Source organism: Mustelus asterias, chromosome 13, assembly GCF_964213995.1.
Source record: "Mustelus asterias chromosome 13, sMusAst1.hap1.1, whole genome shotgun sequence".
Lineage (NCBI taxonomy): Eukaryota > Metazoa > Chordata > Chondrichthyes > Carcharhiniformes > Triakidae > Mustelus > Mustelus asterias.
This window is the reverse complement of record NC_135813.1, coordinates 83027403-83315760: the sequence shown is the minus strand read 5'-3', so window position 1 is coordinate 83315760 and position 288358 is coordinate 83027403. Positions and strand designations below refer to the sequence as shown.

General features: G+C 44.5%; 1 protein-coding gene across 10 annotated transcripts; it reads right to left on the bottom strand.

Moving 5' to 3' along the window:
* Positions 1–50319: 50319 nt before the first annotated feature.
* On the bottom strand, positions 50320–181228 carry sfswap (splicing factor SWAP). 10 transcript variants are annotated; one of them, XM_078227147.1, is made up of 21 exons: positions 180988–181212; positions 180831–180866; positions 175102–175280; positions 174492–174658; positions 173901–174032; positions 161736–161818; positions 156720–156945; positions 152235–152344; positions 149658–149799; positions 140163–140397; positions 138475–138606; positions 131655–131748; positions 117031–117202; positions 115749–115961; positions 101781–101977; positions 97275–97472; positions 93620–93885; positions 90589–90720; positions 82601–82789; positions 55433–55505; positions 50320–54425 (listed from the first exon to the last, which is right to left on the bottom strand). In XM_078227147.1, the coding sequence occupies exons 7-21, from the start codon at positions 156928–156930 to the stop codon at positions 54360–54362; spliced, it is 2430 nt and encodes an 809-aa protein (XP_078083273.1). In that variant the 5' UTR covers positions 156931–156945; positions 161736–161818; positions 173901–174032; positions 174492–174658; positions 175102–175280; positions 180831–180866; positions 180988–181212; the 3' UTR covers positions 50320–54359. The 10 variants fall into 10 exon arrangements, with proteins under 10 accessions (XP_078083273.1, XP_078083271.1, XP_078083269.1 ...); XM_078227145.1 differs by lacking the exon at positions 175102–175280 and having other exon boundaries at positions 180988–181228; XM_078227143.1 differs by lacking the exon at positions 175102–175280 and having other exon boundaries at positions 174539–174658; positions 180988–181223.
* Positions 181229–288358: the final 107130 nt, after the last annotated feature.

The window sequence follows — 288358 nt, the reverse complement described above, 5'->3', positions numbered from 1 at the left end:
AATCCCTACAATGCAGAAGGAGGCCAATCAGCCCATTGAGTCTGTACTGACTCTCCAACGGAGTATATTACCCAGGCCCTATCCCTGTAACCACACATATTTACCCCCTTAATCCCCCTAACCTTCACATCTTGGGACACTAAGAGGCAACTTACCATGGCCAATCCATCTAACCCGCACATCTTTAGACTGTGAGAGGAAACCGGAGCACCCGGAAGAAACCCACACAGACACGGGGAGAATGCGCAAGTTCCACACAGACAGTGACCCAAGGTCAGAATCGAACCCGGGTCCCTGGTGCTGTGAGGCAGCAGCGCTAACCACTGTGCTACCTCAGTAAACATGAAGCGCGCGGTAACAGAGCTCAGGATATCCATAGTCTGATGCAATGGGAAGATACATGGCAGATGGAATTTTAGTGCAGAAAAGTGTGAAGTGATTTATTTTAGTATGGATAACAAGGAAAGATAATGTGAACTAAATGGCCCTGTTTTAAAATAGATGGAGGAACACTGACCTGGGTGTTTACGCACACAGATCAGTTAAAGTCAAATACAAAGTTGTGAAATGTGTTAGAAAAAAGCAGAAAGGATCCTTGGGTTTATAAATAGAGATCTGGGGGGAATTTTCCCCTGCCACCCGCCACGGGAATCATAGCAGGCAGGGGGGGGGCAGGCAGGGGCAGATCATGCAAAGGTTCGTTGACCTCGGGCGGGATTCTGCAGTTTCAGGGCGAGCGTCGCCGGAAAATCCAAACCATAGAATTTTTTAAAAACCAAGGGTGTTGTGCTAAACTGTTGTAAAATTGCTGATTAGGCCTCAGTTGGAGAATGGGGCGAACTCTGGCTACCACACGTTCGGAAGGATGTCAAGGCAGGAGTGATGGTGTGGAGATTTACTAGACTGGGTCCAGGGATGGGGGACGTTAGTCAATGTGGAGTGTCTGGAGTAGCTTGGCCTGTCCTCCTTAGAACAGAGAGGGTTAGGATGAAGTTTAATAAGAGTGTTGGTGCAGAAGGTGAAGTCGCATGGGGTCAGAGGTGAGTTGGCAAGGTGGATACAAAACTGGCTCGGTCAAAGAAGACAGGGGGGTAGCAGTGGAAGAATGTGTTTCTGAATGGAGGGCTGTGACAAGTGGTGTTCCTCAGGGATCAGTGCTGGGATCTTTGCTGTTTGTAATATATATAAATGATTTGGAGAAAAATGTAACTGGATTGATTAGTAAGTTTGCGGACGACACAAAGGTTGATGGATTTGCGGATAGTGATGAGGACCGTAAGAGGATAGAGCAGGATATAGATCAGTTGGAGACTTGGGTGGAGAGATGGCAGATGGAGTTTAATCCAGACAAATGTGAGGTAATGCATTTTGGAAGGTCTAATACAGATCGGAAATATACAGTAAATGGCAGAACCCTTAGGAGTATTGATAGGCAAAGGGATCTGGGTGTACAGGTACACAGGTCACTGAAAGTGGCAATACAGGTGGAGAAGGTAGTCAAGAAGGCATACGGCATGCTTGCCTTCATCGGCTGGGGTATTGAGTTAAAAAATTGGCAAGTCATGTTGACACTTTATAGAACCTTAGTTAGGCCGCACTTGGAATATAGTGTTCAATTGTGGTCGCCACACTACCAGAAGGATGTGGAGGCTTTGGAGAGGGTACAGAAAAGATTTACCAGGGTGTTACCTGATATGGAGGGCATCAGCTATAAGGAGAGGTTGGAGAAACTTGGTTTGTTCTCACTGGAGCGACAGAGGTTGAGGGGAGACCTGATAGAAGTCTACAAGATTATGAGAGGCATGGACAGAGTGGATAGTCAGAAGCTTTTTCCCAGGGTGGAAGAGTCAATTAGGGGGCATAGGTTTAAAAGAGATGTACGAGGCAGATTTTTTACACAGAGAGTGGTGGGTGCCTGGTACACATTGCCGGGGGAGCTAGTGGAAACGGATACAGTAGTGACTTTTTTAAGGGGCGTCTTGACAAGTACATGAATGAGATGGGAATAGAGGGATATGGTCCCCGGAAGGGTAGGGAGTTTTAGTTAAGTCGGGCAGCATAGTCGGTGCAGGCTTGGAGGGCCGAAGGGCCTGTTTCCGTGCTGTAATTTTCTTTGTTCTTTTTGTTCTTTGTTCTTTGTTCAAAACATGAGTTGTTTTGATAGAACAAATAAGGAGAAACTGTTTCCAACGACAGGAGGGTCAGTAATGCGACACTGGCAACTAATCTAGTTATGATGCTGGCAATAAAGGTCTGTGAGGTTATGGAGAAACGACTGAGTTACGGTATCATTTGTGTCTGCAGAATATAGTGTAGCAGATAAATAAGGAGTATTTGTTTGCATTCAGAGTGATAGAGTGCTGTTTGCTTTTTCCAGGCAAATGATAAAGAACTAGAGGCAAAAACAAAAGAACACATGAAATAGGAGCAGAGCCAGACTCTAGACCGGGTGGTCATGCGTACATCAGGATGAGATGGACACGGGGAGGGAGGTGTCAGTAGCGTGGGGGTTCTCCCCCAGCATGGGCAGAAGCACAGCACGTAAGAGCTGCTAAGATTGTTGAATAAATCCTTTTGCTTGTTAGTTCCTTGTTGTCAGTCTCTGCATCCCAGCAATTTCCCCGTGGCCACACAGACTTGGTGATCCGCTTTGCAGAGCACATTCGGCCCATCCGCAAGCAGTACTCAGCCCTTCCTGTCGCTGCCATTTTAACTCAGCATCTTGCTCTCCTGTCCATATGTCTGTCTTGGCCTGTTGCAACATTCCAATGAACCCCAGTGCAAACTGGACGAACGATTAGGCACTTAACAGCCTTCCGGACTCAACATTGAATTCAACAACTTCAGAGCATGAACTCTCTCCTCCACCTTCACCCCATTTCCATTTATTTTATTTCATTTTATCATTTTTTAAACTTTAATTTCTTCCATTGTTTCATTTATCAACTTTTTAAAATCTCACTTTTCATCTTTTTTCCCTCCTGCCACCCCACTAGGGCCAGTTGTTAACAGTTTCTGGTTGTCCTTTGACACTCTGCTTATTGTTCTGCCATTTACACATTCTGATAAATGCGGCACGGTGGCACAGTGGTTAGCACTGCTGCTTCACAGCGCCAGGGACCCAGGTTCAATTCCTAGCTTGGGTCACTGTCTGTGTGGCGTTTTCACATTCTCCCCGTGTCTGAGTGGGTTTCCTCCGGGTGCTCTGGAAGATGTGCTGGTTAGGTGCATTGACCCGAACAGGTGCTGGAGTGTGGCGACTTGGGGAATTTCAGAGTAACTAGCCTTATTTGTGATTAATAAATAAAATAAATCTTGTAATGGTTACTATCAGCACCTTTATCACTTCCATTTCCTTTGTCTTTTTGTCTATGACATCTTTGTCAATCTCTCCCGTCTCCACCAACGACTAGCTCTCTATCCAGCTCCCACATCTTCCCCCACCTCCTCACTACAACAGAATAAATCTCATCCTATTTTCCATTGTCCTCAGCTCTGATGAAGGATCATCCAGACTCAAAACATTGGCTCCGTTCTCTCTCCACAGACACTGTCAGACCTGCTGAGATTTTCCCGCATTTTCTGTTTTTGTTTCGGATTCCAGCTTCCACAGTAATTTGTTCTTAACTTCCACGTGGTGTCAGGAGCTGCTCGAGATGGCACATCAACTTTGCTGCATCGACCAGTTCATCTGCAATGAAAACATCGCGGGATAACTGGACCAAGTTTGAAGAAGAATGGCGCACCGACTGTGGTGCCAGCCTCTGCAATAAATCAATAAAAGATACAAGCATACGCACTGTTAAATTTAGCGGATCCCGAGGCAACTGAAGAATTTGAATCCTTTGTGTTCTATGGGGAGGAACTGAAAGAGGCCCCAGAGATATTGTTAAAGAAATTCAAACAGATACGCATGCCAGTGGGAAATATCATAGTGAACAGACGTGTTTAACATTACTAACCAAAAACATGATCAATCCATCCAGTCTTAGACTGTAAAATCCTTGCCAAAACATGCATATTCCTGACATGCCTCACTGACAAACTTGAGAGATTTCATTGTGGAATCGCCCTGGGGACCCGGGTTCGAATCCCGTCACGGCAGGCGGTGGAATTTGAATTCAATAAAAAAATCTGGAATTAAGAATCTACTGATGACCCATGAAACCATTGTCGGAAAAACCCATCTGGTTCTCTAATATCCTTTAGGGAAGGAAATCTGCCGTCCTTACCTGGTCTGGCCTACATGTGACTCCAGAGCCACAGCAATGTGGTTGACTCTCGACTGCCTTCCAAGGGTAACGAAGGATGGGCAATAAATGCTGGCCCAGCCAGCAAGGCCCATGTCCCACGAATGAATTTTAAAAAATGAAGTGTGTTAATAGTTGCTTCGAATGAAAAATCTAATGCTAGAATTTGCCGTCAGCATCTTGCATGTTAAATGAGCTGCTGGAAAGAAGCACAAAAGGGTCCACTGCTATTTGTCATTTATATTAATGATTTGGATGTGAATATAGGAGACATGGTTCTGTAAGTTTGCAGATAACACCAAGATTGGTGGTATAGTGGACAGTGAAGAAGGATATCTCAGATTGCAACAGGATCTTGATCAATTGGGCCAGTGGGCTGACGAATGGCAGATGGAGTTTAATGTGGATAAATGCGAGGTGATACATTTTGGTAGATCGAACCAGGGTAGGACTTACTCAGTTAATGGTAGAGCGTTGGGGAGAGTTACAGAACAAAGAGATCTAGAGGTTCATATCTCCTTGAATGTGGAGTCACAGGGGGACAGAGTGGTGAAGAAGGCATTCAGCATGTTTGGTTTCATTGGTCAGAACATTGAATACAGGAGTTGGGACGTCTTGTTGAAGTTGTACAAGACATTGGTAAGGCCACACATGGAATACTGTGTACAGTTTTGGTCACCCTATTATAAAAAGGATATTATTAAACTGGAAAGAGTGCAGAAAAGATTTACTAGGATGCTACCGGGACTTGATGGTTTGAGTTATAAGGAAAGGCTGGATAGACTGGGACTTATTTACGCTGGAGCATAGGAGGCTTAGGGGTGATCTTATAGAGGTCTATAAAATAATGAGGGGCATAGATAAGGTAGATAGTCAACATCTTTTCCCAAAGGTAAGGGAGTCTAAAACTAGAGGGCATAGTTTTAAGGTGAGAGGGGAGAGATACAAAAGAGTTCAAAGGGGCAATTTTTTGATACAGAGGGTGGTGAGTGTCTGAAATGAGCTGCCAGAGGTAAGTAGTGGAGGTGGGTGTAATTTTATCTTTTAAAAAGCATTTAGACACTTACATGGGTACGATTAGTATTGAGGGATACGGGCCAAATGCAGGCAATTGGGACTAGCTTAATGGTAAACACTGGGCGGCATGGACAAGTTGGGCCAAAGGGCCTGTTTCCATGATGTAAAGCTCTATGACAACAGTGCCTACACTTCAAAGATAATACATTGGTTGTGAAGCAATTTAGAATGCTGAGTTGTGGAAAAGATGTTATGTAAATGCAAGTGTTTTCTTTTAATGTTCCAGTCAATGGAGTCAAACTAATTCAGCAAACACAGAGCTAGAAATTCCTGGTCAGCAATACAACAAACCTATCCAACACCAGCTCAAATCTGTACAGCAAGGCTTAATTCAGATTCTAATAGCTAGTGCAAAAAGAAATCAATGAAGAATTCAAGAATAGTCCTCTGGAGTGGATTTTTAGCTTTGCACGCTAGTTTCCCAAATCAGTGGCATTTGTGCCAGGCACGGCAAAGTAGAACTCCACCCAGCAGTTGAATCTGACATTTGGTGAGTGGAGAGTGCTGGGGAATTTGGACCTACGCTTCCCAAAGCTTTCCCCCACAGGGAGTTTTCCTCTCTCCATATCTGGCTCTGTTGTAGATCGATTGGTCTCTCTGGTGATCTGAACGGTAGAAGGTGGTGCACTTTGACCTTTCCCTTCTAGGATTTCTTTCGTCCAGCATCAGAATTTTCTCCCATCAGCAAACTCAGAAAGACAGATTTGGATTTATATAGCGCCTTTCACCACTTCAGAACATCTCAAAGCCTCTCAGAATCATAGAATCCCTACATTACAGAAGGAGGCCATTTGGCCCATCGAGTCTGTACCGACCACAATCCCACCCTGGCCCTATTTCCGTAAGCCCACACAGCCATCCCCTCTTATAGCCAATGCGGTTGCAGTGAAGTTATGGTCCCTGTTGTAATGCAGATGAACACAAAAGCCAATACAAGCACAGTAAGTTTCTACAAAGAGCAACGTGATATGGCCAATGTATGTCTTTTTTCAATGATGTTGGTTGAGAGATAAGTATTGGCCAGAAGACTGGGAAGAACCTCACTGGCTTGTTCATAACAGCATCTTTTCCCCAGCTGAAAGATCAAAGAAAAGCTGAGATTAACCTATCTGAAAAATGACACCACTGGTGGGTCTGGAACTGATCCTCACAGAACCCAAACCGAGCATTCAGTGAGCAGGTTATTGCTGAGTGAATATTGCTTGTAGCACCATTTGCAATTCCTTCCGCCACTTTGCGAATGATTGGGTGTTGGCCAATCTCATGGCAATTGGCTGTGTTTAATTTGTCTGATATTCCTAAGCAATGCTCCACGCTGTCGTGTGAGTTAACATGTTATGCCTGTGCATAAACAGGCTAGCTTGAGGCTCACAACAAAATCTTGCTGCCATTCATGCCAGCGGGATCTTATGGTCCCACTGGCAGTGCACCCCCACAGTGGGTTTCCCGGCGGTGAGGGGCATTCACAGGAAACCCCATTGACTGTAAAATCCTGTTGCCAGTGAGTGGCATACTCCCTCCACCAAACACACCGCAGAGAGAGAGAAAAATCCCACCTACCCTCTTCAGCACTACAGCCAGTATGTTGTTGGCATCTATAACCTTTGCTACATCAAATACATGCAGCTATGTGTTAATATCATACGGATTGAATGATACTGGTTGAAGACTGGAATTGTAATGGTGGTGTCCTCAGAGGGGGACTGAGAATGAAAGTCTGTCTTGATATCTTTGGCTGAATCATAGAATCCCTACATTGCAGAAGGAGGTCATTTGGCCCATCGAGCCTGCACCGACAACAATCCCCCAGGCCATATCCTCATATTCCCATGTATTTACCCTGCTAGTCCCCCTGACACTGAGGGGCAATTTAGCATGGCCAATCAACCTAACCTGCGCACCTTTGTTCTGTGGGAGGAAATCGGAGTACCCAGAGGAAACCCTCACAGATACGGGGAGAACGTGCAGATTCCACACAGATACTCACCCGAGGCCAGAATTGAACCTGGGTCTCTGGCACCGTGAGGCAGCATGCTAACAACTGTGCCACCGTGCCGCCCGGAAGAGGGTTGTGTGATGGTGTAACTCTGTCTATATGTGGCATGTAATACTCGCTTCACCAGATTGGCACCTCATTTTCAGATATGCTTGATGCTGTTCCTGACTCTTTTAAATTCCTACCTGGACCAGGGTTAGTCCCGTGACAATGAGAGGTGTATGGGATAGACTCTGATAGAATACAATTCTGCCGAAGATTGGACTTGCAAGCTTCATTTTTGGAGAAGCAATGATTGTATCGGTAAAGATGCAACAAGATGCAATGTAAATAGATTTCTGGAAGGTATTTGAAAAGGTGCCTCACAAAAGTAGTGTTAGAAAAACTCAGGCACATACTCCATGAAGAAATGGCCAGAGAGCGGATGTTTCCTCTTGTTGGACATTCTAGAACGAGGGGCCATAGTTTTAGGCTAGGGTGTTGCAGATTTAAAACAGAAATGAGGAGGAATCACTTCATTCAAAGGGTCGTGAAGCTGTGGAATTCTCTACTGCAGAGTGCAGTGGATGCTGGAATACTAAACAAATTTAAGGAGGTGATAGGTTTTTAATTATGAGATGAGATTAGCCATAAAAATTGTACGGAAGGTGGTGCAGGCTCAAGGGACTGAATTGCATGCTGCTGCTCATTGTTCTGATGTTATGTTCTTATGTAAGCAGCATGTATAGCACATTTTTGATGGGCAGGAACTAGAGTTTGAATAAATGTGTTCTGCTTGGATTGGAGGACAATTTGATCTGATATACACAACAGATGTTCCCAGTGTACATGGATAATTGGACTGAGGTGTAGATAAACGGTCTTGAAATGTACCCACAACACAAATGAAAGGGCTTTGGCAGGACGGGGAAAAAAAAACATTCTGGAAGGCACATAGGTTAGAAGAATGGACAAATATGTGAAATTAAATTTGATGTAAAGAAGTGTGAATACTAAGGACAAGGGAGAACACACTGTAAATGGAGAGGTGCTGAAGGGTGTGGAGGACATACAAGCGACCAAGAGCATTGAACAATATAATTGTCTGAATGTGAGTACAGATGGATAAAGCCATGAAAAATCATTGGTCTTCTATCCTGCCCCATCTCCTCTGTCCCCTTTCCAACTAAATGACTGCGTACATTTCTAAAAAATGCTGGAAAAACTCAGCAGGTCTGACAGCATCTATGGAGAGAGAATAGAACCAACCCTTCTTTTTTTTTTCAGATTCTAGCATCCGCAGTATTTTGCCTTTATCTGAACATTTCTATCTTGCTTCAGTTCTGTACAAGGGGTCATTTAGACCAAAAACGTTAACTGCTTCTCTCTCCACAGAAGCTCCCAAATCCGCTGAGTTTAGACAGCATTTCCTATTCCAATTTAAGATTTCCAGCATCCACAGTATTTTGCTTTTATGCGATAAAGACCAACAGAAATTGGGGATTTATAAATTGGGGTACAGAGTAAAGCTGTAACAATAAATTTATACAAAATGTTGATGAAGCCACTGTTGTATTGCTGGTTAGAAAGGGCATACATGTGGGGGGGTCTCCACTACCATTCTTGGACGTGTGTGTCTCTCCTGCAGATGGAGGAAACGGTGGAAGTGTCACACTGGGACGACTTCGCAGGAGAGAGAGAGAAAGTGAGCCACTGTTTATGCCCGACCAGTGAACTCACTTGAGTGAGCGTTTTCGAGGCGCCTGAACCCCTACGGTTCTAGACTTCGGAATGATGTTCTAGCACTGTGATCCACCAGAATGAAAAGAGAGACAAGTGGGTGACACAAAAGGCCAAATTTTATTCAGGAAGGAATGAAATTAACCAGACCTGTCAACATGCACACATAACCAGTTACTATGCTAAGGAAGGAAGAGACTATAATGACACAATGGATATTTTTAGGTTTACACAATTTTACATAAATTCCCAACCATCCTTCCTCAACACTTGACTAATTGAGGATTTCTGGGGACTGTAGATTATACTCACCACTGCTGGGGTCAAAGGGACAGTACTGCCTCTAAGAAAAGATCAGAGCCATCTTGCCTTCAAGAGACACACACCTTGGTCGCATGGTCAAATAGGCGTTACTGCAACCCAGACCTTCATTCTAGGGTTCTGACCGCAAATGGAGTTCCTTTATCCTGGATCTTTGCTGGTGAATAATTGTTGAATTTCTTTCTTTGGAAGTTGAGGAGTAATTTTTATATACTATTTACATATATTGGACATTCTAGAACGAGAGGCCATAGTTTTAGGCTAGGGTGTTGCAGATTTAAAACAGAAATGAGGAGGAATCACTTCATTCAAAGGGTCGTGAAGCTGTGGAAATGTATAAATGTATAAATGTATAAATGCTTATGCTCCACAGGAGTCTTCCCATATATTTTATATACTATATACTATTTACAACTATTTACCATTTATATAGATGATCTGGAGGAGGGGACGGAGTGTAGGGTAACGAAGTTTGCAGACGACACAAAGATAAGTGGAAAAGTGAATCGTGTGGAGGACGGAGAAGATCTGCAGAGAGATTTGGACAGGCTGAGTGAGTGGGCGAGGATATGGCAAATGGAGTATAACGTTGAGAAATGCGAGGTTATACACTTTGGAGGAAATAATAACAAATGGGATTACTATCTCAATGGAAACAAATTAAAACATGCTACCGTGCAAAGGGACCTGGGGGTCCTTGTGCATGAGACGCAAAAGCCCAGTCTGCAGGTACAACAGGTGATCAAGAAGGCAAATGGGATGTTGGCCTATATTGCGAAGGGGATAGAATATAAAAGCAGGGATGTCTTGATGCACCTGTACAGGGCATTGGTGAGGCCGCAGCTGGAATACTGTGTGCAGTATTGGTCCCCTTATATGAGGAAGGATATATTGGCATTGGAGGGAGTGCAGAGAAGGTTCACCAGGTTGATACCGGAGATGAGGGGTTTGGATTATGAGGAGAGGCTGAGGAGATTGGGTTTGTACTCGTTGGAGTTTAGAAGGATGAGGGGGGATCTTATGGAGACTTATAAGATAATGCGGGGGCTGGATAGGGTGGAGGCGGAGAGATTCTTTCCACTTAGTAAGGAAGTTAAAACTAGAGGACACAGCCTCAAAATAAAGGGGGGTCGGTTTAAGACAGAGTTGAGGAGGAACTTCTTCTCCCAGAGGGTGGTGAATCTCTGGAATTCTCTGCCCACTGAGGTGGTGGAGGCTACCTCGCTGAATATGTTTAAAGCGCGGATGGATGGATTCCTGATCGGTAAGGGAATTAAGGGTTATGGGGATCAGGCGGGTAAGTGGTACTGATCCACGTCAGATCAGCCATGATCTTATTGAATGGCGGGGCAGGCTCGAGGGGCTAGATGGCCTACTCCTGCTCCTATTTCTTATGTTCTTATGTTCTTAATTTTAGAGTCCGTTCAGTTGTTGGAGCCAGTAAGGAACAAGGTTGCAGCTCAGTCAAAGTTGGTTGGTTCTGCTTGGAGAAGAGTCCCTAGCTGTAGTTGTGAAGAACTGAACAACCCATGTGCTCTGGCTAAAAGAGTCTCCTGTCCTTTGACTTAATCCAATTTTAAAAGATTCAGCCTTTGAAATTCTGGCCGGCTTCTCCTAACAGTCGGTCAAATTTGACAAGAGTGCTTGGAGCTGATGGAAATGGTTTTTGCGAAATGATTTTTGATGGTGCTCAGGTGTTGATCGCTTTCCCATCGAGATGGTTTTGCAAGACACAGACTGGGCCCAATCCTGTTGGATTTTGCAGACAACTTGAAGTCTATAATGTGTACTGTCCATAGATGTTGCAATGGGTGGCATTGGTAGCCAGGTCTAGCAGGGCCCGTTTTTGCATAAATAGCAAACTAGTTTTGCCCATGACTCATTGTCCTTTGTCTGCTCAAGCAACTCCCAGATGGATTTGATAAGGCTGTGTGTCTCTTTGTCTGTCCATGTCTTGTTTGCAGTCATTTAAAATCCATGTGTTTTGAAACACAGAATTTTAAGTTTGTTCGTATTCCACATATTGGATTAATGTCCATAAAAAGATGGATTTACCTCATCTTACATACAGAGATTACAACATAGAATGGTACTGAGGATTGGGCACTATATTTCGAAAGAGAAACTTTAATGCTGGGATTATTTTCACAGTGACATTTAGTATTTAAAATGATGATGCTTTTAGAATGAATAAGAGAAGGCAATTTCCATCAGCAGGTGAAGGCAGTGACTAGTGGCATCAATTTGAAATTGACATCAAGAGTGCAGGGAGAAATAAGGAGATAAGCACAGGATGCTTTGCTGAAGGGAATAGATGTAAGGAAACATTGCATGTTTTAAATGTAGGAAAGTACAGAGCTATAGGGAAACTACAGAGTACTGAGATTAATAGAATTTACTGCAGAGAAATTGGCCAACAACGGATTTTCACACTGATGCTTATGCTCCACAGGAGTCTTCCCACCACATCCCCATCGGGAAATTTATCAATTCCTTTCTCCCTTATACACCTATTTATCTTTCCCTTAAGTGCATCTGGTTTCCTCAAACACTCCACGCAGCAGCAAGTTCTGAATTCTAACAGCAGCTCCCTGGATAACGAGTGTTCTCCTTAATTCCTTGTTGGATTTATTTAAAAGTTTATTTATTAGTGTCACCAGTAGGCTTATATTAACACCGCAATGAAGTTACTGTGAAAATCCCCTAGTCGCCATACTCCGGCGCTTGTTCGCGTTCTGAGGGAGAATTTAGCATGGACAATGTACCTAACCAGCATGTCTTTCGGACTGTAGGAGGAAACCAGAGCACCTGGAGGAAACCCAGGCAGACACGGGGAGAACGAGCAGACTTTGCACAGACAGTGACCCGAGCCAGGAATCGAACCCGGGTCCCTGGCGCTGTGAGGCAGCAGTGCTAACCACTGTGCCACCCTTCATTAATGACAAAGAATTTTGTTCAGCAGGAAGTGCAAATCCCTTCTCCTCCAACTAATCAAGGCATCTGGATGCTGGTTTAATACATTGGTGGACAAAAATACAGTCAGAAATGGGAGAATTCATAACGGGGAATCAAGAAATGACTGTGGAATTAAATTTGTACTTTGCTTCAGTTTTCACAAAGGGAACCATGAATAATGTGCCAGAAGTGCTGAGGAAAACATGTTTTAGTGAGGAGCTGAAGGAAATCAGCATTAGTAGAGAAATGGTTTTGGGGAAATTGATGGGATTGAAGGTGGATAAATCTCCAGCTCCTGATAATCTTCATCCCAGAGTACTGAAGGAAGTGGACCTGGAAATAGAAGATACGTTGGTAGTTATTTTCCAAAATTCGTTGGACTCTGGACTGGTTCCTACAGATTGGAGGGTAGCTAATGTAAGCCTGCTATTCAAAAAGGGAGGTAGAGAGAAAACAGGGAACTATAGACCAGTAACGTCAGTACGGGGGAAGTTGCTAGAATCCATTATCAAGGATTTCATAACTTGGCATTTGGAAGGCAGTGGTATAATCAGACAAAGTCAGCATGGATTTACAAAAGGGAAATCATGCTTGACGAATCTATTGGAATTTTCTGAGGATATAACTAGTAGAGTTGACTGAAGAGAAGCAGTAGGTATGGTTTATTTAGACTTTCAGAAGACTTTTGACAAGGTCTCACATAACAGACTACTATGTAAAGTTAAAGCACATGGGATTGCAGGCAATGTCTTGAGATGGATAGAAAGCTGGTTAGCAGATAGGAAGCAAAGAGTTGGTATAAATGGGTCTTTTTCTGATTGGCAGTTAGTGACTAGTGGGGTTCTGCAGGGATCTGTGCTGGGACCCCAACTGTTCACGTTATATGTTAATGATTTAGAAGAGGGAACTGAATGTATTATCTCCAAATTTGCAGATGATACAAAGTTGGGTGGGAGGGTGAGCTGTGAGGAGGATGCAGAGATGCTTCAGCATGATTTAGACAGGCTGAGTGTGTGAGCATCTGCATGGCAGATGCAGTATAATGTGGATAAATGTGAGGTTATCCACTTTGGGAGCAATAATAGGAAGACAAATTATTACTTGAATGGGTGTAAATTGAGAGAGGTGGATAGTCAATGAGGCCTTGGTGTCCTCGTGCATCAGTCGCTGAAAATAAGCACGCAGGTACAGCAGGCAGTAAAGAAGGCAAATGGTATGTTGGCCTTCATAGCGAGAGGATTTGAGTATAGGGATAGGGGTGTTTTGCTGCAAATGTATAAGGTGTTGCCACACCTGGAGTATTGTGTGCAGTTTTTGGTGTCCTTATCTGAGGGATCAAGGGATTTGGGGGAGAAGGGGGGAATCAGGATATTGCATTTGATGATCAGCCATGATCAAAATGAATGGCGGAGCAGGCTTGAAGGGCCGAATAGCCTCCTCCTGCCTCTAGTTTCTCCGCAAGTTGACAGATCGCGTCTGAGAAAGGTAGCACACAGACACAGTGGGCTAAGTGGTCATCTTTGGCACCGTAAACCTCTCTGGATGTGCGTCACTGTCGCTGATGTACTGCCTCAAATTATTCAACCATTATCAAACCTGAATGAAATCCTGGTCTGACCCACCGCCCACATGTTCTCTGCCACTGAACGTTAAATAATGATCAAAAGCACAAAAAGCAGCCGCTGATTATATAGGAAGGAGTGAGGGTGGAACAGAAAATAAATTTAGCTTTCCTACCAACCAGGCATTTAGATTGGGTGAAAATAGAGGATGGACTTCACCCCCCGAAACCTGTCTGTTTGGGTAGCTTACACTACCTTCTGCATTGGATTCGGTGACGAGGTCACCAGGGAGCCCGGTAGCTCTGTGGGTTATAGAAATTTCCACTTGTGGCTCAGTGCAAAGTCCTCTAGTTACCCTTGTAGATTTTAGAAGCTGAGTGAGTCAATATTCAGAAGTCATCGCATTTGCCCAAGCAAAACATTTATAAAAGTAAGGTCAGCCCACAGTTCAGCTCAGCAGCACGTAAGCTGAATTCTTAAATGTGCCACTTCAGTTATGGAATACGTGCACCGCTATCCCCACCTGTATTAGCAGTTGGAAGAATTATTTTAAAGGTTGCTACGTATATTTCAATTGTTAAATGAGCTGTTCTAAAATTCCATTTATCTGTCACTTCTTCCTTCCCTCAGCATCTTTTCTGTCTGGTGTATTTGTGCTCATTACAATTCTCCAGCATTTATCTGAAATGTATAGTGTGTCAGAAACTCCAGCCACACTGCCTCTACATTGTTCCAACGTGTTGCCTTTGACTTGGGTCCCTCCCACTCTGACAGCAATGTGACATTATCCATTTCTCACATCAGCCGCTGATGCAGTTTAGCCAGACAGATTGAGAATTTAGGCTGCTTTGTCGTGTGAATACTTACTGAGTGAGTTGAGTAATTACAGGGCAGGCCCCGAGAGAGGCTGGGTTCTATTTTAGTCCAACGTGGGGAGCTGGTAACCTACTCCACCACCATGAGTTATCATAACGATGCAGTGAATGAATCGAGCCCACAGACACTGTTCGTGGCATCACTGACAATAGGGTTCCATAAAATATCGCCCCACTGGCTGCCCATCATCAACTCTTTCAAGCCATAAAGCGTGACAGAGGAGTGATGAGCACTTACATTAATGACAAACTACTTTCCCTTGCGCTAAGCAGAATAATACATTATCCATGTATTGAGACAGTGCATTGACTTTAGAATGTTGGTACACAGAATGCAAAATACATGTCATTAACTTAATCTCTTTTTTTCAGTGCAGTAAGCTAAGATCTGGAACGTGTTGCCTGAAAGGATGGTGGAAGCAGATTCAATAGTTATTTTCTAAAGGGAATTAGATAAATACTTGAATAACTATATGGACAAGGGCATGGAAATGGAATTAATCAGATAGTTCTTTCAAAGCGCTAACGTAGAAGCGATGGGCCATGTGCCTCCTTCTGTGCAATAAGAATCTACATTGTGACTAAGCAGAAGAGAACTGAAATCTGCTCTATCTGACATTAATTGGGATTCATGCTGCTATTTAGTATTCTGGACAATGCAAGCAATCACCTCAACTGTTTCAATTATTCATGCAATCACCCCTGGTAGGATATTTTAGACGCATATTGACAATTCTAATGGTTAAGCTTTCAGGACTGGTTTTATACTACAAGAAAGTCAGCCAGACGGTAATGTATTTTATATTTGATGAGTGACAATCACATGCTGCTGTAAAACTTGAATGCAAGTAACTCAAGGCAAGGGGCAACGGATGCATGAACTTTGGAATCACTCGAGAGACAGATGGCTGTGATTGCCGGATGTGATCCTAGATGGGCTGAATGGCCTATTTTGTCCATCCTGATCCTCACAGCAGGGAAACAGAGCATTTTGGCCCAACACATCTATCAGTGTTTCTGCTCCACATAAATCTCCCCCCACCCCTTCTTCATCTCATCCTATCGACATATCCTGTTATTCCTTTCCTCCCCACATTTATCCAGCATCTTTTTAAAAGCTATTCCGTGAGCCTCAACCACTATATATGGTAGCAAGATCCACACTGTAACCACCCTGAATAAAGATGTTTTTCTCCTGAATTCCCAATACAGGGGTGACACGGTGGCACAGTGGTTAGCACTGCTGCTTCACAGTGTCAGGGACCTGGGTTCAGGTCCCTGACACTGTGTGGAGTCTGCACATTCTCCCCGTGCCTTCGTGGGTTTCCTCCCACGTTCCAAAAGATGTGCTGGTTAGGTGCATTGGCCACATTAAATTCTCCCTCAGTGTACCCGAACAGGCACCAGGGTGTGGCGACTAGGGGATTTTCACAATAACTTCATTTGTAAGCCTACTCGTGACACTAATAAATAAACTTCAAAACCAATTTGTGTTATTGGTAACTGGATTCTATTTACGGCCCTTAATTTTGGACTTCTCACAAATAAAAGCGTTTTCTCTCCATCTATCCGTTTGAACCTCTACATAATGTTCAAGTCCTCTAACAGATGACCTCACAGGCTTCTCTTTTCTTGCAAACAGAGCCTCTATATTACTGCAGCAATGACCGGCCGATGACCTTTCCGTAGTTAGGGGATTGAGACTCTTTATGGTCAAACTGACACACCAAACACTGGGAACTGAGACAATCCTTTGTGGTAGATTTCGAAACTAATCTTTTTTGTAATTATTTGATGGGATGAGAATGTCACTTGCAGGCTTTGGTGCCCATCTGTAATGGTCCTGCGTGGAATAGTTTACTCGGCCATTAACAAAGTTTCCAATTACCTTGGGCAATTGAAATTCGAATCCTGGCCTTACCGTGTCTGAAGCCAATAACCCAGAATGATAGCTTTACCACAAGTGGCAGCAGTCATTGTCCAGAGTCACCGTAGAGTTGGTGTTTTGAAGATCCAGTTTTTTTGGCGCTTGCAGGGTACTGGTGATTGAAATGACACCCTGATGTGTCCAGCTAGCAATCTTTCTGGGAGTCCAAATCACCCCCGGGATGTGTGAACTTCATGATCAATGTAGAATATCAGTTAAGAGTCAACCACATTGCTGTGGATCTGGGGTCAGATGTAGGGCAGGACGGGGAAAGACAGCAGGTTTTCTCCCCCAAAGGACATTAGTGAACCAGCTGGAGTTTTTAAAGACAATTGATGATAGTTACATGGTCAGCAATACTGAAACTAGCTTTCTGGGATCTGAAGCCATGTCTCCAGAGTAACAGCCTGAGGTCTCTGGATTACTAGTCCAGCGACATAATCACCAAGATACCAACTCCCTCCAATGAGCCAGACATCCATTAATCTACAGGATTGATGGATGTTGCTGATGAAAGGCCAGTCAGCCTTGCCCCTTTGTAAAACTTGGAAAGGTATACCTGTCATCAGACTGGTGTTCTTGATATTGATTAACCCTGCTCGCTAATGCCCTAACTGGAAGGGACAATCTTCACTTGACAAGAAACAGAAGGCTTATTAGTGCCACATGCTGCTTCCAGGTAGACTCCAGAGGTACACCTATGCACAGCTATGATGTACGGGTCTCCTGCCCCTCACTACTTGGTGTCATCAGCTGCCCTCGCACAGAAAGCTACAGCTCAGTGATCTCATCACCCACAATTCCACACTCATGGGTCACACACAAAAAACAGAAAATGCTGGAAAATCTCAGCAGGTCTGACAGGGTGGCACAATGGTTAGCACTGCTGCCTCACAGCTCCAGGGACCTGGGTTCGATTCTCGGCCTTGGGTGGCTGTCTATGTGGAGTTTGTACGTTCTCCCCGTGTTCAGCGTGGGTTTCCTCCGGTTTCCTCCCACAGTTCAAAAATGTGCGGGTTAGGTGCATGGGCTATGCTAAATTGCCCCTTAGTGTCCCGGGATGTGCAGATTAGAGGGATTAGCGGGGTAAATATGTGGGGTTATAGGGCCTAGGTGGGATTGTTGTCAGTGCAGATTCAATGGGCTGAATGGCCTCTGTAGAGATTCTATGACAGCATCTGTGGAGAGAGATTAGAGCCAATGCTTCGAATCTAGATGAATGACCCTTAGGTGACTGGAATCAAGACCAGTTGGTGGGGACACACCGAAGGAGAGATAGACAGTCAAGGGTGAGTAGGGAGCAATGGACAGGGGAAAGAATCAGGGAATTTAGAGGATTGTGGCCTGGAAGAGCCCAAGCGGTCTACGGATTGCCAGCTAGATTGCTTAAGCAGCAATGAACTAAATGGCCAGAAGATCTGTTTTAATTATGTTGGCTGACCATGGTATTAATGCACTTTCCTTGGCCATCAAGTCCTGAGGTGAGACTCAAACCCAGAGCTTCTGGCTCAGAGGTGGACACTGTGCCACAAGACCGCCATAGCACTCCATCAGAACTGCATTATCAAAGGTGCTCTCTGTAACCAGAGGAGATTATGTGCTCAATATCTGGAGTGGCATTTGAAATCAGGAGTGCTTCTCACTAAGCTGCAGCCGACAACAGCATACAGTTTACAACAAATGAAATTAATGACCAAATACACAATGAAGGTTATTGAACCCATAACATTCTGGCTTCAGTGGCAAGAATGATTTCACCAAGCCACATGCAATGCAGTCATTTATGAATAGAAGCAGCAAGTCCTTTTTAATATGTATTCCCAATTAGATTGTAACTGAATGATGCTGTGACTAGGAGGGAAGTAAATGGCATCTATTGATCCAGACTGGCATCTAGTCAGTGGCTCTGCTTCTAATGACAGCAATAAATATTCTGCAACGACTGAAGGAGTACAGTGAAGTAACAAGGAAAATGATCATAAAAAGAGATTAGGATTCAGGGAAGCAATATGGAAGAGAATTATGGTAAAAGCTTTGCCAAAGATAATTTATCATAGTTTCATCCTCCAGAACTTTAAAATCAAATGTTTTTGTTTGACCAGTTCCCCCAGGATTCAGTTCTGATTCAATGAAAACAGATTTGCTTATAGCCATTTACTACACCCAATTGCATGAACTGAGCTTGTGTGCTCAGGTTGGCTGTCACTTTCACTGAGAGCTCTAAAATGTGATTAGCTTAAGCGATTTCCCACTGCGGGTTTCACTCGCTGTTAACAATATGTCAACACACAAAGGGTCAGAGCTCCTTTTCTCGGGTTTCAGTGGCCAGGAGAAGCAGGGGGTGGTAAAACACACTGCAGGAAACCCTGACCCACATAGCGAAAACAAACACAGAACTCATCAATGTCAAAAGGCTACGATTCACACGGACTTGAAAAGGAAAATTGAGGAGTATCGTAATTGCCTGGAAAGATTCCGTTTCGCCTTGTGAATTATATATTCTGCTTTAGAGATCCACGTTATATATAGGGCGGCACGGTAGCGCAGTGGTTAGCACTGCTGCTTCACAGCTCCAGGGTCCCGGGTTCGATTCCCGGCTCGGGTCACTGTCTGTGTGGAGTTTGCACATTCTCCTCGTGTCTGCGTGGGTTTCCTCCGGGTGCTCCGGTTTCCTCCCACAGTCCAAAGATGTGCGGGTTAGGTTGATTGGCCATGCTAAAATTGCCCCTTAGTGTCCTGAGATGTGTAGGTTAGAGGGGTTAGTGGGTAAAATATGTAGGGATATGGCCTGGGTGGGATTGTGGTCGGTGCAGACTCGATGGGCCGAATGGCCTCCTTCTGCACTGTAGGGTTTCTATGATTTCTATGATATATTTCAATTGCTTCATCCGTATTGTTGCTTCAATTATGCTTTTCCATTCTGCAGCAGGAATTTTAGTGTGAAGGACTTCAGTCGAGGATTAGAAAACAGTTCTATATTTTTACTTTTGAACCTGTTTGTATTTGTCTTGCTGATTATTCTGTTGCCATCCTTTTGCTGTTTATATCTCGATTTCTAGATTTAATAGCAGCTTTTTAAAAATTCATTAGTGGTTCACGGGTGTCACTGGCTGGCCAGCATTTATTTTTAATTATTTCTTTATTAGTCACAAGTAGGCTTACATTAACACTGCAATGAAGTTACTGTGATAATCCCCTCGTCGCCACACTCCGGTGCCTGTTCGGGTACACGGAGGGAGAATTTAGTATGGCCAACGCACCCTAACCAGCATGTCTTTCGGACTGAGACATGAAACCGGAGCACCCGGAGGAAACCCACGCAGACACGCGGAGAATGTGCAGACTAAACCCTGGCACTGTGAGGCAGCAATGCTAACCACTGTGCCACCGTGCTGCCCCTTCCATCCCATTTATTGCCCATCCCTAGTTGCCCTTGAACTGAGCGGCTTGCTAAGCCATTTCAAAGAGCAATTGAGAGTCAACCACATTGCTGTGGCTCTCGAGTCACACGTAGGCCAGACCGGGTAAGGATGACAGATTTCCTTCCCTAAAGGACATTAGTGAACCAGATGGTTTTTTCCGACAATCGACAATTGTTTCATGGTCAGCAGTAGATTCTTAATTCCAGACATTTTTTATTCAATTCAAACTCCACCATCTGCCATGACGGGATTCGAAACCGGCTCCCCAAAACATTAGCTGAGTTTCTGGATTAATAGTCTAGCGATAATACCACTAGGCCATCATCCCTCCCTATTGTTCCTTATGCTTGAGCATTGGTACTTTTGCTTGTTCCACTGACTTAACCATGCCCTCCCAATCGTTCCAACCCAGTAGTCACACTGGGACACAGCAATCGTTTGCCTTGTCAATATAAAGGTGGCTGATAGGGGATGAAAAAAAGACCCTAGGGAAACAGGCAAAGGTAGAAACATAGGCACACCCACTTTTTCATTATTTGTTTCTTTAATGTTCAGAAGATTACAAAGCTGATTGGGGGAGGCAGTGGCATACCGGCATCGGACCCAGGGCAATGTTCTGGGGACCCGGGTTTGAATCCCACCACGGCAGATGGTGAAGTTTGAATTCAACAAAAATCTGGAATTAAAAAGTCTAATGATGACTATGAAACCATTGTCGATTGTCGTAAAAACCCATCTGGTTTACTAATGTCCTTCAGGGAAGGAAATCTGCCGTCCTTACCCTGTCTGGCCTACATGTGACTCAGGCTCACAGCAAAGTGGTTGACTCTGAACTACCCTCGGGGATGGGCAATAAATGCTGGCCCAACCAGGAAGGCCCACATCCCATGAGCAAATTTTTAAAGAAATCTCCCCAAGTCACAATAAATTGCACTTTCAAATTCCCCACTACTTAGACTGTTCATTCGTCACCACACTTGAATAGCTTTTCCCCCAATCACCATCACTCCCTCACTTTGCTTTTGGTGCCTGTGTCATAGAATGTACATGTTCATTGTCAGTCATAGCTCAGTGGGTAGCACGTTCACCTCCAAGTCAGAAGGTTGTGGGTTCAAGACTGACCCCAGACACTTATGCCGAAACGTTGAGGCTAACACTCCATTGCAGTCCTAAGGAGCTACTGCACAGTCAGAGGTGCTATCTTCAGAATTGGATGTTAAACTGAAGGCCGGACTGCTCTCTCATATGGAAACAAAAGATCTCATGATGCTATTTAAAAAAAAATGAGCAAGGGGATTTTCCTTTATGTCCCAGCCAATATTTATCCCCCATTCAACATCACAAAATCAGATTACCTGGTCAGTACTCTGCTGCTTGTGGGAGCTTGTCACTGCATTTTCTACATTGTAGAAAGTTGGTTGTACAGCACATTGTGACAGCTTGAGGTTGTGAAACATGCTATGTACATATTGTGTACAAGTTATTTTTTCCTTTCAAGCAGCTGCCCAATTATTCCCACTCCCCTGCTCTTTCCCCATGGCCTTTAAATTATTCTCCTTCATTTATCCAATTGCCTTTTGAAAGTTACTACTGGGTCTATTTCCAGTACATTGTTCAGACAGTCATGGATTCTCCCATCGCTTCTACAAAGCGACTGCTCACCATCTAAATTGGTGTCCTCTCCTGCGTGGTATTAAACCAAATCTTGAAGATCTGATTGCGAATGTTATAAATGAAGTTATTGTTGGGTGGAGATATTGGTTTTGCAATGTGCTCGCTTGTCCTGAAAGGTCCTGACATTGTTCTCAAATACTGATACCAGAGGCATCTCCATCTTGATCAGTCCAGCGTTTTTTATTCTCCTCATGTATTGGGGTCCAACATGCAGGCTGAAATGTATTTTCAGTATGTCTTTGCACATGAGTTTGGAATGTCCTACTGTGTTGGTTCCTGGGGTGGCACAGTGGTTAGCACTGCTGCCTCACAGCGCCAGGGACCCGGGTTTAATTCCAGCCTCCGGTCACTGTCTGGGCGGAGTTTACACATTCTCCCCGTGTCTGTGTGGGTTTCCTTCGGGTGCTCCGGTTTCCTTCCAAAGTCTAAAGATGTGCTGGTTAGGTTGATTGGTTATGCTAAATTGCCCCTTAGTGTCAGGGGGTTCAGGACTGTAAATATGTGGGGATACAGAGATGGAAGCTGGGTGAGATTGTTGTCGGTGCAAGCTTGATGGGCCAAATTGCCTCCTTCTGCACTGTAGATTCTATGCTCAGCTGGCTGCAGAATACCACCTTTGGCATGGGGGAGCCCGCCACACAAACCACATGACCACCGCAGCAAAGCTGAGCTTGGATAAGCGTGCTCCCGCTACGATGTTACGCAGCATAACGTATTTGGAGTTATGTCCTCCCACTTGATGATGTTGCAGAAGGATCTTAAGCAGCAAAGGTGGAATCCATCAAGTTGTTTTATGACACCAGCAGGTTGTCCATCCCTCACAGCCCTTGAGAAGATGTGAGAACCACAGCCTGGCAGACTTTGTTCTGAGACAAACTCCTTGAAGTCTCTGAAGCCCATGGGTGATCCTGTCAAATGCTGAGCTTGCTTCTGCCAGGTGATGCCGATTTCACCACCCGATATGATGACGTTGGGGAGGATATTCCCGGGATCGCAATTGAATGGTGTATTTTGGATTGTGAACATAGGGCCTTGGGGTTTTTTTGGTTAGTGGCAGGTTGGTAAAATCTCAAACTTTATCATACTTATTGCAAGGCCAAAACATCGAGGCTTGGGCAACAAGCAGCTGGATGTCCACAAGTGTGTACTAAGCGAGCATAGCCACTGGCAAACACAAGTTCATTTAGACGTTGCTTTGGGATATTTGAGAGTCTTGAGCTTTTGTAGATTGAAGAGGTTACTGTCTGTCGTCAACTGAATGTTCACTCCCATGTTGACAGCTTTAGTTTCGTACAAGAACATGGCTGAAAATTTCATGGCAAACAGAACTGGAGCCATTGCGCAACTTTGCTTAATGCCATTGGTGACTGGAAAGGCATCTTTTGAGGTACTGTTCTGCATCACATTGACCCAATGCCATCAGTACATTTTGGATGATTGCAGCACACTGTAAAAACATTTCTCAACTCACCTCACCTTTCAAACATTTTGCTACATTAAAAGGTGCTATATAAATACAGAGTTGTCCCCAGTAAAACCTATTTTCAGCCCACCTGGCCAGAATGAATAATCTCTGGTATGACCCCATCGTTGACCCCTCAAGTTCAAGGCGCAAGCCTATGCATGTGCCTGACCTACAGTTGCTTGGGCCGTGTATTACAAAATCTGTTTTTTGTTACCTATCCAATTGTAGCCAGACTAATCTGCAGTAACGGCTTCTCTTTTGCCCTCACACTGTCATCACTGGAGATCCCTTGGGTCCATCCAGAGCGTAAATTCTCAAAAAGAATGTACAAGCGAGTAGAAAGATGAACCAAGTCCCCATTTTATATCATTGCAAATCTTTAATGTTCAGAGATGTCAGTTCCAGCTGTGAAGAATTTCTCTGCCGTTTCCAGAAAGCAGCAAATTCACAATTTTTTTCCCCATTTGTGACAAAATGAAGAGATGGATTGCAGGCAGGCAGAGTATTTTGTACAACATACATAAGATTAAATATAGCTAAATGTATTTGTGCATAGGCCAATTGCTGATGCACACAAAAAATACCTGGCAACCAAGGCTGAAACCCACACTGTTTCAACAACTGCAGCTCAGACACTATGGACATTTTTTTAAATGTGGATATTTCCCTCTGGCTTCTGCTTCTGAACTTCAGTTGCTGGAACTTAATTACCCTTACAATAAGTGATTCTTCGAAGCAACTTGACTTCAAGGGACAAGGAATTGATATTAGCTTTATCATTAAGCTCAACCCAACAGAATTAGGCCATATAAAAGCAATTCTTTTCAATTCCATGGCACAATACAATTCACAACTCACCACTATTTCAGAATTCTCCCACTTTTGATGTTAAATCAATGGTAGCTTATACATCAGCTAAATACACAAATCCAACAGCAGCCAATAGGCCCTTTGCCGATCGTCACTTTGCCATATCAGGAAGACAATTTGACCCATCTTGATTCATTCAACCGTGAAATTAGCCCCTATAAGTAACTGAACATACAATGGATAGGTTAGTCCAAGGTTTTTGCCTCCAGTACACTATCCATAACTTCATTCCACATGAAGGTGGAATGCAATGCAGGTGGAGAAGGTAGTCAAGAAGGCATACGGCTTGCTTGCCTTCATCGGCCGGGGTGTTGAGTTTAAAAATTGACAGGTCATGTTGCAGCTTTACAGAACCTTAGTTAGGTCGCACTTGGAATATAGTGTTCAATTCTAGTCGCCACACTACCAGAAGGATGTGGAGGCTTTGGAGAGGGTACAGAAAAAGATTTACAGGATGTTGCCTGGTATGGAGGGTATTAGCTATGAGGAGAGGTTGGAGGAACTTGGTTTGTTCTCACTGGAACGACAGAGGTTGAGGGGCGACCTGATAGAAGTCCACAAGATTACGAGAGACATGGACAGAGTGGATAGTAGGAAGCTTTTTCCCCAGGGTGGAAGAGTCAATTACTAGGGGGCACAGGTTTAAGGTGCAAGGGGCAAAGTTTAAAGGAGATGTACGAGGCAGAAGTTTTAGACAGAGAGTAGTGGGGGAGGTAGTGGAAGCGGATATGGTAGTGACTTTTAAGTGGCATCTTGACAAATACTTGAATAGGATGGGAATAGAGGGATATGGTCCTCAGAAGGGTAGGGGGTTTTAGTTAAGTCGGGCAGCATGGTTGGTGCAGGCTTGGAGGGCCGAAGGGCCTGTTCCTGTGCTGTAATTTTCTTTGTTCTTTGAAGAACTCCCTGACCATCAGTCCGAAATTTTCTTTCCCTTAGAATACCCATGTTCTTGTCATAAACTCACAACGGACAGTAATATTGTGATTTCTATCTTTCACACTTCTATAAAAATCCCAATTGCAGGTGGTTTATCAGGGAGGGCGGAGGGGAGGGGGAGGGGGTGCGGGTGGTGGAGAAAGGGGTTGGAAGGATGCACCAAACTTCAAACCAACCATCTGTAAGTTCCTCTCCAAGTCACATACCAGGCTGACTTCGAAATTTATCACCGTTCCTTCACTGTTACTGATCCTGGAACTCCCTTCCCAACAACACTATGGGTGTATCGACACCAGACTGACTGCAGCAGTTCAATAAGGCAGCTCATCCTTTCTTTTGGGCGGCTTGGGATGGATAACAAATGATGGCCTGGAATTAAATGTAGTTCTCGGGATAAAAATTGGAAGCAAGAACGTAACAAACTTGCAGTATGTTGACAACGCAGCTGTACTTGCAGAATCGGAAGGGATCCTACAAAATATCTTGAATCAAGTAAAAAACAGAAGTTTAGAAGGGGCAGCACGATGGCACAGTGGTTAGGGTCCCTGCCGAGTTCCTGCCTCACAGCACCAGGGACCCAGGTTCAATCCCCGGCTGCGGGTCACTGTTTGTGTGGAGTTTGCACGTTCTTCCCGTGTCTGCGTGGGTTTCCGCCGGGTGCTCCGGTTTCATCCCACAGTCCAAAAGATATGCTGGTTAGGTGCATTGGCCATGCTAAATTCTCCCTCAGTGTACCTGAACAGGTGCCAGAGTGTGACGGCTAGGGGATTTCCAGAGTAACTTCATTGCAGTGTTAATGTAAACCTACGTGTGACTAGTAAATAAACTTTAACTTATTTTAGACAGAACTGAAAAGCTGGAGATGTCTCCAAGAGGACAAAGTGAAAGGCAGTAGAAAGAAGAGCTGACCTAGGTGTAGTTGGATGATGGATGTCACAGAGCTGTTGTAGATGACCCACTGTGGATGTGTGAGGAAGGTGGCATACCATAACAGCAGATCTCCTAACAGGGATGGCCACAATTAGCAGCAGTAGCCAGCAATTCCTACACCATGTGAAAGAATAAAACAAACGCCCCAATTTTATCAGTTTGAGACATTTCATTGAAATTCCAGGGCACCATTTCCATGCTTACCAACTGGCCTTGGGTAGGGCAAAATCATGAAGCCCAGAGGTTGCCTGCTGGCTCCTTGGTCAGGTGGGGTTAGGGGAGAATGGTGATGATGATGTTAGGAAAGCATGAGGTAGCAGTGGTCCAGAGATTCATTCTAGGGTACGGAGAAGCATTGCTGTAACTACTGATTCCGTTCAGGCAAGTTTCTGAATTAGTATAGTGGGTCTTCCTACTTTCTCTACTTTCTCGCCCGCTTAACTATGTTAAAAGACATTCTACTGTTAGGATCCTGGACCTGAACCTCAGGGTATACTATGAAGTCAGACCCAATATTTTTTTTAAAAATTGGGTATAAATGTGAGGAGAGGATGTTTCAGGAGTGATTCCAATGACAAATTAGGAACCTTTTATCAAAACAAGCTTTGTTCAAAACATAGTTTAACTATAGCTCAAACAAAATTACACAGAGTAACCCTTAACAGTTGAATAATCGTTAAATATGAAGAGAAACAACTCTAATTTCTAACATCACTATTTCAGTTCCAAATAAGCAACAGTAGCGGCACGGTAGCACAGTGGTTAGCACTGCTGCTTCACAGCTCCAGGGTCCTGGGTTCGATTCCCGGCTTGGGTCACTGTCTGTGTGGAGTTTGCACATTCTCCTCGTGTCTGCGTGGGTTTCCTCCGGGTGCTCCGGTTTCCTCCCAAAGATGTGCGGGTTAGGTTGATTGGCCATGCTAAAAATTGCCCTTAGTGTCCTGGGATGTGTAGGTTAGAGGGATTAGTGGGTAAAATATGTAGGGATATGGGGGTAGGGCCTGGGTGGGATTTGTGGTCGGTGCAGACTCGATGGGCCGAATGGCCTCTTTCTGTACTGTAGGGTTTCTATGATTTCTATGAGTCTTCCATTGACTTAAAACCACTTTAAATATGGTTAGCAAATCCAGATATGATTGATGATTTGGGTTAACAGCCTTGGGGCTCTTCGAGAGATTTTGATTTTCAGAGCAGCTTCCAGACTTCTTTCTTTAAACAGCTCCAGTCAGCTACTGAACTACAAGCTGTATTTCTCTCTACTCCATTCCTAACTCCTCCCATTAACCATTACAACCGCATGACCCTGTATACATAAAATCTCTCCGGTTATAAACAAAATCAATTAGCTCTATGTAAGTAAACAAGTGCATAGCTAAAATGAGTAATTATCTTGTTTTCTCAGCATCTGCTGCATTCCTTCCAGAAATACTAACTCCCTGTAAGAAAACACCAAATCTTAAAACAGTCCCCTTCAACAGAAAACATATATTAATAGCCCAGTATCATCACACTATAAACACAATTTGCTAAAATTCCATGCGAATTTCATGGGACCTTGATTTACATGTTTTAATGAGGTCCATGCCATAGGTGCAAAATTAGGCCATTCGGCCCATTGAGTCTGCTCCGCCATTCAATAATGGCTGATATGATTCTCATCCCCATTCTCTTGCCTTCTCCCCGTAACCTTTGATCTCCTTATTGATCAAGAATCTATCTATCTCTGTCTTAAAGACACTCAATGACCTGGCCTCCACAGCCTTCTGTGGCAGAGTTCCACAGATTCACCACCCTCTGGCTGCAGAAATTCCTCCTCATCCCAGTCCCTTCGCTCTGAGGTTGTGCTCTCGAGTTCTAGTCTCTCCCACCAGTGAAAACATCCTCTCCACATCCACTCTATCTAGGCCTCTCAGTATTTTGTAAGTTTCAATGAGATCCCCCTTTGGACGAATATACACGGCTTGCTAAAGTCTAACAGAAAATGAAGGACATTGGTCACGTGACAGTGATCTCCGAGAACACATCTTAAAAGATCCTGATGTCAGGGAGAAAATCCTAGATTTATTTTCATTGAATTGGCTTCTTTAAAGAAAAAAGTCTTCTCCCATCTCGAATGCGATTGTAAAATGGAGGTTACACTGCAAGTCAGAGGGCCATGCTCGATGGATCAAGCTGGTCCTTTGTCTATTCATCTTTCCCTATTGTCCCATGTATTCAAAATATCTTATGTTATTTAAAGCAAAACAATCAGTTCATCAGGGTAGATGCACCAACCCATGCTACTGAGAAGCCCGAGTAAGCACAGAGTAATAGTAATCAATTGTCGGGGATAAAAGTGCTGTGTAAGACACATTGATCATTCTATTTTCTGGCTCCATGCTGAACTAAGCTCAATTACTCACCATGAAGAAGGCAAAGAAATTTATCTCCATTGTGAAGTAAGAAAGCTGCAAAAAAAGTCAAACCTGTGCGAGGAGTGCAGCCATTTGCACTTTTTTTAGATGATAAAAAACAATGAAAACATTTGGAAGAATGGGAGCAAGTTCAGAACCAGATATTTAAAAAGGCAAAGACAGCAGGATTAACTCTATTGAGCAAGACAAAAGTGTGACGTATATCCTCCCATCAGTGCATTGACCATACAAATGTACACAGTAGGAGCAGTAAGCCATTCGGTCCCTTGAGTCTGCTCCACCACTCAATAAAATCATGGCTAATCTGACAAGGGTGATGGTCGAGTGGTATTGTCGCTAGACTGTTAATCCAGAAACTCAGCTAGTGTTCTGGGGACCCAGACCATAAGACATAGGAGCAGAATTAGGCCATTCGGCCCATCGAGTCTGCTCCGCCATTCAATCATGGCCGATATTTTTCTCATCCCCATTCTCCTGCCTTTTCCCCATAACCCCTGATCCCCTTATTAATCAAGAACCTATCTATCTCTGTCTTAAAGACACTCAATGACCTGACCTCCACAGCCTTCAGCGGCAAAGAGTTCCACAGATTCACCACTCTCTGGCTGAAGAAATTCCTCATCTCTGTTCTAAAATATCATCCCTTTAGCCTGAGGTTGTGCACTCTGGTTCTAGTTTTTCCTACTAGTGGAAACATCCTCTTCACATCCACTCTATCCAGGCCTCGCAGTATCCTGTAAGTTTCAATAAGATCCCCTCTCAACCTTTCTAAACTCCAACAGGTACACATCCAGAGTCCTCAACCGTTCCTCATACGACAAGCTCTTCATTCCAGGGATCATTCTTGTGAACCTCCTCTGGACCCTTTCAGAGGCCAGCACATCCTTCCTTAGATATGGGGCCCAAAACTGCTCACAATAGTCCAAATGGGTCTGAACAAAGCCTTATACAGCCTCAGAAGTATATTCCTGCTCTTGTATTCTAGTCCTCTCAACATGAATGCTCGGTTCGAATCTTGAATTCAATAAAATCTGGAATTCAGAATCTATTGATGACCCTAAAACCATTGTCAATTGTCAGAAAAGCCAATCTGGTTCATTAATGTCCTTTAAGGAAGGAAATCTGCTGTCCTTACCTGGTCTAGTCTACATGTGACTCCAGAGCCACAGCAATGTTGTTGACTCTCAACTGCCCTCCAAGGGCTACTAGAAATGGGCAATAAATGCTGGCCAGCCAGCCGGCAACGCCCATGTCCAATGAATAAAAAAATGATTGTGGCCTGAACTGCACTTTCCACCGACCGTTGATTGTCAAGAATCCATCTACCTCTGCCTTCAAAATATTCAATCATCTCCACTGCTGTCTGAGGAACAGAATGCCAAGGATTCACAAAAAAAACTTTCTCATCTCCATCTTAAATGGGAGACACCCTATTTTTAAACTGTGGCCACACTCCATAAAGGGAAACATCTTTTCAGCATCATCCTGTTAAGTCCCCTCAGGAACTTGTATGTTTCAATAAGGTCGCCTCTCAATCTTCGAAACTCCAATGGAGAGAGGTCCACCATGCCCAACAATTCATCACCTACCCCCCCATCCCAGGTATCAATCGTGTGAAAATTCTCTGAAGTGCTTCTAATGCATTTTATAGCCTTTCTTTAATATGGAGACAAAAATTGTACACAATATTCCAGGTGCGGTTTCACCAACGCCCTGTACAATTGCAGCAAACTGTCACTTGTATATTCCACTCAGCTTGCAATAAGCAACAATATTCCATCTGCTTTCTTAATCCCATGCGGCACCAGCAAAGTAATTTTTTGTGATTCATATACCAGTATACCTTTGTACTCTAGTTCTCAAATCTCTCTCCGTTTGAATAAGGTGCTGTTTTTCTATTCTTCTTGCCAATGTGGACAAGTTTCTATTTTCCCACACTATACTCCATCTGCCAATTTCTTTTGATTTATTGTCACATGTATTGGTGCACAGTGAAAAGTGCTATACAAAGCATACCGTTCATAGAGAAGGAAAGGGTGCAGAATGTAGTGTTGCAGTCATAGCTAGGGTGTAGGGAAAGATCAACTTAGTGCAAAGTAGGTCCATTCAAAAGTCTGATGGCAGCAGGGAAGAAGCTGTTCTCAAGTCAGTTGAGACGTGTCCTCAGACTTTTGTATCTTTTTCCCGACAGTTACCCGCAGATCCGACCAAAGAACACACCCATCAACTCAACAGACTGATCAAGACCTTTGATCCGGACCTTCAGAGCACCGCCTCCCAAAGATACACAAGCCAACACACCCGGCCGTCCCATCGTATCAGGCAATGGGACCCTGTGTGAGAACCTCTCTGGCTACGTCGAGGGTATCCTGAAACCCATCATACAAAGAACCCCCAGCTTCTGTCGCGACACTTCGGACTTCTTACAGAAACTCAGCACCCATGGAGCAGTTGAACCAGGAACACTCCTCGTCACAATGGATGTCTCGGCACTCTACACCAGCATCCCCCACGACGACGGCATTGCTGCAACTGCCTCAGTACTCAACGCCGACAACTGCCAATCTCCAGATGCAATTCTACAACTCATTCGCTTCATCCTGGACCACAATGTCTTCACCTTCAACAACCAGTTGTTGTAGGGAAATATCCCTTACCAGTGCAGAATAGAAGTTGAGTCGCAAATCAAGGTTCAAAGCGTGTCTTTATTGTACAATTGCTGGGATCCCAGGGAGACCCCCGTAGCCAGCTCAGAAACAGTGGCTTGGCCACGTTGATCTCAATTAAATCACATCAGCTCTGGATCTTTATAGGGATCCAAAATTCGCGCGGGAACATTTGATTATGCCTTTTTTTACACAATGTATAAAGTGGTCTGTCAGTTTCAAAAGTCCCTAGGAAGTTTCATGGATTAGCATTTGTATGGTGTGTGTTCGTGTTAATGGGATTACTTGGTCCTGCCCCGGTGTCTAAATGCGTTTCCCATTACCATCTCTATGTGTCCTCTTATTTAAATTGATCCTATTGTTCCGTGTCTGTGTTTCCTGCTTGTGAGATTGAGTGTTAATGTCATCCTGTCCTGTTGGGTGTCTGGGGTATTTCATTCTTAACCTTTTATCCTTATCTCTTAGTTTATCAGATTTTTATGTCTGCCTTGGCCAGTTTAAAATGCAGCTACGCGCTGTTGCTAGGCAGATTAGGGATCTTCCGTAGTTTCTGAAATTCGTGAGTCTCTCAGCTGTGCAGGGGGGGACCCGATCGAATATCCATCCGGGGGTGCCCCTCTGCATTGTTGGCCCGTTATGAGTGGTGCCAATTAGTCCAATATGTAAATATGTTTGATGATGCAAATATGGTTTTCTGGAAAATTTCCTCCTTCAGTCCCTCCTCTCGTCCAGGGGGTGCCATTCATGGCTGACCCCCCATGGACGACCTTCAGAGGAACAGTGATTTGTACAGCTGTTGTCCTTGCCGTTGTTCCTCTTCTTCTGTGTCGTTGTTAAGTTCTTGCATCTGGATACTGGCAGTGGGTAGCATTCTTGATGTAATATTTGCACATAACACTTTAATACAGGTTAGGCCAAGGCAGAGTGTGAACAGGATGGCTACTACTAGGATTAATCCCTTCATAATATATGCTCCCCAAACTGTGTTAAACAGCCATCCTAACCACCCATCAGTCCCTGTTAACCCCTGTTTAAAGTTATCCAATTGCTTTTGTATCCCGGACATGGCTGCTGTTATGTTTAGTGTCTCGTCGTGTACGTATGTGATGCATTTTTCCTTGATGATGGTGCATACCCCCCCTTGTCTGGCTAGCTGATAGTCCACCGCATATCTCGTTTGTTGTGTGTATAGTCTGAGTTCTGCGAGTTCTTGGTCAATTGCGCCTAATGCTTGTAGGGTGTTGTTTCCTAAAATGGTCAGTCCACATATGAAGAAGTTCCTATTACTGGCACTGATCACCCCTGCGGCGCCTCCCAGGGATAGTGTCCCCAGAAATCCATATCCTAAAGAAGACCCTAGTGTGACAGGGGCCTGCCAGTCGGAGCAAAATTCTGCGCTGATGGCCCTGGTCACTATGCGTTTCTGGACATGCCCTTCACTTGGGCATGGAACCGTGAGAGGTCTGATTGTCCCTACGGAAAAGAACCTTGGAGGCCTGTCTGTGGCCGTCATATATACATTTTTAAATAAAACACGTACCCGTCTTTAACCCGATAACATGCATTACCCCGGTGTCGTTTGACCGCATGGCCCCATCTTGTGGAACCTTCCCTCCCCCTGGACTGTCCACTTGATTGTACCTCTTGGTGAGAATCAAATGGATATGTCCCTGAGGCTGAGCTTACGTGGGTGCTGTTGCACTTGCCACACATAAGCTGCCTACCCGCGGTGACTGCAATGCATTTTTGTTGCTTGCAGTCACAAGTGAAGTGTCCTTCCCGGACCCGGCACTCCTGGAGAGCACAATGTGCCTCAGCGCACGAATCATTTTTAGGGACAAAGGCATGCACGCACCCCCATCCCTCTCCCTTAAAACATTGTGGGTAGTTCCCAAGTGTCTCCTCCGGTTGGGGTCCCGTCCCCCTTAGAATTCCCGGCTCAGTGAGCTCTACACACCTTCCTTGTATCCCTTGCTTAAAGTACCCAATATGTTCTTTGCAGGGTGCCCCCGATGTGTCAATAGTGAATAACTCTTGTGGGAGCCACCCTGGTGTTGCGATGAATAGGGAGTTTACTGATCGCGCTGAGGGGTAACAAGCGGTCCTATTCCCATAGATCTGGATGTGTGTTTTCAGGAATAGGTTTCCTTCCATGATTGGTGGTTCTGCTCCCCTAACCCCCATATGTTGGAGTGTATTTACAATGGTCAGGGTTATTATCAGATATGTCCCTGTTCCCATATCGCTCTTTTTTTTTTCAACAGTATTTTACAATTACAGTATATACAGAAAATAAACAGGCAATTAAATTAAAAGTAGTTGGTTCCGACGTCTTGATAGTAGATCTGGTCCTGGTTCCTGTGGAAGTTGAATGAGCAAAACGGTATTTTTTTAGTTCATTTGTCCTCATATAGTTTTAATTGGGTCCAGTGTTTCCAGACCCCCTGTCCCCTTATATCTATACAGGCACAGGTATCTCCGCTAATAATGACCTCGTAAGGTCCGTGCCATCTTGGGGCAAATCCTGGTTTTGCAGGAAGCACTTTTGTTAATACCCGGCTCCCGGCTTTTGGGACTTCTGGTAATATTTCTGAGTCCCCCTCTGCGTCGACCTGTGCCTGATTAGAAATTACGGACCGGCGCATCCCCTTCAATTGGGTGCTAAGGTCTCGGATGTATTGTCGGATACATCCATTCATTTGTATGTAGTCTTATCAAAAGACATCGCTTTCCCCATTAAAATCACATGCCATACAGTTCCGATCTTTATATGAGTACTCTTACACTGTCTCTAATTTGATCATTTGTTTGCGTGCAAGCGCTACACCACAGTACTTCACAAAATAATTATGTCTTTATCAATGCCCAATATAGTATATGAATATATCATACAAAGTTGGTTAAGGCTTTTCAGGATTTGATGTTATTCTTGTGTCTATATGGCAGTGCTATACTGTATAATAAAAATAATCAAGCGGCAGTTGTATCATACCACTTTACACATCGTACCCGTGATATCCAAACCCTTTTAATTCAAGCCGTTTCTATTTTTAAACTGAGCTCCAGATCGAAACCCCCGCACTCTAGGAAAAGTAACAGGCGCCGAATCAAAATCAAAGCAGGTACAATACATACCAGTTATTTGATTAGGAACATTTTGGTTTCTTAACTGGCTAGGTTTTAAGCTTTGCAGTGCTTTTATATTTGGCAAACCTTGAACCTTGATGGCTCATGAAATTCTGACGGCAGTACATAATTTTAACTAGTTCAGAATACTAAACTATCTGACGTTCGCAAATCGCGATATTCTGCGATTAATACTGTATTTCACTGACTTGATACACTTTAAACTAATTCATAGACCTCAGTCTTTTGTTCCTGCTTTTCTACCTTTCCACAAAATAACTTATTTTCTTCTCTTAACTCCTCAACTAACTCTTATAATTTCTACTTCAAGACAAAGGAAAGAGCACATGCTTCCTTCCAAGGTTTAAATCCTTTCTTAACATTAAAACAAACAACAACAAAGCATCCACGCAACCACTTTGTTTAAACACACACACACACACATGGAAGCTTCCAAAAGTCATTCCACAGTACATCCTTTTTCATTCAAACTTATCATTTCAGACTGGGATGAGTGTAAAACATTCAAAGAGAATACAGAACATTGATTAAGACAATCGCTTTTATTCTTCTTTCTTCCAAACTGTAATTAACTCAAAGCAGAAGTAAATTCAAGAAATCCTATCACTTTAATCTTTAACAGTTTTAACACTCTCCCAGCCCCCTGAGGCTAAACCAAGGTGCAATACACTGCACCCACTGCCTGTAGCAAACATTCCACAGGAACAAAGAGCTCCCTGCTCTCAATCTAATTACAACAACAACCACCTACATTCGACAAGCTACCAGATCTCACAAACACACTGAAATACAAAAACTAAGATCTCTCCTATCCATCTGCTGCCTTTCCCCTGGCGTAAAAGGCTTATAGGTTGCCTTTGGTTGTGCTAACGTCCCTCCTCTCGTGACTGGCGCTAGATTATAATTGTCTATGTTTTCTTTTGATGCTGGAGTGGTTGTATGTTTCTGCACTGACTCGTATGGGCGCCGAGGGTCCGTTTCCTCTGATCTCTGCGTTATCTCCGCAGTGTGGTTTCTGTATTCTAATTCCCTCACTCTCTCCTGTAATACTTTAATTTGTTCTGTCTCTTTGTGTCTCTCCTCCATTGAGGCATTTACTTCCTCAATTAGTCCAGCTAACTGGGTCACTAATATTACTCCCATTACTTTTGTTTTGTCCCGTTTAACTCCGTCTACCCACTTTCTTTGATCTTCTAAAGTTTGTGATGCGTTCCACCCGTTCCGTTTCATCTTTGCAACAATCGCTTCTCTGGCTAACAGATACTTCAAAATGAGAGCTACTGCAGTTTCTCCCTTAACAACGTGGTCTGCCATTTTTCTGTCTAGCAGTCCTGCAACCCCCGTATGCTGGCTGCTACAGTAAAAGTGCCTCAACTCTCTCCCTTATCTCCTGTCACTGATACTGCCCCAGCACCGTCTGTATTGCTGTAGGGCCTCGTAGTGAGGTTCCAGTGGGTCTCTTTCCCCTGGGCTCCCCCAACTATTCCTGACACCTCACGCTTGGACTATTTTGTGTTGTCTTATTGGGATGTGTGCTGGTTGTTTAGTGGGTTTGTCCGCCCCTGTTCCCAGCCCCTCTAAGTACAACGCCTCCCGCTCGGCCACCACCCCCACTAGCAGGGTTGATCCGTTACCCCAAAACCGGGTATCCTGCTATGGGCTGTGGTGTTCCCTACAGACGAACAAGGTTATCAAACTCCGCCCGGGTCCCTAATGGATCCTCCGTCGTCGTGTCTCTTGGTCAGGATGGATCGGGTCCCCTTTTCCTCAACACTTACACACATGTATTCTGTTATCAAAGCCCCTGTTATAGTTAGTAACTGTATCGACTCTGAGGTTGTTCGTCCCTTCAGAGTCAGTGTTGTTACCCGATTTACACTGTCCGTGCCTTGCACCCTGAGTGCCTGTGCCTCTTAGCGCCCGCTTCAAAACCCAACCTTAGCGTGGGAGATTTCTCCTCTTAACGTCCAGTTTAGGGTAGGGCACCTTGAGTCAAGCACTCCCTTGTCCTATTGCCTTGGCACAGACAGCGGTTTCATTTACAATCCTGGGTTAGTTACACCAATTAGTTCTGCATGCGGTACTTATCTTTATATTAGTCTTAATTCCTGTTATCAAATAGCCCAAAACCTGTTATCTTTACCTCTGGTCCTTTACTCCTATTAAAGTTAAAAGTTACTTACCTTCTTCCACGCGGTCGTTCTGACCTGTACCTCTTTAGTGCGGACTTCTGTTTCAATTTAAAAACTTAGGCAAGATTATACAGTTCTACAAGACAACAATACTTAAAACAGACAAACCCTAACCCTTAAAGGTACCTCACTTTGAACGGAGACCTGCACTCGCCTTTGACTGCTCTGGATTTGTATCAGATTCGTTTAAATTTGATCCCGACTTTCAAACTGTGGCCATCAGTCAGAAGTCAGATATCAAATCCTGCTGACTACGCCATTTTGTTGTAGGGAAATATCCCTTACCAGTGCAGAATAGAAGTTGAGTCGCAAATCAAGGTTCAAAGCGTGTCTTTATTGTACAATTGCTGGGATCCCAGGGAGACCCCCGTAGCCAGCTCAGAAACAGTGGCTTGGCCACGTTGATCTCAATTAAATCACATCAGCTCTGGGTCTTTATAGGGATCCAAAATTCGCGCGGGAACATTTGATTATGCCTTTTTTTACACAATGTATAAAGTGGTCTGTCAGTTTCAAAAGTCCCTAGGAAGTTTCATGGATTAGCATTTGTATGGTGTGTGTTCGTGTTAATGGGATTACTTGGTCCTGCCCCGGTGTCTAAATGCGTTTCCCATTACCATCTCTATGTGTCCTCTTATTTAAATTGATCCTATTGTTCCGTGTCTGTGTTTCCTGCTTGTGAGATTGAGTGTTAATGTCATCCTGTCCTGTTGGGTGTCTGGGGTATTTCATTCTTAACCTTTTATCCTTATCTCTTAGTTTATCAGATTTTTATGTCTGCCTTGGCCAGTTTAAAATGCAGCTACGCGCTGTTGCTAGGCAGATTAGGGATCTTCCGTAGTTTCTGAAATTCGTGAGTCTCTCAGCTGTGCAGGGGGGGACCCGATCGAATATCCATCCGGGGGTGCCCCTCTGCATTGTTGGCCCGTTATGAGTGGTGCCAATTAGTCCAATATGTAAATATGTTTGATGATGCAAATATGGTTTTCTGGAAAATTTCCTCCTTCACAGTCCTTCAGCCAGACACATGGAACAGCCATGGGGACCAAATTCGCACCCCAATATGCCAACATCTTCATGCCCAGGTTCGAACAAGACTTCTTCACCGCACAGGACCTTCAACCGATGCTATACACTAGATACATTGATGACATTTTCTTCCTTTGGACTCATGGCGAACAATCACTGAAACAACTATATGATGACATCAACAAGTTCCATCCCACCATCAGACACACCATGGACTACTCTCCAGAATTGGTTGCATTCTTGGACTCATGCATCTCCATCAAGGACGGTCACCTCAGCACTTCACTGCACTGCAAGCCCACGGATAACCTCACAATGCTCCACTTCTCCAGCTTCCCCCTAAACACGTTAAAGAAGCCAACCCCTATGGACAAGCCCTCCGTATACACAGGATCTGCTCAGATGAGGAGGATCACAACAGACACCTACAGACGCTAAAAGACACCCTCGTAAGAACAGGATATGGCGCTCAACTCATCGATCGACAGTTCTGACGTGCCACAGTGAAAAACTGCAGAGACTCCTCGGAAGACAAACACGGGACACAGCGGACAGAGTACCCTTCATCGTCCAGTATTTCCCCAGAGCGGAGAAGCTACGACATCTTCTCTGGAGCCTTCAACATGTCATCAATGAAAACGAACATCTCGCCAAGGCCATCCCCACACCTCCACTACCGCGCAACCTCAAGCAGACCATTGTACGCAGCAAACCTCCCAGCCTTCAGAACAGTGACCACGACACCACACAACCCTGCCACAGCAACCTCTGCAAGACGGGCCGGATCATCGACACGGATGCCATCATCTCATGCGAGAACACCATCCACCAGGTACACGCTACATACTCTTGTGACTCGACCAACATTGTCTACCTGATACGCTGCAGGAAAGGATGTCCCGAGGCATGGTACATCAGCGAGACCATGCAGACACTACAACAACGGATGAATGGACACCGCTCAACAATCACCAGGCAGAAGTGTTCCTTTCCTGTTGGGGAATACTTCAGCAGTCAAGGGCATTCAGTCTCTGATCTTCGGGTAAATGTTCTCCAAGGCGGCCTTTACGACTCACAATGCAGAATCACTGAGCAGAAACTGATAGCCAAGTTCCACACACGAGGACGGCCTCAACCGGGATCTTGGGTTCATGTCATACTATCTGTAACCCCCATGATTTGCCTGGGCTTGCAAAATCTAACTGTCCTGACAATTCACACCTCTTTAACTTCTGGTTAACCCTCTCTCCTCACATTGTCTGCACCTGTAAAGACTTGATTACCTGTTAAGACTCGCATTCCAACCATCATCTTATAATTGAGTTTGTGTCTATATATGCCCTGTTTGTGAACCGAACTCTTCACTCACCTGATGAAGGGGCAGTGCTCCGAAAGCTCGTGCTATCAAATAAACCTGTTGGACTTTAACCTGGTGTTGTGAGACTACTTACTGTGCATACTCTGTCTTGTCATTGTGTGAGATCCGACCCACTATGGTGGTGTCATCAGTAAACTTGAAAATAGAGTTGGGGGGGCGGGGGGGGGGGGGGGGGGGGGTCTGGAATTAGGCCACAGGCATAGTTGTAAAAGGAGCTGAGTAAGGGGCTGAGGATACATGTTATGGGGCACCGGTATTGAGAATGATCGTGGAAGTATTGTTGCTTATCCTTACTGACTGCGGTCTGTGGGATAGGAAATCTAGGATCCAGTCACAGAGGGAGGAGCCCAGCTCCAGGCCATGGAGTTTGGAGATGAGTTTCGTAGGGATAATGGTGTTGAAGGCCGAGCTGTAGTCAATAAACAGGAGTCTGACATAAGTGCCTTTGTTATCTAAGTTCCACGGTTGAGTGCAAGGCCAGGGAGATGGCGTCTGCTGTGGTCCTGTTGCGGAGGTAGGCGAATTGTACTGGATCCAGGCAATCTGGGAGGCCGGAATTGATTTGTTCTATGACTAACCTTTCAAAGCACTTCATAATGATGGATATCAGAACCACCGGATGATAGTCATTAAGTTACGCTGTCTGGCTTATCTTTGGTACCGGGATGATGGTCGTCCTCTTGAAGCAGATAGGGACCTCAAATGGGTGTAAAGAGATACTGCCCACTCACTTGACCTATATCCCTTTGCAGTCTCTTTATACCCTCTTCACAACTTACTTTCCTACCTACCTTTGTGGCATCATCAAGTTTAACAACCAGACATTCAGTCCTTTCACCCAAGTCATTGTAAATAGTTGAGGTCCCAGCACTCATCCCTGTATCATTTCACTCATCACATCTTGCCAACCTGAAAATGGCCCATTTATGCATATTCTTTGTTCCTGGTTAGATAGCCAATTCTCTGTCCATGTTAATGCTATCCCCTACACCATGAGCTCTTTTTATTTTGTCTGGTAATCTTTGAGGTAGCATCTTTATCAAATTCCTTCTGAAATCTAAATACACCACATCCACAGGTTCCCCGATATCCACATTGCTTTAACTTCAATAAGTCAGTCAAACATCATTTCCCTTTCACAAAACCATGTTGACTCTGCCTGACTGCAGTCAGATTTTCTAAATGTCCTTGCATCACTTCACAAAATTTTGCGGATGCTGGAAATTGGAAATGAAAATGGAAAAAGTGGTTAATATTGGGCAGATTTGGCAGTGTCTGTGGAGGGAGAAACAGCGGTAACATTTCTGATCAAAGATATTTCATCAGAACTGCAAAGTGTACAGACATTTGAAACCCTGCTACATTTCCACTGTTCAGTTCTAATGAAAGGTCAATCAGAAACATTAACACTGTTTCTCTCTCCAATGATGTTGCCAGAGATAAGAACATAAGAACTAGGAGCAGGAATAGGCCATCTGGCCCCTCGAGCCTGCTCCGCCATTCAATAAGATCATGACTGATCTTTTTGTGGACTCAGCTCCACTCACCCGCCCGCTCACCATAACCCTTAATTCCTTTACTGTTCAAAAATGTATCTATCCTTGCGTTAAAAACATTCAATGAGGTAGCCTCAACTGCTTCACTGGGCAGAGGGTTCCACAGATTCACCCTTTGTGTGAAGAGGTTCCTCCTCAACTCAGTCCTAAATCTGCTTCCCCATATTTTGAGGCCATGCCCCCTACTTTTAGTTTCACCTCCCAGCGGAAACAACTTCCCTGCTTCTATCTTATCTATTCCCTTCATAATCTTATATGTTTCTATAAGATCTACCCTCATTCTTCTGAATTCCAATGAGTATAGCCCCAGTCTACTCAGTCTCTCCTCATAAGCCAACCCTCTCAACTCTGAAATCAACCCAGTGAATCTCCCCTGCACCCCCTCCAGTGCCAGTATATCCTTTCTCAAGTAAGGAGACCAAAACTGTACACAGTACTCCAGGTGTGGCCTCACCAGCACCTAATACAGCTGCAACATAACCTCGCTGTTTTTAAACTCCATCCCTCTAGCAATGAAGGACAAAATTCCATTTGCCTTCTTAATTACCTTCAAAACAACTTTTTGTGATTCATGCACAAGGACACTCAGATCCCTCTGCACAGCAGCATGCTGCAATTTTTTTACCATTTAAATAGTCCATTTTGCTGTTATTCCTACCAAAATGGATGATGTCACATTTACCAACATTGTACTCCATCTGCCAGACCCTCACCCACTCACTTAGACTATCTATATCCCTTTGCAGACCTTCAGCGTCCTTTGCACTTTGCTCTGCCACTCATCTTAGTGTCATCTGCGAATTTTGACATACTACACTTGATCCTCAACTCCAAATCATCTATGTAAATCGTAAACAATTGCAGTCCCAACACTGATCCCTGAGGCACACCACTAGTCACTGATCACCAACCAGAAAAACACCCATTTACCCCCACTCTTTGCTTTGTCAGTTAATCAATCCTCTATCCATGCTAATACATTACTCATGACACCGTGCACATTTATCTTATGCAGCAGCCTTTGGTATGGCACTTTGTCAAATGCCTTCTGGAAATCCAGATACACCACACCCACGGGTTCCCCATTGTCCACTGCACATGTAATGTTCTCAAAGAATTCCACCAAATTAGTCAAACATGACCTTCCCTTATGAACCCATGCTGTGTCTTACCAATGGGACAATTTATATCCAGATGTCTCGCTATTTCTTCCTTGATGATAGATTCAAGCATTTTCCCTACTACAGAAGTTAAGTTAGCCAGCCTACAGTTAACCACCTTTTGTCTCCCTCCTTTTTTAAACAGTGGCATTACATTTGCTGTTTTCCAATCTGTGGGAACCACCCCAGAGTCCAGCGAATTTTGGTAAATTACCACTGGTGCATGTTATTTCCCCTGCCATCTCTTTTAGTACCCTGGGATGCATTCCATCAGGGCCATGAGACTTGTCTAGCTTTAGCCCCATTAACTTGCCCAACACTACCTCTTTCGTGATAATGATAGTTTCCAGGTCCTCACCTGCCATAGCCTTCCTGTCATCAATTTTTGGTGTGGAGATGCTGGCGTTGGACTGGGGTAAACACAGTAAGAAGTTTAACAACACCAGGTTAAAGTCCAACAGGTTTATTTGGTAGCAAAAGCCACACATGCTTTCGAGGCTCTGAGCCCCTTCTTCAGGTGAGTGGGAATTCTGTTCACAAACAGAACTTATAAAGACACAGACTCAATTTACATGAATAATGGTTGGAATGCGAATACTTACAACTAATCCAGTCTTTAAGAAACAAAACAATGGGAGTGGAGAGAGCATCAAGACAGGCTAAAAAGATGTGTATTGTCTCCAGACAAGACAGCCAGTGAAACTCTGCAGGTCCACGCAACTGTGGGAGTTACAAATAGTGTGACATAAACCCAATATCCCGGTTGAGGCCGTCCTTGTGTGTGCGGAACTGATAGCCAAGTTCCGCACACACAAGGACGGCCTCAACCGGGATATTGGGTTTATGTCACACTATTTGTAACTCCCACAGTTGCGTGGACCTGCGGAGTTTCACTGGCTGTCTTGTCTGGAGACAATACACATCTTTTTAGCCTGTCTTGATGCTCTCTCCACTCCCATTGTTTTGTTTCTTAAAGACTGGATTAGTTGTAAGTATTCGCATTCCAACCATTATTCATGTAAATTGAGTCTGTGTCTTTATAAGTTCTGTTTGTGAACAGAATTCCCACTCACCTGAAGAAGGGGCTCAGAGCCTCGAAAGCTTGTGTGGCTTTTGCTACCAAATAAACCTGTTGGACTTTAACCTGGTGTTGTTAAACTTCTTACTGTAATCAATTTTTGGCACATTATTTGTGTCTTTCAGTTTTAAGACAAACACAAAATACCTGTTCAATGCATCAGTCATTTCCTCATTTCCAGGTATTACATCCCCCTCCTCATCCACTAAGTGACTGTTTACTTTAGCCCCCTTTTTGTTTTATATACTTGTAGAAACTTTTGCTATCTGTTTTTATATTCTGAACTAGTTTACTCTCATAATCCATCTTACTTTTCTTTATAGCTTTTTTCGTGGCTTTCTGTTGACCTTTAAAGATTTCCCACTAATCTTTGCCACTTTGTATGCATTTTCCTTCAATTTGATATCCTCCTTTATTTCCTTAGCTATCCATGGCTGATTATCTTTTTCTACCATCCTTCCTTATCACTGGTATGTACAGTGGAACCCCGATTTAACGTGCCCCGATTTAGCGCGAATTCAGATATAGCGCGATGGTGTAATTGGACCCTTTTTTCCCCACTAATAATTGGCAAATTTAGCGTGACCCCGCTTTTATGGACCCCAACCATCGCGTTATAACGAGGCCGCACTGTACTTTTGCTGAGCACTGTGAAAAATTGCTTTGAAAGTCCTTCATTATTCAATTATCCCACCATAAAGTTTTTGCTCCCAGTCTACCTTAGCCAACTCCTCCCTCATCCCTTTATAGTCTTTAAGCACAAGACACTGGTATTGGATTTTACCTTCTCACGTTCCATCTGTATTTTAAATTCAACCATACTGTGATCGCTTCTTCCGAGAGGATCCCTAACTGTAAGATCATTAATTATTCCTGTCTCATTACACAGGACCAGATCTAGGATAGTTTGCTCCCTCGTAGGTTCCATTACATACTGTTCAAGGAAGCTATCGCGGATACATTCTATGAACTCCTCAAGGCTGCCTTGACCGCCCTGGATTGACCAATTGATATGTAGATTAAAATCCCCCATAATTGCTGTACCAGTTTTACATGCATCAATTATTTCTTTATTTCTCGCCCCACCATGATGTCATTATTTGGTGGCCTATAGACTACGCCAATCAGTGACTTTTTCTCCTTACTATTTCTAATTTCCACCCAAATGGATTCAACCTTTTTTTCCACAGAACCTATATCATCTCTTAATACCGCCCTGATGTCATCCTTAAATATCAGAGCTGCATCATCTCCCTTACCTCCCCGTCTGTCCCTCCGAACAGTCAGATACCCCTGGATATTTAACTCCTAGTCATGACCATCTAACAGCCATGTCTCTGTAATGGCCACCAAATCATACTCATTCGCAATGATTTGTGCCACCAACTCATTTACCTTGTTTCAAATGTTATGAGCATTCAGATGAAGTGCTCTTATGCTAGTTTGTATGCTTTCTTTTTGAATTCTAACACTTCCATTAATAACATCTCCTGAGTTCTCCTTCCTTTTAACTTTTTACCTGATTTTTGATGTAGTTGGAACCTTCTCCCCACATTTTGTCCTTGCTCCCTCCTTCTCTGACTCCTTTCATAGGTTCCCATCCCCCGGCATATTAGTTTAAACCCTCCCCAACCGCTCTAGCAAACATTCCCCCTAGGACCTCAGTCCCAGTCCTGCCCAGGTGTAACCCGTCCAATCTGTACAGGTCCCACCTCCCCCAGAATCGGTCCCAATGCCCCAGGAATCTGAAACCCTCCTCCTGACACCATCTCTTCAGCCACATATTTATCCGATATATCCTGTCATTTCTACTCTGACCAGCACGTGGCACCAGACATGCTAAATATTCCCAGCATTATCTGTTCTAATTAACACTCTGTCGTTATTAGGAAGGGATCCAGTTCATCTAGGGCGGTACAGTAGCACAGTGGTGAGCAGTGTTGCCTCACAGCGCCAGGCAGTGAACCGGAGTTCAATTCTGGCCTTGGGGACTCTGTGGAGTCTGCATGTTCGCCCCGTGTCTGCGTGGGTTTCCTCCGGATGCTCCGGTTTCCTCCCACAGTCCAAAGATGTGCGGTTTAGCTGGATTGGCCATGCTAAATTGCCCCTTAGTGTCAGGGAGATTAGCAGTGTAAATACGTGGGGTTACGGGGATAGGGCCTGGGTGGGATTGTTGCCGGTGCAGGCTCGATGGGCCGAACGGCCTCCTTCTGCACCGTAAAGATTCTATGATTTTTGACAAACAGCAATCTGCTCAGCTGTAAAGCAGGACACTGCTTACAAGCAACAACGGGAGCAAAGGACTACAAAATCAGGAAGTCACTCAAATCTGTTACCCATAACAAGATGGAGGATGGATGTATTTGTCCCCTGACAGCTAATGAACTTTTAGATCTTAAGAGACTGACCCAATTTTTGTGGTCACACTAAATTTAAACATATGAATGTGTCTTGGGTCAAAGGGCGGAGACGGGGAAGGGGAGGGGGTGGTATGGGGTGGGAGAGCAATGGCCCAAGTGCTGGCAAAAAAAGTGCAGCACAAGAACAGGCTCTTCAAGCCCGTGCCAATCATGATGCCCTAATTAAACTAAAAAGAACCTTGTGCCCTTACTCAGTCCGTATCCGTCTATTCCCTCCCTATTCATGTACCCATTCAGATGCTGCTTAAATGTTGTTAATGTGCCTGCTTCCACCACTTCCTCTGGCAGTGCATTCCAGACTCTCTGCGTGAAAAACTTCCCCAGCACACCTCCCTTAAACTTTCTCCTTCTCACTATGAACCTGCGCCCCCTTGCAATTGACGCTTCCACCCTGGGAAAAAGTCTCTGAGTATCCAACCTAATTTTGTAGACCTCTACCAGGTCTCCCTTCAGCCTCCGTTTTTCCAGTGAAAACAATCCTAGTTTATTCAACCTCTCCTCATAGCCAACACCCTTGAGACCAGGCGACATCCTGGTGAACGTTCTTTGCACTCTCTCCAAAGCTATCATGTCCTTCTGGTATAGTGGTGACTAGAACTACACGCAATACTCCAAATGTGGTCTAACCAAGGTTAGCTGCAGCATGATTTCCCAACTCTTCTACTCAATGCCCTGGCTGATGAAGGTAAGCATGCCCTATGCTTTCTTAATCACCTTGGCCACCTGTGTTGCCACTTTTAGGGAGCTGTGGACCTGCACGCCCAGATCCCTCTGTATGTTAATGTTCTAAAGGATTCTGCCATTTAGAGTATAATTCGCACCTAAATTTGATCCTCCAAAATGCATCACCTCGCATTTGTCTTGATTAAACTCCATCTGCCATTTCTGTGTCCAAGTCTCCAATCTATTCATATCCTGTTGCATCCTCTTACAATCCCCGGCACTATCAGCAACTCCACCAATCTTTGTGTCATCTGCAAACTTTTATTCAGACCCTCTCACATTTTCCTCCAGATCATTTACTACAAACAACACAGGTCCCAGCACTGATCCCTGCAGAACACCACTAGCTACAAATCTCCATTCTGAAAAACATTCTTCCACCATTACTGTCTGTCTTCTATAACCAATTCAGTTCTGTATCCATCCAGCCAGCCCACCCTGAATCCATGTGATTTTAGTTTTTCTACCAGTTTGCCATGTGAGACCTTGTCAAACACTCCACTAAAGTCCATATTAACCAAATCCACAGCTCATCAATTTTATTTGTCACCTCTTCAAAAAACTCAATCAAGTTGGTGAGACATGACCTTCCCCATACAAACCATGCTGTCTGTCACTAACTATCTGTTTTCTTATAAATGTGCATATATCCTGTCCCTCAGTATCTTCTCCAAAAGCTCCCCACCACTGACATCAGGCTCACTGGCCTATAAATTCCTGGATTATCCCTGCTTCCTTTCTTAAACAAGGGAACAACATTGGCTATTCTCCAGTCCTCTGGCTCCTCACCTGTGGTCAAAGAGGTTGTGAAGATATCTGTTAAGGCCCCAGCTATTTCTTCTCTTGCCCCCTGCAGTAACCTGGGATAGATCCCATCCGGCCCCGGGGACTTGTCTACCTTAGTGCAATTTAGAATACCCAACACTTCCTCCTTCGATATACTGACATTCTCTAGAGCATTTACACACCTATCCCTGACCTGGGATTAGGTGGGAATTCAGGTGTTTCTAATGTGTCGGAACGGACTCGATGGGCCAAAGGGCCTCTTCTGCGCTGCATGATTCTCTGATTCTAAGAACAAAGAACAATACAGCACAGGAACAGGCCATTCGGCCCTCCAAGCCCACGCCGCTCCCTGGTCCAAACTAGACCATTCTTTTGTATCCCTCCATTCCCACTCCGTTCATGTGGCTATCTAGGTAAGTCTTAAACGTTCCCAGTGTGTCCGCCTCCACCACCTTGCCCGGCAGCGCATTCCAGGCCCCCACCACCCTCTGTGTAAAATACGTCCTTCTGATATCCGTGTTAAACCTCCCCCCCCCCTTGAACCTAAAACCCCTTGTGAACGTCACCACCGACCTGGGAAAAAGCTTCCCACCGTTCACCCTATCTATGCCTTTCATAATTTTATACACCTCTATTAGGTTACCCCTCATCCTCCGTCTTTCCAGTGAGAACAACCCCAGTTTACCCAATCTCTCCTCATAACTAAGCCCTTCCATACCAGGCAACATCCTGGTAAACCTCCTCTGCACTCTCTCTAAAGCCTCCACGTCCTTCTGGTAGTGTGGCGACCAGAACTGGGTGCAGTATTCCAAATGCGTCCGAACCAACGTTCTATACAACTGCAACATCAGACCCCAACTTTTATACTCTACGCCCCGTCCTATAAAGGCAAGCATGCCATATGCCTTATTCACCACCTTCTCCACCTGTGACATCACCTTCAAGGATCTGTGGACTTGCACACCCAGGTCCCTCTGCGTATCTACACCCTTTATGGTTCTGCCATTTATCGTATAGCTCCCCCCTACGTTAGTTCTACCAAAATGCATCACTTCGCATTTATCTGGATTGAACTCCACCTGCCATTTCTTTGCCCAAATTTCCAGCCTATCTATATCCTTCTGTAGCCTCTGACAATGTTCCTCACTATCTGCAAGTCCAGCCATTTTCGTGTCGTCCGCAAACTTACTGATCACCCCAGTTACACCTTCTTCCAGATCGTTTATATAAATCACAAACAGCAGAGGTCCCAATACAGAGCCCTGCGGAACACCACTAGTCACACTCATCCAGGCAGAAAAAGACTCTTCCACTACCACCCTCTGTCTTCTGTGACCAAGCCAGTTCTCCACCCATCTAGCCACCTCCCCCGTTATCCCATGAGATCCAACCTTTTGCACCAACCTACCATGAGGGACTTTGTCAAACGCTTTACTAAAGTCCATATAGACGACATCCATGGCTCTTCCCTCATCAGCCATTCTAGTCACTTCTTCAAAAAACTCCACCAGGTTAGTGAGGCATGACCTCCCTCTCACAAAACCATGCTGACTATCGTTAATGAGTTTATTCCTTTCTAAATGCGCATACATCCTATCTCTAAGAATCCTCTCCAACAACCTCCCTACCACGGACGTCAAGCTCACCGGCCTATAATTTCCCGGGTTATCCTTCCTACTCTTCTTAAATAACGGGACCACATTGGCTATCCTCCAATCCTCTGGGACTTCACCTATGTCCAGTGACGAAACAAAGATTTGCGTCAGAGGCCCAGCGATTTAATCTCTCGTCTCCCTGAGCAGCCTGGGATAGCTTCCATCAGGCCCTGGGGATTTGTCAGTCTTTATATTCCCTAAAACACCTAACACTTCCTCCCTTGTAATGGAGATTTTCTCTAACGGGTCAACACTCCCCTCCGAGACACTCCCAGTCAACACATCCCTCTCCTTTGTGAATACCGACGCAAAGTATTCATTTAGGATCTCCCCAACTTCTTTGGGCTCTAAGCATAATTCCCCACTTTTGTCCCTGAGAGGTCCGATTTTTTCCCTGACAACCCTTTTGTTCCTAACGTATGAATAAAATGCCTTGGGATTCTCCTTAATCCTGTCTGCCAAGGATATTTCGTGACCCCTTTTTGCCCTTCTAATTCCTCGTTTGAGTTCTTTCCTACTTTCTTTGTATTCCTCCAGAGCTCCCTCCGTTTTTAGCTGCCTGGATCTAACGTATGCCACTCTTTTCTTTTTGACCAATCCCTCAATTTCCCTGGTTATCCACGGTTCTCGAATCCTACCCTTCCTTCCTATCCTTCCTTTTTACAGGCACATGCCTATCCTGCAGCCCTAACAACTGTTCCTTAAAAGACTCCCACATGCCAGATGTGGATTTACCCTCAAACAGCCTCTCCCAATCAACAGCTTCCAATTTCTGCCTAATCCCACTAAAGTTAGCCTTCCCCCAATCCAACACCTTACCCTTGGGACACCACTCATCCTTTTCCATCACTATCCTAAAGCTAACAGAATTGTGGTCACTATTTGCCACATATTCCCCTACCAAAACTTTCAAGACCTGACCGGGCTCATTCCCCAGTACTAGGCCCAGTATCGCCCCCTCTCTAGTCGGGCTATCTACATATTGTTCCAAAGAACCTTCCTGTACGCATTTTACAAATGCCTCCCCATTCAGACTCCCAGCCCTATGTGATTTCCAGTCTATACCAGGGAAATTGAAGTCTCCCACTACAACAACCCTATTTTTCCTGCACCTATCCATTATCTCCTGACATATCCGTTCTTCCACTTCTAGAGGGAGACTAGAGTGTTTCTTTATGAAATCTTTAAGAACCAACTTACGCTCAAGAATCACATAGCAGATTAAGGCTTCTCCACTATGAAAGAATAGTCAATTCAAAAACCGATAACTGAATAGTATTCACGGTCAGCATCAACTACAAACCTGAACAAGATTAAATTAACCTTATATGACTCAGTTTTGTGTTTAAATTTACAGCTTTTTGTTTTGTATCACCAATGGTTCTGAACATCGACTCAATAAAACAGTCTCCCGCAACTGCAATAACAAATTGATTATACAGGTTTAAGTGCACATTTTTAGTTGGCAAATAACATTTTGCGCAGCTACACTGAGCTTGATTAAGGGGAATGAAATACCTAACTGAGTATCGATTTAAGTAGATGCTCCTCAATGAATCAAGATATTTAAGTCTTTGAACATATGCTATTACTATGATTGCTTTCACCATGAAAACTGCAGTCATGCAAGGAGAACAAAGACTTACTGCCTACTAGGCCACAGATGCAAGTGGTAGATATCTGATCTCAACTGAGGACAGAGGCTGAGGCACTGCACTGGACTTCAACAGACTCAGCTAAGGTAAAGCTATTGGCAGATAGCTGCTCCTGATGGCTGTCCAATGAGCGGTGTTGGACAGGTGGATGTCCGGATTAGGCTTGGTTGCATTGCCCTTGCTTAGGCTGGCCGCCCAAACTCTCACAGTAAGGGCAACCAGCTATAGGAAGATGATACTGAAGGGTGGATGGCATCCGTGGACCCTGGATTCCAGAAACACAGTCAGCAACTTTGGGGGGAGGGGGTGAAGAGAAATCAGAAGCCACAAAACATCTGAGGTAGACATACCCATGCCAAACTTAATCGTTCAGACAGGTCAGACCAAGTTTAGGAAAAGAAACCAGATAAAAACATTGAAGTTTGCTTGAATATATTGTGCGTGGGTTTTAAAATTGAATTGACAAATTGCACTGCTGGAAAGTTAATAAAAGTCATTTATTTACAATTTTTAAGCACACCCGTCTTTTATAGGGCTCCAAACCTCATATTGCATTATGCAACCACAAATGGGGGAAGGGATGGGGGAAGGAAGGTGAAAGAAAGAGAAGCAGATCTATAGGAAATGTAACTCGGTAACAGATGGCATAGAACATTACATATGTAATGATTAAGGATTGAACACATTTTTCAAATTGCAAGCCATTTAAACAAATTAACTGAGTACTCGTCTTATTGCTGCATGGAGCTGGCTGCTGCATTTGCATATACAACGACCCCACTTCATTGCATGAGATGTTTTGGGCATTCAAGATGTGATAAGGTGCTATCAAATGCAGACTCTCTTCTCCCTTTGATACGGATATATTTTACTGCCATGTACACCACATGTGGAACTGCCCACAATCGTTTCCCTTCTCCTTGAAAAGGCTGGTGCTTGCTTTGGTGTTCACAGCTATCACAATGCTTGGGAACACTGGTGCCACAGCAGTTTGTAGCTCATTGAAAGTGCAAGAAGTTATGTACATTATAAATTTGAAATTATACTTGTATGAATCCTACAGGCCCCTCATTTTGAGGGATTCCATCTTCAGTGGCTGCTTCTGGACAGTTCACAATGAAAAGGTTAAATGATTTTGCAACTTCCCTGCAGATTCATCCAAGAGATTAACAGCAAAAAAAATCAAAACAGAAGTAGTTCAAGTTTGTTAAAGCATCTAAAAATTTAACAATGAAACCATAAAACACATGTTGTTAGAATGAAATTGGTCACTTTCAATGTGATCCTGGGTTTAGTTCTGTTCATCAAGTGTATGAGAACAGAATATTTTACCCTAATGAGACTAAGGTACAAAAGCACACTCTGCCATGAAACTTACTCCTGATAGAACAAACCTTCCTGCTAATGTGCTTCAAGCTCATCAGAAAATCCCACTGGAATTTTCTCCATACAGTATATAAATGAAGAAACTCAAAAGAAACTTAAAAAGCTGAGATATGAAGGAGTAAGTGGGTTGAAAGTGTGTCTTTGAGAATTGCTTTAAAATGTCCCATGAGTCTATTAACCAAGTACAACTGCTTTGAGAATCCTTGGTATGCCTGAATAAGCAGAGCTGATAACACTGCTGGGGGCTTGAACAGAGCAACAAGTAAAAGTATTAATCCAAGTCTGCTAATTCAAAAATTAATCACTTATAAAATATTAAATAATTCAATTTGAATCTTTTAATCAAACCAAGTCTTTCAGTGGTCTGACTTACCAAACATGACGAGGGTTATGGCAAGGGATTAGTTACAAATTTTAAGATGACTGTGTATGCTGTACTGCCATCACTATACAATTTGAGTGGACTCTTTAGTTCCTTCCAAATGTTATACAAAGACTAAGGGCTGGTAACTCACCTCTAACGTATTATTCTTCATCCTTTAATAATCTTCGTAAGCCAGAGGACAAGGTATGCCCTCCTGTCTTTTGAATTTCCTTTCAAACTAGAAATTTTACTATCTGCCTTCCATTCTCTTCCTTTCTATCGGAGCAGTGATGCAGTGGAACCTTCTTCAGTGAGAAAATATTTCTTTGGATATGTTCAGGTTCTTGTTCTTTCTCACCTTTGTCTCAGGTGACTGAAGAACTACCTTGAGAATTATAGGCAATTCTAGATAGGCTATTTTCTCTTGACTGGAATTGTGCTGTCAGGCCCTACTCAGGCCCTGAAGCCACTGTGTGTTTCACTAACTCACTAATACATCACCCTTTTTATTCAGGGAGCTGAAACACAGGAATGATAAAATTCCAGGAGCCAACCATGCTAATAACAATTCAACAAAGCATCAAATACACTATGTCGTGTACCCAACTTTAGAAAGCTGGCGCAGAAAATTTTGTGTATATGGTTTTAAACACCATGAGGCTAGTATCAGGGTGATCCAATTATAGCGTGGTTATTAGGTTTGAACAGGGTTAAAAGAAATTATACTAATGAATTGATAAAATTTACTACAATAGTACCAAGAGTATTGGGGCTGTGCCAACTCCACTGCCCACTTTGACAGTGCCACAAAGAACCATGTGTAGAAATACCCTCAGTACGTGACTCCGAGACATTTACTCAGTGAGGACTGAATATATTTCATAGTGCAAGGAGTAATATATGTAGGTTCTTTAGTTCTTCCACTTTCTTGCAAGCATAAAAATGTGATATAATTTTAGTTGCTCTTACCTGTGGGTCTCAACTTTCCCTGATTACCTCTTGCAAATGAAATGGGAGCTTGTTCTTTAACCTTCCTCAGAAGGGTTGTCAAAAACATCATATAATCAACAGTGCAATCACCTAGGCAGCCAAGCATAGACATTAATGACAGCAAAGGCACTTCTGAAACCTGGAAAGATTTTAAACAAAGGGAATGGGTATGATAAGAAACCAATTAAAAGAAAACTGAACCAGATTGGAAAGTAGCCTTGAAAATTTATATGGAAGGTTACTCCCAGATTTTGACAGCACCAGGAAACTGGTACCGAGGTGAAAGATATCTTCAGGTCGCTACAAAGGATGCTCCATATATTACCAGCTTAATATTCTCAAGAGAGGCTTTGCAGTATCTTCTCAGCTAAATGATGTGGCATATAATAAATCAAACAAAAATAAATCAAGCACTTTAAAAAATAAATAAATACAATGTTGTGTTGCTATTGTGGTTTATGCAGTTAACAGATCCACTAAAAAGGTGAGTGGCACGGATGTAACACTGATCATACATATTTCCAGTCACTCAGATCCAGCCCTATACAACATCGAGCTTCCATGAGCTGAAAAATGCAGTCCAAATAAACGGAGGGTCATATCAGTGTCTTAAAGATAAAGTAGCCATAGTCCCAGATGACCATAGGCTGTGACTGGCGGTGATTTAACCTGAAGATCATCACACCTCAGGCGAGGGGCAAGATTGAGAAGGTGAGCCTTCGTGAATAAACCTCAGCCGGTATCAGTATTGTATAAGAGTGAACAAAACATTAATTGATGTTTTAGTTTGACCAAATATGCAATCGGTTAGATCATGTTTACCCTGTCAGATAACACCCTCTCTTCCAAACTTGGAACATCACTGCAACTGCTCATAGTGGAAAAGAACTGCAACAGCATCAAAATGGCAGGACTGTGAGTTAATAAGAGGCCACTATGCCAAAATAGGCAACTTTTAAACACAAAAGTACCAACTGAACCCTAACTTGAAATAACCTTTTCAAGTAGGCAAAATATTTGAACACTTTTTACAAATAAATCTTTAACCATTATTCTAAACAAATAAATTACCTTTAATATTTCAATAGATTTGCATCACTGTGGTTGAAAACTTTACTGGAGCCCTCTCACACTGTCTTTAGGGTGTGAATTTAAAGTAAATTTATATGTAGCGGTTTAAATAAATGCAACGTTTTCAGACAATGGTTGATACACATTGTATCATAAGTAATGCTGATGTTATGTTCTACCATGTTTCTCCTGGTCTTCAAGACTAGTCTGTGCAACCTGTTCCAAGGCTGAAACCGCAAATAGTTGCCATCAAAGACTTGCATCAAGAGAACTCTTCAAATTTACAAAATGAGATGTTACCTCACCTTTGTAGATATTAAGTAGTAAAACTCCTTCACAGAAGGATAAGCGAAGCTCCTGTCTGGTAATCACAAATGATTGTAGGCAGCTACTTTCTGGTGCTCAAGACAAAGGGCACCACCAAACTTTTCAGAGTTCCTGTTTGAAATTCTGACGCCCCAGAGCATGTGGAGTTTGTGGTGTTCAAGAACAGGAGGGGGGGAAATTGCAAAACAGTAACAATGGAATAAGATCTCGGTTCAAACTGTACTATCAAAATGGGCTATACAAAAAAAAACAGTTTTTGCCAAAGTGGAATTCTGCCCAAATTGTCTAAATAAATTAGTCCTTGCGACAAGACAGTTCAAGCTTCTTGTGAAGCCACTTCAGATCCTCATCTTCTTGCAGGGCCTGCGTGTGTTTTTTGTTCAGGACACATTGGTTTGTACATCTTTTGAAGAAGCCAGCATTTCTCTCACTTTGGCCATTAGATCCTACACAAAAGGAAAAGATAGAATGAAGTATCTGCTCAAACACGTATACTAAAATCCCTAAAAGGCCATTCAGCCCATCCAATCTGCACCGACTCTCTGACAGAGTATCTTACCCAGACCCTCACCCCTGCCCTATCCCCATAACTCCACACATTTCCCATGGCTAATCCATCTAACCCACACATCTCACATCGATATAGCGCTGCACACAACTTCAGACCATTCCAATGCCCTTTATAACCAATTAACTACTTCTGAAATGTAGTTATTGTTGAACCGTTGGAAATGTGACCCAGCCTTAGTGATCACATCATCACTATGAACAAAGAACAAACAAAATTACAGTGCAGGAACAGACCCTTCGGCCCTCCAAGCCTGTATCGATCATGCTGCCCGTCTGAACTAAAACACCCTACCCTTCTAGGGACCATATCCCTCTATTCCCATCCGATTCATGTATTTGTCAAGACGCCCCTTAAAAGTCACTATCGTATCTGCTTTCACTACCTCCCCCGGCAACAAGTTCCAGGCACCCATCACCCTCTGTGTAAAAAACATGCCTTGTGCATCTCCTTTAAATCTTGCTCCTCGCACCTTAAACCTATGCCCCCTAGTAATTGACTGTTCCACCCTGGGGAAAAAGCTTCTGTCTATTCAAAAAAGCTTCAAACTATCCAGAAAAAAAGCTTCTGACTACCCAATTATCAACAGATACAATGCTTGAAAGAATATCAATCATCCACTTACACAGTTCCTTTAATTCTAGTGTAATCAAACCCACCATAGTAAAGGAGCCTAAGAGACTATTGCACTCTTTGTATAAACTACTCACTCACCTTCAACTTTTAAAGTTTGATACTCAGGTGGAAGGACCCCATTACTGCAGCATGGGGAGACCCACCAAACCTTCTCAACAATAATTAAAAATGGGCAATAAATGGGAGCCGTGCTGGCAACACCTGTATTCCAAGAATAATAATTTAAAAACTAGTGTTATGAATTCATACCCGAGTTATTTTACTCTGCATCGTAGATATCAGTTCTGGAGATGCTGTTTCATCCTTTTCCTGAGAGCCGCCCCTAGAAATGGAGGGAAAAATTATATTTTGATATTTTTGCATGGGAAGTGAGGTCATTTGTGTGCAATGTTTTGTTTGCATTTTGCAACAGGAACCCAATTATACTGTATCAGGAAATATTTACCACTGCTTCATCATTCACACAATGCATAGTATCTCTGGAGCCCACCTCATTATTTTCTGTTACAAACCTTCTGCCTATAATGTGCAATTTCTATCATGCTTGCCAAGTAATGGTAGGGAAACCAAAAAATGCAAGATTTACAAGAATGGAGAACTGCGTTGCATGGTGGAAACTTATCCAGTATTATATTTAAGGGCATGGTTCAATCTATGTTCTATTGACAATTTGAGCTTTGTTCTCAGTTTACGACAACGGGGTCTTTTTGCCCGCTATTTGATGTTCGTATTTACATAATACAAAGCTGGAATAATGTCAGCCGAACACTTTTAGAACAGGAAAGTGAACCGTCAGTCAATTTTAACATGCTAGCCAAGTAGCCTGTTCATGTGACTTTATATCAGTCGAAACTCCATAGCTTGGCATATAAATGAACACTTCAAAAATATAATTAGTTTGGGTAAAGTTGTTAGCAAGTGAAAAAACATTTAACAAAGAACATTTATCTGCACCAATAAATGCTAAAATAAACAGAGTGGCTAAAATTAAATTATTAATGGGAACTAAATACCGAAATTGAATTTCTCTATTTTATTTAAACATTGAATGACAAAGAAAATACTGGGGTGAGTGGGTGAGTAGGAAGAGAACCGGCAGGTCCTAGAAAATGTGGTTAACGTGAAAAAAAAACAGAACCATATTGTAACATAAAGATGGCAAAATCAGAATTGATACAAAATAAGATTTGCCCTAATATTTAATCAGGTTGGTGAAAATATTTTAACACTGATTAATCTAAAGAGAGGCATAGTAATCATAAAATCAATTGCTTTTGCTGTAATTCGAGTATAATGCCAAATTAACTGTTTATGCTTGTGCAACTTAACACAAATATTTCAATTCATTTTAACTTGTTACATAACTTGCAAACAGGCTGTTAGGGGGTAAATTTTTTTTCAAAGTATATTTTTGCTATCTCTCCACACCCCATCCATTAATAATCGCGTCTGTTATCAGCAAAGTTAGGTGACCTACCTCTAGTAAGGTCTTCTCCAATCTTCAAATGAAATTATCCTTCACATACCAATGAACAAGCCCAGTTGAATGGAGGGGAAAATAAAGCACAGGGGCAGTGCCCCTTCACAATTTGATTTCATGGTCAAATGACCTTCCCATTCTTTATAGTATATAAATTTTGCCCTGGAACATTCCTTTAGTTGTTTTCAAACCAAAGGAAGTGGTGCCAGTACAGCTAAGGCAGCTAATTATTTTTTTATATTAACAAAAAGCACAACAAGCCCATACTCCCAGATCAGGGGGACAAAGGAGGAAGAGGGCAAAACATTGGTCTCTGGAGGATAAGTCAATCAAACAAATAAAAGACCCAACCAGAGGTAGGTCATCTTATTTTCTTCTTCATTCATTATCCTCCATAAACCAATTAATTCTGATCTACTGACACTGCTGCTCACTGTCAGACTTAAATCTGCATTCTGGACTAATTTCCCAAGTTCATGTCGCCTTTGCTGAGTGAAACTAATCAGCACTGGTCCAAATACTAATAGTTTTACAGATGCTAAATTGGAGCACCTGGTTTCAGCTCTCGCCATGTGTTTTTTGACTCTCAAAAACTGGTTCTCAATGCGGGGCAATAATTGGGCAGCACGGTGGCACAGTGGTTAGCACTGCTGCCTCACAGTGCCAGGGACCTGAGTTCGATACCTGACTTGGGTCACTGTCTGTGTAGAGTCTGCATGTTCTCCCCGTGTCTGCGTGGGTTTCCTCCGGATACTCCGTTTCCTCCCACAGTCCGAAAGACGTGCTGGTGAGGTGCATTAGCCTTCTAAATTCTCCCTGTGTACCAGAACAGGCGCTGGAGTGTGGCAACAAGGAGATTTTCAAAGTAGCTTCATTGCAGTGTTAATGTGACCCTACTCGTGAAACTAATTTTAAAAATGCTTTTTTCAGAAAATATTTAACCATTTTAAAAAATTTAGCTTATTCTCTTAATATTCAATGCCCACTAACTTGGAGGGGTGAAGAAAAAGTGAAATCCTGAAGGAGAATAAATTTTGGAAAGTAACTTTGGAATTATTTGGGGTCAGATCAGATGATGGAAATCTCTACTTCATCAGAGCTATAAATAGCCATTCCACGAGCCTACAGAATGCTGCAATCTTTGCAACAAACAAAGATCTGAACCACAAACATGGTTTGTGGGATAGCCTAGATTCTGATGTTCCTTTCATAAAAGGTGACTTCACTGAACAGTCTGAATGAATGGTCAAAAGATGAATAGAAACTTCCATAGCAGCTGTATAAGCTGGTATAGAACCAGCTTTAATTCAGCAAAGTTAACTATTCCCTAATAAAAGGTTTATTGTAACTGGAGTGAATCTTTTCAGCTGGCATCACATGCTTCTGGAGGCTATTATCATTTCCATTACATCTAGAGCAATGGGCTTTGTGTTGGTTCTTTTTAATAAGTAAGCTATCAAAAGAGGATGGCCGAGAAGGGTTGCAAAGTCCATCTCTGCACTTCCAATTTGGAAAACTGACTGTTGCAACTGAAAAAGCAAAATGGAAAGGATGCCCTTTGCTTGAAGTGACGCGAGAATCACATCTTAAGTGACCGGTAGGAAATCTTCACATGGGAAGATGGGTACAGGATGAACCAAAAAGAATCTTAAAAAAAAGCCCTCTTTGCCTAAGAGAAGTGAAGCTTGTTGAAAAGTTGCTGCTTTTAAGTTGAACCCATGCAACCGGCCATCACTGTTTATTACCAGCAGATCCACTTTTGAATAATTCTACTTGAGAAGCAGCTGCTTCATCATAAATGTACACATTCTTACATAACATATATATATATATTTATATATATATATATATATATCCATCCGACTTTGGCTAATAGACTCTAATCTCGGAGATCTAATTCCATCGATGTAGTGAAATGTTGCCCAATAGGAGGCTCTGAAACTACAAACACCAGTCACCCAGCTGGCACTACCTTATGTCTATACGCCACCTGTACTGGGGAACAGTCCAAAGGCCACACTTATCTAGCAAATCACATTGCATCGTTCTATGGAACAGCAAGATGGTGATGTGGAAGTTGCATCTGTATCTCGAGAAAGTTTAGTTTCAGGAATGCACCTCAAACAGTCCTATCATAAACTCTTGAGTCTACTACAGTGGATCAATGTTATAAAAACCATTCTGTGCCGCCATCAAGCTGAGACCTGCACATCTTGGTTCAAGTATCCCAAGTAATGCCTGACAGTACACAGTTCTATACATCAAATGCTCCAACAGTCTCTCTCTGAACAAGTACTGATGGCACTTAAACAGAATTAGCAGATGATATATGGCACGCTACCATTCTCATGTAAAGGATCCCCTGGAGGGACACTTTATTCTTCCATGCACCCAAACCTAAAGATCCTCCATCTGATTAGTATGACTCTTACTGTCCATAACTTTAGCGGTAACTGGAAATCTGTCACAATTTCACTATAGGCATAGTTTGAAAAGTGACATGTCAACTGACGGCCAATAATTTGTCAGCTCAGATTTACAACTCAGAGCAGGAGAGCTCTGATTTGGCATTGTGGATCATTATGAGTACCACAATATCCAAGAACATGAGGTTTGAACCTACACTCCCAATTTAATTACAAATATCTCAAATTGCTGAAAGTAAACAGAACTCTTAATGTACCAATGAAGTAACAGTGCTACAACTGACTCTTTTCAAACCTTCAGACTCACTAACATTAGAGAATTCAACAAATTCAAGCAGAAACACAACCAGCTTTCATGTGCTGGATTGTAGATAACCCTTCTGAAGCATCAAGAAATGGAATTCCTGGGAAATTAACAAGACAGATTTCATTATGAGACTTAAGAACCCATATCCTGAGCTGGGTTCTTTAACAGTCGGACATTCAAGGCGAATGTGACTTCAGCACTTATCACTTCCCAATCCCTGATTCTTAAAGGGTCTGGATTGCGTGGAAATTTATTTTACTCATTCTACCACCCAATCAGACTCTACTTAGGCTATGGCCACTTGTGAGCAGTACATGTCTTCAACCAATTTAGTTATGCCTACTGAATCACAATTTCCCACATCAAGTCAAATGATACTGAAAGCACTTTAGAAATTATGCAAAATTATTCACTGATCCAAAACCACTGGGGACCACTTTTATCTTGACAACCAAAGGTTTATGTTGAGGTTGTTTCACTTGACCCTAGTTACTTTACTTGACTCTAATCAAGAAATTGGTCTTAGCACAAATTAACAAAAGAAACAGATGTGAGAGTATGTGCCGAGAATGCACTGATACAGCCAATGCAGAGATGAAACCTAATTGCTGAGGTAGGACCAGAGGGTTAAGAATCTCCTCGGAAGTCCACTGTACCAGTGTTAGTTGACTGAAATGGCACAGAGGACTTCTCGGGTAAAGCCCTAGACCTGCTTTGTTCCCTAGACCTATCATGGTCAACCCTCTGGGAGTGCTTCTTGAGCTTTTATTTTTTCCCCATAATGAACAGGACTCCCTGGGCTCACTCATGGCATGTCTGGTGTTGTATAGGCTGACACTCCTGTATTGCTCTGCGTCGCGGCCTGCCATCCAATCTTCTAAAATTTGTTTCCATGTTTTCAGTCTTTCTTTCTAGGTTCTCCCTGAAAAGTTGGTAGTGGGTACAGGATAATAAATTGAGTCCCATGAGAAGGCAGAGGCGGCAGCGGTCATAAGTGGTCAGAAATCAGGAAGGTCCAGTGACACTAGCAGCACATTTTACACCTTAAAAGGCTCATTCGAATCTCTTAAAGTAGTTCAAGGTGCAGAGCACACACCCCAATACTGGTGAACTCCATTGATACAGCATTTGTAGGGAATAAGAAACACAAAGTCAACTAAACAATGGCACTCTCATGCAAAGAAAATAAAGGGCAGCTGTGTCACCGGAACATCACAGAAGTCTTCTGCCCTCTGCCGCATGTAGCCCCCACATATATACAATTGCCATCTTCAGATCATTACATTAGAAATAAAAATACACAATAAAGCTGACTCAGCCATTAACCTGATTAAAACATGGTACAATTGAATACAATATTTACCCAAAAACTGGACAGTATGACACAAAGTTAATGAGAATTGTTTGCTGACTGAATTGAAACTATAACCAGTGTATCCTGAGCATGCATCCCAAAGTGAGATTGGCAATATTTGATTTGCACAGGCTTTGTATATATGTTTCAGTGGGGTTAAATGATACTGACCCTGTATCCTGTTGCTTAACTTCATGACACATTCAAAAATTGCTAACAGATGTCATAATGAAGTCCAATATTTGAATTTATTATATGTTTATGCTATTGCTAAAATATGGCTGTCTAATGCTCCAATTATACTCTGGAATGGGGTATAATCAGTACCTGCAGAAAGCACATCTCCAGACAGCAAAAGAGGAAATAACCTGAGCCATTCACACATCCAAGTGTTATAAGTACTTAGGGAACAGCCAGCCCCAAGCTGTCACATTGGAGCTGGTAGGTGAGGTTTTATTAAGGGTTCATGCACCTTGTAATGCATTGAGGCAGTGGCGTGCAGCCCTCATTACCATGTTGGAAATGTGAGAGAGTCAAGGGGAGGACTGCAAAAGATGCAATCATAGCAATGCAAGTTCATAAGGACTGACAAGAAAACAGTACTACAAAAGCAATACTGTACTTAAGTGGCAGGCTTCCTAAGATTTCCTAACCAAATGCCTGCTTATTAAATTTTTCTATTATTCTACTGTAACAATATGATGTGCAAATACGATTTCAAAAAATTGCCTGCATTACTATGTAGCTTCATTTATTTTCTAGTCTTAAAAGAGTGTGAAAAAATATTAACAATAAGGGGCAACTGTTAATGTTCACATTTCCATTTGACACAACTGTCTTATTAACAATAAAGCAATCCAATCATCCTCCAGCCACTTTACAAAATTCACCTAAAAGCTATCTATTCTCAAGGGATAGTATTTGGTTGTGTGAAAAGTTGAGATTCTGATGGACAGTAATAGTGGCTAAGGCAAGATGTGTGTTGCAAAATCCAATTACTGTTAACATTAACTTCAACCAGGGCAATGTTAGACTACCTCCTGCAGATTTCAGTTTTCCTCAACCAATGAAGCAGTGCAACTTCAGTAAAACAAGGAACAGGCAGTAATTTAGAACTTGGGGGCTGCAGTAAGGGAAGAGGAAGACACCTTTAAAGATTCACCATACAGGAGCCTTACTGGTCATATGATCATCTCACACGCTCAACAAATCAACGGCAACCATGCCAAAGTAATACAAAACACAGAAAGGCATAATCAAATTTTGAGACCAGACAAGATTTTAAAGCAAGACCAGAGTATTCGCTGGTTTGAGTCAGGCTTAAACTGCGGCACGACAACAAAAGCAGCTTTGTCACCAAATGTAAAGCAAGGTTGCTAAGAATGTTTGATTGGCCACTGATTAAGGTTTTACAGTCAAACAAATTGATACTTCCACTCCAACAAGGAATTATGTGTTTGGTGAAAATTACATCATTTCCTGAGATGGGCAAAGCACAAGGAGAAATTTCAGGTATAAACTGATGTGGCTTGAAACCTGCCTGATCTGAATGCCAAGCACAAGATGCATCTACTGCAAGGCTAAGTATCTCACTGAGGTCAAATAAGAATGGAAAATGCAACAACATTAAAAACAATGCAATCTTCGCAGGTTATCATCAATAGCAAATTACCCAGCGCTGGACTATTTAAAATAATGGTTTCAGTTCACTAAGTGGTGAAGCTGAAGAATCACCAATTAACAAGATTCTGATGCTGCAGACTACAGTTCAAATAAGAGACAACACATGTTGACTTTTTTTTCCATTTGTTCCTGAAATGTGCACTTCACTGGCAAATGTCCATCGATTGTCCTTGAGGGGGTGCTGGTGAACCATTTTCTTGAACCTCTGCAGTCCATGTCATGTAGGTGTACCCACAGTGCTGTTAGGGAGGGATTTCCATGATTTTGAGTCAGTAAAGGACCAATGATATAGCTCCAAGTCAGGATGGTGGGTGAATCTTGGGAGGAGAATCTGTGGGTGATCCATTTGTTGCCCTTGTTCTTCTAGGTGATAGAGGTCGTGTGTTTGGAAGATGCTGTGGAAAGGATTTTGGTGAGTTGCTACAGTGCATCTTGTAGATACTGCACACTCCTGCCATTGTGCATCGGTGGTGAAGGAAGTGAATGTAAAGGCACTGGATGGGGTGCCAATCAAGCTGGCTTCTTCTACCTGGATGAGTTCCAACAAAACACAACCATCCAGGACAGTGAAGGGTATTCTATCACATCACTCACTTGTGCTTTGTAGATGGTAGAAAGGCTCCTGGGAGTTAGGTGGTGACTTACTCACCTCAGAATACCCAGTCTCCAATTTGTTTTTGTAGCCACACTATTTATATGGGTTGGTCCAGTTAAGTTTCTGATCAATGGTAACCTCGCAAATGTTGATGATGGAGGATTCAGCTATGGCAATGCTGTTCAATGTCATAGGGAGATCGTTAGACACTCTTGCTGAACAGTCCTCTGGCACTTGTGTGGTGCAAATGTTACCGCACACTTTGTCGTCCAAGTAATGCTGTATGTTGGCAAGGACTACTCAGTATCCGAGTTGCGAATGGTCTTGTGCACTGTGCAATTCAATGAACATTCCTCAAGATGGGCAGCATGGTGGCACAGTGGTTAGCACTGCTGCCTCAGCGCCAGAGACCCAGGTTCAATTCCCGGCTTGGGTCAGTGTGTGTGGAGTCTGCTCGTGCCTGCGTGGGTTTCTCCCAGGTGCTCCAGTTTCCTCCCACAGTCTGAAAGATGTGCTGGTTAGATGCACTGGCCATGCTAAATTCTTCCTCAGTGTATCCGAGACAGGCGCCGGAGTGTGGCGACTAGGGAATTTTCATAGTAATTTCATTGCAGTGTCAATGCAAGCCTACTTGTGACTAATAAATAAATAAAAGATGGAGGAATGTTGAAGTAGCTGCAGATGTTTCGAGCAAGGGCACCACCCCGAGAATTCCTGCAGCAACGTCCTGGGGATGAGATGATATGCCTCCAACAAACACAAGCATCTTCCTTTATCACAAGTGAACAGTGGGGAGGTCTCTCTCCACCCTCCCCCCCTCTCAATTCCCACTGAGCACAAGGTTAAATGTTGCTTTGATGTAAAGAGCAGCCATGTTTACCTCTGGAATTCAACTCTTTAGTCCATATTTGGACTGAGGATGTAATAAGCTTCAGAGCTGAATGGTTCTGAAGGAATACAAATTGAGAATCAGTGAGCAGATTATTGGTTAAGTGCTGCTAAATAGCACTGTCAACAAAACCTCCTTCACATTACCGATGATTGGCCAGATTAGAATTGTTCTGCTTATTGGGGACAGGACATATCCAGGTAATTTTCCATCTTTTTAGGTGGATATCATTGTTGCAGCTCTACTAGAACAGCGTGGTTAAAAACACAGCTCATTCTAGAGCACAAATCTTCAGTGCATCTGCCAGGATGTTGTTAGGGTCTATGCTGCATTCAGTGGATTATGCTGTTTCTTGATACCTCCTGGAGTGAATCGAATTCACTGGTTATCTGTGATGCTGGATCTCAGGCGGAGGCCAAGACAGATCATCCACTTGTCACTGCTGGCTGAAGATGGTTGCAAATGCTTCAGCCTTGTTATATGCTCCACCATCATGGAAACTGGGGTTCTTCATGAAGCCTTCTCCTAATAGTTTTAACTGTCCACCACCATTCATGATTGGATGTGGCAGAGCTTTAATCAGACCCACTAATTGTGAGATCACTTAGCTTTGTTTATCATACTGTTTAGGATGCATGCAGTGTTGTGTTGTCGCTTCACCAGTTCAGCACCTCATTTTAGGTATGTTCAGCACTGCTCCTGGCATGCTCACATATCTTCCCCATTGAACCAGAGTCAAGTCACTAGCTTGATGGGAATAGCAGAGTGAGGGATTTGCTGGGCCATGGGTTACAGATTATGGTTGAGTACATATCGCCAATGAATGGCCCACAGTGCCTCCTGGATGCCCAGTTCTGAACTGCTAGAGTTGTTCCAAATCGATTCAACATGGCATGAAAGTAGTGCCTCACAACACAGGTGTCCTCCCTATGATGTTGGGACCATGTCTGTAAGGATTGCACAATAATCATACCTATCAACACTATCATGGATAACACATCTGACATGTAGGTAAGTATGGATGAGGTTAAGCAGGTTTTTCCTTCACATTGGTTTTCTCACTACCTGCCTCACATTCAGTTTGTCAGATATACTCTACAAGACCTGAACACCTCAGTCAGTAGTGGTGATACTCAGTCACTCTTGATGATGGGTATTGAAGTCCTCCATCCAGAATACATTCTTCATCCTTGCTAACATCAGTGCATCCAAGTGATGCTTAACATGGAGGACTACTGATTTAATCACCTCAGGAAGGGTCGTAGGTTTCAGCAGGACGTTTCCTTGCCCATGTCTTACCAAATGCCATGAGACTGAAGACATTGGCTTTGAGGTATGAGTTGCTGAATATGACGATGTCAAATTGTTGCCTAACTAGTCTGTGGAATAGCTCTCTCAGTTTTGGCACAAGCTCCCGATGTTAGTGAGGGTATGGCAATGTTGACTGGGCAGGGTGCGCCTTTGTTGTTTCCAGTGTCTTAACTTTATTTTTAGCCTTTTTCAATGTGGTTCGATACAACTTAGCAGCTTGCAGGCCATTTCAGAGAGTCTTTAAGACTCCACCGCACTACTGTGACGACAAGGACAGCAGATTTCCTTACCTGAAGGGCATCAGTGAAGCAGATTGATTTTCATGACATTCAGGTCACTATTACTAGTACTGCAGAGTCCAGATTTATTTAATTAACCAAATTTAAATTCCCCTAGCTGCTATGGCAGGACTGAACTTGGGTCCCTGTAATATTATCTAGGCCTCTGGAATTGTAGTCCAGCAACAAAACCCAGTATGCTATCGTACCTGTGGTATTTGGGAATAGCTTATGGACCAGATAGTAGAACGTAGGGAATGGAAACAGGGGCACATGTCACGACATGATGAAATTTCAATTAATCTAGATTTAACTGGCACTTAAATAATCAATACCCAGACTAAACAAATGGGACATTAAATGGGTTTTTAAAAAAAGCTACTGGAAAAATAGAAGAAAATGGAAGTATTCACGCGGGCAAGGAGGGAACTAAAAATGAACGTGCTGTGAAAGCCAACTGTTACAGCAAGAACGTCCATTAGTATCAAAGCATCACAATGATGATTATCAAAGGAGAATTGAGGACCCTTAAGGATTTAAACAGAATTGAAATTGAAGTAAAAATAAACACAATAAATTATCCATTCCTGGAAATATCTTCAAGAGACAACAGTAACACGTCACCATTAAATGATGCTCTACAATTAACCTCAATTGACTTTGACAAAGCTTGCATGGAAGGTATACTCAAGAGCACTGGGTAAGATCAAGGATCAAAGCTACTTACTGCTGGCTGTTACCATGAGGGAGTGAATAATTAAGGGGAGGTCTCACTGGATTAGAAACAAGAGAATGCATCATTGATTTTCAGAAAAAAGGCAATAAAACAAACTTGGAGAACTACAGCTCGATTGGTTTAGCAACAATAATTGGAGAAATAATATAACAAGGAGCAAAACAAGGATCAACTATCTGAAAGCAATCAAGTAAATGATAGCTAACAGCTTTAGAAGGAGATCCTGTCTGACTAATTGCATTGATTTTTTTTTTGGAGGTGGTTACGTTTCAGTTGAACATCTGATAGCGTACATTTTTTTTCTCAATTCTGTCACTTTAAATGGTATATGGTGGTGATACGCACCCCATAACCCCTCACTCAATTGCCTCACAGATACACCACGGTCACGTTTCTGCAATAAATCTACTTTCTTAACAATTGAAAATGAAATTATGCTTGTGTTTCCTTTCCCCTTTGACAAGGTACCGCATGGTAGGTTGTTGCATAAGGTTAGATCTCATGGGATCCAGGGTGAGGTAGCCAAATGAATACAAAATTGGCTTGATGACAGAACAGAGGGTGGTTGTAGAGTGTTGTTTTTCAAACTGGAGGCCTGTGACCAGCGGTGTGCCTCAGGGATCAATGCTGGGTCCACTGTTATTTGTCATTTATAATAATGATTTGGATGAGAATTTAGTAAGCATGGTTAATAAGTTTGCAGATGACACCAAGATTGGTGGCATTGTGGACAGTGAAGAAGGTTATCTAGGATTGCAAAGAGATCATGATCAATTGGGCCAGTGGGCTGATAAATGGCAGATGGAATTTAATTTAGATAAATGCGAGGTGATGCATTTGGGTAGATTGAACCAAGGCAAGACTTACTCAGTTAATGGTAGGGTGTTGGGGAGAGTTACAGAACAAAGAGATCTGGGGTACAGGTTCATAGCTCCTTGAAAGTGGAATCACAGATGCTCAGGGTGGTGAAGAAGGCATTCGGCATGCTTGGTTTCATTGGTCAGAACATTGAATACAGGAGTTGGGACGTCTTGTTGAAGTTGTACAAGACATTGGTAAAGCAACACTTGGAATATTGTGTACAGTTCTGGTTACCCTATTATAGAAAGGATATTATTAAACTAGAAAGAGTGTAGAAAAGATTTACTAAGATGCTACTGGGACTTGATGGTTTGAGTTATAAGGAGAGGCTGGATAGACTGGGACCTTTTTTCCTGGAGCGTAGGAGGCTTAAGGGTGACCTTATAGAGGTCGATAAAATAATGAGGGGCATAGATAAGATAGATAGTCAACATCTTTTCCCAAAGATAGGGGAGTCTAAAACTAGAGGGCATAGGTTTAAGGTGTGAGTGGAGAGATATAAAAGGGGCCAGAGAGACAATTTTTTCACACAGAGGGTGGCGAGTCTCTGGAATGAGCTGTCAGAGGTAGTAATAGAGGTGGGTACAATTTTGTCTTTTAAAAAGCATTTAGACAGTTACATGGGTAAGATGGGTACAGAGGGATATGGGCCAAATGCAGGCAATTGGGACTAGCTTAGTGGTAAAAACTGGGCGGCACAGACAAGTTGGGCCGAAGGGCCTGTTTCTATGCTGTAAACCTCTATGATTCTGTGACTCTATGATTCTATGAAAGCCTTCAAGTCAAAAGCTCTTAGACAAGGTAATGACAGTTGATAATAAAAGGTAAATGCTGCTGGTGTATAAGAATTGATTGAGAAAGGAAGCAACAGGTAATAGATACAGAGTGCGCTTCAGAATGAGATATCCAGTCAACAGAAGATCCTAATGATCAGAATCGTATTGATTCTAATCTACATAAACAACTTGAATTCTGATATGAACTGCCACTTGGTCAAATTTACAAATGGCACGACTAAACACTACTGTACAAACAGCCAAGGAACCACATTAACGACTGCTGGCAAGCAGAATGAGGAGAGCCAAAATTCAATTATAATTTGGAAGGAACATGAGGAAGGTACTTAATGAAATAGTACTGAACTAGATGGGAAACGGCAGAGAGAGCGAGAGAGAGGTGGGGAAATAATTCTCAAGAATGGCCATGTTCATTGTACAGCTGCAATGAAGTAAGTGGAATGCTGAGCAATACTGCCTCATTAGTAGTTTATTACGCAAACATACTGAAGCTACATACTCCTCAGGTAACTGAGGTGTACAAGGGAAAAACACTCACATTCTGAAAGTAGTTCAGGAGGGCCATGAGACCCTTCTATAAGAGTTAGAAAAACTTGGCTTTCCCAAGCTTTGAAGGCAGCAAAACGAGAGGGCACTGCGATTGAAGAATGTAGGTGAAATAAAAAAGATTAATCTGGCAGCACCACTGCAATTTTGATCACAACTGAAGAACAAGGCAAAGTCTTTACTGATATTAGAAAGTATCTTTAGTAACTGGAATAATTCTCCTTCTGGAGGAGGACTTTGCAGGGTTTGCCATTGTCGCTTCCGGTGCCTTGGTCGATGCCGGGCACTTCATCTGATTTAATTCCTTTTTATTGACTTTGTAGCAGTCGGACAAATGAGATGGCACTTAAGATTCAATCTCATTGCTATGGGTCCACAGTCAAATGTAGGCCAGACCAGTTAAGGATGGCAGATTTGCTTCAACCAGATGGGTTTCTAAGACAAATCGACAATGCTTTCATAGTCATTGGAGTTTTCATTGGATTCAAATTCCACCATCTGCAATGGTGGGATTCAAACCCGGGTCTCAGGGCATTACCCTGGGTCTCTGGATTACTAGTGACAATACCACTACTCCATTGCCATCACAAAAAGTTGGTATGCAGGGACAGCAAGTGATCAAGAAGGCAAATGAAAGGTTGCCATTTATTGTAAGGGGAATAGAATATAAAAAAGGATGTTTTGTACAATTGTATAGGCTATTGGGAAGACCAAATCTCGAGTACTATGTACAGTTTTAGTCTCTTTATTGAACAAAGGGCATAACTGCATTAGAAGCAGTTCAGAGAAGGTACACTTGACTGATTCCTGGAATGGGGGGAATTACCCGACCCTGGACATGTTTGACCTATATCCATTGAAGTTTGAAAGGATAAGGAGTGATCTTATTGAAACATACAAGTTTCTGATGGGACTTAGTTGGTGGATACTGAAATTATGTTTCTTTTTGTGGGGGAGACTAGAACTTTAGGACGTCGTTTAAAAATAAAGGGGTCTCCCATTTAAGACGGAGTCGAGGGTAAACCTTTTCTCACGGAGTGTTGTGAGTCTGTGACATTTTCTTTCCCAATGTGTGGAGGAGGCTGGGTCATTGAATATTTTTAAGGCTGAATTAGATTTTTCATTGACAAGAGAGTCAAAGGGTATTAGGGGATAAAAATGTGGGGTTGAGGCCACATTCAGATCAGCCATGATCACATTGAATGGAGAAGCAGGTCCAAAGGGCTGAATGGCCTACTCCTGCTTTTAATTCGTATGTTCCTATGTTCCATAACTCTTGGCCTCTATATCCATTGATATCCTTACCTAACAAAAATCCAGCAATCACAGTTGTGAAAACTCAAACTGTCTCAGCATCCAAATGTTTTGGGAAGAAGGTGGGGCGAAATAGTGGGGCATTTCAAGTTTCTACCTCATGTGCAAAGAAGTGCTTCCTGATTTCTCCAAGTGATCTGGCTCTAATTTTAAGATCATGTCCCATGGTTCTAGATTATCCTCCCAGAGTTAAGAGTTTTTCCGCATCTACCTTATTGAATCCTTTTAATACCTCAATTAGATCACCCCAGTCTTCTGCACTCAAATGATGCCTTACCAACATTTGCTCCTTTTCTAGTCTTTTGTGATATATTTTGTGAGTTTACTCATTTTTTAAAATCCATTTTGTTGAATAGTAAACTTACCAGTTTTCTTGTGCCTCCATCAGTTAACCTGTTGGAACTGGGATCCATATCGTTGAAGATTGAGCCAAAAACCACTTTTCCAGCAAACTCGAGATAGATGTCAGCACAAAGCATACATTTACAAACCATTTACCAGATCACTTGGAGAAATCAGGAAGCACTTCTTTTCTTCCCCAGGAGAAAAATGGCACTTAAATATTGCAGCAAACAAGTATCTAATATGTTTTTCAGTATGACGCTGGTCAACAAGTAAAAATTCCACAAATTTAGTATCATCATAAACAAATTATATCGCTGTTTCTTCATTATAACTGGATCAAAATCCTGGAATTCCTCCCCAACAGCACTGTGGGTGTACCTTCACCTCATTTTCTGCAGTAGTTCAAGGTCACCACCACCTTCTCGAGGGCAATTTGGGGTGGGCAATAAATGCTGATCTAGTCAGTCAATGATGCCCACATCCCGAGAACAAATTTTAAAAGAACTTAAAAGGTGAGGTTGAAAGAATTCCAAAAATGGAAGTTACAATGTGGAATTCTCTTCCACAAATATCTGCTGAAGCAGAAATTATTTTACATGAAATGCAATAGTTTCTTGAAGAAGAAGATACTAAAATGTACGGGGAAAGAGCTGGAATGTGGGATTAGACTTGCTAGGTCACATGGAGAAAAACAAAGGCCTAATGGGCTAAATGGCTGATTTTTTGCTGCAACAATCTATGAATTACATGAATCAAAGCAGTTATGTATCTCCGAAAACACTGCAATATCAGAAGACAATACAATTTAGCGCCACGTTTTAGACATTAGATAGGACCCATTAACTAAGCATTTTGATTTCAAAACCAGTTCTAGACATTGCCAACCAAAGCCAAACCAACCCAGCATGAGACAGAATTCAAACAATAAACTTAAACACAAAAATAAGTGGGTTCCGAAACCTAAAGTCAAAGTCCTAGAAACTTTATGATGACCTTGTCAACAACGTTAAAAAATTGTGCAGAGTTATCTCAATAAAGTTGACCCAGATGAACCTGAAAAGACCAAGTGTATGACCAACTATTTTTCTGTTCTGTTAACAGAAGTGATTTTGTAAGGGAAATTGTATTAGATATTGTATGAGCTAGGTATGAAATTCAGATTCACAGGTTTTAGTAAAATGATATAGCAGATTTAGGTGAGTAGTGAGATGGGTATATAACCTAAAATAACTTCGTGTGACCTAATATAATCAAGTGTAGTCGATATGATCAAAGTGGAGAAACTAGAGAAGTAATATAGCAATCACTAATTAAGGAAAGCAGACAATAGTCGCTTAAGAAAACAAGGAAGACTGCTCGGTGGTTCAACTTAATAGTGGACCATAAATCAGCAGAGAGAATGTCTTTTTCTTCTAAACACATTCGGCCTTAGTCTACAAAACCACGATTATTGTACAAACAGAAAAATTCAGATAAGAGCAAGAGTTATAACCACCATGGTTTAAGAGACAAAGAGATATAACAGGGAGCGACCAATTGCAAAGAAAACAGATAAAGGGTCAACTAAAACTAATGGTGGCCAAAGAAAGGTCGGGCTGTAGGGTAAGATAACAACCAAGGACAGGCTGTAAAAGGGAGAGGAGGATCTTGAGATATGAGGCTGAAATGTACATAAAAGAGTGTAAGCCCAAGGGCTCTTTGGAGTGTTCCGGACGTTCCCGACTTTATCTCTTGTGCTGAGAAATAAAGTCTATTGCTTGGAAGATCGCTGCTCAGACTCTCTGTTTTAATTGATGTGAATAAATTGTCGTCCTGGGGAACCACGACAAAATTGGCGCTGCTTAGCAGGGTTGGTGAGAGATCGCCCAGAAAAGCATCTGGAAGGAGTAGCGGAGACGGTGGTCCGACCGGAACCGAGAAGTCCCCAGCCGGCCTTCTGTCAACAAGGTAAGCAGACTTGCATGCATGTAAATCCTTGTTGTCAGAAAGGGGTTTTCTCGAGGCCCGGTGCGCCCGGCTCTCTGCTGGTCCTGGATCTCCCCAACCCAAAAAGATATCCTGCACAGGTAAAACCAAATTGTGTAAAAATTTTTGAGAGACTGAGTCTGATCTGAAGAGCAGAATTTTTGCATGCAAAAGCGCGCTGCGAATGCTGTATTGTCTGTGAATGGGTAAAAAGTGAGACGGGAAAAAGGCCGAAAGCTAAAGTAATGCAATTAGGTTAAGTCAAGCGGTTTGGAGCGGGTTTTTCAGGTCACGACTTGCCCAGAAGAGAGTAAGTGTGGGAAAACCTGCCAGTCCAAACCTACCCAGGACCTCGGGTAAGGGACGTCAACCGAGAGGGAGAGAGATCAGTGAGAGATCGCTCTCTGACCTAGTACAGTAGTCAAAAGCACAGGAGTGGATTTTAACCACAGGAAAGGGGAGTAGCAGCTAGAATAGAGGAAGTAAAAGACCAATTTGAACAAACTGGTCTGAGAAAACAGCGTGAAGGACAGAAATAAGAGAGAGAGTCGGAATATAGGTAGGGTAATAACTAACAACTTGAAAAATTACCCTGACAAAACTGCCTGGTGACAAGATTGAAAATAACTAATCTTTGAATAATAACAAAAACGGAAGCAACACTGGATTGGAAAAAGATTACACACATAATTAACTTAGAGGAGATAAAGAATGAGTGGCCGTATGTAAAATGGGAAAGAGTAGTCGATAGGAATTGGATAGACGAAATAAAATTGGAAACCCTAGAGAAATTAATAAAGGGATCTGACCGATACAGGATTCTTATACACATAGACGAGCAAGTGAAAACCTACTACCCTCTGGCCCGGGAGAGGAAGATAGTGCCGGGACAGGGGACTACGGGGAAGTGGATATCAGGACCCCGGTTAGAATTACAGATAGTGGCAAAAGAAATCCAAAGGAAAGGTAAACAGGGGACTGAGCACGGAAAAACAATACAGCAAGTAATAATCACTGTGATACCTAACTCTGACAGATTAAGTGACAAAAATTGCGACAGTGATCCAAAAAGACGAGTAATGGCGCACCAAGTTAAGACACCAGTGGAGATATTAGGGGATAAGTTCCCAGCCCTTAGGGGAGATATAGAACACGTCTCTAAAAAATGGGCCAAAAGAACAAATAAGACCAATACACAGTGGCCGGAGGAAGGCACATGGTCCATAGAGAGGTGTGAGGACCAGAAGGGAATGATAAAGAACTATAAGATTAAGGATAAAACGAGCAAAAGAAGGGAAAAGCGAGAAAAGGAGTTAGAGATATTAGCCCTATTCCAACAAGGAGGGAAAGAGAGAAGAGGGGTATGGAGGGGAGGTAGAATGCAGATGCCAGTACAACTTGAGGAAAAAGCAAAATTGGAAGATCCAAACGTAGCCCCACCCCCATACTTAGAGAAACAGAGCTCCACGGGACTGTACCCAGTTATATCAGGCACAATGAATTTTGAGGGAGAATATGACATAGAACAGATGACGAAGGAGGGAAGGGCACAAAGGGAGAGAGAAAAGAGACAAGATATAGAGAGATGGAAGGAGAAACAGAAGAGAGTAGTGAAGACGAAGGGAGGCAATCAGTGTTAGGGGTGCAAAGAAAATCAAGGCGGGAAAGGCACCCACCTGTAAAGTTTCCAGATGTGGATAGGAGAGGGAAAAGGGTATTCCCGGTGATTCTGAAGGGTGGCAGACCGCAGTATATCCCTTGGTCAGGTCAGGATTTGCCTAATTTAATTAATGAATTACCCAATATTTTGGATGGGGCTGGAAGGTGGATTGGACAGTTGGAGGCGGGAATGGTGGGAAAAAGGATGGCACTGGGCGACATCAAAGCTCTCCTGACAAAGGTGCTAGGAATGGACCAAATGGCGGAAGTAATGAGACGTGCTGGCATCCCAACCGCAGCTTATGACCCAGCGGTGGATGGGATACTAATGGACCAGTACCGCCAAGTCATCTGGCAGGCACTGCGGGATATGTACCCCAATCGAATGGATGTAAAAACCCTAAAGGGAGAGCCACTGGGTGAGGAGGAGAATGCAGCTGTGTATGTGGAGAATCAATTAAAAAGGTGGAGAAGGGACACGGAGAGGGACATTCTAATAGACCCACTGACCAACTCCATGTTCCGGGCTGCAATCCTAGAGGGCTTGCCAGCCCCAGCTAAGACAAGGCTGGAGGAAGTGGTGGGCTTGGACTCAAAAAATTACCGAGAGTTTGTGGATTATGTTGCCCATGCAGTAGAGAGACATCGCAAAGATGAAAAGAATGCAGACAAACAGCTGAAGGAGGTACAACGTAAACTCCTTCAGGCACAGTTGGAGGAGATCAAAAGCAAGGATAAACTGAAGGCAAAAGAGGATCTCGCACCCAGAAAAATAGCACCAATGATGGTGGAGCAAAAGCCAGAGGAAATACCTGCACTAATCAAAGGGGGGAGCGGAGATGGAGGCCAGCCCGTCATAACCTATAACATTTCTGCCTTCCCACTGTCCATGAACCCAGGAGCCTATGGCCTAAATTATCAAAACCCATACGCCCTGCAAAGTCAGACTGACTGGAATAGAAAAGGACAGGGAGGTGGTAGGCCACCCTATCAGAATCAGAGAGGACAGGGACAGGTTAATCATCAGACTCCGAGACAGGGACCACTGCCTGGCCCTTCAGGTGTGTGTTGGGGGTGCGGGGAGGCAGGGCACATAAAAAGGAATTGCCCGCGGAATTTCCCCAGACAGGGAGAAAACCAGCAGCAGACAGGCCAACAACTGATCCAAGGATCGCCAAACAGCATCCCGATGTCTCAAGGGCCGGTAAACCATCAGAATTCCCCATAGGGAGGCCCAGAGAACCCCGAAATGGTAGGACAGTACGTACAGATAACAGAAACTGCAGAGCAGGAACCTATAGTTAACGTTAGAGTAGGAGGGATCGAGGTCCCCATGATGATAGACACCGGCGCCACATGTACGTGCATGCAAACGAAGTATGCGGATCACTTACCATTGTCAAACCAGTTTGTAAAAACTGTGGGGTTCTCGGGGAAAGTAACATTAGCTCGAATGACGACGCCGGTGCCTGTTACCATTGGAAATAAGACAACCCATGTACCTATTTTAGTATGTGATAAAACTCCTTTAAATCTATTGGGAAGGGATGCAATCCTAGGTTTAGGACTGAAATTAGAATGCACTGAACAAGGAATTGATTTGATGGGAATGTATCCACTTGAAATACCAGGAAAGGAAGGGGTTAATGTATATTGGTTGGGAGATATAGAGGAACAAGTTAAAAAACAGATATGGGAAGTTTGGGGAAAGCTTATAAACACTTGGGTTCCACAAGCCAAATGGCCAAGAACAGAATTACACAGTACAATGATATTTGATGAAGGGCAGGAACCTGAGATACAGGAGAAATGGGAAAGGGAGGCAGGACGAGAACAGGAAATAAAGTCAGGAAGTATTTTAATCGGACTAGAGGGAGTAGCCCTCACCATTGTTAGGAATGAATGGGTTAACAAATGGTTCTCTGTATCTGGGGCGGAGCCACATGTCACATTGAAAGTGAATCCGGGATACAGATCAAAAGACCTAGGACCAATGGTGTTGAGAGCACAAGATTTAGAATTTGTCCAGACAGACAATGTAGATATTTGGACGTCCAGCAATGGACAAATGACGAAAATAATTTTGGATGTTAAAATGCTTGGGAAACCGAAGCAGATAACAATAGGAGTGCAAATCGAGAAACAGGAACTGGAGTGGAGAGAGAGGTTAGAGCAGGATTTGAACTCCCTCCCGCAGGAGTTGTGGTCCAGACAGGACACGGATGTAGGGAGGGTCAAAAACGCTAATCCAGTTGAAGTCAGATTAAAGATAGGACGTCAGGGGCCGTATAGGCCGCAATACCCAATCAAGACAGAAGCAATTGAAGGAATTAGAGGGACAATTAAGGGATTGATAGAAGCAGGGGTATTAAAAGAAACCCGGAGCAGGTGTAATACACCGCTACTACCAGTGAAAAAGGCGGACGGAGAAAAATGGAGATTGGTGCATGATCTAAGGGCAATTAATGAGGTAGTGGAAGATATGCCAGCAGAGGTTCCAAACCCTTATACCTTGATGACAAATATACCACCTGAATGTAGATGGTTTACTGTAATAGACCTATGTTCGGCATTTTTTAGTGTGCCACTAGCTCAAGAAAGTCAGTATCTCTTTGCATTTACGTACGAGGGGAAACAATACACATACAATAGGATGCCCCAAGGATTTAAACATTCCCCACATGTATTCAATCAGGTGTTGAGAGCAGATTTAGAAGGAATACAGTTGGAAGGAACACTAATACAATATGTGGATGATTTATTATTATGCACAGGAACACAAGAACAATGCAGGAAGGATAGTTTAAAACTATTGAAAAGACTAGCAGAAGGGGGCCATAAAGTTTCCAGGAAAAAGCTGCAGCTGTGCCAGAAAAAGGTAGAATACTTGGGAAGAGAAATATCAGCAGGACAGAAGGAGATAGCTTCACAGCAAATAGAAGCAGTACTAAAAGTTCCGAAACCACAGACGGTGGGACAAATGATGACATTTTTGGGAATGACAGGATTCAGTTCAGAATGGGTGGAAAGCTATGCCGAAAAAACGCAGGCACTACGAAAGATAATGAAGGAGGCAGGGTGTGACGAATTAAAAGCCAAACTAAAATGGGATAAAGATGCTTCAGACGCATTTGAAAACGTGAAAAGAGAAATGGCACAGGCACCAGCCTTGGCTTTACCGACCTATGACAAGCCCTTTGACTTATTTGTGAGTAACAGAGAAGCCGGATTTGCTACAGCAATGTTAACGCAGGAAAATTGCAAGGGTAGACGAAGGCAGGCTGTAGCATATTACAGTACCAAGCTAGACGACGTAGCGATGGGATACCCTCCGTGCTATCAAGGCCTGGCAGCAGCTTGGTGGGCGTACGAAAAGGCAGTCACGGTCACAATGGGATATCCGATAAACATACATGTATACCATAAGGTCGCTGAATTGATTGAGCAAGGAAAATTTGTGCTGACACCTGCTAGGATCCATTATTATCGAATGCTAACCACATTTCCAGATATCACGATAATAAAGTGCAACAGAGTAAATCCAGCTGATTACATGCCATTACCTCATGAGGGAGAAGAACATGAATGCTTAAGAGAAGCAAAAACATTTATGAAACTGAGAAAAGATTTAAGAGCAGAGGGACTAGTGACAGAAGGGAAAAGGATACTGTATGTAGATGGCTCATGTTACAGGGATCACTTAGGAAACCACGCAGGCTATGCCATAGTTGAACAGAAAGGGGAAACACTTGAAGTCATAGAAGCAGAGAAATGTGAACAGCCCTGTTCAGCCCAACTGGCAGAACTTAAAGCATTGACCAGAGCATGTGAGCTAGCAAACGGGGAAGCATTGGAAATTTATACTGATTCGGCCTATGCCCACGGGGTCTGCCATCTGTTCGGGGCAATATGGAAGCAAAGGGAATTTATGAAAAGCGGAGGAGGACCAATACAACACGAAGGTCAAATCAGGGCTTTAATAAGGGCCATGATGGGTCCAAGGGAATTAGCCATAATTAAGTGTCAGGCGCATAAAAGGGGAGCAGACAGCATCACACAGGGAAACACCAAAGCCGACAAGGCAGCTAAAGAAGCGTCAGGATGCATTGAGGCTACGATAGCCCCAGTAGAAATAGCAAGGCCGCACCCAGGGCCAGGTACGGGGGATATCGAACCTCATATCACATTAGAGGATGTAGCACAGTTACAGGAGGAAACCTCTGTAGCTGAAAAGGCAATGTGGAAAGATAGAGGAGCACTACAGGGACAACAGGACAGGATATGGAGAAATGGGGAGGGATTAGTCATAGCACCCACATCATTACTAACCGTACTAATTAGCGAAGCGCATGGAGTAGACCACTGTGCAAGAGGAGAAGTGGCTAGAAAGATCAAGAAGGAAGGATTCTGGTCACCATACCTGCAAAACTCAATTGACTACATACTAAGTCAGTGTGAGGTGTGTGCTCAGAATAATATCAGGAAGGGCATTACTGCCCCAATAGGGCATATACCCATTCCTGAAGGACCATTTAAACATCTATGCATGGACTATGTGGATATGGGAAAGGTGGTAAGAGGGAAAAGATACATGCTAGTGATTATTGATAGATTCAGCAGATGGATAGAAGCAACGCCATCCAAAGATCAAGGATCTGGAACGGTGATTAACTTCCTGTCAAAAGAAATTATCCCAAGATTTGGTATACCCACGCAATTAAGTTCAGACAATGGATCTGCTTTTATAGGAAGGGCACTGAGAGAGACACTCTCGGCACTCCGAATAAAGCAGAAGTTTGGATGTGTATATCATCCTCAATCCCAAGGAATGGTGGAGAGAGCAAACGGGACCCTTAAGGCTAAAATAAGCAAAATTTGCAATGAAACAGGGAAAAACTGGATAGATGCTCTGCCATTGGCTCTAATGCAATACAGGAGTCAGGAAAACAGAATCACACATTTGAGCCCTCATGAAATGATGACAGGAAGAGTAATGCCGGTACCTAAGATCAGGGGATCAGGAGGTCCTACGCTAGAATGTTTAGATCAAAGCACAAAAGAATATATACAACAATTAACTGTTATACATAGAACTATATTTGAACAGGAAAAAGCCAAGGAGGAGGAGAATCCGGTAACAGAAAATCAGATCAAGCCTGGAGATCGAGTATACATCAGAAAGTTCCGGAGACGTTGGAACGAACCGAGACGAGAAGGACCGTTTGAAGTCACCAAAGTGTCTCCCACGGCGTTGCAAGTAGAAGGCAGTACACTGTGGTATCACTTGAACCATTGTACCAGAACAGTACCAGGGGTAGGGGAGAGAAGGGAAATTGAAGAAGTACACAGAGTGGATAGAAGTTATAGTGAGGAAGAGATAGAAATACACGGGGAGAATCGTGGGGAGGAGGAACAGGGCCAAGGAAGAACAAAAAGAATAGAGGATGATGAAAGTAGTTCTGTACATGAGCTGGCTGATGATACAAATGCCCAGCCTGAGCCTATTAGTCAAGGTGCCGAGGGAGGTGAGGACAGGGAAGGGGCCCCATTCCCCACCTGGGACTTGGAAACTATTTCCCTTAGGGACTTCCGTGACCCATAGAAAAGGAGAATGGGATACAGAAGACATAAGGGTGCAGAATCAGGAAGATAGAGTATTAAGACGAACAAAACGTGAACGATTAGTGAGCACAAATACTATTTGGGAAAAAGCGCAGAAAAACAAATGGTGGAAATGGGCTGAGTATACAGGTCAGAAAAACAGTGATGGGAAAGAGTGTGTAGTATGTGCATCAGAGAAACCTAACACCCAAGTAACTGATATACCATGGGGATCAGGAGACTGTAGAACCAGGAAACAAAGCTGGAGAAAGGAAAATTGCCGTCCATATACCACACATATACGGTATCATATGATAGGGAATCGGAACTACTCGTATGAGAAGATAAACTGTTCCGGATCCGCATGTGATAACCTTTGTAAAGGTGAGCCGCCGTTGTGTCAATACCACTGCATCCTGTTTGCTGGGGTAAAAAAGGGCATCTACAGCTTGACCCACAGATGTCCAAAGTGGCCAAAAACGGCAGTGGACGCGGTCCCAAAGGAATGGAGTGTAGAGCCCAACTTACAAATCCAAGATTGCTATTGGAGGGAAAGTAGCACAGGAAGTAGTGTGGGAAATTACACAGGAGAGTGTGAAAGGATTTGGAATATAACCGATGTTCTTAGTCTTATCATCTCAGAAGGGGGATGGACACCCCCTCCTTATGTGGTAGACTATCAAGAAAATCAACTGGCCGATCTCTGGTGGCTTTGTGGCCCGGAGAAAGGGCTATTGGCAAAACTACCACAGAATTGGAAGGGACTATGTGCCCGAGTTATGCTTGCCCAGAGCACTGTGATACTACCGGTGGAAAGAAAAATTAAATCACAAAGAATTAAGAGGGCATATACCCCTGACCCTACGATAAAATTGGACGCAATCGGACAGCCTCGCGGCATCCCGAATGAGTTCAAAGCTAGGAACGAAATAGCTGCAGGGTTTGAATCCCTCTTTGTTTGGATCACACCCAGCAAGAATACTGAGTGGATCAATTACATCTATTATAATCAGCAGAGGTTTATTAATTATACGAATGATGCCCTGGAGGCCTTAGGAGAGCAGTTGGATGCGACCAGCAAAATGGCGTGGCAAAATCGACAGGCGTTAGATTGGCTCCTGGCAGAGAAAGGAGGGGTGTGTGTTATGTTTGGGGATCAGTGCTGCACATTTATCCCTAATAACACTAATCCAGAGGGGTCATTTACACAAGCCATGAATAAGTTAAGAAATCTTAAGAAAGAAGTGAAAGAAAATGCTGGGTTTGGGCATGAGGTATGGAGTTGGCTGGACAGAATATTAGGAAGATGGGGGGCGTGGTTTGCCAAAGCTGGAGCTGTAGCAATCGCAACAATAATCATTCTGGGATTGATATTTTGTTGTTTTTTACCCGCCCTGAGATCCTTCCTTACCAGAGTGGCAGCGCGGCAGATGGTGACGCGGGTGCTAAGCAGCTCACGCTCAAGAGAAAAAACAGAGGAATGGGAAAATCTTGAGCCGCCCCTGCTGAGTGGATTCACAATGACCTTGGTCGAAGTTGAAACTCGTCACTCTGTAAAATAACTACAATAGTGGAAGATCACCTTGTGACAACAATAGCACCTTGCTGAAGTCCGCACGAAACCAGGAGAACTTAGTCTGTACACAGGAATCAGTCTTTTTCCCTTCCCTAGACAAGAGTGGGAAGGTTTTTGGCTGATGACTGTCAGGGGCAGGCAATCTGGAGGAGCAACCCAAAAATCAGAACCGGGATAGACAAATTATGATAAAGTTAGAATAGGGACACTGATCCCTGACCAAAATAGTCGGCTCCTCCACATCGCCTGGGAAAAGTGATTAAAATAAAATACAAATGGGATTGAGCAAGGGGATTATTTGAACTTGATAATTGGGATGAGGCTAGGGAAGCCTCAAAGGGGGGATTGTAAGGGAAATTGTATTAGATATTGTATGAGCTAGGTATGAAATTCAGATTCACAGGTTTTAGTAAAATGATATAGCAGATTTAGGTGAGTAGTGAGATGGGTATATAACCTAAAATAACTTCGTGTGACCTAATATAATCAAGTGTAGTCGATATGATCAAAGTGGAGAAACTAGAGAAGTAATATAGCAATCACTAATTAAGGAAAGCAGACAATAGTCGCTTAAGAAAACAAGGAAGACTGCTCGGTGGTTCAACTTAATAGTGGACCATAAATCAGCAGAGAGAATGTCTTTTTCTTCTAAACACATTCGGCCTTAGTCTACAAAACCACGATTATTGTACAAACAGAAAAATTCAGATAAGAGCAAGAGTTATAACCACCATGGTTTAAGAGACAAAGAGATATAACAGGGAGCGACCAATTGCAAAGAAAACAGATAAAGGGTCAACTAAAACTAATGGTGGCCAAAGAAAGGTCGGGCTGTAGGGTAAGATAACAACCAAGGACAGGCTGTAAAAGGGAGAGGAGGATCTTGAGATATGAGGCTGAAATGTACATAAAAGAGTGTAAGCCCAAGGGCTCTTTGGAGTGTTCCGGACGTTCCCGACTTTATCTCTTGTGCTGAGAAATAAAGTCTATTGCTTGGAAGATCGCTGCTCAGACTCTCTGTTTTAATTGATGTGAATAAATTGTCGTCCTGGGGAACCACGACAATTTCTGGTCTGAGAAACTTTTACAGTAAGGCTCCAAATATAATGTGTATAAGCAAAGACCACATCACCAACAGGACTCCTGTATGGTACCAAACTCCTAAATGACTAATATCCCAGTGTTTTTCTCTCTTATTTCAGATGATAATCTATTTTAACTCTGATCAAGTACATAAATTGAATTAAAAACAAACAATTTCTCGATGGACAAAATGCACATTTAGCTAATTGGGGGATTAATCAGTTGGAAGAATAGTTAAGTGAATTAAAAAAGAATTCTCATAGCAGTGATGAAAAAAGTGCACATTTAGCGAATTAGGGAATTAATCAGTTGGAAGAATAGTTAAGTGAGTCTCTACTGTAGCCCACGTAGCCTGGAATGAGCAGAGAGATGAGGCTGTACATATTTCATTGCCTATAACTACAGCAGGCTTGGCCAGCTCATCTGCATGTTACTGGTTGCAATGCTGCTCGACTGGAGTCGTTTTAAAAAGTTGTGAAAAAACATGGGTAAACTAATCATGTAAATTGCTGGTGACTCATCAGCCACTACAGATCCAAAGTCTAACCTAAATAATACGGCTCACTTCAAAGTTTAGTTTATATGTTATAAGGATGTGAAGAACATTATACCTTGAATGATCTTGACTGGAACCTCTGCTCTCCGCTGGAGACAAACTAGTTGAATGTGCTGAACTTCTTGCTGAAGACTTCATGCTTGACTTCTTCGGTGATAAAGATCGTGAGCGTGAACGGACACCTTTTCCTTTCAACTTGGGATGAGATTTTGAACTCTTTTTCTTCTTCTTTTCATATGGAGACCTGAAAGAGTCACATTGTCGCAAAGCAATATTTCAGTATAGGACCTTTTGAAGGAACATCGCTATCAAAGGCAACAAATCTGATGTCTAATATCATGCTCACTAAAATCCCATACTTTTTAATGGGGTACAGGATCATCAGTTAGGTAAAGAAAGACAGCACAAGATTATTCTCAATGCTTACTAACCAAAGAAACTATAATTTAGGTCATGACCTACTAGTAGCAGTTACATCTCTTGAATTTCAAGGTTGTAGGTTCAAGCCCCTTTGCAGAGACTTGAATACAAAATTTACTTCAGTGCAGTACTGAGGGAGTGCTTCACTAGAAGTTCCATATCTTATATAAAAGGCAGCACCTGAAGTTCCAGCTTCCCTCCCAGGGGGATGTGGTCAAACGGGCTATCTAAAATGGCGATTTGTAAAGCACTCTGGGACAATTGGGCAAGAACTAAAACGACAGGCTGCAGCCTAAAAGACAGAGATAAACAGGCTGCAACCCAGACGAGTGAATACAAAGGATATGGGTCATCTCCAGGACAAAAGGGACTTTCTGGTCAAACTGAGTTGTTTACCAGACATAGGGGTGCCGTAACCCCTTATTTGGGAGGGAGGTGTGTACTCTATGTGCCCCCAGCACCTACAGACATGGCCGTTGGGGACACACCCGGAGGTTGGTGTGGCAGCACCCAATTGGACTTTATCGGTCAGGGTGATCAAGTCCTGATCGATTGATTGGCAATGGCCAAAAGGAGCGCGAAACCCAACGGGGTATAAATGGTGCTGCACAACCAAGAATCTCTCTCTCTCTCTGTGACCCCACGAACGAGCTACAACACCGGTGACCATCGCCAGCGACGACCAGCACGAGGAGAGTCACCACACCTGAGAAGGAAGGAAGACCAGAGCCAGAGTGCCAGACCAGACCAAAGGGCCAGACTACACAGAGGACGACCGAGACCAACACACAGATAAAGGCCAATATCTGCTTGGGTATTTGCCAGTCACGCAAAGTTAAGTCAAGGTCTTGTATTGGACTTGAACTCTAGTATTTTCTGTGAAGATAACTTATTGTTGGTTGGGTGGGTGATTATTGATTGTGTGTCTTAAATAAATATTGGTTGTACTAACAAGATGTCTACTCGCAGTTATTTGTCCACCGTATAAGGATTAAAACAGACTGTGCGGCAGGCACAACAGGGATATAAAGTATCCTGTTTACAGAGGGAGAGTTCAGGACCTTGTGGCTTTGTGGGCAATTAAAAATTGGAGATGTGCAAAGCGGTTTCTCGCTCCCTGCCCTGCCACATAACAGTGGTTAGAGGGATGATAGTAACTTGGGTAATATGATCATAGGTAGCAAAGTGTAATGGTGAATTAACAGTTTTGACTGGAGGAAGCATGCAATAGGGTCCCTCGGGGTCAGTAATCGGGCCATTGCTTTCTCACTTAGACTGAGATATTAAGAGTATAATTTCAATCTGTGGATGATGCAAAAAATGGCAATATAGTGCTCCCCCTGTAGCCAATACTTATTCATCAACAAACATCACTAAACCAGATTTACAAGTCACTTAAAATGTTTTTTCTGGAAACCTGCTGTGTACAAACTGGATGCCACATTTGTCTACATTACACTCGAGAGGGTTTAAACTAGTTTGGCAGGGGGGTGGGGCCCAAAGCAGTAGGGAGACAGAAGAGAAGGTTGAGGACAGCATGGAAGTTAAAGAGAACACGTTAAATACTAAAGCAGTGTCAGTAATCCTAATACTAGACAGGTCAGGCAAGAGCAAGGCAGAGAACAAGGGAAGACCAGATTGCATTTATTTCAATGCAAGAGGCCTGACGGGCAAGGCAGATGAACTCAGGGCATGGATGAGTACATGGGACTGGGATATTATAGCAATTACCGAAACATGGCTAAAGGAGGGACAGGACTGGCAGCTCAGTGTTCTAGGGTACAGATGCTATCGGAAAGATAGAACAGGAGGCAAGAGAGGAGGGGGAGTTGTGTTTTTGATTAAGGAAAACATCCCAGCAGTACTGAGATGGGATATTTCTGAGGGTTCGCCCACCGAGTCTACATGGGTAGAACTGAGAAATGGGGTGGGGGGGGGGGGGGCACAGAGAGAGAGAGAGAGAGATCACTTCGATAGGACTACAGGGTCCCAAATAGTCAGTGGGAAATTGAGGAACAAATATGTAAGAGATTACAGACAGCTCCAAGAAAAAATAGTGTGGTAATAGTAGGGGATTTTAACTTTCCCAACATTGACTGGGACCACCATAGTATTAGGGGCTTGGATGGAGAGAAATTTGTTGCTTGTATTCAGGAGAAATTCCTCATTCTATATGTGGAAGGGCCAACTAGAGAGGGAGCAAAACTTGACCTCCTCTTGAGAAATAAGGAAGGGGAGGTGACAGAAGTGTTAGTGAGGGATCACTTTGGGATCAGTAACCATAATTCTATTAGTTTTAAGATAGCTATGGAGAATGATAGGTCTGGCCCAAAAGTTAAAATTCTAAATTGGGGAGGCGATGGCATAATGGTATTATCACTGGACTAGTAATCCAGAGACCCAGGGTAATGCTCTGGGGACCCAGGTTCAAATCCCACCATAGCAGATGGTGAAATTTGAATTCAATAAAAAATATCTGGAATTAAGAATCTACTGATGACCATGAAACCATTGTCGATTGTCGTAAAAATCCCATCTGGTTCACTAATGTCCTTTAGGGAAGGAAATCTGTCATCCTTACCTGGTCTGGCCTACATGTGACTCCAGAGCCACAGCAATGTGGTTGACTCTCAAATGCCCTCTGAAATGGAGGGCAGTTAGGGATGGGCAATAAATGCTGGCCCAGCCAGCGACACCCACATCCCGTATATAAATTTTAAAAAGTTACATGGGCAAGATTGGTATTGAGGGATATGGGCCAAACTCAGGCAATTGGGACTAGTTTAATGGTAAACACTGGGCGGCATGGACAAGTTGGGCCAAAGGGCCTGTTTCCATGATGTAAAGCTCTATGACAACAGTGCCTACACTTCAAAGATAATACATTGGCTGTGAAGCAATTTAGAATGCCGAGTTGTGGAAAAGATGTTATGTAAATACAAGTGTTTTCTTTTAATGTTCCAGTCAATGGAGTCAAACTAATTCAGCAAACACAGAGCTAGAAATTCCTGGTCAGTCTCATTCAGCAATACAACAAACCTATCCAACACCAGCTCAAATCTGTACAGCAAGGCTCAATTCAGATTCTAATAGCTAGTGCAAAAAGAGATCAATGAAGAATTCAAGAAGAATCCTCTAGAAGAAAACCAGGTCCTGGTACCATCACCATTGTTCTATTAACTTAATCACACCTGCCTTCCATCCAAACACATATGTTCCCTGGTGTTCTTCCATCCTCTGACACCCTTTTTCCCTGGTTCTGTACTAGCTTATAAACTGGTAAATCTTCAGCTTCTTCTAATTCTGCTGAAAAGATGTCAATTATGAAATCTTAACTCTTGTTTCAGATCCTGGATAATCTTTTTAAAAATTTGTTCCTGGGATGCGAGCATTGCTGGCGTTTATAGCCCATCCCTAAACGAACCTGGTACCCAATGAAGGAACTGTCCAGGACTTTAAATTGCCTGGAAGTTCAGAACAACTATTTACAAGAGTTTCCTAGCAATAATCCTTGTGAGATAAGCAAACATTCTCAGTGGATAAAGAACAAATTAGAAGATAAAATGATCACAACAGCTAAAGGCATCAAGATCATTTCAGTCATAATGATGCGAAATATTAACTGTTAAATGTTTTTCAGCAGGTAATTTAAAAACTTAAATAGTGCTCATTGTGAGCATTTATATTTCCCAAATAACTGTGCTTGAGCAACTTTTCATTTAATGCATTAGAAATATTTGTGCTCACGACTTCTCTGACGAAGCCAATTGCAAATGTGAATCCCATTATATGATATCTAAAATTTAAATCTTGAAGCACTCGTATAAGCAGTTCAAGTACTTTATTTTCCTCTACTGGGTACAAGGCAAAAACCCCAAACAATTTACAGACCTTTAGATACAGCATCTTTTCAAAATAAATCTGTGGCCAAATGGCAAGACTGTGATGAAAGAATAAATGCGAATTTAAAATGATAACCAGGTAAACAGTGGTAGAGATATCTATCAGTTGTCTTGATTTTTTTCTCATGAGAAAAAGCTGATTAAATGAAACTGCAGAGTTAGTATTTAGGCCTATATTTTAACATTTTTGACGGCTTAATAGAACAGGTGAAAATGTTATTCTTTCTTCTTTCACAAGTGTGATGAATGAAATAGCTTCTCACATATAAAACGGTTATAAGGAATGGGAGAAGCATATTAAATTCCAATAGGTCTGGCATATCTAATAATATTTCGAAACCACCTACCAATTGCCTCTGATTCCCTCATTTATAACCGTTTCCCCATTCAATCTTAATCAGTTCAGACATTCAGGTTTGTAAAAAGATTACTAAAGTCCTGAAGGAAATGCCTTACAAAGTGTGTTAACAACATAAAATTCATTGATAAAGTTAAACTTATCCCCTGTGTTCACCCCTTTGTGAACACAGGGGATAAGTTTAACTTTATCAATGAATTTTATGTTGTTAACACACTTTGTTGAAATCAGAACTGATCACACAATTGCATGGCCGTGAAGGAGCCAGGTAAAATTGTTGTGTAGTCTCAATTCATGTCACTTCAATTATGTCGACTTCATTTAAACAAATTCTTCAGAGGAAGATTCAACATTCAAGCAGCTCCAGTAAAGTGTACAAGATGGAGAGGAGGAATGCCATTCTGCCCATTGTAACTCACACAACCCAACCATCTCCTAAATGCTTCCATTTGTCACCCTGACCCTCATGAGTTCCATCCCACTGACACGACAATAAGGCATGCAAGGAATCAAAATCCACGTGCATAAAAAACTTCATCCTTTTTTGCTCATTTCAAAATGGATTTTTGCTGAACTAAAAACATGGCTGCTTCAGGTCACATGACTTACTAGATTGGCCATGCGATCTGGAAATCTCCAACAGCAGTTACAAGGCCAAGAGTTCCACTCTCATCCTTGTGGAATCTCACAACCTATTGTAGGAACACATCATAATTATGAAACCAAGGGGATTCACAGGCATCGAAACTCATTATTTCTAGAGGTGCTAACAGCCCCATCTTACAACTGGGACTGTCAAGGTCCATTTCAGAAAGGAACCATTGAAGTAAAATGGATGCCATTTGCACCTTTATAAGCTCACTCGTCTAGTGGCGTCATCGGGTGAATCAAGACAATGGCTACATGAAACAGAGTCATCAACAAAGGTGGTGACTCTTTCAGAGGTTAATGACTGGGACATTATAAGCCATAAAACAAAAGCCAGACTCAGATACCAGACTAATAAGGGATTTTCACAGTAACTTCATTGCAGTGTGAATGCAAGCCTACTTACACTAATAAATAAACTTTAAAACTTAAAACCTTCAAAATATCCCTTTTGAACACTCTGGAGAAAGGAAATCACACATTTCGAGTGACCATTTTGACATTTCTAATCAGTCGGGAACTGAGAAACAGGCAGTCTGCTGATTTACTTCCCATCTGAAAAGAACACCACCAGAGTTCCCAGCTGACCCAAGCAGCCATTAACAAAACTCTCTCCCTGAAGCCACCAGCCACTGCCTGCCAAGCAGAACAAGTTCCTGAATATCAACCCTGACTTGCTGCACCACCCTCTACTTGAAAGAAGTTTTGTGCTGCCATCCTCAGCCAGAAAACCACCAGAATTGGAACATCTCCATGAAGGAATCCAGTGCGTGTGAGGCTCCGAACATTTCATCCCCACCCTGTGTTGGAACTATAAAGCCCTACAATCCAGAAAGAGGCCAAATAGCCCATTGAGTCGGCACAATTCTCTGAAAGAGCATCCCATCCAAGTCCTCCTCCCCCCACCCTATCCCTGTAATCCCATGCATTACCATGGCTAATCCACCTAACCTGCACATCTTTGGAGTGTGGGAGGAAACCACACAGACATGGGAAAAATGTGCAAACTCCACACAGTCACCCAAGGCCAGAATCAAATCTTGTTCCCTGGCGCTGTGAGGCAGCAGTGCTAACCACTGTGCCACCGTGCTGTTTGAACATGTGAATAAACTAACCTTCTGAGTTAATCATAAAGAGAGTTTGCTGCAAATTACTTATAAAGTTGGATGATATAAACATGCCAGCCACAGCCTAGTCTTAAAACAATTAAAAACACCCTTGCTTGCAGAGAGGTGAGAGGATAAAGAGGCTCAGTTTGCCTCTCCCTCCTGTCAGCAACACCATTAAAAAGTTCCTAGCATCAGTCCTAAACATGTTTTTTATTTCCATGCAGTGTTCAGACTTACTTTTCCTGTTCAATATACATCTTTCACAGTAACAAAGTTTCTCCACTCTTTCCCCAAATCTTAGTCCTCTGATGCTGGAGATCAGTCTCAGGACTTAGTATTAAAGGTATCATGGGACCAGATCACTGTATAATTTGAACATAGTTACCCCCCTGTCTTTAATTACATAGTTCAATAAGTAATTATGGACTTAGTGTCATTATAGCAACTGAAGAGGGCCATTCACCCCACTTGAGTCCATTCTCATTCAACTCATTTAGATATTTAAACATCAATAATGGATGAATGATTGAATCTGTGCTTGAGCAGAAACATCCATTACGTATAATTGGGACATAGGGAACTCTGGAAAAAAAAAATCACTTACTGATCATTCTTATTTGGCCTTGGGAATCAATTGTGGAAATGAGTCACATTGCAGGGAGGGGTGTAGCTTCCCTTCCCTGAAGGGCATTAATTAACCTGTTGGGCTTTAATGTGAATTCAGCAGATTTTGCGGTGGTTTATTTCCTACTGTCAGCCCATATATCTCATCTATTAAATTTAATTACACAAGTTGCCATGGGGGTGGGGGGGTTTGAACTGAACCTCAGGAATTGCTAACACAGTATCATAACCAATAGGGTACCATACCTACCTGACATTTTTGCAACATGTATTATAGTTCCCAAATTGCCAGCTCAGATTTATCTTCCCTCTCTAGCTAGACATCATTCATTGACATGACAGGTTGTATTCAGCATCTGATTCCAAACTGTCAATGTAAATAGCAGTAATTTCAACAGCACCCAGCCTAATATATCACGCGCACACCTGTCCTCGCCTTCAGCCAATTTCCTACTGATTTCCAAGTTTTACCCTCAGTTCCTCAAGCTAATAGCAGCCTTTTATGCAAAACTTTATATGTTACAAGCTAAATGTTAAAACTTTCAGACATATTGCAAGCTAAATATGAAAATTTCAAATCGTTAATAGATAAGGTTAAGGAAAATAGCACCAACTTGTCTTCATCTCCACCAGACAAGTTAAACACACCCTGAAAAGGACGGGGAGTGGCTCTCCCATTCCGATAAGTAACGTGATTTAAAGTACTCACAAATACTGCTTTAATGAATTGCATTGCAACAACTATTACAACGGAACTAACGTCCATAACAGCATATGTTTCTATTAAATTATGAAACATAAATTAAATGCTCACAATTTGAAAGGGTGAAGGGATTATGGTTTAGCAAACAAGAACTTTAAATATAAACATGCACAGCTTTCCAATGATCCCTCTGAACAATAAAAGCTCTCAACACCACAGGATCCACACTAGTTAAGAATCGAATATTATCCAAGAGGTTTTACTATGTGGTGAACATACCTTGATCTCTTTCTGCTACTTATGCCTGAGCTGTTACCGACACGATAGGCACTGGGAACATTTCTGTCTCTCTCTCTGTCATCCCGCCTTCTTTCTGAAGACGGAACTCTTCTTCCATGAGGCGATCTTGATCTAAAGCAAGGAAAAAAGTGGTTTACTTTGACCACAAAGGTGTCTGGTTAGTTGAATCCTTCACTATCTCTTCTTTGACTTAGCATTTCCTTCCCTTTGTGTGCAGTGAAACTCTTTATGATGGTTTTTCACATTGAAGGCGCTGTATAAATGCAAGTTGTTGTTACATTATAAATTTCTGAAAGTTTATTAATTCAAACAAGCCATATTACTGGACTGCAAAATAATGACCACCAGATCCAATAAACATCCTAAATAGAGAGGGCCGTACTGTAGTGTAAGCTGCTACTTCTTTAAGGTATAACAGGAATGGATAATACTCAATTATCTGCTACAGGTCACCACTTAACCAACAGTTTTAAAATATGCAAAGGGAAAGGCAAAGTAAGTCAGCAAAGGAATTTTGTTAACTAATACTAATTTTTCATGCCCAGTGTCACACAGAAAATCCTATGGTGCCTAGTCTAAACACTGGAAACTATAGCTGCAAGGGGTGAGAAGTGAGAGTGGGCAGTTCAGGGGTGATGTCACCCAGAGAGTGGCGAATCTGTGGAATTCACGACCACAGAATGTAGTTGAGGTCAAAACACTGTCTGATTTCAAGACGAAATTAGATATAGCTCTTGGGACTGTATTGAATTTGATGATCATCCATGATCAAAATGAATGGCAGAGCAGGCTTGAAGGGCCGAATGGCCTACTCCTGCTTTTAGTTTCTATGTTAAGAGAACTTTTTAATCATTTCCAGGTTATTCTTAAAGTGAGAACTCCCCCCAGGTTTTAACGTTAAGGGGTCATGGGAGGGTGGCTTGGCCAGGGGTTAATGTGAGGGGGCCATGTAGCTGCTGAATATATTTGTGACTGTGTGCTCTTCCTAGTTCCTAAAATATGCGGACCAGAGGTATAGCTGGTAAAGATTTGTTTGCATTTGATTTCCGCATTCCCATCTATTTTGTGACAAGGTAAGACATTGACATGCCACGGAATTTTCCTGTTTCACCCGCCCGCCACAGAAATCATTGGGAGGAGGGTTGGGGGGAGGGGGTCTTGGGGCAAGCGCGGCTGGAAAATCCCACCGATGGAGTGTGTTTGGGATTCCTGATGCTCTTGGGAGTCACTAGGGGTTCCAAGGCTTGAAAGTTTGGGAAACCCTGATCTATATTCACTGAATGTCACAACAACATCAGGGGGGTGAATGAATACCAAATGTTCCTTTGTTTCTACATCGTGGCATACTGTAGATGCAGCACAAATAAAACACGTTTAAAATCTATACAGCTCATCCTTGCTTATTCATATTTGTTCAGTGGCTGAGATTTTGGGATAGTGTGGCGCAATTTTCTTTCTGTAGGCATCAAAAAAGATTTTTAGAAAAATAATTATATTTATTCATTTCTGTCACAAGTAGGCTGACATTAACATTGCAATGAAGTTAATGTAAAAATCCCCCAGTCGCCACACTCCGGCGTCTGTTCGGGAACACTGAGGGAGAATTTAGCATGGTCAATGCACCTAACTAGCACACCTTTTGGACTGTGGGAGGAAACCGCAACACCCGGAAGAAATCCACGCAGACACGGGGAGAATGTGCAGACTCTGCACAGACAGTGAATCGAGCCGAACCCAGGTCCCTGGCGCTGTGAGGCAGCAGTGCTAACCACTGTGCCACCGCTGGAGAGTTAAGTAACATAAAGACAAAAAAAGAGACAACAGACAGAAATAGTTGTAATGTTGACTGAACATTCGTGCATCATCCATGGTATTGCCCAGAGGAAGCCAGGACAATGCAAATTTCATAGAATCCTTACTGTACAAGAGGAGGCCATTGGCCCATTGAGTCTGCACCAACTCTGGTGGGTCCTGGAACGCGCTGCCAGTGGAGATGGTGGAAGTAGGCACCTTAACAACATTTAAGAGGCATCTGGAAAGGTACATTAATAGGGAGGGAATAGAGGGATATGGTCCGAGTAAGGGCAGAAGGTTTTTTTTTCTAGTTCAGTTAGGGTATCATAATTGGCATGGGCTTGAAGTGGCAATGGACCTGTTCCTGTGCTGCACTTTTGTTTGGTCTTCTTTGACTCTCTGACAGAGTATCTTACCCAGGCTCTCTCCCCGTAACCCCACCTAGTTACTATGGCTAACCCATACATAACTTATACATCTTGGGATACCAAGGGACAATTTACCATGGCCAATCAACCTAACCTGCACATCTTTGGACTGTTGGAGGAAACCAGAGCACTTGGAGGAAACCCACGTAGACACGGGGAGAAATTTCCTTCAGTGTGCATTGGTGATACTGTAGGTATGGGAATCTACAGCTTCTGGAATCTATGAAGTTCCATCTGGTGGTAGATGCATGAAGCTGTAGAAATGGCTTTGTGATGTGCACTTCCATACCTTTTATACTCAGATTTCCGGAGATGGCGTGTATCCCCAGGGAATAATGAACAGGCTCACGATGAACACTGATTTGCTGAATTCCTTCAAACAAGAGCTGGACCTATTTCTGCCTGGGACAAACATCACCTTTTACAAGGGGGTCAGTCCTATATAGAATTATCCAGGGTTGAGTGATTTCCTGGACAAGGTTCAATAACGTGGTCGCATCAGGGAGGAATTTCACGGATCTTTCAGCCTAATTTGGTTTGGATTTTGCCTCTGGCAAAATGGCAGACGGACTTGGATGTGGTGGATGTGTAGGTATTATGAAGCACAAGGCTTCACAATTGTGTGGGACAGGCTGGATGGACCAGAGGATCTTTACCTGCCTATCACTATTCAGAATCACTAACAGAATGGCAATCCCCACATAAGGAGCATTTCTGATAAAGATTGCTGTACCACAAATGTAATCATTTGAGCCTTTAGGGTAGAATATTCAATCACATTAACACACCTTGAATGTCTGACACTTCTATAGGCACTAGGCAGAGAGTGTTTTGCTTTTGACCGTGATCTTGACCTCGATCTTGATTTTGATCTCGACCTTGATCTCAGTCGGTATCTGGGACGTGACCGGGATCTAGAACGAGACTTCTTCCTGTGCTTCTTCTCTTTCTTCTTATCTTTATCTTTTGAGGGCCTTGCACTTTTTGTCGAAATCTGTTGAGATGTGTTGGCTTCTGTCATAGCAGCAATTTTCTGAGAAATTTCACTAGCAACCTACAGATGAGAAAGAGTTGTATTTTAGAACACCTTCTAAAACTGTCATTTTTTTTTTGTTTTTCCTTTGTGCCTAAACTGTCGTTGTCAAATGCATGGCTTATCAAAACTTTCACAGCTGCCCAATAAAATGATACTTAATCAACCAACTCCAGCATTCAGATAAAGCCTGTATTTAAGAGACTTTGTTGGTATTGTTAACTAGCTGTTGACTAATGCTTAATGCCTTATTCCTGTCAAAAGCTAGTTAGAAGCAGTCTTGAAACCTTTTTAACTGTGCTGGCATTTGTTTAAAAATGTTAAGTTCTCTGTAAGTGGTTAACAAACACTGAAGTTATCAATTATAAATATGTAAAACTGACTATAATTCAATATTACAAAGTTACCATCACAACCTGATACCTCAAAGAAAAGCAAAATACTGCGGGTGTTGGAAATCTGAAATACAAACAGAAAATGCTGATTAAACTGGCAGCATTTGTGGAGAGAAACAAAGTTAATGTTTTGGATCTAAATGAGTTCTTAGAAGGATCATTTGGATTCGAAACATTAACTGTGCTTCTCTCCACAGATGTTACTCGATCTGAGTTTATCCAGCATTTTCTGTTTTTATTACAACCCCGATACCTGTTGCATGGACAACTTTATCGGTGCGATTGAACGACTTTTTAAATAAAGGTTACCTCCATGGGATAAGAGTGGAAAAAAGGCAAAGGCAATAATCTGGAAAACATGCTCTGAATACTAAACCTCGTTAAATAGAAGCATCTATTTAGCCAAGCCCTGACCAGCATTTCTGCCCAGTGAGGCACAGTGCTCAGAATGCAGGATTTGCTAATACACAGGAATTACAGCATGGACACAGAGTGTTCAATCCTACTGGATCATGTCCACAACCCTGCCACAGCAACCTCTGCAAGACGTGCCGGATCATCGACACAGATGCCATCATCTCACGTGAGAACACCATCCACCAGGTACACGGTACATACTCTTGCAACTCGGCCAACGTTGTCTACCTGATACGCTGCAAGAAAGGATGTCCCGAGGCATGGTACATTGGGGAAACTATGCAGACGCTGCGACAACGGATGAATGAACACCACTCGACAATCACCAGGCAAGACTGTTCTCTTCCTGTTGGGGAACACTTCAGCGGTCACGGGCATTCGGCCTCTGATATTCGGGTAAGCGTTCTCCAAGGCGGCCTTCGCGACACACGACAGCACAGAGTCGCTGAGCAGAAACTGATAGCCAAGTTCCGCACACACAAGGACGGCCTCAACCGGGATATTGGGTTCATGTCACACTATCTGTAACCCCCACAGTTGCGTGGACCTGCAGAGTTTCACTGGCTGTCTTGTCTGGAGACAATACACATCTTTTTAGCCTGTCTTGATGCTCTCTCCACTCCCATTGTTTTGTTTCTTAAAGACTGGATTAGTTGTAAGTATTCGCATTCCAACCATTATTCATGTAAATTGAGTCTGTGTCTTTATAAGTTCTGTTTGTGAACAGAATTCCCACTCACCTGAAGAAGGGGCTTAGAGCCTCGAAAGCTTGTGTGGCTTTTGCTACCAAATAAACCTGTTGGACTTTAACCTGGTGTTGTTAAACTTCTTACTGTGCTTATCCTTCACAGGGGTAGCAATGCTAATCCCACGGGCTGGATTTTCCATTTGGGTTCGGGACCAAATACGGGACCCAAAGCTGTATTGCACCAGAATAGTCACCCAACATAGTTTTTGGAGAATTGGCTAATTAATGATCGGAAGGCACCCTCACTGTCCAGTTATGGAGGATGAGCAGATTCCCAATGTTGGAGGGCTAATCGGAGGTCCCCTAGCAGTGAAAGAACTTCAGCCTGCCATTGCAGGTAAAAGACAGAGAGGACAGCTCAAGGAGACATCTTCTCATATGTTCAAGTAAAAATGGCCACAATTACCAGACCACCTTGTGGCCATTTTGCATTAGAGTTCAGACTACTGCAATGAGGCTACCTCCTTGCTCTGATGCATTTCGCACTGCAGGGAGCCCGCCCTCTAGTTGGCATGGGTGGGCGCTTAATCGGCTCTCCACCTTTTGTGGACAGAAGCTGTTCCAGACCAGGCCTGGCCTCCTGAAAACTGATGTGGAGATGCCGGCGTTGGACTGGGGTGAACACAGTAAGAGTTTTAACAACACCAGGTTAAAGTCCAACAGGTTTATTTGGTAGCTCCTGAAAACTGACAGGGAATCAGCACGCCAGTCTGTGATGGGAAGTGTTGGACTCTATCTTGCCAGGTGTCTGAACTTTCCTCTGGTGCCCCAGGCCAATACTTATCCTACAATCACTAAGTATCTGGTCACTGTCACACTGGTGTTGGCAGGATCTTGCCATGCACAAACTGCCTGCCATGTTACCTTACATTACAACAGTGACTGCACTTCAAAAGCACTTCATTGTGTGTAAAACACTTTAGTACATCAAGATTATGAAAGGCACTGTATAAATGCTAATCTTTCTTACTTCCACAAATTGGAAGTGAGGAGTTCCAGTGGTACTGTCTCCTAATAATTCCTTCCACTAGCTATAATTTTTCAGTTTTGAACCTCAACAGTTTTAAAAGATAAAAACATTCGCTTTCAGAGTAGTAGACTGCGCTACATAGAGCAGCTGGTGATGTGCCAACTATCACTTCCCGACAGGTGATAACGACTAATGTAATAGAGGTGCTATTTCAAAGTCAATTACTGCTAGGTGCAGATTGGAAGCCGGTAATTGTAACATCACTATTCAAGAAAAGGAGAAAAAATATGAAACTACAGGCCTGTTCCTCCAACATCAGGAAAATGCTAGAATATTACGGAGGCCTTAACAATACACACAGAAGATCATAGTATTATCAAACAGACAATATGGTTTTATGAAAGGGGAGATTGCATTTGTCAAATTAATTTATCAGAGCTTTTTGAGAAAGTGACTAGGAGGGAAAGGGAAGCCAGTAGATGTTGTATACTTGGATTGTCAAAAGGTATTTGATAAGGTGCCACACAAAAGGCTAATTTGCAAGATAAGTAGTCATGGAGCTATTGGATTAGCTAATGAACAGAAAACAGGGTGAAGGGATAAACTATTGTACCCCATACTTCAATAAGAAAACAGACTAATTTTACAGTAATTTACAAGTTACACGATTAAGCACAACTCCTTGTGGATGTATTAGAGACTAAAATGCATCAAATTAGATTGCAAATAAGCTATTTCTACAAGTAAACAAGTGGACAGAAAAGGTTAAACCACAATATTATTTTAATTTGAACCACATCTGCATCATGAGCAGACACAAGTATAAATTGGTAAAAGGCAGGTTCCAGATTCAACGCCTTATGCAAAGAATGATTAGTACCTGAATTGATCTTCTGGGTAGGGCAGTAGAAGCATAGTCTCTGGAATCATTCTGGAGGCAGTTAGATGTTGCATTAGAAGGGCGGCAGGTTTCTATGGAAGCGTGAACTAGATGGGCTGAACGGCGTCCCACATCTGGATTTATCTTTGTGATGAGTCTTTGATGAAATTTAGCGGCAAATACTTCAGTGTTGTCAATCTGAATAATTATAGAGTGTTTTGGACTTTGGTGCAAAGCATTTGTTAAGTTTCTTGTGACTGCATAGAAATTCTGTCACTAAAATAATGTTATGATAACAATAATAAATGAAAGCTTCAACTAACTGAAGACTTATCAAATAAAACAGGATTACTGCATTCTTAAATACCACATTACATAATGTGGAGATGCCGGACTGGGGTAGGTACAGTAAGAAGTCTCACAACACCAGTCAAAGTCCAACAGATTTATTTGGTAGCGCGAGCTTTTGGAGCACTGCCCCTTCATCAGGGGAGTGAAGGGGCAGCGCTCCAAAAGCTCGTGCTACCAAATAAACCCGTTGGACTTTAACTAGTGTTGTGAGACTTCTTACTGCACGTTACATAATGAAGTTAATTTTTAAAAGTACATTCAAGCAAAATTTTAGATGATTCATAGCTTAAAACAGAAAAACAACTTTTGTTAATGCCAGTTAGACACTGCCAGAAAGCTAGCATGACATATTCTTATCGTTTCACACATCATATTTTAAAAAATATACTGACAAAGAATGAGAACCGACAATGTGATAAGATGCAGAGAACATCATATTCTCCTGTATCCCATCCAATTTCCGACCCACAAAATACAAATATTTGACAGTGTTGCGATGCAGTCAACTAAAAATGTTGTGTTAAAATATTGAAACACATCCTGTTAACTTATTGTGCAGATATAACACCGAAGACTACCTCATCATTTACTGTTAGCATGTACTGCACTTCTCAGGTGATAATATTCAGTCTACACAAAAGGAATCAAATGTTGAAAGTCTGAAGCAAGATAAATACAGAGCAGGTCCACCTAAATGGTGAAAAAGCCAGCTTAATATTTTGGAACTGGAGGATAAAGCGCGTCCATTTAATTGGAGGGAAACTAGTAAAAAATAGCAGCAGGAGGAAAAGGGCAAGGCAGAAAATCCGAGAGATCAGAACACTTGATGTCAGACAGCTGAGATGGTTTAATAACCACATGTTTTTTTTTTGAAAAAGCTCAAAGAGGTGAAAACTGGTGAATGATGTGCTATGGTCTCCTGAGGTGTACTCTGCTTTCTCTAAAATAATGAAGAGCTGTCTTTCAGACTGAATCCATGATTAAAGTCTGCAGAAAAATGCAATGTGCTAAATGCCAATGAAAGAAAAGGACATATCGCATATTGGATAAAAAGACAATAGAAATGCACACCAGTCCAATTAACACTGATAGAGATCTGGTTAACTTAGTAAGTAAAATTTCCTTCTCCAGCTGAAAGGGCCTCTTTGTAGGAATAGTGAGAATAAAAATCAGATGGGGAGCACGCAGTGCTCTGTCAAAGAAGCAGCTGACAGCTTTTGCAGATTATTAACACAATTTATATGACACAAAAGTCTTGCTAAAAACCACAAGCTTTTGGTAACTTGGATCAACCTCGCACTCATTGGCCTGTCATCGGTTTTTCCTCACGTCTCAAAAGCACCTTTGGATATTTTTCCACATTAAGGGAGTGATATAAATGCAAATTGTGGCTGTGTGCCTGTTTGTAGGAGCTCCACAGATGTAAAGGACTTTGAAAGACGGCAAAGCTGCAGCCAGGAAGGTCTTAAGAACACAGTTGGGTCAATTTCCACGTTTACTCAGCTTGTACGTTTGCTGTGCAAATTGTGTGTGAAGGAAAATAGCTGCCTAACAGCTCAATAAAGACTTGTCTTCATCTGATTTGCAGCCATCCCTAAAGTCTAAAATCTGATGCTCAACTATGATTAAGAACTCAATCTTCATCCATGCAGGCAAAGTGCCAATCGCCTTCATTTCTCTGATTTAGTGCTAAACACTGCAGTGTCGTGGATATGGTGTTGGATTAGCAACAGAGACCAGAAATCTGGGTTCACCCATAACATGTTCTTAAGTGACCTAGCAAGCTGTAAAAAGATAATCTCTGAAGACTGGGCAACAAACACAGCTCTGCCCGTACTCTAAACTGCAAAGCACTGTTAAATGAGATCCCACAGTGAGGAATATGACTCTGGACAGCAGGAGTTATCATCACATTCACAGGTAGATATTTCTCAAGTAGCCTCAGTGTACTGGCTTTACAAGCTTTCTAGTAATGGTGTTCATCTTAATTTTATATTCACTGGCAGAGAAAGCTTGGAGTCAATTGTTTTGAACAGGAGAGAGCAGACAGGGAACTGGAGCTTGATTTGTACAAGCATGAGATGAAACATTAAAGTCCTGAATTGCAACCTACCAATGTGAAAGGGCCTGATGGACATGTCCTTCACAGTTAATAACACCAATAAGTGTCTTTTTGGAGGGAAATTGCTCACTTATCATGCAGGGATGCATTTATATTCTCCTTCAAAACTAAATGTTTCCCCAATAGTTAACAAAACCAATTTGATTCCAGAAGTTAAATCCCATTGTCTCCTTACAGAAATCTATTTAATTGTTACATCAGGCAGAGAGCCAGGCAGAATATTTTTTTAAATGGAGAGACAGAGAGACTGGGAAGTGTTGATACTTAGAGGGATCTAGATGTCCTTGCACACAAAACACAAAGTTAACATCGAAGTTCAGCCAGCAATTAGGAAAGCAAGTGGTATATTAGCCTTTATTACAAAGGAATTGAGGCTTAAGAGTGCATGGCTTTTTGCCACCTTAGCAAGGAGGGACATAATAGGCTTGGAGGGAGTGGATGAGATGATGGTCCTATGAGGTGAGATTGGATAGATTGATTGGATAGACGAGGCATATATTCCCAAGAGAAGAATGAGAGGTGATCTCATTGACACATAGAAGATTTTTTAAGGGACTTAATATGGTAGATGGCGGGAGGATGTGTCCTTTGGCTGGGGAGTCTAGAAATGGGGGTCATGGTCTTAGAATAATTTAGGCCAGCAATGGGAAGAAATTTCTTTATTCGAAGGACTGTGAACTTCTACCCCAGAGAGCTGTGCACGTACAGTGGGTAAGGCAGAGCTGTGCACGCACAGAGTTGAGGTAGATGATCAGCCATGATCATATTGAAGGGCTCAATGGACTACTCCTGCTCCTACTTCTTAGGCCACGCTGATTTTTGCCTATTTGCTGCATCAAGCTTAGTTACTAATTAATTACATTACGGTATTGAGCAAAACGATTTAATGCTTTCAATTTGCCCAGTTTTGAACAGCAAGTGTTTTTTGTGTTATATTTAGTGCCGTATGTGACTCACCAGCCTTGTAAAGCTTTACAACACCAAAATAGAATTTACCAATTAGTTAAGTGAAGCTCATGAGCTGTTTTCGAACTAGGTGTCAAAAAATGTATGAAACCCATCACCACCGTTTTTAGTTTTGCTACAGGGATTAACAAAATTCGGAATAGTCACATAAAATGTTGTCCCTTCATTGAGGTATGACCACCCAGCTGTACTGAGTTCAGCAAACGTGAGGCAAAATCTCCAGCAGTCTTCATACCACTGTGTGAATTATCTATGATTATCATTTCTTTAACTAAATCAATGAATGAAGACTGTAGGGCTGGAGATCTCATTCCCTGGCACGGATATAGCTCCAAGCTTGCTCCTAGCTGCGTCTAATATTTTGTTACCAGACAGCTCAAGTTCTAACATCAAAGTGATGGTTAAAATGATGGAGGTTTATTCCAACCTTAAAAATTAATGGTGCCACAATATTTATATTACCTAATGTACATCAACTCATTCAAAAAGGGGCTAGGTGGTGTCAAGTTGAGAATGGAATTGGAGGTTATGTAGGTTTATAAAGAGATGATAAGTGTTCCATAGGACACAATGGACAGTTAGGGCCACTTCGGGGGAAGGATAAAGGAGAAAGAAGATACAAGGTTAGAAGAGTCAACAGATGGATATTCTGGAATTTTGTTTGCTTATATTTGAAGAGCAGACAATTTCTGCAAGGGGTCCTTCAGGAAATTAAAGAGGAAAAAGATTTTTGGAAAGATGAGATTGATGGCTGAACAGTTTTTTTTCATTGTATGCTTATGAACCTATATAAAATATCAATGTTGATTTATTAATAATCTACTGATACAGAAAAAATACTGGAAGAGTTCAGCTTTCTTCAAAGCTTTCTAAAAGAATAATTAGCAAGGTAACTCACTGGTAGTTTCAAAACAATGCATCTAATAACAAAAGAAGCTGAAAACAGCCAGCCAGTCAGGCAGCTTCTGTGCAGAAACAGAAATCGAGTCAGAGCTAAGATCCTGGAATTAACCAGAAGACTTCCGTTAGCCTGAATTTCTGCCTGAAATCTGCTGAACTTTACTGACTTGTATGTTTTGGGAGCTATCTTCCATGGTTACCGTCTCCAAATCTCCTGAGGGCGTGGGAGCTTTCAGATTTTGAAGAAAAAGTGCTGCTCTCTTCTTGCGTTCCGCCTGCAGTTGCCTTTCCTTGCACTCTTTCGAAGCCTGAGCAAGCTTCTCCCTCGCTGCTGCAGCTAGTCTGTCCTCCAACTTCTGCTTAGCTGCAACAAGTGACAGAAAACACTAATTATACATGTTTAATATTCTCTCAGGAATGAAAATTCAGAGAAGCAAGATTTCATTGTTAGCATATATATATATATATTTATTTATATATATATATATTTTTTTTAATGCACATTAATAGTAAAAATGTGGGTAGTTCAAATATACAACCGAAAGGATATTTTGTTTTGTGGGAGAGACTGAAACTAGGGGAAACAATAATTAGCATTGCTGCCTCACAGCTCCAGGGACCTGGGTTCGATTCCTGGCTTGGGTCACTGACTGTGTGGAGTTTGCACATTCTCCTCAAATCTGCGTGGGTTTCCTCCGGGTGCTCCAGTCTCCTACCATACTCCAAAGATGTGTGGGTTAGGTGCATTGACCATGCTAAATCGATCCTTGGTGTTCCGGGATGCATAGGTTAGAGGAATTAGCGGGGCAAATATGTGGGGATAGGGCCTAGGTGGGATTGTTGTCGATGCAGATTCGATGGGTTGAATGGCCTCCTTCTGTACTGTAGGGATTCTATGGATTCAAAAAATAAGGAATCTCCCATTTAAGATGGAGATGAAGAGAAATATCTACTCTCAGATGGTTGAAATTGGGGAGACTGGGTCACTGAATATTTTTAAGGCCGAGTTAGATAGATTCTTGATTGACATGGGAGTCAAAGGTAAACAGGAAAGTGGAGCTGGAGCCACAAGTAGATCAGCCATGATCTTATTAAATGGCAAAGCAGACTCAAGGGGCTGAATGGCCTACTCCTGCTCCTAATTCATGTTAATAAGGCTACACTATGGATGGAATAGTTTGGGGATTCGAGAATAAATCCAAGTTTAATTTAAAAAAAACAAAATATCACATTAGTGCAGCTTCTGAGCCAAATATGAAGATTCTAATTAAGTGGAAAAAGCATTTATATCTTCCATCTGTTCAATTATAGAATTTTACTAACCAAATGTACACATCTTGGCTAGCTCATTTATCTGCATTTCACAATACTTAACAAAAAGTTTCACAAGCATTTACTACACATTGAATTGATGCTCAAGAACACATTTCCACATTAACGCATTGCCTCAATTATCTGCCAACATGCTTCTCACTTAATGAGTAAGTTTTTGATCTAATGTAAATGTTAAATCTCTATACAGTTAGCGTGTTATATCTGGAACAGCCTAAACAGAACATTTAGTGAGATGAAAAAGGACTCTCCAGTAGTGGACATGTGAGTCAAGGTCTCCAATGGTTTCAATTTGTTTATAAAAACTGCAGGCTGGTTACTGATTCTGAATCTTCACTTTCAGTGCAACAGTAACTTACAGTGGCAACATATTATTGTAACCCTACTTGCGCACCATCTTGTTATCGCTGTTAGTTTGGTTTAAATTCAGAGATGGAAGTTTCTTTTATGTCAGTTTGAAGACCTACATTAAATGGATTTGAGACTTTGGTGAGCATAAACCCACAACAAAAACCTGCGGCCATGGATTGTGAAGTCAATTTTCTGTCTCCATCCCCTGTATGCAGAGACTTCTGCTGCTGCCCCTTTGCAGTAGTGCCTGCAGCTTTTAAGTATGGCCTTTTAGGTGCCAACTTCAGCAGCCAGACTATCATTAACAAAGGGGGAAAGGAAACTGACGGATTTCCAGCAGAACAAAAATAAATGCAGTTTAGTAGGAAAACATATGATCTGGGCAATTTCTTTTTGACATGGAGATCTGCAGGTGATACTGTTCCTGCGTATTACTGGAATCTCTAAATTTGTGTGAAGGCTGGGTTGTGGAATTGTGAACGGTTATTGAGGGATAAAGCAAAAACATTCCAAGAATGCACTGTATAGTGCAATGTTTAGAATGCATCCCTTTTCAATAGCAACAAATGTTATTGGTTTCAAAGTAAGGTGCAGTACATTCCAAAAATGCTTGTTGAGTAGTTGCCATGCATCCGTACTCCCCTGGCTCATTAAAAATAGAGAGTGCACAAATGTAAAAATAATCTTCTCCGAGGTCAGGATTTAACATTTGCTGCTTTCTCTCAGCAATGCTGCTTATCAGAAGAACCCCTATAACTGGTTCTGGAGCAAGGTTGGAGGCAATATATATATATACAATTATGATGAGATGTGCAAAAATAATAAAGGACTAAAGTGGATGTTGTATCAAGATTGCAAACTTTCCACTTAACCGATTCTGGGAATTGTAAAAAATAAATCACTATTACCGTTATTGCTATTCCAATCTGGTTTGGACAGAGCAAGAATTGAACTTACAACACAAATAATGTTCAGTTATGGCAATAAAGGCAGCTCAACAACTTAAGTCATTGACAATGTTTTCAAACAATTAATCCTGAAAATTTCATGTTTCAATTTTAAAACACAGATCAATCAGTATAATCATTGAAGTGTGTAAAAATCTAATTTACAAAGACAACTTAATGTAGCTGTACCATTAATTCTACTTCTAAAGTCATTGATCTGACCGCACAATAAGTCAATATAAACAGCAATTGATCCTTTATTAGTCTGAACACAAAAGTAAGCGAAAGCAAAAACTGGGTTTCATAAGTATTGGGGTACATTAAAGACTGCAGTCTCTGTTTTCCAAATGGGAGTTCTGAAGATGCCTTATACCCATGAATCTGACATTGACCATACAAAACATGCCCTGACTATTTAAGGAACAGCTTCCCCCAACAATGCGCCAAGTTGAACCCTTGCCTCCGATACCAGAAAGTCCCCAGATTTGATGCCCAGTTTATGCTGAGATAGATTACCAGCTGGCACCACCAATTTATTCCATCCAAAGATATTTAGACTGCTGCTTGTGCAAACTAGCCAAGTGATACACCCAGAGAATATCAATAGCATGCAAAATCCAACGTTTTATTCTCTGGGTCAAACAGGACAAGACTAGTTGATCAAAGGCTGGTTCAACAAAATGTGATACATTATCTATTAAGAAATAATCTACAAGAGACCTTGACTTCATTCTTTTAAGAAACATCTTTAGATCTGCTGACATTTAAGATCATTCGCAGAAATATGCAGCTTTAGACATCTGAGACTTAGGAATTTGCTGTCTCTTTGGATATGGGGGAAATGATTCTGAGCACAAGTTAGACTTTGGTTTGATCAAATAATGCATTTCAAGCTAGTTTTCTTTAAAGCCACTGCAATGGACATTTACATTTATTTCCACAAGACAATTAGATACCAGACTAAATTTTCAATGTAACAAAATACCATTTAGGATCTAAGTAATAAAGCAGGCAAGCTGTGGTGTGTTTGCAAAACTCTACAGAAAGCCAAAAATGCTACCAACACACAAATAGATCTAGCTTTTAAATGATATTGAGTAAGCTTTAAATAAATATTCACACAGCACATTACAACATTATACTTTTACAAATGAATAAAGAAGTGACTGCAGGAATAGAATTTCAAACCCATTCCAGGATAATTCCTGCAAAATAAATGTTGGTGACATTTAGGGATGATTGATTCGAATTTCCTTTCTGTAAATAGGTTATACTTTGATCAGCCCGTATAAATCACTTATTGTGCCAAAGTTAAGTAATCATCAGGATACACATTGTTAAATAAAATTAAAACAAAAACTATAAGGTTGATTCGATGACAACCATTTGCAATAACCAAAGCATTTGCATTTTGGAAACATAGTCTAAAGGGTACTAAAATGATAAGGAACAGATATAATATACTAAGAGAAGTAGACCATGCAGCCTGTTGACCTGCTCCACCATTCAATTCAATCACCGATGATTTTGAGCTTCAATTCCACTTTTCCTCCCATCCCCCTGATTCCAATATGCCAAAAATCTGACTGTCCCAATTGTAAATATGGTCAATGTTCTTGGGATGTGGGAGTCACTAGCAAGTCTAGCATTTGTCGCTCATCCCTAATTGCCGTTGAACTGAAAGGGGATTTCAGATGATGATCAAGAGGCAACCACATGGCTGCTAGTCTGGAGTCACATGCAAGCCAGACCAGGTAAGGACGGCAAATTTCCTTCCCTAAAGGGCATTAGTGAACCAGATGGGCTTGTAAAATGAGCAATGATAGTTTCACTACTGAGAATAGCTTTGTATTCCAGATATATTAATTGATTTTAAATTCTATCTGCTGCCATGGTGAGATTTGAACCCATTTGCCCAGAGCATAGTGTGTACCTCTGGATTACTAGACCAGTGCCCTTACCATTATCCCACCACCTCCCCAATACCATATATGTATGCCAAGAGGAAAGGGGGGGGGGCCTTTAAGAGAATTTTTACCAATAGTGTGTCAATAAAACATTATTACTTTGGCTATGATTGGCTAAATGTCCCATCTTCAAAATAATTGAAGGTTTTAAAATCGAAGGATTTCCTCACTATTTACTTCAGTCTTTGAAATTATGAAAGGCATTCAAACTAGTTCTCAACTTGTGTATTTCTGACGAGATGTCCAGTCTTATATAAATTCCAGAGCAGAGTTTACATCAATCAAGGCTACTTGTGGGACGTGGATTTCAATATCGCTATGAGATTGAAAGACAAAGATCGCAGGTTATGAGGGATGTAGTTTGCTTATGCAAATAGCTGCAGAGTAGTGTTAACAAGAAAGCAATGGACTTGGCAAAAAAAATTGGACTGTCCAATTTAATAAACCCACACATCACTTCAGTTTTTTTTAAATCATGGACTGTAACGACAGATATTGATGTGATTGGAAAAGATTGGCAGGTATGTCTGTCCCCACTTCAGACATGAAATTAGTTTTTTTTTTAAAAAGGTTATTTTTGAAGAGCAGTCTTTCGATATAGAGAGTTGTTTCTCATTTACCAATATACAAATTTATGATCTGGAGCACAGAACGTTTAGAAACTGAAGGAGAGGTGGCTATCAGAACCAATGGAAAATAAAACACGGACATTTCAGTTACGTCACTTTATCATCTGCAAATTGGTTCTAGACATTAACCTGCGGGTTGGGGATGACGGGAGGGTAAGTGATAAGGGCAGGAGAGTCACTTGTATTCTTCACTCCATCCAAATGGCATTTTTATATTAGCAACTGGAGAAAATGTGCAAGCCAATAAAAGCAAAAATAAAATGTACATTGTGAAGGTAATATTCAGATAGGATACATGATTTAAACCCTGCTGAATATAACAATTGTTCATGAGTTTTGCAGTTCAGAATTTGAAGGTTCTTGGCAAAGAAAACTGAAAGCCCTGGAGGAAACTGATGGAATGACAATTCTCCAATGCTGCAGTCAATCACTACTGGTTCTCGCGGCTCAGAATTACAAATTTCTTTCTGTGACAAACAGTGTAAGTATAAATTGCAAGCATCAGAACTCCAGGCAATATTTCAGTAATTTAGAAAGGCCACTGTCATTTTCAATTTCAAATTAGATGTTTTTTCTTATTTTTTCAGAGGATGTGGATATTGCTAGTTAGTTCAGACTTGTTACCTATCTCCAATTGCCCTCAAGAAGGTAATGATGAGCCACCTTCTTGAAGCACTGCAGTCATCCTGGTATTGGTTCTCTCACAGCGCTGTCAAGAAGGGCGTTTCAGGATTTTTACTTCGCAACAGTGAAGGAACATTGATATAGTTCCAAGTCAGGATGCTGTGTGCCTTGGAGGGAGAGTTGCAGGTGGTGTTGTTCCCTTGCATTTTCTGCCCTTGTCATACGAGGTCCTACTGAGCCTGCTGGCCTACTTCTGCTCCTACACCTTATAGTAGAAGTTACAGATCTGGAAGGTGCTGCCAAAGGAGCCTTGGTGAGTTGCTGCAATGCATCTTGTATATAGGGCAGACCTCTGCCACTGTGAATCAATGGCGTAGGTGGAGGGAGTGAACGTTTGAGCTGCTGGTGGTGTGTGATCCAGTGGACCACTTTGTCCTGGATGGTATCAAACTTCTTAAATGCTGTTGGAGCTGCACTCACCAGGCAAGTGGAGACCATTCCACCACACTCTTGACTTGTGCTATGCAGTTAAGGGAAAGCTTTTGGGGATTAGGAAGTGAGTTATTCACCTCAGAATTCCCAACCTCTGACCTGCTCTTGCAGCCACAGTGTTTACATGACAAGTCTAGTGCAGGCTGTCAGTGGTAATCCCTAAGGATGTTGACAGTGGAGGATTCAGCAATGTTAATGCTACCGATTGTCAAGAGAAGATGGTTAGACTCTCTCTTGTTGGAAATGGTCATTGCCTGGCACTTGCGTGACATGGCTGTCTGTCACTTGCCATCAGCCCAAGTCTGAATGTTGTCTAGATCATGCTGCATGTACACACGGACTACTTCAGTTTCTGAGAGGCTGTGAATGGTACTGAACATTGTATAATCAGCAAATATTCCTACTTCTGATGTAATGATAGAGGAAGGCCATTGATGAAGCATCTGAAATCAAGAATACAACCCTGAGACTCCTGCAGCAATGCCTTGGGACTAAAATGATTGGCTTTCAACAACCACAACTATCTTACTTTAGAAAGTGTCAGAAATGAAGAGTGAAGAGTTCCCTCACCCTTGATTCCCATGGCTTCAATTTTGCCAGGGCTCCTTTGAAGCCACACTTGGTCAAATGCTGCCTTGATGCCAAAGGAAGTCAGTCACTTTTGTCCATTTTTGGCCAAAGGATGTAATGAGGTCAGGACGAGAGTGGCCCTGGCAGAAGCCAAAGAGAGCACCAGAGTGCAGTTTATTGCTGAATAAGTGCTGCTTGATTGGTATCAGTGACACTTTCCCTCACTTTGCTGAGATCAAGAGGAGACCGACGGGGCGGTAATTTGCTGAATTGGATTTACCCTGGTTTTTATGGATAAGACTTGCCTGGACAATCTTCCACATTGCTGGGTTGATGCCAGAGTTGTAGCTGTACTTCAACAGGTGGGCTATGGGTGGGGCTAATCCTGAGCACAAATCTTCACTATTATTGCTAAGATGTTGTCAGGGCCCATAGCTTTTGCAGTTTCCAATGACTTCAGCCATTTCTTGATATTGCATGGAGTGAATCAAACTTGCCGAATGCTAGCTCTGATGCTGGGGACCAAGTTAGATCATCTACTTAGCACTACTGGCTGAAGGTAGTTGCAAATGTTTCAGCCCAGTCTTTTGCCTGATGTGCTGGGCTCCCTCATTATTAAGGATGGGGATATTTATGGAGCCTCCTTGTTCAATTAGCTGCTTTTGGCATGCCCTCCTGCACTCTTTATTGAACCAGGGTTGACCGCCTCCCCCAGCTTGATGGTAATGGCAGAGTGAGGGATATGCAAGGCCATAAAGTTACAGATGAAGTTAAATTAAGTCATCCGCTGTTAATGGGCCACAGCACTTCATGGATGCTCAGTTTTGAGCTGCTAGATTTGTTCTTAATCTATCCCATTTCGGAATGTTCTTTAAAATTGATTCATGGGATGTGTGTGTCGTTGGCTGGGCCAGCATTTATTGTGTATCCCAAATTGCCTTTGAGTAGAGTGGTCCACTGGGCCATTTCAGAGGGCAGTTAAAAGACAACATATTGCTGTGGCTCCGGAGGCCAGACCGGGGAAAGACAGCAGATTCCTTCCTTAAAATACATTAGTGAACCAGATGGGTTTTTATGACCATCGACAATGGTTTCTTGTCCTTTCATAATCCATACCAGCCATTGATTATGGCTGGAATTGGTAGGTTTATTTTAAATTCAAATAGAGTCATAAAGGTTTACAGCATGGAAACAGGCCCTTCGGCCCAACTTGCCCATGCCGCCCCTTTTTTTAACCCCCAAGCTACCCGCATTTGGCCCATATTCCTCTATATCCATCTTATCCATGTAATGTCTAAACACTTTTTTAAAAAACAAAATTATACCCGCCTCTACTACTACCTCTGACAGCTTGTTCCAGACACTCACCACCCTCTGTATGAAAAAATTGCCCCTCTGGACCCTTTTGTATCTCTCTCCTCTCACCTTAAACCTATGCCCTCCAGTTTTAGACTCCCCTATTTTTGGGAAAAAATATTTACTATCTAACCGATCTATGCCCCTCATTATTTTATAGATCTCTATAAAATCACCACTAAGCCTCCCACGCTCCAGAGAAACAAGTCCCTGTCTATCCAGCCTCTCCTTATAACTCAAACCATCAAGTCTCAGTAGCATCCTAGTAAATCTTTTCTGCACTCTTTCTAGTTTAATATCATCTACTGTGGTGAGATTCAAACCTGGCATCCCAGTGCATTGCTCTAGATTTGTAGTTTACCAGTTTAGTGACCTATAGCACTAGGCCACAGGATGTATGATCATCATGAGACTTTTAATTCCAGATATTTTTATTGAATTCAAATTTCATCATCTGCCATGGTGAGATTCGAACCCAGGTCCCTAGACCATTACTCTAGGTTACTCATCCAGTGACAATACCACTACCATAGCGCCTCCCCTGTTAGTACCACACAATATGATAGTGGATATGCTCAGTGTGAAGATGGGATTTTGCCTTCACATAGACTGAGCAGTGGTCACTTCTACCTATATTGTCATGGATGGATGCATCAGTGACAGACAGATTGATGAGGAGTAGGTTTTTCCCTCTTTCACCACCTGCAGAGGGTCATTCTGACAAAACTGTCCTTCAGACCTTGGCCAGGTCAATCCGTAGTGATGCTTCAGAACTATTCTTAACGATGGACATCAAAATCGCCCTCCCAGTGTGCATTCTGCGTCCTTGCCAACATCAGTACTTCCTTCATGCGGTGAGCCATTCAAAAGCCCACCGACTTTGGCAGGACCAGAAGATCTTGTGGGCGGGAGAGGCAGTAAAATTCCACCCAGGAGCACCAGCATGTTGACTAGGCAAAGCACTTGCTCATCCCATCCCAGTAATTCGATCTGCGCATGTCATTATTGCTTCTGTTCCAGATCTATAAACCGTTGCGGGCATAAAATGATTTTAGCATGCAGAACAGTCTTCACAGATAGAATTATCTGCAAAAACAATTCTTTACAACAACCCCCAGGACATTTAACTGGAGAATCAATGGTTGCAGTGGGAGTAAATCCACAGTACAAATTGTATAGAGAGGAGGGCTTTAGTCAATTAGGTCTCCCACACAAAGCACAAACCAAATCCAGCTTTCAGAAGTTCAAATCATTTTTTAATAATTTGTCTTGAAAGTGAGATTAATTTAACCCTCATTTACTGTTATACGTAAGCTATTCAACCAAGTACAATTGCTAGGCTCAGTGGGTCATATTCCACCTCTGAGTCGCAAGGTTGTTAGTTCAATTCTCACTCTAGAGAGTTGGCCCAAATCCCCAAAACTGCAATGTCAGAAGTGCCATCTTTCAGACAGGACATCAAACCAAGGCATTGAATTGTTTCCAAGTTGCATGTGAAAGATTCCACGGCATCATTCGGAGGAATAGCATGGGTGACCTCCCCAGTGATTGTGAATATTTATCCATAGATCAACTTCACAAGGACAGATTAGCTGGTCATCAGCATTTTGCTGCCTGTAGGGGTTTGCTGTGTGCAAGTGATTGCCACATTTCCTCCATTTCAATAAGCGTAGGGTTGAAGGAGGTTAAGATATGAAGTAACGAGACCATGGAGAAGCTTGCAAACAAGGATAAGCATTGTACCATGCATTATCTCTACTCGGTAGCTTTTTTATTATTTTCTGAATGAATCAATCTTCTGCAACATTATAGAATCATAGTTATGAAGACACGGAAAGACACCATTTCAGCTCATCAAGTCCACATTATGTATTGCAATCCAGTCAATAGATCATTAAATGGTTCTTCACAGTTTCCAATTGAAAATAGTTTCTGGCTAAATATATACTGGACTAGCAACAATAAAATGACATTATCCACTGCAACAATAAAGGTAATTCTTTAATACCGTATTGGTAAAACATTAAGAATGTCCAAACATTTAAATCTGACATTATGTAGATTAAAATAATACATGCCTGAACTTTGTCATTACTCAATTTCAAGAGATATCGGTTTTAGGGTATTAAATAAAACACCAGTCACCCTCTGCATGAACAAACAATCTAATTTACAGCACAGCAATTATATGCGATGCTGAATTCCATTAGGTCAGCTTCATAAATAAGCAGCCTTATATTTCACAATCCATGCCAGTATTTCCATCACATGAGATTCCTGAAATTTCTGATGAATATTTTTGGGATTGTTTTCTTTAATTCCATAGGTGTGGAATTAGGCCCTGTGGGGAATGAAAGAATCAAATTCGATGGCCTGAATCTTCCAATTGGAACACTTTTCCCCCCATCCTGATCAGACAAAAAATTGCACCCTGCAATTTATTAGGGCAAACTTCCGTTCCAGGATCCTGCAGAACTCAGTCAGTGCAGGAAACTTCGGAGGGAGCAGCAGAGAGAATCCATGCCCTCATTTTAATTCTTACATGAGGTGTTACATGTGGGCACCGCTGGCAGGACTGGTTTTTGTTGCTCGTTCCTAGTTGCCCTAGAGATGGTGGTGGTGAGCTGCCTTCTTGAAGTACTTAGGTCCATTTGGTGTAGCTAGCTACAGCCACAGTGCTGTTAGAAAGGGAGTGCCCGAACTGAATTAATTATTCAGGTAAATGAAGAGTCTGGAAAGTTATGGTGAGAGATAAGGGGGCCACAGTGGGGCTGGGCCAAGGGAGCCAAGGGGTGGCACGGACCAAGAGAACACAGCAGAGCAGACCAAGAGAGCACAGGGACATGATAAGGAGGCAAGATAAAGGGGTGGGGTAAGGGAGCAGGTTAACTGGATGAAAGGTTCGGGTGGGTAAGGGGAGTGGATGTGGGGTAGAGTGGTAGGTTTGCTGGGTGTGTGTTGGGGTTTCAGAATGAGGTATTGCGAGACAGTTGGTTGGAAGGAGGGTAGTAGGAGGTGCAGTTGGGTGAGTCATGGCAATGCTCGGGGGGGAGGGGGGGGGGGGGGGGAAGGGAAGGGAAGGGAAGGGAGAGAGAGAGTGAGAGAGAGAGAGAGAGAGCGCTGTCTGGAGAAGCCCCAATTGGGAGAAAGGGGGGTCGGAGAGGGTCAGGGAGGAGGCGTTGTGGAACAGGGAGTAGTCAGAGGATCACGAATGAGAATCGGGGTCAGGGGATGTTAGCATATGGGGGCTGAGGGGAGGGGATCAGCTCTGTTGTCACCCTGGTCACAAACTCGGTTTTAATCTGTCTAGCATTTCTTGGCCAATTATTGAGCTAAGTACATTCAAACTGTCCAAAGTCTCTGACTCTAATTCAGAGTTGGGGACTTTTTTTTAAAAGAGGGTGCAGTGGAGCAGGGGAATTGTCCTTTGGAAGTTCAAACTTCCTGGCAATTCCCACAAAGTCACTGGGTTGGGACCTCTTTGGGGTCCAGTAGCATATCAGGAAAGCAGGAAATCTGTCTATTTTTATTATAGTGCTTCTGGGATCATACTTAAATGATTTTATTCATCTTCTTGATCATAAATCAATCACAAATAGTTAAGAGACATTCTTACTCTTTAATTAAAGTCAGTTCAGTGCAAGTGGGAAATAAACGCAGTTCCATTTCCAAAAGCTAAATTTAAGATTAGGGCAGATGGTATGAGAGAGATTAGCATAGCCAAATCTCAGTATGTAGGATAATTGTACTACATGTTCTCAATTTGCTCTTTAGAGACACATGGACAAATGTACTGCGAATAGTCTTGTAAGTATATCGACAGTGTGTACCTCAAATCACTGCAGATCGCCGTGATCTTATTGAAAGAGCAGGCTTGAGAGGACTAATAGCATACTTCTGCTCCTATTTCATATGCTTGTAGTATGTCCGGTTTAAATTCTTGAAACATCTATAATTACAACCTGCATGTTTGCACATAAATCATATCAACTTCCCATTACAAATTCCAATGCCCACATTTATAATATAACTTGCCACACTGTAAACACATCCTCCTGTCAGTAGAGGTACGTTTATCATACAAGAGCATACAATTACAGTATAGCAGGTTTACTAAGATTGTTCTTGATATAATTATGGACGTGGGAATTTTTAATGGGAATGTAAAAGCGAGGGCTGAATTCCAGACCTTAAAATGAGAACTAAATTAAATTAAGAAATTACAGGGCATGTCAAGTGAGGTGAATATATCATTTAAGAGCAACTACAATTTTAAATGAATTTTAGAAATTTTGTTTCGTGCACAATTTTGTCTACGAAGAAAAATTAAAACTAAGGGCATACTACATTATACGGGGAGGCAGTCGTTGGACTAGTAATCCAGAGGTCCAGGGTAATTACTCTGGGACCAGGGTTCAAATCCTACCATGGCAGATGATGGAATTCGAGTCCAATAAAGGTCTGATATTAAAAGTCAAACGGTGTCCACGGAAGCATTATCGATAATCGTAAAAATCCATCTGGTTCACTAATGTCCTTTCGGGAAGAAAATTGTCCATCCTTACTTGGTCCTGCCTACATGGGACTCCAGGTCTACAGCAATGTGGTGGACTCCTAGCTTCCCTCTCAAATGGCCTAACAAGCCACTCAGTTATATCAAACCACTCAAGGGCAATTAGGGACGGGAAACAAATGCTGGCCTAGACTGCAAAACCCACATCCCATAAATGAATTTAAAAAACATCAAAACGCAGTCAGAAAACATTGTTCCACTCTTTCCAATTCTATCATCGAAAGGATATTATTAAATTAGAATGAGTGCAGAAAAGATTTACTAGGATGCTACCGGGACTTGATGGTTTGAGTTATAAGAAGAGGCTGGATTAAGACTCCTTTCCCTGCAGTGTAGGAGGCTTAGGGCTGATCTTACAGAGTTCTACGGAACAATAAGGGACACAGATAAGGTAGATAGTCAACATCTTTTCCCAAAGGTAGGGGAGTCTAAAACTAGAGGGCATAGATTTAAGGCGAGGGGGAGTGATACAAATGGGTTCAGAGGGGCAACTGTTTCACTTAGAGGGTGGTAAGTTTTTGGAATGAGCTGCCAGAGGTAGTAGTAGAGGCGGGTACAATTTTGTCTTTTAAAAAGCATTTAGACAGTTACATGGATAAGATGGGTATAAAGGGATTTGGGCCAAATGCAGACAATTGGGACCAGCCTAGTAGTAAAAACTGTGTGGCATGGACTGTTTCCATGCTGTAAACCTCTATGACTATATGGTTTATCCCTTTCAGATGAAAAACACCTAGAAAATTCAGTTTCCTGAAAGCACTCAGGACAATTTATTCTGAACAAAACCTGCCTGGTAGCCATCATGTGCTGGGGATTCACCAGTTCTAAAACGGGCATCCACGAGTTCTGTGGACCATCAGCTGCAGAAAATTCCATCACAATCTAAAACTCGTTCACAGCCTGACATATCCTCCCTGGTGAAATGAGCAGTTTAAGAGACCATGCCAGGAGCAGCATACCTACAAATGAGGTGTCAATCTGGTGGAGCTCCAACACAACACTACACTCATGCTAAATTGCAGAAATGATCCTGCAACCAATGGTTCAGATTAAAGCTCTGCAGTCTCCTTGATCAACACTGCGTGTGTGTGATTCATTGCATGTAATTACAGTAACCCACAAAGGTAAGTGGGCACACCCAAGTACAATTAACAGGTGGAAACTGAAACACGGAAGACAGTTATAGGTCTTTGCTAGGCTACAAATGAATCCTATTTAAATCAAAGTAACAATTTCCCAATTGAATAAATCCCGTATTTAATTTCAATCACAAGCGCAAAGAGCATAACCATACCGTGCTTAGCCTCAATTTCCTCTGCAGTGAGCTGGGGCCTCTTCTCCTCTGGAGGAAGGGTAGAAGCCATTTCTTTGGTTGAATCAGCGTTGGATGTTTCTTGCGCATCATGGTCCTCATCACTATCATCGTCAAGTTTTACTCGCTTTTTCTCAAGCGGGAGCATGTCGTTTTCTTTTGCTTTAATTGCAAAACTTATTGGTGCAAAAGACGCTATGAGGAAAATATTCAGAATATAAATAAAAAATATTTCCACACCCACATCTTTAAAACCTATAAAAGTATTCATTCAAACGACGCTGAAAACATATATGTTTCAAAATGCAATAAATCTAGCTAATGGTTTTCCTTTGGTGCCCAGAATATTCAGTACAACAAACCGCACAAAGTCTACGAGTAAATAGCTTTCAAAGTCAAATATAGTCAGCATCATTTTACTGAGGAATAATGAAGATATAGCGTGCAGCGAACATCAAAGCTCAGACTTATTTGACTACCTCAACTTCAATTTCATTACTCTGCATAAAATGTACTCAATAGTCATTAGCATTCAATATTTTTTTTGAGTGCAACAAGTTAAAACTAAATTGACATAAAGTAACACAGAAAATGTGTGTTACACGCAACACATGCGTCAGCATTTGAGTAAAGAGACAGGATAAGGTTTGGATGGGAACACTTCAGCATAGTCATAGAGGTTTACAGCATGGAGACAGGCCCTTCAGCTCAACTTGTCCATGCCGCCCCTTTTTTAACCACTAAGCTGGTCCCAATTGTCCACGTTTGGCCCATATCCCTCTATACCCATCTTACTCATGTAACTGTCTAAATGCTTTTTGAAAGACAAAATTGTACCTGCCTCTACTACTACCTCTGGCAGCTCATTCCAGACACTCACCACCCTCTGTGAAACAAATTGCTCCTCTGGACACTTTTGTATCTCTCCCCTCTCACCTTAAACCAATGCCCTCTAGTTCTAGACCCCCCTACCTTTGGGAAAAGATATTGACTATCCTCATTATTTTATAGACCTCTATAAGATCACCCCTAAGTCTCCTACACTCCAGGGAAAAAGTCCCAGTCTATCCAGCCTCTCCTTACAACTCAAACCATTAAGTAAGTCCCTTTGGCATCCTAGTAAACCATTTCTGCACTTAGCATAGTGTTTTCCCTTTTTATACTGACAGATCTATTTATATGCACCTTTGTGGTTAGACTTACAACTTCCACCTCTTGCATTTTCTTAAAATCTTAAGAAACAACTTTATAGTTCTATTATTACCTTTTATTAGCTTTCCATCATTAACAGGCTTATCAGTCGAACTGGTGCAGTCTGTTTGGGTTATCATAGCATTTGACACACTTGTACTGGTTACTTCCTGCTGTACTTCAAACTGTAAGACATCTGTACTGCTGTTTTCAGAACACGCAAGTGTACTTGATGCGACAGTCTCCTTGAAAAGAGGATAATTAGCATTATAGGGCATTCCAATTTTAAGATACTAAAAATCTGGATCTGTACAACAACATGCTGCAGACGGCTATAACTGGAAGACAGCAACCAATGAAGGTGGCCTCCTTATACATTAATTAAAAACTTATAACTACAATAGTTCTCTATAAGACCATAAGACATAGAACATTACAGCGCAGTACAGGCCCTTCGGCCCTCGATGTTGCGCCAACCTGTGAAACCAATCTAAAGCCCATCTAACCTACACTATTCCAATATCATCCATATGTTTATCCAATGACCATTTAAATACCCTTAATGTTGGCGAGTCCACTACTGTTGCAGACAGGGCATTCCATGCCCTTACTACTCTCTGTGTAAAGAACCTACCTCTGACATCTGTCCTATATCTATCACCCCTCAATTTAAAGCTATGTCCCCTCGTGCTAGCCATCACCATCCGAGGAAAAAGGCTCTCACTGTCCATAGGAGCAGAATTAGGCCACTCAGCCCATCGAGTCTGCTCCGCCATTCAATCATGGCTGATATTTTTCTCATCCCCATTCACCTGTTTTTCCCCCATAACCCCTGATCCCCTTATTTATCAAGAACCTATCTATCTCTGTCTTAAAGACACTCAAAGACCTGGCCTCCACGACCTTCTGCGGCAAAGAGTTCCAGAGATTCACCACTCTCTGCCTGAAGAAATTCCTCCTCATCTCTGTTTTAAAGGATCGGTCCTTTAGCCTGAGGTTGTGCCCTCTGGCTCTAGTTTTTCCTACTAGTGGAAACACCCTCTTCACATCCACTCTATCTAGGCCTGGCAGTATCCTGTAAGTTTCAATAAGATCCCCCCTCATCCTTCTAAACTCCAACGAGTACAGACCCAGAGTCCTCAACCGTTCCTCATACCTATCTCACAACCGCTCACAACAAAAGATGCATTTAGCACATTCAGACATCACAGTTCATTGTCAGAAGACAGTAGAAAAATGGAACTGAGTAACACACTGACTTGTGTTCAAAACACAGTCCACAAGTTATGGCGATACGGAAACTCAGTTCTTTCAGTACTTGTATTTCTTATCTGCTAGCTAGCCCTGTGCAAAAGCTTTGAAAATTTGTGATTACGTTATAAATCAGAAGACAAAGATTTTTTTTATTCCTTCAGCACATGCGAGTGTTATTGGCAACGCCAGCATTTGTTTCCCATCCCGAAAGGGTCTTGAACTGAGTGGCTTGCTAGGCCATTTCAGAGGCTCAAGGGGCATTTAAGAGACAACCACAATGTTGTGGATCTGGATTTCCTTCCCTAAAGGAAACTAAAACTGAACCTAAAGTGAACAGCATTCGATGATGACTGAGACTAGCAATCCCTGATCTTGTTAACTGAATTTAAATTTCATCAGCTACCATTAGCCTGAGTCTCTGCATTATTAACCCTGCGACATATCCAATGCGCAACCATCTCCCCAATGAACATCATAAACTTATATGTGCACATAGCAACGTGAATTTAAATTCTATAGCATAGCCCTATGATACTCATCATACTCTCACAAAACATTACTAGCACAGGCACTACTAATATAAAGACCTAAAAGAATAGACTTAAACATGGTAGTTAGGCTCCAACTGGAGAATACCTTTCACTTCTGGGAACATACAGAAAGTGAATTAAGACCTCAAAAATAAATGCAGAGGAGATATACTAAATTGGTATGAGGAATGTAGAGATTAGAGTAGAGATGGTTAAGATAGACAGAGTTGATGGGAGAAACTGTCCCTGCTCGTAGAAGGATCAAGAATAGAGGGCACAGGTTTAAAGTAATTTGTAAAAGAAGCAAATGTGATGCAAGAAAAAAAAATCAGAGTGGTTTGAGTCTGGAATGTTCTGCCTGGAAGATTGGTGGAAGCAGGTTCAATTGAGACATTCAAGAGGGCATTGGATGATAATTTGAATAGAAACAATGTGCAGGGAATACAGAGAAAAGGTAGGGGAATGGCACTAAGTCATGATGCTGATTTAAGGAGGCAGTACAGACATGACGGGCCAAATGGCTTCCTTCTGCGCCGTAACAAGTCTGTGACTCTGTGAAGAGCCTTTGTAATACAAGAGGATGGTTTTGAGAGGAAACAAGCAGAAACTGTTCCCACTGGAAGAAGAGTCAGTAATAGAAGAAAGAAATATAAACTTGTCAAAGAACCCAGAGGCAAGGTGAGAATTCTTTTTAAACAAAGCAATTTTTGTAACAATCTGCAAAACACTGCCTGTAAGGATGATGGAAGCAGATCCACTTGCAACTTTCAAAAGGGAATGTATTCTCAAATAACAAAATGCTGGGCTGTGGGGAAGAGACTAATTAGTTATTTTGAACAGACAGCACAAACTAAAGGCACCAAGTAGCCTTCTATGCTTTATTTGAAGAATAAGGAATCCAATACATTCTTTCTTAGGATCAGACAAATTACAGCTCAGCACTTATGATATTTAGCATGAAAAAGCAACAATTTTAAAGTCAGTTTGGAACAAAGAAGCACTACAGCACTCATGTCACCACAGCAATGCCTTGTGAAACTATACAAATAACTTAACGGCTTGCAGAAATCAAAAAACATCGATGCACATTGTCCCACAAGAAATCCTTAGAAAAATAGAATTAATCTTTAAAATACTCGCCAGTTTTTGACCATACCTTTTTTTTCAAAAAGGTGTTCATTGTTGATATTCATACAGACTTGAGTGTACTGATGTAAGCAATATGGTAAGTTAGCATGCAGGTAGAGCAAGCAACTCAAGAGTCTTGTGGTGGAGTGGCTAGTGTCCCTGCTTCTGAGCCAGAAGCCCCAGGTTTAAGGTCCACCCCAGGACCTTAAACCCCAGGGCCAGGTGAAGGAAGCTGCATTCATTATGTGGCCAACAGGTTGAGTATCAACCTGCAAAATCCTTCCTCTATGCCAGTCAGAGGCAGTAAGATGGGAGACTCCTGGTCAGCCATGCTTGATTGGAGTGGCTCCCCTCAAGCTTTGGTGACAGGCTAGCAACCTGTTCCAGAAAAAACTAGCTATGGAAACAGATGAAAGTCTGCCTTGTGCACCACTAGGTGCAGGAAGACAAATGATAATAAGAAGAAAACCAAATGGTGTTTGGGGGTCATAATATACGAATAAAGAAGTCTTGTTATAACTGTGAGACCACACCTGGAGAACTGTGCGCAGTTTGGTCTCCATTTCTAAGGACAGATATAATTGTCTTAGAGATGATACAAAGAAGGTTCGCTAGGTTGGCTGATTGGTTCCTGGGATGAGGGATGTGTCCTTTGATGAAAGGCTGAATAAATGGGGTCTATATTCCATGGAGTTCAGAAGAATGAGAGATAATTTCACTGAAACAAACAAGATTCTGAAGGGGTTTGGGAAGGATGAACAGCAAGAGGTGCTTCCCCTGACTGGGGAAGTAGGACCACCATTAGCACAGCCTCAGGATTAGCGGTTGATCACCTAGGACTGAGGGGAGGAGAAATCCCTACACTCAAAGCCGTGAGAATTGTAGGAAGTCTCTGTCTCAGGGGATTGTGGATGCTCCAATGTTGAGGATGCTTAATCCTGAGACAGACAGATGTTTGATCCTTTTGGGATCCAGGGACTGGTGGGGGAGTGGAGTTGAGGCAGAAGACAAGCCATGGTCATTTGAATGACTTAAGCTTGAGGGGTCTACTCATATTTCATCTGGAGATACAATGAAATACATCCTATTACATAGTTGCCTACTCAGTACAAAATAATCTGCCTTCTCGATGTTTCAGGCAAATTAAAAATAATTTACCTACATTCTCAAAATGTTTGAGTTATAAGGAGAGGCTGGATAGACTGGGACTTTTTTCTTTGGAGCGTAGGAAACTTAGTAGTGATCTTCTAGAGGTCTATAAAATAATGAGGGGCACAGATCAGCTAGATAGTCAATATTTTTTCCCAAAGTTGGGGAGTCTAAAACTAGAGGTTTAAGGTGAGAAGGAAGAGATACAAAAAGTGTTCAGAGGGGCAATTTTTTCACAGAGGGTGGTGAGTGTCTGGAACAAGCTGCCAGAGATAGTAGTAGAGGCGGGTGCAATTTTGTCTTTTAAAAAGCATTTAGACAGTTACATGGGTAAGATGGGTATAGAGGGATATGGGGCAAACGCGGGCAATTGGGACTAGTTTAGGGGTTAAAAAAAAAGAGCGGCATGGACAAGTTGGGCCGAAGGGCTTGTTTCCATGCTGTAAACCTCTATGACCTTTATTCTCTCTATATAGAAAGTAAAATCTCCACTTGCTAATGCCCAAAGAACAATCATATAATCTAGATTACGCAAAGAATTCAGGGCATGACGCTCTTGCTGCTTTATCCATGTGTCAAATGTACATGTACTAGAATTAAGGGCAATTTCCACAGCAATACTCACTGGGCTCATAAAAGGAGCAACTTAATGACAGAAAGTCGGAGACACACACAGAAATGTTCCACTCCTGACAATCTAGCATGGAGCACATCCTTGTCTCATGCAGATCAGCAAAGCAAATACAAGGAAGGAATAACGAAAATTATAATGACATCCTTATAAACCTACTCTACAGTGGTACCTTACAAAGACATGCGCTGCAGAAAAATTTCCTTCAAGTTAGTGATTTAATCAGCTGCTCCTGACCTTCACCAGCTCTGAGGGCTTCAGTACAACACCAGTAATTGGCCAACAAAGGTTTCCTATTAAAACTGAATATTACTTGAGCCTGATGGGATGCTAAGTTTTTCAGGAAGATTAAACGCATTGTTAAAATCTGTGCTCACACAAAAGTAACCTGACTTCAAAGCCTTACCTAGCAGGGGAGAGTTAATGGTCACCTGGCAGGGATGCGCTTCTCGGCCTTTTGGCTAAGATCGAGCCCAAGAAGGGGTTCAATGCCTTTTCTTGTCAGTTTGGATCTTATGTCTCTCTCTTCTGAAGACCATGAATTGGATTCAATGTGAATTTTGGAGCAAGCAAGGAGATGGATTCGGGTCTGCCCAGTCTGTTCTGCACATTGGTTTTGTAACTTTAAGAACGGAGTAAATGTTTTTTTTAAAAAGACTCCAGGAATCACATTACACAAATCAATAGGATGAAGTTCCTTTGCCCACATCATTGCCAGTATGCCCTTCAAGAAACTGGAAACCAAACTTTGTACAAGGGAGGGCGACTCTTCAACTCTCCAGGGGTCAACTGCCAATGCTCTACCACCGCTCTCTAACTGCTGCTCTGTGAGATTGGACGCACGCTCCACTGCTGCTAAGCACTCGGATTAGTACTCAATCATCGCACTGCATGCTCTGCCGCACTACTACATCTCCCGTTTAAGTTTTTTACTGTTCTATTTCTGAACAGGCAACCATTTACAAGAAGAGACAATAATATTTAAAAATGGTTGGGTAATATGCAATACAGTCTCCCAGAATTTTAGTCCATCAGGAGACTTCCAAATTCTCCGAGAACTTCTCAGCTCTCTGGCCGGCTGTGCCTCAGTTAAGGAAGCAATGCCTTGAGCAGCAGTCGAGTGGTTTGCAATTTCAGAAGGTGCGTTAGTGCAGACATCTGCTCCAGTTCCCATTGGAACAACGCAGGGGCCTTCCTCTAAATAACCAGTCCCACTGAGCTTGGCACCATTGGAGGAAGGCTGGTAGGTGCTGCTAGAACTTCCTTTGCTTGTATTGTATTGGTTTCTCTCTTCCTGATGCGGTCTACATGTTTCCGTACTTTCCTTCCTTGGAGGTCAACAAGGTAGGACAGCTGGCCTGTTTTTGTTGTGATCTTCCCGGGGACCCAGGCTGGACCAAAATTAAAGTTCCTGACGAATACTAAGTCGCTTACCTCGAATGACCTATCACTCTTAATAAAATCATGATTATCTCTTTTACATTTCCACCTTCCCCACTAAATTGAGGAACACTAAATTGAGGTCAATTTTGGTCCAGAGGCACCTCTCCATTAGTCGCTCTGTGAGGAGATACCCCGCATTAACGTGTGGTGTTGTCCTGTAAGGAAGGGGGAATCTGGCAAGTTTCAATCATAATGGTGCGCCTGGCTGTTTTTTCATCGCTGACCTGAATGCCTGGACAGCTCTTTCTGTGAAGCCATTCAAGGTTGGATGATAGAGTGCCATGCACATCCTTTATTTCATTATCTTGCATAAAATGCTGAAACAGTGCCTACATAAAGGCAGTGCCATTATCAGAGACCAGAACTTCTGGCAGGCCTTGAGCAGCGAACTCTTCAAAAGTTATAGATGACGTCGTTGTTCTCATTTCAAGAATATCAAGCCACTTGGAATGTGTATCAACAATAACCAGGAACATAGTGCCCATAATGAGACCTGCAAAATCCTAATGTCACCATGCCCAAGGTTGGCCAGGCCACTCCCACGGGTTCAAGGGAGCCGAAGGATGTAGTGTTCACTGTGACTGGCATTGATCACAATGCTTAACTAGATTTTCAATATCCTGATCAATGCCCAGCCATCAAGTGGCGAGCATCTTCATTTTGGTCTGACCTGGGTGAGCATTGTGTAATTCGTGCAGTAACACTCCTCTTGCTGGGCCAGAAACGACTACTCTAGACCCCCACAGTAATACCCCGTCCTCACAGTTCAGTTCTTCTTTGCGGAGTTGGAAAGCTTGAATTGGTCCGACTTGTCAAAGTGCCATCCACGGAGGATCATTCTGGACAGGACTGGGTCAGAGTGCAATTCCAAATCTGTTTTCACGATACCGGCAGCGTATCTGATAGTTAACAGGATTTCTTGTGGTACTGTGGGTGGTGATATGGTTTAAGGCGACTCTGGGGATCTAGTTTGGGTATCTAGTCTCTGCTAGAAGTCAAGTCCACCGGTGGACTCTAAACGATATAATAGGAATAGGCCTGTCCTTGTGAAATAACCCAAATGATGGCTTGTGATTGGTGATGATCACAAAGTGACGTCAATAATTGTACAGGTGGAACTTTTTAATTCTGGGAATGATGGTTAAGCCCTCTTTCTCAATTTGGGAGTATTTCCTCTTGATATCAGTCAAGGTTCGTGACGCAAAAGTGATGCGTGGTTCTACACCATCTTCCATTTCATGAGACAAAACTACCCCTATGCCAAAGCATCACACATTAGAATTCTCTCTTTGGGTTGAGATGGACTAGCCAGTCTGAAGATTGTAAAGCAAATTTAACTTTAGTCAGATTTCTTTGTGATTTGCTCCAACACCAAGCAGATGTAACAGTGCCAGCACTGTTGATAAATTTGGTATAAAACTGGCCACAGTAATTAACCATGCCCAAAAGGGATTTCAGATCTGACACGTTTATAGGTGGTGGTGCTTCCTTTATACCTTTTACTTTCCTTCCTTGGAGGTCAACAAGGTAGGACAGAGTAAGATGAAAACCACCTCAACTCCCTGGAGGTCAGCTGCCAGTGCTCAACCACCACTCTCCAACCCCCGCTCCACACTCTTGGACTCATGCTCTCCGGCCGCGTAGCACACTCTACCACGGGAGCCAATTGCACTTGAGAAATTTAAGAATTTTCTAAGTATGGAAGTGATCCCAAAACATAGGACATCAGCATTCCATTGTTAGAGCTGTGTTTCTAGCAGCACAATCAGCTCAGTTGAATGCTGCAGAAGGAAAAAAAATGATAAAATGCCCTAACAAATTTATACATGTGCGTCCTGATGAAAAACCTATCTACTAATTTTCCCATATTGCCTTTCCAAAGTATTTTCTCCAATCACTGTTTAGTGTTAACAGCACCTTTTCCCAGGTAAAATACGCATAAAAGCAATGCTTAGTCAAATAAAAATAGTAATTTAGTTAATAACTTTGAGAACTCATGTTTCTTGGTTGAAATAAAGGTAACTAGGTGATGAAATCTTTGCATTTTAAACAGTGAAGCCTCGTCACGTGCCGTTTTATTTCCAGTTCTTTCATTGTTGATCATCCTAAACGGACATCATCAGTGAAACAGTGACCTTTTTCCGACAGAAATTCGGTTCAGAAATTCTCCATTCAGTTCAATTTTTATTGGCAGGAATGTATAAGGACTACCTTTGGAGATAAAGTCACCGTCAGACTAGAAATAAATATTGACAGTTCAACAATTGGTTACATATATGTTTTCACAGAATGGTTAATTAGCTACCCTCAAATAAATGGATTTTCTTTCTCTTTAATAACACTGAAATGGAGAGAGGCATGTTCCTTAGTACCAAAACTGCTTTGTCCTTGCACAGCATTTAAAAAAGGAACCGAAGATAATGGCTGACCGGGTAGGCAAGGAAGAAGTTATTCGACAAAACAATTGAAAGGGCTTCCTAATAATGATACAATTTATAAGCAGAAATTTTATACACAAACTGGAAGTGCCATTCTTCTGTGAGTATAACTGCCATCGAAGTTTAGAGCTCCTTTTGTTTAATGATATGATCCTAATCAACCCAGATCAAGTGAATCCATACTAGAATTCTTCACTAACATATATATTCACACCAAGCACCAAGAAATTGGATGTTTTTTTTTCCACCTATGAAACAGCTTCCACCTCAGCCCCTCTATTGCTGAAACCCTTGTCCATGTTTCTGTCACCTCTCACCTCCTCCTTTCAACTATTCCAGATTGACCAGATTCCCATTGTTCACTTTCTACAAACTTCAACTCATACAAACTCTACTGCCATATACTATTCCACTGCAAGTTCCACCTACATATCACAACCCTGTTCTTAAATCATATAGGAGGCCATTCAGCCCATCGATGCTGCACTGACTCTCCGGCAGAGCAACTGACCCAGGCCCTTTGCACCGCTCTATTTCCGTAGCCCCACGCATCATCATGGCCATTCCAGCTAACCTACACATCTTGGGACACCAAGGTGAAATTTAGCATGGCCAATCCACCTAACCTGCACATCTTTGGACTGCCGGAGGAAACTCATGCAAACATGGGGAGAACCTGCAAACTCCACACAGTCACCTAAGGCCGGAATTGAACCCAGGTCCCTAGCGCTGTGAGGCAGCAGTGCTAACCACTGTGCCACCGTGCTATCTATATTGGCTCTCGTTTTCCATCACCACAATTTTGAATTCTGATCTGTACTGAAATCCTTTGCCATGCCATTGGTAGCCCCAGTCAAGCAATGCCTCGATATTGATATTTTAATCCTAGAATTCAAATGCTCCATGGCTTTGCCCCCTCCCTAACTCTAATATCCTGCACCTCTGTAACCCTCCAAGGTCTCTGTGCTCCACTAATTCTGGTCTCTTTAACATTCCCGATTTGAAGAGCTGTACTTTGGGTGGCCATGCCTTCAGTTGCCTGGACCCGAAACCATGGAACTCCCTCCCTAAACCTGTCCATCTCTCTCTTTCTCTTCCTTTAAGATACTCCTTAAAACCTACCTGTTTCTAACCACGCTCTCGGTCAACTGCCCTAATATATACTCGAGTGGTTCAGTGTTAAATTATGTTTGATAATGCTATTGCAAAGGGATGTTTTACTAACTAAAGTTGCTACAGAAACTTAAGTGGCTGTATTACAAATCTCTCCTGTGCAAAAATTGACCATTCTGCAGACAATACTATTGAATGCAATCCCCTTAACCATGGGGTGAAATTGCACAATTTATAGTGTTTTTAATAGAAATATAACTCGAGATGCAACTGCTACATTTCCCATATAAAATTCATGCAAGACGTGCCTTCACCTCACAAATACCCAGTTTCTCATCAAGTTTAGCAGCGCATACAAATTATTTCACATTCAGCAGGTGTGGGCAAGGTGAACAGACTGGATTAAAGCTTTGTAATTAAAATTAAATTCTATGATGCTGATTTACATTATTCATTTATAATTGGCACAGTGGCAGAGTGGGTAGCACTGCTGCCTCACAGCGCCAGGTACCCGGGTTCGATTCCCGGCTTGGGCCACTGTCTGTTTGGAGTTTGCACATTCTCCCCGTGTCTGCGTGGGTTTCCTCTGGATTCTCGGGTTTCCTCCCACAGTCCAAAGATGGGCGGGTTAGGTGGATTGGCCATGCTAAATTGCCCCTCAGTGTCAGGGGGACCAGCTAGGGTAAATGCATGGGGTTATGGGGATAGGACCTGGGTGGGATTGTCGTCGGTGCAGATTTGATGGACCGAATGGCCACCTTCTGCACTGTAGTCTCTTACATTCAGGGTATCTACATTTTGCAGTCGATTTCTTATAACATTTTCCATACACATGATTCATGTACATCAAATAATACATTTTACAATGGCCTAGTGGTATTATCGCTGGACTATTAATCCAAAAACTCAACTAATGTTCTGGGGACCCAGGTTTGAATCCCTCCACGGCAGATGGTGGAATTTGAATTCAATAAAAATACCATGAAGATGTGCGGGTTAGGTTGATTGGCCATGATAAATTGCTCCTTAATGTCAGGGGATTAGGAGGGTAAATATGTGGGGTTACAGGGATAGGACAGAATCTGGGATTGTTGTTGGCACAGGCTCAATGTGCCAAATGGCCCCCTTCTGCACTGTAGATTCTATGAAACCATTGTCCAAAAAACCCATCTGCTTCACTAATGCCCCTCAGGTAAGGACGGTAGATTTCCTTCCCTTGTCTGGCCTACATGCGACTCCAGACCCACAGCAACATGGTTGTTTCTCAGCTGCTCTCTGAAATGGCCTAGCAAACCACTCAGTTCAAGGGCAACAAGGGGTGGGCAATAAATGCTGGCCGGCCAGCCAGCGATGCTCATGTCCCACGAATGAATAAAAAAAATTTCAAGGCTGAGTTAGAGTTTGGATCTACAATGGAGTCAAAGGTTATCAAGGACAGGTAGGTAAGTGGAGTTAAGGCCACAATCAGATCAGCTATGATCTTACTGAATGGCTGATGGACCGAAAGGCCCACTCCTGTTTCTTCTTATGACCATAATCTGAAGCTCCCTATAAACTGATCAGTGTGCAACATTACAGAAACATAGCAAACTTATTGCAGACGTCTTCATTTTCAATCCAACAGGATTTATATCCATCCAAAAATGGGACTACAAAATAATTACAGCTGTCATAAATATAGAATCATTCCATGGATGTAAATACCAGTATCAGTATAATTTACAACTTGAGAAAACATACTGATCTATGAAGCACAAAACCACTTATGGTGAACATGATGTATTTTGCTATTCTGTCAATTAGGTTTCATGGCCATGAACCTGAAAATAGGGGCACAGTCTTAAAAGCAATTACTTTTCTACTGTTCTTACATCCCGTCAAATAAAATAATCTTAGTAATCCATTTGCAGTGACAATTTTTCTTTCTATACTATTGCCTGCACCCATATCTTAAAAGGAACAAACCAGTCTCAGATCTTTATAATGGATGTCTTTCTCCGTATGATCATTTACATTCTTTATGCATTGCTGGTTTCGGAGCTGGTACTTACAACAGAAATGAGAAATTTATATATGAAAACAAATTAGCCAGCACATTTAATCACCTACGTTGCTAAACCTAGTTAACATTCCAATACAAACTCATTTCTATCTTCAGAAATATTCCATTTCTTAGATTGAAATGTGAATGGATAGCCATTCTACTGCACCTGATTTGCCCTGGCTGCATACACATCCTCAATTAGTTATTTTTAAAGGTTTTATGGCTGAAATAAAGCAAAGACGAAGTAATCTTTCATTCATATAGAATGCATGTTAAAAGAAAAATCCCATTCTCCCACCCTGCCCTTAGAAGGAGTCCAGGAAAGGCACAATATCTCCATTAAAACCAAGAAACAGAACCCATGAAGTTCCTACAAGGAGCTGCTGATCCACAGCAGATTACAATAATAGCAAATTAAAAATCTGCTTGCACATTATGCACTCTCTATTTAGCAAATACTGTTGCTTATCTGATAACGGTTTTACGATTTTCATAAAAGCAAAATACTGCAAATCCTGGAGATCTAAACCCAAAAGTTGCTGAGCTTTTCATGCATAACTGGCAGCACCAGAGTCAGAGATTTGTAGCATGGAAACAGATCCTTCGGCCCAACTTGTCCATGCCACCCAGTTTTTACCACTAACCTAGTCCGAATTACCTGTGTTTGGCCCATATCCCTCTATACCCATCTTGCTCATGTAACTATCTAAATGCTTTTTTAAAAACAAAATTGTACCCGCTCTACTACTACCTCTGGCAGCTTGTTCCAAACACTCACCACCCTCTGTGTAAAACAATTGCCCCTCTGGACCCTTTTGTAACTCTCCCCACTCACCTTAAACCTATGCCCTACCTTTGGGAAAGGATGTTGATTATCTACTTAAAGCACCCCCCCGCCCCCATAGACTTCTTTAATATCACACCTCAGCCTCCTACGCTCCAGGGAAAAAAAGTCCCAGCATATCCAGCCTCTCCTTATAACTCAAACCATCAAGTTCTGGTAGCATCCTCATAAATCTTTTCTCACTCTTTCTAGTTTAATAATATCCTTTCTATAATAGGGTGACCAGAACTGTACACAGTATTCCAAGTGTGGCCGTACCAATGTCTTGTACAACTTCCAACATGATGTCCCAACTCCTGTATTCAATGTTCTGACCAATGAAACCAAGCATGCCGAATGCCTTCTTCACCACTCTGTCCACCTGTGACTCCACTTTCAAGGAGCTATAAACCCAAACCCCTAGGTTTCTTTGTTCTATAACTCTCCTCAACCCCCAACCATTACCTGAGTAAGTCCTGCCCTGGTTTGATCTACCAAAATGCATCACCTCGCATTTATCTAAATTAAACTCCATTTGCCATTCATCAGTCCACTTTCCCAATTGATCAAGATCCCGTTGCAATCCTAGACAACCTTCTTCACTGTCCACTATGCCACAAATCTTGGTGTCATCTGCAAACATACTAACCATGCCTCAGTGGAGACAGAAACAGAGTTAACATTTGAGTCCAATATGACTCAGTTCCAAATAGTCATACTGGACTGGAAATCCTAACTCTTTCTTTCTTCACAGATGCTATCAGACCTGCTGAGATTTTCCAATACTTCCTACTTCGATTTTTCATGTTCAAAAGTGATCCACCATGTTTATTTATCATGCCAATGATAAATGCTGAATACCATTTGGCAATGCCATACTTGTTTAATCCAGAATTTGCTGTGAATTGACACTGCTTGAAACTAGTCATCTATAGCAAATATGTTAAACTTCAATAGGTCACAGACAGCTTGGTGGAACGGCAGGTAGATGATATTTAAATGCAGAAAAGAGTGAAGTGATTCGTTGCGTAAGCGAGAACAGGGGCAGGCAATACAAAATGAAGGGTACAGGAACAGAGGGACATGCAGACATATGTCTACAAATCATTGAAGGTGGCCAGGCAAGTTGAGAGCGCGGTTAATAAAGCATGAAAATCGGGACAGAGTAAAAAAAAACAAGGAAATTATAATAAACTTGTATAAAACACTGGTTCGGTTTCAACTGGAGTACTGTGTCCAGTCTGGGCACCGCATTTTAGGAAGGATGTGAAGGCATAAGAGAATGTAGAGAAGATTCACATGAATGGCTCCAAGATGAGGAACTTCAGTTACGTAATAGACTGGAGAAAATGGAGTGTTCTCTCTGGAGATTGAGAGGTTTGATAGATGCATTCAAAATAATGTGGGGTCTGGATCGAGTAGATAGAAAGAAGCTGTTCCCAAATGACGGAAGAATCAAGAGCTACAGGATGCTGATCTAAGATGATTGCCGCCACTGGAAAAAGAAGCACGAGGAAAAATGTTCCAATGCACTGATTGGTTAGGATCTGGAATGCATTTTTTTAAAGTTTATTTATTAGTCACAAGTAAAGCATACATTAACACTGCAATTAAGTTACTGTGAAATTCCCCTAGTCACCATACTCCAGCGTCAGTTTGGGTCACTGCACCTAACCAGCGCATCTTTCAGATTGTGGGAGGAAACTGGAGCACCCGGAGGAAACCCACGCAGACATGGGGAGAACGTGCAAACTCTGCACAAACAGTGATCCAAGCCGGGAATCGAACCTGGGTCCCTGGCGCTGTGAGGCAGCAGTGCTAACCACTGTGCCGCCCAGGCATTGCCGTGGGCATTATGGAGACAGATTCAATTGGCACTTTTAAAGGCGAATTAGATCATTACCCAAAGAGGAAAATTTGTAGGGCTACAGTGTAATCAGGAGGGAATGGCACTAGACCAATTGTTCTTGCAGAGTTGGCACAGTTATGATTGGCTGAAAGACCTTCTTTTGTGCTGTAACTATTTTATGATTCTATAATATATCTTTCCAACTGCTAAAGGCAGAGAAACATCAAACCAGAAACAGGTCAGCGAGTATATTCTTGGTTTCTCTTCTCCCCACCCAGCCCCACAACTCCCTTACCTGTGGAATACTGCAACCTTCCTTTTGAGAGAAGTACTGCTTCTTGAACTCATAATATGCATTGTACTGGTGCCAGGGCTGGAGAAACTCAAACCTGGAAGATAAAACACAGCCTTAAACTCAAAACTTTTTCTAAAATAGATCACCAAATAAAAATGGATTTCAAGAACTGAACATCAATTGTTAAAAAACCATTGATTATATTATTTATTAAATTGCTCATGAAACTGTTACCAAATGAATAAGTCAGAAGATTCCCTATTCCTCATTTATACGGTGTTAGCTGTGACTCTGTGCAGCACTTTTGCCGGAGTCCCACTTCAGGGTTTGAATACAAGTCAATGCTGACATTAAAGTGCAGTACTGAGGGAGGGTTGCACTGCAAGAGGTGCCATCTTCAATCTAAGCCCCCATTTGCCTGCTGGGATGGGTGCCAAAGACCCCATGGCACTATGCCGAAGAAGATTAACAGATCTGAAGTTGACAAATGTATTTATGAGCTTTAACAACTTTAATAGTAGACAAGAGAAGTTATTAGAACTCTTTCTCAGCATGATGGGAAATATTGCCAACACATAGGCATGATGGGTATAGTACTATCAGAAATCATAAAAAGTAATAACCTGCACAGGATGGGTAAGCAAATGTTAGGGTGTTGGAGGACAGACTTATAGATGTAGACCATCAACATCCACAGCCTTCCGGTGAGGTAACAGGGAACATTTGCAGCCTGTATAATTCTGCTTATTAATGACAAGACCCTGAACAGCATTGATGTACAGAGGGATCTTGAGGTTCAAGTCCATAGCTCCCTGAAAGTGGCCACACAGGTAAAGAAGGCGTATGGCATGCTTGCCTTTATTGGTGAGGGCATTGAGTACAAGAGTCAGGACATCATGTTGCAACTTTATAAAACTTTGGTTAGGCTGCACTTGAGTACTGTATTCAATTCTGGTCGCCACATTACAGGATGTGGAGGCTTTGGAGAGGGTGCAGAAGAGGTTTACCAGGATGCTGCCTGGATTAGAGGGTATGAGCTATAAGGAGAGGCTGGACAAACTAAGATTGTTTTCTCTGGAGCGGTGGAGGCTGAGGGGAGACCAGATAGAAGTCAGTAAAATTATGAGAGGCACAGATAGGGTTGACAGTCAGAATCTTTTTCCCAGAGTTGAAATGTCCAATACTAGGGGGCATGCACTTAAGGTGAAGGGGGGGGGTTTGTTCCTGTGCCGCACTGTTCTAGGAGTTCCTTTCCTGCATTTATCCCTCAGTCAACATCACAAACATTCAGAAATGTTATATATCAAGAATGAATGGAATGGCTTCATGGTATTAGTTGTAATGACAAAAAGGAAACAAACTTTAAATCCAAGCAATTAAAAAAAATAATTAAACCCAAAGAAATGAGAATGGTTTTGATTGAGAAGCAAACCAAACATGTGATTAGAAAACACATTCACATCAATCTGCACTTTAAACATTCGTCTATAGGTACTAAATGTGTTTGAAAGGTAGCTGAAGTTTATAAAAATTCATTATTGGAATGCCAGCGTCCTTGCCAAATCCTGTATTTATTATCCATCCCTAATAAAACCAGACAGCTAAAGATCAACCATGTTGTTGTAGACTCAGGTGCTATGTAGCCCAAACTGGGTAAGGATGACAAGCACTAATGAACCAACTGGGTTTTTAAACGAGAATCCAAGAGCTTCATTGCCACTACCTCTTTATTACAGTTTTTTTGAAAACTGAAATTAAATTCTCAAAGAATCATTGCGGGATTCGAACATATGTTCTTTGGATCATTAATCTAGGTATAAACACAAGTCGAGTAGTGCAGCACTACAACTTATATATTTTACAACATTCCTGCAATAGGTTAATACTCTAACCTACGATTTATACTTCTCTAACAAACCATGAGGTGGAGATGCGTTGGACTGGGGTGCAAGACTTCTTCCTGTGCCAATAAACCATGACACCAAGAAGTCTTTAGATAAGCAAATGTTAAATTAGAACCAAAGAATTGGTGTCATTCTCATTCAGCTCAAAGGGTTGAATGGCCTACTCCTGCCTCTATTTTCTATGCATGTTTCTATGCTAAATGCCAAACCTGATAGCGAAATCACATCGGACAAAATGCAATTTCCTTGGGATGTGGTGGTGGGCTGGGAAAGAGAGCAATAAGAAAAAAATTCCATTGTTCTCCCAGTTAAATATAGCCTGTTGTGAGGTTTAGATGTGTTATATTAAGATGATATACTGCCTACATAAGTGATTCAAACAACTAGTCAAGTCACATTTCAAAAATGTCACCGAATAAGAGTGTGGAATCTTATTTTACACTTTCCTAACTACACAGTACAATAAGCGGCACTGCACGTAATATGCACTCTCTGTAAACATGTGGATGACAATTTCAATTAATTTCAGTTGCAACTGATGCAAAGAATTAAGGATTGTGCAGTCAAATCAAATTAAATTAAAAATTCAAGGAATTAAAAGATAAAATATGATATTATGCGCTACAGTAGTTAACTGCTCAACCCAATCTTTTGAAAAATAGAGAACTAATTAATTATGTAGGTTCCATTGTTCTAACACAAGAAATAATTGTAAATCTGAAGAATCTCAAATAATTTCACTAACATAAGAAGTGCTCTGAAATAAAAGCGAAATACTGCGGATGCTGGAAACTGAATAAAAACAGAAAATTCTGGAAAAACTCAGCAGGACTGCCCACATTTATGGAGAGAGAAACTAAAATCACATGGAATTCAGGGCGGGTTGGCTAGATGGAAACAGAACTGGCTTGGTGATCGGATGTTTTTCAGAATGGAGGTCTGTCGCAAGGGGCGTTCCGCAGGGATCAGTGCTGGAACCTCTTGTTTGTAGTGTATATAAATGATCTGGAGGAAAATGTGGGGGGTCTGATTAGTAAGTTTGTGGATGGCACAAAGATTGGTGGAATTCCTGATAGCGCCGGGGACTGTCAGAGGATACAACAGGATAGACTGGAGACTTGGACACAGAAATGACTGATGGAGTTCAATCTGGGCAAATGTGAGGGGATGCGTTTTGGAGGATCAAATTTAGGTGTGGATTATACTGTAAATGGTAGAACCCTTAAGAACATAAACATTTAGAGAGATCTAGGTGTGCAGGTCCACAGCTCCCTAAAGGTGGCAACACAGGTGGCCAAGGTGATTAAGAAGGCATAAGGCCTGCTTGCCTTCATCAGCCAGGGCACTGAGTACAAGAGTTGGGAAATCATGTTGCAGCTATATAAAACCTTGGTTAGGCCACACTTGGAGTATTGGTGCAGTCCTGGTCACCACACTACCAGAGGGACGTGGAAGCCTTGGGGAGAGTGCAAAGAGAGTTCACCAGGATGTTGCCTGGTCTCGAGAGTGTTGGCTATGAGGAGAGGTTGAAGAAAAAATAATTGTTTTCACTGGAAAGACGGAGGCTGAGGGGAGACCTGATAGAGGTCTACAAAATTATGAGAGGCATAGACAGGGTGGATAGTCAGAGGCATTTTCCTAGGGTGAAAGTGTCAATTATAAAGGAGCACAGGTTCAAGGGGAGAGGGGGAAAGTTTAAGGGAGAAGTATGGGGGAAGTTTTTCACGCAGAGAGGGTGCCTGGAACACATGAGAGGTGGTGGAGGCAGGCACATTTAAGAGGCACCTGGGTGAGTACATGAATGGGGAGGGAATAGAGGGATTTTGATTTGATTTATTGTCACATGTATTAGTATACAGTGAAAAGTATTGTTTCTTGCGCGCTATACAAAGTATACCGTCCATAGAGAAGGAAAGAAGAGAGTGCAGAATGTCGTGTTACAGTCATAGCTAGGGTGTAGAGAAAGATCAACTTAGTGCGAGGTAGGTTGATTGAAAAGTCTGATGGACCGAGTACGGGCAGAAGGTTTTTTTTAGTTTAGTTAGGGCAGCATGATCGGCACAGAACTGAAGGCCTGTCCCTGTGCTGTACTTTTCTTTATTCTTTGTTTCAAGTCCGGGTGAGTCATATAGAGTCAAAACGTTAACTCTGTTTCTCTCTCCACAGATGCTGCCAGACCTGCTGAGTTTTTCCAGCATTTTCTGTTTCTATATTATATAAGAAATACCCTATTTTAATTTAATTTAAGAAAATACAAAAGTCAATATTATTTCCTTCTTTGAGTTGCAATTTAACTTTTCAATTAAAATGACATTACCTGGAGGGTGTTTCACAAAATAAGCGATTTACGTTTAACTTTTCAGTAAGTAAATTAATTTAGGATATTGTACAAAGAATAATGAGACAAGATTAAGATACCACATATTCAAAACTTTAATGTGTTGATGATGCAGATCTATACAGAATATTGGTCTTCAAATTCCAAGCAGAGAATTAGGGCACATGGACTCAAAGTCAACCTGCCTCAAATTAAACTAAATGCTAGAAGCTTTATTTCCTCCCCCAGAACGAAGAATATGTTGAACAGATGAATTAATTTGTTAAGAGGAAGCTCGATGAATATTTGGTTAGAAATGGGAGATACAGAGATCAACCCTACTGCAGCAAGGGTGGGTATTTCAAATTTCAGTGTGGAAGAGTTTGAACACGAGAGATGGGAAGATGGCAGAATGTACCAGTTTTACACAATTGTCCTTGCCCTCTTTTTAGGTCAAACCAAATAAACAAACTCAGATTAAGTCAGGAATGACAGGGAAATTCTGTATATAACAATGCCATGAAATTAAGCAAGTGGGAAAAGCTGAATTTGAGGGTATTGAGGCAGGCAGCCCTCTTATGCTTCTTATTTTGTCCTGTGCCCTTTCTCAAGTATCTGCTCAAGGAACATGATGGGAGGCTTACTGCAATAAATCTGTGAATTTATTATAGTTTTGATTATTAATATCACAGCAGCATGGTTATCAGTCTAAGACACATTATTGTAATCTTCTGGGACCACTTTAAAACTATCTTCAAACTAACAGAACAATAATTCTGTTAGTCTGAAAGCAGCGAGTCTGAATCAGTCCACACCCAGCTGAAAATATTAATGCAGCCGACATGTAAGGAGGCTGCCGTGTACACATGAAGTGAACACTGAAAAAAGTCCTCTGTACCACTTTTCAGATAATCTACATTTAGATTACAAATATTTAAAGCTGTCATGGAAACCCCTTTTCGTTATATGCTTTGTAAAACATTAACAAGCATCTAACATATTGCAAATACACAGCCAGCTCGCACTGCATGCTGCTATTTTGAGTATTATAAATTTATACGAACCCCGCAACCATATTGTTATTATGTTGTCAACCTTCCAATTGTTCAACTCCTGAGGATGCTTACTGTTGCCGGAATATGATTATATGGATGCCTGGAGCTCTTCAGTAACTTGCCCAAGTGAGTACTTTTCATGTGTGATCTTGACAAGTAAGCCTAATTCAGTCCTAAACAGATAGCCTCAACAGACATCTTCCAGCAGCAGTCACCAGACGGCAATCAAGAGAGGAGGGGAAACCAAGCTTGTCTTCCCTCTTCCTATCTCAAGGGCACTGAGCCCAATTGGAATGCTTCAATCATTGTCAATGCTGGGACCTTCTAAATTCAAATTAATTGAAGAACTCAAGTTATGATAAAGGAATAAACACCAAGGCTTATGCCTTCCAACATACCATGCGTCATAACACTCTTGTGGTCCCTATCAAGTCTATTCCAAAACATGCCCGAGCAATCGAGATCAGGTAAAAATCAGAAAACAAAAAAGCCACCTGTGGCTCTGAACTGAATTTATAACTTGATCCATCTGTGCCCAAATTTATCCATCATGTTCAATACCCATTTCCAACCGCATAATCTTTCTTAAAGCATCAATTCTGATAGAAATCCACTGTATGTTAAACAATGAGGGGGAAAATTTCTATGAATCACCGCCAATCTTGCATGCCTTGCTTCATTTGAATTTATAGTGATCAATCTCACAGTCAGGAGCACATATAGAAAACTATCTACGGAATAGTACCTGCCCTGTTTATCATTTAAGCAAACCAATCAATTTCTTCAAGTGAAACGTTCCAGCAGCCTGTCCCTAAAATTGAATAATTAAGACACAGAATCATCTTAACCAGTTTTCACTGTATCCTCTCCATTAAATCTACATCTTTCTGATGATGAAGTTGACACAAATGGAGTCTTGAAAATGAGCTAATCGATTCCGATTTGCAAACAAATGCATTCTCTCCTTTCTTTCTCTATGAACTGTATGCTTTGTCCACATAGAGTGCAAGAAACAATAATTTTCACTGTTTATTGTCACATTAACATTGCAATGAAGTTACTGTGAAAACCCCCTGCTCACCACACTCCGGCGCCTGTTCGGGTACACTGAGGGAGAATTTAGCACGGCCAATGCACCCTAACCAGCACGTCTGTCAGACTGTGGGAGGAAACCGGAGCACCCGGAGGAAACCCACGCAGACACGGGGAGAATGTGCAAACTCCACACAAACAGTGACCCGAGCCGGGAATCGAACCCACTGTGCCACCATGCCACCCTGCACTATATACCAATATATGTGACAATAATAAATCAAATCAAAATGTCCAGGGCTGTATCCCGAGATTTGATATTAAGTAAATATTTATAGTGAACTTTGAGCCGACACACAAGTTTTATTTTCCTTAGCGAATGAAAATCAATCCATTGCACATAATGGGTGACTCTGGAGCCATTATTTATTGCATTAACATTATGCAGGAATGACAAACAGTGTTCATCAAAAGTACTGAACAAATTTCAAATTAGCCAAATGATTTCTTACCGTGTATCATTCTTGTCTCTTACACTCGTTTCAAATTTGGTTCCATTCCTGGATACATACTCAGCCAGCTTGTCAATGACTGGTTGGATATCAGGTGGAGGAGGAATAATGACAGGAACGACAGTTGGGGCACTGAAAAGTACAACATTGGCAAGTTACACAAGTAAAGCAGCACACAGTGACAAAATGATAGCACATTGCATCTTTCTTCCACTCTACGATAAATTAAAATGTCACGAATAGCAGCCTTTAATCCTAAAGATACCAAAAAGCTCTCTCCCTCCAATCAAAAAGGGACAGCTTTTTACAGACAATGCCCAGCAGTGACATTACACATGCTGGTTACTGCAGCATCTTTTATAACTGCTATCTGATATTCTTTGATATTGCTCAAAGTGAATCAAAGGGCACATTGTTTTACAACTGGGATGTTATTATAAGTATATAAAGAGGAAGAGAATAGCTAAAGTAAATGTTGGCCCTTTAGAGGACAATACGGGTGAGGTAATAATGGGGAACACAGATGGCAGAGGCATTAAACTAAATATTTTACTCTATCTGCACGGTAGAGAATAATGAAACATTTCCACAAACTGCAGTTAATGCAGAAGAGCTTGATGCAATAACCATCACTAGGGAGAGGGTATTGAAAAAATAATAGGATTAAAGGCAGATAAGGCTCCAAGACCTGATGGCCTGCACCCTAGGGTATTAAAGGACGTGGCAGCAGAGATAGTGAATGCATTCGTTGTGATATTTCAAAATTCCTTGGATTCTGGTAAGGTCCCGGTGCATTGGAAACACACTAATGTGACACCCCTATTCAAAAAGGGAGAGGCAAAAAGTAGGAAACTCCAGGCCGGTTAGCTTGACCTCTGTGGTGGGGAAGTTGCTGGAATCAAACATTAAGGAGGAGATGACTGAACATTTGGAAAAATAAAGCACGATCCACCATAGTCACATCGTTTTATGAAGGGAAAGTCATGTTTGACAAACTTGCCTGAGTTCTTGGAGGATATAACCAGCAAGGTGGATAGTGGGGAGCCTGTGGATGTGGTATATCTAGACTTCCAGAAGACATTTGACAAGATGCCCCATAAAAGACTGACCCAGAAGGTGAGATCACAGGGGATTGGAGGTAGAGTATTAGACTGGATTGAGGATTGGCTGACTGACAGAAAGCAGAGGGTCGGGATAAATGGGTCCTTCTCTGGCTGGTAAAATGGAACCAGCGGGGTGCCGCAGGGGTCAGTCGCAGACCTCAACTGTTTACAATCTATATAAATGACCTGTAAGCAGGGATAGAGTGTAAGGTAGCAAAATACATAGATGATTTGGAGTTGGGGACCAAGCATAGTGTGTCAGATCACACTAAGATGAGTGGTAGACCAAACTGTGCAGAGGGCACTGAAAGTCTGCAAAGGGATATAGATAGTAAGTGAGTGGGCAAGAATCTGGCAGATGAAGCACAATGTTGGTAAATGTGAGGTTATCCACTTTGGTACGAATAACAGCAAAATGGACTATTATTTAAATGCTAAAAAATGGAAACCAGGTCAATTTTGAGTTTGTATGGAGAATTAGAATACTGCCAAACCTACAGAAGTGACCCGAAGCCAACTACCACACGTAATTTATGCAAGTTAAAACGAAGGAAAGCTAAAATGCTGAACTTAAAAGTGTCCCACCTGACTGTGGTTGTAGAAGAAGGGACCTGGGTATTACTGCTGTCACCCTCTGTTTGTGGTGGAGGTGTGGCTCCAGAAGATGGAGGTACTGAAGTCCCAGTTGTAGTTTGTACAGCCATCTCTGAAGGCAAGGCGCTATAATAACCAGAAACTTCCATTCCTGGAGGTGGTGGCGTTAGGCAGTACGTACCATCAGGCATCATGTAATATCCATAATACATGGTTGTCACTGCTGCTGTAACATGAAATATTTAATTAAAATTATGTCCAGTTACACTCCCCATGCTCACAAAATGTTCCAAAAGTTATAATGAAACTGTCATTTTTCATCATCACTCAATGCTTTTACTTAACAGTACATCTTCAGAAGCTTAACCACTATCATATAAAATTGTTTCAATATTTATTAGATTGCAATGCTAAAATCACCAACATACTCTATTAGACCAGTTACATCTAAAAATGTTAACAAACTGAACTTGCTTAACAAAAACCCAACCATAATCCTAATTTAAATCAGTCCATGACAAATTAGTTTTTCATTTGTCAAGATTCAACTACAGCTCTGAAACAATTCACTTGATGCAAATTACCTCATTAAATCAATGTTGATTATCCATCCAAGTACTACAAGATTGATTGCATCTTTACTGAACTAGTCTTTTTGGCTTTACTAACTGAATTGCACTGACTGCAGTGTCAGAGGATGACGAAGGATCAAGCCTCATTAGACCTGGAGCAGAATGTATTTGTTCATGAAGTTGCTGTCAATTTTGTTTTGAAGCAACAATCAATTCTAATAGAAAGTATAAAGTTGTTAACTTAATCAGGCGGGGTTGTGGAGGGCATTGTGATCCCAGATCAACTGACAGGACAAGACTACTAGTATATAAGCTTTAACACGCATGCCACTACACCCCCCCATCACTGAAGCTCCACGAGACACAAAGGTATTCCCCTGATGATGCTTTCTTTATATTATAGCATACCCATCCTAAACAACTGGAAGGCATGAAAACAATCATGATAATAAGATCAATATCTTACATTCTGGGTAAATATAATCTAGCCTGGAATTGCATTACTGTATACTAATATACATCGAGAGCCTAAGAGACACAGAACATTTATAATGGGCCATTAATTGAAGCTGAGTATTAAGTAAAAGCCCTGTAATCCTATTTAAAGTCTCACTAATTGGTGAGGGTCAAAAGCATGTCAGTGCTGAGGGAGGAAAACCTACTAGCTTTTCTGAGGTAGGAAGGTCACAATCCATCTTGCATACCTAAAGCACAAACAAAGAGCTGCAACAGAGTATGCATTTAAATCTTTCCCACTCCAGATATTAATATGGACACAGATGCAGCCTTTCAAAAGCTGACCTATTAACAAAAACAATTTCTTAAATGACACCTTCCAACTTCTAAACTTTTGAGGAGTAAATATTTTAATGTTGGTCGCACTAACGTACTCCCATGGATGATTTCCTTTGTTTTTATATCAAGAATAAGTTAGTGACCTGAATAATTGAGTTGATTTACACCTAGGATCTTCCATATTCAATCTTCTTTAGAACCCAAGAATATAACAAATAAAAACTTTAAAAATGAGGAGGTTAAAAAAAATATACAGCAAGACAAATCACTATTCCCACTAGTAAAATCGATCCGATACAGCTCACAATAAAGAATATGTTATTTCAAAAATTTTTTTGCTCACCATAAATATTTGAAAAGCGGAGTAAGATACAATACCAGGAGGTGGAAAGGATGTAGCACGAACCGTAATTTCCAATTGCTCCAGCAAAAATCTAACACAGGCACTATGCACTGCAAACTTCTAAGGGGAGAATCTGGCTGGTACTCAATTAGATGTAAAAAGGGCAGTGCAACTTTAATGCACCATAAAGCCCGATGACCCATTGATCCTTAGGTCTACCATTGAAACTGGTCCTTAAGGACACAATACTACGAAGCTTGCAATTTGTTGATGCTAATCAGGCATTCGCTGCAGATTGCCAGGACTGAGTAAGCTTGGCCATCTTAGATCTTAGTATTGGCCACACACGTGCATGCACACGCGCACACACACGCAGTGATGCTATCCTACCCCGTGAGTAATAGGGGAAACAATAAGCATGACTAATTTCAGGAAAAAAATCCCCAATCCCTGAGGAAATCAAACAATCTCAAGAAAAGTATGGTAATGCTTCAGTGATGCATCAGTAAAGTTTGCAATACTAAGTATCTTTCTTCCTTAACAAATCTGAGAGTTTATCCCATTTTGCAGATTATTTTTCACTTTAGTTACTGGCCACTAATGCAAATTCTTTCTACTTGATTCCAAATACATCTAACTATTCTACCAAAAATAATGCTGGAATATCAACTCACATGACAATTCCTCACTGCCCCACGACCCTTATATGAAAACATGAACCATCTTAAGCCATTCCATTTCCTTATCTCCTTACCTTGCCTGCTCCACCTGGTACTTCCAAGAATCTCTCCTGACTCCTCACCTCATGCATTAAATAAAGCACGTACAGAATACCCTAATTATTCCCTCCCTTGTCCAGCTGCCTGTCTCCCCACATTCTGGCTCTGACAAAAGGTCATCCAGACTCAAAATATTGGCTCTATTTTCTCTCCACAGAAGCTGTCAGACCTGCTGAGATTTTCCAGCATTTTCTGTTTTTGTTTCAGATTCCAGCATCCGCAGTATTTTGCTTTAATTCCTACATTCTTGCTGGTTTTCATCTACTCCTACTCATTTCCTACTTCTTTATAGATTAAATGTAACTCTATTACTGACCAGACAATGGCTCAATTTCTACCCCATTGCATTATCCTTGAAAACCTCCACTCTGCTGCCTACCACATTATGGTAAGAAGTCCCACAACACCAGGTTACAGTCCAACAGGTTTATTTGGAATCACGAGCTTTCGGAGCGCTGCTCCTTCATCAGGTGAGGAAGGAGCAGCGCTTCAAAAGCTCGTGATTCCAAATAAACCTGTTGGACTTTGGACTGGGGTGGGCACAGCAAGAAGTTTCACAACACCAGGTTACAGTCCAACGCGTTTATTTGGAATCACGAGCTTTCAGAGCTCCTTCATCAGGTGAAGCTCCAAAAGCTCGTGATTCCAAATAAACCTGTTGGACTTTAACCTGGTGTTGTGAGACTTCTTACTGTGCCCACCCCAGTCCAATGCCAGTATCTCCACGTCATACCATGTTATGGGTTAAATGGAAGATCAATTAAATAATTGTTTTTATATTGATGTAAAGCTTCCCCAAATAACCTTCATTAGATCAATCTTGAATTTTGGTGAGGCACATTTTAACCTGTCCATTCAACCAGATTCCCAAACTATCTGTGCATTGACATATCTGATCTGCCGAGTCACAGAATTGATTATTCACCTCTTCCACAAGGAACCAAACAACCAAAAATACAGGCACACGTGGATAATCACACTCCAGACCCCTCAAAATAATTTTGAGTACAAAAAATTGTAAAACACAGACACAAACTATAGACTTTCTGATTCTACTTTTCAATAGTTCTGGTCCCCCACCACCCCCCACGTAAAATAATCCTGAACCTAGGTACACCCTACCAGCTTTCAGAAAATATCACACCTGTATACACCACAGCATCTCAAAGCCCAGTCTAATTCAAGACCAACAGGAGGTGTGATGATACTGTGCCTTTAAGAAATGTGTTTTTAGCATGTTTCTTGTGAGGGATATGTTTAAAAGTTAGCTGTTTTTTTACGGTGCCAATTTGTCTGGGCAGCATGCAGCTCCATGTTGAGAATGCAGGATAATGATGGCTATTAACTATGGATGTATTCGTTTAAACAGAGTTAAAGCATTTATGTTTCTTTAAGTTTCCCTTGGGGTTTCTGAGTAGGGTTTTGTTAGGTTGATTGACAGAGACGTGATTAATGGGAGGAGTTAAGTTCCAGGAAAGTCAGTGTTTTAGTTTCATTTTTAAAATCAAGAGTAGTTGCTGACTGAAGCTGTTTAAAGAGGTGTCTCTCTTTCTCTCTCTCCAGAAGTGTTCAAAATGCTTCAGGACTATCAACAAGTAACAGCATGTAAGCCTATGTTTGCGATCTGATTTTGAAGAGGGGTTTTACATCTGTAAGAAGAATATTGCTTGAATTGGAACTAGTAGAGATAAGTTAGCAGTTAAGAATTGTATCTTGTCATATTTAAGTATTATTCAAATGTTAAATGTTAAGCAGATTCATTTGCTAACAGTTAAACAATTATAAAATAAAGTTTATTTTGATAAAGGCTCCATAGTTTGTCAATAGAATCACACCTGGAGTGAAATATCTTATCCCCACACTAATGCCAAAAATAGCAAATAGTTGGGGCCTATTCTAAATTCATAATATAATTTGGGGTTTCTGATTCATACCCGAACAGAGGAATTCACGTGCAGAAGATAGGCATATGCAAACTTAAAAATGTGGTCCCCCTCCTTTGTACCTATGTTTCCTCTTGATAAATGTATGTATAGACACAAGGCCAATTTCCATAAGCATACTACAAATACCAAGCTCGATCCGCACATTACAATTCTCAAACCCACACTTACCGCTGCATTGTCAATTACCTGTTGTGACCTTTGTTTATTTATTCTGTCACAGGATGTGCATGTCACTGGCTAGGCTAGCATTTGAAGCTCATCCCTAATTGCGCTCGAGAAGAGATGCGTGTGAAGTCTTCCTAAACCGCTGCATCTGGTGTAGATACACCCCAAGTGCTGTTAGGTAGGGAGTTCCAGAATTCTGACGCAGCAACACTGAAGGAACAGAGATATAGTTCCAAGTCAGGTTGGCGTGGATTGGAACTTGAAGGTGGTGATGTTCCCATGTCCCTGCTGCCTTTGTCCTTCCACTTGGTAGCTGTTCCTGGTTTTGAAGGTGCTGACGAAGGAGGCTTGACGAGCTGCAATACCCCTTGCATGCTGTACATCGGTGGTGGAGTGAGCTAATGCTGAATGAGGTAGATAGGGTGCCAATCAAGCAGGCCGCTTTATCCTGGATGGTCCTGAGCTTCAAGTGTTGTCAGAGATGCACTCATCCAGGCAAGTGCAGAATATTCCATCACACTTCTGACTTGTGCCTTGTAATTGGTGGACAGGCTTTGAGGAGTAGGGAAGTGAGTTATTTGCCATAGAGTTCTCAGCCTGACCTGCTCTTGTAGTCACACACAGTATTTATATGGTTATATTGAGTCTACAGTGAGTACCAACTTTCCCCAGTTGGATGGCCATCATTTTCACAACCAGTCATACATTCATCCTAATGCTACTGATGTAATTCCCAATCCTGGCCACTCACTCAGGCTGAACCACGCCTCAGTTGAGTTGAACCGAGTTACACTTCATGTAACACATAATCTCCATCACCAGATCTACTGAAACTTTTATTCATACATTGAGAATTGAATATTCCAATACCGTCCTCATCGACACTTCCAATAAACATTCTCCCCATCCTTCACAAATTCAGCTGGTCTGTGACGCCAATCCTCATTTTTTTAAAAAGCAGTGGCTCCTACTCCTCAATACATCAAACTGGAAATCCTCATACTTCTTTTCAAGTCCCTCCACCTCTGCAAGCTCCTAAACCATACATCCATTCTGGCTCTATGTGGCCCTCCACCTCAAGTCCATTCCCACACCTTCACCTGATGATTGGTGAGAGCTTTGAGTCTCCTCATCTTTATTGAACATGGAATAATCACCTTTCCCAGCTTTCCCCTTTGACCTATTATTCCTTCCTACTGTGCATTAAGATGTTTGTATTTTCATCAATACAAGATTGTGTTGCAGCCAAATCCGCAATTATACCAAACCAGAAAAGGTGATGGATTCGGAGTAGGCAGCTCAGAAATCAATAAGTGCACAGTAGGACAGATGACTTTAGCATAAATACAAATGGAAAGTACTACACACAAACAAAAAAAAACTGGTCAACACATGGAGTTCACGGAGAGTTGAAATAGTTACTGCACAAGTTAAGAGACCCATGAATTTTAGTTGACTTAATATTTATTGACATTCAACCTGTCAAAATACCCAGAGCAGAAATCAACAGAGCGAATAGGATATAACCAAAACAATAAGAGTAAAAGTCAGTGGAGATTATTGGGGGTGCCAATGAGGAAAATGTGTGAATAAAGGTTTCACTGATGGAGGGTATGTGTTACATGGAGGCTGAAGTGTACAGTTTTGTTCAGCCTCAGTTCAGCAGAGTATTCGAGTCAGGCTGGATGGTAAGTATTCAGTTCGGTGTCAATCAGAGACAACATATCCCTAGATATGTGTATAGAGGACTTAGAGACATGAGGAAAGGCTGTTGGGCTTTAGTGTTTTAAAATGCATGCATATGGAGTGATTTTATTGAAGCATGGAAGATAACCTGAATGGAAAAGTTAAGTCCAGAAAATAGCTTTAAACTGAAAAGCTGGAGGAGGACAAAGATTTGAACTAATCCACGACAATCTCTGGACTGTTCTCATGAAGTTGTTTTTCATACAAAGAGTGATAGACACCTGCAATGGCCTGCCAGATAGAGCAGTTATTTAAGACAGAATGGTTTTTCTTAACCGAAATGGATAAACCAAGATGGGCCAAACCAGCATTGTTGCTTTTAAATATCTTGTGAGCAGCTTATATGCAATCTTTTGATCAGGTTTCTTAATTGGGAATCATCCAAAGTAATCTCTCCTGTGTTCTACTCAATGTTTAAAATAGTCACAGTAAGGATCACTTTCATAGCTCCCCATATCATGTTCTTCTTCTCAAGTTCTCTGCCTGAAGGTAGATTTAACCCACAACACTGCAACCACCATCACAGTTAGGGCCAGAAGACAGGTCCTGAATCCACCACAGCTGGAAAGAGGACTGAACGGTAGCACTGCTACCTCACAGCGCCAGGGACCCGAGTTCGATTCCTGGCTTGGGTCACTGTCTGCGTGGAGTTTGCACATTCTCCCCGTGTGTGCGTGAGTTTTCTCGAGTGCTCCGGTTTCCTCCCACACTCCAAAGGTGTGTGGGTTAGGTGGATTGGCCATGCTAAATTGCCCCTTAGTGTCAGGGTGACTAGCTAGGATAAATGCATGGGGTTATGGGGATAGGGCCTGGGTAGGATTGTGGTCGGTGCAGCCAAATGGTCTCGTTCTACACTGCAGGGATTCTATGATCCCCTGTGCTGCTGATGCACACCAGCAGACCAGCCAACTGAGTCAACCAGCAGTCTGTGGCAACATACACTTTTACATGCATGGGGTTACAGGCTGGAGTTGTGCATAGTGATGGTAGAGGCTCCAATTTCTTTCCCTCACATGGCTGACAAGAAATCAGTCCTGTCCTTACTGCTGCAACTGGTGTGCGGCGCAAGGACTTACAATTTGATAGTCAGACTATTTGGCCACTTTATGAATGGACTTTCCTTGACTATCAAGTCCTGAGGTGGGGCTTGAACTTGGAGCATCTGACTCGGAGGCAGGGACTCCACTACTGTACCACAAGACCTCTAGCTCCTCACATAGCTCACACAAAATTATAAGAAAAAAATGTTCCGAGATCCAGGTCTCATTATCTATCACCTCGGCCCAACTACCATCAGCTGCTCCCTCAATGCCTTTTGTCCTTTATATCAAAACTTTACTGATTTTCCCAAAAATAGGACAAGATCAAAAGTTGGACTCTCCATGCCCGTATAGGTGCTAAATGGCAAGTAACATTTGTGCCACAAAAATGCCAGGCAATAACTATCTGCAAGGCTGTCTAACCTCCTCGCATGACATTCACAATGATATCAGCATTGCCAAATCTCTCACCATTAACATCCCAGGGATCTAGATTTTTACTGAATTCAAATATCATCCATGGTGATATTCGGACCTGGGACCCCAGAACATTATGCTGGGTCTCTGGATTACTAGTCCCATAACAATAACACTACACCACCACCTCCAATATACTATTCATTGTGAACCAAATGTTTTTTTTAAAATAACAATCGACAATGGTTTCATGGTCACTGTTGGATTTTAATTCCAGACTTTTCCTGAACTCAGATTTTTAAACCTGGAACGCTTCACGATTGTGTGTCATCTAAAACACAGCTAGACCAGCCACATAAATGCCACGGCTAACACAGCAGGCCAGAGAATGGACATTCTGCCGCAGGAGGCCCACCTCCCAGTTTCCCCTAAACCTCTCCACCATCTACAAGGCACAAGTCTAGGGTATGATAGAATACTTCCCATTTACCTGGGTGGCACGGTGGCAGTGGTTAGCACTGCTGCCTCACAGCGCCAGGGACCCAGGTTCGATACCCGGCTTGGGGCACTGTCTTTGTGGAGTCTGCACGTTTCCCCCCCCCCGTGTCTGCCTGCGTTTCCTCCGGGTGGTCTGGTTTCCTCCCACAGTCTGAAAAACGTGCTGGTTAGGTGCATTGACCCAAAACAGGCACCGGAGTGTGGCAACTAGGGGAATTTCACAGTGACTTCATTGCAGTGTTAATGTAAGCCTACTTGTTATTAATTAATTAATAAAAGCTGCTGCAAAAAGACAAATTTAGCACCACCTAATCCATACATTTAAACTCCCTCCTTCCACCGCTGGCATACCAAAGCTGCAGCGTGCACCAGGTACAGGATGCACTGCAGCAACTCACTAAGGCTTCTTATGCATCAGCTCTCAAACCTGCAACCTCCCCCACTTTGGCACGGTGGCATAGTGGTTCGCACTGCTGCCTCACAGCGCCAGGGACGTGGGTTCAATTCTGGCTTTGGGTGACTGCATGTGGAGTTTGCACATTCTCCCCGGGTCTGTGTGAGTTTCCTCCCGATGCTCCGGTTTCCTCCCACACTCCAAAAAGATTTGTGGGTCAGGTTGATTGGCCATGCTAAATTGCCCCTTAGCGTTAAGGGGATTAGCGAGGTAAATGCATGGGGTTCTGGGGGATAGGGCCTGGGTGGGACTGTTGACAGTGCAAGATCAATGGGCCGAATGGCCTCATTCTGCACCGCAGGGGTTCTCTTATCCAGAAATACACGTACAGCAAATGCAGGGCAGCATCATCACCTCAATCTCCCTTCCCATTACACACCATCTTGACCTGAACAGATATCATTCTTCCTTGACTGTGGCTGGGTCAAAATCCATGAACTCCTTACAGAATGGCAGCATGAAGTAGCTTCACATTGAGACCCCACCATCTCCTCCAGGGTTGCTAGAGGTGGTGTTAAATGCTGAACTTCTCAGAAATGTGAACATCTCTGAGAGTGATCCCATTAAAAAAGAATCACCTGCCAACACATATGCAATAGGCTTACATATGAACAAATGCCTTCAAGATACGACAGCGAAAAATTGAACAAAGGGAAAAAAATCTAATAAATTGGCTTCAAATCTAATTTCAGAAATTGAACTGAACAGTCGGTGTTGTTCTCCATACTTACAGTCTGCAGCAGTATATTCTACTGTGGCTGCCACTGCTTCTGAGCTGTCAGATTCTTGCTGCTTTTGCAAATTTTTGGCATCTGCTTGTACTTTACGCACTAAAGCTGCAAGAGGATGGTCTGGATCCATAACTTTCAGAGGCTAAATTAAAATATTAAAATAAAACATCAATCTCAATGCTGTGAACCAACATCTGAAATGACAGATATACCCACTTGTTCAGCAAACTATTGTAAACAAGTTTTGACTTTTTGTACAGCACTATCTTACTCGAATAATGGACAATGCTCCACTTGGATTAGAAGACATTCATTCACCTGGAGCAATGCTTCAGTTCACTCCTTAAATTAATAGTGTAAACAGCAGGTGGTGAAGAGTTACTTAAGTGAGTTCAAGAGAATTTTCTAGCTCATATTGTTTCCAACCCAAAAAGGAAAGAGGTATGGGTGAATCTGGCTTTGAGACATAAGCTTGGGTGTTAGTCAAAGATCAATTGGGGGACAGCAATCACAGAATCATATCGTTTAGATTAGTTGTGAAAATGGACAAGGAGTAATCCAGAGCAAAAAGGTTAATTGGAAGGCCAACTTCAGCGGGGTGAGAACTGAGATTATCCAGGTAACTTGGAATCAAAGATTAGATGGCAAAACTGTAACTGAACAATGGCCTGCCTTTAGAGGAGATAGTTCAGGTACATTTTTAGGAAGGAGATAAGGTAGAAAAAGCAAAGCCAGAGCTCCCTGGATGACAGTAAGAGTAAGATGAAGCAGAAAATGAGTATATGACAGGTGTTAGGTGACAATACAAGAACCAGGTGGAACATAGAAAATTTAAAGGGGAATTGAAAAATGAGCAGCCAGTCTGCTAACATACAAGGGAATCTAAATGCCTCCTATGGGTATATAAACAGTAAAATGATAGGAAGAGAACAGGTGGGATCAATCAGGGACCATGGTGGCAGAGAACACATGGCTGAGATACTAATTCAATCTTGTGTGTCCAACAGGTCAATATGACGCATCTAGTGTGCGGCCAAAGGAAGTTGGCATACTTGTCGTTTTAGTGTGCTAGCTTGCACCTAATTTTCAACCCTCACCTCTCTCTTCCCTACAGAACCTTTCCTTGCAAACCGAGGAATTGTCCTTTCACCAAGGTCAAGGTGAGAGGGGCGAAGTATAACTCAGATATTAGAGGGATGTTTTTTTACACAGAGGGTGATGGGGGCCTGGAATGCGCTGCCAAGTAGGGTGGTGGAGGCAGACACGCTGACATCGTTTAAGACGTACCTGGATAGTCACATGAGCAGCCTGGGAATGGAGGGATACAAACCATTGGTCTAGTTGGACCAAGGAGCAGCACAGGCTTGGAGGGCCGAAGGGCCTGTTTCCTGTGCTGTACTGTTCTTTGTACCTCCCTGCTCACCAGCTAAGGCCCCAAATACTCCTACCAAGTGAAATAGTGATTTACTTGCACTCGGTTCAATTTAATATACTTTGTATTCACTTTCATGACGTGATCACCTTTACACTAGGAAACCAAACACAGACTGCATGACTGCTTTATGGAACACCTCCTTTCAGTACCAGCATGACACAAAGCTTCTGCTCACTTGTCATTTTAATTTTCCACCTGGCTCCACAGTGCCTTTGCTGCTGTTTCAGTTCGAGGAACAGCAGCATCTCATCTTTCAACTTCGTACTCTGCAGTCTTCTAGCTTCAACATCCAAGATCAACAACTTTAGATCATAACCTCATTGTTTTCTATGCATTTTTTCTTGTTTGACCGGGCTGGTCTTGTCCTGTTTCTTTCTCCACGTTACACCCAGGTGATTGTAGTCATTCATGCCTCTTTTGGGCACAACCCTTGTTTCTTTACTGCACCCATGGCCACTCCCTTTGGCTGTTATACCATGAAATATTTTGTCTTGAATCTCTCCTGCCCTCCACCCTGTAATACTGCTTCCCTTTTATTACTCCTGTCCCGTCCCCTCCTTCCACTGGCTTAACACTTTTGCATTTCTATCTTCAATCCTGATGACAGGTCGTCCCGACCCGAAATGTTTCTCCCCACAGAATCTGCCTGACCGGCTGAGTATTCCCAGCATTGTTTTCGCTGAAGGTTGGGAGGAGGTTGGGTAGAGGTGTTTAAATCATGAGAAATCTGAACAACGTAGAGAAACTGTTCTCGTGGGTGGAGGGCACTGATCTAAGTGGCAAAAGAATCGAACCAAAGGTGACAGGAGGGAAGACTTCATGTGGCATGTGGTTGGAGTCTGGAATGCACTGCCTGAGAGTGAAGGCAGATTCATTTGTGGCTTCTGAAAGGGAACTGGATAATCATTTGGATGCGGGCTCACAGAGAAGGCAGTGGAGTGGGACTAGCTGGTCTTGGAGAGCTGCTACAGTTACAAAAGTTCAATTATCCGCTGAATGATTCTATGAAATTCAAAATGAACAATGGGTGGAGTACAGTCACTGTTGGAAACTGAGTTTCAGCCATCTTAATTTATTGCAAGTCAAATTATATGTTGTGTTGAAATAAGGCCACTGTAAACTCAGATCTAGTGGACACTCACCCTAGTCAGTTCTTCCAATCTGGAATTACTTTTAGAAGCAAAAAGACTGGGATGGAGATAACAACCATCATTGTCGTCATCATCATCGTCACCCGATTCTGTTACAGATCCTGTTAACAAGATTACAATGTGCTTTAATGGTGATATTCAAGGTCGCATCTTTTTCCTCCTTAACCAAACTTTAATGGCAAAAGCAGCAGTTATGTCACATTCTGCTGAAGAAACACAATCTAAAATACCTGATAGCGCAATTTCCCAGTCAATTTCTCAAATTGTTTAAATATATCATAGAGGCCCTTCCCATCTTTCAACGTGCTTTGTGCAGACTGGAACAGGAAGGTTCAGCCCCTCGAGCCTGATCTATATCTTAACTTCATCCATCTACCTTTCTTCCATATCCCTTAAGCTATCAAAAACAAATTTGAAACTATTAACTGAGCTAGCATGTTTTAAACTACCCACTAACTTCTCTCCTAAATGGTCAGGCTCTTAATTTACATTATGCCCCTTGTCCTGCCCTTGGAAAAGGTTTGTCTCCACCTATCCTTTCAATTCTTTCAAAATCCTAAACATCTCAATCAATCAAATCACCTTGTGACCATCCATAATCTATAGTAAACAGCCTGCATAACCTCTTCTCCTTTGCAGCTCAGTTAACAATCTATTGGATTTGTATTACACCCCTTCCAAGGTGCATTGCAGAGAGCTATATACAGTACACAAAATTACAGCTCAGCCTTCAACACTATTATTCCTACAAAACACATCTCTAAACTCCATGGCCTGGGGCTCGGCTCCTCCCTCTGTGACTGAATCCTAGACTTCTTAATCCAGACTGCAATCAGTAAGGATAGGCAACAACACTTCGTCCACAATCATCCTCAATACTGGTGCCCCACAAGGCTATGTCCTCAGCCCCCTTACTATACTCCTTACAAACCTATGATTGTGTGGCCAAATTCCCCACCAACTCAATTTTCAAGTTTGCTGATGACACCACCATAGTGGGTCAGATCTCAAACAATGTGGGCGGCATGGCGACAGTGGTTAGCACTGCTGCCCCACAGCGCCAGGGACCCGGGTTCAATTCCGGCTTCAGGTCGCTGTGTGTGTGCAGTTTGCACATTCTCCCTGTGTCTGCGTGGGTTTCCTCCGGGTGCTCCAGATTCCTCCCACACTCCAAAGATGCACAGGTTAGGTTGATTGACCTTGCTAAATTGACCCAAGAGTCAGGGGGATTAGCAGGGTAAATGTGTCGGGTTACAGTAATAGGGCCTGGATGGGACTGTGGTCAGTGCAGACTCGATGGGCCAAATGGCCTCCTTCTGCACTGTGGGGATTGGATGTATGATAATGATGAGACAGAGCACAGGAAAGAGATAGAGAATCTGGTGAACTGGTGCGACAACAATAATCTCTCCCTCAATGTCAACAAAACAAAGGAGACAAGTCATTAATTTCAGCAAGCATAGTGAAGGACATGCCCCTGTCTACATCAAAGGAGATGAAGTGGAAATGGTCGAGAGCTTCAACTTTCTAAGTGTCCAGATCTCCAACAACCTGTCCTGGTCCCTCCATGTCGACGCTATAGTTAAGGAAGCCCACCAACGCCTCCTCTGTCTCAGGAGGCTAAGGAAATTTGGCATGTCAGCTATGATTCTCACCAACTTTTACAGATGCACCATAGAAAGCATTCTTTCTGGTTGTATCACAGCTTGGTATGGCTCCTGCTCTGTCCAAGACTGCAAGAAACTACAAAGGGTTGTGCGCGAAGCCCAGTTCATCACGCAAACCAGCCTTCCATCCATTGACCAGCCAGCATAATTAAGGACCCCACGCACCCCGGACATTCTCTTTTCCAGCTTATTCCGTTGGGAAAAAGATACAGAAGTCTGAGGTCATGTACCAACCGACTCAAGAACAGCTTCTTCCCCGCTGCTATCAGACTTTTGAATGGACCGACCTCGTATTAAGCTGATCTTTCTCTACACCCCAGCTAGGACTGTAACACTACATTCTGCACCCTCTCCTTTCCTTCTCTATGAATGGTATGCTTTGTCTGTTTAGTGCGCAAGAAACAATACTTTTCACTGTATACTAATACATGTGACAATAATCAATCAAATCAAAACTTGATCTAACCAAGGCTTTGTATAGGTAAAGCAAAACTGCCTTCCCTTTATATTCTATGTTTCCAGATACAAACACTTACATTTTATTATCCTTTCTGATTTTTTTTGTCCCTGACCACTTCATTGATGTGTACATGGATCCCTAAATCTACACCTTCCTAGGCTATCCACACATCCCTTGATTCCCTTTGTATCCAAAAATTTATCAATCTCTGACTTGAACATATGCAAAAATTCTAGGTCGACAGTCCTTTTGAGTGAAGAAATTTCTCCTCATCTCAGTCCTAAATAGCCGGCCCTTTGAGATTGATAATTTTAGACCTCCCCACAGCCAGGGGAAATATCCTGCCACCACCAAAGCTGTCAAGCCCTACAGTAATCAAGATGTGATTTCATCAACATCCAATTCAATTGCAGCAAGACTTCTTTACTCAAACTTCAATCCCTTTACAATAATTGCTCTCCTAATTGTATGATGTACTTGCCTTGTGAATCCTGTACACGGATAACATTGGCACAGGGCCCAAATCACTAATGCATATGAAAAACGTGGGTGGTACGGTAGCACAGTGTTTAGCACTGCTGCCTCAAAGTGCCAGGGACCGGGGTTCAATTCCGGCCTTGGTGGCTGTCTGTATGAAGCTTGCACATTCTCCTAGGGTCCACAAAGGTTTCCTCTGGTTTCCTCCCAGTCCATAAATGTGCAGATTAGGTTAATTGGCCATGCTAAAATGTCCCTTAGGTGTCCCAAAATGTATAGATTAGCAGGGAAAATACGTGGGGTTAAGGGTAAGCCTGGCTAAGAGTTGGTGCAGGTTTGATGGGCCAAATGGCCTCCTTCTGCAGCGTAGTGATTACATGATTCTATGCCCAGAGATCCCTGTGGGACACTTGCTACAACTCTCCCAATTCAGGAAGTAATTTATTGCTACTTTCCGCTTTCTATCATTCAGACATTGATTGATTTATGCTGTCACTTCAGTTTTCATAAAATGTGCATTAATCTCACTTAAAACACTTTATCAAACACTTTTATAAAATCCTAACATAACAAGCCTATTGCATTCGTTATTCTTTATATTTTCTCAAAAGAACTTGATTAGGCAAACACAACCTGCTCTTTAAAAATCCATCTCAAATTAGCCCATATCTCTGTAAATATACACTAGGGCTATCCTGTCTTTATGGCCTCAAACAATTTTCCCACCATGAGGACAACTCATCTGTAACTGCCTGCTTTATCCAATTCACTTTCTTTCAAGAACAGGCTGTTGCAGTCAGCACACACACTTCTCGATATAATTTTCATTTGGAAAAAAATCAGTAGTGTAATCATTGAATTATCAATCCTCAGTTTTTTAATTCATTCATGGACATCATTGGCTGGGTCAATTTATTGCCAATCCCTAAATGCCCTTAAAAAGATGCTGCTGAACTACTTTCTTGAAAGGCTGCAGTCTGTGTGGTAAAGTGCTGTTAGAGGGGATGTCCCAGCTAGGACAGCACAGTGGTTAGCACCACTGCCTCACTGCACCAGGGACCCGGTTTCGATTCCCGGCTTGGGTCACTGTCTGTGCGTTCTCCCCATTTCTGCATGGGTTACCTCCGGGTACTCTGATTTCCTCCCACAGTCCAAAAGACGTGCTGGTTAGGTGCACTGGCCATGCTAAATTCTCCCTCAGTGTACCCGAACAGGCGCCGGAGTGTGGTAATTAGGGGGTTTTCACAGTAACTTCATTGCAATGTTAGTGTAAGCCTACTTGTAACACTAATAAATAAACTCAAACAATGATGAAGGGATGGCCAATATATTACCAAGTCAGGACGGTTTGATACTTGGAGAGAAACGTGGAGATGGTGTTCCTAAGAACCCAATGCGCTTGTCTTTGGAGGTGACAGAGGTTTTAGATTTGGAAGGTACTGTCGAAGGAATCGCAGCGATTTGCTACAGTGCATCTGGCAGGTGGTGCAGTCACAACTTGGTGACTTACCAACCTCAAGTCTCACTGCTCTCTCTGAACGAACATACATAAATGCCACGTTAATCCCCTCTCTTCCTTTAGAACCATAGAATCACTACAGTGCAGAAGGAGGCCATTCAGTCCATTGAATCTGCACCGACCACAATCCCACCCAGGCCCTATTCCCATAACCCCACATATTTACCCTGCTAATCCCCCTGACACTAGGGTCAATTTAGCATAGCCAATCAACCTAATCCGCACATCTTTGGACTTTACTCCTACTGAAAACTGTACTTACCTTACAGCTTCACATTACACAAAATTTATCAAATTGCAGAAGTCTGTATGGAATCAACAAAAGAATAGTGATCAGAAATAGTTTAACTTACTCCTTTTCTCGTCAAATCTTTTTTCTGTCTGAACAACATATTTCCCATCTTTCATGGTTTTGAGAATGTGCTTATAGTATGGATTCAGGTAGTGATCAAAACGCAGAAAATCAAATTGAGAGTTCCGGGCTTGTTTAGCTTTAAGCATGATTTCGAACTGCGTGCCCTGCTTGCAGACAAATTTTGCTGTGCGCTCGATGATGGCATGCATTTTGGATGTTGCAGGCTGGAAAAAGAAATGTCTACATGTCATAACTTACATTCATAAGACAATGATATTAAAATTAGAAGATCTGAATAAAGTATTCTGCATACATCAATGATAGAATATCAGTTACAATCTCGGTTGGTTTATTTAATTCTAGAGATTCTAACTATCACGCTAGACTATTAATCCAGAAACTCAGCTAATGTTCTGGGGACCCTGGTTCGAATCCTGCCACGGCAGCTGGTGGAATTTGAATTAAATTTTTAAAAAATCTGGAATTAAGAATCTACTGATGACCATGAAATCATTGTCAATTGTCAGAAAAACCCATCTGGTTCACTAATGTCCTTTAGGGAAGGAAATCTGCTGTCCTTACTCGGTCTGGCCTACATGTGACTCCAGAGCCATAGCAATATGGTTGACTCTCAACTGCCCTCGGGCAACTCGGGATACATAGAACATAACAGCGCAGTACAGGCCCTTCGGCCCTCGATGTTGCAGCGACCAGTGAAACCAATCTAAAGCCCCTCTAATCTACACTATTCCAACATCATCCATATGTTTATCCAATAACCATTTGAATGCTCTTAATGTTGACGAAATGCTGGCCAGCCAGCGATGCCCATGTCCCACGAATGAATAAAAAAAATTACAATCATTGCATTGGAATCTAAAAAATATGGACAGGCTGTTAGACACTAAAATTCTGATGATTTGACAAACACAAATAGGCATGGGATGTGGGCGTTGCTGGCTGGGCCAGCACTTACTGCCCACCCCTAATTGCCATTTCAGAGAGCATTTGAGAAACAACCATATAGCTGTGGGTCTGGAGTCACATGAGGACCAGACCAGGTGAGGATCATAGAAATCATAGAATAGAAATCATAGAAACCCTACAGTGCAGAAGGAGGCCATTCGGCCCATCGAGTCTGCACCGACCACCATCCCACCCAGGCCCTACCCCCACATATTTACCCGCTAATCCCTCTAACCTATGCATCTCAGGACTCTAAGGGGCAATTTTTTTTAGCATGGCCAATCAACCTAACCCGCACATCTTTGGACTGTGGGAGGAAACCGGAGCACCCGGAGGAAACCCACGCAGACACGAGGAGAATGTGCAAACTCCACACAGACAGTGACCCAAGCCGGGAATCGAACCCGGGACCCTGGAGCTGTGAAGCAGCAGTGCTAACCACTGTGCCACCGTGCCGCCCCTTGTGCCACCGTGCCGCCCCTGTTAGATTTCCTACCCTAAAGAACATTAATGAACAAACCAGATGGGTTTTTACAAGTGTTTTTTAAAAACATCTGACAATATTCCAGATTTTTATTGGATTCAAATTCCATCATCTGCCGTGGTGGGATTCCAACCCAGCATTACCCTGGATAATCTCTGGATTACTTAGTCCAGTGAGAATACCACTGCCTCCCTGTACAGAACATGTGTGCGTAAATCAGTTTTTCTTCTACATTTGCACTCAAATGCAGATTAGGCAGCTTTGTTTGTTATTTCTTATTTCTGTAACAATTAAAAACAAAACTGAAGGTTGCTGGCACCCCATCATGATCTAACTGAATAGTTTGCCAGAAAAATGCACACTGATGCACATCCTTAAAGTAAATTGCATTTTGTACAATGAACAAAAGCAACCACTATTGTACACAAATGTTTTGAAACATTCCCACTGTATTTCAGTCTTGAATCTCATCTTGCTCTGACTTTATTGAAACACTAAAGCTTTCTGTCATAAATACAAGCTCCAATCTATTTCCTCAACACTTACAAATGCTCAGCATACCAATGCAAAGGGAAAAACAAAATTGCTGCCAAAATTTAAAAAACTCTTTTGAAGTTATTCATATGCCTTTTCCACTGCTCTTCCTCATAGTTTACAATATTGAACTGACAGCTATTCAGCCCATCATGTCTGTGCCAGCTCTCTGCCAGAGAAATCGAAAACTAATCTCGCTGTCCCAGTCTCCTCCTATAGCTTTGTATCTTATTTATCCACTTTTTACCTAACCCGGTCTGGTCCACATGTGACTGCAGACTTACAGGCATGGACATCAGAGCAGAATGCCTGGGGGCCACTAAAAGTTGACGAGACATAAAGGTGACATTTGAGTGTGGCACCAAGGGGTCCAAACAAAGCTAAAACTAGTGGTGTTCAAAGAGGAAAAGCCATCTGCCGGCTGGTGTCATATAAGGGAAAATTCTTGAGGTTGTTGGAGATCAGACATCAGATCCGAGGACATCATTGCATGAGTTTTTCAGAAAAGTATTCACTGCCCAAGCATCTTCATCCACCTCTTCAGTCACAAGGTTTGGATTAAAGCTGTTAGTTGACAACAGGTACTTCAACAATGAAGCTGTTAGTGCCAGTCTATAACAGGAAACAGGTAACACCCAGGACTGAACTGAAAAGTGGCAGATTGCATCTGTGCCTCAAGAGGTGCCAGGTTATAACCAACTCAACCAAGAGAAAGCCCAGTCATCTTGCCTTGCTCTTCTATCAGCACCAAACAAACCCTGCCAATGTCCTGGAGATCACCACTGACCAGCAGTTTAACTGGGCCAACCACATCTGTATGATTATATAAACAGGCACTACCATGACAAGTTCATCTCCACATCACACATATACCGCTGTCCTTTCAGCATCCCTAGGTCAATATCCTGTCATTTTCTACCTATAGTTTATTTATTATTGTCATAAGTAAGCTTACATTAACACCGCAAGGAAGTTACTGTAAAAATCCTCTAGTCGCCACACTCTGGTACCTGTTCGGGTACACTATGGGAGAATTTAGCATGGCCAATGCACCCTAACCAACACTTCTTTCAGACTGTGGACGAAACCAGAAGATCCGGAGGAAATCCACACAGACACAGGAAGAACATACTCCGCATAGACAGTGACCCAAGCCGGGAACTAAACCTGGGCCCCTGGCACTGTGAGGCAGCAACATTAACCACTGTGCCCAACCCGCCACTGCCTCCATTGCTGTAAGGACTGTAACAATTCAAGATGACCCATCTCTACGATAGCAAGAAAAGTATATTTTTCATCATTGCCCATGTTCTAGTTAAAAACAAATATTGCTTCAATCATTCTCTGTGGTAGAGTATTGAATGCTCGAACAACATGCTACATAAAAGATACCGGCAAACGGGGCAGAGAATAAAACAAAAAATTCAGACAGCCCACACTATGTTCTTTGCAAAGACCAGAATAGACTTGTCAGGCAAATTGATTTGCTCCTGTGCAGTAATTGCTGAACAAAAAACTTTACAAGATCTCGTTTCCTACAGCAATTCGATCTATTTACGGAAATGTGAAATAGTTCTTTGAACATCGTGCTCGCCAAATAAGTACCGTACTTCACATTAATTTTAAATTAGAGACCTTGTTCTTTGTTAAAGTTGACTAAAAAATAATATGTTTAGTACCGTTTGAGTTGACTTTTTAACTCTCATTGTGAGGAATTACTTCAACCATAACTATTGCACAAAATGTAACATTTAACATAATTGGCATGTTAATCACTTATGAAAAATTAGATATGAAAAAGTAGTCATGCCATCTCCATTCGCGAGTACAGTCAGGTCGATAATTTAACTACCAGCAATACAAACTCTTAAAACAGGGAATAAAATCTAGCTAATTTCAAGAGGAAAGAAATAAAGCTCGGGTTTACTGGTCTCAAATTTAAGATACATTTGTCGTTTTCAAAAAAGTAAAGGCTCCCCACACCAGCTTTTGAATTGCTAAAAGTGATGCTAATATTAGGTCAAATCAGATTTTGCCTTCCTAGTCAAAACCAATTTCCAGTGAAGTGTAATGAAGTGCAACTTGCCCGAGGAGCAGAAACCTCACAATCCGTGACATGCCATGTTTTCAATCGCCCCAGTGGATAATGGACCATTTAGTTTGATAATGAGCAGTGGAACAATAAAATTGACTGTCTAGCTCACCATGTATCAATCACAAGGTTTCTGCGAGCAGAGGGGGCAAGAAAGAATGATCAAATGGACAAACGACTAGAAGTGGAGTGGGAGAAAATTTCTACCTGTATTTTAGCACACAAAACATGTAAAACGTGTCCAACAATCTAAGGTAACTTTAGATTTAACTGCCATAAATACCTATGATATTCTGGCAGAAATATGATACTATGCGAAGACACTCATCATCAACTTTCAAGACTAAATAAGCTTCGAATTAGTCATGTGAAATATCCGCCAAGGACAGACATCAACATTTTTCAATGGCTCTCACGTTCATGAATTTACCAACAATGAACAAGACATGAAAAGCAAATAACTTCATCTAGATGATTTGACACACTGGAATGCTGAAATCCATACTGTAGTCCCTACTTTCACATTATCAGTCCTAAGCTGCAGGCCACTAAACAATAAATCAGAACATACTGTCCCACCGGAAACCATTTTACTGAGAAACTTGACTGTTATTGAAGCTGTTTCTCTGCAGACACAGTGTTGTTGACTGTAAACTATAGTGCTTCCAGTTAGATATTCCACAAAACTCAAGCATACAGTTCAGAATAGCTGGCTGAACAGTAGAGTGGAATGATATTCTCTAATCAGGTGCAGTCTCCCTTAAATTATGCAAGAACTTACAAGTACACCAAGAGTCTCAAAATCAAATTCACAGCCCATAAAAACGCCGCTTTTGATTTGTAATTGGGAGATGTAACATTTTTTCTTGTGAAAATGGATTTCACTTACTACAACCAGAAACATTCTACGTGAAACAATTACAACACAAGGTACTTACAACTTCCACGTCAGAGGGGACAAGTAGCCCAGGAGGAGCAGTGTATGGTTCCTCATTCTCCTCTGCATTGTCATCACTCTCAGCTGTCATTCAAAAGATAAAAAGGGTACACCATCAATGTGATACAATGTACAACTACAGTGGTGTATTGTTCCAATAAAAAATGCCCCTCACCAAATAATTGAGCTTAATTCAGTTACTCATTTGAAAAAAACTACTTGACTATTTCATCAGAGTACCAAACGTACATTTAATAGACTAGATGTAATCCATAGTCTCAGGCAGTTCATGAAAATGTCCATTTATTCATCTGCAATGATTAAATAGCCTTCAGAGAGGACCTTTTGACTTTTAGATATCACAAGGACATGAAGAGTACCAATATAAATAGAGCTTCCTTCTTTTTCTCATTGGAAGATTGATGAAGGAATCAGAAGTTAAACTTGATACATTAGGTTGGATATATCAATTACAAATTAAGTCCATTGCAACTTGAACCTCTCCTAATAATAAACTGGAAAAATTAGTAATTTTAAAAGCTGTTGTGTTGGTCCATTTACACTAACTACATACCAAGGTTATTATATATATGCTTCATTACATTTACAGAAAATTACATTATGATTTTAAACATTTTTCTAATGAACATAACATCTTAGAACCTTGCAGCATTCAGGGCATCATGCCGGTGCTAGCTCTGAGAATTAACACTTGTGCTTAGTCCCACATCCCCCACCTTTCATCCATAACCTTGTTAACTTTCTCATCCTCTAGTCCCTGTCCAATTCCCTTTGAAAGTTATTGATGGAATCAGTTTGCACCACCTGTACAGGCAGAACATTCCAGATCCCGGCAGCTAGCTCTCAGTGGAAATATTTCCCTTTATTTTCTCTCCAGATCTTTTGCCAGTGGTTTTAAATCCATGACCTCATGTTATCGACCCACTTGCCAGAGAAAATAAACTTTCCCCGCTTAATCTGTCAAAATCTCTCTTTATCTTCAATGCTCCCTTTGGCCATCCCTTCACCATCTCTGTTCCAAGGCAAACAATTCTAACATTCCCAACCTCTTCTCATAACTCAAATCCCTCGTCTCCGGTAACATCCTGGTAAATCTCCTCTGCACCCTTCCTGTGGCCTTTACATCTTTCCTGAAGTGTGGTGCCCAGCATTGTCCAGAATGCCCCAGCTGAGGTCTAACTTGTCATTTTTAAAGGTCTAGGGTGATCGCTTTAATTTTATATTCTGTTCCTCTATTTATTAATCCAGGTAACCCACCCCAACTCACTACGAAGGGACTCATCCTGTATATTTTTTTATAAAATAAAAATAGCTACACCTCATGGCTATTTATAAAATTTTGAAAACTGGACAAAGACCAGTTTAAAATGGCTGAATCGATGTCTGTCTGTGACTTGAACAAAAGAAGCTACGTGTCAGTATCAAAGAAACTTGCACATTGTTATCTCTGAAGAGAATCTAACGACCCTTGCCGTTGGCTGCAAAGTTCTCGACAAAGGCCATCTACATTTCATAACCCAGGTTGGCCAACCGGTGTCTACTTGTTTGCTCAAACAAAGGACCCCGCAATCTTCCTTTCAATTCTTAATGGTTGGGACATCCAGAACTCCGATAAGGGATATACATCCCATGTCAAAGATAATGTGGTGAGGTGGGAGCAATGTGACATGGCTCTCTCGTCTATGAAATCAGTAATAGTGCCCTGCGGAACAGAAAACTCATGCCTGCTGTTTACCATCCTATAAGCAGCTTCACAGAAAAAGGGCTCTGCCCAGGTTTGGACATCAGGCCCTCCATCTACACTACTACTAGTGTAAATTTTGTGCCATTGACTCCAAGACTGATTCATCTCTGAATGCCTATCATGTGAAGTTAACCAGAAAAGTGAATTATACAGTTTTCAGCCATCGACCTCCATGAAGGAATACTTCACTGGAGTTTGATTCTGGACTCTGGGACACATTTGAACTACGGAGGAAAGAAATGAACATCAAGGAGGCAATATTGCGATCCCACCCACCCACAGTTCAGTGTGTGCAAATAAATTAACCCTCTGAGTTAATCCCACCTCAAGTTTGTTCTGGGGTTAAGACCATAATTCATAGGAGCTGAATTAGGCCACTTGGCCCATCGAGTCTGCTCCGCCATTCAATCATGGCTGATATTTTTCTCATCCCCATTCTCCTGTTTTTTCCCCATAATTCCCCTGATCCCCTTATTAATCAATAACCTATCTATCTCTGTCTTAAAGACACACAATGACCTGGCCTCCACAGCCTTCTGCGGCAAAGAGTTCCAGAGATTCACCACTCTCTGCCTGAAGAAATTCCTCCTCATCTCTGTTTTAAAGGATCGTCCCTTTAGCCTGAGGTTATGCCCTCTGCTTCTAGTTTTTCCTACTAGTGGAAACATCCTCTCCACGTCCACTCTATCCCGGCCTCGTAATATCCTGTAAGTTTCAATAAGATCCCCCCTCATCCTTCTAAACTCCAATGAGTACAGACCAGAGTCCTCAACCGTTCCCTATACGACAAGCTCTTCATTCCAGGAATCATTTTTGTGAATCTCCTCTGGACCCTTTCCAAGGTCAGCACATTCCTCCTTAGATACGGGGTGCAAAACTGCTCACAATACTCCAAATGGGGTCTGACCAGAGGCTTGTACAGCCTCAGAAGTGCATCTCTGCTCCTGTATTATATGATGTGGAGATGCCGGCGTTGGACTGGGGTAAACACAGTAAGAAGTTTAACAACACCAGGTTAAAGTCCAACAGGTTTATTTGGTAGCAAAAGCCACACAAGCTTTCGGAGCTCCAAGCCCCTTCTTCAGAATTCCCACTCACCTGAAGAAGGGGCTTGGGGCTCCGAAAGCTTGTGTGGCTTTTGCTACCAAATAAACCTGTTGGACTTTAACCTGGTGTTGTTAAACTTCTTCCTGTATTATAGCCCTCTCGACATGAATGCTAACATTGCATTTGCCTTCCTAACTGCTGACTGAACCTGCACATTAATCTTGAGAATCTTGAACAAGGACTCCCAAGTCCCTTTGCATTTCTGATTTAAGCATTTCCCCATTTAGAAAATAGTCTATGCCTCCGTTCCTCCTTCCAAAGTGCGTAACACACACTTTTCCACATTGTATTCTATCTGCCACTTCTTTGCCCACTCTCCTAACCTGTCCATGTCCTTCTGCAGCTCTCCTGCTTTCTCAATACTACCTGTCCCTCGACGTATTTTTGTATCATCTGCAAACTTAGCAACAGTGCCTTCAGTTCCTTCTTCCAAATCGTTAATGTATATCATAAAACGTTGTGGTCCCAGCACCAACCCCTAAGGCACACACCACTAGTCACCGGCTGTCACCCTGAAAAAGACCCCTTCATCCCCACTCTCTGCCTTCTGCCAGTCAGCCAATTCTCTATCCATGCCAGGATCTTACCCTTAACACCATGGATTCTTAACTTATTTAACAATCTCCTATGCGGCACCTTGTCAAAGGCCTTTTGGAAATCTAAATAAATCACGTCCACTGGTTCTCCTTTATCTAACTTCCTTGTTACCTCCTCAAAGAACTCTAACAGATTTGTCAGACATGACCTCCCCTTGACGAAGCCGTGCTGACTCAGTTCTATTTTACCATGCATTTCCAAGTACTCCGCGATCTCATCTTTAATGATGGACTCTAAAATCTTGTCAATGACCGAAGTCAGGCTAACCGGCCTATAATTTCCCATCTGCTGCCTCCCTCCGTTCTTAAACAGCGGTTCATTACTAGAAATTGGATCACACCAAAGGGATTAGGAAATACACCACTGCTTATAATGGGAGAAGCAAATCAAAACACCTTTCTTTTTACGTCTGGGTGGTGAGAAGAGAAATTAATTCTGTTTTACTTAACTACCGTCCTGCCCATAACATTGCCACCTCCCACCCTTGAGAATTTCTGTGCATGAACATTAAGGTCCTTCTGTTCATCTACCTTTCAAAACCATTCTATTTATAATATATTGCCTATGTAAACCCTCCCAAAGTGTCTCACTTCACACTCCTCCACATTGAACTCCATCTGCTGTGCATCTTCCATTTCACCCTGTTTGTCATCGTGGAACTGATAACCACCCTCATCACTATCTACCACTTTGCCAAGTTTAATTTCATGTGTAAACTTTATATTGCTGATCGCTATATATGAGACTAGGTGAAATTACAAAAAGTATTGCATCCAAAACTGACCCTTGTGGAATATCACAGCAAAGCACCTCGGCCTGAAAAACATCCAACCCACACTCCATTTCCTGTGCTATGCCACCACTTTCTGCTCAATTCAATGTGGCTCCCATCTTCTTAACACTTAGTCGAATGTCTTCTGAATGTCATATACACAATGTTGACTGCATTACCTTGACCAACCTCCTCTGTTTCCTCAAAGAATGAAATCAAGCCAATCAGACAATTTGTTTTTAAACAAATCCATCCTTCCTTGAGTGACACAAGATTTTCTAAATGCAAGTTTATTTTAGAGTCATAGAATCATAGAGATTTACAGCATGGAAACAGGCCCTTTGGCCCAACTTGTCCATGCCGCCCCTTTATTTAACAACTAAGCTAGTCCCAATTGCCCGCGTTTGGCCCATATCCCTCTGTACCCATCTGTCTAAATGCTTTTTAAAAGACAAAATAGTACCTGCCTCTACTACCACCTCTGGCAGCTCGTTCCAGACACTCTCAGCCCTGTGTGTGAAAAAATTGCCCCTCTGGACCCTTTTGCATCTCTCCCCTCTCACCTTAAACCTACGCCCTCGTGTTCTAGACCTCTCTACCTTTAGGAAAAGGCGTTGACTATCTAGCTGATCTATGTCCCTCATTATTTTATAGACCTCTATAAGGTCATCCCCAAGTCTCCTACGCTCCAGTGAAAAAAGTCCCAGTCTATCCAGCCTCTCCTTATAACTCAAACCATTAAGTCCCAGTAGCATCCTAGTAAATCTTTTCTGCACTTAACATACATTTTCTCTTTTTATACACTGACAGATCTATTTATATGCACCTTTGTGGTTAGACTTAAAACTTCCACCTCTTGCATTTTCTTAAAATCTCATTTGTTCCAATAATGGTTTTCTTCCCTCACCAACATTAGACTAACTGACCTGGTTTTCTTGCTTCTCATTTCTTCATCAGTGGTTACACATTAGTAACTCTCCAGTCCTTCACACTATTAAACCCAGGATTGAAAGACCATGACCAATGCCTCTGCTATTTTTGTCTTTGCTTCTTTCAGCAACCTAGAATACATTCTATCTGGACCAAATGACTTCCAGTAATAATCATCTCTTCAGTATGGCTTAGAGTCATAGAAACCCTACGGTGCAGGAGGCCATTCAGCCCATTGAGTCTGCATTGGCAACAATCCTACCTATGCCCTATCCCCGTAACCCCATGCATTTACCACACTAACATCTCTAACCTATGCAACACGGGACACTAAGGGACAATTTAGCACGGGCAATGCACCGAACCCGCACATCTTTGGGCTGTGGGAGGAAACCAGAGCACCCAGAAGAAACCCACACAGACATGGGGAAACGTGCAAACTCCACACAGACAGTGACCCAAGCCAGGAATCGAACCCAGGTCTCTGGAGCTGTGAGGCAGCAGTGCTAACCACTGTGCCACCGTGCCACCTCTATTTACATACCTTCTCCATTTATTATCCTGTCTATGATTCCCTCTCATCTTTTGGAGAAACTTTCACAAAACTCCTTTTTGAAGACAGATATAAAATATGCCAGGGATGGCACAGTAGCACATTGCTTCGCACTGCTGCCTCACAGTACCAAGGGCCCGGGTTCAATTCCAACCTTGGGTGACTTGGCATCACCAGTGGCTGCGTGGATTTCCTCCGGGTGCTCTGGTTTCCTCCCATACTCCAAACATGTGCAGGTTAGGTGGATTGGCCATGGTAAATTGCTCCTTAGTGCCCAAAGATGTGTTGGTTAGGAGATTAGTAGGATAAATGCTATGAGGTTATGGTGATAATGTGGGGGGTGGCCCTGAGTAAGATGCTCTGTCTGAGAGTCGGTATAGAGCCGATGGGCTGAAAGGTCTCCTTCTGCACTGTACGGATTCTATGATACTCATTAATACTTTTGCTATTTTTCCCCGTCTCTAAATGAGCATTTTCCTTTTGTTCTTAAAAAGTCCCAACATTTTACCTAGCTATTTAATAGGTTTATAAAATGTTTTAGGCTTCAATTTACTGATATCTGCCAATCCTTTCTTTCAACCTCTCTTTTTGCCTCCCCCGTTAACTTTTTCAATTCCCTCCTGTACTTTCTATAATCTTACTGGTTATTAACTAGATCTTGCTCCTGACATTTATCGTAAGCCTCTTCTTAATTTTAACTTCTTTTTTCTTTTGTCAAACAGGGTTCATTAGCACTGGGATACTCTACCTTTTCCCTAGTGTGTACCAGAACACACTCTGCCCTGAATGTTTTCCAGTGCTCCCTTATGGCTTTACCCTGTAAACGTCTCCTAATCTATCCAAAAATCGCTGAAATTAGCTCCTCCCAATTAAACATTTTTAATATTCTGGTCTCTAGCAAATAGTTACTTCAGTTGAGGTCATTTCTCCAACTTAACACACTTATCATATCCAAATACGAAAAACTAAATCAAACACTGCTTCCTTCCTTGTTGGAAATATACCAGACCGTTCACGCCAGCAGGATTTTCCAATCCCACTGCAGTGACCAGAGATTTGACTTGGTACCAAATTTGCCGTCTTCGCTGCAGTGGGAGCAGGGCACGAACGGCCGATAAGATCGTGCCCACCGACTGAGAAAGTTTCCTTGTACAGAAATTCTTTTTCTTCTCTATTCTTAGCATTATGTTTATAATCCCAGTCTATATTAACATAAAGTCTTCTAACATTAGTACTCTAATTTTGTTACATGCCTCTGAAACTTGCTGACAAATTGTCTCATCCATTTCCTTCTCACTGTTTGGAGTTATATTGGAAATAAACTCCTAGCAGTTTAGATTCAGTCCTAAAACATCAAGTGTATCCTTTCAATATAGAACTGTCATCCTCAATCAATACTGTCACACAACTTTTTTCTTCTCTCAATACTTTGTAGCTAGAAATCCTAAGAACCCATACCTCGTCTTATTTGAGCCATATCTCTGTTAATGCAACCATGTCATAATCCCATGTGGCACTTCAGGCCTGCAGGTCACTAACTTTAGATACACTGGCTATCAATGTATATATAATTTATTACTTATTTTTGCTATTTTCCCTGATCTAGTCTCCACAATTTTGTTTTTTTTAATTTTACTGTTTCTATTTGCTCCTCTCTACTATTTCAACACCCAAAACTGTTTCCATTATTATGATACCAGTTCAGCAACTAAATTCCTCCATCTTCACGAGTCAAGCTTTAACTCACACTTTCAAAACTAGCTTATCAAAAATGTGAATATACAAATTGTTTTGGTTGGAATGCACAGGAAGCAACCCATTTAGGAAAACTACAAAGCTTCAGTGCAGTATATAAAGAGCCAACATTCAAGACTCAGTTACACTAGTACTTGGGGCTGGCATAGTGGCACAGTGGTTAGCACTGCTGCCTCGCAGCGCCAAGGACGCGGGTTCGATTCCCGGCTTGAGTGACTGCCTGTGTGGAGTCTGCATGTTCTCCCCGTGTCTGCATGGGTTTCCTCTGGGTGCTCCAGTTTCCTCCCACAGTCCAAAAGATGTGCTGGTTAGGTGCATTGGTCATGCTAAATTCTCCCTCAGTGTACCCGAACAGGCGCTGGAGTGTGGTGACTAGGGGATTTTCACAGTAACTTCATTGCAGTGTTAATGTAAGCCTACTTGTGACATTAATAAATAAACTTTAAAACTTTAAAAAATTGCAGCAATTGATAAACCTTTGTGAATATGTCAGTTTATCAAGCTTACTGTAAATTTTATATTTTTTATTATTCATTTGTGGGACATGGCATCATTGGCTGGCCAGTATTTATTGCCCATCCCTAGTTGCCAGAGGGCAGTTGAGTGTCAACCACATTGCTGTGGCTCTGGAGTCACATGAAGGCCAGACCAAGCAAGGACAGCACATTTTTTCCCTTAAGGGTATTAGTGAACCAGATGGGTTTTTCCAACAATCGACAATGGTTTTATGGTCATCAGTGGATTCTTAATTCCAGATTTTTTTATTAATTCAGCGAGAATTGGAGGAGCAAATCAGCAGAGAGATAGCTGACAACTGCAAGAAACACAAAGTTGTGATAGTAGGGGATTTTAATTTTCCACATATAGATTGGGACTCGCATACTGTTAAAGGTTTAGACGGGGTAGAGTTTGTAAAATATGTTCAGGAGAATTTTCTACATCAGTACATAGAGGTGCCAACTCGAGAGGATGCGATATTGGATCTCCTATTGGGAAATGAGTTAGGGCAGGTGATGGGTGTGAGTGTGAGGGAACACTTTGGATCCAGTGATCATAATGCCATTAGTTTCAACCTGATCATGGATAAGGATAGATCTGGTCCTTGAGTTGAAGTTCTGAACTGGAAAAAGGCCAAATTTGATGAAATGAGAAGGGATCTGGGAAGTGTGGATTGGCACAGGCTGTTCTCTGGTAAGGATGTAAATGGAAAGTGGGAGGCCTGCAAAGGAGAAATTTTGAGAGTGCAGAGTTTATATGTTCCTGTCAGGATTAAAGACAAAGTAAATAGGAATAAGGAACCTTGGTTCTCGAGGGAGATTGTAACACTGATTAAGAGGAAGAGAGAGTTGTATGAAATGTACAGGCAGCAAGGAGCAGATCAGATGCTCGAGGAGTATAAAAAGTGCAAGAAGCTACTCAAGAGGGAAATCAGGAGGGCTAAAAGAAGACATGAGGTTGCTTTGGCAGACAGAGTGAAGGAAAATCCAAAGAGCTTCTATAGGTATGTTAGGAGCAAAAGGATAGTGAGGGATAAAATTAGTCCTCTTGAAGACCAGAGTGGTAGACTGTGCATGGAACCAAAAGAGATGGGGGAGATACCAAATGGTTTTTTTGCATCCGTATTTACTGAGGAAACGGGCATGGAGTCTACGGAAATAGGGCAAACAGGTAGGGAGGTCATGGAACCTTTACAGATTAGAGGGGAGGAGGTACTCGCTGTCTTGAGGCAAATCAGAGTGGGTAAATCCCCAGGACCGGACAGGGTATTCCCACGGACCTTGAGGGAAGCTAGTGTTGAACTTGCAGGGGCCCTGGCAGACATATTTAAAATGTCAGTATTCACGGGGGAGGTGCCGGATGATTGGAGGGTGGCTCATGTTGTTCTGTTGTTTAAAAAAGGTTCCAAAAGAAATCCGGGAAATTATAGGCCAGTAAGTTTGACGTCGGTGGTGGGCAAGTTATTGGAAGGTGTGATAAGGGATAGGATCTACAAATATTTGGATAGACAGGGACTTATTAGGGAGAATCAACATGGCTTTGTGCGTGGTAGGTCATGTTTGACCAATCTATTAGAGTTTTTCGAGGAGGTTACCAGGAAAGTGGATGAAGGGAAGGCGGTGGATGTTGTCTCCCTGGATTTCAACAAGGCCTTTGATAAGGTCCCTCATGGGAGGTTAGTTAGGAAGGTTCAGTCGCTAGGTATACATGGGGAGGTAGTAAATTGGATTGGACACTGGCTCAATGGAAGAAGCCAGAGAGTGGTTGTGGAGGATTGCTTCTCTGAGTGGAGGCCTGTGACTAGTGGTGTGCCGCAGGGATCGGTGTTGGGTCCATTGTTGTTTGTCATCTATATCAATGATCTGGATGATAATGTGGTAAATTGGATCAGCAAATTTGCTGATGATACAAAGACTGGAGGTGTAGTGGATAGTGAGGAAGGTTTTCAAAGCTTGCAGAGGGATTTGGACCAGCTAGAAAAATGGGCTGAAAAATGGTAAATGGAATTTAACGCAGGCAAGTGTGAGATATTGCACTTTGGAAGGACAAACCAAAGAAGAATGTACAGGGTAAATGGTAGGACTCTGAAGAGTGCAGTTGAACAGAGGGATCTGGGAATACAGGTACAGAATTCCCTAAAAGTGACGTCACAGGTGGATAGGGTTGTAAAGAGTGCTTTTGGTACATTGGCCTTTATAAATCGGAGTATCGAGTATAAAAGTTGGAGTGTTATGGTACGGTTATATAAAGCATTGGTGATGCCGAATTTAGAGTATTGTGTACAGTTTTGGTCACCTAGTTACAGGAAGGATGTAAATAAGGTTGAAAGAGTGCAGAGAAGGTTCACAAGGACGTTGCCGGGACTTGAGATGATGAGTCACAGAGAGAGATTGAATAGGTTGGGACTTTATTCCCTGGAGCTTAGAAGAATGAGGGGAGATTTGATAGAGGTGTACAAGATTTTGATGGGTATAGATAGAGGAGTGAATGCAAGCAGGCATTTTCCACTGAGGCTAGGGGAGAAAACAACCAGAGGGCATGGGTTAAGGGTGAAAGAAGAAAAGTTTAAGGGGAATATTAGGGGGGGCTTCTTCACGGAGAGAGTGGTGGGAGTGCGGAATGAGCTACCGGATAAAGTGGTAAATGCTGATGATACAAAGATTGAAGGTGTAGTGGACAGTGAGGAAGGTTTTCAAAGCTTGCAGAGGGATTTGGACCAGCTAGAAAAATCACTTTTAACATTTAAGAAAAACTTGCAGGGTCACTTTTAACATTTAAGAAAAACTTGGACGGGTTCATGGATGAGAGGGGTGTGGAGGGATATGGTCCAAGTGCAGGTCAGTGGGACTAGGCAAAAGATGGTTCGGCACAGACAAGAAGGGCCAAAAGGCCCGTTTCTGAGCTGTAATTTTCTATGGTTCTAATTCAAATTCCACCATCTGCCATGGCGGGATTCGAACCCAGGTCCCCAGAACATTAGCTGAGTTCTGGATTAATAGTCCAGCGATAATACCACTGGGTCATTCATTACCTCGCCTTTTTATAAGTGCTAAAGGTTAAACTTCAGATCTATATTTATATTTGAAATTAAGAGCGAAAAGCTTTTCAAAACCAATTGGCGAATAGAAATGTTTTAGGGCCAATGGTTATATGGTGTCTAGAAAAGATTTATTATCCTGGCAAAACTAACCCACAGACCGCAATCGGTAAGGATTGGCAACAACATCTCCTCCACGAACATCCTCAACACCGGTGTCCCACAAAGTTGTGTCTTCAGCCCCCTACTATACTCCTTATATACCAATGACTATGTGGTCAAATTCTCCTCCAATTCAATTTTCAAGTTTGCTGACGACACCACCATACTGGGTCGGATCTCAAACAATGACGAGACGGAGAACAGGAAAGAGACAGAGAATCTGGTGAACTGTGCGACAATAATCTCTCCCTCAACATCAACAAAACAAAGTAGATTGTCAGTGACTTCAGGAAGCGTAGTGGAGAACATGCCCCTGTCTACATCAATGGGGACGAAATAGAAATGGTGGACAGCTTCAGGTTTTTAGGTGGCCAGATCACCAACAACCTGTTCTGGTCCCCCCATGCCAACATTATAGTTAAGAAAGCCTACTAATGCCTCTCAGAAGACTAAGGAAATTTGGCATGTCAGCTATGACTCTCACCAACTTTTACAGATGCACCATAGAAAGCATTCTTTCTGGTTGTTATGGCTCCGGCTCTGCCCAAGACCACAAGAAATTACAAAGGGTCGTTAATAAAGCCCAGTCCATCACGCAAACCAGCCTCCCATCCATTGACAGTCTACACTTCCCGCTGCCTCGGCAAAGCAGCCAGCATAACCAAGGACCCCATGCACCCCAGACATACACTCTTCCACCTTCTCCCGTCGGGAAAAAAGGTACAAAAGTCTGAGGACACGTACCAACCGACTCAAGAACAGCTTTTTCCCTGCTGCCGTCAGACTTCTGAATGGACCTACCTCGCATGTTTTGACCTTTCTCTGCATCCTAGCTATGACTGTAACGCTACATTCTGCACCCTCTCCTTTCTTTCTCTATGAACGGTATGCTTTGCTGTATAGCGCGCAAGAAACAATACTTTTCACTGTATACTAATACATGTGACAATAATAAATCAAATCAAAAACAAACAAAAATTCCATATTTACCATCCGTTTTGGCGAGTTCTTCCTCTTCTGTTGGTTGTGATGGATCATAATAATCACTATTATAAGCAAATCCAACTGCATTATAGATGCCATCCTCTGCTAAAGCCTCATTCAGACGTCTATATTCTTCCTCTTAAGGAGCAGAGGTTTACAGAGGAAAAAATGCATTAGTGTAAGGAAGCAAATTACTTTAAAATCCAACATGTAAAGCTAAAAAGAGTTAAAGTCTAACATTTAATAGCAAGAGTAAATCATTGCTAAGATTTAAAATATAATTTTAATGAGAACTATGAAAAAGCCTCATAACATATAATCAGCAAAGAAATCAGCTTTCCCATTGAAGAGAAAGACAAAACAGAACTCTTAGTTTCCATTCTGCCCTAAGTTGCGAACAATTCTCTTTTGCAGGCTAATTTAACTACTCCTGAGATCCTTTTTGACAAGGAAGGATTCCTTTTCCAATCCCCAGGATACTGTCAAATAAGGAATATCAAAAAAAATGAGTGCATGGTCAAATGACAGGAGGTTGTAAATAATTGCAGAAATTCACATGAATTTGGTTGAAAGTTAAAGTTCTTTTGCAAAAAGTACCTTGCCTTGCCTCCTCCTCAAGCAAGTCCGTATGCAAGGCTAAATACCTCTCTTCATCGCAAAGAGCATCAATCCTCGCCTCTTCTTCTGATAATTGGTAATCTCTGTTCCATGTGTACTCAGCGTCACATTCTGAGAGGTCATGCAAGTGACCCCGACAATCATACCTGCAAGGTGAAGACATTGGTCAATACAATTAAACAAAACACACAACTGAACAGATCACATACTTACCACTTTAGGTAACCTGAAAGTGATAGTTAAAGAAACAAGCGACATTAACATTACAAATGATATAAAAATATGAAAATGAAAATAGCTTAATATATATATTGTATGTTTAAATTTAAACATTTAACTGTCTCTACAAGATGGCAAAAAGTACACGGAGAAAAGTTAACCCTGTTCCTCACCACAATATTGAACAGTTAACAAAACGGAAAACAAACACCCGGTTTGCCAAGTACTGACACTTTTAAAAAAGAATCTTACCGTGCATGTTTCAGTCAATCACTCGCACTGCTATCTGTCAAAGATACTCCTGCTTGACAACATTTCATCTGCAAAAAGCAGTTTTAAACAGGCGCACAAACCCCGTGGACATAAATACCTATCAGCAAGAACCAAAAGGGCCGTAAATGTCCTCGCTTCACCATGCTCTGCGTTTTCCTGGAGGAGGAGGTGGAGGAGAGTGAGAGCTCTTCTTCAACTGGAGGCCTGTCGCTTGGAGGCAAAATCAAAAGACCAGGACAGATTTTTTCCTAGTCATTTTACTACCTGGCAAATTCACTGGGGAGAGAAGTTCTGGATTACGTGATAGAGAGAGACATTTATATATGTATATATGTAAATATAAAATTATACAAACATACATAGTGATTTCACAGGATATACAGCACAGAAACCAGCTACTCAGCCCAACTAGTCCATTCATATAAATAAATGCACATATAAAGAGAGCAGGGAAAGGTTAGGGAGAATAAATAAGAGGCGGCATGCAACTTACATTTTAACAGATCCTCCAAATGCCAGCGATTTTATATATTTTGAAAGGTAAAGACTTGCATGTCTATATCTGGCACCTTTCACTAATAAAGGACATCCTAAAGCACTCTATGCCCAATGAAGCACTTTAAAGTGGAATCACTGTTGTAATTTAGGAAATGCAGCAGCCAATTTGCACACAGCAAGTTTCCACAAACGTGACAGCAACCACATAACCTGCTTTTTAGTGGCGATCGTTGAGGGATAAATTTGGCCAGGACATCTGGCAGAAACATCCTTCGAAATCATAGCCATGGGATCCTTAACATCCACGCGGCAGTGGAGGTAACAGGGCCTCGTCTTACACCTCAACCAAAAGGTGGCATCTCGGATAGTGCACAACACATACTGGGTACGAAAGAACCCCCCACGACCTACCATGGGAATCCCAGGCATCCCCCCCGCCCCCCTTCCCTACCAATGGGAATCCCTCCCCACTTCCTTAACCATGGGAACCCCTACCTGCCCCTCCCTCCCCGACCATGGAAATCCCTCCCCCCCCCCACCACAGGAATCCCTCCCTCCCCCCCCCGCCCCGCCCCCACAGGAATCCCTCCCTTCTCCCACCTCCCCCCCGTCAGGGGAATCCCTCCCTCCCCTCCATTGGAATCCCTACCTCCCACCATGGGAATCCGTCTGCTCCCCTCCCCCCATGGGAATCCTCCTGCCCCCTTCCCACCATGGGAATCCCTCCCTTCGCCCCCCCCATGGGAATCCCTCCCTTCCCCCCCATGGGAATCCCCCTGCCCCCCCTCCCACCATGGGAATCCCTCCCTCCACCCCCCCCCTCCAACGATGGGAATCCAGCCCTTCCCCCCCACCATGAGAAACCCCTCCCAAAACTATGGGAATTCCTCCCGTCTCCACCCCCCAACCATGGGAATCCCTTCCCTATCCTCCCCCCAACCATGGGAATCCCAGATTGCCCCCCCGCCCCCCCGTGGAAATCCCTCCCTTCCCCCCACCACAATCACGGGGAATATCTCCCCCCCCAACCATGAGAATCCCTCCCCTATCCTCCCCCCACCCATGTGAATCCCAGATCCCCTCCTCCCATCCATGGGAATCCCAGACTCCCCTCCCCCCCCATGGGAATCCCAGACCCGCCCTCCCTTGGGAATCCAAGTCCCCCCCCGCCCCCCATGGGAATGCCAGACCCACCCTTCCCCCCAATGGGAATGCCAGACCCCCCCTCCCCCCATGGGAATCCCAGACCCCCCCTCCCCCCCATGGGAGTCCCAGACTCCCCCCCCCCACCCCAATGGGAATCCCAGAACCCCCTCCCCCCCCAATGGGAATCCCAGACCCCCCCTCCGCCCCCCCCCCATGGGAATCCCATGCCCCCCCCTTTCCCCCCGCATGGGAATCCCAGACCTCCCCCCCTCCCCATGGGAATCCCAGACCCCATCCCCCAATGGGAATCCCAGACCCCCCTCCCCCCCCCATGGGAATCCCAGACCCCCCCCTTCCCCCCCCCATGGGAATTCCAGACCTCCCCCCCTCCCCATGGGAATCCCAGACCCCCGTACCTCCACCCCATGGGAATCCCAGACCCCACCCCCCCAATGGGAATCCCAGACCCCCCTCTCCCCCCCCTCAATGGGAATCCCAGACCCCCCCCCCTCAATGGGAATCCCAGACCCCCCTCCCCCCCCTCAATGGGAATCCCAGACCCCCCCTCCCATGGGAATCCCAGACCCCCCCTCCCCCCCCCTCAATGGGAATCCCAGACCCCCCCCTCTCCCCCCCCCTCAATGGGAATCACAGAACCCACTCCCCCCCCATGGGAATCCCAGACCCCCCCTCCCAATGGGAATCCCAGAACCCCCCCCCTCCCCATGGGAATCCCAGACCCCCCCTCCCCCCCCCAATCGGAATACCAGACCCCCCCCTCCACCCGCCCCCGTGGGAATCCCAGACCTCCCCCCTCCCCATGGGAATCCCAGACCCCACCCCCCCCATGGGAATGCCAGACCCCCCCTTCCCCCCATGGGAATCCCAGACCCCCCTTCCCCCCATGGGAATCCCAGACCCCCCCCCTCTCCCCCCCCATGGGAATCCCAGACCCCCCCCTCCCCCCCCCCATGGGAATCCCAGACCCCCCCTCCCCCTCATGGGAATCCCAGACCCCCCCTCCCCCCCATGGGAATCCCAGACCCCCACCCCCCCCGATGGGAATCCCAGACCCCCCTCCCCTCCCCATGGGAATCCCAGACCCCCCCCTCCCCCCCCATGGGAATCCCAGACCCCCCTCCCCCCCCATGGGAATCCCAGACCCCCCTCCCCCCCCCCCCATGGGAATCCCAGACCCCCCTATCCCCTCCCCATGGGAATCCCAGACCCCCCTATCCCCTCCCCATGGGATTCCCAGACCCCACCCCCCCAATGGTAATCCCAGACCCCCCTCTCCCCCCCCTCAATGGGAATCTCAGATCTCCCCCCCCCCCCAATGAGAATCCCAGATTACCCCCCACCCCCCTCAATGGGAATCCCAGACCCCCCTCCCCCCCTCAATGGGAATCCCAGACCCCCCTCCACCCCCTCAATGGGAATCCCAGACCCCCCTCCCCCCCTCAATGGGAATCGCAGACCCCCCTCAATGGGAATCGCAGACCCCCCTCAATGGGAATCCCAGACCCCCCTCAATGGGAATCCCAGACCCCCCTCCCCCCCCTCAATGGGAATTCCAGACCCACCTCCCCCCCTCAATGCGAATCCCAGACCCCCCTCCCCCCCCTCAATGGGAACCCAGACCCCCCTCCCCCCCCTCAATGGGAAACCCAGACCCCCCTCCCCCGCCTCAATGGGAATCCCAGACCCCCCTCAATGGGAAACCCAGACCCCCCTCCCCCCCCTCAATGGGAAACCCAGACCCCCCCCCCCCCCCTCAATGGGAATCCCAGACCCCCCTCCACCCCCCAATGCGAATCCCAGACCCCCCTCCCCCCCTTCAATGGGAATCCCAGACCCCCCTCCCCCCCTTCAATGGGAATCCCAGACCCCCCTCCCCCCCCTCAATGGGAATCCCAGACCCCCCTCCCCCCCCTCAATGGGAATCCCAGACCCCCCTCCCCCCCCCCCTCAATGGGAATCCCAGACCCCCCTCAATGGGAATCCCAGACCCCCCTCAATGGGAATCCCAGACCCCCCTCCCCCCCCTCAATGGGAATCCCAGACCCACCTCCCCCCCTCAATGGGAATCCCAGACCCCCCTCCCCCCCCTCAATGGGAACCCAGACCCCCCTCCCCCCCCTCAATGGGAAACCCAGACCCCCCTCTCCCCCCCCCAATGGGAAACCCAGACCCCCCCTCCCCCCCTCAATGGGAAACCCAGACCCCCCCTCCCCCCCCTCAATGGGAATCCCAGACCCCCCTCCCACCCCCTCAATGGGAATCCCAGACCCCCCTCCACCCCCCAATGCGAATCCCAGACCCCCCTCCCCCCCTTCAATGGGAATCCCAGACCCCCCTCCCCCCCCCTCAATGGGAATCCCAGACCCCCCCTCCCCCCCCCTCAATGGGAATCCCAGACCCCCCTCCCCTCCCTCAATGGGAATCCCAGACCCCCCTCAATGGGAATCCCAGACCCCCCTCAATGGGAATCCCAGACCCCCCTCCCCCCCCTCAATGGGAATTCCAGACCCACCTCCCCCCCTCAATGGGAATCCCAGACCCCCCTCCCCCCCTCAATGGGAACCCAGACCCCCCTCCCCCCCCTCAATGGGAAACCCAGACCCCCCTCCCCCGCATCAATGGGAATCCCAGACCCCCCTCAATGGGAAACCCAGACCCCCCTCCCCCCCCTCAATGGGAAACCCAGACCCCCATCCCCCCCCCTCAATGGGAATCCCAGACCCCCCTCCACCCCCCAATGCGAATCCCAGACCCCCCTCCCCCCCTTCAATGGGAATCCCAGACCCCCCTTCCCCCTTCAATGGGAATCCCAGACCCCCCTCCCCCCCCTCAATGGGAATCCCAGACCCCCCTCCCACCCCCTCAATGGGAATCCCAGACCCCCCTCCACCCCCCAATGCGAATCCCAGACCCCCCTCCCCCCCTTCAATGGGAATCCCAGACCCCCCTCCCCCCCCCTCAATGGGAATCCCAGACCCCCCTCCCCCCCCTCAATGGGAATCCCAGACCCCCCTCCCCTCCCTCAATGGCAATACCAGACCCCCCTCAATGGGAATCCCAGACCCCCCTCAATGGGAATCCCAGACCCCCCTCAATGGGAATCCCAGACCCCCCTCAATGGGAATCCCAGACCCCCCTCAATGGGAATCCCAGACCCCCCTCAATGGGAATCCCAGACCCCCCTCAATGGGAATCCCAGACCCCCCTCAATGGGAATCCCAGACCCCCCTCAATGGGAATCCCAGACCCCCCTCCCCCCCCTCAATGGTAATCCCAGACCCCCCTCCCCCCCTTCAATGGGAATCCCAGACCCCCCTCCCCCCCCTCAATGGGAATCCCAGACCCCCCTCCCCCCCTCAATGGGAATCCCTGACCCCCCTCAATGGGAATCTCAGACCCCCCCTCAATGGGAATCCCAGACCCCCCTCCCCCCCTCAATGGGAATCCCAGACCCCCCTCCCCCCCCTCAATGGGAATCCCAGACCCCCCTCCCCCCCATCAATGGGAATCCCAGACCCCCCTCCCCCCCTCAATGGGAATCCCAGACCCCCCTCCCCCCCTCAATGGGAATCCCAGACCCCCCTCCCCCCCCTCAATGGGAATCCCAGACCCCCCTCCCCCCCCCTCAATGGGAATCCCAGACCCCTCTCCCCCCCTCAATGGGAATCCCAGACCCCCCTCCCCCCCCTCAATGGGAATCCCAGACCCCCCTCCCCCCCCTCAATGGGAATCCCAGACCCCCCTCCCCCCCCTCAATGGCAATCCCAGACCCCCCTCCCCCCCCTCAATGGCAATCCCAGACCCCCCTCCCCCACCTCAATGGCAATCCCAGACCCCCCTCCATGGCAATCCCAGACCCCCCTCTCCCCCAATGGCAATCCCAGACCCCCCTCTCCCCCAATGGCAATCCCAGACCCCCCTCCCCCACCTCAATGGCAATCCCAGACCCCCCTCCATGGCAATCCCAGACCCCCCCCCTCCCCCAATGGCAATCCCAGACCCCCCCCCTCCCCCAATGGCAATCCCAGACCCCCCCCTCCCCCCCCTCAATGGGAATCCCAGACCCCCCTCTCCCCCCCCCCCTCAATGGGAATCCCAGACCCCCCTCAATGGGAATCCCAGTCCCCACCCCCTATTATTGAAAGCTGCTGTTTTGCTCACATTGACATTGCCTTCCATGGTTTTCAGGCTGAGAGGCTGTGGAGGAAGAGAAGCAGAGTGATTGATGTTGGGGGGGGATAGAGAGGGTGTGTGAGTGAGTAAACCGACCTATCGATGAGGAGGGCCGGGTCTCCCATCCAGGGGATGAGGTGCTTGCCTTGCTCGTGGAACTGGGCCTTATCGTCCTCGCGGAACAGCTTGCAGGCATAGCCGAACACCAGCAGCTCCACCGCCTTCTTCTTATCGTCCTGTTGCTGCTGCTTCTTCTTGCGGTGGTTGGGGAAGGTGTAGGCCCGGGCCTGGGCCATGGTTTCGGGCTCTGTGTGTGTCAGGCGCCCCGCTCTGCCGCCGGAGCCGCTTCTCCTCCCGCCGCCTCCCGCACAAAATGGCGGCCGCCCGACCTAGCTCTCTGCCCCGCGCCGCACATTCACCTCAGCCGGCCCCACTCTCACCGGCAGGGAGACACAACCCCAAACCCAGCTAACCCACTCAGAAAAATCCCCTCTCTTTAATGCCCGCCGCGGTTTTTACCGTCTCCCCGGACGCCGTGGTGAATCTGCGGGTACCATCCCATCCTGCAGCTGCTGCCACGCTGCAATAAAATCAGGGCATGTTGCAAAACTCTCTTAACAGCAGTTCCACAAACCCAGAACAATGCTCTGTTTGAAGTTTATTTATTTGTGTTTAAAACTTATTTATTAGTGTTTATTAGTCACAAGTAGGGTTACATTGACACTGCAATGAAGTTACTGTGAGAATCCCCTAGTCGCCACACTCCGGTGCCTGTTTGGGTACACGGAGGGAGAATTTAGCATGGCCAATGCACCTAACCATGACGTCTTTCGGACTGTGGGAGGAAACCGAAGGAAACCCACGCAGACACGGGGAGAACGTGCAGATTCCACACAGACAGTGACGCAAGCTGAGAATCAAACCCAGGTCCCTGGAGCTGTGAGGCAGCAGTGCTAACCACTGTGCCACCATGCCACCTCAGCTGCATCTCCACAAACCCAGACCAATGCTCTGGGGTTCCAGGTTCCAATCCCACCATGGTAGATCGTTACATTTGAATTCTGAAATAAATCTTTGGTTTGATTTGATTTGATTTATTATTGTCACATGTATTCACATTCAGCGAAAAGTATTGTTTCTTGCGCACTATACAGACAGAGCAAACCGTTCATAGAGATGGAAACGAGAGAGTGCAGAATGTAGTGTTACAGTCATAGCTAGGGTGTAGAGAAAGATCAACTTAATGCAAGGTTGGTGTGGTGAACCACAGTTGGTTACCACTATGAGTACTGAACCATAGATGGTCAGCACTATGGGTACTTGTAGATATGTTACTGTTGTCACTGTTGGGGTTAGGGTTGGGCTGTTCTACCTGTTGATATTGTTCTGTGGTACACTCCAGTTGGCTCCGCCTACCTGGAGGAGTATAAAGGTCACTGCACTGCCTGGTGACCCTTTAGTCTGGGATTGTATTGTATATAGTGTGCTCCATTCTTGTTAGTAATAAAAGCCTTTATTTCCCGGGTACGATCTAGCCTCCCGAGTGATTTAATCATGCATCAGTAGGTCCATTCAAAAGTCTGACGGAGCAGCAGGGAAGAAGCTGTTCTTGAGTCGGTCGGTACGTGACCTCAGACTTTTGTAGCTTTTTACTGACGGAAGGAGGTGGAAGAGAGAATGTCCGGGGTGCGTGGGGTCCTTAATTATGCTGCTTGCTTTGCCGAGGCAGCGGGAAGTGTAGACAGAGTCAATGGATGGGAGGTTGGTTTGCGTGATGGATTGGGCTATATTCACGACCTTTTGTAGTTCCTTGCGGATCTCCATTCAAATGTGACCATATTGCTAATAGCAAGAAGATGGAGAGAGAGAGTGGAATTAGGAACAAGGGCAGGCCATTCAACTCCTCTAGCCTGCTCTAACATTGAATTAGATCATAAATATAAAAGCAAATCATTGTGGATGCTGGAAACCTGAAATAAAAACGGAAAATGCTGGAAAGTCTCAGCAGGTCTGACAGCATCTGTGGATAGCGGGTGGAATTTTTCCACCGCAGGAATCGTAGCGGGCGGGACAGGACCATGCAATTGTCCATTGACCTTGGGTGGGATTTTCCGGTCTTAGGACAAGTGCAGCCGAAAAATCCCGCCCAACGTTTCAAGTCTGGAAATAAGATCATAGCTGTTCTGACTGTGACCTTAATTCCACTTTTAAAAAGAAAACACATGGTGGCACAGTGGTTAGCACTGCTGCCTCACATGCCAGTACCTTCAATTCTGGCCATAGGTCAGTGTCTGTGTGGAGTCTGCACGTTCTCCTCGTGTCTGCGTGGGCTTCCTCCGGATGCTCCAGCTTCCTCCCACACTCCAAAGATGTGCAGATCAGATGGACTGGCCATGGAAAATGTCCCTTCGTGTCCCAAGATATGCAGGTTAAGTGGATTAGCCATGCTAAATTGCCTCTGAGTATCCCAAGATGTGTAGGTTACATAGATTAGCCATGGTAAATGTGTGGCGATAGTGAGTGGGAGAGTAGAAAAGCAAAATACTGCAGATGCTGGAATCTGAAACAAAAACAGGAAATGCTGGAAAATCTCAGCCGGTCTGACAGCAACTGTGGGGAGAGAATAGAGCCAATGTTTCGAGTCTAGATGACCCTTCGACAGATCTGAGAGCAAAGAGAATCAGTGGAGATTTATACTATGAGGATGATGGGGGAGTGGAATGGGACAAAGGGAATGTAAATGAGGATACAGAAAGCTGAGAAGGTGCTAAAAAGTGTCCATTAAATGATCAGAATGCATGAATGGCAGAACAGAGGTGCAGATGGTTAAAGGTCTGCCTGTGGAATGTGACAGTTACACTGAAGGGGCTGGCGGGGGGGGGGGGCAAGAATGGAGGTGAGAAAGGAGGATGATAAAATGGATGAATAGAATGAAACAAAATGATATAAAATAAAAGGAAATGGGGTGAAGGTGGAGGAGAGAGTTCATGATCTGAAGTTGTTGAACTCAATGTTCAGTCCAGAAGGCTGTAAAGTGCCCAATTGGAAGATGAGATGCTGCTCCTCTAGTTTGCGTTGGGGTTTGCTAGAACATTGCAAAAGGCCAAGGACATGTGGACAGGAGAGCAGGGTGGTGTGTTGAAGTGGCAAGCAGCAGGAAGGTCTGGATCCTGCTTGCGGACGGACCGAAGGTGTTCAGCAAAGCGGTCACCCAGTCTGCGTTTGGTCTCTTTGATGTAGAGTAGACCGCATTGGGAGCAGCGAATGCGACAGACCAGATTGAAGGAGGTGCAAGTGAAGCGCTGCTTCACCTCAAAGGGGTGTTTAGGACCTGGGATGGTGAGCAGGGAGGAGGTAAAGGGGCAGGTGTTGCACCTTCTACGATTGCATGGGAAGGTGCTGTGGGCAGGGGGTGAGGTGTTGGGTGTGATGGAGGAGTGGACCAGGGTGTCCCAGAGAGAACAGTCCCTGCGGAATGCTGACAGGGAAGTGAGGGGAAGATGTGTTGAGAAGTGGCATCATGCTGGAGTTGGTGGACATGGCGGAGGATGATCCTTTGAATGTGGAGACTGGTAGGGTGAAAAGTGAGGACAAGGGGGACCCTATCCTGGTTCTGGGAGGGAGGAGAGGGGGTGAGAGCAGTGGCCTGGGGGGGATGGGTTGCATGCACCTCCTCCAATCTGGTCTGTTGCATTCGCTGCTCCCGATGCGTTGAGAGCCCTGTCAACCACAGGGCAATGAACCCATTGAGTCCACGCCAGTCCTCTGGTGTGGGAAAGAGCAGTTCCTTCCCATGGGACACTGGCACCAGTTCTGGGCATGAAGGAGCTCTTCCAATGGGATGAGCTCCACTCAAATCAGGATGGGACCCATGTCCTGGTGGCAAGAGTAAAATAGAGAAGTGGCAAAGGCTTCAATGGATGAGAAGGAAGGAACCTACAGGAAATGTAAACAAAATAGCAGAAGAGCATTAGAAAGAATCAGATGTGGCAGACATTGATGGCAGAGTAATAAATAGAGTTATAGAACAGGAGTCTAAAAGAAGGGCAGCACAGTGGCACACGGTGGCACACTGCTGCCTCACAGCGACAGGGTTCGATTCCTGGCTTGGGTCACTGTCTGTGCAGAGTCTGCACGTTCTCCCCGTGTCTACGTGGGTTTCTTCTGGGAGCTCTGGATTCTTCCCACAGTCCAAAGATGTGTGGGTTAAGTGGATTGGCCACGCTAAATTGCCCCTTAGTGTCAGGGGGACTAGCTCGGGTAAATGTACGGGATTATAGTTTAAGGTGAGAGGGGAGAGATACAAACCAAATTGTCCAGAGGGGCAATTTTTTCACACAGAGGGTGGTGAGTGTCTGGAACAAGCTGCCAGAGATTGTAGTAGAGACAGGTACAATTTTGTCTTTTAAAAAACATTTAGACAGTTACATGGGTAACATGGGTCTCGAGTGATATGGGCCAAATGTGGGCAATTGGGACTAGCTTAGGGGTTTTACAAAAAAGGGCAGCATGGACAAGTTGGGCAGAAGGGTCTGTTGCCATGCTGTAAAACTCTATGACTCTATGGGGTTATGGCGACAGGGCCTGGGTGGGATTGTGGTTGGTGCAGACTCGATGGGCTGAATAGCCTCCTTCTGCACTGCAGGGATTCTATGATTCTATGTTTAGACATAATACTATTGTCATTAGTGGTGGAGGAAGGAAGAGGTCATGTTTTTGTGGGGCCTCCTTCAGAGCGAAGTGGGAGTTGGTGGCCAAGAAGGTCAACTCCTGGACTGTGGACCTAAAGACCTTGGAGCAGTGCTCCAAGAAGCCAAGTTATGCCCAGAGTGGAGATTGCATCTTCACATGACATCTCCAACCCACCACACCACCAACCTCTCACACTGCTCAATGCATCACAACCTCATCACCCACCCTGTAATTCTCCCTGGCCTTTGATTCAAGCCTAACATTCAGATTCTCCAACTCACCCTCATACACAGTCCAATGATGCCAGCCTCACACCCACCTGTCACAACTTCCACATACTCCATTTGCAATAGGAAATGTGAAAAAAACATTGTGGCCGGAATTTTCTGGCCGTTCTCGCCGGCGGGATTTTCTGGTCCCACTGATGGTGCACCCCAGCTACAGGTTTCCGGATGGTGAGGGGCACATTCAACGGGAAACCCTGGTGACAACAACGGGAGTAGAAGATCCCATCGCTGGCCAATGACGGGCTGCCTCCACCATCACTAAACACACAGTGGGTTGTGCGGAAAATCCTGTCACTATCTACAATTTGGGAGCCTATCGCTTGAAATAACTTGAATGCAGCTTCACTCTTGTCATTTGTAGAGTAATGAAGGAAGACACTCATTGAACTTTTGCAGAGAGGGGGATGGGACACCTCAACCTCCCTTCAGGAGCCTCTTTCCCTCAGACTTCCAAAGGGAAGAGGATTCTCAGGTGGACATCCCAGGAATCTCCACTCAGGACTCTTTAAGCTGTCTGGCCATTCTGATTCCTCTTTGTCTGAGACTACCATCAGCTCCAGCTTCTGGGACCACAACGGTTGCACCTGCCCCAGTGCAGTAGACCTAATTCAACTGGGTTCCTCCAGACCTCGAGGCTCCAGGGGATGCCCACTAAAGTCATCAAAGATAACAGGCAGAGTGGTGAACAGGTTTCCTCCATTCCTGCTGCAGATAACAGGGGAGCGCCTTGATGTAGTGGCAAATACATTGAGTAAATAAGTGCTGATCTCACTATTGCAACATGACTGCACTATCATCGAATCATACGACGCAGAAGAGGCCCTTTAGCCCATCGAGTCTGCATTGACACATTAGAAACACCTGAACTACTATCTAATCCCATTGGTCATTGTTTGTGCACACTTGTTAATTTGTGCACAGTTGCTTACTTTAAGGAGGTCTGCTGTCTTTTCATTGCGTCTGTTTGCTCCAATGATGTGGAGATGCCAGCGTTGGACTGGGGTGGGCACAGTAAGAAGTCTCACAACACCAGGTTAAAGTCCAACTCATTTATTTGGAATCATGAGCTCACCTGATGAAGGAGCAGCGTTTCGAAAGCTCGAGATTCCAAATAAACCTGTTGGACTGTAACCTGGTGTTGTGAGACTTCTCACTATAATGCTATAATGCCCGTGTACACCTCCCCATATTCAACCCTGCCTGGGTCTGTGTGCCTCTGGAACCATGCATGTGCAGGAAGGAATGGATTTTCACCATGGGCTTTGTGAGCCATGTGTGGGAAGCCTCCCACCACACTTGCTGCTCCTTTCCCCTTCTCAGCCATTTTGATACAATCAACTTTGTCTACTCAAGACCACATGCAGGGATTCCCCTTTAGTTGTCCGGTTGAGCTAAACTGCAGCATCCAGCATTTCCACATCTGAACTTTGGGGCTTTGGATAGATCTGGAGCAACCATGGTGCATGTTACCTTTGAGGCTCATTCAAACACCTGTTACTGTCCCCCCCCCCCCCCCACGCCTCTCTATCACAATTCATCCTCCTGTTGTTACATCAAACTCCCCATCTTCACCCTTGAACAGCCCCCCCCTTTAGCCCATTCTAGTGAATGCCCAAATCCTCTTCCTCCCCAAAGACTCCACCCAGTCACTGTTTGAATGCCCCCCTTTGCCCTTCCCAACCCAAAGGTCCATGTGTCATTTTGTCTCCCCTCCAACAACCCTAACCACCTCTTCACCCATCACTGAAGGACCCCCATCCTCTTATCTTACTCCATTAACTATTCCATTATTCCACCAATTCCCTCGATTTGCGCCCTCCCCGGATTCTTCAACTCATACAACAGACCCCTCCCTCTGAACCCTTCTTCCCACTCAGTGTCCCATTCTTCCCCCATTGCCCTACCTTTGTATCCGCCCCATTTCTCCACCGCACCCAACCAAGACCCATACGACTTCCATCTTCCCCTACCCCTCCATCCAGGTGAGTCCCGACATGCGCGTGCCACAGTGGTCCAGATGTGTCTGACTGGCGTGAAATCTCTCTGGTCGATTGGATGGTTTGGGGGGAGGGGGGCGCGGGTGGAGATGAGGTGAAATTCTGGTGTTCATTTGAATCCCATTAAGTCCTGACCAAGAAATACAGAACAGCTCTTGTTGAACTTGGCTCTTTCTAATATCTTGTTAAAATAATGATCAAAGTCTTTAACGGCTTCTTCAAATTTGCCTGGTGTTACATTAATGCCTTGTCGTGCTGTCACATCATCAGGAATTACCCCAGTAGAGTACAATAATCAGGACAAGGGAGAGACATGATGGGCCCAGGTCCTTCTCTCTTTGGGCCCCTCACTCCCCACACAATCATGCATGATATTTTTCCCCCTTTCAAGATCCACCAATCATTTCACCAATCACAGAAAGGTCCTAGTTAGGTGATATTGCCCATTGTTGCATCTGGTTACAAGCATCGTCCAATATATATACAGCATGGGTCATTCATATTCAGAGCACCAATGATATAAGGCAGTGTTAGTTTGTGTGCCTATTGGTGATCCCAGCATGACTATTAAACAAACCAGCAAGTGCAAATGTTACTTTAACAAAGTGGCTACTTGCAGGAATATTGTGAATCTGCTGGCTGGCTTTTATCTCTGCACCAAAACTTCCAGCACCTATTCTCACAGATCACACTCAGACAGACAACCTGGGGCAAGTTGCAGCTGGTTTCAAACCCATTTCTTGTGTGTTCCAAGTAGAAAGGCGAATCCACAGCAATCTACCTGGCTTCACAGAGGAAATCTCTTGATAAGATGATCATTATATCCCATTGTCTCCACAGGAAATGGCAATACATTTTTGGGTGCTTTTTAGAAGTAGCCTGTCTTGAACAGGATGGGCTTCCATCCATCACACAAACCAGCCTCCCATCCATTGACTTTGCCTACACTTCCCGACGCCTCGGAAAAGCAGCAGCATAATTAAGGACCCCACGAACCCCGGACATTCTCTCTTCCACCTTCTTCCGTCGGGAAAAAGATACAAAAGTCTGAGGTCACATACCAACTGACTCAAGAACAGCTTCTTCCCTGCTGCCATCAGACTTTTGAATGGACCTACCTTGCATTAAGTTGATCTTTCTCTACACCCTAGCTATGACTGTAACACTACATTCTGCACTCTCTCGTTTCTTTCTCTATGAATGGTATGCTTTGTATAGCGCGCAAGAAACAATACTTTTCACTGTATGTTAATACATGTGACAATAATAAATCAAATCAAATCAAATCATTGTCTCTGAGATAATCACCCTGAAGCAATTCAGCCAGTGGTTTGCATGTCCATTTTTAAAATAAAACTCAGTTCTTACTGAAAGTCCAATATTCCTGGGTGTAATTTGATGTATTTTCCTTCATTATTATGACCCTTTCCCACCACCTCTGGGCCAGCTGTTGTTTCTTTACTTGTTCCATTGTCATCAGCTTTTATTTTGTCGCAAAAAGTACTGTTTATTTGTAAAATATCTGGAAGAAGATGAGAAACATTTCAAAATGGCCATCACACAAAGTACAATAATATTCAAGTTTCCTATATACATCATGGTGCACTTTGAGGTGCATCAATGCAGTTAAAGAAACTTTAGACATTTCAAATGGTCATTACAAATGGTGCAATGGTATTTGAGTTGTCTGCACAGATCAAGTTGCACTCTGTAGTTCCATACAATTGTGATACATGTAATATTCACTGTACACATTCAATGTGAGTCATACAGACCAAGGGGGGTTGTATACAATTCCCCCTACCTTCAATCCACTGTTGTTGAAAGATCTTAGACAACCTTCCCATTGTGCCTTGTGGCAGCTACCCCAAGCTTTAGAGCGTCTCTCAGCTCGTAGTCTGAGACCTTATAGTGTGCCAATCTGCAACACTCAGTCGGGTCAACTCTTTGCGCTGGAAAATCAACAGGTTCCAGGCAGACCAAAGAGTGTCTTTCACCGAGTTAACCTATCATAGAATCCGTACAGTGAAGAAGGAGGCCATTCAGTCCATTGAGCCTGCACCAACAACAATCCCACCCAGGCCCTATCCCCATAACCCATGCATTTACCCTAGCTAGTCCCCCTGTCACTAAGGGACAATTTAGAATGGCCAATCCACCTTATCCGCACATTTTTGGACTGTGAGAGGAAACTGAAGCACTCGGAGGAAACCCACGCAGACACAGGGAGAACATGCAGACTCCACACAGACAGTGACCCAACCCGGGAAGTGAACCCGGGTCCCTGGCGCTGTGAGGCAGCAGTGCTAACCACTATGCCCAGTTGATGATCCTCCAGCAGCAGCTGATGTTTGTCCTGGTGTGCATCCCTGGGAACAGCCCTCAGAGCACTGAGCATGCAGGGCATCATTTCCCCCACTTTACTGCCATCATCCCTTTTGTCATTTAATCTCTCCTGCATTCCTGTGCTCCAGAACGTGCCGCTCCCCTAGCCAAGCTCTTCCAGTACAGTTACAACACTGGCATCTACCCAACAATGTGGAAAATTGCCCAGGTATGTCCTGTACACAAAAAGCAGGACAACTCCAACCCGGCCAATTATCACCCAATCAGTCTGCTCTCGATCATCAGTAAAGTGATGGAAGGGGTCATCAATGGTGCTATCAAGCAGCACCTGCTCAGCAATAACCTGCTCAGTGACGCCCAGTTTGGGTTTCGCCAGAATCACTCAGCTCCTGACCTCATTACAGCCTTGGGTTCAAACATAGACAAAAGAGCTGAATTCCAGAGGTGAGGTGAGAGTGACCGCCCTTTGACATCAAGGCCACATTCGACCGAGTGTGGCATCAAGGAGCTCTAGCAACACTGGAATCAATGGGAATCAGGAGGCAAACACTCCGCTGGTTGGAGTCATACCTGGTACACAGGAAGATGGTTGTTGTTGTGGAGGGTCAGTCACCTCAGCTCCAGGACATCACTGCAGGAGTCCCTCAGGGTTAGTGTCCTAGGCCCAACAATCTTCAACTGCTTCATCAATGACCTTCCCTCCGTCATAAGGTCAGAAGTGGGGATGTTCGCCGATGATTGCACAATGTTCAGCACCATTCACCATTCCTCAGATACTGAAGCAGTCCATGTTCAAATGCAACAAGATCTGGACAATATCCAGGCTTGGGCTGACAAGTGGCAAGTAACATTTGCAACACACAAATGCCAGGCAATGACCATCGCCCCTTGACATTCAATGGTGTTACCATCACTGAATCCCCCACTGTCAACATCCTTGGGGTTACCATTGACCAGAAACTCAACTGGACTCACCACATAAACACAGTGGCTAGGAATACTGGGGCAAGTAACTCACCTCCTGACTCCCCAAAGCCTATCCACCATCTATAAGGCACAAGTCAGGAGTTTGATGGAATACTCCCCATTTGCCCAGATGGGTGCAACTCCAACAACACTCAAGAAACTCGACACCATCCAGGACAAAACAGTCCACTTGATTGACACCACATCTACAAACATTCAATCCCTCCACCCCCAATGCTCAGAAGTAGCAGTGTGTACTATCTACAAGATGCACTGCAGCAATTCACCAAGATTCCTTCAACAACACCTTCCAAACCCACGACCACTTCCATCTAGAAGGACAAGGGCAGCAGATACATGGGAACACCACCACCTGCAAGTTCCCCTCCAAGCCACTCACCATCCTGACTTGGGAATATATCGCCGTTCCTTCGCAGTCGCTGGGTCAAAATCCTGGAATTCCCTCCCTAATGGCATTGTGCGTCAACCCAAAAAACATGGACTGCAGCGATTCAAGAAGGCAGCTCACCACCACCTTCTCATGGGTAACTAGGGATGGGCAATAAATGCTGGTCAGCCAGCGACGCACATGTCCCACGAATGAATTAAAGAAAATTTTGCCCTATCACAGACCTCCCCTTTCCTGCTCCCTGCACCCTTTCCCCCTGTACCTGTACATGTACCTGTCCAACTCAAACCTCACTTCCAAATGTCAGCTCGATTCTCTCTCCAGAGATGTCGCCAGACCTGCTTAGTTTCCATCATTTTCCATTTTAATTTCAGATTTCAGCTTCTGCAGTATTCTGACTGGTGCAATTTTATTGATAAATTTGTATTAATTGCTGAATTGTGGCTTTTGATATCTGGATAGCCAGTGGAACTAATTTTTGATTGGCTAGCATTTAATCAATTTGTGATTTAAAAAAATTAATTGTACAGGTTGTGGGTGTCAAACCTGTGAGGTCAGCATGTACAGACCATCCCTGTGAGGTCGGCATGTACTGACCATCCCTGTAAAATCAGCATGTACTGACCGTCTCTGTAAGGTCGGCATGTACTGACAATCCCTGTGAGGTCAGCGTGTACTGACCATCCCTGTGAGGTCGGCATGTACTGACCATCCCTGTGAGGTCAGCATGTACTGACCATCCCTGTGAGGTCAGCATGTACTGACCATCCCTGTGAGGTCGGCATGTACTGACCATCCCTGTGAGGTCGGCATGTACTGACCATCCCTGTAAGGTCAGTATGTACTGACTGTCCCTGTGAGGTCAGCATGTACTGTCCATCCCTGTGAGGTCAGCATGTACTGACCATCCCTGTAAGGTCAGCGTGTACTGGCCATCCTTGTGAGGGCAGCATGTACTGACCATCCCTGATTGCTCTTGATAAGGTCGTGAAGAGTCACCTTCCTGAACACAACTGAATGTTTAATGACACTGGGTATTGCTATCTCATTAATTTTCTGGCAATGCATGGGGAACAATGGATTGTCCGTGAGTTAGGAATGAGCATAAGTTGCTGCACAATTTGCACCGCTCTGCCCAGTAACTCATGAAGACAGGATCGTGCCCTCAACCTCCTCATAATTTTCATGAAATTGCAGCAATTCTACTTTGATTACCCATACGCACTCTGCCTGAAAAAATATCAGCGAATCTGAATCGCTGCACAAGCCTGTGGGTGGGGCTTAACGTGCCCAAAACCCTGCAGCTCCGATCGGCACCTCCAACTGCGCATGCGCAGACAAAAAAAGATAGAATAACGCTCCCCTGCCACATCCCCCCTGGGCTGGATAATGCCTCTCCCTGGCCCCCACAGACATTGCCCCACCCCCCACAACATTACTGACCCCTTTATTCCCCCACCCCCCCCCGCCACTTAGACCAATCGCACGTCCCTCCCCCTTCCCCCCATTGATCACAGGTGGAGTGGCGGCGGATTCCCCCTTCCCCCTCACTGATCTCAGACAGAGAGATCCACCCTTTCCTCTTCACCCTACAGATATCAGGCAGAGTGATCCCCCTCACCCACACCCCGGACCCTCCCGCACAAGGCCTCCATCTCCTCCGGACTCCGATGGCTGTGTGACACCTCCCTCTCTCTCCCCTATCCCCAATCATTGGGGCACTGATCCATCACCTGCCCCACTCCCCATCAGCACACCTGCAAGTGCTCACTTGCCTTCCCCTCAATGCTAACAAGCAAACTGCATGGAACTTGCTGGAATGCTCTGCCAAACTGCCTGCAGCTGTTCTGCCCTAACGAGGGGCAGCTCCATAAAAAACTTCAGAATGGGCAGGCAGGCATTCCTGCACAAAATGTGCGCACGACCAGCCCCCTGATTCCCTGAGGGTGACCTAGGGAGGCTACTGGATACAGCAGAGGCGAGGCGGGACACCCTCTTCCCCCAGGAGGATGCAGACCCAGGGGTTCTGATGGAAATGCGGCCTGTGTGGAGGTCGCCGCCTCAGTCAGTGCCAGGGCAGTGGCCGCCTGAACCAGGAAGCAGTGCCGGAAAAAAGTCAATGACCTCATCCATGCAGCAAGGGTGAGTAATGAACCCCATTTTGCATCTTCCCCCAGATCCTCCCATCTCCAGCACTCTGCATGTTTCCAGCTCCTGACCCCCAAGCACCTCCTTCCTTTCCCCCCAATGAGCCCCACTGCGCTTTCCCTCTAAGGGCCACCACCTGATATTTGCAAGAGTCATGCCATCATTTCTTTCATGGTTCCTTCTGTCTCCACAGGAGAAGGCCAACCATAAGAGGGTGAAGACAGGGGGTGATGAGCCAGACCTCTGCGTCCTTACCCCCTTTGAGGAGCGGGCACTGGAGCTCTCAGGAGAAGGGGAGATGCGGGCTGTCAGTAACAGCATGATTGGGCTGCCGTCAAGACGTTAGGGTTAGGGTTAGGGCTAACCCTAACCCTAACCTGTCATTCCTCCACTCACTTTGAGGCAACTCCTCAGGGACACAAGTTTCGGGTACGAGGGGCAAGGTTTAAAGGAGATGTGTGAGGCATGTTTATTTGCACAGAGGATAGTGGGTGCCTGGAACTCACTGCTGGGGGAGGTCTTGGGAGTCATCACTGAGATGTAGTGGTAGGCCACATAAGGTTAGGAAGTTGTAGTTGCACTGAGATGGAACGGGTGAAGGGCTGCACTAGTTAGAAAGATATTTAAGCACCTTAATGTTTTCTGTTCACAAGTTTTTATGTTCGAACGTATTATTTAAACACCTTTATTGCAATTAAATGTTTTTTCACAACCCACCTGAGACTAATTTGTCTCAAACAGGAATCCTCTTCCATTGGTGATCACTGGAGGGATGCTTCATGTAGGGAGTTGGGGAGGCCCCTCAATGTTGTATCACTGAGAAAAGGAAGCCATTGGTTCCCCAGACCCCACTAGCGATTTGCACCAGGGCATCATCATAATGGTGCTTAGCGAGTCATCATCACCCTCCTGCCTGCCAAAAAACTCGCAAACACAGAGCACCCAGGCGCACCACTCTGGTGTGACAATGTTGCGAGAGATAGAAGGAATTTTGGGGTGGGGAAATGAAACCCACAGACCACAAACCCCTGGCGAGTGAACCGCCTGGTGATCAGGGCCTCCCTTGCCGCCCTCGCATGCTTCGTTTGGGCTGCCAGCCCTCCAGAACCTGGGTGGTGTTCCTCAGCATTTTCTTCCTCTTCTTCCTCCTCCTCCTCTTCCTCCTGCTCCTGCTGGTCATCCTCCCCAGCGATGTCCGGCTGGTCAGCCTTCACGTCCTCCTCCTCCTCCTCCTCTTCCAATATGTCACCTCTCTGCAGAGCCAGATTGTACAAGACACAGCACACGACCACAACGCAGGAAGAGATCAGAGGGTTGTATTGGAGGACCCCGCCAGAGCGGTCCAGGCACCGGAATCGCATTTTGAGGAGCCCAATGCACCTCTCCACTATCGCGCGGGTGGCTACATGGGCCTCATTATAGCGGGTCTCTGCCTCAGTCACAGGCCTCCGCACAGGCGTCATCAGTCATGTCCGAAGTGGGTAACCCATATCACCCAGGAGCCACCCCCACAGCCTGGGCTCCTCCTCAAATGCCTCCGGGATGTCCGAGCTCCTGACAATGAAGCTGTCGTGCCACTGCCTGGGTGTCCCGCGCAGACATGCATAATGTTCATGTTGTGGTCACACACTAGTTGGACATTCAGGGAGTGGAACCCCTTTCTGTAGATGTACCTTCGTGGATTCTGCAGCAGGGCCTTGAAGGCGACGTGGGTGCAGTCGGATGGACCCCTGACCGTTGGGCATCCCCGCAATGGCGGCAAATCCTGCAGCCCTGGCTTCCTGATGGGTCTGGTCCAGGTTAAATTTGATGTACTGCCCAGCCTGGGCACACAGGGCTTCTGTGACCTGCTTGACACAGGTGTGCACAGCTGATTGGGAGATGCCACAGACATCACCGCTAGGGGTCTGGAAGGAGCCAGTCGCATAAAAGTCCAGAGCGGCCGTCAAGTTGACAGCCACCGAGAGCCCCCTCCCCCACCCCCGCCTCTAGGTGTCAGGTCCTGCAACAGGTGGCACAGGTGTTGCGCTGCCTCCTTTCCGAGTTGGAGACGTCGACGGCACACGGTGTCCAACATCTGTTCAAATGACACTCCGAACTGCCAGGGTCTCTGCTCCCTCCTTCTCCAGCGCCCCCCATCCCTCTGGCAGCCACCTCCTGCCTCTGGTGGTCGTCTCCCTCTACTCCTGCATTGATAAGGCCCAGGCCTCCTGTGCCCACAATTCTTCCTCCAGCTCCTCCTCAGCTCCAGCAGCAACCAAAAGGACAGCAAGATCCTGTCACTCTGAAGGAGGGGGGGGGGGGGGGGGGAAGGGGGGAGATGGAGAAGAATGCATGTAGAGGTAAGGGAACGCTGCTTGCCCCTAGAACATCAACAGTCACTGTCCATACCCCCAATTCCCCCAGCCACATGCTCCCCACAATCACAGCTCCTTGCAAAGTTAAGAGGCTGCAGCAGTGCAATTTGCAAGGGCTTTGTGCACATCTTTCAGCTGGAAGTGTGCTGAGTGCACTAGGACCCAGCAGCACCGCAAGACCCAAGATCAGTGCTGAGACCCGGGTCCATGCTGCAAGTCGGACATCGGAGCCTCTGCTGAACAACAGCCCCCCACCACCCACACACACTTGAAGAGCCGCCACCGACCCAAGAGAGAAAATGGCTAGAACGAAAGGACACCCATAAGCAGCAGAGAGCCATCGGACACTGGGCATTTACCTCCTCACTAACCCTCATTGATGGAGCACCCGAATCGGACTTTTATGGAGCATGTCTGTTTCGCGCCGATTCCGGATTGGCGAACGCGGTGGTAAAGGGGGAAGTGCTGGTAAAATTGGGCGTGCAGCCCATTAATTCAATTTAAATGCAGGCAAATGGTCATCACGCCCGTTTCGGGCGCAGTCCCGATCACGTCTATTTTCGGGCCTTGGTAAAGGGAGAACCCTGCGCGGAGGCAGGTGCGGATCACGCTACTCGTCTCATGCCCGACTTTACCAAGTTTTCGTGCCCGAAAATGGATGCAACGCGATGATGAGATTGGGCCCTTTGTCTATATCTGCTGTGTTTGTGAATCCAACTCTTCACTCACCTGAGGAAGGAGCAGCGCTCCGAAAGCTCGTGATTCCAAATAAACCAGTTGGATTTTAACCTGGTGTTGTGAGACTTCTTACTGTGCCCACCCCAGTCCAATGCCAGCATCTCCACATCATGTCTTAATCCAATTTTCCTTCCCCTCTCATTATTTCTCTTTCTGGACCTGATTGGACTCAAATTCATCCAATTCTTGCTGCCATCAGATTTTTGAATGGACCTACCTCGCATTAAATTGATCTTTCTCTACACCCTAGTTATGACTGTAACACTACATTCTGCACTCTCTCCTTTCCTTCTCCCCTATGTTCTCTATGAACGGTATGCTTTGTTTGTATAATGCACAAGAAACAACACTTTTCACTGGATCCCAATACATGTGACAATAATAAATCTTCTTCACCATTGTTCAGTTTCTTTCCAAATCCTTGAGCCTTCTTCGTTAAGGAGATAAACAGTTGGTCTTATTGTTGACTGAAATCCCAGAAGTCCTATCATCCTCCTCATGCACTTCCAGACTGAGGGAAAACATCTAACTAGACTTCTGTTCAAAAAAAAGATGGTTTATTTAACTGCTGAGAGTTATTTGGAATCAAATTGCGGATTTCCGCTCATCAAATCCATGGGGATCTATCTCTGAAATGTGATGCTTACAAGCGGACACAAGTCACAACACTTTACAACAACAACTTGCATTTGTTTGGTTCATTTAACATAGAAAATATCCCAAGGCAGTTCACAGGAGCATTGCCGATCAGAATTTGACACCAAGCCACAAAAGGAGATGTAAGCACTGATGATGAGAAACTTAGTGTAGGAGGAATTCTTTAAGCAGCGACTTAATGGAGGAAAGTGAGGTGCTGAGGCTGGGAGATTAAAGGAGAGGATTCCAGAGCTTAACCTAAGCACCTGAAATGATTTAGACAGATTTCCAGTATCTGTGATTTTTCCTTGCTTTGCAGTAAATGATCAGTTCTGTCGCATGAGCTTAATTGAATCAATATATTACGTCGCATCATTTTAGATTTTATTTTAAATGCCTGGTATTAACTTTGTCTGAAGTTAGTGAAGAAGGAAAGTAATAACATTTACCAAATGGTCTGGCTCCAAACTAATTGTGGTCATTATATTTCTGAGCCTGATTTCATTGTTTTATATGATCCACGCATGTTGTAAAATCACTTTCAATTTCAAGGTTGTGATTCTGTCATTTGAGATTTACAGAGGCACTGTGTAATCAAATAAAGTTAAAAATTCTTATCCTTGCTTGCATATCTCTGCTTGGTTACACTCCTCCCTAATTTCCCTTATCAGCCCTTACAGCGTTCTCAGATCTCTACTCTCTTCCAATCCTGACCTCTTTTTAAAATTTTTTAAAATCCATCCTTAAAGTTGCAAAGCCAATGCTCAAAGTCGGACAACTCCGAATCCATTCCTTGCTTGGTCCAAAATCCAATTGAATCCAATTCATGGTCCCCATGAGAGAGACAAACGAGATCCAAGCTGACAAGCTAAGAGCATCTTGGGATCGATCTGACGCTTGATCTCAGCCAAAAGGCCGAGAAGCATTTTAATCGCTTCACCGCTGTTCTTTATCCGCCAAGGTCCATAACTCTGAGATTCCCTCCCTGAGCCTCTCCATCTTCCCATCTCTCCTCATTTAACTCAGTCCTTAAATCCTACATTTTTGACCAAGGGCGGAATTGTTTGGTCCCTCCTGTCAGCGGGATTTTCCGTCCCACTGGAGCCACTGGATTCATTTTCCAGCGCTGCCCTTGTCAACATGTGGCTGCAATGTTCCACTCCTCTTGTTGTGTCTGGTGCTTAATAACTTCCTGTGAAAGTACTTTGGGTGCTCGTACTGTGTTAAAGATTCCATATAAAGGAAGATTTTTAAAATTCATTCAAGGAATGTGGACATCGTAGGCTGAGCTATTGCTATTTATTTTAAGTAGTTAATCCTATTGTTATTGGCTCATTTAAAATGTAATTTTTTTGAAGATTGAAGATTAGTATTGTTTAATGTCAAATTGCAATAGGTTTCGTTATTTGTTCTAAATCTGTTAAATCCGCATTTTGTTCTCATATAACTTCACGTGTGGCATGCTCACACATGCTTGTAAGTTTTCATTTAGAATACGGAAGCTGAAAATTTAGTTAAGATGAGAGGTCAGAGCTTCTCAGACCATGATTTGGGTGGCACAGTGGTTAGCACTGCTGCCTCACAGCGCCAGGGACCTGGGTTCGATTCCTGTCTTGGGTCACTGTCTGTATGGAGTCTGCATGTTCTCCCCATGTCTACGTGGGTTTCCTCCGGGTGCTCCAGTTTCTAAACACAGTCTGAAAGACTGTGCTGGTTAGTTGCATTGGCCTGAACAGGTGTTGCAGTGTGGCGACTAGGGGAATTTCACAGTAACTTTATTACGAAGGTTAATGTAAGCCTTACTTGTGATGAATAAATCAATTTTTATTGCTTGATTTGATTTATTATTGTCACATGTATTAACATACAGTGAAAAATTGTTTCTTGCGCGCTATACAGACAAAACATACCATTCATAGAGAAGGAAAGGAGAGAGTGCAGAATGTAGTGTTACAGTCATAGCTCGGGTGTAGAGAAAGATCAACTTAATGCAAGGTAAGTCCATTCAAAAGTCTGACAGCAGCAGGGAAGAAGCTGTTCTTGAGTCGGTCGGTACGTGACCTCAGACTTTTGTAACTTTTTCCCGACGGAAGAAGGTGGAAGAGAGAATGTCCGGGGTGCATGGGGTCCTTAATGGGATCCCTGTGGTCGTTCCCCTTAGCAACAAGTATTCCGCTTTGGATGCAGTTGAGGGGGGACGACATACCAGTGGTGAGCCGGAGTGGGCAGATCTCCAGCACTGAGTCCGTCCCTGTGGCTCGGGAGGGTAAGGGGGAGAGCGGGAGGGCAATAGTTATTGGGGACTCGTTAGTTAGAGGGATAGATAGGAGGTTCTGTGGCAGCAAAAGAGACTCACGGATGGTATGTTGCCTACCGGATGCCAGGGTCCGTGACGTCTCGGACCGTGTTTTCCGGATTCTTAAGGGGGACGGGGAACAGTCACAAGTCGTGGTACACATTGGTACCAACGACATAGGTAAGAGAAGGGACGGGGATTTAAAACAGGAATTTAGGGAGCTGGGCTGGAAGCTGAGAGCCGAGACAAAACATGTGGTCATCTCTGGTACGTTACCGGTGCCACGTGATAGCGAGTTGAGGAACAGGGAGAGAGTGCAGTTAAACATATGGTTGCAGGGATGGTGTAGGAGGGAGGGTTTCAGCTATGTGGATAATTGGAACACATTCTGGGGAAGGTGGGACCTGTACAAACAGGACGGGGTGCACCTGAACCAGAGGGGCACCAATATCCTGGGAGGGAAATTTGCTACGGCTCTTCAGGGGGGTTTAAACTAATTTGTCAGGGGGGTGGGAAAAGGAGTTGTAATCGGAAGTCAGTGTTGAGGGTAGTGAGGTATTGGGGAAGGTATCAAGGTCAAGGGTGGGTACCGGTAGACAGGAAGGTGGGTTGAAGTGTGTCTACTTCAATGCAAGGAGCATCCGGAACAAGGTAGATGAACTTGGGGCGTGGATTGGTACTTGGGACTACGATGTTGTGGCCATTACGGAGACATGGGGAGAACAAGGACAGGAATGGTTGTTGGATGTTCCGGGCTATAGATGTTTCAGTAAGTGTAGGGAAGCTGGTAAAAGAGGTGGAGGAGTAACATTGTTAATCAAGGATAGTTTAACGGCTGCGGAAAGACACTTTGAGGGGGATCTGCACACTGAGGTAATATGGGCTGAGGTTAGAAATAGGAAAGGAGCGGTCACGTTGTTAGGAGTTTACTATAGGCCCCCAAATAGTAATAGAGATGTGGAGGAAGAAATTGCTAAGCAGATTATGGATAGGTGTGGGGGTCACAGGGTAACTTTCCAAATATTGATTGGAACCTTTGTAGGTCGAATAGTTTGGATGGGGCAGTTTTTGTGCAATGTGTGCAGGAGGGTTTCCTGACACAATATGTGGATAGGCCGACAAGAGGTGGGGCCACATTGGATTTGGTACTGGGAAATGAACCAGGCCAAGTGATAGATTTGGTTGTGGGAGGGCACTTTGGAGATAGTGACCACAATTCAGTGTCTTTTGTTATTGCAATGGAGAGGGATAGGACTGTACGGCAGGGCAAGGTTTATAATTGGGGGAGAGGTAATTATGATGCAATTAGGCAAGAATTAGGGGGCATAAGATGGGAACAGAAACTGTCAGGGAAAGGCACTAATGAAAAGTGGAACTTTTTCAAGGAACAAATACTGGGTGTCCTTGATAGGTATGTCCCTGTCAGGCAGGGAGGAAATGGCCGAGTGAGGGAACCATGGTTCACAAGAGAGGTGGAATGTCTTGTAAAAAGGAAGAGGGAAGCTTATGTAGGGATGAGGAAACAAGGTTCAGATGGCTCGATTGAGGGTTACAAGTTAGCAAGGAATGAGCTGAAAAAGTGGCTTAGGAGAGCTAGGAGGGGGCATGAGAAGTCCCTGGCGGGTCGGATCAAGGAAAACCCCAAGGCTTTTTACTCTTATGTGAGGAATAAAAGAATGACCAGGGTGAGGTTAGGGCTGGTCAAGGACAGTAGTGGGAACTTGTGTATGGAGTCAGTAGAGATAGGAGAGGTGATGAATGAATACTTGTCTTCAGTGTTCACCAAGGAGAGGGGCCATGTTTTTGAGGAAAAGAAGGGGTTACAGGCTAATAGGCTGGAGGAAGTAGATGTTCGAAGGGAGGATGTACTGGCAGTTTTGAATAAACTGAAGGTCGATAAGTCCCCTGGGCCTGATGAAATATATCCTAGGATTCTTTGGGAGGCAAGGGATGAGATTGCAGAGCCTTTGGCTTTGATCTTTGGGTCTTCACTGTCCACGGGGATGGTGCCAGAGGACTGGAGAGTGGCGAATGTTGTTCCTCTGTTTAAGAAAGAAAATAGAAATGACCCTGGTAATTATAGGCCAGTTAGTCTTACTTCGGTGGTTGGTAAGTTGATGGAAAAGGTCCTTAGGGATGGGATTTACGACCATTTAGAAAGATGCGGATTAATCCAGGATAGTCAGCACAGATTCGTGAAGGGCAAGTTATGCCTCACAAATTTGATAGAATTTTTTGAGGAGGTAACTAAGTGTGTTGATGAAGGTAGGGCAGTTGATGTCATATATATGGATTTTAGTAAGGCGTTTGATAAGGTCCCCCAGGGTCGGCTTATGATGAAAGTAAGGAGGTGTGGAATAGAGGGAAAGTTGGCCAATTGGATAGGTAACTGGCTATCTGATCGAAGACAGAGGGTGGTGGTGGATGGAAAATTTTCGGACTGGAGGCAGGTTGCTAGCGGAGTGCCACAGTGATCAGTGCTTGGTCCTCTGCTCTTTGTGATTTTTATTAATGACTTAGAGGAGGGGGCTGAAGGGTGGATCAGTAAATTTGCTGATGACACCAAGATTGGTGGAGTAGTGGATGAGGTGGAGGGTTGTTGTAGGCTGCAAAGAGACATAGATAGGATGCAAAGCTGGGCTGAAAAATGGCAGATGGAGTTTAAATGATAAATGTGAGGTGATTCATTTTGGTAGGACAAATTTAAATGTGGATTACAGGGTCAAAGGTAGGGTTCTGAAGACTGTGGAGGAACAGAGAGATCTTGGGGTTCATATCTATAGATCTCTGAAGGTTGCCACTCAAGTGGATAGAGCTGTGAAGAAGGCCTATAGTGTGTTAGCTTTTATTAACAGGGGGTTGGAGTTTAAGAGCCGTGGGGTTATGCTGCAACTGTACAGGACCTTGGTGAGACCACATTTGGAATATTGTGTACAGTTCTGGTCACCTCACTATAAGAAGGATGTGGAAGCGCTGGAAAGAGTGCAAAGGAGATTTACCAGGATGCTGCCTGGTTTGGAGGGTCGGTCTTATGAGGAAAGGTTGAGGGAGCTAGGGCTGTTCTCTCTGGAGCGGAGGAGGCTGAGGGGAGACTTAATAGAGGTTTATAAAATGATGAAGGGGATAGATAGAGTGAACGTTCAAAGACTATTTCTTCGGTGGATGGAGCTATTACAAGGGGGCATAACTATAGGGTTCATGGTGGGTGATATAGGAAGAATGTCTGAGGTAGGTTCTTTACTCAGAGTGGTTGGGGTGTGGAATGGACTGCCTGCAGTGATAGTGGAGTCAGACACTTTAGGAACATTTAAGCGGTTATTGGATAGGCACATGGAGCACACCAGGATGATAGGGAGTGGGATAGCTTGATCTTGGTTTCAGATAAAGCTCGGCACAACATTGTGGGTCGAAGGGCCTGTTCTGTGCTGTACTGTTCTATGTTCTATGTGCTATGTTCTAATTAGAGAGGTTGGGCAAAGCAGATTTCACATTCTGGGCCGTGTAAAATCTCAGTATATTTGTCATTAATATTCTTCTGGCTTCTTACTTCATTTATAATTCTCATATTTAATTGTTCTGCATGTCTCAATAAATTTGTATCATTTCACATTGAAGTGTTTCATTTCAATGAAACATTAGTAGAATTTTGTAGTTTAATGGAAAACATTTATTAATAAAAATAATGTTATAAATACACAACTTTGATATCATGTGGACATTTAACTAAACATTTCATATTAGCAGCTGCACTATAATATTTTCTTTAATTGCCTCATCTTTTCACATTTCTTACAAATTATATTTTATCTCTAACACAACGATTAATAAAATATTTTAATATATTAACAGAGCCGTTCTGTTGTTTCTAAACAAGGAGATAAAGAGGAGGGGAAGAGGAGAGAGAGCAGAGGAGAAGGGGAGGGGAAGGAGGGAGGGAGACAGGGAGGGGAAGGAGGTGGAGGGGAGATGGAGGGAGAGAGAGGGGAGGGGAGGAGAGAGAGGGGAGGGGGAGAGAGGGCGGAGAAGGGAGGGGAGGGAGGAGAAGGGGATGGAATGGAGGGGGAAGGGAGGGGAGGGGAGGGAGGGGAGGGAACGGGAGGAACAGTGGAAGGTAAGAGGAGGAGAAGGAGGGGATGAGAGGGGAGGTGAAAGGAAAAGAGGGGAGGGGAAAAAGGGAGAGAGGGGTTAGGAAAGTGCTTGGATATAAAAACTGTGTATGTTACATGTCGCCTGACTCTTCCACGCCTACATCAACGCCTCAAAAAGAACTTCTTTCTCTCTCTTTACAACAATCTGAGCTCCTTATCTGCTTCAAGAAGATGACCATCATCCTGGTACCGAGGAAAAACCAAGCAGAGTGCCTAAATGACTATCGGCCGGTGGCTCTGACATCCATCATTATGAAGTGCTTCGAAAGGCAAGTCATGGTGCGAATCAATTCCAGCCTCCCGGACTACCTGGATCCACTACAGTTTGCTAGCGCCGCAACAGGTCCACAGCGGACAGCATCTCCCTGGCCCTGCACTCAACCCTGGAACATCTGGATAACAAGGACACCTATGTCAGGCTCCTATTTATTGACTACAGCTCAGCCTTCAACACTATTATTCCCATGAAACACATCTCCAAACTCTGTGGCCTGGGCCTCGGCATCTCCCTCTGCGACTGGATCCTGAACTTCCTAATCCACAGACCACAATCAGTAAGGATAGGCAACAACAACTCCTCCACGATCACCCTCAACACCGGTGCCCCACAAGGCTGTGTTCTCAGCCCCCTACCATACTCCTTATACACCTATGACTGTGCAGCCAAATTCCCCTCCAATTCGATTTTCAGGTTTGCTGACGACACCACCGTAGAAGGTCGGATCTCAAACAATGATGAGACAGAGTACAGGAATGAGAGAGAGAATCTGGTGAACTGGTGCGGCAACAATAATCTCTCCCTCAATGTCAACAAAACAAAGGAGATTATCATCGACTTCAGGAAGCATAAAGGAGAACATGGCCCTGTCTACATCAATGGGGACGAAGTAGAAAGGGTCAAGAGCTTCAAGTTTTTAGGTGTCCAGATCACCAACAACCTGTCCTGGTCCCCCCATGCCGACACTATAGTTAAGAAAGCCCAGCAATGCTTCTACTTTCTCAGAAGACTAAGGAAATTTGGCATGTCAGCTACGACGCTCACCAACTTTTACAGATGCATCATAGAAAGCATTCTTTCTGGTTGTATCACAGCTTGGTATGGTTCCTGCTCTGCCCAAGACCGCAAAGAACTACAAAGATCGTGAGTGTAGCCCAATCCATCACACAAACCAGCCTCCCATCCATTGACTCTGTCTACACTTCCCGCTGCCTCGGCAAAGCAGCCAGCATAATTAAGGACCCCACGGACCTCGAACATCCTCTCTTCCATCTTCTTCCATTGGGAAAAAGATACAAAAGTCTGAGGTCACATACCAACCGACTCAAGAACAACTTCCCAGCTGCTGTCAGAATTTTGAATGGACTTACCTTGCATTAAGTTGATCTTTCTCGACACCCTAGCTATGACTGTAACACGACATTCTGCACTCTCTCGTTTCCTTGTCTATGAACGGTATGCTTTGTCTGGATAGCGCACAAGAAACAATACTTTTCATTGTATGATAATACATGTGACAATAATAAATCAAATTCAGTTAAAAAGCCAAGTTAAAAGTGTGATGTAGCAGCGGTGGTGGAACATGAATCCAGATTTTCAATCTGCACTGGATTCTGCAATATCTATCAGAGAGAGAGTTCACATCAGCTTACTGGAGACTTGCATATGGCATCTTAAGGAATATACTTTCCTAAATCATTTGAACTTGCCGGCTGCATAAGGATCAGCGTTACATCAGTGAAACTCTTAAAACTGTGATAAAAGTGGGTTTCCGGGAGACACCTTCCTACTGCCAGTGGTATGCTCCTCCTGCCAGATGTGGGCAATAGGGAGCAATCTAGTCTCCCTGACAACTTCATCTGCAGGAAGTGTGTCCAGTTGCAGCTCCTCACAGACTGCATTGTTCGGTTGGAGCGGCAGGTGGATGCACTGCGGAGCATACAGGAGGCAGAGAGTGTGATAGACACGAGTTACAGGGAGGTTGTCACATCACAGGTTCAGACAGATAGATGGGTGACCGCCAGGAGAGACAGGCAGGTAGTGCAGGAGTCTCCTGTGCCTATTCCCCTTTCAAATAGGTATATCGTTTTGGATACTGTTGAGGGGGATAGCCTGTCAGGGGGAGATACCAGCAGTAGCCAGGCCTGTGACACCACAGCTGGTTCTGCTGTGAGACAGGGTCGGGCAAACAGCAAGCGAGCAGTAGCAATAGGGGACTCACTAGTTAGAGGCACAGACAGGCGTTTCTGTGGCCGCATTCGAGACTCCAGAATGGTGTGTTGCCTCCCTGGTGCCAGGGTCAAGGACGTCTCAGAACGATTGCAGGACATTCTTAAGGGGGAGGGTGAGCAGCCAGAGGTCGTTCTACATATTGGTACTGACGACAAAGGTCGAAAAAGGGATGAGGTCCTGAAATGTGAATATAGAGAGTTAGTCAGAAGGCTAAAATTCAGGACCTCAAAGATAGTAATTTCAGGACTACTACTGCTGCCAAGTGATAGTGAGAGTATGAATAGGAGGATTAGGCAGATGAATGCCTGGCTTGAGAGCCCACTCACCTGAAGAAGGGGCTTAAGGCTCCGAAAGCTTGTGGCTTTTGCTACCAAATAAACCTGTTGGACTTTAACCTGGTGTTGTTAAACTTCTTATTGAGAGCTGGTGCAGGGGGCAGGGATTTAGATTTTTGGATCATTGGGATCTTTTCTGGGGAAGGACTGACCTGTCCAAGAGGGATGGGTTACACCTGAACTGGAGGGGGACTAACATCCTGGCAGGGAGATTTGCTAGAGCCACTAGGAAGGGTTTAAACTAGTTTGGCAGGGGGGTGGGATCCAAAGCAGTAGGGAGACAGAAGAGAAGTTTGAGGACAGCACAGAAGTTAAAGAGAGCACATTAAGTAGTAAAGGCAGTGTCAGTAATCCTAGTACCAGACAGATCAGGCAAAAGCAAAGACAGAGCAAGAGAAGTCCAGATTAAACTGCATTTATTTCAATGCAAGAGGACTGACGGGCAAGGCAGATGAACTCAGGGCATGGATGGGTACATGGGACTGGGATATTATAGCAATTACTGAAACATGGCTAAGGGAGGGACAAGACTGGCAGCTCAATGTCCCAGGGTACAGATGCTATAGGAAAGACAGAACAGGAGGTAAGAGAGGAGGGGGAGTTGCACTTTTGATTAGGGAAAGCATCTCGGCCGTACTGAGAGGGGATATATCCGAGTGTTCGGCCACTGAGTCTATATGGGTAGAACTGAGAAATAAGAAGGGGGGAAATCACTTTGATAGGGTTGTACTATAGGGCCCTAAATAGTCGGCAGGAAATTGAGGAGCAAATATGTAAGGAGATTACAGATAGCTCCAAGAAAAATATGGTGGTAATAGTTGGAGATTTTAACTTCCCCAACATTGACTGGGACAGCCATAGTATTATAGGGTTGGATGGAGAGAAATTTGTTGAGTGTATTCAGGAGGAATTTCTCATTCAGTATGTGGATGGCCCAACTAGAGAGGGGGCAAAACTTGACCTCCTCTTGGGAAACAAGGAAGGGCAGGTGACAGAAGTGTTAGTGAGGGATCACTTTGGGACCAGCGACCATAATTCTATTGGTTTTAAGATAGCTATGGAGAATGATAGGTCTGGCCCAAAAGTTAAAATTCTAAATTGGGGCAAGGCCAATTTTGATGGTATCAGGCAGGAACATTCAAAAGTTAATTGGGGGTGTCTGTGGGAAGGCAAAGGGGCATCTGGTAATTGGCACACTTTCGAAAGTGTGTTAACCAGGGTTCAGGGTAAACACATTCCTCTGAGAGTGAAGGGCAAGGCTGGCAGAAGTAGGGAACCCTGGGTGACTCGGGATATTGAGGCCCTGGTCAAGAAGAAGAAAGAGACACATGACATGCATAAGCAGCTGGGATCAAGTGAATCCCTTGAAGAGTATAGGGGGTGCAGGAGTAGAGTTAAGAGAGAAGTCAGGAGGGCTAAAAAGGGGACACGGGATTGTTTTGGCAGATAAGGCAAAGGAGAATTCAAAGTGCTTCTACAAATACATAAAGGGCAAAAGAGTAACAAGGGAGAGAGTAGGGCCTCTTAAGGATCAACAAGGTCATCTATGTGCGGATCCACAAGAGATGGGTGAGATCCTAAATGAATATTTTTCATCCGTATTCACTGTTGAGAAAAGCATGGATGTTAGGGAACTTGGGGAAATAAATCGTGATGTCTTGAGGAGGGTGCATATTACAGAGAAGGAGGTGCTGGAAGTCTTAAAGCGCATCAAGGTAGATAAATCCCCGGGACCTGTTGAAGTGTATCCCAGGACATTGTGGGAGGCTACGGAGGAAATTGCGGGTCCCACAGCCGAGATAGTTGAATCATCGATAGTCACGGGTGAGGTGCCTGAAGATTGGAAAGTGGCAAATGTTGTGCCTTTGTTTAAAAAGGGCTGCAGGGAAAAGCCTGGGAACTACAGGCCAGTAAGCTTCACATCTGTGGTGGGTAAGTTGTCGGAAGGTATTTTGAGAGACGCGATTTACAGGCAGTTAGAGACTCAAGGACTGATTAGGGACAGTCAGCATGGCTTTGTGAGTGGAAAATCATGTCTCACAAATTTGATTTGAGTTTTTTGAAGGGGTAACCAAGAAGGTAGATGAGGGCAGTGCAGTTGATGTTGTCTACATGGACTTTAGCAAGGCCTTTGACAAGGTACCGCACGGTAGGTTGTTGCATAAAGTTAAATCTCGCGGGATCCAGGGTGAGGTATCGAAATGGATACAAAATTGACTTCTTGGCAGAAGCCAGAGGGTGGTTGTAAAGGGTTGTTTTTCAAACTGGAGGCCTGTGACCAGCGGTGTGCCTCAGGGATCAGTGCTGGGCCCACTGTTATTTGTCATTTATATTAATGATTTGGATGAGAATATAGGAGGCATGGTTAGTAAGTTTGCGGATGACACTAAGATTGGTGGCAAAGTGGACAGTGAAGAAAGTTATCTCCAATTGCAACGGGATCTTGATCAATTGGGCCAGTGGGCTGACGAATGACAGATGGAGTTTAATTTAGACAAATGCGAGGTGATGCATTTTGGTAGATTGAATCAGGGCAGGACTTACTCAGTTAATGGTAGGATGTTGGGGAGAGTTACAGAACAAAGACATCTCTGGGTACATGTTCATAGCTCCTTGAAAATGGAGTCACAGGTGGACAGAGTGATGAAGAAGGCATTCGGCACGCTTGGTTTCATTGGTCAGAACATTGAATACAGGAGTTGGGACATTTTGTTGAAGTTGTACAAGACATTGGTAAGGCCACACTTGGAATACTGTGTGCAATTCTGATCACCCTATTATAGAAAGGATATTATTAAACTAGAAAGAGTGCAGAAAAGATTTACTAGGATGCTGATGGATTGAGTTATAAGGAGAGGCTGGATAGACTGGGGCTTTTTTCTCTGCAGCGTAGGAGGCTGAGGGGTGACCTTATGGAGGTCTTTAAAATAATGAGGGGCATAGATCAGCTCGATAGTCAATATCTTTTCCCAAAGGTAGGGGAATCTAAAACTAGACGGCATAGGTTTAAGGTGAGAGGGGAGAGATACAAAAGTGTCCAGAGGGGCAATTTTTTCACCCAGAGGGTGGTGAGTGTCTGGAACAAGCTGCCAGAGGTAGTAGTAGAGGCGGGTACAATTTTGTCTTTTAAAAAGCATTTAAATAGTTACATGGGTACGATGGGTATAGAGGGAAATGGGCCAAATGCGAGCAATTGGGATTAGCTTACAGGTTTTTTAAAAAAAAGGACGGCATGGACAAGTTGGGCCGAAGGCCCTGTTTCCATGCTGTAAACCTCTAGGACTCTATGACTCTAAATGCTGCTTAAAATGTATAGCACAATACAAGTGGACGTCAGCTGAAATACATTCCAAACACGAACAACTAACAACTCATTATATATCAATGCACTTTTTTATTGGAATTAGTTGTCATGACAATATTATAATTTTAAAAAATCTTTCATTCACTTTCTGTGCATTTTATATATATATATATATACGTTAAATGCCTTTTCAAAACATTTACAAGAAATATTAACCCAGCCAAAGATTGTCTGCTGCCTCCACTCGCTGCAGCTAGAGCAAAAAATAAGCGTGCAAATAAATAAGGGCAAAAACCCCACCTATCACCAGGGCACAATCGCTTAGCTGGCTTTCGGGCCGAAAGTTACAGGTTATAATCATCTTGGGAGTGTTCTTCCCCCACATCAAAAACGCACTTCAATCCTCACTGCTGCATCTCTTCTATTGGGCACTCCTGCACCCGCTCCTGGGCCGTTTCCTGCCACGAATGATTGACCTCACTTGGCAAACCTTGCAAACCTTGCAACTCTATTACGGCCTACTCCACTCATTCAGTCCGTAAGACCATCAGACATAGGAGCAGAATTAGGCCACTCGACCCATCGAGTCTTCTCCGCCATTCAATCATGGCTGATATTTTTCTCATCCCCATTCTCCTGCCTTTTCCCCATAACCCCTGATCCCCTTATTAATCAAGAACCTCTCTATCTCTGTCGCCATAGGCCACCTCCACAGCTTTTTCAAAGGTGATTTTGGTCTTGACTCTGTCTACACTTCCCACTGCCTCAGAAAAGCAGCCAGCATAATCAAGGACTCCACGCACCCCGGACATATTCCCTTCCACCTTCTTCCGTCGGGAAAAAGATACAAAAGTCTGAGGTCATGTACCAACCGACTCAAGAACAGCTTCTTCCCTGCTGCTGTCAGACTTTTGAATGGGCCTACCTTGCATTAATTTGATCTTTCTCTACACCCTAGCTGTGACTGGAACACTACATTCCCTCTACTTTCCCTCTCTATGAACGGTATGCTTTGTCTGTATAGCGCACAAGAAACAATACTTTTCACTGTATGCTAATACATGTGACAATAATAAATCAAATCATAAATCTCTGCCAGTAACTTGCTTTGTATTATTAAGTTGTTTACACCACAGACCAATCTGTGCTTTAACATTTTTGCTAACGCTGGGCTGAATTTGCAGTGTTCTGCCAGCTCCCTAAGTCTTGCCAGAAAGCCTGACGCTGTCTCCCTGGCCCACAGATTATTGAATGAAAGTTGTATTTAGTGTAATGATTGAGGGCTGGAGGTTAAAATGATTTTCACAATCTGGTCAAAAGACTTGGGGCGGAATTTTACTGTCCCGCCGCCACGGGAATTGTAGCGGGCGGGACACGGGACGTGAAAAAGTCCATTGACCTTGACCGAGAGTTTCCAGCCTTGGGGCGAGCGCGGCTGGAAAATCCCGCCCTTCATGTCTGGAGCATCAGACGATGTTTGTGTTCTCACGAAACTGTAAGTGTGTGGGCCACAGACGGGAAGAGAAATAACCTTTCAGTTTTCTTCAGCGGTTACTTCATTCGCTATTATGACAGAACGCAAATTTTTCTATATATTGTCCCCAGTTGTCTACGTCAGGGTTACAGGACTCGATTTTTCTGACGATAGGCGCTATACGAAGTAAATGTACCTCCCATCCTCAAAGTAAAGTTTATTTATTAGTCACAAGTAAGGCTTACATTAACGCTGCAATGAAGTTACTGTGAAATACCCTTCGTTGCCACAGTCTGGCGCCTGTTCGGGTCAATGACCCTAACCAGCACGTCTTTCAGAAATGTGGGAGGAAACCGGAGCACTGGAAGAAACCCACGCAGACACGGGGAGAACATGCAAACTCCACACAGACAGTGACCCAAGCCGAGAATCGAACCTGGGCCCCTGGCGCTGTGAGGCAGCAGTGCTAACCACTGTGCTACTGTGCTTCTTACCCTCAGTGCTAAGTCTCCTCCCCCTCTAGCTGTGAGGAAGAGATGCCAGCGTTGGACTGGGGTGGAGTAAGAAGTCTTACAACACCAGAAGGAGCAGCACTCCGAAAGCTCGTGATTCCAAATAAACCTGTTGGACTTTAACCTGATGTTGTAAGACTTCTCACTGTCCCCTCTAGCCGGACACTGCAATCCCTGACAACTTTGATGTTTTGCCTTGTCAGCAATGTAATAAATTGAGGGTGACTCAATGTGACTTAGAACAATAAAAGGCCTTATTACCAAAAGAAAAATCATACATATACAACAATGCCAGATCAGATTACAATGCGACTGCTCTGTTCCACTGCCTGGCTCCAACTGTAAGTCCCTCCTCGATTCATGATACACACCCTCCTCCTGCTTGCCCACCAGCACACTCCATAGGCTCCTAGCCAATCACGTGGCCCTTGGACAATGCCTCCCTTAAAGGGCCACGCAACTACAATGTGCTTTGTAGGAGGCCCTGGGGAAAGTTCACGCGGGTAAAAGGGATTCACCCCTGTGGTGAACCATCGTTGGTTCTCACTGGATAGTACTGGGCCAGGGCTGGCCAGCACTATGGGAATGTATATAGGTTACTGTGGGATTGTACTAATGTTGTTGTTGGGCTAGGGTGGGATTGATACACCTGTGGTTGTTACTGTTGTGGCACATCCCAGTCGGGCTCCGCCTCCTGGGAGAGGTATAAGACCCCCTGCTCGGACGGGACCCCTTCAGTCTGGGATAGTGTGTTAAAGTTCTGATAGTTCCATTGTTAGTTAATAAAAGCCTTCTTTTACCGAAGCTTTGAGCCTCGTGTCCAATTGATGCGCATCAATTTTATTAACTAAAATTAAACTCTCGACGGAAGAAAAAAAGAAAGGAGAGTATGGAGCAAATCCTTAAGCCAGAACGTCTGACGCTAGATCCATGTGTGGTGGGCGCTTCTAACACCTTCGACCACTGGCTGAAGTGTTTTGAAGATTACCTAGCAGCCTCTGCAGCGGTCACCACAGATGATGACAGACTCCGGGTCCTCCATGCGAGGGTAAGCGACACAGTCTACCTCGCGATCCGTGCGGCCACCACTTACCCGAGGGCCCTTGAGCTTCTAAAAAAGCGCTATACGAAACCTCCGAACAAGATCCACGCTCGTTACCTCCTCGCTACACGACGTCGGCAGTCGGGCTAAACCATGGAGGACTACGCCAATGAGCTCTTGCAGCGAGCCAGGGGCTGTGACTGCAAAGCTGTGTCGGCTGAGCAGAGCATGTACGACCTCGCCCGAGATGCGTTTGTGGCCGGGGTCGGGTCTTCATACATCCGTCTCAAGCTGCTAGAAAAGGGGAATCTCAACCTGACCCAAGCCATGGAATTAGCTGAAATGCTTGAGGCGGCTTCGAAGAGCTTGGTCCTGTATCCGGAGGACCACGTGGAGATAACGTGGCAGGAGCAGTCGCAAATCCCTCCTCGCCCCACGGGCTCGAAGTGCAGTGTTATGGCGTGCTCCCATGTGGACCAGACGACGGCTGCAGCCCCATGCGGCCCGCGGTGCTACTTCTGCTGAGGAGCCAAACATACACGACAAAAGTGTCCCGCTAAAGCGGTAGTCTATACCGCATGCGGTAAAAAGGAGCATTATGCGAAGGTGTGCAGATCGAAGCCCAGGAACGGCAGTGCGGCCTAAGACCCTTTGGAACGGGGATCATCACCATCGTCGTCGAAGTACTCACGGGGTTCGTCCACGTGCGAGTCCAGGACGACGCCATTGCGGTCGACGGAGTCGGAGGAGGATGACCACCAGGGGTCGCTACGTTTGGCGCCCTCACCCATGTGCGATTCATGGGGGTGGCCATTTTGGTCGACGATGACCATGAGTGACCAGCAGGGGTCCTCAGCATCGACCTCAGCTGCCTGCAGTGACGTTCACGGACCAACGGTGGCGTCGATCACCCTGGACCAGGCTAAGCCTCACAGGCTTGATTGTTCGATGATGGATATAAAGGTAAATGATCATGCAATTTATTGTCTGTTTGACAGCGGGAGCACTGAGAGCTTTATCCACCCTGATACGGTGAAGAGGTGTGGACTCCAGATTCAACCTGCCAAACAGACAATCTCTATGGCATCAAGGTCCCGGTCTGTCGCTGTGCTAGGACGTTGTGTGGTAACTTTGAAAGTGCAAGGCCCAATTTACGAGCGTTTCAGGCTCCTTGTGTTGCCGCATCTTTGCGCACCAATTCTCCTCGGACTAAACTTTATGGTCCACATGAAGAGTGTGATCCTACAGTACGGTGGGCCACTCCCTTCGCTGACAGTGGGAGAACAGCTGCAGTCTCCAAATTGTCCAAAGCGCCCCGCCTGCAATCTTTCTACGTTAAAGATCACCACACCCTCTTTATTTCAGAATCTGGTACCAGGCTGCAAGCCCATCGCTACTAAAAGTAGGCGTTACAGCACTGAGGATCGGATCTTCATCAGATCTGAGGTTCAGCGACTCCTCAAAGAAGGGATCATACAGCCCAGTGTTAGTCCGTGGAGAGCACAGGTTGTGGTGGTCAAGAGCGGGAACAAACCCCGGATGGTCATTGATTACAGTCAGACCATTAACCGATATACGCAGCTGGATGCGTATCCTCTCCCGCGCATATCTGATATGGTCAATCAGATTGCGCAGTACCGGGTGTTCTCCATCATAGACCTTAAGTCCGCCTACCACCAACTCCCCATTCGCCCAGAGGACCGACAATACACGGCCTTTGAGGCGGATGGTCGTCTGTATCATTTCCTTAGGGTTCCATTTGGTGTCACCAATGGGGTCTCGGTCTTCCAGCGTGCTATGGACCGAATGGTGGACCAGAACAGGCTGCGGGCTACCTTCCCGTACCTGGATAATGTCACCATCTGCGGCCGTGATCAGCAGGACCATGACACAAATCTCCAGAACTTCCTACGCACTGCATCTCGCCTGAATTTGACCTACAACAGGGAGAAGTGTGTATTCTGTACGCGCCGGTTAGCCATCCTGGGATATGTGGTGGAAAACGGGGTCATTGGCCCTGATCCAGACCGTATGCGCCCCCTTGCTGAACTTCCCTTGCCCGCTAGCGCAAAAGCACTGAGAAGATGCCTAGGCTTCTTCTCCTATTATGCGCAGTGGGTCCCCAACTACCCGGACAAAGCCCGTCCGCTTATTAAGTCCACGACTTTTCCACTCACGCCAGAGGCCCAATTGGCCTTCAAGGAATTGAAACACGACATTGCGAAAGCCACGATGCACGCGGTAGACGAATCCATCCCTTTTCAGGTGGAAAGCGATGCACCTGATTTCGCCCTGGCCGCCACACTTAACCAGGCGGGCAGGCCCGTCACGTTTTTTTCCCGCACCCTCCAAGGCCCCGAAATTCGGCATTCGGCGGTGGAGAAGGAGGCCCAGGCCATTGTGGAGGCCGTCAGACACTGGCGCCATTACCTGGTGGGAAAGCGGTTCACCCTGATCATGGACCAGCGGTCCGTGGCGTTCATGTTCAACAACACGCAGAGGGGCAAGATCAAGAATGACAAGATCTTGCAGTGGAGAATTGAACTCTCCACCTATAACTATGATATCATGTATCGTCCAGGGAAACTCAATGAGCCCTCGGATGCCCTCTCGCGCGGAACATGCGCTACTACGCAGGAGGATCGCTTGAACGCTCTCCATAATGACCTGTGCCATCCTGGGGTCACTCGGCTCTACCACTTTGTCAAAGCCCGCAACCTGCCTTACTCGGTGGAGGACGTCAGGTCGGTGACAAGGAGCTGTCGGATTTGCGCGGAATGCAAACCGCACTTTTACCGACCTGACCGGGCACATTTGGTCAAGGCCACTCGCCCCTTCGAGAGGCTGAGTGTTGATTTTAAGGGCCCCCTTCCCTCAACAGATCGGAACGTGTACTTTCTGAACATAATAGATGAGTCCTCCCGGTTCCCGTTTGTTGTCCCCTGCGTGGACACATCGGCTGCCACGGTGATCAAGGCATTCCGTGATCTTTTTACCCTGTTCGGGTACCCCAGCTATATCCATAGCGACAGGGGCTCGTCGTTCATGAGCAATGACTTGAGGTAATTCCTGCTCTCATACGGGATTGCCTCTAGTAGGACCACGAGTTACAACCCTAGGGGTAATGGACAGGTGGAACGAGAGAATGCTACAGTCTGGAAGGCTGTCCTATTGGCGTTGAAGTCCAAAGGCCTTCCAGTCTCCCATTGGCAGGAGGTCCTCCCTGATGCGCTTCACTCCATTCGCTCCCTCCTGTGTACGGCAACCAATGCTACTCCCCACGAGAGGATGTTCTCATTCCCTCGGAAGTCGTCCTCGGGGATATCTTTACCAGCCTGGTTGACGTACCCAGGACCCGTCCTCCTGCGGCGACATGTAAGGGCCTGCAAGTCCGACCCCTTGGTCGAACAGGTCCACCTCCTCCACGCCAACCCTCAGTATGCCTATGTGGCATATCCTGACGGGCGAGAGGACACAGTCTCGATCCGAGACCTGGCGCCTGCAGGGGACGTAGCAACTCCTGTCGCTCCCATACCCCCAGTGACGAATCCCTTATCCCTTATTTCTCCCCCGGACGTGGCGTGGACAGCATCGGGACCAGTGCTTAACAGTTTTACTCCAATGCACAGCTTGCCTGAGCCCCGAAGATCGTTGCCACCGCAGAATGTGTCAGGATCCCCTGCACTACCGTTTCATCAGGGTCAACCGGCCTGTGAGTCCGTGGGAGAACAGCTGGACGCCGTTTTGGGGAGAACGCCACCGCAAGCACCTACTCCGGTGTCACCGCCGGTATTGAGGAGGTCACAACGACGGTGCGGTCCTCCAGACCGTCTGAACTTATAATCTGTTGACATTTTAGTCTGTTTTCGTACCCCGCCGGCCTTTGTTCTCAAAGGAGGGGTGAATGTGGTGAACCATCGTTGGTTCCCACTGGATAGTACTGGGCCAGGGCTGGCCAGCACTATGGGAATGTATATAGGTTACTGTGGGATTGTACTAATGTTGTTGTTGGGCTAGGGTGGGATTGATACACCTGTGGTTGTTACTGTTGTGGCACATCCCAGTCGGGCTCCGCCTCCTGGGAGAGGTATAAGACCCCCTGCTCGGACGGGACCCCTTCAGTCTGGGATAGTGTGTTAAAGTTCTGATAGTTCCATTGTTAGTTAATAAAAGCCTTCTTTTACTGAAGCTTTGAGCCTCGTGTCCAATTGATGCGCATCAACCCATGATGTTTGGGATGCAATTCCTTTCTGCGCAGTGTGGGATTGTGTTGATGCTGAGTGCCCCTGGCATTATTGACAGGGGACTGGTGCCCAAATCGCCGTGACCAATTCGACATAGTCCATTGAAGCGACGTCTGGAAAGAAAAAGGAAGAATAAAGCCAGCATTTTTGTCGAGCAATCCTCATCTACGGTCAGGATCTTTTCCCCATGAGCACAAACCTAAAGATTTGATTTGATTTATTATTGTCACATGTATTAACATACAGTGAAAAGTATTGTTTCTTGGGCGCTATACAAAGCATACCATTCATAGAGAAGGAAAGGAGAGAGTGCAGAATGTAGCGTTACAGTCATAGCTAGGGTGAAGAGAAAGATCAACTTAGCGCGAGGTAGGTCCATTCAAAAGTCTGACAGCAGTAGGGAAGAAGCTGTTCTTGAGTCGGTTGGTATGTGACCTCAGACTTCTGTATCTTTTTCCCGATGGAAGAAGGTGGAAGAGAGAATGTCCGGGGTGCATGGGGTCTTTAATTATGCTGGTTGCTTTGCTGAGGCAGTGGGAAGTGTAGACAGAGTCAATGGATGGGAGGCTGGTTTGTGTGATGGATTGGGCTACATTCACAACCTTTTGTAGTTCCTTGCAGTCTTGGGCAGAGCAGGAGCCGTACCAAGCTGTGATACACCCAGAAAGAATGCTTTCTATGGTGCATCTGTAAAAGTTGGTGAGAGTCGTAGCTGACATGCCAAATTTCCTTAGTCTTCTGAGAAAGTAGAGGCGTTGGTGGGCTTTCTTAACTACAGTGTCGGCCTGGGGGGACCAGGACAGGTTGTTGATGATCTGGACACCTAAAAACTTCAAGCCTTTGACCCTTTCTACTTCGCCCCCATTGATGTAGACAGGGGCATGTTCTCCTTTACATTCCCTGAAGAAAGGGAAGATAGGAATGACAATAAAAATGTGGGGCGGGATTCACTGGCGGTGCTCACCTCAAAACCGGAGAATCTCGCCCGAGGTCAATGGACATGTCTGCCCCCCACCCGCTACAATTCCCAATGCAGGCGGGACGGGAGAATTCCGGCCGTGAATTTATATGGTACAGTTCGTGACCTCAGGATGTCCTAATCTGAGTTACAGTAAACTAAATTCTTTTTTCCTGTAGTTACTTAAATTGTAGGAAATGCAACAACCAATTTGCACGTGGCAAGCTCCCACAAACAGCAATAAGCTGCTTCTGTGATGTAGGCTGGGAGATAAATAGTTACTCAAGGCAACAAGGGGGGTTTCCTTTTCGAAATAGTACCATGTGGATCTCTTATATCCTGAGTGGACACAAAGGGCCTTCATTTAACATCTCACCCAAATGGGTCCATTCACTCATTTGAATAGGTGAGGACAGCACTGATACGAGTTTTACAATTGTTTTCTTTTATTGTAAGAAGTCTCACAACACCAGGTTAAAGTCCAACAGGTTTATTTGGTAGCAAAAGCCACTAGCTTTCAGAGCGCTGCTCCTTCGTCAGGTGAGCGGGAGTTCTGTTCACAAACAGGGCATATAAAGACACAAACTCAATTTACAAAATAATGTTTGGAAGTTTGTTTCTTTACATGCCCTGTTTGTGAACAGAACTCCCACTTACCTGACGAAGGAGCAGCGCTCCGAAAGCGAGTGGCTCTTGCTACCAAATAAACCTGTTGGACTTTAACCTTATGTTGTGAGACTTCTTACTGTGTTTACCCCAGTCCAACGCCAGCATCTCCACATCATTTCTTTTATTGAACAGAGCTTTAAAAAAGAAATTAAAATGACAGGAGCAGTAAAAGAAAAAGCGAACTTGGAGACTGGCTTCTCCCGCCAATCCCTGTACTGAACTTGAACACACAGGGCCCGATTTTACCAAAACTGTGGACCCGTTTTCGGGTGCGAAATCGCGGTAAAGTTGGGCATCGGGCCTATACCACGATCTGCACCCGATTCCGAGCAGATCGCGGCTTTACCGGCACCCGATTCGGGCACGGGTCCGGCCTGCGCCTGAATCGGACGGCCTGACGATTTAAATGTACTTGCATGAATTTAAATCGGCTTAATGAACCGCGCGCCCATCCCTACCGCCAAATCCCACTTTACCGTCTTCTGGCCCATTCCGCATCCACGCTGTAAGCGACCTGCAAAATAAAAGTCTGAAGTCGTCGCTGCAGCTTCCGAAGAGTGGGGTCAGAGCCTGCAACGGCTCTCTGACCCAAGCCATCCTCTGGTTGGGGGTGGGGGGGTGAGAGGAGGGGGGGAGTGGGACCCAGATCATCCTCTGGTCGGGGGTGGGGGGTTCCGCTGCCAGTCTGCGGCCGATCGGTGGGGAGGGAGGGGGCAGGGGTGTCCGCCGCCACTCTGCGAGCGATCCCTCCTCCCCACCGGAGGAACGAATCCCTCCTGCCGGAGTGGACGTGCGGCCATGCCATCCCACAAAACCTTCAGGATGAAGTGATTCCTCGCTAAGAAGATGCAGCAGAACCGGCCGATTCCACAGTGGATCCGCATGAAAACCAGCTACAAGATCAGTACAAGTCCAAGAGCAGACACTGGAGAAGGACCAAGCTGGGCCTGTAAAGGGTTTATCTCTTTACAGGCCCAGCTTGGTCCTTCTCCAGTGTCTCCTCTTGGACTTGTCCTGATCTTGTAGCTGGTTTTCATGCGGATCCACTGTGGAATCAGCTTGTTCTGCTTCATCTTCTTAGTGAGGAATCACTTCATCCTGAAGGTTTTGTGGGATGGCATGGCCGCACGTCCACTCCGGCAGGAGGGATTCGTTCCTCCGGTGGGAAGGAGGGATCGCCCCCAGAGTGGCAGCGGACCCCCCTGCCCCCTCCCTTCCCACCGATCGGCCGCAGACTGGCAGCGGACCCCACCCCCCCCGACCAGAGGATGATCTGGGTCCCGCCCCCCCTCCTCCTCCCACACCGCCCCCCTCACCCCCCCGACCAGAGGATGATCGTCAGAGAGCCGCTCTCTCCACTTTCTGCTTTTTTTTTCTTTCGCGCCCGGGCGTGCTCTGTCAGATTTTTTTCGAACAATGCGCATGCGCAGTTCAGAGCTCCGATCGGTCCACCAGCGCTAAGCCCCACCCACAGCGCGAATCGGACCGGAGCCGGCAAAACGCGTATGGGCGCACTGGAAAGAGGATTCCAGGTGCGGATCTATTTGACGCCCGGATTTGGCACCTAGACTCCAAATGGTAAAATCAGGTCCACAGAACGGATCTCAAAAGCAAACTGAAAAACATACACTAAAATCCAAACTATATTTCAACCCTTGTCTCGTTATAGGAAATGTTTTTCACAGACTGTCTCCAACTTAGAAAAAACAATCCTTGAACCAGCGGTTATGCTATTGTTTGCCTGCATTGTGTACCCTTAAGGAATGCAGTCAATTTTTAGCGAAACTTTAGCCTTCTGATTCTACTTGTTGTCAAGTTAGCAGTCAATTTTAAGATTAGCAGAGTTAGTTGCATAGGCAGAAATATCTTAAAATGAAGTATTTGCACAGACTGGGCTAAGCATAGATGAGATCCCTCACACACTCCCTCACTACTGCAATGCAGTGTCATCAGGATTCTGTGTTCACTTTTCCGGAGTTGGACTTGATCCATGATCTCTTGACTCAACGGGGAGTGCGCCACCGCTGACATTTACGAAGCAAAAATTTGAAACAGTTCTACAGGTGGAACTTTGATGGGCTGTCAGTTCTGAGAAGGGCTATAATTTTTCAAAAGTGCCCCTAATCTGAGAATTGTTAGCTCGTCATGGGTTTGTAATAGGTTCGAACCGATTTCTGAAAGATGGGAGTAGGATGTGTGAGAAAGAATCCTGAGATTAGATAACAACCTGCACATTCAATTCAGTTCTATTCATCACAACCATTGGACAGTTATGGCTGTGGATTTAGTTCTGTGTGATTACAGGGGAAGATATCATCCCGAAATGAACTGGAGAATTTCAAGATGCAAAAAGAACAAAGGTTCAAAGAGTTTACCTTCTAATATCCGTGTAGCCACATGATGCAGTGATTGAATCGAATTGAGTTGTTGTTGTCACATGAATACAGTGAAAACTATTGGGGGCCATTCTCCCAAAACAATTCTGTGTTAAATTCGCATAAAAACTGGAGTAAATCCTGCTGGTTTTTTCAGCTTGATCACTGGCCAGCTCCACGACCCCACGTCATTGCTCCTCCAACCCCCCCCATGGCCCCATTGTTGGCCCCCAGACGTGACCAAGTCAGCCCCAACTCCCCCAACGACCCACCTCGATCTCCCCCCACCCCCCCACACTCCTGACCTCCTGATCACCCCCCTCCCACCACCAGCAGCCCTGACACCCCCATCTCCCAATGGCCTGCCTCGATCTCCCCCCACCCCCCACATTCCCGATTTCCTGATCACCCCCCTCCCACCACCAGCAGCCCTGACACCCCCATCTCCCAATGGCCCGCCTCGATCTCCCGCCTCCCCCTGCACTCCCGACCTCCCGATTCCACCCCCCTCCCCCCCCACCCACCAGCAGCCCCGGTTCCCTCCCCCCCACAACAGCATGCTCTGATCTGCCCTCCCACTCGCAGTCCCAAACCCCCCACAGCAGGCCGAAACCCCCCCCCGCACACCACCCTGATGGCCAGCTCTGATCGCTTGCCTCCCTCCCTCTGTCACCAAGCCCGAGTGCCAGAGTGGCAGTGGGACCCCCCCATCACAACCTGGCTGTGCCAGGGGACCCAGGCTGGCACTGCCAAGCTGGCAATGCCCAGAGGACACTCCTCTCCTCACCCTGACCCCCTCAATGGCCCCCCTTCACTCCGGGCTCCGGCTGCCAGTTCCCCCTAAGTGGGGAGCTATTGTAAACCCCGTTAGAGTGAACACCCCTTGGTGGCAAGGGAGGGGGTAGCGGGCCTGGAGACTTCAGTCATGGCCCACTAATAAGATGGAAATTATATTATCATGAGAATTAACATAATTTATGCAGCTCTGCACTGATTTCAGGTATGGAGCTGACAGCGCCAGAAGTCCGGCTCTCGGAGACTCACAGAGGCCGCGGTGCCCCACGGGAAGCTGGCAAAAGGGCCTCTGCTTGAGTCTCCTGGCCCGCTGCACTGCTTTGAACTGCTGCCCCCCCATTGTTTCTTGCATGTTGCACAGACAAAACATACTGTTCATAGAGTACAGAAGGGAGAGGGAAAGGAGAGAGCGCAGAATGTAGTGTTACAGTCATCGCTAGGATGTAGAGAAAAATCAACTTAACGCAAGATAAGTCCATTCAAAAGTCTGACAGCAGCAGGGAAGAAGCTGTTCTTGAGTCGGTTGGTACACGACCTCAGACTTTTGTATCTTTTTCCCGACGGAAGAAGGTGGAAGAGAGAATGTCCGGGGTGCGTGGGGTCCTTAATTATACCGGCTGCTTTGCCGAGGCAGCGGGAAGTGTAGACAGAGTCAGTGGATGGGAGGCTGGTTTGCGTGATGGACTGAGCTTCGATCATGGCCCTTTGTAGTTTCTTGCGGTCTTGGGCAGAGCAGGAGCCACACCAAGCTGTGATACAACCAGAAAGAATGCTTTCTATGGTGCATCCGCACAATTGGTGAGAGCCGTAGCGGGCATGGCGAATTTCCTTAGCCTTCTGAGAAATTTAAAGATGTTGGTGGGATTTCTTAACTATAGCGTCGGCATGGGGGCACCAGGGCAGATTATTGACCAATCAAAGTGACCAGTCTCTATCAATGGCTGGGAAGTTCTGGCCCCGCCTGTGATGGGACCTCACACACACAACAGAAAATCTGGTGATGCAACCAAACATCGATTCATGTTCGGCAGGGAATTCCCAGCCTATCGTAGACCCAGACACAAGGTGAGGAAAAGCCCCATTGGTGGAGAGCTTTGGGAAGCATAGAATGTCACCTGTTCCTCATGATCACTCACTGCACACACCAAGGGTGATTTCAAACACAATCCAGGTGGATCTTGAAAGCTGGACCAGCTGGGCTTTCAGTGAGGGTAAAGCACAGGTGACCAGGTCCTTGCTATAACCACCCTGATGGAAAATGGCTTTGAAAGTAACCTCAAAACAAGTGCTGTCTTTCTCGACCTCACTGCAGCCTATGACACTGATCTCCTTATCAAAATCTCAAGAGTCCTCCCTTCCAGGGTTCCTGATGCCATTGATCTATTACTCTGAGATCGATGGTTTAGTGGGCGCAGGGGTGGTGAGACAAGCCCCTGGAGGAAACAGTCCAATGGGCTTCCCCAGGGATCTGTTCTAGCCCCACCCCTTTTTCATCTCATTATCAACGATCTACCTCTAACCCTGTCTCAGAATTCCATCAATGCTGACTAGATCTGCTGTGTTTCCCAGGCTCAGACATTTTCTAAACTAGACGTGGCGCTAAACAGCAATGTTGCAAACTACTGTAAGGCATGGTGCCGACCTCCTTCTCCTCTTTCCAACCTCAACACTCCCTCTTACCCCCAGCATGTCGCAAAGAACAAAGAAAATTACAGCACAGGAACAGGCCCTTCGGCCCTCCAAGCCTGCACTGACCATGCTGCCCGACTTAACTAAAACCCCCTACCCTTCCGGGGATCATATCCCTCCATTCCCATCCTATTCATGTATTTGTCAAGACGCCCCTTAAAAGTCACTATCGTATCTGCTTCCACTACCTCCCCCAGCAGCGAGTTCCAGGCACCCACCACCCTCTGTGTAAAAAAAAACTTGCCTTGTACATCTCCTTTGAACCTTGCCCCTTGCACATTAAACCTATGCCCCCAAGTAATTGACTCTTCCACCCTGGAAAAAGCTTCTGACTATCCACTCTGTCCATGCCTCTCATAATCTTGTAGACTTCTATCGGCTCATCCCTCAACCTCTGTCATTCCAGTGAGAACAAACCAAGTTTTTCCAACTTCTCCTCATAGCTAATGCCCTCCATACCAGGCAACATGCTGGTAAATCTTTTCTGTACTCTCTCTAAAGCCTCCACATAGAATCATAGAATCCCTACAGTACAGAAGGAGGCCATTTGACCCCTTGAGTCTGTACCGACCACAATCCCACCCAGGTCTTATTCCCGAACCCTACATGTTTACTCTGCTAATCCCCCTGACACTAGGGTCAATTTAGCATGGCCAATCAATCTAACCCGCACATCTTTGGACCATGGGAGGAAACCGGAGCACCCGGAGGAAACCCAAACAGACATGGGGAGAAAGTGCAAACTCGACACAGACAGTGACCCGAGACTGGAATCGAACCTGGGACCCTGGTGTTGTGAAGCAGCAATGCTAACCACTGTGCCACTGTGCCGCCCTGGTAGTCTGCAGTCTCCTTCTCCCCTCTCCAACCCCAATACTTCCCCTTGCCCCCCCATGTCTCCTATTTCCTTCCCAACCTCCTCCTGCCCTCGATCACGATCTACTCCCTGTCTCATATGTAGTCCTGATTGAGCCTCATAGAAGCCACCCACCTGGAGAAAGGATGAAGCCAATGACCCTATGCCCCCACCAGTGTAGGGTCGCACTGGCTTCAGTGAGATCCTGGAGCTGTGTGACTGCAGGTGGCCTAACTGTGGCACTCACCTCAAAGTCAGGAGTGAAGTGAGTGCAACATGCGTGGCACACATAAAGAAACATGTTCCAGACCGTTTCAATTTCCCACTGATGTGGCACTCGATTGGGAGGTAGTGCGTGAGTCTGGCGAGTAGCATTTTGGATGAGAATTCATGACATCGTAATGGATGTAAATGGCATTCCCAGCTTGGATCAGTGGGAAACCCAACCCACCATTTTCACACCCCACGATTTTCCCACCATCCACAAAGCGCCAAGTAAAGTTTATTTATTAGTGTCACAAGTCGGCTTACATTAACACCGCAGTGAAGTTACTGTGAGAATCCCCAAGTCGCCACACTCCGGCGCCTCTTCGGGTACAATGAGGGAGAATTTAACACGGCCAATGCACCTAACCAGCACGTCTTTCAGACTGTGGGAGGAAACCGGAGCACCCGGAGGAAACCCACGCAGACACGGTGAGAACGTGCGAACTCCGCACAGACAGTGACCCAAGGCCGGGAATCGAACCCGAGTCCCTGGCACTGTGAAGGCAGCAGTGCTAACCACTGCCATCTAGGGGCTGGAGGGGAAAATCCGGCTCACCGTACTGCTCAGCTCAAATCCCCGGAGAGTTTAACAAAGGCAGGAAGAACAAAGCCACGAGGATTAATAACTTGGAGATAACGCCAAGCAACCATTGCTTGATAATCAAACATGACTCTGGGAATGAATGGTGAACACACTGACAGGATGATTAAAAAAAGGGCAATGATTAGTTGGACCCCAGAGGGTGCTGTCAATGCATTTTTGCGGAGGTGGTTATGTGCAGAGTCGAACGCTAATATTACTGCGATTTGATTGAGTGAGCAATTATGGAAACAAGCAGTCAACTGAGCTTGTGTATAAATAATAAATATTTCTTTAATATTTGAGAATTATTTATGAGGTGCTGAGAATTCTGTTGCAATCCAAAGATGTGCAGGTTAGGTTGATTGGCCAGGTTATAAAAATTGCCCCTTAGAGTCCTGGGATGCGTAGGTTAGAGGGATTAGCGGGTAAATATGTGGGGGTAGGGCCTGGGTGGGATTGTGGTCGGTGCAGACTCGATGGGCCGAATGGCTTCCTTCTGCACTGTAGGGTTTCTATGATTCTTTCTATGAATCTCAGCTGATGTTACCACTGGACAAGTCAGATCCCAGGAGGGAATCTGGCTCAACAGATCATAACTTTTATTCTTATGTTTATAGAGACATGATGGACAGAGTAACAGGACTGCTGATTAACTTTTAATAAAAGAATGAAATATTTATTCAACAAGAAAATATTAACCACAGTGCACTGCTCCTTCACCCCAGCTTGATCTTTTCAGACGCACACAGATTTGGAAAGGAGACACAAGTTACAAAATCTATGTAATGATGATTACATATATGATCATATGTGAGTACGCATGTAAACCAGGAGTTCCCAAACCTTTCCAGCGATGGAACACTTTTTGACCTCTCCATGAGTTGTAATGACCTCAACGAGGCCCATGAGGTTGGGTTGAGTATGAGCGCCCTGATTGAGCTCAGGGTGGCACGGTGGTTAGCGCTGCTGCTTCACAGCGCCAGGGACTCAGGTTTGACTTCTGGCTTGGGTCACTGTCAGTGCAGAGTCCCTGATTGAGGTTACATAATTGCCTGGCCAATCAGGGAGCCTCACCTGTATATAAACCTGGGAGTGTCAGGTCCATTGGCCTCTGGATTCTGACCGTGTACCTGAAGCATTCTGGGAGTGGAATCAAGCTCGTAAATGAAGGGAATCTGGTGAAGGGACATCGGTCTCTGAGGAGGGATTCCAGGAGCACTGACAGAAACCTGGAGAAACTTTCTTATTGAAGTGTTGAATCATAAACATTAACTCTTTGAGCAACAGGTAGAACATCGAAAAACAAATTGATAAAAATATTTTCTATTTCTTGTGTGTAAACATTTATTATAGTTAAAAATAACTCTTATTCAACAAATACTTAATCCGACCTTATCCATTTTAATGGGAGTGAAGCTGCAGCATTGCCTCACATTGGTTAATATAACGTGTTCTTCTGGAGAGATGGATTCTCACCTCACACTCACGCACCCGCACATGCACCCGCACACGCACCCACACACGCACCCTCACACACACCCTCACAGGCACCCTCACACGCACCCGCACACGCACCCACACACGCACCCTCACACACACCCTCACACGCACCCTCACATGCACCCTCACACGCACCCGCACACACACCTGCACACACACCCGCACACGCACCCACACCCTCACACGCACCCTCACATGCACCCGCACATGCACCCGCACACTCACACACACCCTCACACGCACCCTCACACGCACTCTCACATGCACCCGCACCCTCACACGCACCCTCACATACACCCTCACACACACCCTCACACTCACACATATACGCACCTGCACACGCACCCTCACATGCACCCTCACACTCACTCTCACACGTACCCTCACACGCACCCTCACACACACCCTCACAGTCACACATTTACACACACACCCACATGCACACAGGCACCCGCGCACGCACCCGCACACGCACCCTCACGCACACGCACCCTCACACATGCACACACCCTCACACGCACCCTCACACGCACCCTCACACTCACACACATACATACACACACACACACACATGCGCACTCGCACCCGCACTCACGCACACGCTCTCTCACACACGCTCTTTCGCACACGCTCTTGCTCTCACACACATGCTCTCACGCACTCACGAACACACACATGCATTCACACACACGCACACACGCACTCACACACACACACATGCACTCACACACACACACATGCACTCACACACACACACATGCACTCACACACACACACACTCACATGCACACATGCACACACTCACATGCACACACGCACACATGCACTCACACACACGCACACACACACACGCACTCACACACACACGCACACGCACTCACACACACACACGCACTCACACACACGCACACACGCACTCACACACACACACGCACTCACACACACACACGCACACACACACACACATGCACTCACACACACACGCACACACATGCACTCACACACACACACACACACACACACACGCACTCACACACACACGCACACACACATGCACTCACGCACACACGCACACACGCACACACACACGCACTCACACACACACGCACTCACACACACGCACACACACACACACATGCACTCACACACACACGCACACACACACACACGCACTCACACACACACACATGCACTCACACACACACACGCACTCACGCACACACACACATGCACTCACACACACACGCACACACACACACACACATGCACTCACACACACACACGCACACACACACATGCACTCACACACACACGCACACACACACACACACATGCACTCACACACACACACGCACACACACACATGCACTCACACACACACACGCACTCACACACACACACACACTCACGCACACACACACATGCACTTACACATACACACACGCACTCACACACACACACACGCACACACACACACTCACACGCACGCACACGCACTCACACACACACACATGCACTCACACACACACACACTCACATGCACACATACCTCTCCCTACACACACTTGCACACTCATACACACACTCACCTCTCTCTCACTGACACCCACACACTCACGCACACACCAACACGCACATACCCACACAGACTCACACTCACCTCTCCCCACATACACTCACACACATATTCACCTCTCTCTATCACACAAACACACAACTCTCACACACGCACGCACCCACCTCTCTCACTCTCTCACACACACACACCTCTCTATCACACCTCTCACACACACACTTACCTCCCCCGCTCTCTCACACACACACACACACATCACACATATCTCTCCATTCCTCTGAATACATTTGCCCTCCCACCAGGCCTCCACCAGCCTGGCCTCCGAGTCCCCTCCCCATGACCCTCTCTGCCACTCGCTCACCTTTGCTCCACTTCCTGCTGTCCACTGCTCACTCCACTGTCCACTCCATCGTCTGCTCTTCTCTCCACCACCCGTCCCACCCTCCATTGTGCCCTTTGCCATTCACTGGCCTTCGTCCTGACTTTGACCTTCGCTTTCAACCGCACTGACCTCAGCCTCATACATTTACTGCTCAGTCTGGCATTCTTTCAGGCTGCTCCAACTCGAGGCTGTCTTCTCAATGCATTGGCTTCTGGTAGGCTGACTAGTTAACCTATCACTAGCCAGCGCATGTTGAGTACAAGTCTGATTGGACAAGCTGTGTGATCTGCTCTTCAATGCTTCAGTGGATGCTCTCGTTCTCCCGCGGAACTCCTGATGTAAACCAATAGGAAAACTGGCCAGACAAACCACACTCTGAAACCCCAAACAACTTCCATGGATCTCTCATCAAATTCTCCTCTGATGCTTATCACACTGTGAGCCAACTGTTCTCACTGGAACTCTAACTTTCACAGGAGGGTTACCAACTCTGCTCTAAAAGAACATGCCTTAGAATCTTCTCCCAAATATACCTTCCCTTGGATGCCTTCACCAAAGATCCACCTCCAGGATTTCAATCTCTCCTTTTAATATTCCTCTGTCTTTGATTGCTACAGGCTTTCAAGCTTCCTCACAATCTGTCAGGTACGTAGCCATCCAGCAGAACACCAGATATCTGGCAACTTGCTATCTGATGTATCCAGATCTACATCTTACAGCCCTGCCTTTAACTGGGAGCCTCTCTCTCTGCTCCAGACTCCACTGAACCTTTTTGCAGATTTCTGTTCTTTGTTCTGTCAACTTCCTGGATATCTTTTCTGTCCCATTCCCTGGTTTCTGTGACTTTCTGTTCTTTGGCTTCTTGGACTTGCTTCCTGCCTCTCTGTATTGTCTTGTCTGTTCTGGCAGTTGCGATGATAGTGTGCCTTCATGAAATTTTGACGTGGAGATGCTGGCGTTGGACTGGGGTGGGCACAGGAAGAAGTCTCTCAACACCAGGTTAAAGTCCAACAGGTTTATTTGGAATCATGAGCTTTCAGAGTGCTGCTCCTTCATCAGGTAAGTCAGGTGAAAGCTCATGATTCCAAATAAACCTGTTGGACTTTAACCTGGTGTTGTGAGACTTCTTATTTATGAAATTTATTCATATCATGTTTCTTGTGATGGGTATGTTTAAAATTCAGCTCTGGTTTATATGGTGCCAATTTGTCTGCACCAGGAAGCTCCCATGCTGAGAATGCAGGCTAATGATTGATTTTAGCTAGGGATGTGAATGTTTCAATCTGAGTTAGTGCATTTTTGTTTATTTGGTTTTTCCCATGGGACTTCAGAGTAGGGTTTTGATTAGGTCAATTGACTGAGTATTGTGCGTAAGGGGAGGAATTAAACTGACTGGGAAAGGCAGTGACTGCCGGGTTCCGTAAGAAACAAGAGGTGTCTTTCTCTCTCTCTTTTTCTCTCTCTCTTTCTCTGGAGGCTGCTGTTTGGGACCTCCTGGGAGAAATAGGTCTCTCTCTCTCTGTCTCTCTCTCTGTCTCTCTCTCTCTGTCTCTCTCTCTCTCTGTCTCTCTCTCTCCAGAGGTGTTGTGGGGGCTCAGGGGCTGGCAGCCTGTGTACTTGTATAAGTGCATAAGCCTGTGTGTCGCTAACTAATTTTGAAGAGTATAAGTCGATAAGAGGCATATTGCTTGAATTGAAACTTATAGAGATAGAGTGGCAGTTAAGAATTGTATCGTGTCATGTTTAAGTACTTCAATTGTTAAAAATGAAGCTAATTAATGTAACAAATAATGTATTGTTAAATAAAGTTTGTTTTGATAAAAGTTTCCGAGTGTGCAATAGAATCACACCTAGAGTGAAAAACCTTATCCTCACACTAATGTCAAAATAGAGAATTGTTGGGGCCTCGTCGGGCTTTGTAACATACTTTGAGGTTTCTGATCCGTATCTTAACACTACACAATGCTTCTTGCCTCTGGGTTACTTGGTTCCAAACTGATTCTTAAATGTCCTTGCTTTCCCAATGTGAGTCTCTGGTAGCTGAGCAACAGCTTAGTTTTTGATATCCGGTGTTTGCTTCAAGAGTTGTAAAACATTATTTCAATGCAGGCAAAGTTTCAAGTGAAACTAAAACTGAACCAAATACTGAAACATAAAATTAAGCACACTTAAACTTATAACTGTCTTCCTAATACACACACAATACAAATATAAATTACTTAAACTATCTCTATTTTATGGGGCATGCTATGATTTAGTTTCTCTGACTGTTCCCCAGTCCCTCAGTATGGATGCTTGGGTGGCACGGTGGCACAGTGGTTAACATTGTTGCCTCACAGTGCCAGGGACCTGGGTTCGATTCCTGGCTTGCGTCACTGTCTGTGTGGAGTCTGCACATTCTCCCCGTGTCTGCGTGCGTTTCCACTGAGTGCTCTGGTTTCCTCCCACAGTCTGAAAAATGTGTAGGTTAGGTGCATTGGCCATGCTAAATTGTCCCTCAGTGTACCGGAGCAGGCGCCGGAGTGTAGTGCCATGGGGATTTTTTACAGTAACTTCATTGCCGTGTTAATATAAGCCTACTTGTGACATTAATAATTAAACATAAGCTTCCACAGTGCGGCACTCCCTCAGTACTGACCCTCTGACAGTGCGGCACTCCCTCAGTACTGACCCTCTGACAGTGCGGCACTCCCTCAGTACTGACCCTCTGACAGTGCGGCATTCCCTTAGTACCGACCCTCTGACAGTGCAGCACTCCCTCAGTACTGACCCTCTGACAGTGCAGCACTCCCTCAGTACTGACCCTCTGACAGTGCAGCACTCCCTCGGTACTGACGGTCTGAAAGACGCGCTGACAGGTACCAGAGTGTGGCGCCTCGGGAATTTTCACAGTGACTTCATTGCAGTGTTAATGTAAGCTTACTTGTGATTAATAAATAAACTTAAACTTTAACTGACAGTGTGGCACTTCCCCAGTACTGACCCTCTGACAGTGCAGCACTCCCTCAGCACTGACCCTCTGACAGTGCAGCACTCCCCCAGTACTGATCCTCTGACAGTGCAGCAGTTCCTCAGTACTGACTCTCTGACAGTGCAGCACTCCCTCAGTACTGATCCTCTGACAGTGTGGCACTCCCTCAGTACTGACCCTCTGACAGTGCGGCACTCCCTCAGTACTGACCCTCTGACAGTGCGGCACTCCCTCAATATTGACCCTCTGACAGTGCGGCACTCCCTCAGTACTGACCCTCTGACAGTACGGCACTCCCTTAGTACTGACCCTCTGACAGTGCGGCACTCCCTCAGTATTGACCCTCTGACAGTGCGGCACTCCCTCAGTACTGACCCTCTGACAGTGTGGCACTCCCTCAGTACTGACCCTCTGACAGTGCGGCACTCCCTCAGTACTGACCCTCTGACAGTGCGGCAGTCCCTCAGTACTGACCCTCTGACAGTGCGGCAGTCCCTCAGTACTGACCCTCTGACAGTGCGGCACTCCCTCAGTATTGACCCTCTGACAGTGCGGCACTGCCTCAGTACTGACCCTCTGACAGTGCAGTACTGACCCTCTAATAATACACCCCTCAACCACCATCAATAAAACTTATTGGTCTTATTGCATTGTTATTGGTGGGAATTTGCTGCCACATTTCTTACATTACAACAGTGACTACACTTGGGAGGCTATTTAATTAGCCCAGAAGTGCTGAGGGATATTGTGAGGTTGGGGATGGTGCTATGGGAACATCTTGTTTCCTCTTTCAGCTTTTGGTGAATAAGCAAATATCACAACAGGATCCGCAAATCAACAAAGCTAGTGACAACTAATATCAAAGCATAATGAATTGCTCCAGGATTATGTATAGACTTTACTTTGTGAAGTGAATCTATTCAGTTCCTGTGGGTCGCTCTGTCAATATCCCTTATCTCTTTCCAGAGGGAGATTAGTTTCACTTCTCAATTCCCAATGTTGTTCTGTCTGTGCGGATGCTCCACAGAAATATACATGATATATACAGAAGCACCAACAGCTGAGAAATAAAAAATATGTGGTATACAGACCTCACATTACCAGTTCTGTATGGAAGTGTTCCTTGAGGTTACATCACATGACCTTCCATGGACCCAACAGGCCCTGCCCAGTGGAAAACAAACTTTATTTAATAATAGAGTTTAACAATAACTCTAACAAATGAAGCAGCTTAACTATTACCCATTGAGCAATAATTTAAACCTGAAAAGAAACAACTCTACTTCCTAACCTATCACTACTTAAGTTGCAAATAAGCAACATTCTTCTTATAAACTCTAAAACATTTTAAATACAATTAGCAGCCATAAATATACTTGCTATAAAGAGTGTAAACAGCCTTGAAACTTTCAGAGAGATTTTGTGGAGAGAGAAACTTGCAGACCTCTATCTTTAAACAAACCCCAGGTAGAACTCAAGAGATGTTTCCTCTCTGCTATGTTCTGAGCTTCTCCCAATAACCACACTGTCACATGACCCTGTCGATCTAAATCCACCTTCCATTCCTTTCGTTAAAAACCCAGGGGAATTTTTTCTTTTTGTAAACAAGAGTCCATTAGCTCTCTCCTAAGTGAACAGTGCATGGCTAAAATGAGCAATTATCCCGCATTCCCAGCATCAGAGTTGTACTCCTACCAGACATACTGACTGCCTGTAGAATAAAACTAAAGTTTGAAACAGTTTCCTGAAGCACAAGAAAACAATATGTATACACACATAGCAATATCATACCTCCCCCTTAAAAAAAAATGGACCAACAATGTGAAAAGGTGGCCTCATCTGCCCAAAGCCTCTAGTTTTGCACACTACTAGTACTCTATAAGGTTAAAATCTTATATCTAAGCATGTAAATATAACAGTAGTATAGTCCAGTTCAATCTTTCTCTTCCAACACTGAATGCTCCATCCTTCTTTCACATCAAAGTCGTGGTAAAGCATTTGTAATTACATTCTCTCGTCCTATCATGTGCATAATCTTAAAATTAAATGGCTGTAATAATAAGCTCCATCCAAACAGTCTTGCATTTTATCTTTAAACTTCTCCAGAAACCTTAATGGATTCTGGTCAGTGTAACTAATTGTCTCCGATGAATTGTTGGCAAATTAGATGTGGAAATGTTGCAATGCTAATACCAACCCAAATATCTCCTTCTCCCACCGTCGAATATTCCTTTTGATGAATATTTAATTTTCTTGAAACATAATGAATCTTTCTATCCTGTCGTTGTCTTCTCAAAACAGAACTGCAGCATTGCCCACATCACTGACTATCAGTGACTACCTTGAAGTGCTTTGCATGGTTTGGTGCCAAGGGTTAACACAGTTTTCAGATTGTCAAACGCCTCCTGACATTTAGATGCCCACTGAAATTTCTTGTGCAGTTTTAGCAGTTTAGTCAGTGAAGTAGCAACACTGTTAAAATTTGGCACGAGTTTCCAGCAGAAAACACATGTGGCCAGGAATCTCAGTGCCTCTCTTCGCATTGACAGCGCTGGGAACTCCCCAATAACTTTCGTCTTCACATTCCATGGGGCCATCTGTCCGTGTCCAATCGTATGGCCTGAAAACCTGACTTGGGCTTTTGTCAATTCACTTTTAGCCAAGTTTACCACCAAGCCCGACTGCTGAAGTCAACCAATCAATTCCTTTAAATGTTCCGAAAGCTCCTTCCGCATCTGACTGAAAACCACCAGATCGTGGTTTTGGGAGCGGCACAGTGGTTAGTGCTGCCGCCTCACAGCGCCAGAGACACAGGTTCGATTCCCGGCTTGGGTCACTGTCTGTGTGGAGTTTGCACGTTCTCCCCGTGTCTGCGTGGGCTTCCTCCGGGTGCTCCGGTTTCCTCCCACAGTCCAAAGATGTGCAGGTTAGGTGGATTGGCCGCGCTAAATTGCCCCTTTGTGTCAGGAGGACTTGCTAGGGTAAATGCATGGGGTTGTGGGGATAGGACCTGGGTGCAGGCTCGATGGGCCGAATGGCCTCCTTCTGCACTGTAGGATTCAATGATTCCTTGATCATCTATGAAAACTGCATAATTATTTAGTCCAGAAATGAGTTTGTTGATTAGTTTTTGGAATGTTGCTGTCACATTTTCATTCCAAGCAGCATGATTTTAAATCGATACAGACCATCTGATGTCACAAAAGCGGAACTTTCTTCGCACTCTCTGATTAAGGTACTTGCCAGTATCATTTAAGTTCAGTAATATAATTTGCTTTTCCCACCTTTTCAATACAGTCTTCCAATTGAGGAAGATGATACAAATCGGACTTTCTAACTGCATTGGCTTTTTCCTATAGTTCAGACACAATGGTTGTCTGTTATCTAGTTTTGGTACCATCACTATAGGTGAGATCCAATTGCTGCAAATCACTTCCACAGTGCAGCACTCCCTCAGTACTGACCCTCTGACAGTGCAGCACTCCCTCAGTACTAACCATCTGACAGTGCGGCACTCCCTCAGTACTGACTCTCTGACAGTGCGGCACTCCCTCAGTACTGACCCTCTGACAGTGCAGCACTCCCTCAGTACTGACCCTCTGACAGTGCGGCACTCCCTCAGTACTGACCCTCTGACAGTGCGGCACTCCCTCAGTACTGACCCTCTGACAGTGCGGCACTCCCTCAGTACTGACCCTCTGACAGTGCGGCATTCCCTCAGTACTGACCCTCTGACAGTGCGGCACTCCCTCAGTACTGACCCTCTGACAGTGCGGCACTCCCTCAGCACTGACCCTCTGACAGTGCAGCACTCCCTCAGTACTGACCCTCTGACAGTGCGGCATTCCCTCAGTACTGACCCTCTGACAGTGCGGCACTCCCTCAGTACTGACCCTCTGACAGTGCGGCACTCCCTCAGCACTGACCCTCTGACAGTGCAGCACTCCCTCAGTACTGACCCTCTGACAGTGCAGCTGTGCCAACTTTAATAGATTGAATCGATATGGGTATTGCTTACTTGGAACAGCATTTCCTACATCTACGTCATGCACAATTACTGTTGTACTTCTCTGTTTGTTCCAACATCTAGCTCAGGTCTTTTAGGTCTTCATTTTTCTCTGGAAGGTAACTCAGTAACATATCCCAATTTCTGATTGCTTCCTCATTATCCAATTTGATTTGAGGAATGTCAAATTAAGAGTTGTCTGGATTCGGTTCTTCACTTTGAGCTGTAACACATCCTCCTTTTGCTTTCTTCCACTATCAAAATACCGTTTGAACATATTTACATGATACTGTGAATTTTCCATCTATCTGGCAGTCTTATCAAATAATTCACCTCACTCAATTTCCTTTCAATTTCATAAGGCCCACATAACCTTACTTCTAATAGTTTACCTACCGCTGGTAATAATGCTAATACTTTCTCGACACGAACAAAACTACCAATTTTTTATCTCTTACCCACTTCTTTTTTCATGACATGCGATGCCACTTTTAAGTGCTGTCAAGCCAGTTCACCTGCCTTAATCTCTCCCTAAAGTTTCACACATTGGGTGGAATTTTACGAGATTGATTTGTGTCCAGTGAGTGGGAAAGTGGGAGAGTTCCTGATCTGTTTTTTGGGCGGGTTTTCACTCCCAATCTTATACATTAAGTCATTGAAAAAACGGTGCAGACTGTTTCTAGTTGCTGCAGGTGGTGGGCTGGGCTTCATTCACCAGCCAACCTTCGGAGGGGCAGCTACTGCGCATGTGCAGACCTCTGATGCTGCGCATGCTCAATAGCAGTAGCAGGGGTTTGACAGACAGACAAAGAGCTGTCGGCCCCTGTTGCGGCAGCTCCTCCCCGCTCCCCCCACAATTGTTGGAGCCTTCGGCTGATCATGAGCCCCACAGCATGCGGACATCTAGCCTCTGCTGCCCCCCCCCCCCCCCCCCGCCGCCCAGACAGATCACGCCCCCCCATCTGACCCCGCTGCAGAGTGGCAGCGGGCCCCCTTGATCACGCCGCCCCTTCATGCCCTGCTCCCTTCATGCCCCACCTCTTCAGGCCCCACCCCATCAGGTCCTGCCTACTGACCCTGCCCCCATAGGCCCCTGGCACTGCCCATGGTGCCCAATAGGCTTTGTCCAGGTGCCAGGCCAGCAGTGCCAAGATGCGAGGCTGGCACAGCCCAAAGGGCAACCCCCTCCGCCCTCAGCTTCCCCGGGGGCCGCAATGGCCTCCAGTTCTACCGGTGAGGCCAACACGACTGTTCCCTGTGGATGGGGAGCCGGTGTTTTTTTGCGCTGGAGGGAACCTTTCCTGGCGAGGCCATAAAGGCAAGTGAGCCAGGATGATTGAGTGCCAGGCTCGCTAATCGCATGCAAATTAGAACTTCAATATATTTACATAAGTTGTTCAGCCTCTCACCTGTTTCTGGCGAGAAGCTGACCGCACCGGAAATCCGGCTCACATTAAATCGCGAGAGCCGAGGAATCGGGCATGATCCTGATTTCCCAGCTCTCGCGCAATTTTACTGATTCCTTCCGCCTTGGTGGGCCGGGCGAGCCGGTACAATTCCACCCATAGCCCAACAATGTCGTCTCAGAACGCTGACTCACCAGTTTCTCCTTGATCAATTGAAATGGCCCTCTTACCTCATAACCAAAAATCAATTCAAATCCATTGAAATTAGTTGATTCATTAGGCGCATCCCTCATTGCAAAACGTAGCAAATGATCTCAATCCTCTGGATAATTCTGAGCTTAGGCCCTCAACGTGGTCTTTAAGGTTTGATGCCATCGCTCTAACATTCCCTGCGATTCTGGATGGTACGCAGTTGATTCAAATTGCTTTACTCCTAAGCAATCCATAACCTCCCCGAATAACTCCAATGATGCTTGATCTGATTGTATTTCTGTGGGTAGATCTTATCCCGTAAAATATTTAAATATCTTCTCTACAATCCTTTTAGCTGTAATATTACGTAATGGAATGTCCTCTGGAAATCCAGTGGACGCATCCATTATAGTCAAAGAATATTGATTCCCACTTTTCATTTGAGGGAGGGGTCTATGCTATCAATTAGGACCCTCGTAAAAGGCTCCTCAAATGCCAGAATGGCTATTTGATGCCAGTTAGCTAGTTTGATTACCACTTGAAACTTTCCTATAACCTGAAGTGAACTGGCAACCTATGTTAAGGGATAGGTCAATAGAGATGCAGGGGCAAACATTTAAGGGTATATTTCAGACTACACCCGTAATAGATACATTCGAATGAGTAAGTAGAAGTCCAAAAGACAGCCCCTTTCTGGAGCATGCTGCGGGACCAGCTAAATCCCAGGGTGGAGGGTAATTCAGGGTCCTGGAGCTAGTAGAATTGGGCAGTGGAAACACTCATGTTCCTCCTGGCCCACAAGCAGTGCCGTAGAGGAACCCAATCTCTCCCTGAAGCTGCCCTCGGCTCCCTTTCTGAGGCCACACAAACGCAGCCACCCACTGTAAAAACTGCAATGCACAGTGAGGCGAGTTCATTCATATTCTTAAATTACCAACATTCTTCCCTGGAGTGAGTTGCGAGCTCACACTTTGCCCTGCCTTTTTTAAAACGTTAATTTTCCTTATCACCAGCTCCCATTCCACTCATTTTTGTGTTAAAAGCTTTCCCCCCCCACTCCCAACTTTCCCAGCCTCGCCACCCCCCCAACCCCCCCAGCGCATAAATTAAAGAGAAAACAAGAAATAATGGGAGCTGCGCACAAATAGTGTTCTACTAATGTTTCACCTGTTATGTTTCTAGTCTGGAATAACAGTCTGTCTTGTAAAGCTTCTAATGAGCAAGCAGGAACATGCTCTCAGTTTTCTATTTAGCTTCTTAAGTCATCGTGGGTTACTCACTGATCCTGACCTAACAAGGCAGCGCCATCAAGCAGTACCTTATTCAATGAGCAATATTTAATATGTTTCCTTGAATTTCCTGGCATGCAAACAATGCTTTATGTTTTTGAGGAAAGGGCTTTTAGCCTAAAGCCGTCTCTTGGCAGACATTTTTCTCCATTAATTGCACTTTTGTTCCAGTTTCTTGCAAACCCACAAATGTCAGTGCTTTAGCAGAGTAAATGATTATAATGGCACGATGGTATGGATGATCACGATAGTCATTTCCCCAAAGTTTTATTCCACAAACGTCCAATCCTCGGGTGAAGATGATGGCTTTAATCACCTGAGATTCCTCATGAGAAGACACTTACATCATTCAGGTGAACATGGCAGGGTACAAGACGCTCTCTCTCTCTCTCTATCTCTTCCATCCCTCCCTCTCTCTCTTCCATCCCTCTCTCTCTCTCTCTCTTCCATCCCTCTCTCTCTCTATCTCTTCCATCCCTCCCTCTCTCTCTTCCATCCCTCTCTCTCTCTCTCTCTTCCATCCCTCTCTCTCTCTCTCTCTTCCATCCCTCCCTCTCTCTCTTCCATCCCTCTCGATATCAAAAAGATTTTCTCTGAGCTGTTAGAGCACATCGGCCCCGCAAACTCATCGGATCTTCATTCCCGGTGAAGTTACCGGAATGAAAATCTGTGGCACCAGTTTCGCACACAGGCAGGAAGGTAAAAAATCTAATCCACACATCCCTGCCAAAGATTGTAAGTTATAAAGATCAAAAGAAAGTTCTCAAAACACCAGCAATTCCTGCATTAGAACAATAACACTTCAAAATACATATCACAGGCTGCAAAGTACTCTGAGGTTGTGTATTGTGGAGGGCAATATATGAACGCAAAGCTATCTTTTTTTCTTCTAATTGTGGGTGAGAGAAAGGGCTGTATTTTCATAGAATCATTGAATTTCTACAGTGCAGAACGAGGCCATTTGGCACATCGAGTCTACACCGACTCTCCGACACAGCACCTTATCCAGGCCCTATCCCTGTAATCCCACATATTTACCTTATACATCTTTGAGCACTAAGGGACAATTTAGCATGGCCAATCCACCTAATCTGCTCATCTTGGGAGATGAAGGGACAATTCAGCACGGCCAATCCACCTAACCTGCGCATCTTTGGACACCAAGGGGCAATTTAACATGGCCAATCCACCTAGCTACACATCTTTGGAGTATGGAAAAAACTAGAGCACCCGGAGGAAACCCACGCAGACACAGGGAGAACGTGCAGACTCCACACTGTCACCCAAAACGGGAATCGAACCCATGTCCCTGGCGCTGTGAGACATGATGTGGAGATGCCGGCGCTGGACTAGGGCGAGCACAGTAAGTAGTCTCACAACACCAGGTTGAAGTCCAACAGGTTTATTTGACAGCACGAGCTTTCGGAGTGTCACTCCTTCATCACGTGAGTGGGAGTTTTGTTCACAAACGGGGCATATACAGACACGAACTCAATTTGCAAGATAATGGTTGGAATGCGAGTCTTTACAGGTAAACAAGTCTTAAAGGTGCAGATAATGCGAGTGGAGAAAGGGTTAAGCACAAGTTAAAGAGATGTGTATTGTCTCCAGCCAGGACAGTTAGTGAGATTTTGCAAGCCCAGGCAAGTCGAGGGGGTTACAGATAGTGTGACATGAACCCAAGATCCCGATTGAGGCTGTCCTCATGTGTGCGGAACTTGGCTATCAGTCTCTGCTCAGCGATTCAGTGAGACAGCAGTGCCAGCCACTGTGCCAACGTGCCGTTATTTCCATTTCACATATTTGCAAAGGAACACAGAGCGAAAAGGTTTGAGGTATGGAGACACTCTGAGAAAATTAAAAATAAACTGCTTTGTGCAGAGAGGAATTGTAAAGTTCCAAATATGGTAACTAATTATCGAGAAATATTAAAAGCTGAGAAGTGACATTTAACAATAGGAGCAGGGTGGCGGGGAATTGGGAAACATGCTGAAGGATTAGGGCGCACAAAGTACCAGCAGCTGCTGAATGAGTAGTGAAATCAATGCTTCTGCAATGAAAACGTGCTTGTTTGCAAATGTGTGGCAGAGTGAGAGTGATTGGCAGATAGATATTGCAAAGTTCAAACTGTTCAGTGTAAAACACGCTGCTTTGTGTAGTTTTGAAAGCTTGCAACTCCCCGTAGGTTTCTGAGCCTCTTGGTTCAACGCATGCCTCTTGACAACGTTCTCTCAGTGAGACACAGGCTCCCTCACCGTGCTAACTGCCAAGTGGCTGCTATCTGTGTATGGGTCACCGTTATATCTTTGCAAAGATAGAATCAACCAGGTTGGGTATGAGCCGAGGCTGATCAGTTCTGGCACCAGAAATATTCCCTCTCTCCAAAATTGTTTGAAAAATGGATATATCAAGCAATAGCTTAAAGGTTTTTGGTTTCAAAATGAGGGAGAGTGAGGGAGAGGGTAGAGGAAAGTCTAGATAATAGAGCTAGCGATCATAGAATCATAGCACCTATGGCACTGAGACAGGCCCTTCGGCCCAAGCTGGTCCATGCCACCAAGAAGCCCATCTAAGCTAACCCCATTTGTCTGCATCTAACCCATATCCCTCTAAACCTTTCCTATCCACGTATCTGTCCAAATGCCTTTTAAATGTTGTCAATGTCCCTGCCTCGACCACTTCCTCCGGCAGCTCATTCCACACACGTACCACCCTCTGTGTTAAAAGGTTGCTCCTCAGGTTCCCATTAGTTCTTTCCCCTCTTAACTTAAACCTGTGTTCTCTAGTTCTCGATTCCCCAACCCTGGGAAAAAGACTGAGTGCATTCACCCTATCCATGCCTCTCATGATCTTATACACCTCTATAAGATCACCCCTCAGTCTTCTACGCTCCAAAGAAAAAAGCCCTAGCCGGTCCAGTCTCTCTCTATAACTTAGCCCCTTGAGTCCTGGCAACATCCTTGTAAATCTCTTCTGCACTCTCTCCAGTTTAATAACATCTTTCCCAAAGCAAGGCAACCAAAACTGAACACAATACTCCAGGTGCGGCCTCACCAACATCCTGTACAACTGCAACATACCTTCCCAACTTCTATACTCAATGCCCTGACTGATGAAGGCCAACATGCCAAAAGCCTTCTTCACTGCCCTATCTACCTGTGACTCCACCTTTAGAGAACTGTGCACCTGAACTCCAAGGTCCCTCTGTTTCACGATACTCCCTAAGATCCTACCATTCACTGTGAAAGTCCTACCGTGATTTGATTTTCCAAAATGCAACACCTCAGACTGATCCGTATTAAACTGCATTTGCCATTTCTGGGCCCACTTCCCCAGCTGATCAAGACCCTGCTGCAATTTTTGATAACCTTCCTCACTGTCTACAATACCATCTATTTTAGCGTCATCTGCAAACTTACTGATCATGCCTTGTACATTCTCATCCAAATCTCAGCCAACACTGACCCCTGAGGCACACCACTAGTCACAGGCCTCCAGCCTGTCAAGCATCCTTCCACCATTACCCTCTGCTTCCTACCATCAAGCCAATTGTATATCCAATTCGCCAGCTCTCTCTGGATTCCGTGCGATCTAACCTTCCAGAGCAGTCTACCATGTGGAACTTTATCAAAGGCCTTACTGAAGTCCATATAGACTACATCTACCACCCTGCCCTCATCACCCTTCCTGGTCACTTCATCAAAGAACTCTAACAAATTTGTAAGGCACGATCTCCCATGCACAAAGCCGTGCTGACCACTCCTAATCAAGCCCTGTCTTTCCAAATGCCTGTATATCTTATCCCTCAGAATCCTCTCTAGTAACTTAACCACCACAGATGTTAGGCTTACCGGTCTATAATTCCCAGGTTTTTCTTTGCAGCCCTTCTTAAATAAGGGCACAACATTTGCTACCTTCCAGTCTTCTGGTACCTCATCCGTGGCTAACGATGATGCAAATAAACCTGTTGGACTTTAACCTGGTGTTGTGAGACTTCTTACTGTGCTTACCCCAGTCCAACGCCGGCATCTCCACATCGTAAATATCTCAGTCAGGGCTCCCACAATTTCTTCTCTGGCCTCATACAGTGTTCTTGGATATACCTGGTCAGGGCCAGGAGATTTATCCACCTTCATATATTTTAATACGTCCAACACCTCCTCCACTGTAATGTGAACTGTCCCCAATGTATCGCCACTAACTTTCCCAGGTTCCCAAGTCTTCATGTCTTTCTCCACGGTAAACACAGAGGAGAAATATTCATTGAGAATCTCACCCATCTCCTGCAGTTCCACATGTATGTGCCCTCTTTGGTCCTTGAGGGGTCCTATTCTCTCTCTAGTTATTCTTTTTCCTTTAATATACTTAAAGAATCCCTTTGGATTCACCTTAATCCTCTCAGCCAAAGCTACTCATGCCCCTTTTTTGCCCTCCTAATTCCCTACTTGAATATACTCCTGTATCTCCTGTGCACCTCTAGGGAATCCCTTGATTCCAGCTGCTTGTACCCGAGCCATGTCCCCTTCTTTTTCCTGGCCAAAACGTCAATATGTTTTGTCATCCAGAGTTACCTACTCTTGCCAGCCTTGCCCTTCACCTTAACAGAAACATATAGACCCTGAACTCTAGCTATTTCACTGTTAAAGGCCTCTCACTTGCTGGAGGTCCCTTTGCCCTCAAACAAGCTACTCCAATCAACCCTTGCAAGCTCCTGTTTAATTCCATCAAAATTTGCCTTGCCCCAGTTTAGAGCTTGCACCTGTGGACCAGTTTTGTCCCTTTCCAGAACTATGGTCACCGGTCCCAAAGTGGTTCCCCATCATCACCTCCATCACTTGCCCTGGCCTATTTCCCAAGAGTAGTTCGAGTTTTGGCCTTTCCCACATAGGACCCTCCACATATTGCCTGAGGAAACTTTCCTGAACACACTTAACAAATTCCACCCCATCTAAGCCCTTAACACTATGGCAGTTCCAGTCTGTGTTAGGAAAATTAAAATCCCCTACTATGACAACCCTATTACTCCTGCAAGTTTCCCCAATCTCCCTACATATTTGTTCTTCTAATTCCCGTTGACTATTTGGGGGCCTATAGTACAACCCCAATAAGGTCACCATCCCATTCTTATTTCTTAGTTCCACACACAAAGCCTTGCTGGATGATCCTTCGGTTATTTCATCTCTGACTACTGCCACGATGATCCCCTTGATCAAAAATGCGACTCCTCCCTCTTCTTTCCTCCACCTTTGTCCCGTCTAAAGCACCTGTACCTGGAACATTGAGCTGCCAGTCCTGACCCTCCCTTAGCCATGTTTCAATTATGGCTATAATATCCCAGTCCCACATACCTATCCATGCCCTGAGCTCATCAGCCTTACCTGTCAGCCCTCTTGCATTGAAATAGATGCAATTTAATCCAGCAGGTTTTCCCCGCTCCCTGCCGTGCTCCTGCCTATCATGTCTATTCAGCTTGCCTTTGCTGAGTATGCATCTCCTTTCAGCCCCTCATTTGCTTCCCTGAAAGTTAGTATCCCACCCCCCCTGCCAATTGATAGATAGATTGATAAATCAATGGATAAAATCTCCACCCAATGTGAAGCTGAGATACACTTTGGACAGCGTAAGTCATTGGCGAAATTATGGAAGGACACTGCAGAAGAATAAACATTTGTTATCTGTTCATGGGGAGGTCAGAATCTACAGGTCAGTCTGTGGTGAACCACTGTAATACTGTCTGTGTATGAGATATGCCTGGGCACGCCCCTGCTGCCTCAATCCGGGGCTCCGCCCTCCTCGGGGTATAAAGGTGGCTGCTCTCCGCCTCTTTTGTCTCAGTTCGGGTTAGCCATCGGTTTGGGAGTGCTTCTGTTCTTGTTAATAAAAGCCTGTTGTTCCGCAACATCTAGTCTTTGCGTAATCAATGGTGCATCACAGTCTACATCACCATTTGACAGCCCCACTGTGAAACATTGCAGCAATAGACCATGGCCAGATCAGCCTGTCCTCAGTTAATGAATCACGGGCCTCTGGTGCTGTGAGGCAGCAGTGCTAACGACTGTGCCACTGTACCACTGACATGGTGTATATATAGTCTACTCGATATAATGTATAGACACATCTATCAACTTTCCCTTCTTCTCCAAATGACGCAGTAAAAATGTTTCCATTTGTCAGGGAGACCAGAACTAGGGGCCATGTGTACACGAGAGTCATAAGCAAATCAAATAAGTATATCGGGAAAACCCTCTTTACTGAAAGAGTGGGTATGAATGTAGAACTCACTCCCACGGGGGTTAGTTCAGGTGAGTAGCATAGAAACATTTAAAGAGGAAGCTGGATAAAGACGAGGGTGAAAGGAATAGAAAGATATGCTGATAGGGTGAGATGAGAAAACATAGCTCATGTGGAAAATAAACTGGCAAAGACTGGAGGGGCCACGCGGCCTCTTTCTGTGCTGTAAACTCCAGGATTCTGACCCAGCGACATGAAGAAGTGGGCATAGGTTTTCAAGTCAGGATGGCGAGTGGCTTGGAGGGAAACTTGCAGGTGGTGGTGTGCCCATGCATCTGTTGCTCTTGTCCTTTTAGGTAGTAGAGGCCAGAGGTATGGAAGGTACTGCCGCAGGAGCCTGGGCGAGTTGCTGCAGTGTACCATCTTGTTGATGGTACTCACAGCTGCCACTGCGCATTGGTAGTGGAGGAGTGAATCTTTGAGGTGGTGGATGGGGTGCCAATCAAGTGGGCTGCTTTGTCCTGGCTGGAACTTCTTGAGTATTGTTGGAGCTGCACCCATCCAGGCAAGTTGGGAGTATTCCATCACACTCCATCACATATCTTGAAGACTTTACCTTTAAGGAGCATCTTAAAGGAGGAAAATGAGGTACAGAGACGGGGAGGTTGAGGAAGGGATTCCCAGAGTTTAATGGCCCAGGTATCTGAAGGCACGGCCACCAATGACATAGCAATTTAAACTGGGATGGGCAGGAGGCCAAGATCAGAGGAACACAGGGGACAGGAGGGTTTGAGGAGCAGAGATTGGGAGGGATGAGTCTATGGAGAGGTTTGAGAACAAGGATGAGAATCTCAAAATTGAGGTGTTGCTGAACCAGGAGACAGCGTGGGTCAGTGAGCACTGGGGTGAGGAGTGAGAGGTGTGAATTAGAGTAGAGGGAGCAGTCATGGATTTTTGTCCGAAGCTGAGATGTAGGCAAGGTACTGATCAACCCAGATCTAATCGAATGGCCAAGGAGGCCTGAGGGGCCGAATGGCTTCCTCCTATTCCTGATGTCCCTAAAAACACAACAACATTTTTATTCCCAGCTAATTGGGCTCAATCCCCTGTGTACTCGGTTTTATACAATTGGGTCGGGTGTAAAGTCTGGAATTGACTTTCGATTGACCAGTTTCTGTGTTGTTCTCAGTAATAGGAGAAGTAATAATGATTTGTTACACATTATTTGTTTAGTTTTGCAAGGGTTTCGAGTTAAATTATTGGACCTGGCTGTTTTGATGTGAAGATGATTCATTTGGAGGGGCATTACAGAACATGTTTACTCTTTCCAAGATTATTATCTCATTATAGTTTGCGGTTAAAATCATCTGCACTGGTTCAAGTTCATAATGTTCTCTGAATCAACCAATCAGACAGTCATTTGCTCTGGGTTAAGAGGTCGAGCAGAAAAAGAAAGGCGTCTGTAAGGACTGATAGAATGCAAATACAAATAGATTGTGAATGTTCTCAGAACAGCAGCAATGTGGCAATTGTGATGATATCAATTTCTGGGCTGTTAGCACGCAGAATAAGCGGAATCAATAAACATTTTCAACAGCAAAGGGGATAATAATTTAAAGAAGAATAATCTGAAATGGTGTAAGGGAAAGGGGAGGAATACGTGGTAAAGTTTGAGGACTGGTAAACAAAAGCTTCTCTAAAACGCCATTGGGCAACCTCAGGGCACCCCCACATGCTTCAGCCAATGAAGTTATTTTGAAGTGTGGTCACTTGTAAGGCAGGAAGGGCAGCAGCCAATTTGCACCCAGCAAGCTGCAAAATGATAACGTTTTAACGTTTATTTATTATTCGTGTCACAAGTAGGCTTACATTAACACTGCAATTAAGTTACTGTGAAAATCCCCTAGTTGCCACATGCTGTTCTGCTGTTTTCATAGAATCTACAGTGCAGAAGGAGGCCATTCGGCCCATCGAGTCTGCACCAACAACAAACCCACCCAGGCCCTGTCCCTGAAACCCCACATATTTACCCTGTTAATCCCCCTGACGTACACATCCCGGGACACTAAGGGGCAATTTATCATGGCCGATCAGCCTAACCTGCACATCTTGCGGACTGTGGGAGGAAACCGGAGCACCCGGAGGAAACCCACGCAGACACGGGGAGAACACGCAAACTCCACACAGACAGTGACCCAAGCTGGGAATCGAACCTGGGTCCCTGGCGCTGTGAGGCAGCAGTGCTAACCACTGTTATTGACCAGATAACCTAGTTTTGCGATGTTGGGTAATGGGTAAATATTGATCAGAACACTGGCAAGAACTCCCCTTCTGTTTTTCAATAATGTCACAGATCATTTACATCCATCTAACAGGCAGTCACGGTCTATAATGTGAATGACATTGCCTCCCACAGTGCAGCACTGAGCGTGAATCTGTTTATTCATTTCCAGGATGCGAGTATCACTGTCTAGACTAGCATTTATTGCCCACAGCCATAACTTTGCAGACGAGACAGCAAGTGATTGTAACTGTCGGGAATGGGAGATTATTGAGCCAGGATTGTGGAATGTTGTATGTTCCCGCCCGTCCCGCCACCCCACATTCAGAGGTGGTAATGTTTAGAAATGTCCCACCTTTATATCTATACAGAAACTGGAACAAAATCCTCCAAGAATTTTGTCGAGGCTTCAGGGCGTCCGCCTCCCTTTGGAGATGTGACGTTACTGTGCCTTTAAGAAATGTATTCGAGCCGTGTTGTTATGTAGGGTCTGTTGTAGCAGTTTTTAATGAACTCAGAGCCATAGTGTCTTAGTGGCATTCTGTGTTGTTGCAGCAGCCTAATTGTTCCTAATGGCTAGTGCGTTGGTTTTAATCTGAACTAATGCTGCTCTGCTGTTTTCCCCTGGGATTTTGCGGAGTAAATTAAGCTTATTTATTCATCACAAGTAGGCTTACATTAACACTGCAATGAAGTTACTGTGAAAATCCCCGAGTCGCCACATTCCGGCGCCTGTTCGGGTACACTGAGGGAGAATTTAGCACGGCCAATGCACCTAACCGGCACGTCTTTCAGACTGTGGGTGGAAACCGGAGCACCCGGAGGAAACCCACGCAGACACGGGCAGACTCCGCCCAGGCAGTGACCCAAGCTGGGAATCGAACCTGGGTCCCTGGCACTGTGAAGCAGCAGTGCTAACCTACTGTGCCACCGTTCTGCCCCTTCATTGAGATGATTGGCTGGTTTGGTGATGTGATGGGGGAAGCTGGGCTTTTCACAGGATAATCAGGCTTGGATAATGTTTTTAACTATTTACCCCTGTCTGAAGTTGGAGATAGGAAATTGCCAGTGATTAAGTTTACCTCTGAGGTTTTGCTGGTTTGAGGATATATCCTTCTCTGGAAATTGCTGTCTGGATTTCTGTCCAGAAGTATTAAAAAGCTAAAAATCCAGTATTACGTGAGCATGCTTGATTTTTGTGCTAAAAGAATTCTGCAGAAGGGTGTATGTCTGTGGGGAATATTGCTTTAAACTGGAATAACAGAGATAGCTAGCTGTTAAGGATTATACTTTGCCATGTCTAGGCATTGCAATTGGTAAAAGTTATGCTAATTCTTTTTGTTATAGTCTAACCGTATTCTCAAATAAAGTTTGTTTTCATCCTAGTGGGTCACTGGAATCATACCTGGAGTGAAACATGTTATGCTTACCCTAATGCCAAATTCAAATGTAAAACTTAGGGTCTAGGCTAACTTCACAGAACACCTTTGAGTTTCTGGCCTGGGTCTTATCAGAGGTGGCAAGCTGGCTTTGTGGTTTTAGCTGGTGTGTGCGCCACATGGCAATAGGCCCATCTACAGCTTCTTCCATCGGGAAAAAGATACAAAAGTCTGAGGTCATGTACCAGCCGACTCAAGAACAGCTTCTTCCCTGCTGCTGTCAGACTTTTGAATGGACCTACCTTGCATTAAGTTGATTTTTCTCTACACCCTAGCTATGACTGCAACACTACATTCTACACTCTCTCCTTTCCTTCTCTATGAACGGTATGCCTTGTCTGTATAGCACGCAAGAAACAATACTTTTCACTGTATACAAATATATGTCAATATTTGATTTGATTTATTATTGTCACCTGTATTGACATACAGTGAAAAGTATTGTTTCTTGCGCGCTATACAGCAAAGCATACCGTTCATAGAGAAAGAAAGGAGAGGGTGCAGAATGTAGTGTTACAGCCATAGCTAGGGTGCAGAGAAAGGTCAAAACATGCGAGGTAGGTCCATTCAGAAGTCTGATGGCAGCAGGGAAAAAGCTGTTCTTGAGTCGGTTAGTACGTGACCTCAGACTTTTGTATCTTTTTCCTGAAGGAAAAAGGTGGAAGAGAGAATGTCCAGGGTGCGTGGGGTCCTTAATTATGCTGGCTGCTTTGCCGAGGCAGTGGGAAGTGTAGACAGAGTCAATGGATAGGAGGCTGGTTTGCATGATGGATTGGGCTACATTCACGACCTTTTGTAGTTCCTTGCAGTCTTGGGCAGAGCAGAAGCCGTACCAAACTGTGATACAGAAAGAATACTTTCTATGGTGCATTTGTAAAAGTTGGTGAGAGTCATAGTGGACATGCCAAATTTCCTTAGTCTTCTGAGAAAGTAGAGGCATTGGTGGGCTTTCTTAACTATAGTGTCGGCGTGGGGGGACCAGGACAGGTTGTTGGTGATCTGGACACCTAAAAACTTGAAGCTCTCGACCCTTTCTACTTCGTCCCCGTTGATGTAGACAGGGGCATGTTCTCCTTTACGCTTCCTGAAGTCGATGACAATCTCCTTCGTTTTGTTGACATTGAGGGAGAGATTATTGTTGCTGCACCAGTTCACCAGATTCACCAATAATAAATCAAATCGAATTAAAAAGCTTGGTTTATCCCAGCGCGGGGAGGATGAGGCCCTTAAGTGCTCATTAATTGACCACTTAAGGGTCTCCGTTGAGTGGGGTGGGGAGGTCAACCATGGACCTTCCCACCCAGAACTTGGTGGAGGCAGGAAGGTGAAGTGGCTCAGGTATGCCACCATCTGGCCAAATCCCTGCCTCAAAGCACGCTGGCAGAGAGAGCTGAATACTCTGTCCAGTAATTGAGAAACGGACTAGCTCCAAGAGATTTGCATCAGGGTGAATGCTGAAGTGTGTGTGGAAAGTTTGACAGCTGCGTGCCGATCTCCTGGAACCCTCACAGCGTTCGTGAACTTTGCCTTTCAACTTCATGCAGAACACATTCAATTAGAGGCAAACACATCATTAATTTTCAACCTCTCACCCTTCAAATGTTGATGCTAAAAATGTGACTCAGAGCAGGGCTGCATGGAACTGCGCCGGGTTAAATCCTTAATGGAAGAAGACAGGCTTACATTCTTCATCAAACATTTTGTGGCTCATCTTAATCTGAAAACTAATGGAAGTTTAAATCGGGATACATTAACGTTCCCATCACCCCTAAATTGCTGGAAGTTTCTTAGAATTGAGAATCAGTCCTCTGAGCACTCCTAAAAAAACATCTGTGGGACAAAGATTAGTCTGACCTCCAGGGCTGCTGCTTCATCTGAAATCTTCTTTAACGGCTTCTTGTGGACCGCCTGCTGCTCCCATAGTCAACCCCTGGGGGACGGTGTTGGGGGGGTGGGGGGGGAGAGGCGGGGGCGGTGCGGCTTATGGCAAGCTGACCTCAGACAATAGGATGGTTTCACAGCCACAGGGCATTGTGGGTACCTGAGCCACCATCGAGGCCTTGATTTTCTTTCAGTTTGAGAAAGTGCTCCAGTGATGGGGGGTGGTGAGGGGAGGGGGGGTGGTGGGGGAGGGTGAGGGTAAGAGTTCAGATGGATTTGGGAAGTAACACTCCACACTTAAAACATAATTGAAACTTCTCTCTGACTGGAAGCCAGGGAGTGAGGTTATCTTGAGGAGCCTCCATGCCCAGCGATGTTCTTGTTTTGGATTGTAAGTTCAAATCCCACTCCAGACACCCGTGACCTATTCTGACCATTTAGTGCAGTATTGAGGGAAGAACTCTTCAGTCCTGGTGGTGTGGTGCAGGTTTGGTCATTTCCCCATTCGTCAATTTCATAGAATTATAGAATCCCTACAAAGCAGATGGAAGCCATTCGGCCCATCGAGTCTGCACCGACAACAATCCCACCCAGGCCCTATCCCCGTAACCCTATGTATTTACCCTGCTAGTCCTCCTGACACTAAGGCCAGAAGTTTTCCATTCTACCAGCCACGGGAATGGTAGCAGGTAAGGGGCAGTCCATGGAAAGGTCCATTGATCTCGGGGGGGATTTTATGGTTTCGGGACGAGCCTAAGGGTCAATTTAACATGGCCAATCAACCTAACCTGCACATCTTCTAACCCGCACATCTTTGGACTGTGGGAGGAAACAGGAGCACCCAGAGGAAACCCACGCAGACACGGGGAGAACGTGCAGACTCCACACGGACCCAAAACCGGGAATTGAAAGCGGGTGGCACTGTGAGGAAGCAGTGCCAACCACTGTGCATTGTGCTGCCCCGTCATATATCCTTAATTATAACCTTTCCATCCTCTCCCATACTCAGTACCTCTTGCACCTTAGCTATAAATTGTTCTGGAACCTATTCCTCTGCTATATAGGTACAGGATTTTATCAAGACTCACTTGCACTGTCAATGCTTCTTAACATAACAGTTATCTTTTAAGACATTTCCTATCACTTGTTTAGCTGTGTTACCCAATAATGGGTTTGAAAGTGTACAGCACTGGGAGTGTCAGCTATTAGTATGAGGATTTTAACTTGATGATAATGTCACATCACAGCCTCTATTAATCGCACCGCTTCCCATCGCACTGATACTGAGGTTAGAATGTCTTTTTGATCTGCTTTGCGCGAGGGAGGCTTTGCGTCACACAACTCAAGTGGGAAGAAGTTCTGGCTGTTTTTTCTCATTAGATACCTGAAAATATCTGCCAAGATCACAGCCAAATTAATCAGAGCAGAGGCGCTGTACAGAATCCTCATTGACTCAGCATTAGAATTGTAACTGAGCATTACATTGACACAATGCCTTACTGCCACTCTAATGTCCCTCTCCCAGCTCTCTGAATTTAAATTAAGTGCCGAGGCTGATAAAATCCTGTGTAAACATTCAGACTTTTGTGGGAATAGCAGGAACACGATGATGGAGGAGGTCCGGTTATCTGATCCAATTGAAGCTCTGTAACTTTGATGTTGTGGGCCAAAAGTCAGCCCACTCTGTGAATGAATTGTTCCATGTCACACGAATCATCTTGTTTCTATTAGTCACTTTCTTTTGTGACATTGTTTATGACAAGTCTGATTATGAAAGTTTGATGATGATGCACTGCTTTCTAAGGGCAGGCGATACATTTGTAACACAGACTTTGCTTCTAAATTTAACATTATAAAATACAATTTCTGTTATAATAACCCCAGGAGTCGGCTGTAAAGGAATAGTGCTTTATTGCACAAAGTAAGGTAAAGCAAAAAACCACAAGACTGTGGTGGACACAAACAGGTTCCAACAGGGACAATACAATAATGAACCCGCTCAGGGGCCTGCTTTATGCAGGGCTCAGTGTACAGATTCCACCTGGTGAGTTAATTACCAATCCCCAGGGAGCTCGTCTTCAACAAATCCCACAGGGAGGTCATAGAATCAGAGAATCCCTACAGTGCAGAAGGAGGCCATTCAGCCCATCGAGCATGCACTGACAACAATCCCACCCAGGTCTTATCCAAGGTATTTACCCTGTTAGTTCCCCTGACACTAAGGGTTAATTTAGCATGGCCAATAAACTTAACCTGCACATCTTTGGAATGTGGGAGGAAACCGGAGCACCTGGAGGAAACCCACGCAGACACAGGGAAGCAGTGATTCCCCATGCGGGAATGAGGTCGCTCAGAGTTAAGTTGTTCTTCCTGGTCAGATGAAATGCCTGGATTTCTTTTTTTTGAAGTGTATTTGTTATACTCAGTCAAACTTTCAATTCTTGTACTTTTCATTGCAATCTTCTGCACATTCCACACGGCTGTGCAGTGTGACACACAAACTCGAAGTTGTAACATCTGAAATGGGAGAGGCACAGATGTGTGCTATTTTTGTTCTATCACTAGTTGATTTCCCACAGAAGCACAACTAAAAAATGTTGAAGGATAAGAAATAAAACAGAGAAGGTTGCCTGGACTCAGCAGGTCTGGCAGCATCTGTGGAGAGAGAAACCTAATTAACGTTTTGAGTCTGGATGATCCTTTTACAGAACTGAAAAGGGATAGAAATGCAATGAATTATAGATTTGAAGAGTGATTTGATTTATTATTGTCACATGTATTGGGATACAGAAAAAGTATCTTTTCTTGCTCGCTCTACAGACAAAGCATACCGTTCATGGAGTACATCGGGAAGAAGGAAAGGAGAAGGTGCAGAATGTAGTGATACAGTTATAGCTAGGGTGTAGAGAAAGATTAGCTTGATGTGAGGTAGGCCCATTCAAAAGTCTGATGGCAGCAGGGAAGAAGCTGTTCTTGAGTCAATTGGTATAGGAACTTAGACTTTTGTATCTTTTTCCCGATGGAAGAAGGTGGAAGAGAGAATGTCTGGGTTGCGTGGGGTCCTTAATTATGCTGGCTGCTTTGCCAAGGCAGCGGGAAGTGTAGACAGAGTCAATGGGTGGGAGGCTGGTTTGTGTGATGGATTGGGCTTCGTTCACACAACCCTTTGTAGTTGCTTGCGGTCTTGGACAGAGCAGGAGCTGTGGTACATCCGGAAAGGACTGACAAAGATGTCACAGGCATGAGAAGTGAAGGATAAGATGTGTTATCAGAATTGGCAGTAGGATTGCTAAAGGGCTCCTGCCATTATCACGCTGTCTCCTTGGAAGAAATCCCAGAGAAATGGCTGCTTACATTGACTCTCCAAGATAGATAACCAACTTCCAGTGAAGTTACAGTGAGAGATTAGGAAAACCCAATGCCCCGTGGAAAATGTACCCCAGGCCGACTGTGTGATCCTAGTTATGTTGCTGTCGGGAAATAGTTAAACATGAACTCAAAAAATAAATGATTAAATTGTATGTGGAAAGAAAAATGAAATTAGGCAACAAGTGGAAAGATTTGATGTAATTGTCTGTGAAAATGGTTTTATATTATTTTGAATATTTAGTTAATGAAGGAAATTTTGCGCAATGCTAAACTGTATTGGAGTTGTATATAATGTGAAATGTAATTTTCAGGTAAAGTAGGGTCAGAGTCTGGGAGATAATTTAAATACAATTCAAGCATCATAGATTTTTCTTATTTTAATATCGCTGTAAACAATTCAAATGTTCAGATTTAGAATGGAAAGCATGTGTGTAAAAATGTCACGGTGTAATTACAGCCTCCCAGAGTGCACCCATTGGGCAAAGGGGTGTAATTATCGTGTGACAAGTTTACACCAGCATTGCCCAGTAATTTGTTTCCTTATAATTTTCTTTAAATCGTGACGCAGTTAACTGTGAAAGAGTGACCGTCAGGAAATTTATTCTAGCCAGACAGTTTACAAACAGTTAACTGGGGTGTCCTTATTTGGAGCTTTCTTATTTATTCATTGCTCGGATGATGGATTATTACCCATCCTTAATTGCCCTTGAGAAGGTGGTGGTGAGCCGTCTTCTTGAAACACGGCTGTCTGTGTGGTGTAGGTACACCCACGGTGCTGTGAGGGAGCGAATTTCAGGATTTTGACCCAGCGACAGTGAAGGAATGACCGATACATTTCCAAGTCAGGATGATGGGTGGCTCAGAGGGGAATGGTGGTGTTCCCAGGTACTGCTGGCCTTGTCCTTCTAGATGGCAGCAGTCGTGGTTTCAGAAGGTGCTGCAGAAGGAGCCTTGGTGAGTTTCCTGCAGTGGATCTTGTAGATGGTACGCCAAGGTTGTCACTGCGGCAGTGGTGGAGGGAGTGAATGTTTGTGGATAGGGTGCCAATCAAGTGGGGCTGCTTTGTCCTGGATGGCGTCGAACTTCTTGAATATTGGAGCTGCACTCATCCAGGCAAGTGGGGAGTATTCCATCACACTCCTGACTTGTGCCTTGTAGATGGTGGACAGGCTTTGGGGAGTCAGGAGGTGAGTTACTCGCTGCAGAATTCCCAGCCTCTGACCTGCACTTGTAGTCACAGTATTTATATGGCTAGTCCAGATTACTTTCTGGTTAATGGTAACCCCCAGGATGTTGATAACCGATAGGTAGATCTACAGTTAAGTGAACCAGTTAGGTTCAGGGTCATTTTTATTGATAATGGCCAGCTGATTCTCAAACTATCACACAGTATTGGAACTCAGGATCTCTCCATTATTAGTGCTGACCTCCGCATTATTAGATCAAATACTATTATTAGATCAATAACATAAATATTACTGTGCCTTATCTCATCCCCAGATATGAAGACCAAAGCTGGATTGCCGTCAGGCAGGGAGAAGGAGCCTATCAGAGGCAATTAAAATATCCTTGCTTAGATTAGAATAAATTTGAGACTAATTATAACAAATAAGACTCTGATTAGGAGTGACTGCGAAGAATGATTAAAAATGTGACAGAAAAATTGCCGGAAGTGTTACACTCAGAAGCAGTGTAAAGCTTAGATGTATGCACAAAAATACATTTTTTAGGTAGTTAACATGGGAAGATGTGTAGTTAGGGATGATTAATTCCTTAATCCCGCATTTAATTAGAAAAGGAATTTCACTGGCAGCAATTCCAATTGAAAAGCAGATGTGTTAAATGTTTTGTCGTCCATTATGTGTGGCTTCCCTTATTTCAGTGGTGTGGGAGGGGGGAGGTCAGTCATGGCTGAGTGTGTGACATTCTTAATCCTGAGGCAGATGGTGTAATTGGTGCAAGCCTCAGAGACTTCAGCAGACGATCTAGGCTGGCACTCCTGCTGCAGTGCTGACGGGGTGCTGCCCTGTCAGAGGAGCCATCATTTGGGTGAAACTTTAAAGCGAGGCAAGTCCTGCCCTCCTCGGAGAAGGCAGACTATCCCCCCTGGCACTGTTTCAAAGAAAAGCGGAGCCAACCTCCTCGGTACCCTGGTCAAGATTTATCCAGCTGCCAACATCACTGAAATCAGATTATTTGGGAGGTAGTAAATTTCTGTTTGTGGGATCTTGCTGTGCACAAATTGATTTTAAAAGTGCCACGTGACATCCTACGGTCGTTACATAAATGCAAGGATTTTCTTCCTAAGCGAATGAAATGTCAAAGGAATGAGTGAAAAGACTTTGCCAATCAGCACAGAACATTGATATACACGGTGGGCCTGATTTTACCAAAACTTCACGCCCGAAAACGGGCGCGAAATCGCGGTAAAGTTGGGCATCGGGCCTATACCGCGATCTGCACCCGATTCCGAGCAGATCGCGGCTTTACCGACACCCGATTCGGGCACAGGTTTGGCCCGCACCCAAATCGAGTGGCCCGACGATTTAAATGTATTTCCATGCATTTAAATCGATTTAATGAACCGCGCGCCCAACTCTACCGCCAAATCCCACTTTACCGTCTTCTGGCCCGATCTGTGTCCGCGCTGTAACCGACCTGCCGAATAAAAGTCTGAAGTCGCCGCTGCAGCCTCCGAAGAGCGGGGTCAGAGACTGCAACGGCTCTCTGACCCAGGTCATCCTCTGGTCAGGGCGGGAGGGGGGTGGGAGAAGGAGAGGGGGTGTGACGTCTCATCCCCTGTGAGGTGGGGGGGGGGGGCGCTGGTGGGAGGGGAGGGGAGGGGGAGTGACGTCTCATCCCCTGGAGGGGGGGGGGGCAGGGTGGGAGGGGAGGGGGTGTGACCGATCATCCCCTGGGGGGGTGGGGGGGGTGGTGTGACGTCTCATCCTCTGGTCGTGGGGGTTCCGCTGCCTGTCTGCGGCCGATCCCTCCTGGCACCATCACTGGTTCACTACCAGCCACAGATTACTCTTCCCTGCAGGTGCGAGAGAGCGGGAGAGATGGTTGTGGCTGGTAGTGAACCAGTGATGGTGCCAGGAGGGATCGGCCGCAGACAGGCAGCGGAACCCCCACGACCAGAGGATGAGTCGTCACACCCCCTCTCCTCCCACTCCCCCCCCTCCCCCAGGGGATGATACGTCACACCCCCTCTCCACCCCCGCCTAGGGGATGATAGGTCACACCCCCCCCCCCCCGCTTGACCAGAGGCTGAACGTCAGAGAGCCGCTCTCTCTGCTTTCTGCTTTTCTTTTCAATCCCGGGCGCGCTGTCAGATTTTTTTCGAACTGCGCATGCGCAGTTCGGAGCTCCGATCGGTCTGCCAGTGCTAAGCACCGCCCACAGCGTGGATCGGGCCGGAGCCGGAAAAACACGTATGGGCGCGTTGGAAAGAGGATTCCAAGCGCGGATCTATTTGACGCCCAGATCCGGCACTTAGACTCAAAATGGTAAAGTTCTCCCCAGTGAAATGTCAAAACACATTGAAGCGCAAACTATTAGTCACTCTATTCAATGCTATTAATTCACAGTCCTCAGAGAGTGCTTCAAACTATCCATGTCATTATTAGTTCACAAATGTTTAATGTATTCACTCGAATACTCTCTCTGCTTCCGTTTTGAAGTGCCATTAACTTATTTATTTTAAGACACAATTCTTTAAAACAACGGACAAGGCTATCCATACAAATGGACTCAGCCTGCATTAATAATCACTCAGTCTTTGCCAGGATGGATAATCCTTACAAACACACCCCTTGGCCAAATGATGTAATCAATGGCCAGAATTAAAGGAGCAAACCTTTTTTCATTCAATCGTGGGACATGGGCGTCACTGGCTGGCCAGCATTTATTGCCAATCCCTAGTTGCCCTTGTTCAGAGGACAGTTGAGAGTCAACCCCATTGCTGTGGGTCTGGAGTCACATGTAGGCCAGACCGGGTAAGGATGGCAGATTTCCTTCCCGAAAGGACATTAGTGAACCAGATGGGTTTTTCTGACAATGGTTTCGTGGTCATTGGTAGATTCTTAATTCCAGATTTTTTTTATTGAATTCAAATGCCGCCATCTGCCGTGGTGAGATTCCAAAGGCCAAATGTCCGGCCAAAGCTGTGGCCATTTTCTTTGTTTGAAATTTGAACGTTCCTGACAGGTCACCCAAAATGGTGGGTTACATGGTCCATGCTGGACCATAGGACCATAAGGTGTAGGAGTAGCCTTAGGCCATTTGGCCCATTGCATCTGCTCCCTCGATTCCCTTACTGATTAAAAGTCTATCTCAGACTTAAACATGCTTAACCCAACTTCTACAGCCCTCTGCGGTAATGAATTCCACAGATTCACTCCCCTCTGAGAAAATAAATTCCTCCTCATCTCTGCTTCAACGGGCGACCCTCTTACTCTGAGATTACCCCCACTGGTCCAAGACTCTCTCACAAAGGGTAACAACCTCTTAGCATCTATGCTGTCAAACCTCCTGAGAATCTGATATGTCTCAACAAGGTCACCTAATCTTCGAGAGCCTGTCCATCATTGTCAACTGGACAGTGACCCTGTTCCCCCAGCTAATTCATTGGCCATTTCAGGCAAAATCACTGCTGGCTGATGTCTCCTGACCCTCTGTGGGGCCCATTTCACCCCAACATCAGCCTCAACACCCTCAACGTCCTGACTCTAAAGCAAAATCCTGCTGCAAGGTTAGCATGAAAGAATTGAATCAAGGAACATGTGTCAAAGGCAATGGGAAATGTGGAAAGGGATGGAGTTGGAGATTTCCAATTTCACTTTGAATACTGCCATTTTCCACCACTTGGCAATCGGCCTGGAGTCGACTGAAGGCAGGACCAGATCTGGGGGCGTGAAACAGATTGCAGACCTTCGCTTCTGAAGGGAGAGTGGGAAAGCCACTGAGACCAGTTCTTCCTGAGCTCTTGCTTCAGCGAGGGCACCTGTCTCTTCCACTTCCATCTCAGAATCTGTGTCCCCATCACCCGGAGTGGCAGGCATAGGGACAACTTCCAGTTGTGACTCAATGCTGACAGTGAGGCCTCCACTGGTGCGGGCTCCCTACTCCTGACATGGTCCGGGTGTTTCCTGACAATTTTGCCCTGCACTCAGACCTTAGCAGACAAGGGCCCTGTTTTCCCTGTTATGATCCCAGGGACCCAGGATGGCTGGACTTGCAGATAGTGAGGAACATTGTCAGAGGCTACAGAAGGATATAGATAGGCTGGAAATTTGGGCAAAGAAATGGCAGATGGAGTTCAATCCAGATAAATGCGAAGTGATGCATTTTGGTAGAACTAACGTAGGGGGGAGCTATACGATAAATGGCAGAACCATAAAGGGTGTAGATACGCAGAGGGACCTGGGTGTGCAAGTCCACAGATCCTTGAAGGTGACGTCACAGGTGGAGAAGGTAGTGAGTAAGGCATATGGCATGCTTGCCTTTATAGGACTGGGCATAGAGTATAAAAGTTGGGGTATGATGTTGCAGTTGTATAGGACGTTGGTTCGGCCGCATTTGGAATACTGCGTCCAGTTCTGGTCGCCACATGACCAGAAGGACGTGGAGGCTTTAGAGAAAGTGCAGAGGAGGTTTACCAGGATGTTGCCTGGTATGGAGGGGCTTAGTTATGAGGAGAGATTGGGTAAACTGGGGTTGTTCTCACTGGAAAGACGGAGGATGAGGGGTGACCTAATAGAGGTGTATAGAATTATGAAAGGCATAGATAGGGTGAACGGTGGGAAGCTTTTTCCCAGGTCGGTGGTGACGTTCACGAGGGGTCATAGGTTCAAGGTGAGGAGGGGGGAGGTTTAACACGGATATCAGAAGGAGGTATTTTACACAGAGGGTGGTGGGGGCCTGGAATGCGCTGCCGGGCAAGGTGGTGGAGGCGGACACACTGGGAACGTTTAAGACTTATCTAGATAGCCATATGAACGGAGTGGGAATGGAGGGATACAAAAGAATGGTCTAGTTTGGACCAGGGAGTGGCGCGGGCTTGGAGGGCCGAAGGGCCTGTTCCTGTGCTGTATTGTTCTTTGTTCTTTGTTTGTTTGTTATTTAGACAGTTACATGGGTAAGATGGGTATAGAGGGATATGGGCCAAACGTGGGCAATTGGGACTAGCTTAAGGGTTTAAAAAAAAAGGGCGGCATGGACAAGTTGGGTCGAAAGGCCTGTTTCCATGCTGTAATGACTCTATGACTCTATGACCCAACTGAGGCTATCCCTGAAGTTCGTCAAGAGGTTTGGGTCACCAGTTTCAATCGTTCTGTCTCTCCTTTCAGAGTTATGGTTTTTCTTCTGGTTCTCTTGTTGGGTCTGCACCCTTCCCAGCAGGATTGGGAACAGTCAGCTAATCGTTTCCAAAGCCTCCATCCCATTAGCAATCGCTGGGGCGATTCCTGTCGTTGTGTGAGGGGTAGCCCTGTCGTCGAATAAACATCACAACAGTTTGGTCTCTTCTTCGTGCCGAGTTTAAAAGCCTGCACTGCTCGTTCAGCCAATCCATTCGTTGATGGGTGATAGGGTGCTGTCCTAATGTGTTTGATTCCACTGGTCTGAAACTGGGTGCCAGTAAAGGCAGTGCCATTGTCAGAGAGCAGGACTTCAGGCATCCCGTCTGTGCAGAAACATTGTCGTAGTTTCTGAAGCATGGGAAGTGGTGGAGTTCATGCGATGCATCTCCAACCATTTGGAATGCGAGTCAACCATGATCAAAAACATGGAAGCCATAAAAGGTCCAGTGAAGTCCCCATGCACTCAAACCCAGGGCCTACCAGGCCAACCCCACCTCTCCCCTCCCCCCCCCCCCCCCCCCACCCCCACCCCCCAGATGTAAGAAGGCTGAGGTGGACAGTTTTTGATTGTCCTCACACTATCTGACCAGGTCAGTAATGTCCATGTCAAGGACAGGCCACCAAATGTAATTCCTAGCTCCCGTTTCCATCTTTGAAATCCCAAGGTGGCTGTGGTGTAATTCCCCAAGTATCAGATGTCGCAAGAGACAACTACACGGGACCGCCGGAGACTGATGCCATCCTCAACACTGAGCTCATCTTTCTTTGTCAGATAGGGTTTCTTTTCATCTCAGGGCTGTCCTCTGAGTCTCCCATGTAATATTATATGTTTTAATTTAGACAGGACTAGGTCCTTTTGCGCCCAGGCTTACATTTGCCTTGCAGATACCGGCAAATTGTCCAAAAAATTGAGGATCATCTTGACCTCCTCCACAGCTGGTCACAAAGCCGCCGGGCTTGTGGGCAACAGCAGACAACTCAGTGCACCAGCGTTAGCCACCAAGTCCCAGGGTGGTGCTCTTGAAGGAATTCATAAGCTGCCCAATGCTGGATAGAATCATAGAATCTACAGTGCAGAAGGAGGCCATTTGGCCCATCAAGCCTGCACCGACAACAATGCCACCCAGGCCCTATCCCCGTAACCCCACGTATTTACCCTCCTAGTCCCCCAACACTAAGGGGCAATTTAGTTTGGCCAATCAACCTAACCCGCACATCTTTGAACTGTGGGAGGAAAATGGAGCATCCGGAGGAAACCCATGCAAACACGGGAGAACATGCAAACTCCACACAGACAATCATCCAAGCCAGCAATCGAACCCGGTAACCTGGTGCTGTGCCACCATGTCACCCCATGTATCTGGGTGACAATGAGGGGTATTGCCTTGTGTGATGATACTGTGCTAGTGATGTATTTTATGTTTAAAGGGACTGTTCTAAAGTTCATTTTTTTTCTACAGGTAGTCAGTACGTCTGGTAGGAATACAGCTCAGATCCTGGGAAAGAAGGATATTTACTCATTTTAGCCATAGAGTGTTTACTTAGGAGAGGGCTAATGGACTCCTGTTTACAGATCAAAAGATCCCTGCAGTGTTTTGGTTAAAGGGATGGAAGGTGGGTTTAGATATGCAGAGTCATGTGATAATGTGGTTAATGGGAAGCACTAGGTCTGTAGCAAGGATTTTGTGTTTCAGTTTAGAGTTTCTGGCTGGGGTTGTTTGAAGTCTGCAAGATGCTCAGAAAATCAAAACCTCTTTGAAAGCTCCAAAGCTGTTCGCACAATTTATAGCAAGTATGCCTGGGTTTGCCAACTCTATTTAAAGTAGTATGTGAGTCTAAGAGGATTGTTGCTTATTTGGAACTGAAATAGTGATGAGTTAGAAACTAAAGTTGTTTCCTTTCATTTTTATAACTATTGTTCAACTGTTAAAAGTTAACTTGTAGAATTAGTTAACCTGTAGAATTGGCGGCATGGACAAGTTGGGCCGAAGGGCCTGTTTCCATGCTGTAAACCTCTATGACTCTAAACCTCTACTCCTGGAGGCAAACATCCTATCCTCATATTTATTCCAAAATAGAAAAATTGTCGGAGTCTGGTCTGACTTCATGATATACCTTAGGGTTCAGGTTCAGGACCCTAACAAAAATTGTTTTTTTTTCCAGGATTAAAAAGTTCCTTGTTTGGCTTGGATGTTGCATTTGGTTAGTTTAAATAAAGAGTGTCTTGTGAAAAAGGGTCTTCCAGTGGCTAAAGATTTCCTGAAAGTGGAAGGCGAACAAGCTGCTGATGACTGTAGCTGAAGAGGTAAGGAAGGCGGAGATAATTCCAGCGATAACTCAACATTGAGATTTCCCAGAGACACAGTCTAAAGCATTGGAATCGGCTAAAACTCAACTGCAACTGAGGCAGCTTGACTTAGAAGAAAAGGAAAGAGAGAGTATGATACACCTTGGAGTATGTTCTCCATGACCCATTGAAAAATGGCGCATGCAGATGGGACCCTGTAGGGTGAGTGTGCTCGTAGTCGTTGTGCATATTAATTGTCACATACTTTTGGGAAGGCTTGCCCAATTCAAGCTGGAGATAAATATGGCTCAGGACCAACTTGGAGAATGCTTGGCCACCTGTTAACCTGGCTTACAGGTCTTTAATTCAGGACATGGAGTATCTGTCCAGTTTAGAAACCCTGTTGACTGTCAGCTTATAGTCTCCACAAAGTCAGACCTACATATCCGGCTTGAGGACAGGAACTGTAGGCGTGTTATTATGCCCAGCTTTTCCAGGCATTTCAGTTCCAATTGTACCTTTTCCAGTCGGGAGAATGGAACTGGTCTCACTCTAACGTACTGAGGTGTAGCATTGGGGTTGACATAATTCTTAGATTTAGCTCCCCTTATTTTTCCAAGCCCTTCCTGGAAAACTTTGGGGTACTTATTGATGGCTTTATCCAGTCCCCCCACGCTCAGCCTAAAGATCTCCAGCCAGTTCAGTCTGATGTGTTGGAGCCAATCTCTCCCCATACAGCTGGGTTCTTGTCCCCTGTGCAATGATGAGTGGAGGTCGAGCTGCTACTAAGTCACGAGGGCCACCGTGGTGCCCTTTGTCTGCAATGGTTCCCGCTGTGTCGGTGGCCAGCCTGAACTTTGTGTTTTCTAAGTTCAGGAGCTGAATACCAGCCTGGAGGCGATTATAATTTTTTTGATTTGATTTATTATTGTCACATGTATTAACACACAGTGAAAAGTGTTGTTTCTTGCACGCTATACTAACAAAGCATACCGTTCATAGAGAAGGAAACGAGAGAGTGCAGAATGTAGTGTTACAGTCATAGCCAGGGTATAGAGAAAGATCAACTTAATGCAAGGTAAATCCATTCAAAAGTCTAACAGTAGTAGGGAAGAAGCTGTTCTTGACTCGGTTGGTACGTGACCTCAGACTTTTGTATCTTTTTCCCGACGGAAGGAGGCGGAAGAGAGAATGTTCGGGGTGCGTGGGGTCCTTAATTATGCTGGCTGCTTTGCCGAGGCAGCAGGAAGTGTAGACAGAGTCAGTGGATGGAAGGCTGGTTTGCTGCTTTGTTCACGACCTTTTGTAGTTCCTTGCGGTCTTGGGCAGAGCAGGAGCCATACCAAGCTGTGATACAACCAGAAAGAATGCTTTCTATGGTGCATCTGTAAAAGTTGGTGAGAGTCGTAGCTGACATGCCAAATTTCCTTAGTCTTCTGAGAAAATAGAGGCATTGGGGGGTTTTCTCAACGATGGTGTCTGCATGGGGGGGCCAGGACAGGTTGTTGGTGATCTGGACACCAAAAAACCTGAAGCTCTCAACCCTTTCTACTTCATCCCCGTTGATGTAGACAGGGGCATGTTCTCCACTACACTTCCTGAAGTTGATAACAATCCATTCCCTGATAATGGAGACTGCAGTCTCATATCCACTTTCATTTTTAATGGATGGATTTACTAACAACTCCACCATTATGGGGGCAACCTTTGTCCTGGAGGTATGATTTAATTGCATTGCCTGTCTCTGGTTGTGGGCATATCTGTAAGGTACAGTCCCGTACTGGCCATAGCCTTTTTTTGAAATAGTACATGTTTTGACTGTCCCTATATCTTAGCCTCAGTTGTGGCTCCTGCAGAACTTGCAATCATCCACCGTCTGGCATCTACAACCTTTTGGAACATGCTTCCGAGGAGTCGGAAGGCTGTCCCTGCCCTTCCTTGACTGCCTGGTGATGTGACTCAGGCTCCACCACTGTAAGGCCTTCTGTGATATTTTACCAATCCCATCGCTCAATTGAAGGATGGACGTTACATGAGGCCCCTCTGCCCAATTGGACGACACTACTATTTGTCGTTTCTGAGCTCCTTTCTCTGCATTGTCCAACAATAGAGCTATCTCAATCACCTTCCTTAGATCGAAATTGGGTTCTGTCAATAATTCTTTCTGGACTGTTGCTAAGTCCACAGACCAGTCTATCCAGCGACATGTCATTAACGGGTGGTCCAAATTCACAGTGCTCTGCCAATTTTCGTAGCCTGGTCAAAAATTTGGTGACTGATTCCCCAGAGGTTCGTCCTGCCATGTAAAAGCAGTTTTGCTGGAGTATTATGGAAGGCTTTGGGTCATAATAGCTTTTGGCCAAGTCCACCAATTCATTCAAGGTTATGGCGTCAGGGGCATCCAGGTACGTCAGGCCTTTGATTACACTAAAGGCCGGAACCCTGTGTGCCATCAACAGGATCACTTTCTGCTTCTCGTCCTCCTCAATATTGTTGGCCCAAAGAAAATAACCCATGTGCTTTGCTTATTGGGCCCAGTCTTCAATGCTTGCATCATAGGTTTCAAGTTCACCAAAACGAGGCATTTTTCTGACTGGAGGATTACTTGTCTTGACAATAAAGTTGCCCGGAGGGAAGGAAGAATCTTGTTTTATTCCTTGTTGCCAAAGTAATAATCTCGAAGAGGCCAGTCTTCCATCAACAACAGCATTTTTGTTACAATGTGTATAAAGCCGCTCAGTGGCTACAGTGGACAGGTCAAGCCCCGGAACCCTTTGACTACCGGCCAGAGTGGAGCCAGCTGGTTTTAAAATCCCCACTGCTCCTTCGCTATTGGGCGAGTCTCCACTCACTTAATAGGGGAGCTCGTGCTTTACGAGGCCCATCTATTGATGATCCCCAGTGGCCATCATAACAGCCACAATGGGCCGAATGGCCCTTTCTCTATGATTCCATGAGGTATTATTGCGATTTCAAAGTTGTCTGCCTGGAAATTAGTTTGGGGTTTTGTTTTGGCCAATGGAGTTTGTTTCATGGTTGAATAAAGTCGATGAATTTCTGTACCATTTCTATCTTCACTTCATCCGGACTGACTTGGAACTGATCCTCATTATCCTGAGGCCAATACACAGCATCTCATTACAGAGTGAAATCCTGCTGGTGAGAGCGAAAGCACTGAGCCAGAAGATGTCAAAAACGGTATGAGGAAACCTAGAATTAAAGAAAGACTTGCATTTATATATATCTCGCCTTCCAAGACCTCAGGGTATCGCAAAGTGTTTACAGCCAATGACATACTTTTGAGGTAAAGTACAGTTGTAATATAGGAAACAAGTCTGTCTGTGCACCGCACACTCTCACAAATAGCCATGTAATAAATGAACAGATAATATAATTTAGGTATTCTTTTGATGAGTAACTCACCACCAAGACGCTGGGAAGAACTTCATTCTTGAAGAGCAACATTTTGAATTTATACACTGCCTTCAACTTGGTAAAACCTCCCCAAGAACTTCACGTTGACACTTTTCAAACCCAATCTGACACAGAGCCATGTCGGAGATAATTGGTCTAAGTTTTAAGGAGCCTCTCCAAAGGAGAAGATGGAAATAAAGAGGTGGAGGATCAGAGATATTTAGGGAGGAAATTCCAGGGCTCAGGGGTTCCGCAGCTGAAGGCTTGGCCGCTGAGGGATCCGATGTATACTTAGCTCTGTTTGCTTCATTTAAGCAAAGACTTCATTTTAAGATATTTCTGCCTCTGCAATTACATTTAAATGCTAAGCTTTTAAAGTTAACTTGACCACATTTTAAAACTCAGCAGGCATGCTGGGATTAGCGAGAAAAATTGACTGCATTCTTTGAAAGTATAGTGTAAGCAGAAACAAGCTTTTTCATAAGCCAAAACAAAGCTTTTCATAAACAGCATCTGCAAGTTGTTTATGCAGCTAGAGACAGCATGTGCCGAACAATTTCATAAAGCAAGTAACGACTCACATATATTGTAGCTTTTAGCGTTATATTTTCAGTTTGGGTCAAGTCTGTTTTTGAGACCTATTCAGTATGTTTTGAATTCTTTGATCAGTACAGGACTGGCTTTTGTCAGTATCTCTCTCTTTCTCGCTCTCTCTTTCTGTAATGTGTTAATTTTAAATTCTGCTCAATAAAAGAAATTCAACATATCAGTGCTGTCTTCGTCTATTCTGAGGAATGAATGGACCCTACAACCGCCAATGGTGGAGTAATTAAAATGATGTGTGTAGAAAAGTCCTGAATTGGAGCAGCGCAGAAATCATGGAGGGTCGTGGGTCCAGAGGAGGTAACAGAGATCAGGAGGGATGAAATCATTGAATAATTTGAAATACGCCCCTTCCAAGAGGGCAGACAGGATCTACATTTAATGTCTCGTCTTAAAGACTTTGCCTGTGACAATGCAGCACTCCCTCGGAAGCTCAGAAGTAATGGAGTCATGGTAGAGTCATAGAGGTTCACAGTATGGAAACAGGCCCTTCAGACCAACTTGTCCATGCCACCCAGTTTTTACCACTAAGCTGGTCCCAATTGACTGCATTTGGCCCATATCCCTCTGTACCCATCTCACCCATGTAACAGTCTAAATCAGTGGTTCCCAAACTTTTTCCACTGGGCCGCACTTTCGGAATAAAAATTTGCTCGCGCCACACCACATTTTTTATTGATAAGAAGTACATTCAAAAACAAAAACAAAAAACAACTCCTAGCAGTGCTTGATTCATAACTTAGAACACAACTACTTTATAATATGATCATGGGACATCGTCCTCAGCATCACTTGATGCTCTTGCTCTCACTTTGGAAAAATATCTATCCATGTTTAAATGTTTCTTTGATTGTCCTTGAATCTTCCTGCCATACTTGCCATCCTCTCTCGCCGCACCAGTGTGGTGCGCCGCACCCTTTGGGAACTAAGGTCTAAATGCTTTTTAAAAGACAAAATTGTACCCACCTCTACTACTGCCTCTGGCAGCTTGTTCCAGACACTCACCACCCTCTGAGTGAAACAAATGCCCCTCTAGACCCTTTTGTATCTCTCCTTCTCACCTTAAACCTCTAGTTTTAGACTCCCCTACCTTTGGGAAAAGATATTGACTGATCTATGCCCCTCATTATTTTATAGATCTCTATAAGATCACCCTCCTCAGACCCCACTTGGAGTACTGTGCTTAGTTCTGGTCACCTCACTATAGGAAGGATGTGGAAAAGATTGAAAGGGTGCAGAGTAGATTTACAAGGATGTTGCCTGGATTGAGTGACATGCCTTATGAGGATAGGCTGAGGGAGCTCGGTCTTTTCTCCTTGGAGAGACGAAGGATGAGAGGAGACCTAATAGAGGTGTATAAGATGTTGAGAGGCATAGATCGGGTGGACTCTCAGAGGCTTTTTCCCAGGGTGGAAATGTCTGCTACGAGAGGACGCAGGTTTAAGGTGCTGGGGGGTAGGTACATGGGAGATGTTAGGGGGAAGTTTTTCACACAGAGGGTGGTGGGCGAGTGGAATCGGCTGCCGTCAGTGGTGGTGGAGGCAAACTCAATAGGGTCTTTTAAGAGACTCCTGGATGAGTTCATGGAGCTTAATAGGATGGAGGGTTATAGGTAGGTCTAGAAGGTAGGGATGTGTTCGGCACAACTTGTGGGCCGAAGGGCCTGTTTGTGCTGTAGTTTTTCTATGTTCTACCCCTCAGCCTCCTACACCCCAGAGGAAAAATGTCCCAGTCTATCCAGCCTCTCCTTATAACTCAAACCATCACATCCCGTAGGCTCTATGTAATAGAAATTTTGCATTGGGTAGTAAATTAACTCTTCTGTCTATGTTCATAATGTCAGGAAGATCACCTGCGGAATAGGGCACAGTTTTGACATGAGGGCTCCAAATGACAGAGTCTGCTGTCCTTCAGGTGAAATAATGTGACTGATTGAGGCTGCTGATCACTTTGAACTGTTAAAATTGAGATTGATAGATTTTTGTGGTATGAACACTTGTGGAACCAAAGTGGGCAAATGGAGTTCAGACATAGGTCAGAAATGATCTAATTGAATAAAGGAAAAGGTTTGAAGATTTCCTATGTTTCTCGATGTTCCATTATCTTTCCGAAAGAAACACTGGTCAGTTTATTAGGAGAAACTCTTTAGTTGCTGGAAAAGAGATGCAGAGCCAGTGGGAGAGAGTGAGAAGTGGAATCACAAGGGTTACACCAGAACTGAGCTTGTAACCATCAGGAAAGAATGAACAGGCTAGATCTTTTTCTCCCTAGAAAAGAGAAGGCCGTAAGGTGGCTTTATAGATTCTTTAAAACAACAAAACCAGTTGAGTAGGATAGGCAGAGAGAAGATGTTTCCACTTGTGGGGGCCATGGTCAGACTGTGGAACTTCCAACCCACATGGAGTAATTGATGCAAAGATACTTAAAGGGAAGCTGGAACACATGAGGGAGAAAGGGATAGGATATGCAGAGAGGGAGGGCTGAAGGCAGCTTGGGAGGAGAATAAACAATCAACAATCTGAGCTCCCTACCTGCTTCAAGAAGAAGACCATCATCCTGGTACCTAAGAAAAGCCAGGCAGCGTGCCTTAATGACTATTGTCTGGTGGCTCTGACATCCATCATTATGAAGTGCTTTGAAAGGTTAGTCATGGCACGAATCAATTCCAGCCTCCCAGACTACCTGGATCCACTACAGTTTGCCTACCGCCGCAACAGGTCCACAGCAGGCACCATCTCCCTGGCCCTGCGCCCAACCCTGGAACACCTAGATAACAAGAACACCTATGTCAGACTACAACTCAGCCTTCAGCATCATTATTCCCACAAAATTCATCTCCAAACTACGTGGCCTGGGCCTCGGCACCTCCCTCTACGACTAGATCCTGAACTTCCTAACTCGTAGACCAAAATCAGTAAGGATAGGCATCAACATCTCCTCCACGATCATCCTCAACACCAGTGCCCCACAAGGCTGTGTTCTTAGCTCCCTACTATACTCCTTATACACCTATGACTGTGTGGCCAAATTCCCCTCCAAATCAATTTTCAAGTTTGCTGACGACACCACCGTGGTGGGTCGGATCTCAAACAATGACAAGACAGAGTACAGGAATGAGATAGAGAATCTGGTGAACTGGTGCGGCAACAATAATCTCTCCTCAATGTCAACAAAATGAAGGAGATTGTCATTGACTTTAGGAAGCGTAAAGGAGAACATGCCCCTGTCTACATCAATGGGGACGAAGTAGAAATGGTCGAGAGCTTCATGTTTTTAGGTGTCCAGATCACCAACAACCTGTCCTGGTCCCCCCATGCCGACACTATAGTTAAGAAAGCCCACCAACGCCTCTACTTTCTCAGAAGACTAAGAAAATTTGGCATGTCAGCTACGACTCTCTCCAACTTTGACAGATGCTCCATAGAAAGCATTCTTTCTGGTTGTATCACAGCTTGGTATGGCTCCTGCTCTGTCCAAGACCATAAGGAACTACAAAAGGTCGCGAATGTAGCCCAATCCATCTCGCAAACCAGCCTCCCATCCATTGACTCTGTCTACACTTCCCGCTCCCTTGGCAAAGCAGCCAGCATAATTAAGGACCCCACGCACCCCGGACATTCTCTCTTCCACCTTCTTCCATTGGGAAAAAGATACAAAAATCTATGGTCACGTACCAACTGACTCAAGAACAGTTTCTTCCCTGCTGCTGCCAGACTTTTGAATGAACCTACCTCGCATTAATTTGATCTTTCTCTACACCCTAGCTATGACTGTAACACTACATTCTGCACTCTCTCGTTTCCTTCTCTATGAATGTTATGCTTTGTCTGCATAGTGCGCAAGAAACAATACCTTTCACTGTATGTTAATACATGTGACAAAAATAAATCAAATCAAATGAAATCAAATAAAGACAAGTATAGTTCCGATGGGTCAAATTGCATGTTTCTGTATTTGTTAGAGGGGTTTACGATAACCTGGGACTAAAAAGACTAATAGATTAAGATAAACTAGTTTAGAGTGAATATAACATCTAGAAAGTACAAAGTACCTGGAGTTACAAAGGTACAGTTTGCATAGAAACACATATAACCACTGTTAGAGAACTTAAACAGGTATTTATTTAAAACATATTGTATTCTGAATTAAAGGCATGCCTTTTGGTTGATGACACCTCAGGTATGATGTGGTACAGCTGATCAAAAGAACCACATGCTTTGAAAACAATACAGCTACTGAGAACTATCTTATCAGCTTTAGCAGACAGTCAAATTAATAGAATAATTCAATTTTCCCAATAAGGGGTTGTTAAAGTAGACAGTGGGTAAAGAATCTTTAGAACTCTACGGACTTACGGATTGAGGTTGCTAGGAAACAGTGGGCAAGAGCTTCCGGACTCTACGGACCTATGTATTCTCATGCTGCCAGAGAGTAGAATGTCACTGGCCAAGGTAAATGATTCATACTAAAATGACTGGCTCACTCTAGTTAGGATGAGCATAGTAGGCAGACAAATGATTTTTGAAAATGTATAATTGTGATACCGATACCTATGCAACTTATAGTCATTTGGACTGCCCCAAATTGTTCTCCTGCAGGCGTGGACCAGGCCTGGGCAGCAATAAATCAATCATAGAATCTCTACAGTGCAGAAGAAGGCCATTCGGCCCATCAAGTCTGCACCAACCATAATCCCATCCAGGCCCTATTCCCATAACCCCACATATTTACCCTGCTAAACCCCCTGACACGTGGGTCAATTTAGCATGACCAATCCATCTAACCTGCGCACATTGGACTGTGGGAGGAAACCGGAGCGCCCGGAGGAAACCCACGCAGACACGGGGAGAATGTGCATACTCCACACAGACAGTGACCCGAGGCTGGAATTGAACTTGTGTCCCTGGAGCTGTGAGGCAGCAGTGCTGACCACTGTGCCACCGTGCCATCCTAGCAAATAAAGTACGTCTTCAACCAGAATTACTGCCTCTGTGAGTTCTTTGTATTTGCTGAGTTAATAAAGAGAAGTCGCTCACGTGAAAGCCAGCCTAGTACATAGGTCTCTGAAAAACTGCTGTAGACTCGATTTAACTCAATGGAAATCTCCTAGATCTCCCTCTAGTGTCCGGATGAATACAATTCGGTGAATGTGGCCTTTACATTGGAGATGCCATTAATTACTGGATTGAGCTTATTGAGATACTGGCAGAGAGGTCATGGAGATTACTGACTGACTGTCAACATGGACAGATGCAGCGCTTTCTGTCGTCAGATCTAAAGGCTGCAGAATAACTTACAAAATCAGAGAGCTTGCTCTCTCTGTCACTGCTGACAACATAATGCAAATACTCAATCATGGGCCGGCTTCTATTTATTCTTCTGTGCGCTGTTATTTAATCTGTTCGGCACATTCATTGCTACACATGTTGGTGTGGTAATGTTATTCACTGGTGTCAGCTTTTATAATCCACACTATTTTTTATTTTGGATGTGTTAGGTGAGCTGCCTTAGATGAAGCATATTGCAGATCTGAGTTCCTGATTGTAAACCCAGCCACAGGTGATTAATGCAGGGCTGCCTTGTGTTATACAAGCTTCTGTTTTACTGAGTGCCCAAAAATCTAAATTACTCAGACAAAGCCATACCTCAGAAGCTGATTCAATGGAAGTGGGGGCAGCCATTTTCACAGCAATTACTGCTGCCAACCTACCATGACCTTAACAGGGCAAGCCCATAGACCGCTGAGGTCCAGCCTGTCCAATTTGCATCTGTTTCATCGTACTTATGATTGTTTAATACCTTTGCAAACTCTTTCCTCTGGAGGATGGTGTGGAGCATCAGAAAGATTTGCAAGCTGATTAGCAACCTGATGGACTGCACTGCGTACACTCCTTCCTTGGCCATGTTGTGCTGGAGCGGGACTTGACCCCTGACCTTTCTTAGTTCATTTATCAGTGTCACAAGTCGGCTTACATTAACACGGCAATGCAGTGACTGTGAAAATCACCTCGTCGCCACACTCCGGCGCCTGTTCGGCTACACTAAGTGAAAATTTAACATGGCTAATGCACCTAACCAGCACGTCTTTCTATAATGGTGGCCCTCAGGCTGATGGGAAGGGACAGGAGGGATGATTCACTGACTCCATTAGCCCCAAGCACAAATCCCGCTGGGCTGGTGAATTTGGCAAGGACTCAAAATGGAATTTGTAATGGATGTCAATCAGAATGTGATGTCTCCAGCCCACTCGACCAAGCATAATCAGTAACACGGCCATCCAGTCAGAACCTGATCAGAATTAATTTGCATTCATTTTAAGCTCATTAGTGAGATTAAAGCAGAATACAGAGGCTTCCAAGTATGCTTTTGCAAAGAAGGGATTAGCTTTGTTTGTTTTTGCAGCACTTCATGGTCCCTTAACTCTGAAGTGCTTCCTCTTTTGAGCAGGCGTTCTTTCTGACTGCATTTTTTAATACTTTTGTTTACTCTGAAGTGCTTCCCAGAAAGCCCAGGTGTGCAGTCTGAGCTCCTTTTTTTTGATGTGGAGATGTAGTATTCTGTAACTTGATTTCTGTGTCTGTGCACTGTTGGAGAACAGATAACCACTCCATCTGACGAAGGAGCAGCAAGCTCCGAAAGCTTATGGTATTTGCTACCAAATAAACCTGTTGGACTTTAACCTGGTGTTGTGAGACTTCTTACTACACTCCTTTTTTTTGTCAGGGGAATTTTTTCTTATACCTGAACTGCAGGCCTTTACTGGAGGCTGATTTTAACCAATGCAAGCAGCTGGCACAACTCAGACGTTACGGTCCCGGGGTTCCTCAATGAGGACATTCTCACAGTGACTGTTGGATTCTCTGGATAGACATGATGAGGGCACTGGGAGGTCACTGTCGCCCCAGGTGGTCAGTGGCATGGCCAGGCTGTGCCTGGTTTGCACTGCTAGGTTAGGACTGTCAGGGCACCGGAGGGGCAGTGCCACCCCGTATTTTGGATATCCTACTTGCAAAAATCAGATCTGACTGAGACAGCTGCGCTTCCACATGTGCCTCCTTGAACCACGGATGTGCTATTTCAAACCAATCCCCATTTCCACCCCCCCCAACCCCGCTGTGGAAATGATGGGGTTGGGTTTGGAGGTGGGACTTCTAGTTTTGTGTCTCTGCAGCCATTTCTTTTTGAGACAAGGAAGAAGAATTCGAAAGATTCATAATTCTCAGAGTGCCGTAAGCAGCGGACCCCTTATCCTGATACAATACACGAGCTTTCACCAGCCAGTGGGGGGAGGTGGGCGGGGGGGGGGGGGGGGGGGGGGGGAGCAGCGCCTCGTTCCTGGCATCCACCCTGTTCGACCCTTTAACTATTTTATACATTTTAGTGAGGTCACCCCTGATTCCCCGGATTGCCTGAGAATACAGGCAGGGTCGAGCGTTCTAGGGGAGGGAGGAGAGAGCACCTCTTCAGGAATTCCACTTAATGGTTGCTCAGGGTGGGGAGGGGGGTGGTGGGGGGGGGGGGGGCGGAATTAACACAAGGCGTTGGAGGGTTGATTTCAATGTGCAGCGACTGAAACCGGGAACAAGTCCATTGGAATAAACAGATACAATTACTCCCCTCCCTCCGCCTCACAATAACATTCAAAATGGTCTTTACAGCTTCAACCTGACAAACTGTGACAAATAGCCATTTCAAAGACGAGCTAGACAATGTGTCTACTTTATAAGTTATTATAAGACAGCCTGGATGCAATAACCCCATTAATATTGCTTTGCCCTGCACACTGAATCAAAACAGTGGCTGCAACATTCATTCACTAAAAAACTATCGGTTAATTTCTGTCCCCAGCAGATGATTCCCAAGTATTCATCCATGGTTTGCTTTTCGCCGATTTCTAAGTTTAAAGTTTATCAGTGTCACAAGTAGGCTTACATTAACACTGCAATGAAGTTACCGTGAAAATCCCCTAGTCACCACACTCCGGTGCCTGTTCGAGTACACTGAGGGAGAATTTAGCACGGCCAATGCACCTAACCAGCGCGTCTTTCAAACTGTGGGAAGAAACCGGAGCACCCGGAGGAAACCCATGCAGCCATGGGGAGATCCAAGCCAGGAATCGGTCCCTGGGCATTGTGATACGGCCGTGCTAACCACTGTGCCACCGTGCCGCCCGTGTTTTGAAAACATCTCGGCTGCTCTCTTTCTCTCTCGCTCCCACGCTTTCCTTCAACTCCTACACCTTTGTGTGTTTTTTATTAAATCGGCACCTGATTTCCAAACCCCTGCCCTCTCTCTGCTTTTGAAAAATTCACAGCCTGTCCTCTGACTCTCTATTTTTACACTCCAGCTCTCTTGAAATAAAAACTAGCCAAGAGATATTGCTGCGACTGTACAAGGAACGAGTGAGGCTACATTTAGAATACTGTGTACAGTTTTGGTCCCCGATTTAAGGAAAGATATATTATCATTGGAGGCAGCACAGAGGAGGTTTACTCGGGTGATCCCGGGTATGGAGGGACTGCCATATGAGGAAAGATTGAACAGGTTGGGTCAGTACTCTTTGGAGTTCAAAAGAATGAGAGGTGATAAGATGTGCAGGTTAGGTTGATTGGTCATGGTAAATTGATCCTAGTGTCAGGGAGAGTAAATACGTGGGGTTATGGGAGTAGGGCCTGGTGAAGTTGTGGTTGGCGCAGACTCGATGGGCCGAATGGCCTCCTTCCACAACGTAGGGATTCTATGATATGATTGGAACATATAGGATTCTTGGGGGGTCAGACAGGGTAACTGTTGGGAGGATGTTTCCACATGTGGGAGATTGCTGGAGCAGAGGGCAGAGTCGCAGAATAATGGGGTGCTCATTTAAGATGGATTTGAGGGAGAATTTCTTCTCTCCAGGAGTGGTTAATCATTGGGATTCTTTACCGCAGGAAGCTGCAGAGTTCTTGAACATTTTCAAGGTTGAGATGAAAAGGTTTTTAATCAGTCGGGGAATTTAGGGTTATGGAGATAAGGCGGGAAAGTAGATTCAGTGAGTGTTAGATCAGCCATGATCTAATTCAATGGCATGATGTCGGCATTGGACTGGGGTGGGCACAGTAAGTAGTCTCACAACACCAGGTTAAAGTCCAACTGGTTTATTTGGTAGCACGAGCTTTCGGAGCGCTGCTCCTTCGTCAGGTGAGTGCTGCACTCACTTGATGAAGCAGCGGTGCTCCAAAAGCTCGTGTATGAGAGTGAGTAAGTGAGACCTCACATTTAAATCAATGTAAGTGTGTGAGAATAACTAATCTTCTTTATTCTTAAACTCACTAAAACTTTCTGCTGAATTAATCAATTTGGGATCCACATACAGGGTAAAGAAACACCCACCTCTTACGTGCAGACATACTGATCATGGGCAGTAAAGGGAACACATAGGGTGGGGTTTTACGGCCTTGCTCATCCTGAAACCATAAAATCTTGCCCGAGGTCAATGGACCTTCCCATTGTCCGCCCCTCGCCTGCTCCGGCTCCCATGGCAGGTGGGGCGGTAAAATTCCGGTGATAGATTATATGCATGAAACCAGGATACAGTCATGTCGATTTATCTCATTCTTTCATGAGATGTGACATCAAGGTCAGCAGTTGTTGCCCATCGCCGATTACCCTTGAGATGGTGGAGGTGAACCACTGCCTTGAATCGCTGCTGTCCAAGTGGTGTAGGTACACCCACAGTGCTGTTAGGGAGGGTGCTCCAGGACTTTGAGTGCTTATGTTACTCAATTGGTAATCCAGGGATTGAGAGTTAATTATTTATTACACAATCAGTTAAATGTGATCTGGAATGCTCTGCCTGCAATGTGATGAAAACAGATTCAACAGGAACTTTCAACACGGAACTGGATAAATACTTGAAGGGAATAATTTTGCAGGACTTGGGGAAGGAGCACGGGAGGGGGACTAATGTGAGAGCACTTTTAGGCAGCTGGCACAAGCATAATGGGCTGAATGGCCTCCGTCTGTTCTGTATCATTCCAAGACTCCATACCTTCCATTATGGTAGTTTAGGAATTTGAATTCAATTACAAAAATGTACAAATAAAAAGTTGCTATTCGTAAAAGTGACCATAAAACTGGTGGATTGTCTGAACAATCCAACTGATTCACTTACAGAATCATAGAATACCTACAGTGCAGAAGGAGGCCATTCGGTCCATCAAGTCTGCACCGACTCTCCAATAAGTCATTCTTCCCAGACCCTATCCCCGTAACTCCCACATATTTAACCCAATAATTGCTCTTTCATACACATCCTGGGACACTAAAGGGCAATTTAGTATGGCCAATGCACCTAACCAGCATGTCTTTCGGACTGTGGGACGAAATTGGAGCAGCCGGACGAAACCCACGCAGACATGGGGAGAATGTGCAAACTCTGCTCAGACAGTGACCCAAGCCGGGAATTGAGCCTGGGTCCCTAGCGCTGTGAGGCAGCAGTGCTAACCACTGTGCCACTGTGCCACCCCAACCTGGATCTCTGGATCTTTTACTTATGTCCTTTAGCAATGAAAACCTACTCTCCGCCCAATTTGCTCTACACATGATTCCCGTCCCAACAGCAAGGTAATTAACTCTTCCCTACCTTTAAATGGGCCTCTTAGTTGTGATCTCTGCATCATCTCGGGCCAGTAAGAGAACCGCAATAAATATTGGCTTTGTCAGGAATACCAACATGTTGAAGGTTCATTTAAAAATGGGATTTTCTGCTCCTGTTTTCATTGGGTGAGTTCCACGATGGGAGCAGGAGATCTCACGGGAGCTCTCACATTGCACTGAACACCGACATCAACATGTGATGCGATTGTCCCCTCCCCACGTCAGTGACAGGGTGCATTTCCCAGCGTTCAACATTGGGAACATGACTTGAAAGCATTCTCATCTAATTACCCGGCTCCTACAGCTGAATCAACCCCACCCTTCATCAGAAAATCGATTCCCGTCGCCGCGAGGGCAGAACGGCGTGAATCACGAATGGTCTCCTCAGGAGTGCCCTAGGCATGCAGACTCCCCTGGGGGATCTCAGGCGAGGCTGGATCCAGGGGTGAGGAGCTCAAGCCTGGGCTCTGCCCCTGGATACAGAATCATATGCTGACTGCTTGGACGCTGGTCCTCTGCTCTACCACCTGCCCCATTCCGCAAGGCAGTGGCAAACCCAGCCATGGCAGCCACTGCCAGCACGAGGGGTCAGTATTTTGGCTTGAGCCTCTCTCCGGCCACCCTTGTATCTGTAGCTTTGTGTTAGCACAGTAAGAGTTTTAACAACACCAGGTTAAAGTCCAACAGGTTTATTTGGTAGCAAATGCCATTAGCTTTCGGAGCGCTGCTCCATTGAGAGATGGAGTGGAAATCTGCTCTCAAACAGGGCACAGAGACACCCAGGCATCTCCACATCATGACTAGCTTTGTGTTAGCGGCAGTGACCAGGTGTGAGGTCGGGACCTGGAAGTGATCAGAATCTTGGTATCCCGACTGTGCAATGTAAATCCAGTCCCAGATCTCTGGAGCGAAAGTTAGAATACTAAGGATGCTGGAAATCTGAACTATTTACAGAAAATGCTAGATAAACTCTACAGAGAGAGAAACATCGTTAACGTTTTGAGTGCGAATAACCCTCCTATAGAACCAGTTTTGGTTTTTTAAAATCATCCGTGGGACATGGGTGTCACTGGCTGGCCAGCATTTATTGCCCATCCCTAGTTGCCCGAGAGCAGTTGAGAGTCAACCACATTGCTGTGGCTCTGGAATCACATGTAGGCCAGACCGGGTAAGGACGGCAGATTTCCTTCCCTAAAGGACATTAGCGAACCAGATGGGTTTTTCCAACAATCGACAATGGTTTCATGGTCATCAGTAGATTCTTAATTCCAGATATATTTTTAACTGAATTCAAATTCCTCCATCTGTGGGATTCAAACCCAGGTCCCCAGAACTTTAGCTGAGTTTTCTGGATTAATAGTCTAGTGACAATACCACGAGGCCAACAACTCCCACAGGAGCGACACGGTAGCACAGTGGTTAGCACTGCTGCTTCACAGCTCCAGGGACCTGGGTTCGATTCCCGGCTTGGGTCACTGTCTGTGTGGAGTTTGCACATTCTCCCCGTGTCTGCGTGGGTTTCCTCCGGGTGCTCCGGTTCCCTCCCACAGTCCAAAGATGTGCGGGTTAGGTTGATTGGCCATGCTAAAAATTGCCCCTTAGTGTCCTGAGATGTGTAGGTTAGATGGATTAGCGGGTAAATATGTAGGGATATGGGCGTAGGGCCTGGGTGGGATTGTGGTCGGTGCAGACTCGATGGGCCAAATGGCCTCTTTCTGTACTGTAGGGTTTCTATGATTTCTTCTAGGAGGAGATCTTTGAATGCTGGGTTCATCTCCAGTGGGGTGCTCAGGCTTAAAGGGGAGGGATGTTAGATCTGACTCCCAATCTCTCTGTGCAGAAAGCAGGAACGAACTCAGAGCGTGAGTGACTGGATGTAAATGCAGCGAAAGAAATAGGTGTCCTCAGGGTGTGGGAAAGGAGCAGAGTCTCTGAAAATAATGAGCTGCTCCCGCCAGTACAATATCGAGTCAAGTGAATGAGTTACTGAGGCTGGGAACTGGCTGGACAAGTACCTCCGTCATATCATGATGAGTTTAGGAAAATGGGTAGAGGTCGGTTTGAACTTCCCCTCACTGAGCCTCTCTAATCAATGCTTTTGGGCAAACCTTCAGTCTCACTCTCTGTTTTTGCTCCATTTCCAATAGTTTGGTGCCTTCCCCTGTTGTGATTTGCTGCCGACTGAATTTCTTTCACCCATTTGCAATGTGGCTCTCACACAATAGGCTCTCCCTCGCCATCTGCTGGTCCCAATTGAAAAGACAAAAGGAAAGTCACAGTGATTTGATCTGACTCATTACCATTGGATAATCAACAATAACAACTTCATTTACGTAGCTCCTTAAATGTTGTAAAATGTGCGCGATTAGGCAATTTTGAATAAATGACCGAGAGCTCGCTTTACCGTCTCCCATTTTACCACATCAGCCGGCCCTTCAGCAGCATTCAACACGAGATCCTGACCAACTTCTTACTGTAAGAAGTTTCACAACACCAGGTTAAAGTCCAACAGGTTTATTTGGTAGCAAATACCATAAGCTTTCGGAGCGCTGCCCCTTCATCAGAAAGGGGCAGCGCTCCGAAAGCTTATGGTATTTGCTACCAAATAAACCTGTTGGACTTTAACCTGGTGTTGTGAGACTTCTTACTGTGCCCACCCCAGTCCAACGCCGGCATCTCCACATCACAACTTCTTACTAACAGATTAAAGAGAATTAAACTGGGGAAAAATGTAAGCCTAATGTTTCAATCATAGAATCCCTACAGTGCAGAAGGAGGCCATTCGGCCCATCGGGTCTGCGCTGACCGCAATCCCATCCAGGCCCTATCCCCATAACCCCATATATTTACTCTGTTAATCCCCCGACACTAAGGGGCAATTTATCATGGTCAATCCATCTAACCTGCACATCTTTGGAGCGTGGGAGGAAACTGGAGCACCCAGAGGAAACCCACACAGACATGGGGAGAATGTGCAGACTCTACACAGAAAGTGACTCAAGCCAGGAATCGAACCCGGGTCCCTGGCACTGTGAGGCAGCAGTGCTAACCACTGGGCCACCGTGCCGCCCTGTCTGCAGTGACTAATTTAGCAGTTTTGTATTTCTGCATTTTATTTCTGCTTTGTTCTTGAGTTTAACCCCGTGTTAAGCCTAGGGGGCAAATTTTCCCATTTCCCCTGTCGCAGGAATCGTAGCGGGCGGGGAGGGGGGCAGACCCTGGAAAGGTCCGTTGACCTCAGGTGGGATTTTCCAGTTTCTGGACGAGCGAGGCTGAAAAATCCCGCCTCATGGTGAAGATTTAAATGTACCTTTATTTAAAACTGAGTGTTATCTTGCTTTGATCAAGTCAAATAATTAATCAATAGGAATCAGTAACAATATTATGAAGTGAATTGGGCTGTCCCAAGACACTTGCTTTTCATTCACAGCTGCTATTTCTTTATTCACAGTAAGAAGTTTAACAACACCAGGTTAAGGTCCAACAGGTTTATTTGGTAGCAAAAGCCACACAAGCTTTCGGAGCCTTAAACCCCTTCTTCAGGTGAGTGGGAATTCTGTTCACAAACAGGGCATATAAAGACACAAACTCAATTTACATGAATAATGGTTGGAATGCGAATACTTACGGCTAATCAAGTCTTTAAGATACAAACAATGTGAGTGGAGAGAGCATCAAGACAGGTTAAAGAGATGTGTATTGTCTCCAGACAGGCCAGCCAGTGAGACTCCGCAGGTCCAGGCAAGCTGTGGGGATTACAAATAGTGTGACATAAATCCAACATCCCGGTTTAGGCCGTCCTCATGTGTGCGGAACTTGGCTATCAGTTTCTGCTCAGCGACTCTGCGCCGTCGTGTGTCGTGAAGGCCGCCTTGGAGAACGCTTACCTGAATATCAGAGGCAGAATGCCCGTGACCACTGAAATGCTCCCCAACAGAAAGAGAACAGTCAGAGAACCATGACACCACACAACCCTGCCGCAGCAACCTCTGCAAGACATGCCGTATCATCGACACAGATGCCATCATCTCACGTGAGAACACCATCCACCAGGTACACAGTACATACTCTTGCAACTCGGCCAACGTTGTCTACCTGATACGCTGCAGGAAAGGATGTCCCGAGGCATAATACATTGGGGAAACCATGCAGACGCTGTGACAACGGATGAATGAACACCGCTCGACAATCACCAGGCAAGACTGTTCTCTTCCTGTTGGGGAACACTTCAGCGGTCACGGGCATTCGGCCTCTGATATTCAGGTAAGCGTTCTCCAAGGCGGCCTTCACGACACATGACGGCGCAGAGTCGCTGAGCAGAAACTGATAGCCAAGTTCCGCACACATGAGGACGACCTCAACCGGGATATTGGGTTCATGTCACACTATTTGTAATCCCCACAGCTTGCCTGGACCTGCAGAGTCTCACTGGCTGTCCTGTCTGGAGACAATACACATCTCTTTAGCCTGTCTTGATGCTCTCTCCACTCACATTGTTTGTATCTTAAAGACTTGATTAGCTGTAAGTATTCACATTCCAACCATTATTCTGTAAATTGAGTTTGAGTCTTTAGATGCCCTGTTTGTGAACAGAATTCCCACTCACCTGAAGATGGGGCTTAAGGCTCCGAAAGCTTGTGTGGCTTTTGCTACCAAATAAACCTGTTGGACTTTAACCTGGTGTTGTGAGACTTCTTACTGTGTTTACCCCAGCCCAACGCCGGCATCTCCACATCATTTCTTTATTCATCCAGGAGATATGGGTTAGCATTTATTGCCCATCCCTAATTGTCCTTGCAAGGCTATTTCAGAAGGTATTAAGAGTAAACCACATTGCTGTGAGTCTGGAGTCACATGTAAGCCAGACTGAGTAAGGACGGCAGATTTCCTTCCCTGAACCAGGGTTTTTTACAGCATTCAGTAGACTTTTAATTCCAGATTTTATTGAATTCAAATTTCACCATCTAGTGACTAGTGGTGTGCCGCAGGGATCGGTGTTGGGTCCATTGTTGTTTGTCATCTATATCAATGAGCTGGATGATAATGTGGTAAATTGGATCAGCAAATTTGCTGATGATACAAAGATTGGAGGTGTAGTGGACAGTGAGGAAAGTTTTCAAAGCTTGCAGAGGGATTTGGACCAGCTAGAAAAATGGGCTGAAAAATGGCAGATGGAGTTTAATGCAAACAAGTGTGAGATATTGCACATTGGAAGGACAAACCAAGGTAGAACATACAAGGTAAATGGTAGGACACTGAAGAGTGCAGTAGAACAGAGGGATCTGGGAATACAGATACATAATTCCCTAAAAGTGGCGTCACAGGTAGATAGGGTCGTAAAGAGTGCTTTTGGAACATTGGTCTTTATAAATCAAAGTATTGAGTATAAGAGTTGGAATGTTATGGTGAGGTTGTATAAGACATTGGTGAGGCTGAATTTAGAGTATTGTGTGCAGTTCTGGTCACCTAATTACAGGAAGGATATTAATAAGGTTGAAAGAGTGCAGAGAAGGTTTACAAGGATGTTGCCGGGACTTGAGAAACTGAGTTACAGAGAAAGGTTGAATAGGTTAGGACTTTATTCCCTGGAGCGTAGAAGAATGAGGGGAGATTTGAGATAGGTGTATAAAATTATGATGGGTATAGATAGAGCGAATGCAAGCAGCTTTTTCCACTGAGGCTAGGGGAGAAAAAAACTAGAGCACATGGGTTAAGGGTGAAGGGGGAAAAGTTTAAAGGGAATATTAGGGGGGGTGCTTCTTCACACAAAGAGTGGTGGGACTGTGGAATGAACTGCCAGATGAAGTGGTGAATGCGGGCTCACTTTTAACATTTAAGTAAAACTTGGACAGGTACATGGATGAGAGGGGTGTGGAGGGATATGGTCCAGGTGCAGGTCAGTGGGACTAGGCAGAAAAATGGTTCGGCACAGCCAAGAAGGGCCAAAAGGCCTGTTTCTGTGCTGTAATGTTCTCTGGTTCTATGGTTCTATAGTGATGGGATTCAAACCCGGGCCCCCAGAGCATTACCCCAGGTCTCTGGAATACTAGTCCAATGACAATGCCACTGTGTCATCGCCTCCCATATTGTTTTCCATCTCCAAGTTAGACTTACTAAAATAAGTGGGGCAGCATGCTGGCACAGTGGTCAGCAAAGCTGCCTCACAGTGCCAGGGACCCGGGTTTGATTCCGGCTTGGGTCACTGTCTGTGTGGAGTCTGCACATTCTCCCCGTGTCTGCTTGGGTTTCCTCCAGGTGCTCCGGTTTCCTCCCACAGTCCCAAAGACGTGCTGGTTAGGGTGCATTGGTCGTGCTAAATTCTCCCTCAGTGTACCCGAACAGGTGCTGGAGTGTGGTGATTAGGGGATTTTCAGAGTAGCTTCATTGCAGTGTTAATGTAAGCCTACTTGTGACACTAATAAATAAACTAAAAAAGTTATTTTGTTTGGCAGAGGCACTTTTTTGTACTGATTTGGATGAAGCTTAAACTATAAGCCAGGATGATGAATGATCTTGCATGTGGGCTGATCAGCTGTGGTGTGGAATCAGGCGATGGAGTTTGACTGATGGACACACTACTTGATGGATGGCAGCTGAAAGACACCATTAAAAGCTTGAATATTGCAAAGTCTCTGAAGCTCGCCTGAGAGAAGAATTCAATAAGCATTCATTTTTACCAGAGCCTTGTTTTGGGAGAGTCTGTATCGAGTACTCGAAAGGCTGGCACTGAGCCAGAAATTGGACTTAAAGGGGCACAGCCTCTGATATTCAAGTTTGCAGTCCGAGTGCATGAGGTAACCATTCCAGGGCTGTAGGAGGAAAGGCCATGAATAGAATGACTGACTGGAGAGTTCACCTCTGTGCCAGATTGTTCAGAGACTTGGTGATGGATAAACCAAAGGGAATTTTACCATTTTGGAGTGCTGTCTTGGACAGATCAATCTGGGGTTAACACTTCTTATATAATTTATACTTGTATATACTGTTATGGTTCAGGTCAGAAACTCCAAAGTATACGCCTGTTCGGGGACACTGAGGGAGAATTTAGCACGGCCAATGCACCTAACCAGCACGTCTTTGGGACTGTGGGAGGAAACCGGAGCACCCGGAGGAAACCCACGCAGACACGGGGAGAACGTGCAAACTCCACACAGACAGTGACCCAAGCTGGAATCGAACCCGGGTCCCTGGCGCTGTGAAGCAGCAGTGCTAACCACTGTGCCAGCATGCTGCCCCACTTATTTTAGTAAGTCTAGCTTGGAGATGGAAAACAATATGGGAGGCGGCGGCACAGTGCCTGACTCACAAGCTAGGAAAGCGTTTATATGGAGTAAGGGGAAATATGAAGACATAAGGCAGCAAATTAGAGGAGTAAATTGGAAGGAGGTATTCTCGGGGAAATCTACTGAAGAGAGGTGGCAGTTTTTCAAGGAATGTCTGTCTAGGGTTCTACAGGACAATGTTCCTAGCAGACAGGGAGGAGTTGGTAGGTTAAAGGAACCGCGGTGCACGAAAGCTGTGCGGGACCTAGTCGAGAAGAAAAGGAAAGCGTACAAAAGGCTCAGAGAGCTTGGCGAAGATAGGGATCTAGATGAGTATACGGCTTGTAGGAAGGGACTAAAGAAGGAAATTAGGAGAGCCAGAAGGGGTCACGAGAAGGCCTGGGCAAGTAGAATTAAGGAAAACCCTAAGGCGTTCTATAAATATGTGAAGAGTAAAAGGATGAGATGTGAAGGAATAGGGCCTATAAAAGGTGAAGGCGGGAAAATCAGTACGGAACCAGTAGAAATGGCAGAGGTGCTTAATGAGTATTTTGCCTCGGTTTTCACAGAGGAGAAGGACATGGGTGGATGTACTGTGGGCTTGCGGTGGACTGAAAAGATTGAGTATGTGGACTTTAACAAAGAGGTTGTGCTGGAATCTTTGAATAGCATCAAGATAGATAAGTCGCCGGGTCTGGATGGGATGTACCCCAGGTTACTGTGGGAGGCGAGGGAAGAGATTGCAGAGCCTCTGGCGGTGATCTTTGCGTCGTCGATGGAGACGGGAGAGGTGCCGGAGGATTGGAGGATTGCGGATGTGGTTCCTATTTTCAAGAAGAGGAATAGGGATAGCCCAGGAAATTACCGACCGGTGAGTCTAACCTCAGTGGTTGGTAAGTTGATGGAGAAGATCTTGAGGGACAAGATTTATGAGCATTTGGAGAGGTTTAGTATGCTCAAGAATACTCAGCATGGCTTTGTCAAAGGCAGATTGTGCCTTACGAGCCTGGTGGAGTTCTTCGAAAATGTGACTAAACACATTGACGAAGGGAAGGCGGTAGATGTGGTTTATATGGATTTTAACAAGGCGTTCGATAAGGTCCCCCATGCAGGGCTTCTCGAAAAAGTGAGAGGGCATGGGATCCAAGGGGCTGCTGCCCTGTGGACCCAGAACTGGCTTGCCCAAAGGAGGCAGAGAGTGTGTATAGATGGGTCTTTTTCTAAATGGAAGTCGGTCACCAGTGGTGTGCCCCAGGGATCTGTTCTGGGACCCTTGCAGTTTGTCATTTTCATAAATGATCTGGATGAGGAAGCGGAGGGATGGGTTGGTAAGTTTGCCGACGACACAAAGGTTGGTGGGGTTGTGGATAGTCTGGAGGGATGTCAGAAGTTACAGAGGGACATAGATAGGATGCAAGACTGGGTGGAGAAGTGGCAGATGGACTTCAACCCAGATAAATGCGTAGTGGTCCATTTTGGCAGGTCAAATGGGATGAAGGAGTACAATATAAAGGGAAAGACTCTTAGTACGGTAGAGGATCAGAAGGACCTTGGGGTCCGGGTCCATAGGACTCTAAAATCGGCCCCACAGGTGGAGGAGGTGGTTAAGAAGGCGTATGGTGTGCTGGCCTTTATCAATCGAGGGATTGAGTTTAGGAGTCCGGGGATAATGATGCAGCTATATAAGACCCTTGTCAGACCCCACTTGGAGTACTGTGCTCAGTTCTGGTCGCCTCATTACAGGAAGGATGTGGAAAAGACTGAAAGGGTGCAGAGGAGATTTACAAGGATGTTGCCTGGATTGAGTGGCATGCCTTATGAGGATAGGCTGAGGGAGCTCGGTCTTTTCTCCTTGGAGAGATGTAGGATGAGAGGAGACCTAATAGAGGTATATAAGATGTCGAGAGGCATAGATCGGGTGGACTCTCAGAGGCTTTTTCCCAGGGTGGAAATGGCTGCTACGAGGGGACACAGGTTTAAGGTGCTGGGGTGTAGGTACAGGGGAAATGTTAGGGGGAAGTTTTTCACACAGAGGGTGGTGGGCGAGCGGAATCGGCTGCCGTCAGTGGTGGTGGAGGCAAACTCAATAGGGTCTTTTAAGAGACTCCTGGATGAGTACATGGGACTTAATAGGATGGAGGGTTATAGGTAGGCCTAAAAGGTAGGGATATGTTCGGCACAACTTGTGGGGCCGAAGGGCCTGTTTTGTGCTGTAGTTTTCTATGTTTCTATGTTTCTATCTTGAATTTGGCTAGGATAAGCATGAGATGTTTCACTTCATGTGTGATTCAAGTAACCCACTAGGGAGCTTTTCTCAAACAAAATTTATTTAAGAATATAGTTAACATGTATAGTAAGAAAATTAGCAATAACTTTTAACAATTACAAACAAAAACAAAACAACCACAATAATGTATAACCCTTAACCAATATATGTCAGATTCCAATCAAAGCCAATATCCAATAAACAAAACCCTTTAGACAGATTTATCAGTGCACAGATTAAAGCTTAAATAATACTGGAATCCAGTTCCCTGGTTTGAATGTTGATTTCAAATGATCTTGAAAATTCAGAGCAGCTTGTCGTCATCAACTCCCCAGAACACAGGTACTTTACTGCAGGAGTGATGTGGAGATTGGGGTGGGCACAGTAAAAAGTCTCACAACACCAGCTTAAAGTCCAACAGGTTTATTTGGTAGCACGAGCTTTTGGAGCGCTGTTCCTTCATCAGGTGAGTGCAGGATTGTGTTCAAAAACAGGGCATATATAGACACAGACTCAATTGCAAGATAATGGTTTGAGTGCGAGTCTTAACATGTTAACATTACTGCAGGAGGGCAAACAAGATGCGCTTTCAGCTAACGGATAAAACTTGCAAAATAAAAACAGAGGGACTTCTTCCAGCTATACTTCTAACATGGCAGCCAAAACAGAACTGAAAGCTAAAAAAACTTCTGTCACCTGACCTGCCTACAGGTTTTCTCCTCCCACAATGACATCACCCAACGTATTGCTACAGAGAGCATGTTTTAAAAAAACTCTTAAAGGTACACTAACATCACAGTATTTGTATTACAATATATACAAACCCTATGTAAAGACGTCATTCTTGTTTTCATATGTTTTCAAATGTCTTTTCTTCCTTCTCTAAATGGGTATCTTTCTTCTATTTTCTTTTAATCATTATCACACAAATATTAAATAATTACGAAAGATTGTAGTTTTCAAACAGCGCTTGGGTTCGAGTCTCTCATTCCTATTTGTCCAGAGTGTGGCTCCCAACCTAAGTTAGACTCAGCAGGGGACTTTCATCCCATTGCAAAGGTGAAGGGCTTTTGTTTTCTCACAGAGAGTTGTTGTAATCTGGAACGCACTATCTGAAAGGGCGGTGGAAGCAGATTCAATAATAACTTTCAAAGAGGAATTGGAGAAATACTTGAGAAGGAATGATGTGCAGGGCTATGAAGAAAGAGAAGGGGGAATAAGATTAATTGAATGGACCATTCAAAGATAGAGGTGAGTCCTGTTTCTGGTATTCTTGGAGGGTTGTCCATTAGACCATAAGACGTAGGAGCAGAAATAGGCCATTTGGTCCATCCAGTCTGCTCTGCCATTCAATGAGATCATGACTGATCTGATATGATCAACCTCAACTCCACTTTCCCACCTTATCCCCGTAACCCTTAGTTCCCTCACTGATTAACAAGCCGTCTATCGTTTTTTAAATTCATTTAATGGGATGTGGGTGTTGCCAGACCAGCATTTTTATTTCCCATCTTTATTACCCTTGAGAAGGTGGTGGTGAGCTGTCTTCTAAAACCGCTGCAGTCTGTGCGGTGTAGGTACACCCGTGGAGCTGTTAGGGAGGGAGTTCCACAATTTTGACCCAGCGACAGTGAAGGAATGGTGATAAAATTCCAAATGTGGAGATGTATTCTGTAATCACTAATCAGTATTCTGCAACTTGATTCTGTCTGTTTGCACTGTTTGAGAGCAGATTTCCACTCCATCTGACGAAGGAGCAGTGCTCCGAAAGCTTATGGTATTTGCTACCAAATAAACCTGTTGGACTT

Excerpts from the sequence above, each read along its gene's own strand:
- sfswap (XM_078227138.1), bottom strand. The coding sequence starts at position 181,138 with ATGGCCCAGGCCCGGGCCTACACCTTCCCCAACCACCGCAAGAAGAAG. Across the intron at positions 156,946-161,735 it reads TCCCCTCTGACGTGGAAGTT|CCTGCAACATCCAAAATGCA; the intron begins GTAAGTACCTTG and ends TTCTTTTTCCAG. Across the intron at positions 93,886-97,274 it reads TACCCAGAAGATCAATTCAG|GTTGCTAGTGAAATTTCTCA; the intron begins GTACTAATCATT and ends TCTCATCTGTAG.